Source organism: Onychostruthus taczanowskii, unplaced genomic scaffold, assembly GCF_017590055.1.
Source record: "Onychostruthus taczanowskii isolate IOZ18803 unplaced genomic scaffold, ASM1759005v1 scaffold20, whole genome shotgun sequence".
Lineage (NCBI taxonomy): Eukaryota > Metazoa > Chordata > Aves > Passeriformes > Passeridae > Onychostruthus > Onychostruthus taczanowskii.
This window is the reverse complement of record NW_024499240.1, coordinates 8,505,358-8,778,099: the sequence shown is the minus strand read 5'-3', so window position 1 is coordinate 8,778,099 and position 272,742 is coordinate 8,505,358. Positions and strand designations below refer to the sequence as shown.

Genomic DNA, 272,742 nt, shown 5'->3' with positions numbered 1-272,742 from the left:
TAACCTATGGAATACTGTTTCTGCGAAGAATCTCAAAAACAAGAGAAACACGTTCTATGTTCGTTATAACAAAAAAATCTTGCTCTATGGATACTTAAGTATATTAACCAGAATCCTCAAAGCCCTTCAGTTCTCATAAACATTGTGTTCAGCATGATCAAGCACTGGTAGCAAGTGTTTTCAGTGCTCTGACCTAAGTTAAATGCCATGAAGCAGACCTTTGAGTATCTCTCCATTTCAGTGTTTAAGTATCTTTAGCATTCACACACATAAAATTACGCATGAAAAAATAAAGGCTCATAACATCTATCTACACACAACTCTTAGGAAATCAATGCTTTCAACCATTACATCAGTTTGATCTGTATTTTTAAATGGATAATAAATTTAACAAATCAAAGCTATTGTTTGACAGACAAGTCTTCTGAAACACTGCCAGCATAGAGATCCTCTCATTCCTAGATCGAACATACCCATTCCTTTGTCTATGCAGGGCCACATGGCAGACTAAGTACCTGACCTAGTTATAACTTGAGAAACAAATGGTTGTTTTAAACTCCACTCACTTCCATTATCTTCCCTGACCTGCAAAATTGCAAACACTAGCCCTAGTGAATTATGTAGATGCCACAAAGAAAAGCAAAGCAACTCAGTGAATTATGGTCTGAGCAATTGTCAGGTATTACTGAGACTCAGGACCTACTTCCATCAGCAGCACCTGTCACAGGAGATGTTCCCAACACCAAGTGCACACTCCATATGCTGTAGTGAATTAGACCATGAGGCACATCCCAAATGAAAATCATCTGATCCATAAACCAAATTATAAGTTTTGCCACTGCATAGCCAGAGAAACACAAGGAAAGATACAGTCAAAAATAAAGAGGGAAGAACTATCCAGAGTTGTTGAGCTTTCTAGAAAAGGAACAAGTACTGGAACATCACGGCAGTTTTTCCAGCCCTCCACTACCTATAGTTTTTCTTCACCCGAAATGTGCAGCATCCCATGTTTCCCTTAATATTTTTCCATTAACTGTGTTAAGAATGCTGCTGTGTCTACACCTCAAACTTGTAGCTTTGACTTCTCACACAATGTTAAAATACTTGAGTATCACAGCTGGATCATCTTCACAGACTTAAACAAATGTTTAGATCATGTCTGCTGTCCCCATGCTGTGGAATTTCCAGGCAACAGCTTAGCATTTATTCTGTTTATCATTTTTCTCCACACAATGCACACATCAGGTGTTCATGTGAGTCACAAGGCAGCATCCTTTTCTCCTGCTCTCAGCAGTAAGAGCACCATTTTGACTCACCACAGAGAGCTCATCTGATGCTCCTGCCAGCCACACATGCACTGGGGACAGTGTCAGCTACTACTGGGAGCTGCTCCCCTGCCGCAGCAGGGAAGTGACACCAGGACACAGCAGCAGCCGTGGCTCTGCCCAGCTCTCCCCCAGAGAGTGTTTTCCATTTGTGGGAAGCACCCAGTACTGAAACAGTTACTTTGTCTCCACCAGAAAACAAAACAAGCTATCAGCTACACGGAAACGCTTCATAGGATGAATCCAGTCTGAGAGCTACAGCACAGACTCAGTGATTATACAAACTGGGATTTTAGATAGCAGGAGATCAAAGTCACTTAAGTCAGCTACAAATGCACACACTTCACAGGCAGTCAGAAAAGCCGTGTCTTACATACACAAGGCAACAGCGTGTGCTTGCTTTCAGACACCGGAGAGTTATTAACAGTTTCCACTTCCACATGCCAGTCCAACAATGGACACTAAATCTAACAGCTCAGGAACAATCATAAATGTTCACCTGAAAATATTGCTCATTTTTTATTAGACTGTATAAACTAAATTGCTAGCATTACAAATTATGTGGAATTCAACCTGCAGTAAATGTAAATATGACTACTTTTCATGTCAGGATGCAGAGCCCAGGCATCACTTTTTCTTCCCGCTCTGGAAGTTCCATTTACACTGCACAATTACACTACCAGATTGGAATAAGAAATAGCCTGGACTGCTGACTCTATAAAATATCCTTTTACTTTAGGAATTAAATGTCTCAATGTTTATTCTCCTGCTTAAGAAAACACCAAATTTTATACAATAGAAAACAGATGACAAAGAGGAAACAAATACTGAATGGGCCAGATGAGAAAATAAAATATGCAGTAAGGTACCCAAAACAAGAAAACTGTTTGGCTGTATGACTGGCAAAAGGAATTCTTACATGCATACAGAGCATAAAATGCAGGATGAGAAAGAAACCAAGAATTTAAGGCATTCTCCCACTCAAAGAGTGATCAGCAAAATCCTAGTGATAAGGTCTGTTATGTCCCTGTTAAGAAGATCCTGAATAATTTTGTACAGAAAAGCAGCTACTAATGGATAGAAAAATTCTACAAAGAAAAAAAATTATGGGAGGCAACATGAACCCTACAGTAAGATTTACAAAACATCAATCCAACTAGATAAAACTAGATAAAAGAAAAACTGCTACCAAGTGTTCGAAAGGCTACCAAATTAGAAGGAAAGATTTCAAAGATAGCAACACATTAAAAAAGAAAAATACATTTCCTATGAACTGGAAAGAGCTCATAAAGACAGGTCTGAAAGCGGTACATGAAAGGAAACATTAAAAACTACTGGCATTTTAGTTGGCTATTGTAGCTAGGTTTCTTTCCTGCTACAATACCAAAAAAAAAAAAAAAAAAAAAAAAATTGTTATTTATCCAGTGAGTCATCATCAACTTGGAAATTCACAGTTCTGCAGTTGGGCTAACAAGACTTATACAAATTCTACTGGATGAGCCAAAAAGTCTGGACCTATGAGTTGAGAAAGAAACTATGTTTCTTATTACAGAACACTGACACAAGTTGTTGCCTTTAATATCAATATGACGACAACAAAAAATTCTTCCAAGATTAATACTTAATGTTGAATTGAAAGGGGACAAAAAAATAGAGCTTTTCATTCCAGAGGCTACTGTCATTCACATCTTTTAGCAAACAGAGTTCTCAATGGAAAAAAACAATCTCAACTCATGCTCAAATCAACACTTCAATGTGCAAGGGCTTTACGCAGTAATATTTAGGCATAAGAGTGGAAGCTGAGGTTGAAGAGTGTGACACCAGAGTAACTACACAAAAAAGTATATCCGGAATGCACTAAACAGTTCCACAACATATAGAGCATCTCTTGCTATTGTTCAAAACAGTAGCGTTTAGTGAAACAAACTCATATATGTGATAAAAAAGTAATGATAAAATTTTAAAAATAAGACAGAAGATTAGTTGCATTTAATCCATGTAACATTTGTTTCTTTTGATTACTGTCAACACAAACCCAAGCTGGCATTTGTTTTATGACCAGCCAGCAAAACCTCTCAGGTTTCTGCTGAGGTTGCATCAGCTTCAAGAAGCCTCAAGAACAAAAGCCGTGTGCTAGAGTTCAACAAGCTTCCATTATTCCGCATAAAATGTGCCCAACTGTGATACTGACAAAGCACACTTCAGTTTTCCTGTGAAAAATAGATTGAGCTCTTATATCATCCTTTTAATTGTTGCTGAATTCCTTGAAGTTACTGAAAGCCTCATACATAATTAAGTATTTTACACACTTTTATTCAACTGCACAGATGGCATTTGCTCAGCCCATCCAAGTGCTTTCTGAGGTCCTTCCGTGAACTACAAAAAATGATTGAGAAGAAAACTGAGCATCATTAATCCAATAATTAAGTCAAAATCATGCCAAAAACTTACATAACTGTCACTGAAAAATACAGTAGTTTTCTGTTTTAACAAACTGGCTCATTAAATACTTGCTAAAGAATATCCCTCACTCCTCTTTCACTGCCGGAACTGCTCATTGCCAGGACAGAAAACACGTACCCACCAATTCCTATGGAGCTGGTCCCTAACACACAGGAGAAAGAGGCACAAAGAAGCACAAGCAATCACTGACATGTTAGAACAGAAGCAAACAAGCTCTCCTGGAGTGTCAGAAAAAACTTATGGCCATAGAGCTCTAAGGCACTTATTCCTGTGGCACCAGAAAAACCCCAGATTTCCCTTTTGGATGCAGAACAATCCATGCGTTCTATTAGTACACAGGAAAACTCAGTCTACCTGTTCTTTAATATAACCAAAGTTGCACAGTACCTGAAGCTGGGAGTAGAATTGTTTTGTTCCTATCAATTTTTATAGCATCATCTCTCTCCTACTCATCTCCATGTGCAAAGATCTGTCTCTGTATAATTGCTTATTCGTGATGATATAATGAATATATATATAATTATTTCTGTTATTATTTTAGAAAGACAACAGGCTGGCTTCATCACTCGATTACCCTTCTCAAATATATACACCTTTCTTTGAAAATTAAAAAGAGTTCATAGTCATTGCCCATTTACATGTACTCAGCACCCTAAACATTTTGAATTAATCAAATTAGGCAACATAAGCAAACAGCACTTTGAACACAAATGGGAAACACTTCTCCACACATACCCTGCCACAAACCCACTTGTAAATTCTCTGAGAGCTTTCTATTATTCTGCATTCAAAAGAAAACATGAGCAGCAAAACACACTGAGATCATGAACAGGGGAAGCAACAAGGTCATTGAGACTGGTAATTTGGCCTGCAAATTAGAAGCAATGGTAGCTCTAGAGTTTGGAGATGGAATATTTTTAATTCACAATAATTTTAGCATGACCTTATCTGAACATTAATTATAGTTAATCTGCTTGAAAACTCTTTGTCACATCTGTGAAAAAAGGAGCAGAGCATGTGAAGTCTCCGAGTGACACATATCCTTTTTCATTAATGAACTGCTCTCAGAAGTATCAAGACAAGAGTCTAAGAATCAGCACTAAATGGAACTTCATTGTGGGAGGACCATCCAGGCAAAGACAGAGGATAGTCAGGCACCCAAACCATCCCACTTCATCAGTATCTGTCAAGCTGAAAGTCAAGTACCTTTCTCTACAACTGTATCCAAAGGCTCTACTCAACATCTACATGAAAGCAATTAACCTGCTGTTCACACAAAGTGCATTTAAAATTTAAACGTCTTTAAATGTGAACATACTGAAGTAAACTCTTCTCTTTATAACTGATAATGGGATTAGGACTATTCTCACAGCACTGTGAATTCTGTGTGTCCTACATTTAGTAAAACACATCATCTTTTGATCAGAGATCACAGAGTAATCAACAAAGCTGTGTAAGGAACACTGGCATTTAGGCCAAACACAATCATTACAGAATATACTGGGTTTAGAATTAAGAATGCATCAAAACTATAAATAGATTTTATAATTCAAACAACATTCAAAGAGCAAGTAATAAATGTGGTATTTTAAAAAGTAATCTCCAAACACAAGGTTAATTGCATTCATCTTATTACACTAGTATTAATACAATATAAAATTATTCCCATCTTAACAAATGATTTATAACTACAAATTATCTTTATCTGCATACTAATAACAAGCATACTAGCTAAAGAATATGGTCTTAGCATTTATACTCCAGTAAAGCCTTTGACATGAAGTTATTCTGTTTTCCAAATTATTAAAAAACTGCAATGGTTCACTAAATGTCACTAGAACTTCTTGATTACAAGTGAAACTGTCTAACTTTTAAGCTATCTTAAACTTGGTATCAATAATCTGCTGCAGTCTCTGCAAGGTCATTTGCATTAAATTGCAACCTTTTGTTTTCACTGCTGTAATTTTATGTGATGTTTTCAGTTTTGTGCTGAGCCTCAAAATGTAGGTTTGATTAACAGCTAGAAAAGCTACCTTTCAAAGAAATATACACAGAACCTAACCTCCTGTAATGAAAAGCTGCTTTTTAAAACACATACTGCATTCAAGGCTACCAGTGAGGGTAAAACTAGCTCACTGGTTTGAGATCTATGACAGCAATATCAACCTACTCTACCCAAGAGGAAAACACAGCAAATGGGAGCTGTGGACAAGCACAGCTTCCCTGACATCTGATCACCTGCACCACTGTTTCCACACTGCCTGCACCACTGCAACAAGTCTGTCATCTGTTTCCCTTAACCATCACCAGAATCAAACTCTGTATTTATTTCCATACATTCACAAGCACAGCAGACCAGTTTTCACACACAAATGTCCTGCTCTCATCAGACCTTATAAGTTCCTGTTCCTTGAGAAAGTCCTGTTTATGCAAAAATAATAGGGCATGATGTATTTACAGAAACCTACTAGACGAGGTTATAAAAAACTTCTTCAAGGCAGCAGTAACAGTTTAAAACAAGGCATCACAAATTGTATCACAAGAACAGCATGCTAGCATCCAAATGCATTTACATCTAAAATGTAGTTAATACAGTTATGTTACTAGTTACTCATCACTGCTGCACAGCATTAGACTTTGCTCTTGCTCAAGAGGAAGCAGCAGTGAGGGAACCTCCTCCCCTGCTCATTCTGTGAAACCAGGGGAGGCTTCACCCCTCCCTGGTAGCTCTTCTGCAGTAACACAGCTGAGAGAAATGGGTCATTTTCCAGTTCCTGCAACAACATAATTATTGTTGGAGTTCCAGACACAAGGCCAATTTTGGCTTTAATAGCAACACAGTATCAACACATTTGTGGTCATAAGAGGCTAGGCTAATACAAATGCACTGAATTAAGAACGTCAAAAACAGCAAAGATCCACAGGCTTAACTCTATTATCTCACATATCTGCTGTTCTACAATTCTTCATTCACCAAGGATGCTTTAGTGTGCAGAGGTTTCACTGAGTTTACAAGTCAAAATCATTGATAAACTGAAATTTTACAGTCACTCAGTAAAAATAAAGCAAGTGGTAGCATTTGCAATAATTACCTCATAAGCAAAGTGGCTTTCACAAGTAAAAACTACAACCATATAGTAATTACATTTTGCTGTACAAAGAATGGTTTTGCACAAAATTGTTTTCTCCACTATCAATATCAGATGAACAGATTTTATCTGTCTCTAGAAATATGACAAAATCTACCACTTCTAAGACAGGATATCTACTTGAGCTTTACAAAATATTATCTAGTCACAGGGGTTTATGTAACAACTGAGTGATTTCCCAATTTTGTCCTTTTCTTCCTTCAACTATAAATTCTCAATTCAATTCATTACATAGCAGTGATTGAGGTCAACTAATGGCTTTGATTTAGAATCACAAGCAGAGTGATCTGTGGCAGCAGAAGCAAATTCTGCTTCCAAGTGTCCACTGCCAGATATCACAATCTCATAGCAAGGAAAGCTAAGTAGGACACAGAGCCATATCCTCCACATCACAGCTTACAACCTAATGTACCCTTCTAACCAGTCAGACAGATGCAGGACACTGTAACTGCCAGGGTGTAACAGCAGCACACCCGGGGAAGATCCACCCCCTGTTCGGCCAGCAGCTCCCGAGAGAGGCCGGCAGGCGTGGAGGTAACACCCACATCAGTTACCACAGCAACACCGAGCTCCGCGGCACTGTCCCACTTCCTCAGGCACCCAAAAAGACTGAGCAGCTCAAGGAATGCAAGCTGCCGGAAAGCCTTTCCTCCTGTCCACGGCAAAGGCAGTCCAGTTACCCTCAGATTTCTTCCCACATCACCACCCTAACTAATACAAGTCTTTCAATTGCTATTCACTTTCTCTACTTCCTCACATGAGCAAGCCCCAACATTTTATCACACTAGAAGTTATACTTTAACTACCTTTGGTAACTATGGCTAAAAAAAGCTTGAAGAGAAGTAAAGAGGCATAGCAATCAGGCAACGTGAATATGCCTTCCAAAGACAGCAGATAGAGGGTTTAAACTAAAGGGGGGCAGGAATTTGCATAGTCACTCTTCATTTTCTAGGAAATAAAGACACTTGGATTACACAGATTCCTTCACAATGATCAGTTAACCTTAAATTTGAAGTTATTCTTACTTGGCACTTCTAAAAGCTGTGTCTGCCAATTCAGACACAATGAAAGACAGGAAATGTCTTCAGATCCATGCCCACAAACTGACAGAATAGAAAAAAAATTAAAATATTTTATTTTATATGAAAAAGTACAGATCAAAATAAGAAACTTTCACACAACAGCTGCAGTATACAATATTCCTCTAGGAGGCACAAGAACCACTGGCAGCATACCCTAAAACCTAGAGATTTAGGCTAAATTAGCAGAACCTGGGTGAGCTGCAGTTGATCACTCTACAGCACAGAAGAGGTTTCCCTCATTCTTCCATGAAAGGTTGCCCAGTCTGTCTCTCTTTCTTTCCTGCATCAAAACAAACAGGACAGCTGTCCTTGCCTACTGCAGAACCACATAAAGGCCCAAGTCTCTGACCCCTGCAATGGCACACACGTGCCAGAGTGCCAGCACCTCAAATGCGCATTTGCACCCCGTTACACGACCAGACACCGACATATTCTTGTCTGACTGACAAATCACAACAGCCCACACAACTCACACTTCTTCCTTGCTGTCACCCTAAACGCTTGCCAGAAAGAGAGCAGAAGCAAACAACAACAGGCTGATTTGTTCTTGATATCCATGTTCATCTTGGTGAAAGCTGACCTCTGTCTACAACCCACCTGCTGAAGGTCGTGGTAACACTCAATGACACCCAGTCATAACTGAACCCATCATAGAGATTAACTAAACAAACCACCATGATAAAGTGAAAGAAAGTTAGTGGAAGCTCACTCTGAAATCTGAAAATCAAAACCAGTGCCTTCTTATTAAGTAGATTTGTTCCCTACGTGTCCTGAGAGAAGCATCTGCTTATTTTTCTGGCAAAGAATCTTTTTACAACCTTTTGCTCCTTTTACCATAGCATTGGTAAAAATCCAGTATTGGCAGAGTGAGAATGGGATTCTGGCCTCTTATGCAGATACAGTTAGCCAAGCCCAGATCTCTGTTCTGCACTTACTAGAGAACATTTTAGAAATATAGAAGTCACCGCCTCAACTGAGGAGTCCCAGTCTGATTCCCAAGGATAAACTGCTAGAAATGAAGATCTTCCAGAGCACTATTTCTTCATGCTTGTAAGAGAGTTGTCAACAAATAAAAAAATCTTAAGGTTACAGGAGGTTTTTCATTTCAACTAGACTCAAACTTTGCTATGCTGTTACAATTTAAGAATTTCAGAAAATAAGCAGAAAGAAACCCTTTTCTCCAAGCACTGTAAGTAGCAATTATTCTTTTTCCCAGTTTAACAAGCAGTTTTGGTCCACTTAGTTCAAAATTATAAGTAAACCTTCTGTCAATTGCTATGTAGTTCAAGAACAGCAAGCCAAGTTGCTATATTCAACCTGCAGTATGTAACTTAACAACACAGAATCAAATGTTCTGTAATTATTTCCAGCAAGATCTCTATTTTACTAAGCATTTTCTAAGCATGACCTACATTCACATCAAGAGCAATACTTCTTACCCAAAGAGAGACTGTTTCATTGAAGTGGTAACTTAGTTTCTAAAAACAATATACGGCCATTTTACATGCATAAAAGGATGTGCATTTGATTTTTCATATGAACTATACTGCAACTGTAAAACAGTATCTTCCATCCAATTTAAATACTATTTCTTTCTGCAAATTACCAAGTTATTTTTTTAACAATTAACAAGTATCACACTGAATTATCAAAAGCAATATGCTTGATAACCAAATCCAACCTTGGCAAAGTTTTTCTCCACATACAATAGTTCTAAGATTCCCCAGACTTCAAACAAAGCAAAGCAGGTCACTGAGCCATTTCAGAATTTCTCTCTACCAATATGGAGAGTTTTCTGTCTGGTAAAGAAAAGCCAGGACTTGAAACACAAACTACCAGGAATAAGAGTCTTCTTGCTTAACTATAAAGGCCCATCATTCAGAATATCAATCGGGATGGTCCTGAAGAGACCATATTTTTTAAAAAATTCCTTCAGAACAATATGGGAATTTCATACAGTAAATGTTTAAATCTGCTGTCTTAAAGCACTAGCATTATCTAATAGCCCATGGACCCCCTGGCAGAAGCTCTGTAAATTCTATAAGGTTATTTTTTACGCCTCCAAACAAAGAGAGTAGATTATGCACCAAATACATTCTTTGAATCAAAAGTATTTAATAAACTTAAATGAATACAACAAGCCCCATGAGAATGACTGCAGTAGCAAACAAGACCTTCTATTTCTAAAATGTTTGAGTTCCTTTGTTCTAACATTTCGATGTCAGCTGAAGACAACACTTACCTATAACTCATGTAAAAAACAAACAAAATTACACATGAGGACATTTTGAAAAACAGAACTTCAGCAATATCCCAGTCAACATCCAGGAGAAAATCTTCATGCAGGATGTTGTAGAGGCAGCAGCTAAGGATGTAGCTCTATCAGAACACCTTCAAAAATCCATCAAGTTATTTGGGATCCAACAGAAGACAGCTCTGCAAATCTAAAATTCTAAATTAGCAATTCTAAAATGAAAAATAAGCACCACATGCAATGGTACAAGAAGTTCTACAGTCTGTCCTGAAAAAGGTGGTTACCATAAAAGCTTCAGAGAAGGACAGAGGAATGAATCAGACAAACACTCTCAAAGTAGTAGAATATCTGCAATGCTCCAAAATTCACAGCTGCCCACCTCTGCACACATATTAATGATGTTCCATACCTCAGCTCCCACTAAAGCACTTCAATAACAAAAAACCCAAAAACCAACCATCTGCAGGCACTCTCTTATTCTACCAGAACAGGTGAAATAATAATTTTTCTTTTCTCTGTTTATCTAATGTGAGCCAGATTTCCACCAGGCCCTTTAAGGTTTGTTCATATACTGATTTCAGCACTTACTGGTGCTGTTCTACCCAAGACCTTTATAAACATCCCTTAGACAATCCTGTATCAGACAGGATGCATTACTTTAAGAGCAATTAAACACCTTTTTTTCCCCGTATTTATAGAATTTATACTATTTTCAATATTTATAGATTGGTAAGCATTCGCGTTGGACAGAGAAGACACCACCAGTCACAGACATCTCAGCAGAACATAAAAAGTGCACTGCTATTTTTCCCCTACAACAGTCACATCCAAAGTAGCCCAGTAAAACTTAAGACCAGGATTTTCATGAAGTAAATTAATACATTATTTTCTTTAGCTAACAAAATAACTAATAATGGGGTTTTTTCAAATGCAACAGTTTAAAAAGTCAATTTTTTCAAACAGTTTTCAAAGAAAAGCCATATACAGACTACGGTTGTCTCAAATACGGGAAACACTTCCTTCCTGCTATACAATCTAAATTCAGTGGCAAATATTTCAGGAACGAGTAATTTTAATCCCACAGTTAAGAATTATCATGCTGTTCCCACATAGGTCAAATTCCATCATCTCTAACTAGAGCAGTCGCAGACGGCTTTCCACACGCTGGGAACTCTCCCAATGGCCAGAGCTCTCAGCCCCAGAACACATCCTGAGGGCTGCAGGCAGCCCACCCCACCTGCACGGCCAGCACACACCCACAGCACTGCACTGCAATGGAGCAGCTGTCACAGCACGCAGGTAACACAGCATCACCCGGGCAGCGCTGCACCAAACTGCAGAAAAGGAAACTTCCACCATGGAAGCTGAAAGTGACACTGCAGACTTGTGAAAGAACGTAAGACTCCTCTCACAGTAGTTTTATGCTCCAGTACAGAATATGAAGAATCCCCATGACTGTGTTTACTTCACCATAATTATGACACAGACTGAGTCTCATTCTTCACTTATTCACCAAATTTTAATGTTATTCTTCTGACAAGTCTGAGCAATTTGTTGTCACAAAAATAGAAACGTCAAAGAAGTGAAATGACAAAAATAAGAACATTTCAACTGCTGAATGCTTTTTCTATGTCATAAAAGATCCTCTTGCCTTGCATTTTTCTTTTTAATGTGAACTCATTTTCAAGTTGTCTTAACAGACTGTTACAACTATATATTCAGCAAGTTCTACTACCATCTGAAAGAAGGGTTTTCTCTACATCTTCATGAATTAAAAGTGCTGCATGAATGACCTGTTCATTTGACAAGAGATGCCTAAATAATATGACCTCTCTATCCATCCAGCTACGGCAATAACTAAAATTATCCTGAAGAGTTTCACAACATGAATCCTAAGTTTTAAGACAAAGAGGCACAGAGCAAGCATGAATTTTCAAGCTGCTTTTTAGAGAAGCAATTCTCTCCTCCTTCAAGAAGGACGATCTACCAACTGCATAACCTCTAATCCTCCACCTTCCTAGACACAAACAGTTGGATTTCTTTGTATCATTCATCATCTTCCAGTCACTTTACTGAATAGCTTGTCCCTAAACCTAAAGAAAAACCACTCACGTTCTCCCTACAATTAGTCAAAGAAAACCATGCAAACAATTCTTGCAGGACTGTATTCAGAGTCTTAAGGGCATCTGGAATCCAGACCAAAATACCACTGTTTGTACACAAAAGCTGTACTTACCTTGATTTGTGAAGTACAAGATCTAGATATGACATCATGTAAGACCTGTGCTACTTAAAACCAACAGAATCAGGTAAAAGAAGCTGCCTGCTCAAGCTGGGATTTGGTCTGTGCAGAGGCACTTACCTGTTTAGCACACACAAAAAAATACAGTTTGAGAAATGAATACAGGAGTTTCAAAAAAACAAACAAAAGCTCATTAATCCTTGTATTTCAATCTCCACAGAAAGTGAAATCCTTAACATTTCCATCTCCAATATAAAATAAATTTTAAAAAACATTTTTAATTTTGGCCTTTCAGAGAGGCCCTGGGAGTTTCACTGAGTACAGCAATTACCACGTGGTAATGCCAAAACTCCTGAAAATTAAAGTCAAATCAGTTCACCACAGGAAGCCTATCATTTAACTCCTTTAAAAACCCAAGAAAAGCATTTTGGGCTTCCTTATGAGAAGGGGAATTGAACTAATATTCATATAGTAACTGCAGGAGACCCCCAAACCAAACTTCAGATCTAAAACCGGCACTTTATCTCTAAAACAGCTTTCTTCTCAAATGATAAAACACATCACACTGCTTATGGAAAAAGCCAGCTCCACAGAAACTCCTGTTGCTGCCCACATCATTGCACAGCCTCAAGAGCAGCACAGAAAATGAAAGAAATTGTCACTTGGTTAAGGGGTTTTTAGTATAATTTATTTAAAACAGAAAAGTAATTTCCTTGAGTATGTTTTTAATTTTAAAGATACAGTGTCACACAGAAAGTTTAACTTGAGATTATGGAATAATCTGAAAATTACAAAGATTATGGAATAATATGAATATTACAAAGTTGAGCATGCTGCTTAGAAAGGAAGCCAAATGTAATAGAATTCAATACTCTGAGACTTTACCAGTGGCAAATAACTCTCATTTTTCTCTGTGTCCTTAACAAAATCTACAACTAAAAAAAAAAATTTCAGGGAAAGTAAAACACATAGAACATATTAACCTCTGCTCATCATAAGAAAACAAGGGAAAGTCCCCTTCTCTTTGGAGAACTTTTAAGCACAGCCTTTACAGACACAAGTGGATTATTGGCACTTTTCCCCACTTGTTCTTTAATGAAAAAATTATTTTATATGCCTATAAATGGTTAAATAAGTTATAACTCTGCATTAATTATCCAACTGGTGATCGAATGAGACAAATCATAAGAGCCTGTCTTGTGTAAGGAGTACAACTTATAAGCCATACTTTAATGAAGGGTCTTAAAATGGTACAAACATCTGTAAGAAGCGCATCACATTAACAAGCTCTGTTTCCAAGGACCTGCATTTGGTGGACAGATGAGTACAAAAATGAGAACAACAAAAATCCCTCTTACTCCAGTCATCAAAACTGCATGTATTTGTAGCACATACTGAATTACTGACTCCAATAAATGTAAAGACTGCATACATATTTAGAAAATGCAAGATGTACATTTTAAGCAGATAATAAAATGGGAGTGACTTACAATAGTTCTATTAACTCATTCCATCAAGTGGTTATAGAAGTGTCCTCAGTTTGGAGATTATTTAAATTAATTATTATCACCACCAGACAAATGTAATGGCAATTCAGAGTCTACTGATAACTTTCTACCTTTTATTATCCAAACAGATTAATTTATACAGATGCACATATAGTCAAAGAATTACCTCTTTCTTTCAGGAATGGACTGCTCTTATGACAGTGCATTCAGAATGTGATAGAAGTGCTTCAAAACCAACATCCTCACTAATTTAGGATGATTACACACTACTCTTTGATCCAGAGAATCTGCATGCTCAATCATCCTGCCCCTTCTGAGACAGTCACTTCATGGGCATCACATCTCTAAGGATACAAACACCAATTTCTGAGGCTAATTTCTGAGATCACTAACAGAAGAATAAAGTGAGAAAACTGAGTATATCAGAAAACACTGCAGACTGATTTACCATAGATAACAAATAAATGTACTGTCACAGTTTCATTCTTCTCTACAATTCCTTTCACTCTCAGTTCACCAGTTGTTCGTCATGGTGGAAAAAGCCCATTAATTTTACTACCACCACTTCAGCACACACATATATACTCCATCACATAAAAACCTTTAGCTCTCTTTCCCACAAATGAAATTTATCTAGATCTTATTAAATTGACACGAGTAACTCAACACATTAATTCCCTCTCCTTGGAAGGCAAATCCAACACCAATTTGTGCAAAAAGCATTTCAAAGGATCCAGGATATATTGTATTCAGGATGAAAAAATTACAGTATTAAATAGAAGCAATATCCCAAATAATCCAGTGAAATTAATTACAGTGGACAGTGCAAAATACTTCATATAAGAGATATAAAACTCCATCATGGAATAAATGCAAGGCAAAAGAATATGAAAGGAAAAGATAGAACTGCTTATATTCTCATTATTTATTTAAAATCTCTAGCCTTTCTAGAATACCATTAAATCCTAAACCTTAGCTCATACCAGTAATTCCATAGATTAAGTAGCTTTACCTCTCAAACTAAATTTAGTATCCCTGTACTTTACCCAAGAAAAATGGGAAACCAGTGTACATAGTTCATACTTTTCAAAATATTATCTGAATAATCCTATAATTCACTACTTTTCTGTCAAAAATAATCAGCCCTTTTTTGAGCATCTGCACATATTGGCATTTTTCAGTGTCTCTGAAGCCTGTCATCTACCTCAGCCTCTTCTTTTGCTGTTAGCAGTGTGGGGGATAAGAGGTTGACTTTTGTTTTTACTATTTCTTATCTCCTTTTGGCTAAATATTTTTGGGTTGTCCCTCCACAGACCCTCCATACAGATAAATGAGTGTTAGCTGATTCAAAAGCCATTTAATTTGGGATAGTTAGCACTTTTACATTTCCCACAAGCTGCAGCAGACCTGTGGCTTTTACCCAATTAAAAGTAGGTAGACAACAAACTTCCACAACCTGCAGCAAACACTCTGCCTTACACAGAAAGCTATGAACAAGCTCCACTTCTCAAGCCAACTTACTAAGTTGCCATCTAGTTAAAAAAATTAGAGTGAATTACAAATGCTGCAATGGCCAGCATTGCTCAAACTTACAGTATAAAAGGACACACCTAAAGATAATTAAGAATCTGCACTCTGTGTTGAGTGAATACACACTATTTAATGCTTATTATTAGAGTGAATCAAGACAAATCAGTGTGCTTTGAATTCATATGACACTGCTCAGTAATAAATGGCTTTGTACATTTTGTTTGTTAGACACACAAAGTTTTTGTCTGAACGGAGATCAGACTCAGAAATCCTATTTCAGCTAAGTTTGTGTATTCCTGTCTGGCAAAAGCAGCAGCGTCAAGAAGAGACACTGTTGTACGAGACAGACTGCAGAAAGACACGAGCACTGACTGCGCTTTCGAAAGCCCCACAACACCCACAGGTTACGTGCACCACCCCTCTCACGCTCAGCGAGAGTCAGCCCCCTGCTCACAGTTTGCACGGGGGCCACAGGAACGACGCCTCGCATTTGCACTACAGACCTTGAGGCCCAAAAAGCAGAAGTTCAAAACAACCACGCTTGACAGCTGGTATCTTGATGAACCTCTCACCTTAAATTGTCCATCTAAGAGCTCACTGCCTCAGTCATTTCCTCCTCCTCCTTCACTTCACGCTCCCACCATCCCTGAGCAAGGCAATGGCACTGCTCTTGTCAGCAGGAAATTCACAACTAAGTTACAGAATACCCTAATAAAAAAAAATTGCATTTACTTAGAAGAGTTTTTAAGAAAAAAAATAGTAAATGTATGAGTTGGCACAAAGCTAGCTTTGGCTGTCTGTTATAACCAACACAAAAACCCCAGACCAAGTAGTATTTGTTCCTCACCCTACATTTCCCTGAGCATAAAACAACTTCATCGTGTTAACACTACACCAACAATATTAAGGCAAGTGCTTATTATTATTCAAACTGAAATACCATTAAGAATAGACATTACAATGACATCTACTGGGAAATAAGCTACAGGAAAACGGAACAGCACATATAGAGTCTACACTTCAGAAATTCATAAATTTAAATTTGACAGAGGAACTTCGTCCTTGCACCCGAGAAATAGAAAATTAAGATTTCTCGCTGAAATAGATACAACTCACTTGCAAAAAAATATTAGCTCATTCACTTCAAAAAAGAATTGCCAACCTAACTAGTGAGAGCCCTGAGAAGAGGAAATGTTCCTAAATTCATTGTGCTGTGATGAGGTTTCATCTACTGACATGCAATTTTGCTTCATAAAGCAGCCCAATGACTGAAATTCCTGGTAGAGATATCCAACAAAATTTAAAAAACTTAGATTACTAAGCAAGAGGTCAATTTCAGGTGTGCAATTAAGTGTGAAAACAGCATTTGAAACAAAATTTTAAAAAATAAAAAGGGCCATCAGCCTCTAGACATAGATACTACTGAATAAATCTGCTGCAAACATGGTATTTAAATCAATGTTTTTCATCAAGAAAATATTCTGCTGAACACTACAGAGTAAGACTTTACTTGCTTAAAGCACTGACTGGAGACACTCTTGCCTTACATAGGCACCACCTTCTGCCTCAGCACTAAGCCACAAAGATTAATAACTGTAAACTCAAGTAAAACACAAGCAATGGGCAATAAATTTCAGGGAGCTGATTAACTGTAGGATGCAGAAGCTTTCTACTCTGAATTAAAATTCTTGATCAATATAATTCAATAACCACAGCCTGAAAATAAACTATAGAAAGGAACAACTAGAATGCCACTAGTAACCAACATTTACTGTTACAACATTTATATTAACAACTTGCATATTTACAAATTTTATTTTCATACCTACACATACAGTATTACCACCAGCAACTCCAATTACCTCTAATAAAATGGCTCATGCTGTTTTCATATCCACTCAACAGAGGATCAATCCAGGACTTCCTGAACTCCAGGATGAACTTGTGGCACTAACAAATGCATTAAATTAGCTTTCCTGGCAAAACACAGCACAGGTGATGAAAAAGGAAAGTAGATTGGTTGAGTGATAAATTCTTCACCAACTTTGCCAGCTTCACTGACTCAAAGGAAACATGTTCTAGATTATCCTCACTGAAGTTCCCAAACCCAATGAGCCACTCTAGTGGCAGCCAGGTGGCCACAGGAGCAGCCTCTGTGAGAGGAGATCAGGAGCTGCCCCCACATCAGACAGAGCCAGGTCTAGGTCAGCTCCAAAAGAGCCCCACCACTGGCAAAAGCCAATCAGCCATGCTGGTGGCACCTCTGTATCTGCCAAAGGGTAAAGACCACTGTGAAGCAGCTGTGAGAGGAGTGAGAAAAATGTGACACAACCCTGCAGACAGCAAGGTCAGAGGAGGAGGAAGGGGAGGACGTGTTCCCAGGCACTGACATGGAGATTGCCCAGCAGCCCATGGAGAATCCCATGGCAGGGCAGGTGGATATGCTCTGAAAGAAACTGCAGCATGTGCAGAGCGCACAACAAGAGCTTCTGGCAGGAGCTGCAGCCTATGGAGTGAAGTCCGTGCAGGAGCAGGCTTTGGGCAGAACAGTGGCCTGTGAGGCACCCACAGGAGCAGTCTGTTCCTGCAGGACCGGATGCTTTCGGGAAGAACCCATGCTGGAGCAATTCTTGAAGAACTGCAGTCCACGGGAAGGACCTGGTATTTGTGCTCCTAAGTGTTTTGGAGCACTTCGTGAAGGACTGTACCCCACTGGAGGGAGGCCACGTTGGAGGAGGAAAGAGCAGCAGAGACAAAGTGATATGAAGGTACTAGAGCATCTCCCATTCCCTTTTCCCCTGCACTGCTGGAGAAAGAGGAAGTACAAGAGTTAGAAATGAAGGAGTGAAGTTGAACCTGGGAAGGGAGGGCTGGGGGAAGGTGGGTTTAGTTTTGATTCTGTTCCTCACTGTCCTACTCTATTTTTAATTGGCAGTAAATTAAATGAATACTCCCCAAGCTGAGAGTGGCTTGCCCACGACAGGAATTTGCCAGTGACCTCCTTGTCCTTAACTCAACACATGAGCTGGGTTTTTTTTCCTTACTTTCTCCTGTTGCTCAGCTGAGGACTGAGAGTAAGAGAACAGCTTGGTGGGCACCTGGCTGACTTTCAAGCTTAATCCAGCACTGCATATTCAAATTTAAAATCACACGGTTTTCATGAAGTCCTACCATCGGCTGATGGACAAAATATATCCATGTAATATTCACTGAACTTAGGAGTGAAACAGTATAGGACATTGCCCATGTATTCATTACTACTGTTTCATAGGTTTTTCAGAGTTTCAACTTGTTATCATCTTCCTGAACTTCTGAACTAATATTCACTGGAGCTAATCAATATGCACTTTCCTGCCTGCAGAACAAGTGTTCCATCAGTGCGAAGATTAATCACCCCTTCACTGAAGTTGGATTATAGAATAAACAAGCTCAGGGAACAGAAAAAGCAAAAACAACTTTCCTCTGATAATCACACTTCTGAAAACTAAATAGATTTTACAAATCTAACTCAGTCACCTCTGTTAAGGTAATACACATCTTCAGTAAATTGAAGAGAGATCATTCTTGAACTTGTTTATAAACCACAATGCCTGCAATTCCCTGTGTAATTACACAAGTTGTATACTGGTACCAGTCATCACAAAGAACTCCATGGAAATTTGCCATCACTACAGCTGTAACCATTAAGTTGCTGTTTGTAAAGATCACCATTCCTGTGATTTAAAACTAATATGCTAATAGATGCCTTATTCTCTTGTTCAGCCTACTGAAGATGCTTCCAAATCTACAGCCACTTGCATTTGCTTATGAGATTTAAGTAAAAGTAACAGATGTGTGGAAAGCAACTATGTAACTCATTGATCTATGGACTATAGCAAAATTACCAAGAAACAAGTAGTTTTCACCTTTATGTCTAGTCAAATAAAGATATCTGCAGGAACGAAAGCAGGTTATTTCTAGTAATCAGCAGGATGGATTGATTACTGAGAACAAGAATCAAAACCTTCCTTCAGCCACACCCCTCACAAACACCAGAAGAGTGTTTCTGTATATAAAATGCAAACAGTGACAGCAACATGAAGACTATGAAGGGAGGAAAATCAGAAGCTCCCTCTTCCTTTTCAATCTCTAGAGCTGACATAATAATATTGCATAACTAAGAAATATAGAGCCTTTTAGAAAAATCCAGCCAACACAGCTGGATCAGAGAAATCAGAGATTCCTTCTGGAGGCTGGGCAGAGGACAGAGGCTTGGCTTTTCACTCAGTTCTGCATGCTGTGGTGGAGGGACCTCCCCTCACCTCAAATCTCTGCGCAGCAGACACTTACAGGTTGAAATATCTCCACCTGGTTAATTTTTTCTGACTCTTAACAAAGACTTACAAACATTCAGTTACTATAGAAAGCTCCATGCTACACAAAACAAAAAGCTGATTTTTAAAAAGAGCATTGATAATGAGAAACAAACAAAAGATTATTTCAGAATAGACTTACACAGGACAAGCTCAAAGAAACTTAACAGGGCAAGCCAGTGTTGGAATTTATGTCAATATTTCAATAACAAGATGTACAAGTCACATAACTGTATGGTCTTGTTACTTATACTACCACAAGTAGAAATTTTATTTATGATACTCCTGAAGAAAATTAAGCAGGAATATGAAAACTTTGTAAAGACAGCACACTGCGCAACATAACTATTACCTGTTTTTTATGAAAGATCAGATAAATGAATGCAGACTGCAAACAACAAGTACATTAAAAAATCAAATTTTATACAATTACTCTGTTGCATGTTTAGACTGAGACTGAACTTGTAACAGAGGACACAGCACCAGTACACAAAGCATTGAACAGACCATAAAAAATTTAACCTGTGACTGACATTGTGTCAGATACCACACAAACACCCTCCTAAACAAAAAAGCTTTTCTTCCCCTTCTCTTTAAGAAGCAGCATGACATAAAAAACTGGCATCATTTTTCCAAGTTATTAGAAGAATAAGACATTTTTGACATGAACACACTTTTTCTCCCACACAGCAGCCTTTTCTTTCACTGCTGCAGGTCCATTTACTATATATTTGCTGTATTTCCTAAAATTTTCCACAATGTTCTCTAATACACTACCATATCACAGACTCAAGGGAAGGATAACATTTTATGTAACATTCCCTGTTGCTAAAGTCATTGAGCTACATATCAATCATAATTTGGATAAACACTGACTAAATTTTTAAGAAGAGATTTTTCATTTCATAAGCAGAAGTCAAATGAGTTGCAATTGCTACAGCTCTACTACTATGAACCAGCAATTTCCTCATGTATGAGCTTACATTTTAATTATTTTGAAGCTGCAATTATGTTGCTGGGTCGGGGGGAAGAGAAAAAACCCCACTGGCTTTAGTGCTGAACTTCAAATTCTGTTACACTGGCCTGTGCCTCATTGGCTTTTGCAAGAGTTTTTGTACTGACAATAAAACTTCAAAGCAGCAACTGGCACAGAAAGGCAGTGGCTTGGCTACTGAAATAGATAATACTGGCCAGTGAAGGGCCTTCAATGTCCCCACCACCACAGCACCTACCTTCCTGCAGATAAACTTCAGGTCTCAGTCACATTCTGAGCCTCCCCTAGATCTCAAGATTATCCACAACAAATCTTCTGTCAGCAGTGAAATACGACAGGATTACAGTAGAATTAGTTCATCTTCATTACACGACTTTCTGGATGATTACTCTTCCACGCATTTCAGAGCATTTACAAACCCATCTTCCCCCACAAATTCAAGGCTACTATTTTGAACATAATTTGGACTTCTTTCAGACATAACAACTTCGGAATAATAAATATTATTAGAAGCAAAACCACAAATATCCAATTAACCAATAGTTACTCCCCTTAATCTATTCCCCTTCTGCAGAGAAGAAAAAACCAGCTTTTTAGAGAGATCTGGTGCAGCAGTTTACGTAGCTCTGGCACTGTGAAGGTGGGGCGAGCTCGCTGACAGATTTGTTACTAGGACACTCGCACCACTAAATCCAGAATCCCCGCACACTGAACCTCTTCTCCACAACAGAGCCACCCTGTCATGCCTCAGACCATTCCAAAAGCCAGAGACTTTTGCCTGACTGATGCCTCCATTCCCCACTTCCTTAAAAATTTAAGCATGTTGATCCATACTGCACCTCACAGTCAATGCTCACAACACAACTTCATTCTTTAATTCTCACCTCCCCCTTAAAGCTCTGTGTTGCCATGATGCCTGGATAAATTGCCAACAGTCAGGACATTGCTGTGTGGTGGTTAGAATCCATCAGGCTGACCAAGAGTGCCTCATTCTTTTCTTTCATTCACCATCTGCCTGTATCCATCTCCTGTGATCCTACACTGTCCTTATGGACTGTGTGCTGTCTGGGGCAATAATCATCTTTTTTTCATTCTCTATTCACACAAAACAGAATGGAGTCCTCTTCTGCAGTTTTCATTAAGACATTAAAAGTGGATCTGTTCCATAGACATTTGCAAACTTTGATTTATACAAAGAATAAAAAAGAAGTCAAAGGAAAAAAACCCAGCTACATGCAGTTCTTTCTACCTGGTTCTGCCTTCCAGTACTCCTCTCCCATATTCCAGAAAAATCACTTCTCAACAAAGCAGAAATTTAAACACACGTATGTCAGGTCATAACTGTAAGTAAAGATTTCAACACGTCTTTTTAAAACCCCAAGTCATGCTAATTCAACATCAGAGGTGTTATTACATAATAAAATACATCTATATAATTCTACTGTAATTGACCTGTTTTGTAAATGACCCAAAATATGCAAAGTGTTCTCTCTAAAGGACAGCTGGTCATTCAGGAATTCAAAAGAAACAGTGAGAGCTTTTTTCGAGGGACATTCTAAGTATTCTCTGCCTCTGGTTAAACAGTCTCTCCCATTTTCACTGACAGAACAGTCTCGGCACAGATCTCATCGCTAGCTGCCCTCTAGAAGCACACAGGCACTCTGCCCTTCGGGGACTGAATTCAAAAACAATTCTGGGACACTTCGGAATTCCCTCAATACTGACACCACAAATCCACATCATTCCCCCTACCTTTCTCTCCTGCACACTCAGACATGTCTTAAGGTGTCTTCTTGTGTTTGGGGGCAAAGTTTTCATTTCGCCCTATTATCACTACCAAACTAAATCCGATAGTATTTTGCCTTTCTTTCCACTAGAAACAGAAATGAAAAACGCAGTCCTAACATCAGCCTGGCTTTAGAGCAATCACCGCCAGAACCACACTATGCGGTAGCACTTGCACTTCATCTCTTTCTCCCTAATTCTGTACCAGCTCTACTAATCACGCTTCCATCCTGCACCCACCACTTGGTAGCTGCCCTTCCGATGGAATCCCACAGTCCTGCTCGAGAAGGGAAATACAAGCGGACAGACATAACTCTACTAAAGCCTATGACATTCTGCTCTAAATTAACAGGCACCGACACTGTATTCGCAGGAGTCAGCCGTGCCCTCGGTTTATCACATCACCTCGGCGCAGGCAGCAAAGCAGATCGGAATTTGAGGGAACGAAAAGGGGGGACAGAGGCACGATCTGGAATAAACATTCACTCACAAAGTGGAAGAAATTCAATTTCGGAATCAATTGCATATTTAAGCGCCTCGTCATGCCGGGGTAGCTCACGCTGGAGGTGAAGCAGCTCTTCCCCCCCAGCCCAGGCTGCAGCAGCCGGCGCTGCCCGCCCGCCGCCGCGGGCCCGGCGAGCCCGCCTCCTGCGCATGCGCCGCCCCGCGCGGCCCCCCGCGCGCCCACTTCCGTGCCGGCAGCGCACGGGGGGCGTTTCCGGCGGGAGCGGGGGAGGGGCGCGCGGCCCGCCGGGGCTCCGGTACCGCTGTCCCGGGAAACAATAAATAACTGCGGGTGCGCCCTGGGCGAGTCTTGGCTGCCGTTTAAATCGCTTTGCCTTAATTCGCTCGCTGGCGGGTTGCTGGCAGCGCGCCCTGCAGAGCACAGGGCTGCGGCCACCCCTGCCCGTACCCGGGGGGCTCCGAGCCGTGTGAGCGCCAGCCCCTCGTGCTCCCGGGCGGCCGCTGAGCGGCTCTGCCGATCGCCGCAGCAAGAGCAAAACGTGTGGGTCCGCTCTGAAAAGCTGCTGTTCTACAGGGGCGTGAGGAAAGGTGAACTCCCAGCCTTGCCAAAAAGCACATAATGAAGGGTCAGCAGAAACAGGAAGGACAGCCTCGTGGCTGAGCACTGCACTGAGGCCATTAGTCAGCTCTGTTGGGTCAATGCCTGCCTTCAACAACGACGTCCTTATGACCCAGGGAAGTCACTCTAGTATTGTGGTGAAAATGCCCACCCTTCGAGGAGTGTGCAAGGCTTCCCCACTCAATTCCTCCACCTGAACCTAGAAGTAACCTTTCTCCCACAAAAAAAACCCAACCAACCAGCCCTCTCGGCAGAAGAGTCCCAGCGTTCTGCAGGGGAGCTCATTTGTCCCTTTGCAATGCGCTGCAGCTGTGCTCACTCACCTCACGCTGCCGTGAGGCTGCCGTGTGTGCAGCCCAGGGCGCTGGTGCAGGAGCCCGGCGCCCTCCTTACGGACACCTCGGCAGGCGGCCAGAGAACACCCAGCGCTGCAGGACCTGCGCATCGCTCTGGTCCTACAGGAACAGTTGTTCTCTGGCTTTGGTTGCTGCTGTAAAGGCATCCAGCTACATATGCCTAACTTGTAGAATTGCAGATTGCAAACACCTGGTGGGATCAGGCAACAAACTAGTAGTCTTTGGGGCCAGTCCTTGGAAATTTCTTCCCTTAAAAAGAAATAAGATAGAAATCCCTGCCCTGAGGGTCATTTCTTCTTAGCTTGCTTAGTTCTCCCATATGAAGGATGAGTCAGGCACAGTGTTCATCATACTGGTGAAAAAACCCTCATATGCAAAGCATTTTTCTCCCATTTTAAAATGTTGTCTGAAATTCACAACTTCAAGCAGTTAGAGAGCCAAGGGCAATTTGTAGCTGTAATCGTCTTACTCTCACAAAAAGGCTTATGAACCACAGAATACCCTGCCAGAGACAGCTCACCATGATGCTTGTGGGAGGAGAGAAGTGACTGCTCGTGAGCACCTGCGCTGTCACTGAACACCCATGGGGTCCCAGAACACCCATGGAGTCAGGCTGCCTACAGTTCTCCACAAGTCTGGCATTCTGCCCTAAACCCACGAGGAGCAAAGAGGTGTCGTGCAGTCTCATTCTTGGTGCCCTCTATTCACAGAGTTTATAAACCATGAGTTACACATCCAAAAGTACTGGGTTTGGGGTAGTTAAAGAATGAATCATGGCTGTCAGCTGCCCGGCTGATTGTTACTGCATGTCTTGAGAGAGTGGTCTTTTCTGCAATGGCTCAAGGAAGGAAAGCCAGCCAAATCAACTCAAGAGGGCTGCTGTACGGTGTGGAGCTCCAAGCCTTATCCCACACCTCCAAGAATCATCCATGGCCAGGCCTCCACACCCCCTCAGGGTGTGCAGCTAATGGATACTGCTTTTGCAGTTTGGTAACAGGCCCCATGCTTCCTCCTCCACTGCAGCTCCAGCTTGGATTCTGCTCATGTCACATCTGCTGCTGCTGTTGCAGCTCCAGGGGTTGCTCATGCCCATGATTCCAAGACTCTTTGTGTTGGAGGCAGGCTGAGGCTTTCCTTCTCTCCTCATTCATTTGCTTCTCAGGTGTGAAGTCAAGCTGTCATTTGGCAGCTCCCCAGTAAACCTACATGATCTTTCTCTTGGCAAAAGGAGAGAGCTGTCAAAATGCAAAGAAGAAGGTTCTCCAAAGATGCTGTTAGGAGTTTAAACTTGGATTAGCAGCACCAGAGTAAAGGGAGGGGGAATTGTTTTATTGTGTCATCTTCTCTCTGTGCCCTTGGGTGCCACCAGGGCCTGCTTTCAGTGGAAACCTGTGAGAGCCCATCTGCTCTCAGATCTGCACTCAACATTAGCAAGCCTCCTTACAGGCAGCTCCCACCTGTGGATCAGGCACCTCTTGACCTCTCAAGGGCTCTGCCTGTGGTTCTTAGGGCATAAGAAAAAGCATTATCTGAAATACATGCACACAACTGTTCACCAGAGTAGCTGGACTAACCTGTCTGCATAATCAGGTGCTTGTTATCACAGCATGTTTACATTTTAATAGGGTATTCATTTATGGATTTAAATTTAAATATAAAGAGCCCTTCTGTCAGAATAATGACCATCCTATAATCCTCTGTATACATACAAAAAATAATTAGAAATACTGTTTAAATTAGATCAACTGAATCCAACTATCACTTCCCTAAATTTACATAAATTACTTCCCATCTGTCAAGTGCTGTGCTAAACTAATTTTAAGTTTTTACATTCCTTCAGCCCTTATTTATTACACACTGTAACTTCTCCAATTTTCTTCAATCCTATTGTGCAAGATTTTCCATTATATCAATATCTTCAAGACTGAGAAGCAAACGCCTTCTCAGCAAACTGAGAAGCAAAGTTTGATTCATTAATTCTTTAACAGATAAAAATAACAATGGGGTACCTCAAAGGCCACCTATGTTTTGCACACAGTAAGAAATCACAATCAAAGTCTCTTCTATTTTTATTGCTTTACAGAGAACTGAGGAGCACATCACATAAGGGGGTGCAAGTAAAGATCTTCTCTGGACAGATGACCAGGTCAGATCTTGGACAGATCCTGATGCAGGTTTTCAGTTCACTTCTTTATATAACTCTGCTCTAGTTTTATGAACATTTTTCCTTTTATCTTTTCACTCTCTGTAAACAGCAGAACAAAAGCTGAAAATCCCTGTGCTGCTGCATCACATGGAGCTGAGCAGATTTGTGGCTGGATAAAGGACAAAGGACTCTGGTACCAAACTTTTGGTCATGTGTACTGATGATATATATAGGCCCATGCCCTTTAGGAGGAAGGTAGCATTTACTGGAGGGGTGAGGGAGGGAAGGAAAATTGGGCAATTGAAGAAAATAGTCTGAAACTGAAGTATGTACCTTCACTCCCCCAACAGAGACACAGTCTTCAAGCTTGCTTCACATAGTGTTTGGGTCTGCCTCTGCCTGGATAGCCACTCTTTGCCAGTCTCATAATCCAAAGCTTCTGAAGCAAACAGCAGTTTATTGAACTCCCATGGCTACTCCAGAATGCTGGGATGGCCTCCCAGCACAGAATGCAGCTGTCCAATACTGCAACAAATTGTGTCAGGATCATGAGGCATCTTAAACACTCAACCTCCAGTGCTCACTGTACACCAGACTGAAAAACCCACACACCCTGAAGCTGCACATTCTCCTCCTGCTTCCTCAGGCATTCAGCAATTTGCTGGGCAATCAAGATTATAACCACAGATAACCTCTCTGCTTATGAGAAACTGCTGCTGGGTAAAAGGCTGGCTGCACAAAGGTAGGAGAGTAGCTTCCATCTTCATGGAAGCATTTGCCCTAACATTGCTATTTCAAAACCATCCAGTGCACAACTGACATCTGATACCTCACAGCACCTCCACATAGGAGCAGGACATGCTGCAGAGATTCAGACCATCTGTTTGAGGGCACACCTTATTCCAAATCCCAAGATTTTTTCTAGTTTTCTGCTGAACTTTCTTTCAACAGAGCACTGTGTGAGGACAGAGCCAGTACAAGGGGAGGTACAGTCCCCGGAAGGAAGAGGTCAAGCCAAATAGGAAAAATTATCTAACATTTCAGACATTAAAAGAAAACACAAAACAAATGGTCTCAAAGAGAGCCAGCACAAAGCATAGTTGCTCATCAGTTTCCTTCCAAGGGATCAAACGACAAGCATTCAGGGAACAGGGGAGGGAAGAACAGCTCTGATTTTTTTCCTGCTGGTATTCCTTCTCTAAGATGCTAGCCCAGACCAACTGCCAGTCCTTTGCCACTCTGTCCTGACCCTGTGGCATCCCCCAGGTAAGGTCTGATATGATCACTGAGCCACTGAAGGGTAGTTAATGCTCCAGTACAGCACATAAAAAAATTCATCCTCTCTGAACTATTGAATCTGGCTCACTATTATTGACCTACTGATGCTTTTTTCACATTTTCAAGTTTGGTCTGCAGCAGCTGCAAGAAGTCAGAACCATTCTTTGAGGTCTTTGTTTCTTCCTGAAATTAAAGTTTAGATTTTTAGGTACTTGCATAACTCCAGGAATTCACCCATTGGAGCTTTTCTAATCCTGTTCTGTTTGTAATTCTGCTTTTACCACATAAACAATTTAAAAAATATTTTATGACCTTGCATATTCTTTGGAGCCACCAAACCCAATGTGTGACATTTCTGTAACTAGCATAACTCCCTTGCACAGGAAGCATAATTAATCCCACCTTTGAAGTCATCTTTCCTCCTTCTATCACACATCTGGACAAGTAATCCCCTTTCTCAAGGCTGTGAAGGCAGCTTCTCCTTGCACAGCTTCTCTTCACTATTAGAGTCTGCATCTCCCTCCTTCCCCAACTGCTCTGTCCTCCTGCTTGGTCAACATACAGGAGCATTTCAGCTCTTTCTCTCACCCCAGCAAATTTTGACAGTATGGCAACAAGACAAATCTCAGTGATGCAGTACTGCCTAACAGGAGGTGGAGGCTGATGGCTCCCCATGGGCACAGTCGTTTCACCCAACTGAGTCTGAATCCAGTTTGACAGAAATATTTATGCACAGAAGGCAGCCAGGCCTCCTCATGTGTCTCCTTGGAGAGGGAGCTTAAAGGCCTTACTTATTTCAAAGGCAAAAGCATATCTGAAACATACAAATGAGATTTTAGCAGGAAAGATTAAGAACCTAGGGCATACCCATCCTGCTGTAAACTAGTCAAAGTTACAATCTCTGCACCCTGGAGTATACAACAGGACCCAAATGATTGACTGCCACACATCAGCATGCCAGGTTTGATCTGTCTCATACAGGTATAAGGATTTTTTTCCATCTTCATCTATTTAGGATTGAGCTTTCCAGAAAACACAGTGGAGGATTCACACCCCGAATTTAAATGGAGCAGGGTAACCTAACCTATTTTGCAGATGCCAGCCTTAGCTAACAAGATGCTAGTGGGTTAGGGCCGAGCTGGGTGTGCAGCTGAGTGTACAGCAGCTTAGGACATGGTTTCAAGAGCCCCTCTCAGACCACTGCTTTCCCAGCTAGGAAAGGGACTGCTGCAGGAGACATCCCTAGGGTGAGAGCAGAGGGGAATGGCCGGAAGGCCACAGGTTGGTCACTCTTCACCTAATGGGAGTCTGGGGTATTACTGATGGATAAATAAAGCTGAGGTCTGGTAATCAAAGTAAACGTACAAGTCTGTGCCGATGCCTGGGCTCACATAGAGATTTATTTGAATCAGGAACACCAAGGCAATTCATCCTCTCTTAACAGCCTCATTCCCTGCTCTGTGTACTCACTACCCATGGGGCTCAGCTATGCAATCATTCCCCTCCTTCCCTCTCTGTGCTTTCCTGCAGCATGCAGTTGCTAAATATAATCTGACAGCTTACTTTCTCTGGTCCAGAGCCTCAACATCCATGCACTGCTTCTCTGTGCCAGAAGCTCTATTTTACAAGTCAAACCATAGTCTCCCTCCCAGCTCATCTTGTATCAAAAATGAGCATATCTTCACATGCTCTCTCTTTCTATATCCAGCACTGTTGTTGGAATGGGCTCACAGAGCAACTGCAGTAGCACATCCCCCAAAAATCTAGCAGCCTCAAAGCCACACAACCAAGAGTTAATGTCTGCAAGTGCCAGCTAGCCCTGAGCTCTAATCAGTTCATCCACTTACACTAGTTCTAGTTTTGGCTTAATTCTAAGTCTCTTTGAAGGTACCACACATGTATAACTTCATTAGACAGTGGAGTTCTTACATCCAAGTGGCACCTTACTACTTTTCCACACTTTTCTGCCTCATGAACTTCAAAAGGTACCACATTCCTCTACTGTACACTCACTGAAATGTGATTGAAACCTGTTTTCTAGATGTATTTCCTGACCTATGGCAACACAAATCTCAAGGCCAAATCACTTATTTTTATTAATTCTAGAAAAATCTGATCCTTGTCAGTGTATGTGACACTTCCAGTGAAAGAGGTTGTTTAGCCACTTGTTAGTTGTGCTCCTTGATTCAGAAACCCAGAGCTCATTAGAATGCTGTTGTTTAGGTATGTACATCACTAGGATAAAGGGATTATTTCAGGGCACAGACTGGCTATCAGCTCTAATATGTAGGAAGAGGAGCAGAAGAGCAAACAGATACAGCTGGTGTGCTTTTGCTTCTCTGTTGTCAATCTGATATTTCAAGCTGTTTTTATACAAAGGAAAAAGCAGAATGGAGAATCCTTATCTTAAAAAAATGGCTGGGAGCTCAGTGAATTCAGCAGCTCTTAGGATAAAATACCCACAGTACATTCCCCCTGGCTGCCTCCTCAGGAACCAGCAGTTTTTCTCACAGCTTTCCATTAACCACTTTTATTATCTGAACGTCTGCCCACATGAGTAATTGAGTGAGTCACATCAGCAAAAAACTTGTGGAGTTTTATGAGGAGACTGTACTGTAAAATTTTTTGAAATCACAGTTTAATTTACAGAGTGAGGATTTTTAGCTCTGGTGACAATTTCAAGACCAGTGCAGCAGTAATGGGAGAAAGAAACACAGAGGTGATAAGGATTTCCAGTTCTTGAAGGTAATTGAGAAAATGTGATTGCTCAGCTCAGTTTGCCACACTGGAACAGTACAGCTATAAAATGTATAAAGGCTAATGCATGATGTATGTTTGCAGTATTTTCATCTTTACTATGTAAAAATCACCATCAAGCTTCCACAAGCAAAAAGACATTTGCTGTGAACTACGGGGTATATACAGCAACAGGCTCTACCTAGTTATCACTGCTGAAATATGAAACTAGAGGCCAGGCAACTTCCATTTAATTTCCTTTTCCTTTGCATTATGGCAATACTAGACTTACAAAGACATCTAGGTGTTTAAAAACTCAAGTAGGTGTGACTGTTTGGGAGCATTCAAAATCCAAACATGTAAGCAGATCCAAGAATTTGGGTTCCAACAAGTGAAAGCCACAACTAGAATTTCAGTGCAGCTGTGCCAGACCAATATACTGGATACTCAATGGTATTCAATGCAATTGTACAGCATAAATAAGTCATGCAAAGGACTGCAGAACCAGGCCCATGCCTGAGGTTAATTTAGAGCATTCTGTTAACAAGCAATCAATCTGCTCCTTCCTTTTAGAATGGTACATCAAATCCAGGTGCAGGATCTGTCACATTCAGTATGAATTCTGCACAGCAGAAGAACAAAGTGCTCTCTCTGCTCCCAAATATCTTGCTTATCAATGAATGTGGGGTGGCTGCAACCATTGGTTTCCCGTGATATGCAATGGTGTATGCCTGCAGGCATCCCTGTCAGCTCCTGTTGACTCATGTGGCTCACTCCACTCCTCCCAAAGCACCTACTACTGGCAGGTTTTATCAATGAAGATGTAGGGAAGGTGACAAGTCCTCTTAGTCTCTTAGATCTGAGCCTTGCTTATTCTGTATCAGGTCTTGGCCAATATGAAACAATGCTGCCAAGTGCCAATTTACACACTTTTGACAGTATGAATTTTGCTTTTTTAGACACCCTATCCCTCCCCCAAGAAGATAAATGGTCAAATATGACTTACTTTTTTCTCTTATTATTGCAAGAAATTTCTGTTCCTTTACTGGACTCATGGTCAAGGGAAGTTTGGTCAGGAAAAAAGCTTTAATGGGTGAATTGTCCCTTCTGTTTTCTGTATGACTATTCATTCCCTCCCAGCCTCTCCTCTCCAGGGTTTCTGGATACAAAGTACTTTAGGAATCCTTTAGTCTATTGCTGAAACACAGGCCCCGAGCTAGCAGGTACACAGCACTGCTGGAGTATCTTTTTCCACCTGTTAAATTAAAGAACTTACTCCAGTTGATGGCTGGGCTCACCAAGCTCTCTTTTGGAGAGGATACTCAGGGCCTTCTGCTGTGAAGCTCTGGAGGGGAAGATGATCACTTTATCCTTGCTGCAGTGTCTGAGTCACCACTGAATTGGAAGCAACTGTTAAAAAAAAAAAAAAAAAAAAAAAAAGCCTTTTTTGGTGAGACTTCAAAGTTGGCAGCCAAGCAGGCACAGCATTGGATGTGCCAGGCTCGTGACAGAGCTGACCTGCCTGGATGCCAGCAAGGAGGTGGGAGCAGAGCATGCCAGTGCCCATGAGTTGCTCTGCACTGCAGAGACTGGAGCAGAGAAGCTTCACAGAGGTTCAGAGGTGATCCCAGCACAGATACCGCATATCAGGAGCAAACATTTCCTGCTAAGTATCACTGGAGCATCATTTGTCCACCTACAGGGATGTTCCACTGTCATCAAAGGAACCAAGACTCACCAGGAACATCTTTTACCTGGCTTCTCTGCATTTTCAGTTCTGCATCTTCTCCTCTTTGGCCAAGGCAAAAGGCCTCAGCTACCTCACCACTACTACTATCACTTAACTGTACATCAATTAAAATTAAGATTTCGTGCCAAGTTACACTACTTTTAATGTAAAATCCTGCAAGATTTGTCCTTGTGACTTTTAACTGGTCTAGCATTGATTTATTTGAACTACTTTTTCCATTAAAGAGATGATCAAGTGCTTGCACCAAAGATGTTGGAGCAGATAGAGAACTATGACTGATGCTTCCTGCTTCTTGGAAGCAAGGCTTTCTTTACAGGAGCATTACGATCATAGAACTCACACACACTTCATTTATCCTGGGAGCAGGCTCCTCTGTAAAAGAAACTGGAATGACCTGAAAAGTAGGGGGAAAAATTTGTTCCACTCCAGCCCTCCCCCAAATCTTTTTGTGGGAAACACAACTGTGTTTTTGATGCTAAAATTCACAGATTTAAAAATACTTCTCTTCAAGGAATGTTGCCATGGAAACTTTTACCGTGTCTCCTTCCCCACCCTCCATATGTGAAGAACATTTTCTTCATCTTTTTTTTCCCTGCATGTGGTAGTTCCTCTTCTCTGTCTGCTACCACCAAAACTCTGGTATTGAATTCTAAGAGATGTCAAACAGGCCTTTTGTTTAATTGAAAAGTCATTGCTAAAACCCACTCCTGAGCTGAACTACAAAGACGTGTCAAGATGGGTTCATGCTCTCAGGCTCCAGAAAAATGCCTGGAATATATTCTAGCAGTTCTTGCTTTGGACAAATGTAAAGAAGCAAGAGGAGCTGCCATGGTCATTAAATCAGTTTCACTTCCTGGTAGCATAACCCACAAGTGATGAAGATTTTCCTTTATGCTTTCCTGAAGGTACTGCTGTACCCCACTCCTTTTGCCCCAAAGCCAGAAGAGGATCTGGGCACAAAAAGGAAGTCAATAATTGACTATGCAGATGAGAGTGTTTTCCTAAATTGGACTGCCAACAAGCCCAAATTCATGTAACTGCACAGCTAGTGGGGGAACTGGCACAACAGCTACCCAAGGGACTTGAAATCAGCTAACATCCACCCTGGTCAATAACCAGCATTTACTTTCGCAGCAAGTAGGACAGAAATTGCCAAGACCATCCCTTCCATGTTACAACTGAAAATAAAACATTCAGCTCTAAACTCTGTGGTGTGTGTCACAGCCACTGCCAGCAGGTCCTTAAACTGCTGGGAACAGAAGGATATTACTATTATTAATAGGACATTAATTTGCAATGGTGCTTCTATATGTAGCTCATGTTAATTAAAATGTAGAGATAACAGCATTCATGGATATTTCGGAGGTAATGGGAGGCTAGAACAGTAAACTCTCTCCTCTGCTCAAAGTTGTTAACAACTGCCTCACCAGTTGCAACTAGGACATAGGGCAAAAGTAAAAGGCTTTGACAGCCATAAAGAGCATTAGCAATGGCCTGGCTGCTCCACCACCTGTGCTGGCTGCCTGCTTCTCAGGGCAGCAGGTTGCATAGGCACAGAGATACACTTGGCCTCTTACCTTTCCTGAATTTGCAGCTCTCAGTAGAAACTTGTCCTACACTAAGAGCCTAAGGAATGAAATGACAGCTTTTTTGTGTGCTTTTCAAAACCATCCTGTCAAATTTGTAAAGCAGCTTGCTGGTGTAGAGCAGGAATATGAAGCATAAAAAGCAACAATTCCCTATATTATAGTAACCTCCCCCTCTTGGCTTTCTTCCTAGACTAAGACATTTTTTCCCACAGGTTGCAATGCTTGCCCATATCCCCATGTAACAGAAGGCATCTCTGGACTTTATACATGTCCTCAGTGTGTGGGTTGAGCAGCACACACACCCCTGTGCTCTGCTGCCTGGACTCCTGAGATTGGTGGCCTCCAGCAGGGCAGGCGCTGGCTCAGCCTCTTCCCCGGGCTGGCACCGACAGGGCTGCGGCTGTGACTGCGACCTTGTGACATGGCTAGCACAGACTCCCTATCTCTGTCATCTTCTCTTCTCCTCACAAAACCTGCAGGAACACAAGAGTGTAGAGAATTCAAATCCCTGTCAAATGCAGCTGATTTGGCCCAAGGGCTCAGAAGTTAGTTCCAGTAAGAGAAAGGGAAAAATGGTCAAAAGTAAGTGGGAAGGGTGCACACCCTATGAACACAAGTCTTCCTTAGGAAACCAACCAAACAAGAACCAGTGACAGTGCATGCCAGACAATGCCTCATTCTGTACAATGAGGACAAAAATGGGAGAAAACTGGTTTTCAATCTTCAAATCAAAAGAGATTAAAACTTCCTAAGAAAGCTCCATTCCATGAACATTCCCATACTAAAAAGGGGTTTGCTGCACAAGGATCCACAGCTGGCTGATGAGTGTTGCACAGCCATAGTTGGGCTGTCTGAAGTGACAGACACAAAGAGCAAGGAACGGAAACCTATAGACTTCAGCAAACAATGTGGCTGTGACCTCAGTGTCACTCCCAGCAGTGCATTACAAATGCCTCAGAGTGCCTTACCCCCCCTCCTTTCTCTCCATGCTCAACACATTTCCTTAACTGATGAGTCAGGGTGGCTTTTTTGACAGCAGTTTTGAAAAAACACAAACTGATCATTGTTTCTCTCCAGCACACTGAGCCACATTCTTCTCCTCTATCAGTCATGGACTCCTGTAGCAGGCTTGATCACTGGCCTGGACTGAGCACAGCCTACAGGTGCAGGCTAATGGAAAATCTGTAACAAATTATATGGAATCACTGCTATTTTCGATTCCTGTAACTGGGGAAGGGGCTGTGGCAAGGCAGTTTGATCAGCTCCAGCAAGGCAGAAATATTACACTCGGGAAGCTTTTCTAGTGTTTGAAAGCTTCACTCCTAAAGCAGATCTTCATCACCCAGTTATATTCCTTGTTCAGTTTCTAGCAGGGACAGTGCTATCCTACCATATTTTCCAAAGAAGGCAACAATTTCACCTTCGTTTTGCCTCCTCTGCACATCCAGGGATGTTTCAAAATGAAAATTCTTTACCATGCTGATTTCTCCAGAAGGTTTAGGAAACATCTGCAACCTTCAAGAAAAATAGGCCTTTTTGCATAAGCAGTGAAGCAAAGCCTAACGTGAATTGCCATCTGGGGACATGACCAACCTTTAGTGAAGTGGAGGTCAGATTAGCACGAGCTTTTTTGCAGTTCATTATAAAAATCAATTCAAGAGAGAGAGGAAGCTGAACTGCACAGCTCTCTCTTTTCTGCCCAACATCTCTGTATTACTCTACCCCAACAGGAGCTACACTGGGGGGCATCTGAATCTCTAGAGCTCCACCAAAAGCAGAGATGACATGTTAAACCCAAGAGCAGAATTTTCTTTGTCTGGTGCCCACAGAGGATGGCATCAGCTGTTAAACCCCATAAGAACTGACAGGATTGCATGCAGGCTGGCACACCTCAGACAAGAGCAAAAACATTTTTAAAAGAGCAGCAGATTTCCTGACCTGGAAGGTACATCTGTAGAAAAAAGGACTGCAGTTCCCAGTGATGTATACTCTGTCTGCACAAGCACTAAAAAGAAGCTCCAATAGGAGGCACGCACTCTTTGCCCGCTCTGTGGTGCACAGGCAGCTGTGTACAGCTTAAGCAGACACAGCTGCAGGCTGAGAAACCCCTCACCTACCACCACACAGCTGCTGGCTGGGAAGGGGGCTAGGAACTGGAGCTAACAGAGAAGTCAGGTGTATGGAGAAAAGACTTATGAAGATCAGATAAAAAGAAAAATATAAGAGAAGAAAGAGAAGAAGCACAAGGTGAACCGTAAGTCAGATGGCAGTTACTGCAATGCCATGATGGGGTAGGAGGTTCCTGCCTTGCAATCCATTCAGTGGGGCTCTGAATGGAGCTGTCCTTGATTAGCAAAAAAAGAAAGGAAGAAGCAGGAAAAAGCATGTGATACGCAACATTCAATGCTTCTTTGGCGAGCATTTTGGAGGAGGAAAAGGATTCTTTGAAAGGCTTTAAAGTGATTTAAGTACAACATTAATCTAGAGCCCTATGAAATCAGCACTCTCCAGTACCTGCATGATCAGTCTCACGCTGACCCAGTGCTGAATAAATTGCAAGCATCTGTTGATTGGATTAGACACTGCATTCAGAATTGTCAGGTTAGAGACTCCCTTTCTTGGGGCTTTGTTCTGTGGTTTTATTTAATTTCATCATACTATTACTGATGCTCCTATTTTCTAAGGGGCCAAATCAATTTTATTCCTCTTGGTTTACTAGCATTTCTCAATCATCCTTTTACTTGCAACCCTGCAGCATGGCAAGATTACACAGCATGAGAACTAGTGGTGCTATTCCCACCCCAGTTTATTTCTCTCTTTCTCACACTCACACATACTTCTCACAGGATATATCTGTTCTTCCTGACAGATATAGCTCAAGGGAGGGAAAGACACTTTGAATAAAAATATCTATATATAGAGAAAGGCTTTGTCCTTGTGTCTCCAAGGTCTTATCTAGCCAGGATTCAGGAAGAAGCATTCCACAGGATAAGAGGGGCACTCTTACCCAGCTCTGGCTGCTGTTGGAAGGAGGCTGAGTTAACCAGAGCTCTGGTCTTTGACTAGCTGACACCCAGTAGTTCATCCATACCCCACTGCAAAGTTCTGTTGCTTCCTTTGCAAAGGTTTGCCCAGAGATCCAAAAGCAAATATAAAAAAGACATATAGATTAAATCTACTTTAATATGACTACTGGTTGAATTAGAGAAAGTACCAAAGATAGGCATGAGGTTAAGAATATGGAAGGTAAAAAAAAATTCTCAGGATATAAAATTCCTTGGCTGAGTAAACATGGTGCCAGTATGATTCTCGTTAAGACCCTTGCTCAGAGCTTCACTGCTGGCATTTTTAACCCCTTGTTTTGCTTGCTCTTAGCTTCTCTTAGACACCGTTATCCAGGCTTCCTCCTTTGGTGAGGTTACCAGTTCATATTTTGCCTCCATGACTTGTCCTTTGACTGGGTGGAGATACAGTTTCCTTACCAGGACACTCAGCAGAACTGTGGCCACCATATAGGCAAACCTGAGGGAAGAAACATGAGAAAAAAATAAAAAACCTCACGATGATGTAAATTTGCCAAAGCACAACAGCTTGGATAGGTTGTCCCAGCAGTAACACCAAGATGCTGGAAGCACTTTCTCTCCTGTCTGCCACAGAGACTCACTAAGACCTCCTTCCCTATGCTCACCTCAACTCTGGGCATTCCTGGCTTCCTGAGAAACCCAACAAGGAGAGGTTTTTCACGGCTAATTCCTCATTGAATCTGTCTGGGTCAAACCTATAAAAGATGAAACACATTAGGGTTTTCTGAGCAGGCACAGCATCCTTTCCCAAGAAATGTGCGCACACACACAGAGACAAGTAGAAAACCGGAAATTAAATAGAGAATCTCACTGATTTGTTCTCTCTGGGTCATTCCACACAAATGTATGAAGGCAATTGTGCATCCATCCATTTTATCAATGTTCTCAACTGGTCAACTGTGTCCCATCTTGGTCAAAATGCTGACAAACTGAGGTAGTGTGAAACAGGGCTGGAACTAATATGCAGCATACAGCTGAGCTGATGCTATTACCTGCCATCTATTCCTCTCCAGGGCACATGCAATCTCATTTATCTCTCTCTCTCCCTCTCTCTCTGCCTGAGTCCCTTCCTTTTTCACTTCCAAAAATATTTCCCTTTTCTCCTTGCCCCTCACCGTTCTCTTCAAGCAGCTGGTGTGTGTATTTGTATGCGCTGGGGGAGGGAAGCCAGTGACTCACTGAAGTGAGAAAAGTGGTTTCCAGCTTTAGGATGGTAGAGACTGTGAGAAAACTATTATCCAGAGCTGGCATGAGTTAAAACAAGGGAAACTAATAAAATAACATTCAATTTAAATATTAACCCCCATCCAAACACAAAATTTGATGGACAAAGACGGTCCTTTTAAACCTTTCTGCTAAATACTTCAAGCCTTCGCTTCCCTGCTTAAACATCCAAGGTCTGCTTCTAACAAGGTGAAAGGGCATGTGGGTGCTGATCCTTAGGAAAAGCAGCACCAAACACACATTTCCCCTGAAGTGAAAATTACAGATTTTGTAATAGGAGTGAAAATGCATCTGCCTAGCAAAAAAGCAGGGAGGGCAAACAGTGTTTTTGTACAGTAGGTGGATGAAGGGATCATGCAGAGCTGGTCTCCTAATTCTGTCATTGAAATCTTCATCTACCTCGAGCTAAACCTCAACCCCAGCCTCCCTGAAACAAACATACAATGTTCATAGCAGTCCTCATTGTAGGTCCCATGGGGTCTCAGCAAACCTGAACACAGTTATGACCTACCTTGAGAGGCAATCCCTGCCAAGGGGCTCGTAGACTGGTGCATCAATGCCTGATCTCTTTCTAAAAAGTGTAATTGCAGGAGAGGACAAGTGCTGTTCTAAAGGCTCTATTCTTTCCCCTAAATCTCAGCTGTCTGTTCTCTCTGTCCAGAATAACTGACCCACATTTTTTGCAGCTCAAGTGAAGTAAATCAGATACAGGTTAATATTTGCCACCTGGAGGTCACAAGAAGCTACAGCGATTTTTTTCTTTAACCTCCACTGGCCTAGATCCACTTCAGTTTTCACAGACAGACTGAAATATTGAGGCAGCATTTCCCTTCACCCTAAAAACCCGCAACTTCAGACTGACATTTTCTCCCTTGCATCCTTGTTTCATGATGATGAGCAGTGATTCCAAAGCCATTCAAGTCACTGTTTCACAGAAAACCTTTAACAGAAATTACCAGCAATAGCCAGGGAAGCTCTGTGTACATGCACAAAAAAGTTTTCACTAAACCCTAACACATACATGCACACACACCGACTGGAGCATCAGAGGAACCTGACTTTAACTGCCCCATAACCATGCCCATGGAAACAAACAAACCCAGACCTCCATAAACTGATTTTCTTATAGACTCCCTTTCATCTCCACAATCTGCTTAAGGCAGGCCCTGCAGCACAAAAGGCTGTGCTGCAAGATCTAATTTAACAAAGAAAAGGAATTAGTTGCAATTACAGTTGATTGTACATACTTGTATGGTGATGGCCAGGATGAACTATCCTGCAGCATCACACCAAGAGCATAAAGCACAAGTGTCTGCAAAGAGAATTACAACACGTCAATGAGGAAGGAAATGAACAATCAGAGACACCTCTCAACAGCTCTGCCAGATGATGGTTATTCTATAGACTACTCATATTTAGGTGGATTAAAAAGACAATAATGCAGTATTCATCTACAGATTTTCATTATCCATGCCCAGATGTTAGGATTTTAACTTCTAAGAATCATGCTGCAATTGTTGGTGGTTACAGAGGGTGTGACCCCATTTCTCTATGCTTGCTGAGATGCATGTATGGACTACTTTACTCTCTGGAAGGGAAGGTGATATGATGAAGCCTGAAACAATGTTGCTTTATGCATAACTGAGTCCACAGGCCCCTTCAAAAGCTTACTCATCCAAGAAGCAGAAGCAAATCTGCTCAGCAAGAGAACATGAATTTTCAGAGCCTCTCCCACCGAGAACTGCAGGCAAACTTTGAGCTAAACTGTACTTTCAGAGGACAGAGCACCTGCTCAGGTTCAACACTACCAGAAGAAACGGTCTTCCTGCCTCACCCCTGGTCAGGAAGAAGAGGAAACAGCAAATTCCCCTACAGGAAAGGAGAGTGGCCTAGTGCTCCCACCACTGCCCTACCTCTTTGGGGATAGTATGTTGGTCGACTCTGCCCTCCAGCTCCTGCAGCTGGGCAGCAACGGGAGTGAGCTTTGCTGTCCGCACTGTCTCACACAGGACTTGCCGACAGTACCTGCAACCAGTAACCCTTGGTTAGCGTAAGTCTCAGAGAGAAGCTTGTCCACATCCTTGTGGCAGCAAGCAGAACAGAGTCAAATGCTTTATTTAGAGGCACTTCTTTTTTTTTCTGGCAAGGAGTCCCAACATCTTTGTAAGAAGCATTAAATCTCATTAACAGCTTTTACAGAAGGTTATTGGAATCTCTCTTCTTTCAGATTTTAAACCAAACTAAATCTGCTAAAATGCATAAACACACCAGCTCTTTTCCTGTACCTCTCACTCATACAAGAAGCAGCAAGAAAAACACACTCAATTTTCCCTTAGTGAAACCCCAACACTAGTCCAAATACAAAATGCACCTGCGTTGCACCAACATAACAAATGCAGAAAACATAAAGGCACACTATTGACCAGTCATCATTACTTGCAGCCCTTTGAAAAGAAGATTGGTCCACTCTTTCTCTCTAAATACTCTATATCCAACCATGAAAATGACTGATTACTTCTACTACTTCTGGAAAACTAGGACTAAAACCAAACAAGACTGAGCAAAAATTTTGGCCTGGCAGCCAGGGCACTGATTCTGTGCTTTTCCTCTACTGATGAACCTAAAGGGCTTCCTACAGACACCCTAAAGTGAGCACCTTGGTCCCTGTGTCTGGAATGCCAGCAGATTCTATGCTGCAAGTCATCCTGTGGCTTGATAACTTCCAGCAAGAAAAAAGGGAGTAAGCAGCTTTTGGATGCCTTTTCCTGTCCTAGTGCAGGCTAGGCATCAGACTCCACAGGCAACACCTGTCCCCACCACACGACACAGCCTTCCTCTGCATTCCTTCTAGGTGACCCACCTGAGCTGCTCCATTTTCTCATGGGTAATTGGTCCCTTCCCCAGAACACGGTCCATCTCCTTGTACAGATTCTGCTGAACATCTTCTGAGGTTGTCAGGAAATAGACTGCCCAGGTGCACACTGGGGAAGGAATCAAGACAAGACTGGACCCAGAAAATCCAATCCTTCACAAATGGCATTCAGTTTTCTTACTTCCTATATTTTCAACATTACTTTTTGGCCTAGAAAAAGGTGGCCTCTGTTCACAGCAGGCTGTGCTGATCCTGTATTCAGTGGTAGGAACAGAGACTGCACTCCTGTGTAACAAGAGGCCCTGCAAGCTAAAATTCTCTTTCTGATGCTATGAGGAGCTTTGCAGGACACTAAAGCACTCAGCCCCACAGCTCTGGCAAAGGGACCACACAGCCCAACAAACCCAGGGGAGTCACAGCTATTACACCAAGCATGCAAATGAAAGGCTGGTTTGTTCAAAGCTCCAGAATATTCCCTTATTTGGGGGTTTTCCCTAGCACATCTCAGGCATGTGCCCCAGACAGCCAATGCTTGGGGCTCCTGAAGGAAGTTCTCTGCAGATGTTAGCCAGCACTTGTCCCCCTACATCCATTTTTTGAGGTACTTGAGATTATCTTCAATAACAAAGTGAGAAAAAATCCTTGCATAAGAAATAAGTGTGTAGGATGCAGTTTCCCTAAAGCTACAAGGAAATGTTTCTAGCTCTCAAAAATGTCTATTCATGAGAACTATCTGGAATCTTGTACTTGATGATGATATTTCCAACTCAGAATATTCTGTGATTCTGTGACTCCATGTGGATGCAAGCCCCTTAAAATCACAGTCTTCCTGGAGTACCTGGAGAGGATATGTTCTGGAGAAAGAATTACCACAGTTGTCTGATTTACTTCCCATTCTTTAACACCTAGATGCATCTTGGAGGTTTTCTTTGGAGTCCCATCCCAATTGGCTGAGGTACAAGGCCAGATAATCATCCCTTTATTGTAAGGTATTTTACACAGCTTCAGTTTGTATTTTTATTTGTTTGGGGTTTTTTTTCAAAATCTTTGCATAAATCCCAGAGGACCTTCTTTGACAGTCCTCCATACCTGGAACACACCTATCCTCCAGAAATTCAAAGCACCCATACAGATACTAGCACTCTTTCTTCCTACGTGCCTGAACCAATTTTACAACATGACCTTTGTAGCTTATTTATTTTGTTGTTTTTCTTCATTAAATTTAGCATCAGTTGTCTGGGGTTAAGAATGCAAGCAAAAAGCAATGGGGAGAAATTCTAAGGTTCACCATAAGACTGGAAAGGTTGTCAAACGCAGCTTAGGTTCAGCTCACTAACTGCAAGGCTGTGTCAACAGTCTGAGGTAAAAATTAGCTTCTTCTATATGTCTGTAGCTCAGGAGAAAGTATGATTAATACAATTTTTATTAGCCTAGGCTAAGTCTCATGTCTTCACACACAGTTTTTGGCAGCTGAGTGTAAGGATGGGAAGCTACCTACAGTTACTGTACTTACAGTTAGCGGTGATTACACATCCTGCCAAAGAGAAAATCATCGTGTCTTCCAGAATCTAGGAAAGAAAATCTACTTCAGGGAATGAAGGTCATAAGACTGTAAAGAGAATAAAGAAGTAGCACACTCTCCACTCAAGCACATTAAATCCCTTTAGTGCAGAGAGCAGGAAATACATCTAGAAGACATAAATTGAACTCTCTGTTGAACTTCCACTGAATTGCACGAGACATGCTTAATATTAAATACTTCTGGTTTATAAAAATAGCTATGAAATAGCAAGGAAATCTACCAAAGTCTAATGCAATCAAACATTGCAGGAGTGGAAAGAACAAAGTAGAAGCCCTGCTTTGATAAAGAACCTAAGCTAAGATGCAAAAACTTGTATTAATCAAAGGCTGCAATGTAATGAATTGCCCATCTGGCAAAACTCCATTACTGTGTAAGGAGGTAACAGCTACACAGACCTGCTGGTCACTCAGGCTCCCCTGCAGCAAGGTGTCTATAAAGACATGCCTGTTGAATGATCTGCCTCGGCGCTCCTTCGTAACCTTCCGTAAGATGGATTCCATTTCCACCAGAGCTTTGGAAGAAAAAAGAAATGTCTATTTTAAAACCTGGTCATCCTGGTGCTGCAGAGAAGCAAATTCATCTTCCCAAGCAGATTTTCAGACCAGCTGTCCCTGCTGGGCTCACTTACAGAAGCAGCCTCTGTTACATGTTACTGTCAATTTGGAAGGCAGTATCCCAAATTTATCTGAAAATGCAGGAACTAAATAAAAAGCTATAAAAAGCTGTCCTTACAGGTATAACCAAGGTGTGTAGTCTGTGAGCTGAAATCACACAAGGGGAAGACAAGTAACGCTGTCAAACCATCAGAGAATGTATTTTCATCAGCCCCCAGAAAAACAAGTAGGAGCCCCATAACTCTGGTTACATGACCTGCAGAGTTACAATTACTGCAGCACCAGGACTGATGAAGCCCCTTTGGCCAGGGGTTCTACAGGCAGGGTGCAGGAGGATGGCTCTGTGCTAAAGAGTGCAGAGAGTGGAATGGGGGGAAACATGGGAGGGTTCTGGCAGAGTCCACACATCTGAAGATATGTGAGTGCCTAACTCCTGGTAACTGCTGTGGGAACCAGGGGGAGTTAGGGTCCTACACAACATTGCGTGTCTGGCTTAAATGACCTACTGAGGACTATCCAAGAAACAGGGAGCAGAATTTGGGTCTGAAACTCCATTTATCAAAGCCCAGTTCAGTTCCTTTGTCTTAGAATTACCTTCCTTCCTCCTCTCTGCACAGGAAGGCCAGCAACACTCAAACACCAAGGCTCACTATCTGGAGTTTGTGAAATTTTGTCCTCATGCATCATCCTACAACAACTCAGGAAGAGTGACCATGGGAGGAACCCATTTCAATGGGGCAGAAGCTGTCCTCAGGTTCTGAAACCAACAGAACCAGAAGCATAAAGAAGGAAACACTGCATTTGGAGGATTTACAAGCAAAACTTTAGTTCCAGATACAATCTACTTTAGTTTAGCATCTTATTAATCAATACCGAAATGGTTTAATTATTAACAAAAAAGACAACCTAAAATTAAAATAACTTACTATAAAATATATTAGAAACAACAGTACTGCTATAATAGACCTGAAAATCATGTTATCTTGTAAGAGCACATCAGAGGCTATCTGATGGTGTATTCAACAAAGCAGCACACCTCAGTACTTGTGTCTTCCAGGCTGTGAGTGACTGTCTGGTAGTACAGGCCCCAGATGGTTCATCATTTGAAGGCCCATACAGGCCAAATCCAGGAACTCCATCTGTCTCCACCTAGCACAGCTGCTTGCCTCCAAGAGAGGTCAAAAGTGAACACTAGGGAACAGAACAGTAAGGGAGGAAGCACACCCTGATTCTTCCCCTCCATCACTCTCCAGACTGAACAGACTCTGAAACAAGACCTGGAACTAGAGTTTTAGTCCTGTGACTTCTCACATAAAGGCAGCCTGCCATTCAACTCCATACCAATGATCGAATCTGAGAGTAAGTACAATGTATCTGGTAGCTTATGGCTTGATGAGCACCTCTGAAGAGAATCCAAAACAAATGGGCAAATGAAGTGCTTTCACATGCTAGCCAACTTGCTAAGTATTAATCAGAGTGGGAGGAAAACCATAATTTTGGGAGAAACCTACCATCTTCATAGTGCTTCTTCCTAGTCATGTTTTTGTCAAGAGACCCATCCAAGAAACCTTTTCCAATCTCTGACCAGATCTGGAAGAAGGAGAGAGAGAACAGTACCATCACTTACCATAGGCTGAGACTGCTGGGACTATTCTGTTCTTTCCTATTCAGGAAAATGAAAACACCAAATAAAATTAGGACTTCCTGTCAATATGGAACTGGTCTCCACATCCCATTTCAGACACTATGTCTGTGATAGCTGGAATTAAGCTGAAATTAAACAACTGTAATTACAACTGTAGGAAAAAAGCTATGGGAATCCTAAATGGAAAATGGAACTGTTTCTTTCCCACCCTATCACCAGCATATTTAATATCCCCACATGTGGATACAGGTGAGATCTCCTCAGATTTTCCTTTCTCCACTATGTCACAGAGCCTTCAGAAGACCTTTGAAAGGGAGAAATTCCACTGGCAGTCCCAGGAGAGTTTAACTGACTTAGGTACCAAAGACCTCCCAACTGCCATTGAATCTGGGTTCCTGATCCCCACGGATCCTTTAGAAACACCTCAGACTAATGACAGCAGAATCAGCAGTAGGATCTTTCTAACAGTTTCAGCTTGGGACAAGCGAGACAGACCCCTCAAGCTCATACTTTAAAGTCTCAGCAGCAGCTTGTACTAAACTGTACACAGATACAAGCTCTGTGTTTTCAGTCTGGAAAAACTGAATAGGAGATTTCCTGGCTCTTCGGGACACTTACTGCATCATGGTGCCTGCGGAATCGGATGACTTCCCGGTCATCTTCAAAGCTGCTGCCCATAGCTGTCTGCGTGACAGACTTCATGGCAAAGCCCAGCATGTGCTGGCAGAGTGGCACATGTTGTGCCTCAGGGAGAGACAGCCATTTGGCCAGCAGCTCTTCTGACAGCTTGAGAGGGAATGAACCATTAGTTAGCAGTAACATCAGCAGTCTATTTACCAAACACACCCTGGACACATTCCCACCCACTTCCTAAGGCAGACCACACTTTCATGGCCATGGAATAATGCTAAACTCTTTCCAGGTTTCTTTCCATTGTTAAACAGTAACATTTTATCCTACAATCTTCTGCTTCTTTCAAGGCTCTCCCTTAACAAGGCAACCCTACCCTCCGCTCTTGCTCCCTCTGTCACAAAAGAAACTTTAATCCCTTTAATAAAGATGCTCCAGAATAGGAAAACAGATCATATTCTGGCTGCTGGACTAAATAAAATCACCTCTTTGTGGCCCCAAAAGCTGGTTCCTTGCTCCATCCTCCTGTCCAGGGAATTATATGTAGAATCCAGGTGCTCCAGTATCTTTAACTGCATCTGGTATCTTGGCATAAAAATTAAGCAAGCTCAGCCTTTCCCCCAACCCACCAGAGCTAAGAGAACTCAAATATTCACACCATGAAAGGCAGAGGCTGTTTGCTATCTCAGATGCTTCTAACTCCAGCACTAATTTGAATGCAGGTCCTTTATCCTAGTGATCATTCTCACTAAACCTTCCCCTGTGTGCCTCACAGGGCTTCTCTGCTCTACAAAGGCAGTTACCTTCTGGATGAGAGCAACATTACTTTGCAAGGACTTGGTCACACCGTTCTCATACAGTTTTCTCCTCATGTGGCTCTCTCCTGTATCCCCATTCAGGCTGGACTGGTACCTCAAGAGGGATTTCAGCATTGTCTCAAAGGGATCCACTGAAAGCAAACAGAGGAAACTTCATTCAAAATTCACACTAAATGGGGCTGATTAAAACAGCAGCCTCTTTAATTGGACACTGCTACTTCTGGGCTGTGAGCAAGGTGTGGCTCCTTCCCCTACAACAGCCTCTTTGGGGTGTCAAGTTTCTCTTGCTCAGTGTGGGCTAGTACCTCACAAAGTCTTTTTTCTGAGGCCGATTGTCGTCCTGTGATCAGCTCCCCATGCAGAGTTTGTCTGCTGGCTCTACAAAGTAACTCTTCAGTAAAAATGCCTTCAGAGCTTGTTCCCTGTTTGCCAGTTCCCAGTTGGTTGTGCCATCAACTTGGTGACAAGAGTGAGTGTGGCATGGTCTTTCCCCTTCTCCTCTAGCCTGACCTGCAGGCTCTTTTAGCACATTCCCCTCCACATCTAGTGTGCACTCCTGCCCTGAACGTGGCTGTGCACTCAGGACATACCAGCTCATGACAGACAGCCAGAGGTTGCTCTTGGCACTCCTTTCTTTGCATCACAGACCCAGCAAGGTCTGTTTGATACCCTACTGCTCCTGCATGATTTCTCTTTTGGGCACTGAGTTCCCTGTTCAGGAGCTCTTCCCAAACTAGCATCTACCTGTCTGCCAGGGCTGCCTCCAGCACAGAAGCTCTGAAGCTTACCCCACTAAGCTACAGAATGCTTTCTACTGCTAATCCCCTTCTTTCCGTCTTCGATCCTTCCACACAGACACCTGCATCACTGTACAAACTAGATAAAACCATGTCACTTCCCAATCCATGACTCATTTCATTTAAGATTTTTAACTCTGAATTTCACCACCAAGGATCTCTATTTAATAAATTTTCTGAAGGACATTATGTGTCAATGCAAAACTGTGCAATACAGCATGGCATATGTTTTTCCTTTTCTGTAAACCTTTTAGTGTGTCTTGTGGAACTGACAGAGTCTTTAAGAAGCTATTTGGAAACAGCAATCAGGGTTTTCAAGAAGGATATTGTCACTGTTTATCATAGTCTGTTATTTCTCCCAGATGGAGAGTGAAACCTCTGAGGCATCAGAAAACATCAAGGCTGGGCCAGACACATATGACTTTACCAGCTGTGGATGTATCTAGGATTCCCCACAGAGACTGGGGCCTCATTATGCTACCAGGCAAACTTACAAGAAGAAAAAATTCCCACCTGCAGAGGACTTACTACCTAAAGACATAAAAGAAGCTAACGAGGCCAGAGGCATGAATATGGTAATCTCTCCCAAATGTTTTTCTCTCACATCTTTTCCTTTCCAATGTTTTTAAGCTCTGCATCTCACCCTCTTTCCCACTTTGAATGACAAGGAGCACGAGCATGTGTCTTTTGGCAGAGCAGATGGTACCTGCGGCTCTCTACGTGGCGCAGGCTGTTATGTGCCTCTAGCTGCTGCTGACAACTCCTCCTCCAAGGTACTTTGTCATGGAGCTGCTATTGATGCCACAGATCCCTGCTGACTGGCACTGGCACAGCCAGGCACAATATTGGGCAGCCAGGAAGACACATGGCAGGTGGCAAAGCCCACACAGAAAATCCGGCAAGCAGAGGCATCTAGAGAGCCTGGAGGATGCTCAGAAGCAACGCCTGCTGAAACTGCAAAGTTTTCCTACTGCATATGAAAGGAAACTGCTGGATTAGCCATGGGCTCTGGGGGTTTTTTTCCCAACGTCCCTAGACTAAACTGGCAATCCCACACCACCGATACACACTGTTGTGCACTCAGGGCTGCAGAGCCCAGGCTGCCCTTTTGCTGAGGGCTGGCTCTGCCTCCTGCTCTTTGGGAAAGGGCTATTTCTGCACAGCTGTGGGAGGCTAGAGACTCCACAAGGCACAAACTGCCTCTGGAGAGAGCTCTGTTCTGCCAGTACTTGCACAGACTTCATCCTTCAGCCTTATCTTGAAAACATCTCCAGGGTTACATTTTCACCCCCCAAGTGACACATATCAAAATTTCAACTGTTCTTTTCACTTACATGGAAATCTCCCCATCCCAAAAAACACAGAATGCAGGACACCATTGCAAGTAAAGATACAGATCTAACTGAGATTGAGCACAACTGAATATCAGAGATAGAAAGGACCTCTGAACCTGCACAGTAAAATGCTCGCAGAACAGCAATGAAGTCCTGCTCAGACAGGCCAGGACCCATAGCTCCATCTCCAGCATTTAGTGTGCTTCAGGTCCATTGCCCCAACCCAAAAAGCAACAAAAACTCAGGAGAATTTTCCAAGTTGGTCTCTGAATCCCCCGCTCCTGGCAATCCTGAATTAGCCCACCCTCTTCACATCCACATTGTTTGTAGGCCTGAACTGCTTCCCCAGAGCCACTCAGAGCAATCACCAGTATCAGCTACAACGTTTTACTTCCTTTGAATTCCCCTTGCAAATTAATCTCAACCAAGCTTTAAGAGGCCATGAAAACATACCAAGTTCAAACACTGCTTGAAGCCTAAGGAAAAAGAGTCTCCTGGCACTGGAAATGTTTGTAAGTATGAATCCAATTAGTCCAGCTTCAAGGCTTTGATGAGAAATGCATTACCTGCACCTCTCTCCAAGAAGTTTGGCCATACCTGTGACACACATATGAGATGAGAGGAATCTTTGTCTGGAGCCAAATCCTGTATTTCAGCCTTGGAAACCAAATATCAGGTATCCAGGAAGATGGCTGGGGGCCTCAGGCACTCCAGCTGACTGAGGAAGAGTCACATGGCATGGGTTTTCAGTGGGGCTGAAGGGTCAGGAATTGGATATAATGCAATCCACTGTGGGCTGTCTCCAGTTCCACAGCACTGTGTGCACAGAAGAGATATGGGCAAGACCACATCTCCAATAAAATTTCAACCTGCCCAGAGCTAGTTTGTGGCTGAATCCTACTACAATGCCTGTTCCCACTCACCAAGAAAGGGTACAGGAAGGGCTTTGCTACAGCTACTCAGCTCAGTTTATACCTCAATGCTTCAGGAAATAAAACCTGTAAGATTCCTCACCCCTAATAAAATTTGAGCACTTCTGGCAAACATCAGTGCTAAAAGGAAAACAGTGATACAATTAATATTGCTGCTCTTCCAGCTCTGAAGTTGTAAGAACCCTCCTTCGCAAGCCCGCTGCCTTTATGAGGATCCCTTCAGAAGCTCTTTCTTCGGCTGGGCTGAACACACTTTCCCTGGCTTCTCCTGCACAACAGACTTCCCACTCCTCTGAGAGCACTGGCAGCCTTTATTTGCACTTTCTTTACTCAAAATCATGTCTGAGTATAGAGGTCAGAGCCACACACAGGACTCCAGGTCTGACTCATGCTCATTTTATGCAGAAGTCCTTCTTTTACAGAAAATCCGTGACTCAATATATCCCTTTTTTTCCATGGCCATGTCATCCCACAGGCAATTCATGCAGCCCACTTTTTCTCCTCCTGTTCCTGTTCCTCCTATGCCAGCCCTCAGGGATATCCACCCTGCTGCCCTGTGCCAACAAAGGGTTCCAGAATAATGCCATCAGGGTAGGACACTAACATAAGATGGACTATTTCATGACTCCAACACTGCATTTTGCTTTTCCAAGACAATCTAGCCTTGATCCCCCTTTCAAGGACCTGTCCAGTATTTATGAGTATCCAAGCAAATTCTGAACTGAACCCCTCACATAAACACAGTTTTATCACTTTATTTGTCTAAAAATCTAATTATCAAAGTACAAGATGCATTTCCCATTTATCCCTCATCCTTAAAAACATACATTTAGCCCTTGGCATAGCAGGATACTAGGCCAGTCTGTAGCTGCCTGGGTCACCTCATTTCCTGCACCTAAGTCCAGGCACTGTATTTCTCTTTCTCTGATACCCACATCCTCCCAAATTCAGAACATTTATGAGAACTTGCCTGCACAGGGGCCTGTCACCACTTCTCTGAGCTTTGAGAAAGTGACTGTGTGCTTAATTTCTCCCGAACACACTTGAGAGCATTCAGATCTTTCAGGGTGGTTTTCCACCTTCTGGAGTGTCATCGTTATCCACTGTGTCTTGCTGATCCTTGTTAACTCCCACTCCTTTCCCAGATTGTCACCATTTCTTTTTTTGATTCTGTCAGGCAACTGTAGATGAAGCTTACCCCTCACGACCCCAGCATAAAGTGAGCTGAGCTATCTGCCTGTGCCTAAAAACAGCCTAGAGGATCAGGTCAGAGGTGTGCACCCAGCACCTCAGTCAACCTCCTAAGATAAAAACTGGGAAAGCAAGACATTAAACCCAAACACCAAACGAGTTAACTTATCAAGTGTGATAACCTTAGGAAGCAAAATGCCCACCTAAGAGACTTAGGCCATAAATTAAAATACTCTCCCATGACTAAGACGGCCAACTCAGCTACCAGCAGCAACATCCACTTCCAAGACTGGAAGATCATTGAAGGTTTTCACTACAAAATTCTACACACCAAAAGAAACATGAAAGGTAAAGAACTTTTCCAAATAATAGTTTGAAAAACCTCCATGCTAAACCATACAAAGCAGTTATCACAAACTAGCAGAGCTGTTTTCAGACTTAATTTAGCAAAGTTTACCATCCTAAACTGTACTTCAAACTGCTTTTGAAATGTATGCCAAGTGGCTACAGGATGTTCACCTTGCTCTATCAAGTGACTGACGAGCATAATGCTATTCCTGAATGTTTGGCCTGTATAGAGATGGTAAAGACACAAGCATACTGATTTCTTGATGGCCACTGGACAGCAGTAACCCTTGGTTACCACTGATACTCTAGTCCAGTAAGCAGGACCAAAGTCATATATGAACTACCATGTCAGCTACAAAGTCTCATTTTCTTTCAATGTCGAATGAAACCCAACTTCCTTTGACACCCTTTCTTTGATGCCCAGTGAGGTCAGAACAAATGAACTCAAAAGACAGCATAAAAGACACTTACACAACCGGTTGGGGTTAACATGTTGTTTCAGGAGATCGATGGAGCCGAGGCTGACAACAAGACGCCTTCCAAACCAGAAGGAGACCAGTGGCCCATATTTCTCATGAAGGTTTACAAGAAACTCATGTAAACTGCTGCTGACAATGATATCTGGCAGGTTGCCATCCCTGAGAAACACAGAGGATATCTGGTCATGAATAGCATCCTCTGCCAATGCTGAACTTCATCAATGTGGAGACAGAAACCACTTACTTTTCATCAGTTGGAGCCAGCCCAGGGATACCTGATGCTTGCCTAGACGCCTAGAGTAAAAGGAAATGCATCAATCTACATGAACTTCAGATTTTATAGAGGTCCCACAGGTTTCCAGGAAGAGAGATGAATTTTCCACACCAATACTCCTACACTACTTACAAACATGAAACAGGAGCTGGGTATGCTATATCTGCAAGCTTTAAACCTGCTAAGCCGATAAAACCTCAACTCTGTGCCTGGTGCCACTGGCTAAACCAGGATTATTCATCTGGTTAGATGAAAGATGTCTGCGTAAAGATTTAAAGGGTCAAGTGTGCAATGTAGGGTATTACACACTGATTTGCCCTGAAGGCCTGCAAAAACGCAAGGCGAGCAGATGATCGCGCCTTTGGAAAGCAGGATTCACTCCCGGAGCACGTAAAGCAGGATTGCGGGGCTGCGCTGTCCTGGGAACGCCCTGCCCGGCAGCTTCTCCCGCAGGCCTCCGCCACGTCCCGCCCGAGCCCAGGGGCTGTGGGACGGGCCCGGGGCTGCCGCGGCCGCTCGCTCTCCGCCCGCCTGCGCCGGGGGCCGGGCCGGGCCGAGCGCCCCCCGCCCCACAGCCGGCAGCGTTACCGGGTACAGGTAGAGCACGGCGCCCACGAGGATGAGCAGGAAAGTGACGGCGAAGATGGCGAAGTCCAGCATGGCCAGGCCGGGGCGGTGGAGCGGCGGCGGCTCGGCCCCACCCCGGGACCGCCGGCGGGGCAGGAAGGGGCGGACCGGGCTGGGCCGGGAGCACGGCTCAGCTCGGGTCGGATCGGCATGGGGGGTCCGCGGCGCCTGCTGCTGATCTCCAACTCCACCCTGCACGGAGGGGGGTACCTGGGCCACTGCCAGCAGCACATCCAGCGCTTCCTCGGGCAGTAAGCGCCGTGCAGGGCTGCGGGACGCGCCCGGCCCCGCCTCCGCCGCGCCGACCGCTCTCTCCCCTCTCTTCCCTCTCTTCTCCCAGGAAGGTGAAGCGGGTGCTGTTCATCCCCTACGCCCTGCACGACCGCGACGCCTACGCCCGCACGGCCAGGGAGAAGTTTGAAAGCCTGGGTAAGGCCGGCCCGGCTGCTGCGGCCACGCCGGCTGTGCCGGGCGCTGCCGGGCCGGCACCGGGCACGGGGAGCAGGGTGCGGGCACGGAGCGGCCGCGGTGCACACGGGCTGGGCTGGGCTGCTGCGGTACCGCCAGCAAGGGCACGGAGCAGCAGGAGTCGGCTGCGGACTTCTGTCTGGAAGGAGATGTTTTAGAGGCCTCCAGAAGAAATCCTGCTGCACACACTTCTGCCCACTCCAGGGAGGAAGATTGTATCCCTAACTATTAAGTGGCATCTTTTTATTCTTCTTAATCACATGAGGGAATATTTCTTCCCATATATCTTCAACCTCTGCTCAAGCCACTGGTTTTAAGTGAAGACCATTACTTAAAGCACATTAAGGAGCCAGATAGTTCCATGATGGACAGCAGCTGAACTTTGCTTGGAGCAAAGATCTCTGCAGAGCAGTCTACAGCAAGACCTCCACCAAGTATCTATCACTGTTTAGGGTAACTTTGGACTCGTTAGTGTAGTAATAATCAGTACTCACTTGCCTGGGCAGCACACTTTGCTCCTTGACTTGCAGGAAGATTGCTGCTATCAAATGCCTATGTTCTTCTGTCTCTCTTGATGCTTCCTGTACTCAGTGAACCCTAGCAAGGGAAATCTATCAAAGTCAGACATTCTAACAAAAACAATACTCAGATTAGGTATTTGCACAAGCAATGCTAGAACCAACACGTCCCGTCAGACTTCAGCATAGCCAAGCTGAGGACTAACAGCTTTTTCCTCATTTTCTAGTCACCTGGTTATGCTCAGCAGGGTATTGTGCCTCAGCCTGCACCTGCTGAGTGAAATGCTCAGCTCCTAGACTCTGAGTGCATATCTCCACAAAATGAACATTTCCTTTTGTGCAGCTGGGTGCTGAAGCCCTGCACTAATATAGGATGTACACTCTGTTTTACGTTGTAGAGTTTTCTGAAATTTCCCCGACTGAGACATTTGGCTCAGGGTTCAAGGAGGTAGGCAGGGAGGCAGTGAACATAACCTATTCTTCCACCAAACTGCCATGGCAAAGGTAAATATTTTTCATTTAAGGTTATGGGCTGGACAGCATTCATGAATCTTGTGATCCAGTGGAAGCCGTAAGGAAATCTGAAGCAATATTTATTGGTAAGTTTTATTTCTTACTCCCCAGTGAAGGTTTTTATAGGGCACTGGATTAGTCCTGCTCAGAGGTGGCACTGAAGACCAACAATTAAACAGTTAGGCCTAGTAATTAGAAACTACAGAAGACAGTAATTGGGAGCCCTAAGACTAAATTTAGTGGTGGGCTGGGAAGTAGATTTATTAATGGAACTTCATCTCCAGTAAATTTCAAATTATTATTTTGAACAGTACCTCAGTGTAAAAATATGATCATAACAGCTGTATCATCACTTTAGCAAGCCCAAGAAGTTCTAGTCGTAATACCACGGTCCTGGGCATTGGAAGAGAGGTCACTGTCAAACAGTGGCAGCCTTACAAGGATGACTCAGGGCATGCCCATGGCCTGCCCAGTGACCATTCTTCTGAAGCTTCTGGTTTTACTGCTTCTCAAAGCAGGATACTGCCCTGAATAGAGCATAGAACTCACAGTGCCTGCCAAGTTTGTAAAGGCTTCAATTAAAACTGATGGTGAAAGCATGTTAAATAAGCTGAACTTCTTTCTGCAGGAGGTGGGAACACATTCCGTCTCCTGAAAGCTCTTTATGACAACAGTTTGATACATGAGATCAGGAAGAGAGTTCTTGAGGTAAAACTACAGATTCTGGCCAAGTCTGAATGGCTGGATCTCATGCATGATCTTTTGTTCATTCAAATCCAAGCTGATTCTGCATTTTTGTCTCTAATATACTTCAGATGTTGAGCCATCTCAAACAGCCTGGTGAACTGAAAACCATGGCCAAATAAGGCTGTTACTGAGTCATTGAAAAGACTTCAGGTCAGCAGTCTGTCTTCCTAGAGCAGTTTTCTAGATGCTGGATTGCAAGACCTTGGGATGTACAATGCTACATAGAACCCTAGAAGTAAATTGCTCAAAATACCAGTCAAAAGACCAGTGCAGGATTTAATCTATGCCCAGAAACCCTGTTTTTCAGCTTGAGATGTCCACTTTATATCTCACTGATATAGATGTGTTGATGTTGCATGTTGTCTGCTAATAAACTGGTGATAAAGTTGGATCCATATGTGCCTTTTAGATAGTGTCCTGTTGTTGAAAATTATATAATTCTTGTATCTCCTTGGAACTGAGAGGTGTGAATGCCCCTCTGGTGAGCAGCACCAGTCTAGCTAGTGAATCTCATAAGGCTCAGCAAAGATATACCATCTCTGGAGGAGGAGAGAAGCAAGGTGTTCCCTAGCAATGTGGAACTGCAAATGACTTTATATAGATTTATAAAAGCAACAGTAAGGCCAGCTGCCAAGAATAAAGGTTAGCTAGGCTTATCTTAATATATAGAAATTCAGTGTCTGTTGTGGGAATGAAAGCCAGAAAACATCCAAATGCCAGTTAAGTCTGGATAACTACCTGGTTATATTATCACCAGTTGTCTGAAGACAGCTCTATTTTTACAAATTGTTCAGCATTACCTATATACTTGCATAATTGTATGGCATTCTTCTATGTACAGCACAGTACTCAGTACTGATAGCTAAACAATGGTCATGGTTCTGGTAAGTTGATGCTGTGACAACATTGCACTGAGCTTCCGATGGCCCACTCTCTTCAGAAGCTAGTTAAAAGCCAGTTCAGATATTTCCTGTAACTGCAATAGAAGCAAGTCTCTCCCCTTAATAGCAAAGTATCAACATGCACTGACAGCCTGGTAAGTTCTCTCTTGGGGGGTCACAGAGTTGTGAGTACAAGGCAGGCAGCAGTTAGTTCTCTGACACAGAGAAGCTACTGCCCACCTCAGAACCTGAATTCTTGTTCTGCTTTTCACCTGTAAAGGTAGCAGTGAGAGGAGCTGGAAGCACTAAGTCTGATGTGACTGATGGGTTTCTGAGATTGATAGAAGATGGTATAAAATTGAGTTCCTAGTTGTGGTGCTGCAGACTGATCATTGCTTTTGTCTTTCAGGATGGGATTCCTTACATGGGATCCAGCGCAGGAACCAACGTTGCTACTGTCAGCATCAATACCACCAATGACATGCCAATTGTTTATCCACCTTCCCTGCAGGCTCTAGGATTAGTTCCTTTTAATATTAACCCCCACTACCTGGACCCAGACATTAAAAGAACTCACATGGGTGTAAGTAAAGCACACCAGAACTAACACAGTAACTACGGTGTGGAGGAGTAAAAATAGTGTGCATCTTTGAGGCCTTATAAAGCTATAGAATGTCAAACAGCTGCTCCCTAGAGAAACTGGAAATGCCAATGAGGCAATAACACTTCACTTCCTCCTAAAACTTAACTTTGCTTGGGAAGAGGAGTTGGCAACAGTATTACTGAACAAAGTGTTTTTCACAAACAGAAGCTCTGCAATGTTTGAAATACTGTTGAAATGCTGGATATCTGGCATGGAATGGGGGAATTAAAAAAAGAAAAGATAAACCTGAAGTGTTAAGATGCAAAGCACTGCAGTTCTGGAAAGTTCTGTCTTACCTGCTGCTTGGGAAGACCTCACTTAAACATAGATTAAGAGGCTTAAGTATCTAAAGGTATGAAGATACAATCAGAGTAGGGAGATCTTGAGATTCAAACAGTCGTGTAAGAAAATACCTGGGCACTGGTGTCCCTGCAGCGAGCACAGCCTGTAATGTCCATTACAGAGCAAGCACATGCACTAGTATAGCTGAAAGAAAAACACTTCGGCCATCAAGCACAAAGACAGATTTCCATACAGTGGGGAGGAGCTCCTTCTTGAAACAGCATGTCAGCTAAATCCTCAGGGAACAATCTGTGTGGTGCATCTTCTAACAACCTAAATACTTTCCTCCTTGTAATCAAAATTCCATGGTTAGAGGAAGTATTAAGAGTTAGGGAACAATGAAGAGATGGTAGATGCTTCTAGATGGGTGAAGAGATGGGTGTGCTTCTAGAATTTAGATGTTGTAGGTATTCATTTAATCAGCTTGTCACTAGATAAGCAGGCAGTCTTTTCTCTATAAATAACTTCTTTCTCTCAGAGGAGGCTGCAAGCCCTGTGCTGTACCAAGTCCCTGCTGTGTTCCTATGTTTTTATTTCTTTACTGTTGCTCAGTTCAGCAGCAAACCTCAGGAAACATGACAGAGCTGTTCACAGAAGGAAACTATTCAGTGTAATACCTACTTGAAGACAAGCAAATACTTAATCACTGAAAATCCATGATTCACTACTTTCTTTCACAAAGGTGGCACCTCAGGCATTTGTTTCTACCATTTTCCTGGAAGTATTAGTACTACCTCTGCACACAGAGATCATACTAATTAAAAAAAAAAATGGATGAATTGAGTGGAACTAAGTTTTAAGGCTTTTTAGGGTTGGGATTATGTGAGTTCTGTTTGATCAACTTGCAGTAAGTTGCTGCTAGTGATGAAGAGTAAAACATATCTATTAAATAGGGTAAATTCTGCCATCCCATTCTGCTTGAGGGGAAGTGCCTGCTTTGTTTAATGTTATGAAATGGTTTGATGGCATGTTGCCTGGATAGATCCAAGTCCTACCTTATGGCCTGGGAAGCTAAATCTGTGCTCATTATTGCAGGAGACAAGAGAGGAAAGAATCCACCAGTATCATGAAGAACCAAACACCCCTCCAGTTCTGGTGAGCAGTAGTTCTCCATCAGGAAGCTGTAGCATGATAAACATTTTAAATGCATTCATGCTGGCTCTCAGTGTGGGTTCCTCGCCTGTCAAGCCTTACAAAACCATGGATTGGAATGCTAATTGTATTCTTGCTAAGAGCTTGAGCCTTGGATATTGCTCATTGTAGAAAATGGATTAGGGCCAATGAAATGCATACTCCTGTTAGTGCTGCTCAACACTATTTTAGGCAGCTCTGATCTTCCCAGTCACTGGCCACCATATACTGGGTGTTGGGGGTGTTGTGCACGCAGATGGTACAAAACTCCCCCTTAATCTTTTTGCAGATACTCTTAACTTTAATCTCTGTAATAGTTTCTGAATTTGCACATTCAGTAGTGTATACATAATTTGATTATGTCTGTCTGGGAAAGTGGGACCTCTGTGTTTCCTGTCCCTGTGTTTGATCTTGTACTATCAAGTTTGTGCACTAACAAACCCAGCTGGCTATTGCTCAATCCAAAGTGGATCTAAGAATAACTGTGGGAAAAAACAGTTTCCTCCTCAATGATTTCTCCTTTAAGAGTAAAAACTGAAATAAACCAGTAAATTGACTTCTAAAACAAGATAACTCACCTATTTTTGTCTTTACCTCTTTGTTAAGTAAGCGAGAAGGTTTAGTCTGTAGTCATGGTGCCACTGAGACTGGCCTGCTTGTGACAAGTATTCTACCCTTTGACATAGCTTGAAAATAATTTTAAATGTTTCCACCTCCACCAGGGCTTGCGGGAAGGTACGATGCTGTTAGTGGAAGGAGATAAAGCCACGCTGCAAGGAGTGACAGGAGCACGTCTGTTTTTGAGGTAAGTGCATCACTTGAATTGATATCCTGCTTCAGACAGAAAGGAAGAGAGGCTTCTATTAGACTCCTGGCACGTGCTGCCTGTCCCCCCCCCCATCAAGTTACTTAATCCCTTGACTCCATTTCTCTTTGGAGAAAATGTGAGTATTGTTTAATGCTCCAAAGGAGACAGAAGTATGACAGCACTCCAAAGGATGTCTGACTAACCCACTGCGTGCTTTGGTGCTGCATCCATTGCTGCTTATGTTTCCAAATTCTAGTTACCTTTCACAGAAAGAGCCCCAATAGTCAGCTCCTTTATTGAAAGCCAGGGAAATGCCAATTTGGCCCTAATGCACTGAACTCCAGAACAAGGGAATCCACATCTAGAATTACATGGACTTTATTAAGAAATCTAAAATGCACATCACATGATGGAATCAAAACTCTGCTTGTTCAGAATAAGGGTGCCTTGATCTATCCCTAGTAACAGATAGAAGCTGAGTAGTCTCACCTCCTATTAAAGCTCACAGCATGGTTTCTCTTGTTTGCAGGGGTAAGAAACCAACTGAACATGAGCCTGGAACAGATTTCAGTTTCCTCCTGACTGACAGCAATCCCTTGAATCCATAGCCTTCCATATTTTGCAGCAAAAGTTACTATATGGGGAAGACAATGAGGAAAAAGCAAAGAGATGCTTGTTGTCCCAGAGTGGGTGTGGTATTTCAGATTTATAAATAAAGATAAATATGCATTAGTGGACTCTTTTCCTCACCCCTATGCAATTGTCAGACACCTCCGTCCCAGCAAAGACAATTTTTATTGCAGTACTTGGATAATCATAGCTATTTAAAGCTTGAAGGGGCCCATACATTCACATGTCCACTTTGATTCCTTCCCCACAAAAAAAAAAAGTTGCCTTAACACAATTAAGACAGGACACTGAGTCAGCTGTTCCTACTGCCTACTCTTACCTGCTACATAAAAGAACTGTTCATTCAGTGTACTCCCACAGTTTAATTTTTGTGCTATTAATAAAGGAAGAAGTTATGCATTCAATTACTTTTATTTGTTTCAGACTCATGTTAAATATATACAATGCTAATTATGTACAAAAGTGTGCATGTTAAAAATTTTCAGGTTACAAACTTGCAAATCCTAGAAAAGTGCAAAATTTTAAAACATCTTCCACCATGCTGTACAGGAAAAAAATCCATCATTAGCCAATATACACACTCTTAAAACACATTGATCAAAACAAAGTAAGACATACAGTATATTCTTAAAGCACCCAGAGGGAAAAAGATATTGCACAGAAGACAGACAGCAAGTTCATTATAGTGCCTGAAGGCTCATTTCTGAAAGTAGCTATTTCCAACACTTCTCAGACCTAACATTTGACTCTGAAAAGGCATTTTTTGGCATTTAAAGATCCATTTGTAATCACGTAATTGCACAATCTGTAAGAATTATCAGAAGATATGGTTAACTTTGCTGTAAGGCCTTTGCTTCCACCCCTGATTAGCTTCAGTAAAAATTCATCAGGCAAACTGAGTAGCATCACAGCTTCCATCAAAACACTGACCAAAGGGAGGTAAGTCTCACATGCACAATTTCTCTAATCTCATCCTAAGTTGCTCCTGCAGAATCAGAATATGTATTGCATGCTTTTCTTAAATGCTTTTTCCCCCCATGGCGTTCTTTAAGAAACAGCTAACTGCTGCATATGACTAAAGTAGTACTGTCAGGTGCAAGACTTAAGTTTATTTTAAAGCTATTTCAAGGCAAAAAATATGGCTCCCTTGAGAGGAAAATACTGACTAGATAGGAAGCTAAATAAATAAGTAGCCTCCAAGTTCAGTTAAATCTATGATATACATGGCTGGATGTTTTATATTCCAATCTCAAAACACCCTGGCAGCTTTAAACCATAATCTATACTGACAATCATGCTTCTGGGACACAAGATGTGTGATGAAATTATGTCTGTGCTGAGTATAAGCATAGATCTGAACTCTGGAAATACCTGCCAAATCTCTCAAGTCCACTGGACAAAACTAGGAAGCGGACACACTGAAGGAGCTCTATTGAAAATAAGTGAAACACCTATTTTATTTGGGCCACATAGGTAAATGTTAACTAAAAGAAAGACACACCAGTCTTCCACAGGTGCACAGCAAAAAGGTGAGTTAAAACTGAACAAAGGCTACCTTGGACTAAACACTGAAAGCAGTTCCTCACTTATGGGGTGTTCAAGACTGCAGTAAGGTGAATGGAACTCATCTGAAATGCAGAGCATGCTACGGTGCCACTCAAGAATTTTTACATTCAGGCATCTGATATCCATAACACTGAAGAAGGGAACCAATAGCATTTTACCAAATTTAATTTTCTTTTTTTAATGCAGTAGCTTCTTAGAAAACTTCCTTCAAAAGTATGTGCTTACAAGGGCAATTTAGTAATAAGATTGGCTCCTTGGAATGAAAGGCATCTTCCAAACACTTCAGTTGACTCTAACATTGGCATACAATGAACCCACATGTATATGATACCATGGAAACTTGCTCTCCCCAAAAGGACACTACCAACAAGTGTCATGTTTGCAGCCAAAATCAACACAGCTTTTAAGCCAGAAAGCATAAAAATACCTAGAAAGCACTGAAGCACATGCTTGAATTTCCATTCAAATAAATACAACTCTGTGTAGTGCTTTCACATAACAGTATTTATTAGATCAGGCCCTAGGCTCACTTTAGGGTATGCATTTAATGTGCACGCTTTTTTAAAATTCTTTGAAAGGGAAAAAAAAATATTCACAGCACCTCAGCTCAGCATTTACCATAGTCAGCAAGGTGCCTTTAGCAGTGGAAGACAGGAATGTTTCAAGTGACAATACAGAGCACGTGTCTACAGAGACTCTCAATACAGGAGCAGAAGGAGGTCGACATCTCTACACCCCTTCTGGCTCTAAAGCTCCCTACCATTCTATTATCTGTATATAGATACACATTTTCAACTAATCACACATACACAGTAAAAGCTTTGTGCAGCATTTGGTTCCTTTACTTAACTTTTCTAATGATTTTGATAATTAAGACTGGGAAAGGTTTGCAAAGGAAACATGGAAGAGGAAGACATGGTTTAGGGAAGTGAGGTATACAGCTCCCATTGACTAAAACAGTTACCAAATCTGTGCATTACAAAAATAAATTTATCATTCTTGCAGGACTATTTAAAGAATTTTTCCTTTAGTTCTTAGTTCTTTGCACTCATTTAAAGGACAAAGAAATACAACTTTCAAGGGAATCCTTATAAGACAGCCAATTGACTTGGCCATTTAAAGCCTGTGAAGACTGATAAACCTGTTTTGGGATAATATACATGATCTAAGACATGCCATAGGGGAAAAAGCTTGTTTATGTCAATGTTGCAGATTAGTAAAACAATTGTAATATTGATGTGGGTGAGTTTGGTTATTTTTGAGGGGAAGTTGTGAGAGTTGGGGGTAGTTTTGTTGGTTTAGTTTTTTTCTTTTTTTACTCTTTTTAATATCAAACAATTATTTTCCTAAGAACACCTAATTTCCACAATGTGTCTTAACCACCAGGACAAATGCAGTTACTTCAGGACTGGGATTATTGTGTTGTGCTGGTAAGGTACATGGATGATAGAAGATGTGGTTTCTAGATATTCTATGAGCAAGTAATGGATAAGTATATTGGTTACAGAAAAATCTGCCTCAGTCAGATGCTAACTTGAAGAGCATTTCACTTTCTGTATGTTTGTATAGTTCAAACCCAGCAAAGACTAGATGGGATTCTTCACTCTAGCTAAAAAGACAACTAAAAATACTATTAATAATTATAAGTAAATTGATTTAGAGAAATTTAACAAACCTTCTAATTGAAATAAAGGAGACATGTCTTCTAAATATCCTTTGGTACGCAAGTTCAAAACTGTGCTACAAAGAAGTTAATACTGCTAACTACTTAATCTCATCTGTATACAGGTATGAAAATTAGGTCAGTTTTCAGTTTCTTTTAGATATATATATTTACACTCCAACTTACTCATCTTCAAAGGTAAGCATATGTTAAACTTTGATAAATATTATTAGAGTTGTTCCAAAACTTAAACATATGAAGATATCACAAAGAAGATCTTGACAAATGTAGTGCTGTGAAATAAATTTCACTTAGGACTTGTTTGTTCTAAATTCTTCATTGGAATACTGTAATCTCAAGACTTTACTTTTTACATTTAAAAAACCTTAGAACAAAACCAAATGAGAATCTTATTTCACCAATACTACCTGAAAAACAAAATGGGATCCTAAGCTTTACTGACTGGAGGAAATCAAAGAATTATAAAAGTCAGTTCACCAATTCACAGTGCATAACAGGCTTCAAGTCAACTGACTAAACAGCTGATCAGAAGAATTATTTTCTATTTTTAAACATTATTGTCTACTTTCTATGCAAATAAGTTAAACCTAAAAGAAACAAGATACCAGCTAATGCTCACACTTAACGACTCTTTTATTTAAAGCTGGTTTCAAACAAAGGCAAAGTGCAGACCTTCACAGCCATGGAGGTCCTTCCAGATGGCCTCTGGCAAGGATGCCAAGCTGTAATGGTGTACACCTCCCACCCCTAAGGACCAGATCTCAGATCCAAAGGCCATGGATGTTGCCATTCTACCTGAGGCATAAAGCAGCAGCTCAGAGCTCACCCGCCCCCTCCTCATTCTTCTGCTGCTGCTGCTTTGTACTGAGCACAGACCAGCCTTGAGTTTAAGAGCCTATGAACTGTCCACATTTAAACCTGTCCAAGGTATTTGTGATGATCACCCAGTGCTTGTGATGCACTGAAATTATGGTATTCAAATGTCAAAGGTCTTAATCATAAATAATTTCAACTATTGCAACATTATGTTTTACTTAAACGGACACACTGTATTCATTATTCTTTAATATTGAAAAATGTTAATTCAGCTGTTGTATAAACATATCTAACCCACAATAGGGTGTTTTAAAATGTGTATACAAACCCCTCTGTGCAAGTGACAAGAAGCAAACTGTGCTCCCACCAAATACTACATAAGCCCCATCTCTCCCTTTTTCCACTTCATTCTCATAGCCTAAAACATGGTAATTTCCTGCCCCCTTCCCCCCCAAATAAACACTTAGCCTTGTCTATGCATTTAAGCACAACATTAATGCATACCTACAAAACCCGTCAATTCAATGCCCCAACTGAGTATTTTCAATCTCCCATAAGACAGAAAGATCTCACATTCTGAGCTGAAATACTATTAAACTACTCTACAAAGAGCTCCCCTGAAATCCCTTCTTCATGAAATCATCATGGACAAACATACTTCACATTCTCATGAACAAACTTAATACTTCCACAGTATCCTTAGTATTCTTACTGGATAGGTAATTGATTAAAAATAGTATTTTTCACTTCTCTATAGCTTATTTGAAAATATGCGATGTGGGTTAATTTACATTTTTTTACATACATGAAAAAACCCACACCACTCTACTTTTGGAAGCTTAATCTTCTCTTGGCAAGCGACTCAGGAAAATTATTCCTATTTTCTCTTAACTTTCCAGACAATCCAGTCTGTCACAGTGATTAGGCAGAATATTGCAACTATGCATAGACCCACTTGTTCACTGATCTGATTTATTATTTCATTTACAAAAGTTAAGAAAATGCAACACAGCTTACTTTACAATCAGTCATCAAGAGGGATTTTTTTTTCCAATAAAGAAAGTGAGGAGGAGAAATCGGTTTGAATGAGACTAACACAACTTGTAAAGATTATCCTTTAGCAGGGTAAGGAGATATTATTATTTCTATAAAGTCAATAAATATTGTGCTTAAAGTTAATGAAATGAGATTATTATGTTCCTCAGGTAATTCAACAATTCCCCAGCCACAGGGAATATCTGATAACATTTATGAGATATACAACACACATTCATTTAAATAAATAAATAAAAAATAACAAGAAAAGTGATGGTAGAGGGAAGAAAGGGGGACCCAAAAGGGCACATATTAGCTAACAATCACTTACACCTGCCTTGTATCTGTGCTCCCCTCACCCCATGGGATTTTCTTCTTTTAATACATACATGAATATACATATATACACACACACACACACATATATACACATACACACACACCTTCGCACACTGATCTGGAAATTCATATTCTTCCCTCAGCACCCAGCTTTTCTAACAGTATAGGGTTTATAATTTCAATCAGTATCATTAGAAAAATATCAGATTGATAGGAAAATGCACACCCTTCTATCATCATGTATTGCTAAACCAAAAAAAACAAAAACATATCAGTAATGGCTTCTCCAAAACATATTCAGCAATTTGATAGATCACACATAATGATCTGATATTTTCTTTTACCAGGTCTTAAATGCATTTTGAAAATGGATATATCAACTGTTTTTCCCTGTTTATTTTACAGAAAAAAAATATGGCTAACAACTGGTTTGGTGAACACGAAGCCAAGAAACAAACAGGTGCTATTTTTAATTGAATTGTGCTGCAATGTTGCATAATGATTCTGCAGGGGAAATTTATCATTTGTTTGCAGAAGTTGCCTTACTAATGAAGCAGATTGATATTTGACCAATCTAGATAATGAGTCTTCCTGGATATTTCTGCAAGATCTTAAACATATAATGAGATTTCTTGGTGTATGTCTTAAGTTTACTTAACAATATAAATAATTTTCAGCAGTAATATTTCCTACCTCCTTCAGCTCCTTCACCACCTCCAACTCCTTTGAAGTTATTCATGTCTGTACTTAAAACAATTTCTGATAAAGTAGTGCAACACAGATGTTCCTTGCAGAACAGCCTAAAATTGGAACTACACAAAAGGAGAGAGCAATAGCCATTTGCACAAACTGTAATAAAGTTCATTAGGCTAACAAACATATTGAGAAGGTCGTAACCATCATCTATTCAATTCTGAATCCAACCATTACAACTACCAGAGTTTTAATTTACTGGGAAACAACAGTGCTGTCAAAGCAAAGCCAAATACCTTGTTATCAAGGAGCATCTGGCCCTACTCAGCTTTACATCAAATGCTACTTATCTTAAATTCAATTAGTAATCTGGGGTTTGAAGACTTGTGGGGGGACTGTTCAGGGCTTTTTTAGTCCTCCCAAAACACAGTTTTAGCAGCTGTTGAGAGAGGGATTTTGCTGTGAAGAAGTCAACACAGTTAAGGACAAATATGCAAGCAGGCTAACTTGCATGAGTACATATGCTTATTACTGTAGCTCTACCATAGCTTCTTCATCCACAAGAATCAAAGGGCTTCAGAATCAAAGCCCTAATTACATACTTATACATCTAAAGTGACCAAAAGATTAAACATTTTTCTGGAATCCATTAGAGAATGTAGAAGCAGCAATCACTTGGAATCTTGGGTGTTATATTCAGTCTCTCCTGATGAAATCTGGCTGAGCCGTTTGCTTGATCCCCACAGCTTGCGGGAAAGCTGACCTGAGCGCATCTGTTTAAAAGTAATTCAGAGAAACAAAAGGAGGGGGAGGGGATAAGGTGGACAAATTAAAAAAGAATTCAGACACTGAATCTGGTGAAATGCAGACACTACAATGTACTGCATAAACAAAATATACCAACAAAAATTATTTGAAAATAAACTAAAAGTTACACTTAGGGATTATTCTTGGGACTGACAAAAACAAGACACAAAACACTAAGCACAGTCTTCTCTGAATTTGAACAGTTGAAAGGGTATTACCCACTAATGTGTACTAATATGCTTAACCTACTTCAACCAGCTTAGAAAGAGTGTTTAGATTGCTATTTTGATAGGAAGAGAAAAGAAGAGGTGAATGCCAAGCAAAAATGAACTGAATGAGAAGAAAGGACATTTTATTTTAGAAATTTCAAACAGAAATTGCTAGAAGTGGGAAAGAAAAATAGCCAAGATGCAGGACAGTGATAGCAGAATAAAGGAAAGAGAGAAAGGTTATCTCCTGGTATCAAATTTATACAGTCTTCCAAAGATCCTGGGTGAAGTGCTCAGAGGAATGTTTAAAGCAGAAGTAATTCATCGTGAGTATTCCATAGGATAAGATGGATAACAAGCAACCAGAGGCTATGTTAAATCCAGCATCTGGTAGTCTACAATCTGACAGCAGTTTGTAAGAAACCCATCATTACCTAAGCACAAGGTTGATGATTGGCCAGTAGTGATCAGCCTGGCAGCTGACTAGGTTCTGAAAATCCTTGCAGTTCAATAAATAAGATCCATGCCTTTACAAATTTGAGAACAGTTCCACACAGTTACTACCACAAATGTCACCTGCTTCAGAGCTGTAACAGCAGAGCAGCAGTGTTCTAGAAAAGGCACAGCACTAACCAGGATTAACACTAACAAGTGATAATTGCCCAGACTTCTGCAATATCCACAACAGCCAATTAACTGTTAAAAATACAAAAGCATTTATTATACTCCACTATCAGAAACTGTCAGTGCAAAAACACTAAAGGCCAATCTGAACAGCAAGCAGCATTTCACTTTTTGCACATTTAAGCAAGTCTGTGCTAAGGATCCAATCCTCTGTCCTAAGGATCAATATCACCACTGAAAGCCGGAACTACAACACTGTCTTTGCATACAGATAAAGTTCCAGGAATTAACACATTCCTTCCAAAATAAGTCATTCAACAAATGAACACCACACATACACACACTATTCAAATATATTGATTGATGCCATTATAGAAAACTAGAAAATCTGGGACATAATGTTGTTCCTTATATGTTTGTGTTAAAAAAAAAATAAATCTATTTACACAAACATTAAGCTTGCATATTATCTGAACTGTAAACAGAAAATCCTGGGAAAAAAGTCACTGGAAAGCCTCTATAACCATAAAAGGAATCCAGTCTTTGAAACAACACTTTCTGCATAGTTAGAAAAATAGATGTGATTAAAAAATGAAAATAAGAAAACAAAAAGCCTCCAGTCTAATGATACACACAAATTTCAGCCTACAAAAGATCTTTTCTATGGAATAGGAAGCTTAGAAATGACAGTGGCTTTAAAACTGCTGTTACAGCCGTATGTTTAACCACATAATAATCAGCTCTTTTTCAACTCTGCAATAGAAAACTGAAAGCCAGTGGAAATCTCCCCTCCACATCCAGTGCAAGCAAAATCAGACTACCATTGTGTGAATATTTTTCCAATATTAAACTATGTATATCCTAGCAAGAAAATTTAAAAATACTGACAAATAAAGTTGCTCTGTTTTCACATTTAAAATATAAAATAGAATTAATACACACTTTTCCAGCATGTACTAAAGATCATGCAAAAGTGATTATCACATTTTCAAATAAATACATAGCACAACAGAGAATGAGTTATAAAGATAATAAGCAGCTTTAAGTTAACTCAAGTACTTTGAAAGTCATTACAAGAAGTAATTAAAGCAAAAACTATGGTTTGGCACAAGAAAACTTGGGCATATCTAATTGAGAGATGGATGCTCTGTCATCGATATTGCATATGCAGGACCAACAAGTTTCTATTCACCATGTGGAGCACAAGCATACTGGGAACCTACAGAAGTGATTCCCTGTGCATTGCCATTAGAGACTCTCAACAGAAAGAAGTAACACCTTTTTCCCCAATGTCAGTCAATGCATATTAAAAGATATCTGATAGAAACCATAAAAAAAAAAAAAAAAAAGTAGCTTGCTCTCTTTCATTTCCAATTTTCTTCTGGAAAATTATTTCATCAAGTAGAGGCTGACAACACTATCCCATTCAGAAAAGGTTAGCTATTATGACTTTGCTCATTCAGATGTGAGTGACAAAGTCTGGAAGTTAGTCCAGCTGAGCTTCCCATCTGTGATCCCTATACACATCTGGTTCTTAATCAGAACTTTCAGTAGAGCAGTCTCAAAAGTTATTTGTTTCCCACTGAAAACTGAAACTTGCTCTTAAATTTACCCTGCCACAGAGGAGACCTCTTGCTCAACTGGAAAGCAGAAATAAGTGAACTTCCCACTGTTCGGTAGAAAAAGTTCTTGATGGTGGGTTTTACCTCTGCTGGCTTGCCAACACCAACGATAATCAACTTGCCATCCTCCAAGCCCACAAGGATGTGGCTGTACTCTTTGGTGACAGAAATGCAATGGATTGGCAGTCTCATGGCTAAGGGAGAGATGCTCAGGCTCAGGCTGAAAGGAACAAAAACCAGAGAGAGAAATTACATCATGTATTTGCTTGCACATACTGTGAAGAATCACAAGCAAGTGAAATTGCTGTCCACAGGATGCACTATAAAACAGTTTCTCAAGGATAAAATTTGCAGTTTAAATTATCTAACTGTATCCTAAGAATGTAATTTTATCCCAAAATAGAGCTTCAATAACAAGAACAGATGTGGATAGGTTAAGTCAGTAAGCTAAGACATTTTCACTGAAGAACAGTAACATTAGTCCCACAGGTGCCTAAGTGACAAACATCCCTCCCATTCTGAGGAGCAATGGAGCTCTACAGATCTAAGTGGTAAGTGGAGCTTAAAACTCAGTGCAAAACTACGTGAGGCTTGGTCCTGCAGTTGCTGAGCTCCCTGTGACTAATCACAGCAGTCTGCAAACTGACAGCTCCTCCTGTCAGTTCTAGGCGTTTAACTGGGATAAGTGTCTGGCAAGAAAGAGATCTGTTACAACCTCTCATTTTATTTTTCTCCACATCTTAGTTCCACCAAAACAATTTTTTAGGGGGGAATACAGAAAAAGCAACAGCTATCACCTATAGCACCAAGCACAGTTTATTACACAGCCATTTCTCTATGAGCCTCCACATTTGTATCGCAGCAGAAGTGGTGGTACATTACCTGTAGAGGTCCCGTATGGAAAGAAATCCCTGCAAGCTGCCCATGACGATATATTCACCAGTTACACACAGGTCAGACACCTCCTCCTTCAGAGTCTCAGAGCCCAGATATTTCCCATTGACAGAGTAGAGATGTAATGCATTCTTATCCTGAAGAGATCAAAAATAAATGTGTTACAGAGGACTGATAGGATGAAGAGTATTGTACTTGTTTCTTGTGCTCAATAAAAGGCAGTAATCTGGCAACAACCCACAGACGATAATGCTGACAACAGTCTCCCTGTTGAATGATGCAAGAGTAGTGAGCATCATTATACTCAATGTCTGTGGAGGTAAGGTCCTGTATGAAGTTTTTGAAGCTACCTCTTGATGTAACGGTGTAGTCCATTCCATCAATTCTAATTTCCTGGAAACATCCATGGATTTAATAGACAAGTCCCTATTTTATAGTAACTTTTTTTAAGAAAGAAGAAAGCAAGATTGTACTAATCTTCAGCCTTGCTACTACACCCCTTCCTCTCTTGCCCTCCCAAATCCAAAAGCAGAAGGAAATACATATTTCCGCAGAGCTAGATCCAGAATTCTAGACAAGCCAATGACTTCTTGCTGGATTACAGATGCAAATAACAAAACCATCTTAAGTTCTTCCAGCCTGGCATAACCTTGAATCTCTTCTCTCCCATCTTCCTAATTTAGTTAGTATACCTACATCAGAGATTTGTTTTCCAAGAAATCTCCCATGTTTAAAGAAATCACAAGAGCTCTACCATTATTAAAGCAACTATACAGCTCAAGAGACAAAATCTTATAGCTGTATCTCCAATCCCAAACTAAGAAACTCTGTGGACACTGACCATCTTGCACCCAGAACTTCTGCTGTCCCTATAAGCCTCTGTTCCTGTGCACAGTGGAACTTGTTTCCCTTAGTTTTTCAGTCCAAAGTGGCTCTCCCAAGAAGACTCATTAATGTGTGCTTGAGCATCTTGCAGGTGTTTGGAGATTTTCATGAAACTCACAGGAGCACAATATGCCTGTCACTTACCTTTAATCAAATTTCACTTGGCTAGCAAAATTTTAAAAAACATGGAAACTGACACTGCACGCTCAAAAAGCCTCATTACTATGGGAAAGGAGATAAAATTAGATACTCTTATGATTAAAATTTTCAGTGACAGAAACTGAGGTTTTCCACAAACTTAAGTACCTTGAGAGTAGTCTTTCCTTCCACGCTGGTGTGGACAACTATATGGCCTTCCCAGGACACAGCCAGATTGGGAACAGTCAGCAGCAGAGAACTCTCACAAGGCGGTCGCAGAGTCCTCACGTACTGACCTTTCCGAATAGTGCGGACAATGACGGTGCCATCCTGCAGCAACCACGTTTGGGGGAGATGATATTCAGCAGGAGAGTAAGCACAACACTCAGAATTTACATGCACAGGATATAGGGAAGACTCTGAATGCACTTCAATCCTTAGTGGGAGATAAGGACTCCTGAGCATTAGGAACTCTGCACAAAGAAGCCTTCCCCTCAAGACCATGAACTACAGGCATATGAATAAAACAAATGCAAGCAGGGCAAGAGGGAGGACAGGCAGCAAATCAGCCACTTCACAGTTCACACTTATGAGTAGGCATTACATGGAGTACAAAGGCAGAGTTCAGCAGCCTGCCTGTGCAGTACCGTAAGGCATAACATGAGAAAGTGGCACAGAACCTTCAGAGTTAACACAGCAAGGAAGAAACCATCAGAACACTGTTGCTATGAGAATCTTAAAATCTCCATGTCCACACATACTAAAGCTCATCTGTGCAGAATAACACCACAGAGAACATGAGGCCTATGCTCTGCACTGCAGTTTGAGATAGTCTGATTTAAGCAGACAGCAAAGGGGATGGCAAATATCTTCTTGATAAGCAAGGCTGAAGAAAAAGATTGTGAAATAGACTCTTTTTCCATTATTCCTAATCAACTTCAAACACCTTATGTGGTTTGAGTTTGGTTGAGAAGAGGCAAAAAAAAGGACAAGGAGGAAGGTGCTTACCCTGGATCCTGACACTGCCATATCCAGTTCAGTGCTGATGCCAACACTTGAAACTTCATCAGTGTGCCCATAAAGGATCTGTAATGGCTTAGGTGCCAGGCCTACAGGCACTCCTCCCTGAGAGTAACAAAAAGTGCAATGACACATTCTCTTGCAGCTGAAGAACAAACAAAAAATGAACTTCTGGTATCTTCAGTACCAGTTGTGTGAGGTGTACATCTGACAGAGGCCAAAGCCAGAGGCCTAACTCACCACTCCAATATCAATGTATTACCCTCTATGGCAGCACCTCACTTACTGAAATCTCAAAAATGAATGAACATGTAGTTACTGGGTGGGTGTGAGAGACAAGGTTACTTAGCTGGCTGCTTCCTATCCCTGCAGGTGTCCAGGAGTGCAAGGACAACAGTAAGCAGGCCTAACAGGAGTTGTTCACATACCCCATTCACACACTCATTCTTCACCTGTGCATCTGGACTTGTCCATTTCTTAGAGTTTACCCTGGAATCAAGTACTATCTTCACAATCAAGCTTTAAAAAGCTGAAAATTACTTTTATTTTACTGAAAATAACAGCAATTCTTTCCATTTCCCAAGAAAAAGGGAGCTAATAGCACTTCTCAGTGATTACCAGCAGTATGATACACAAAAGAAAATCTTGGAATAATGCTCATTAAAAACTGCAACATCCCCTCATAACTACAGGGTATCACAGCTTTTGTCCCAGTGAGTGTACTGTCAGCATATACAGACTTATTCTCAAACCAGTTCTAAGGAAAGAACTCTCCTTAGAGAGAAGATACTGTAAATAGTTCCACAGAGAACTATTTATTTTCATTTCTGTGATAAAAATTTGTTTGCCAATCAGGTCCTGAAAGCCTGAAGCATGCAGGACTACAGAACAAGTGTCAAAATACAGAAGGTGTCAATGTGGAGATGACAAGTAGAATGGAAATGCAGTATGCAGTCCATTGCTGCCACTTTGTAAAGACCAATATAAAGGTCTCACAAGAAACATTTGCTATGCATAAAATAGCATTTATATATCTATTAATAAAAAATACATTAAAAACCTTAAGAAAAAGCACTTCTAAATAAAGATCATTTCCAGAGTGTGAGTTAACTCATCATGAAAAGATAAACTAAAAAAATCTCCAACATTTATCCCCACTTGGGACAAAAAGCTGCTTGTATAAGCACTGAGGTCTTACTTTTTTTGACCATGCACTGTTACTACAAAGCAATTCTTTACAGAATTATAAATACTCAGACCATAAAGACAGCTTCCACAAAAGCACATGCAGTTATGTACCACTCTACTGCTTTAATGTGCTGACTTTAGTTCCACAATGTGCACAGGGTGACTTGATGAAATCTACTGTCCGAAACACAACAGCTTCCCCCAGCAATTAATCCTACTTTATATACTAAATGCAGCAATCAGCATTTAAATGCATAATGATGGAAATCATGAATGAGTGTAAGTACACTCGTGGATCACACAACTGCTTTCCCTGTGTGAAAGCATGAGACCAATATTAAAGAATTCTCAAATGCCAGTGCAAACACAGGTAATAGACAGTGCTGTCTTTGCTGTAGTTACCAACACCCACCACAGAGAAAAGACAGTGCTAAAACGCAATTACTAGGAGTGAAGAACTGCCTAGAAATGTAAAATTCTTATTGTCTGCCCTGAAAATAATCTATGAAATCTTTAAGATAGCCTCTAAAATAATGCACTTCAGCTATATAGTAACTAATATGTATAGTACTTCAGAGAAGACAATGGGAGTAAAATTACTAAGCTAATTGATTTTAGTGCACCATCTTCCCTATAAAACTGAAAAGAAATCAATAAAACATAAAGCAAAACAGTGAAAAAAAATACACCCAGAAGCTGCTTCTGAGTATGCCTAAATAACCCACCTGCTGAACTATTTGCCATATCATACAGGTAGTATCTCTGGAGCCTGAAATTAAATGAATTCCACAGTGGTCTATTGCCAAGCACGTCACAATATCTAGATAAAGAAAAGAAGACAAAGTTGTCACAGGGGTAATTAAGCCTAATTTCGCACAGACTGACAATGTGGATACAATTTGTCACACTGTATCCTGATTTGCAGACAGCGTGAAACCCTCTGCTGTGATAAGGGCTGGTGACACTATTAAACAATGAAATCATCATACAGCCAAATGTACCCACTTGACACATTCAGCTTTGCTACCTAAAAATAGCAGGCAAGGTTTATTTTGAAACTACATCAAAGCACCAGTCCAATGACTGAAAAGCCATGCTCAAGTATTTATGCATAATCACAATTCAAGCATTCTTCTGCTCTTGTGCTGCCATTCCTTTATAGCTGCTACACTTGTGTGCCCAAGGGACGTGGCTATTTCTGGGAACATCAAATAACACACATAACCCTTTCCACTTCCCAACACAGAGTGACTGACCCATGTGCCTGATGTGCTGTCCCATCAGTTTGCCTTTCGTAAGGGATGTCACTCGGATGCTGTTGTCCCAGTGTCCGCCACTGAAGAGCAGCTTTGCGTCATGGGACACTGCAAACAGCTTGGAGGTGATCTCCAGCCCTGGGGCAAAAGGACCACTCATGCTGCGCTGTGCTCTGCAGGCAAACGATGAGCAGTTAACAGTAACCTTGGTTCACATTCACCTTTTTTGCACTTCCTCTGTCTTTAAACATCAGTAATGAATTCCATCTACAGAAGAGGCTACACCCATGGCAAAACTCTCACTGCCACCAGTGATTGGAAGCAAGATTTCATCTCAGTTTTTTATCAGCCTTTTACACAATTGGATAACTCATGTCCCTACTAAGCATTGGAACATTAAAGACAAAAAGGAATTTTCTAAAAACAAAAAGGAAATATGCCACATATGCCTACGTAGTACTACAGCATAAGAATGTATGAAGACCATCTCAGATTCCACAATGAGTTTTTAAAATTGATAATTAGAAAAAATTAGAAGTAGCTCTAAGAATGAAGCCTGAAATACCACTTACATAACTGTACTAGAATGCTATTACAGATTAGAGGCAATATTACTGAACACCAGAAGATGCAATCTTAAGTGAAAACTCAGACAGTGAAAACAGTATATCGCTGATTTTCAACAATTATTGTATTTCATTATTTTGGATGCGTTCATCTGTACCCCTCCTCAAAATTTGCTTACTTGGGATTTGTCACTGTTGTATCTTTGATGAATGTAAAATAGTTGGAAATATTTTTGTCATAAGGCAGCCAACCATGAGTTCCAATAACGCAGTTCAGACTTGTCGTTACCTAAAAAAGTTTAACAAAAAAGTTGATGAAACCCAGAGGTTTACATTCTGCTTGCCTTGATGCTAATGGAGCTTGCATAAAGTCCAGCAGAGGCTTCTTGAAAAGGATAAAGCACATGCTTATCCTCCATAAAGGAAAAAGCACATGCACCTCTTCCAGAACAAACAAATAAATTAAAAAATCCCACTCAGATGAGTTAGTCCACATGCGGCACACAGAACCATATTAGAACAGTCTATGTTCTACATAGGTCGGAGAAGTTGGGGTAGAAAGGATGGGAGGAGCCAACCAACCCCTCTCAAATATTTAATTACAAATCAGTCATTTAGTTTAAGCTGCTGCTTCTTCTCTTCTCTGAATACTAACTGTTAATAGCAAACATATTAACAAAGGAAGTTTAACAAACATTGTACTATAGTTTCATTTCTGAGGAAGTAAAAAAGGAATCTAATATTCAAGGTTACTTTGATTAGATATTTATGAAAAACACAAGGAGCATTTTAGATGTGCTCAAATAACCTATGAATGTACCACATTAAGCCAAGATAATAATTTTGACATACAAAATAGGAATATTGGAATATTTTTCCTGCAAAACAGAGGTATTACTGCACTGGGGCCAGTATCTAGGCCATATATACAGATGCAGATACAAAACCACTGTTCTCTTCTCATTGTTTGGTATCTGCCATAGTACAAGAATGTGTGTTAGTGCAAGACTTAGGCTTAGGAACAGTGCAGGCCTTTGGAATGTGCATGCACCAGATATGGTATAGTTTAACATACAGGCTGGAATGCAATGACAAACAATGACACCATTAAGAACCCAATGCTGTAGTTTTAAATATGGGCTGCATTGCATTAGCAAATTAGTTGTTGCAGGAAAGTCAATCAAGTAGCAACTTACAATATGCCTCACTATAATTTACAGTCATATCTCATCAGCTTTTAAATGCCATTCAACAAATCAGCCTGACTTCTCCTTGAAGATAAATATTTATCTTAACTGACATTTGCTACAGGTTAAAGGAACACATTTGAAAAGGAGCAGTTAAGAAATATTTCTCTACAAGCTGCATACAAAAAATACACTCATTTGACTATGTGCAGTTAAAGAACAGTATTGACATGCAACTCACCAAGATCTCTGGGCTTCCCTGAGAAATAAAGGAACGTGACTGATTCTTGGGGACAACAGCTTTGACAATGGGCACACCATCACTAATTCCCTAAGAGAAAGGACATGGGTTTGATCTGATTATATCCAAAAGCTAAAGGATAAATCTAGAACCTGTAAAGAGTTAGATGCAAAGCCTCTGGAATCAGTGTCAGGCCTGTAGAGCATGCTAAGGCACTGGCACACACCCATTCAGTTTGTGCAGGTAAGCTTCATCACAAACACTGCAAATGAAACCCTGACCCCAATTAGGGAGTTCAACTACCAAGGTCAGTGATTCCTCACACACCAGCAGTGAGGCTTGCAGCTTTCTTGGTGTGGTGACTAATTTAATACTCAAACAACACCCACACAAGCAGCCAGCAGATTATGGGATTCAACCTCTATGAAGCCAACTAGAAAGACAGAGCTCATTTAATACACATTGCATTGTAAAATATTTTCTCTAAATAGGAAGCAAGTTTATTTTCATCTAGGTTGTGACCTTTTGTTTCAAGTACATCAAATTTCAGGTTAGACTTCAAACAATTTCAAGTAACACATCTACCTCTATGAAGAATGACTTCAGCTCAGTGAGGTGTTGGAAGAGATTCAGAGTAGAGGTATCACTTTTAGTTAGTCTTTGTACTACCTCTTCTGCTGACAGCCTTTGTGGATGGGGCTCCTAGGAGGCAATATTTGAAGGAGTAACAAATTAGACTAGTTTATCAATTGGTTCAATGTACACGAGATACTCAGCATCTTAATGGGAAAACAGTCTTAAATACCTAATATCCCTTCTTGAAGTAAATTTATTTATTTTGAAAATGGATTTTTTGGTAATGTGGCAAAGATTTAATGTTTCTAAAATTACAAACCATTACCTTAAAAACCATTGTTTTTCAGAAGTCCCTGTAACTCAGTTGTTTTTAACCACAGAGGTCTGGTTGAGAGGAAACAAAAGAGCAGTACCTTTAACAGCTGACAGGGAGTTTGCCCAAAATTGTTTATCATCCCTTCTAAAGCCTTCCTTTCTTTCTCATCTGTTAAAGCATCCAAATCCACAGCCCCTGGATCACAATCAGAACGATGAAGAGTAGGAAAAAAAAAAAAAAGAACACAATCCAAACAATTTATTAACAACCAATATGGTCAACTTAATTTACTTGCAGCATTACGACCCTTTACCCCTAGAAAAGCCCCAGACAATGCCTCTATTTAAAACACAATCTGAAAACTCCACTCTGCATGCAGAATTTTAAGTGTTTCTGTCAGGGCAAGAATTGTAGGCCTTGGTCTTAACAAATGAATTCGATTTACCTCATTGCAAGCAACAAGTAGCACACAAAAACTACCCAAAAGTTAGCTGTGAAATTAACAGATTAAATTTGTCTCTAATATTAGCAGCTTTCAAGCAATGTGCCTGAACCCTAAGCCACAAGAAACCTCTTCCAACAAATGCTTTTAAGGAAGTAAATAAGCAGCAAGAAAACCTAGTAACTTTTAGAAAAAAAAAAAAAAGACAAGGAACTATAACAGCCCTCCTTTAAAAAAAACTATACTTTTTTTGATGACACATTACAAGATTTGCTGCCATTTTTCATCTATAAATCTGCTGCCTTACCATATGCTACTGAATGGTAAACTCACAAATCAAGTGTCTACTGTCTAATAATGAAAACTCACAAGCCTGATGACAATGACAAGAGAACATGCTGCTTTGTACCTTCATAAGTACAATAATAGAACACATTAAGCGCCTCCACTGCAGCTGGTCCCCTCTGCTTGTAGCCAAAAATCAAATCTATCCATTCATGAAGATGAGCAGAAACATACTCAGATTCCTAGAAGGAAAAAAATGCTCTGTAAGAATAAGAAATACTGCTCCCATCTTGAAGTTTTTACTATTCTCTGTGGAAAAGATTCAATTCCTAAATTAAGAGTATCCACAAATTAGGTATTTAGCAATATATAGAGCAGAAGCATAAGCATCTTGTGTGTTATGGGCAGTAACTGCCAGGTAAGAGGGAAAATCAATACAGTGACACAAGAGGTATGCACTTTTGAAATGCACCTGTGCAAGGGAAGGTACCCTGCCAGCTCCCTAACACCAGACAGTGTCATCTTTAAGGAGCCAAGGAAGCCTACTCACCTACCTCTGCATTTTATCTCCTAGGGCAGCAAATGCCCAAATCATTAGTGCCCAAAATGCCCAAGAAATTAAATGCTCTTTTCAGCATTTTATCAACATGCACAGAGCTTTTAACTGGAAGTTCTAACGGTACTTGCAATGTCAAATGCAACCACAACTCTAGTTTGAACGCCATCCCACTTGTTTTACATTTAAGCCACAGTAACAAAGTGCAGGTGCACTTCCTTTATGTCATACATAGAAACAACATCTTACCAGAGCCTTCCTGTGTTTATAAATAAAGTCTTCTGGGGAGTGGGCCCACTTAGGTAGAACAACATCATTTACCACCTCTTTGGACATTTGAAGCTGGCCTAAGTTAAAACCTGGTGAATAATTCAGAAGAAAAGTTTTAGAGTTGCTACAAAATATTTCAAGTACCTTGATTTCTCAGTAAAGATTAAAAATCATTATTTTCTCAATGCAAGAGAAGGATATTGAAAGTTATTAATGTAAATCCCTAATAACTCTACCACTACCATAGGAGGCTAAGTTCTGTTCTGCATGTTTACAATTTTAAATGGTAATGGATAACAGTTATTCAAAACATCTAAATTATTTTGAAGCTGACATCCCAACCACAGAAGTAGTATTAGTCTTTTACACATCCATCTGTAAACATATCTGCATTGGCTTCTTTGTAAACATAATTGCATACTGCAATTTTCCAGGATTAAGAGTCCAAAACACTTCAATAAGGTTATTCATAAGAAGGGAGTTACTTAGAAGTTTAAATGGTTACAAAATCAAGGCTTTTAAGGAGCCTGAAATCTCACCAGGTTTCACTGAAACAACTCTAAGTACTTAAATGACTTGAAAGTGGGACTTGGGAGTTCTCAATTTAGCTAATTTAGAACTCTAGTAGATTGTAGCAGCACAAACATATAAATCCATTTTCAAATTATGCAAAGATAGAGAATCACATGACTGAACAACTAATGTGAATTAAAAAACGTCTAGGAGTCTCACGTCAGAATGCAGGATACTGTCTTTTCAATCAGCATTATAATAATTATAATTAATCTCTTAACTTCGGCTAAGTATTTAATCAGTATTAACTATTACTAACTTTTTCAAACATCCCAATGAGCATCTCTGACACTCTGCATTGGGTAAACACTATTTTTAGCCATCCTTAAGCCCATAGCCTGAATTTTAAACTATGTTTAGGCTGCTGCTTAACACAACTGATACCTTCATTAAACAGTTTAAAGCCAGCATCATGATTAATGTCTCCAATCACACCATAAAGTTTAAATAGTAAGTGTGCCTCTGCATTCACAAATGGCTGCAACAATTCTTTTCTGAAGAATACAGAAACCATTTTCTGTGAGAATATTCTTAGTAGTCAGTTTACCATTTTGATTCTCCAGGAATTCTGGAAAGTAGAAGAACTCTGGGATAAGTTCCTTGACATCATTGGGGTTGTCCATGAGTGCCTGCCAGGTAGCAGGAATAGAGTGAAACTGTCTGTCAGCACAGTCAAATCTGTGGATCAGAAAACCCAGGTTAGACTTGGACAATTCCCTCAGTAAAATGACAAGGAAGAAGCAGGAGTGGGCTGCTTATTTGCTCAGCATACCTGCCACTCTGAAGCTGGATATGAAGTGTTGTGAAAGGCTCCACCCGAATGAGGTAATGCATGACACCAGCAGCATTTGAGTAATGTGTCCCATAGTGAAATTTGTCAATCATCCCAAGAGGATCCTCAAAATTCTCATATCTGAAGAAAGAAATCTTTATAAATACAACTGGGCATTATGGTTGATTTACATATGGACTATGCTTATTCCAGAAAAGAAATGACCACAGCAATCTATGAGAGGAAAAATACATTGAGTTCCATCAAACATGGAGATTCCAAATCTTAGACAGTCCCAAAGAAGAAGACTGCTCATAGATAAAAATGTACACCAGATGGAGCCTTTGCATGCCTGTTATACTCTTCCCTAGGCATTTGCTATGAGCTGTCAGAAACCAGACAAAGAGCAGACAAGGCTGATGACTTTACACAACAGACCAACACACCCCACATCAATAAAATGAATATTTACTAGTGAATAGACCTGTGATGGTTTCCTGCAAGATTTAGGAAATGTGTTTGACTGTGCAGGATGCAGAAGAGAGATCTTTCTCACACTCATGGCCATTTCCTTTTCTACTGGCAAACTCACTCTACCATGCCACCATCTGGCTGACATATTCCTCAGCCTCACAAGGCTGGTAAGAGAAATTCTAGTTAAACATGCTTCTAGAGAACCCACTTCATTACAGTCAGGATAAAGCCCAATCATTTAAAGGAAATTCTCCATGTTCCAAGTTTTCAGAAGATTTTGGAAGACACCTAACTGCAGTCTGGTATAATAGCACACTCACTCTCCAGACTAGCAAACAAGGGAAAAATCACTACTGCTGTGTGGGTGTAAGTACCTGTCATTGGCACCTACAGAGGACCTGCTGAAAGTCACTTGAGACATATTTTAAGATAATAACCTATGCTTGAAAAAAGGAGGAAGCACAGATTTAGGATCAATGCTACCTCTTAGGCAGCTCAACTAAACAGTATGATTTCACATTCCTTACCTTGAAGCAGATATGGGACACATTATATCTTTTCAAGCCATTAAATTGTTTCTACAATCTTTCACATTTTCATCTCCACAGCTCAGAAACAACTGAAAATTTATAACAGTAAGTTTTGTCCTTTCACTGCCATATAACTGAGTGCTATATAATATAGTCTGAATGCAGCAGGAACAACAAACCAACAACATTTGCAAGTGCATCTGTTATGTCATAAAACCAGCTTCAAAAATTTCACTGTCACAACTTTGTTTTTTAAATGTGTTATTTGCCTGGAGGCTCAGAAAAGACAAAGAAATATAACCAAGTGTTCAAATACATACTTCTCTTTCACAGTCTTAGCATTCTTCTCATTTACCACACCTATAGGTTTGGACAGGTCCCTAAATACTGCAGGATTATTCAGGTCCAGTTCTTCTGAGGTATAATCTCGTAAAATCCAGGGAAACTAAAAAAAAAAAAAAAAAAAAAAAGACAAACATCAGATATTAAAAATACATCTTTCAAACCAGACGAAACACATACCTTTGGCAAAAATTTAAAAATTAACTTTTTAATTACCACAGGATATTGAGCAAGGTCATTGTAAGTTCGTCCAGCCATAGTGTTTAGCTGAATAAGGTAGTCAAAGTTGGATATTTCTCTATTCACCCATTTCTGAAAGACAAAGAAAGATAAAATGGAATTCACTATATCAAAGAGATAATTATTGCAAATTACACATCCTGTCAGCATCTATCTGCCAGAGGATAGCACTGGCAAGTGAAAAGCACAAGAGCACAAAAATTGTATGCAAGTCCAGATTCAATTTCTCATAATGAAGTTTATTTTCCTTTTGATTCAGTGATTGTGCTATCTATATTTCATTGTAATCAGGTCCTGCTTGGTGACAGTACTGCTTCAAATACAGAGCAGCAATTAGTAACCTTGCTAAAAAGGAAAAGAAAAATAGGAAGTAAGAGAAACAAAAAGAAGGCAAGTACGCAGATACTGATAGAAAGGAGAACAGAACTTTGAAATCCATCTGAGTGCTAAGATCAAGCCATTTTTATAAATTATTCTCCCATTGGTTAACAGTACAGGTTAACAATTTGTAAACCAAACTGTCTGCTACACCTTTGTTTGCTTCATTATTACATTCTAAACCAAAGAGCAGACACAGCTGTGTTCAGAAGGGCTCAGTATTTGTCTGTAGAGTGATGGAGATGTGTCACAACAGATGGTATTTTCTCTATGTAAATACACAACTCAATAGTTTTGATTTTTAGGAAAACAAAGAACAATCAAAGTATTTCCAATATTTTAAACTCATTTGTAAAGCTTCCTCCCTCAGAGAAAATAATTTTGATGAAGAGATGGAAGATAAAGGTACATTTACTATATAAAAAAATTTATCTGAGTTTATGGTAATATGGACATTTTCATATTTTCTTTTTTTACCAATATTAGTAATTACCACTTAATTTTCATGTGAGTTTTGTTGAAAGACCCTGTCATGAAAAGATAGCAGGGAAAATTATTTGCACATCCAGTGAAAGAAGTTTCAAAGCAGCACTCAAGATCATAGACTGAAACCAGAAGCCAATCTGCCACGTTTTATGTTCATGTTAAAACGCCTGTCAGTCACATCACCAGAGCCTGGCTTTATCCATTTACCTGACTGTAAACACAAACCAAACCATCCTAAAAATATGCACGTGAAAGTTCAGGGGCCAGGCTGAGGATAGACATTGGCAGCTGCCAGCTAAATACTGGGGGAGTTCTTCAAAAAGCAGAGGAAGTCTTTAGACCATTGAGCTGAGGTCTTGTACCTGCATCAAACCCGATGCTTTGAAAAGTTCCTGTGGAGATCTGGTCCCAGAAATGTTTGGAGAACGCAGTGACAATATCCGACTATACACTTTGTTTCGTACCTGTTAGAAAACAGCACTAATAAAACAATATTCTGGAGACTGAAGCTGACAATTAAGCAACTTGTCTGCTAATTAAAATATGAAATAAATAGGACACAGTTACACTTACAAGTACTTCGATCTCTTGTTGTTTAAAACATTTGGACATGGATGGGTGTGACATCCTTCACATCAAAACCAAACCACAAAACATTTTCTAAGAGCTGACATTCTAGTAAGCTGACCTACTAGTATGTAACTCACCCTAAGTTCTGAAATTTATCATAGCTCTCATAAAAAGGATCACTGATATTACCCAAAGGGGAAAAAGTTCACTAGTCCTTAACCATTGAATATCAATGATTTCTAATGTTGTTGTAAGAAAGGAAGTCCCCTTTGATGTTTAATTAATTTGTTCAATTAAACAGACATCTTTAATAAGATGGGCTTCAAAGCATTTAGATTACTACTGATGTGATTTTAGTTAAACTATCATTCTGTGTTAGAGAGAGAGAGAAAGGAAAAAGGAGAATCTTGTTTTAGCTATCTTTTCACAAGTTAACCAGTTTCTAGGTGCCAGACTGCAGTGTAGTTTTCCATGATGGCTATGTAAAGCAAACCTTTTGCTATTAGTGTTACAGGAATACGAAAGGCACCAGACTCAAATTCACTCATTGATCTCAAACTTAACCTTGTGCTTATTACATAAATCCATGACATTTAGGAAACCCATACCTCCTTATTGAAGTTGAGGAAATAGTTGGTTTGATCCGTAAGGAAGATCTCCAAAGCTGACCTCCTCAGGTTGTACCGGCGCAAATGGATCTCTCGAATTTGAGAAAGGTGCCATTTGAAATCAAAACCTACCCCTAGGAGGAACACTCTGTTTACTGAGTTGGAATAGATATGAAAAAAACTCTTTTCATACAGACATAATGCAGTACCAGCTCCAATCACTTCAGAGTTATTCCTAGAAAAGGAAAGTCTTATAGCTGACGTGATTAACTATTTTGCAAGGAAAATATTAACTTCAGATATTGTGCTGAAAGAAATGAAGCAAGAAATACCTGATGGAATGTAGAATTTGCTTTTGATTTCTGACTAAAGATATAAATGTATTCTGTTGACAAAAAATATGAACCAACCCCTTTTGCTTTCTTAAACACGATCAAACCAACTTTTATGTTTAGATTTCCCAAAGGCTGAACATTTTGGTATACTGATTTGGGAAATTTTACTATTATTTGTCCAACATTTCACTTCAGTGTTTTCATAGCCAGCTGTGTATGTTCTATTAAAGTTCCCTAAATTAATAAAGATGATTAATGCTTACATACTACTACTTTTTAATCAATGCATGAGTACAACATTATTTGTTGTAGAAAGAAAACAGAGGTGCCATTTACAAAGCAAATTAGAGGTAGTAACTTTTTTTCAGTCAGCAGGTTTTTTAGTAAGTTATTTTTAAAAAATTCTAAGAATAGTTAATCAATTTACCAGCTCAGAAGCAACAGTTCTAGATTCTTGATTCTGAAGGGATCAGTCAGCCACTAATCATTAAGTGCAATATTAATTTTAAGTACAGACCAACAACTTGTCTCTTTACAATTACGTTGATATCCATTTTCAAAACATAAACTCAGCCTACTAAAAGCAGAATGATGAACAGCACTGAAAATAAAGAGATATTGATCATGCTTACCTTCCTCTTTCTCAATGCTACCATCAAAGAAATAGATGTGCTGGGTAGTGACCTCCAGCCTCCCTGGTATCACATCAATTACTGTAATGAGCTCACAGTCTTCAGACAATATTAGCTTTTCTTTCTGACTTTCCTCATCCTTCTCATCTCTGCAAAAACATCACTAAGTGTTACATGGTTGGATAGGTTATACTGTTGCTTAGGTCCTTGCTAAGAGTACAGTTCAGAAAAGAATCAAATTTGAATGGCATTAAAACTGCAGAATAAACAATTCTATAAAGCTGCTTTCATCAGCAGTCTTGGATGTTTCAGACTAGACCACAAACATAATTTCACAGCATCGCTCTTTCAATCTTGATATTTTGGTCTCAGGCACAGTAGACTTGACTTCATGTGAAGTTCAAAACCATCAGGCTGCATTTCCCTTCCTTATTTAACTGTTAGGTGATTAAGCTCTCTGGCCCAGAGCAAAGCCAAGCTCCAGTTCATGTGACTGAAGTTATTATCTTCAGGTTTATTTTGCTATAATCTACAGCAAGCATTTCATAACCTTTAAAGCACAAAATGTACCAGTACCACTCATAGTGCCAACTCTCTACTGCACTTAACAGCACAAACATAGATGCATGCTCAACATGACATGTCCAATTACTGAAGCAAAACATTTGCTATCCTCCTTCAACTCCCCTTTCCCTGCTCTCTCTCCTGCCCTTTTTTTGGTTGTAGTCACACAGGTGACATGAAGGAAGCACAGCAGGCCTTCCCTCTGGAATGCTCCTAAACACAAGGTACTCTCCAGCACTTAAATGCCAACCATGCAGATTTTCAAGCTATGCAGCTGACAGCGGAGTGAATGACCATGGCAACTATAGACACGAGGCAGTTCCAATCTGGTCCATGTCCTTACACAGCAGATTGCCTCCTGAGAATTATGGTCAATATACACAGTAGAAAAGCCTTAACAATTCTGTAGCCCACCTGTGAGCAGTGAATCACTAATGGATTCTCATAAACATCTACTGTGGCTCCTTTTCCCTAGGGTTTTTCTTGTCTCAATGGTGACAACGATAAACCCAACAGCAACTTTGCTGATCAAAACTGCCTTGGATTGAATTGTTAAGGCCAGAGAAAGAAGGAACTTCAGATGCTATTCAACTCCCAAAGTTGTTTCTCACTCCTTATCCCTAACACAGAAACAAATGACAATTGTTTATCCTGTTCTACTTACAAATTGGAACTGGCCGCTGTGTCCTCTTCTGGTAGCTCCAGAACATCATCTTCCAAGTCACTCACTTTCACCTGCTTCACCACCTCCAGAAGCAGAGACTCACTAGAGGGCTGTGTCTGGTGCACACCTAGCACAAATAGAGTTATAGCTCATAACTTTTTCTGCTACAATACCTTTGGAAATTTAACCTACTAAGCCTGTCTTCTACAGCTGAATTTTGGTTTTAACCAAGTAAGAAGCAACCAGGCTTCTTATATATTTTTGTGGTTAAGCAGAACAGTACAAACAATCCTTGAGCTACACTGAAAATTATGACAACACATACACCTGATAAAAATTAACTTGAATTCTGATGTGGACACTTAAAGTATTTTGCAATCTTTTTCCAGACATTGCTAAATCATACAGATTTAATAGAAATGCACTGTGTTTGCTTTTTGGTCACGTGGGTTTACAGGAGTGTTTTGTGAGTGTTTTTTTGCTTGAGCCTTGATATCCAATACACCAAACTTAACAGCTACACCCCTAACTCAGCTGTTTGGCACACTTCTGAAACAAAGCACTTCCTATCTACACATTTTAGCCACAAATTCTAAAAGGCTTTGAACAAACACTGCTTGCTATAATCTCTTTGCTTCTTTCTTGAAGAAATAATCTCATACAAGAAAGTTGTAGGACTTCTTATCGTAAAACAAAGGAGTTGACTTTTATTTATTGTGCAACAAAATCCCACACTTCAATGAACCAGGCCAAACAAATTCTATTCAGTAGGAAAATGCTGTTTCAGGTCAAAGAACCACCCTCACAATATAGACTTCACTACAGATGAAATAAAGAAAAATCAAGATCTAAGGATATAAGCATATACTGCTTATTAAACACAAAGAGGAAAGTGAGTACCTTTCTCTGGTAAGAACTCAAGTGAGACAGCAAATACAACTTTACCTAAATTATCTCTCAGGTCACTAGCATCCTGATGAGAGTTGAAGTTGTAATTCTGCACTAGTTTTAGTCTCATACGTGAAAAATTTTCCACGTTTGAAAGTTTCCAGTGACCAGGACGCTGTTTCCTAAGAAAACAAGAATATTCATAAAAACAATCTGACTAATAACCTGCAGGAATGAGCCGATTACAAAAGAGTGCATATTTAGAAAAATACTGGTCATCCACTTGTACATTGTAAAAAATAAAATATTAAAATGCAGTTTATTGCTTTTGTTTCACATTGCAGCTCTGATCATCACTCTATTTTGCAAACAGTATTTCTTTTCACAGAATTAGCAAGGTTGGAAGAGATGCTCAAGAGCATAAAGTGCAACGGACAAACTACCATCACCCCAAAATCACTTTCTAATAAGAACATTCCCCGACACGACTTGAGGCCATTTCCTATTGTCCTGTCACTCAAGACTGTACATCTCAAGCACGGTTATTGCAGTCAATCTGACCTGGTTTTAACCACATGAAACAGTGAGGAAATTCCTTTTAAGAATCACACCCAGTTTAGGAACTCCAGTCTCACCTTTCAGCCCAAGGCCCACGCTCAGAGAACAAGTACAGCTGGGCTGCTCTCCACTGCCTCAGCGTGGCTGTGTGCTGACTGCTCAGCTGTTTGAGCATACTGTTGTACCGCAGGTTTTCCTGCCGAGCCTTTCTGCTGAACGGCTCCACAAAGTGCTCCTGAAAGACCATTGCAAATACATCTAGCACTGAGTTAACTCTGACCTCGGAAAACAGCTTTCCAAGAATGCTCAGAAAACAAGAAGAAACAGAAAAGGTTTAGCAATAAAATATTATGAATTTTTAAGGTAATACTTTGGAAAGAAATTTAGACCTAGAAGAAATAGTGCCAGACTTTAATTTAAAGATGTGGAGACAGCATTATCATCAATGCTGAATCCACACTAAAGCAATTTTTCATCATCAGAAAAGCAGTCAGTATTAGAAATCCTTCTATAATAGGTAAGATTTTTCTTAAATTCTGGTATTCTTGAATGTGATTCTCATTGTATTTTTCCTTTAGCTATTCGAATAAAATAGACCTACAAGTTTTGTTATTAAGAAAGCAAAGAGACATGTAACTTCACTGTGATATTGCCTGCAATTAATTACCAGTTAGCTCTAATGCTGAAACTCAATCTGGACCTTATATAGAAAGGTCAGTTTAGAAGTAATTTTTCCACACATTAAGTACGAATCATTTACTGTTGTAAATGCTTTAGTTGTATTGAAATAGGGTTTTTAAAAAACCCCAAACAAACAGCTCATAATAGAAATCAGGTTTTAATAATTCGAAACACAAATCAAAGAGGATGTAGCTTATGGCTGAGCATATTTCTACCTCGTGAAAAGGAAGGCCTAATATACTGAAATTACTTTGATTGCATGTAAGACTCTTAACAGAGCAGAACTACAAAGCATATGCTAGAAGTGCATATGGTCCCACTGCCCATAAAATCTTAATTAAATTAACCTGTTTACAGTTACGTGAAGTGGATCATCCTGAAATTAATTTTCACCATCTTTTAGAAGGCAACTCTGAAGAGAGTTCTTTTAAGAGAACCTTGCACTCACTGAAAACCTTACCTGAAATTTAAGTTTACTTTCTCCTCTTTCCCGGTCTCGCTTGTGCATGTTCACCATAAATGCTTCATAACAATCTTTCCAATAAAGTGCCATCTGCTCATTATCATGTCTGAATGAATTCTCTTCATATTGCTTCATATTTGGAATAATCTGGCTCACCAAAACAAAACAAAAAGTATCATGATTTCTGAATGGGTTCCTCTGCTTTCATGGCTGAAAAGAGGGGGTAAATGATAGAAAAAGAATTCATTACTTACATATTTGTCAATATAAACTTGCCACTCGTCAGATCTGCAGTATTCTTGAAAGTCCTCAAAGAAAGATGGGCTGCCATTGGTAGGGGGCAATGAAGGAAGGTGCAGATTCATAAAGAGAAGTTCATAAACCTTGGATACCAATGTCCGAACAAGGGGAATCAAAAATGAGTAAGTTTCTGTCTTCTCTTCAATTGACCTACTCAAAATGCCTTCCAACTTCCCCAGGAGGTAGCACGCTTCAGGCTGGCTCTCAATTACTTTGGTCTGAAGGAGGGTGTTTAGTTTGGCTGCTGCCATAGCACAGACCTACAAAAACAAACAGCAAAAAAGGAATGTGATCCTCCTTGAGCACCCATCTTTTTCCTGCCACTCCTGCCTTCATATTCCCATCCTCAAACAGAAGTCCTCTACCTCTTTCTTGTGCTCCACAGGTGCATGCTGACAAGACTGTAGAGTAAACCTGCAAAAGCTAAGAACCAATAAAACATCTTCCCAACAGAAGGATGAGGGACTGCCACAGGTCTGCTCACTGGTATGAGCAGCTCTCCCAAAAAACACAACAGTTACATCAAATGTGCCCTTAAAACTCAAGTAGTACCACTTGCAAGAATTTGCAACAAACCTGTAAGTTGTCTTGTGCAATAAATCCAAGGAGCAGCTGGACTTGCACCTGTGAAAGCCTAATTGCTTCTAGGCCAGCAGAGTACCAGACTGACAGACTATCCATGAGAGTCACTAGTTCTTCCAAGAGCTATTAAAGAAACATAAAATTAGCACAACATTAAAATAAATCAAATAAACTGAAATAAAAGTAACAGTAACTACCCTAGCTGGAGACCCAATCATTTCAAAGGGCCGAAGAAGAGGCTGTGTTCACATTTGTAACTTAACCAAACCCAGAAAATCATCCAAGAACACTGCAGTTAAACCAGTAATTTAAAGAAATTCCTGACAATAAAAATCTACCTAGCTCAGTACATTAAGTCAAGTATGTCCCCTAAATAAAGTACATATACATACCTCTGCGCATGTGTGTGTGTAGAGGGAGAGGGAGAGAGAGAGTATATATATCCTTACTGTTTTTCCTATAAATTAACTCCAGTAAATGCCATATCCTTAGAAAACTTAAAAAGCTCCACTCTAGGCACTTCTTTCTGTCAGTATTTAGATAGCAAAAGTGACACAAGCCTTGTGAAGGGTGGGTATTCCCAAGGCAAACAGCACATTTCACTATCCAGATGTGTTTGTTTAAAACTAATACACCTTGATATACTCTCTAACAAATTACTCAAATGTAAAATTATTCTGACTGAAATATCCTATTTAAGATATTACAGTGCTTCAAATTCTCCCTGGGCACAGAAGAAGACAATCTATGAAAGTACTGTTATTTTCAACTCAGAGTTGCAAAGAAGCACAATTCTCATCACTCCAAAGTTCTCATTCTAATTAGGTCTCACAACAGAAGGTAAAGCTTTTAACAAGAAGAAACTTTTTTTTTAAAAAAAGCAATTTAAAGCTTTAAGCTATGTTTACTTATAAGCAGGCATTTTGGAGAACAGCAGAGGAATTACTGTGTTAACAACCCTTGACATTATGTATTTTTCTTAAAGGAAGTAGTCTTACAAAATATTTTTAAGGATTTCTAGAGAAATAATTAGGTTTCCATATAATCTCTTTTTTTGCTTAGAAAAACTGAAAATCAATGACAACTCAGATTGTGAAGGAAGCATGACCAGTGCCAGAGATCACATAAATGTTGAGGTATAATTTATCCATTGAAACTATGGGTCAAAACCCAGAAGTGACATTTCCCAACTTGCAACCAAGAGCAGAGTTTCAGCTGGTCTTTCGTTCAGGATGCTCAGAGAGTCATATAAATGCTGATAAACAGTGCAAAATCTGCTTAGGCTACAACTGATGCTGTTTCATTAGCTTTTACATTTTCTAAATATTTCTCCAGTCTGAAGAAACCTGGATTCTCAGTAAAGAGTACTACTTACATGTCTACTTAATTTGCAAAATTTACTATATTCCCTGTGGTAAATATTCACATTTTTATTCATGAAGGGGCACTCTAATCCATTCCACTATAAATCCTTACTCTGTAATATCTGTGGTTTAATATGACTGGAAGGGTGACAGTATCCAAACCAACAACTCTCTTGTTAGCATTTCAGCCCATATACAGTACTTCCATTATGCAGTTACCGTACCTTTTCTGTCCATAAATTTGAATTAATGAGTCCTTCTGCCTGCAGGAAACCTTGTACAATTAGCAAGAGCTTGAAGGCATTTTCAGCATGTGTAGGGAGAGCTTTTGAATCTCTGTTATCAGTGACTGACCATTCTAACATCTTCTCCAGCAAGCTGCATGGAAAACAAAATCCCAAAGTAATACATGTTCTGAGTGTAAGTGGCTTTAAAAAAATCCAATTAAGTATTTAATTGAATCTCAGTCTGCAGTTACATAACTGCCATCTTCTTGATAAGCCAATGAGATAAAAGCGATTGAGAGACTGATGAAAACAGTGATAGTTTTAAAACCTTCTGGCCTCAAGACACACCTCCTAAACAGGTACAGGAATATATTTCTGACAGTATGTGAAGAGACAGCAGAGAAAAGTACATATTGTGGGGAAACACCCATCTCTTCCCAGCTTCACTCATGTCCCTCACTTCTGTTTACTCTCAAAAGGGATGAACTGTACACTCACTTGAGTTTTATTTCATCAGAAGGCCGCAGCAACTCGTTGGACATCCCCAGTTTGGTGAGAGCAGAGAACACCTGTCCTCTCTCAATCCAAGCATCATCATCAGATTTTTCAATACCTTTCCACATTATACACAGTAGGATGTCTGTGAGTAACTGCAGGAGTTCATTATCACTCCCCTGCAAAAGAAGTGACATATTTAAAGCCCTTCTAGTATAGAAAACCTTCAAAACATTTCTTATTAATCACAGCCCTTATGCTTCCATGTTTCAACATTTGAAACTCTGCAGTCTTCAACTGGACTCTAAAGTCCAATTGAAAAGCTCACGAAAACACAAATATAAGAGACTGTAGCTTGCTTGTATGATGTAAACCAAGCTGCCTTTAGCCACTCTTGATTTTTTCACAGCAAGTCTGCTCCATACCTCCTCTGAATGATAAAGGATGTTTAAATACAGAGGGAGAAGAGTTTGCAGGGGTTTTTTTTGTGGTTTCTTGTGGTTGGGAGGTTGGCCGTATTTTTTTGTTTGTTCTTTTTTTTTTAAACACCAAAGCTACCCCAAGTGGACAATCAAAAAAAAAAGACACATTACAAAAGGAAGTACCCCATTTCCCTATAAAAGGGCCATTTCATTTTGTTCATTATCCTGTTGGATGATAGGAGAGACAAATAAAAGTAATAATCATTCATTAGAGAGATTGAAAGAACAAAATGAAATTTCCAACAGCTAGAGAAACCAGTCAGGTAGTTACTTACTCCTTGATTTTCAAAGAGAGAAAGCTCAGCAGCGAAACCCACATCATTCGTAACACCCGGCTCTTTGTCAGGCTGCCCAGAGAAGGGCTTTGTGCTCTCTGTGGGTGAGGGAGTGCTGGGCTGGCTGTCTGTCATCTGATTCCCAACATCAGCCAGTTCATAAGAGTCAACACTGGACAAATCTAAACTCAAATGTGAAGGATTACTGTGCCACAGCTCTTCTCGGCCCTGCGAACTGAAAGACATCTCTGCTGTGGGTGCATCTTCCAGCGGCATCACAGAGAAATGGGCAGGGACGTCCAGGGATTTGTTGTCTTCTAAACTCCACTGATCAAAGAGACCATTAACTGATGCAAAGCTGCCAGTTTTCTCTCTCTCTGTCTTATCAGCTTGATGCTTCTGAAGCTCTTCAGTAGGAAGTTTTTTATCCTCTTCCCTGGAGGAACCAGTCCTGTTCTCCTTAAAGCCAATCCGGACCTCTGAGTTTTCTTTCAGGAATAGTCTAACCAAAGTGTCCTGCCAGCCCAGCTGCTGAGAAATCTGTTCTGCTGCATCCAATTGGGAATGCAAAAGGTGCAAAATCTAAGGACAAAAGATATCCCATATCCACACATTAATTTTAGCTTGTAACTGCATCCATCTGGCTATCCAATTAAATATTTTACAATCTTACAACTTCTTTACTTTTCTTACAACCTTATATAAAGTGCCATAATAGGCTAATAAGCAAACCAGCCACAAAGTAATTTTTCCTCATTAAAAATATATATATTTGAGAAAAAAAGAAGTAAAAAGTAAAAAATTCTCAGGAGTAGGGGAGAAAAGAAGCTATCAAACCATATTGGTAAGTTGCCATATCTCAGCAACTCTTCTGCAACAATTCCTTCAAAAGCCAGTTATCTCAATAAATAATCCCATTCACCCATAGTCTAAAAAATTCTTTAATAGAAAATATGCTTGATTAGAAACTATCAATAAACTTGTAGTATTAATAGCTTACTGATAGTACACATTATAGTTTCACTTCTTTGTTTTGGGAAACCTTAATAGATGGTGTCTCACAGCTACGATTCAGTACTAATTCCAGTGATACAAGCTTTGAGAAAACTCAGTAATTCAAGGAATCTACTATCTCAAACCTGTAGAAAATACAAGCTACTTGAGAATCATAATAGAGGCTTCACTTTTTGATTTGGCTTTTAAAAGTACTTGAGTACACAAAATTCAACAGTAAGTGACAGATGGGTCTAATTTTTAAAATAAATCATTGCTAAAGAAAATAGTAACAACAAATATTGCCACTGTGTTTCAAAGAAATAATATAGTTATCACACTGTACAGTTTATAGGCTTGAAGGACAGTATTCCAGTTCTAAAGAAGACAACTAACCTTTCTACAGATAATCACTCTCATGTTTATATCTGATCTATGAGCCAGGTACACTACAGCTAGGAGATCTTTATAATTCACAGCAGGATCTGTAGGGAAGAAAGAAAAAAGCCACCATAAGCAATATCACACAAGAGAATGTAATAGATAAATATTTAAAAATTGCATTGGAAGTTATGACTGCATCCAGGATAGTAAAAGGAGCAAACTCCAGGGAAGTGAGAAAATGTTAGCTGAGACTAATGGGAACTCTGAACAGAACAGCTCTACAAGTAACATCTCTGGCTTTCCTCAACAAAAACCAGGGATGTGGGCCCCTGAGCAGCAGAAGTGTACTAATGCAATTACCTGCATAAAGAACTTGGTTAAGAAGGTTTTTAATAAGAGAAACGGTAACTGGGGATTCATTCAGAAGGAGTCCCAGCCCGGAGTACCCCACTTCTCTGAGTCTCATGCGGTGCTTGCTCCGCTCATAAACTTTGGTGCATTTCAGCATCTCTTCCATGATCTGTAAGGAAAAGTAGACACAAATGCAAATTGAGCACAAAAAGCATCCGTATCTCTCAAACTTGTGTATGATATAACATGCTGGTCCACAGTTTTTAAAGTTTACTTGATGAACTAACTCAAACAACACGGATAGTTTTTTTAAAGATCCCACTACTTTAGGAGAACACCAATTCCTTTGTGACAATGCCATCTAGCTAACATAAGAGAAAAGAAAAAGGCAAACTTGGATGATAAGTATCTTAGTAAGTACATACACTTCTACATGGAAAACACAAATTGATGTTCAATTGATTAATTTAGGAACATATAATTCAATTCATTACCTTGAACACAAGTTCTCTAAGCCTGTCAGAGTATCTTTGATGCAATAACAGAGCATAAAGAATATCAGCATTCCCTGGTTCAAAGAGCAATAAAAAAAGCTGGTCTGGGGCTGGACTGGAATGAAGTAGGCTGAAGAGAACGTCCAAAATTCCACAGAGCTACAAAATTAAGACAACCAAATTAATACCCAGTTCATTTAGATTTCATGCTTTGTTTTAGGAAAATTTTCTTGGTTTTTAAGTTTTACTTTTGCTGGTTAACAGACATTTTGTTGCTCAGTATTACTGCATTTAAACAACTTTAATACATTTTTTCACTCTACAGAACACCTTATCATATTAAGCAGGATCACAAAGCAAGTTCAAGTGCTGCTGATGCCACAAAATAAAAATTACAGGACCACAACTCCTGGTCAGTTGGAAGTCAACTCATTTTGTTTTGTAAACTAAGATCACTTTTCTAATGGTTCATCCTTATCTTACCTACATCTGAACAGAACCACACATCAGTTAACTTTTGCTTGTGGTCATTTTCCTCTTTGCTCACCCTTCTTTTAAGTACACAAAGCAAGATTTCTAAAAGCCAAGATGCAAAACCAGATCATGTCCAGTTTAAACTATTAATTTACGCTGTGTTACATACCTGCTCCTCGTCACTGGTGGCAGCTATGTATCCGACAATGCTCTGAATTTCTTCATGTGCTCCACCTTTGCTCAGGAAATATTTGATCAGTCCATACAGGGATGTCCGTATTGTCCTCAGGTCATCAGGAGCCAGATCACCATCTTTACAACCAGTCCTGTTTGCCAACGACCAGAAAGGCAACCTAAGGAAGGTCCTCATGGCTCATGTATAGCAATTTGATGGTGCCACTTTGGTAATCTTTCATCTACCCAGGCATCATGCAAAGTTCTAAATTTTTACTGAACTCAAGCAACTGAACAGTAATAATCAGATCAGACTTTGCAAGCCTATCAAAGCCCTGAAATGTAGACTTGTACAGATCTGGATACAGGTCAGGATTGCAGGTTCCCACCTCCCACAGGAAACAGCAAAGTCTCTAGCCAATCCTCCTCAAACACATGATTATATTCATAAGCAGATCTAAATCATCAGCACTGAAAGGTTAAAATTTTAAATTTCTAAAGAAGTCCTACTTCAAATTCTGCAAACATTTGAAAGAACTTAAAATGCTAAACTTTTTATAATGGTAATGATCTATGTTAATTTGCATTGTTGAGCACAGTCCTACAATTTTTTTGGTTTTAATTACTTTACAAGCACTCCTAGTGTCACTGACAAATTTGACATAATCTTAGCATGAAAATTCAAGGCAAGGCAAAGTAGTAAGTTAAATGGGAAAAAAAATGAACGCAATTTTGTAAACGAAATCAACCGCTAAAATCCCACCTGCAGTTTTATTTTTTAATTTTCTCATTAGAACGATGGCAAAAAACCCCAAGAGCCACATAAAATAAATGAGGAGTCAGAAGTAGTAAAACTCATACCCATAATAAATCCTGAGTGTGTCTAGAAGAAACTGCACACCATACTTCTTTCTGAATAGCCTTCTACTGTCCTTGATGATTGTAGAAAGATACTGTATATGTCCTACAACATAAAGTTTTCTTTTAGAACCCAGATAAAGATTTGTGTCATGTGAAGAGTCCTGTGTCTTCACACAGTTACCTGAGGCCAAGAGCTCACCGATTCTGAAGGGAAAGTCACCACTGTTCCAGATGCTGAAGTCAAAAAGTAAGTGGTGATACATCTGTTGCAAAAGCTGCATGTTCTTTTCAACTGAGACTTGCTCTATCAGCAACTGTACAGCCATCAGGACATTCACATCCATTAAGATGCTTGGCACCTTGCAAAATAACAACAGGTGTTAGCACTCAAAATACTGAATGTCCTAATAAAATTTGATTTTGAAAGAAACTTAAGCTTCCATTTTTTTGTCTTCCACAAAAGGAGCAATGTCTGTGCCATTAAAGCAATACAGTAAATACAAAAGTAGTCTCATTTGAATAACCAAACAACACAAAATCTGTATCTAAAAAGCACAACATGAAAAGAAATGAAAGACTGTATTTCACTTTGCAGATAAATACCAACTTCTCACACCTTTTTGCTTTCAGAAACACAAGAAAGAAAATTCCTACTAAGGAGGCCTTTAAAGACTGGCATTCTGGCTATGCTTCAAAATGATCAGGACCACATCCACAAAATTCATTAGTAATGATGTTTCTCAAGTTTGCCCACCTTCTGTAACAAGGCTCCTAGGGTGGCAACTCCATGGGAGTGAATGAGGTTTTCTTGATTAACATGATGTCCCTGAATGAAGTGCTTTATCATCAAGATGAAAGTCGCAACTATGTTCTTCTCCAGACGTGCTTCTGCAGAACAGAACAACAGTAGCAAAAGTCTTATGGTTTATCATTGGATCACTGCATAAAAATAGAGGAGAAAAAGTAAAATCAAGTGTTGATATTCCTCACTACTTCCTGAACTTCTCAACTCCTGTTCCTTAGTTGTAGCCTGTCTTTAGATTTTTTTCCTGTGCAGAATCATAGCCATTGCATGCCTCTCCAGAACAAAGTGATCTCAGTCCTGACTTCAGTTGCTTCATCCATGGCTGCAGGTTACAAACTTCTTTGTTACAATCATTTGCATATGCTACAGTTATTTTCCTTCTGTAGCTGTCAACTGACAGTTCCCATCCATGGCATGCAAAAAAATTAGAGACATAGAGAAGATGTATTTTTTTTTTTTTACTCTTCTCCATCATTTCATTTTTGAAAAAAAGTAATGTTCTGACTTACAAGGTCTGATTTCTCAGTGGTTTTTGTCAAGGTCAAATTAATTCTCAATATTAGCAAAGCTTTTAAAAAAATCTATTCTGAAAGCATCCTTTCAGTTTCTTTTTATTTTAATCCAAAATGTAACTATGTGTGGAAAAGGTAGGAGCCTGAGTATTTTATTAACAAAATATAAGTTTGGCTAAAGGCTAAATAGTGCAGTTCTGATGCTGCTGTTCCCACGTGGCTATGTGACCCAGCACTCAAGCTGCAGGAAAGCTTCTCCTATTGGTATTAGTAAGTTTTACATCAAACATAATTTCTCAAAATAATCAGAATAGAAATTAAAACAATGTCATACCTTGGCACCCATAACAGTAAATCATGAAAAGAAAAATAATGCCATTAAATATATCTATACTTGAAGTATACTATATTTTTTTTCGATAGTGCTGAACTGGTATTCAGTATCCATGTCAGGTATCTAGGAACAGAAAGTGTCTTTCAGCTTTACATAGACCCTCTGGAAAATTCAGCACACAATAAACAGACTTCTGTAATTCAAAAAAGGACTTGTAAAATCAAGCTTAAAAATTAGTTCACTTCAGCTTCACTTTCCTACCTGATGCCTTTGGGGATGAAAACACCACCCAGTCACCCTCTACAGGAGTTACAAGCTCTGGAGGCAGAGTTTCTCCTTCAGACTTCTCAGGCATCTGTGCACCAAGAAAGCTGATCTGTTCCAGCAATGGAAACAGCACATTCATTCCACCAATACAGTTGATCATATCCTGAATCAAGAGAAAAGGCAGGATAAACATCACCATAAATAAAATCCCTTCCACTATAGCAAAAGTTTACTCTGCATACAGGAGTCTCAGAATGTCTCACAGGCCACTTACACATGGACCATCATGTCAGCTCTTGTTCTGAAAGAACATTTTGTACACTCCCTTCCTCCCCACCCCCATACAAACACTGAAAACTGAAGGACACAAAAACTTAGGAACACTCTTCTGCTAAACATATTTGAAACCCAGGAAAAACATTTCTCTGATTTCTAAGTTATTCGCAGCAAGCATGAAGAGAAGACTGTAAGATTAACACCTCTCTGCTTTAATCATCTTCCTGCAACATTTCAACTTCAGGCAATTAAATAAATTAATTTATTTTTTTTTACTAATTCTACACATACATCAATTCTAAGCCTCTCCTTAAAACTCAAATCTCCGAAGTCCCATTTTTCCCCCTCCTTCTCACAAGTGGAGATAGCACAAGACAGTCCCTGGAGGTGGTTAAGGACTGACTGGATTTGGCACTTAGTGCCACAGTCTAGTAACGAGATGGTGTTTGGTCACAGGTTGGACTTGATGACCTCAGAGGACATTTCCAATGTAACTGATTCTGGATTCTGTTATTCAAACAATGCTTCTTGTGATAAGGTATCGTATATTCCAACCACAAGATTTATAGAAGTGATTCACAACCACTTCAAATCAATTCAAAATCAGGGTCTCAGCAAGCTAGTCAGAGACACCCACTCATTTCCCCAGCTTGGTCCAGAGACAAACACTGTGGAGCCATTACTGCGCAAAGAGGACAAACTGAAGTATTTTAGAACTACTCATATCATAGCAAAATTAACTAACGAGTGTCCGAATTTTCTTAACATTAGTCTCAGCAAGTGATTGTAGAGATATGCACAGTGGATATGTACCCTGAGGTATGTGCACAGTGGATATGTATAGTGTAGCTCCAACAATATTTTTCTTATTAATCAGTTTGCCAGTACAGTCAGTTGTTCACAGTTCTGGGAAAAATGGCAGATCTTATTTATAGTGCATACATTTTCCACAAGATGAAAAAATGTGGTATTCTACTGACAAGTCACAAGTGTTAACTAAACCCTACTAATCTTCATCTAACTCAAAGTTTATGACAGCAAGAAAACCATGACAGAATTCCCTAGAGATGACAAAATGCTCTTGATACACAACATGAATTCAACATTATTATGAAGAATTGTCAGGTACCACAAAATATCCTCCTGTACTGTGACAGTAAAAACAGTGGCCCACATAAGTTCTCAATAAATGTAAAGTAAATGCAACACTACTCCAGCTACAGCATTAGCCCATGAATTCTCAGTATAAAAACATAGTGCATCTGTTAAATATAATTTGCATTATGATAGTAACTTCCACCATTCCAAAAGTTAGATGAACATACACAACCACTGTCATTTTTACATCAGGTTCTGCCTCTTCACAACACATTTACCTTGATGTCCCAATTCACTACTTTGTTTCCAGTTAGTCTTCCATGTAAAAGATTTGCAGACAGGTCAAGGCAAATTGGATTTCTGCAGGCCTGTTAAACAAAAAAGCCATGATATCACCAAGATCTACAGATGCTTGAACACAAGATTTTGTGCCAATGTGTTGATATTAAAGTATTTAAACAACATGAAACCCCTAGAATATAACACAGGCTATTTCAGATTTGACATTCTCTATTGTACATAATAATTCCATCCTTTTGCCAAACCTATGTCAGCACAAGACCACAGTTTAATAAAGCTCTCACTGCTCCTCATCCTCCCATAAAAGCCACAGTGCAAACACTGAAAGCAACGCACACTGGGCAGTCAAACAGAAATTATGTCCTGTTTCATACCTTTGGTGTATAATGAAGCAGCACCTTACTGGGGAGGTCTGCTACTTCAGCTTCTTGAGACTTCCATGGAGTTAAACAGTTTGGACCTGCAGTAAAAGGGTACATAAAATCATATGACATATTTTTAAGAGTCCAGTGGTTATTAATGTCGCCCTTTGCAAATTTTATACTACCAAACTTGTTGGAAGAACAAATAGGACAGTCTGAACCATATCTATTTGAGACGTGCTTTGAAGTAGAGTTTCTATGACTTAAATCCTTCATTTCAGAGGGTCTGCTTAAAAAGGAACACATTCTACAAGGAAAGCTAAACTACACAAAGAAGAGGGTTTTTTTTACCTTCAAACAGTTCTCATGTTTGTCTCTAAAAACACCTATCTCATATTTGTCACTAATCTCTGTCATCAAGCCTAAATGCCCAGAAAATTAGTAACCTTCAAGATAGTTTTGTTTAGCAATACAAAATATTTCCTTTAAATGATGCAAGTGTTTTAATGCCAACCTGTAACAACCTTGAGTTATTATGCAACTTAATACCTTTTACACTCTGAACAATACAACATAGCTTTCAGAGTATTTTCTTTGAAATGACCACTTAATTCTTGATTCTTATGGAAAAAACCTCAAGCATAAACGACCTTTAAGTGGCCTAACAAATAAGGGCAATACTTTTAAAGACTCTCAACTGTAAACACATGTGGGCAAAGGGTAGCAAAAGATCAGAATTTACAAGTGAAATTATTACCTGACATTTTAATTTTGCAGGTCTGGTCATATGATAAAGAGATGAGCTTATGCAAATATAAATTTCAAAATCAAACTTCATAACACACTTATTAAATGTTAAGCTTATTTGCTTTAAAGCCCTCTCCTGTAGGTCAGCTCTGCAGTTCTTCTGGACTGTAAGTTCTTCATTATGTGTCTGTGTAGAACAAAGCTTAGCTGGGTCTTGTTCATAACTCATTCCTTTTACTTTCCTAAAACCAGTACAATCACCACTTACCTGCTAAATATAATGCTTTCACCTGAGAAGGCTGCAGTGCTTCATGAAAGATAATAACTGATCCAAGTTGGCCCTCCAAAGATGTTGGACACCCCCATTCACTGTCCTGAGTCCCTGCTGAGATCATTTTGGTGATGAACTCTGGTTTTCCAAGCACCCCACCCCAACCTCCTGGAGCGAGAATGCCCCCAAGTGATGTCCGGTGGGGCATGATTGGGGAGGAAAAAGGCGGGTCTGGTATCTGAGAGGGAGGAGGAGTTGTTGTTCTTTGACCAGCTGAACCAATGCAGCAAGAAGTAAAAGACTGGAGAGTCATACATGGAAGAAAGGAAACAGAACACATACTGTAAATCTATGCTTTAAATCTGAAGACTGCATCTAGCAAAACTGGCCTAAATAAATGAAACCCCAAGCAACAAGTTCTGTCAAGCCTTGAAGAACAAGCAATCCATCACAGTAGGCCAAAAAACAGAGCATACACTTCTCACAGTAGGAGAGAACACCCTTTTCCCAACTAAGAGCAATTTGGTTACCTCAAGAGCTGCATGACCTTTGGCAGGAGCACAGCAGGAAGGACAGTACCTCTGTAGTACAGGGGTACCTTTGTAAATACTCCTCTTCTGGATTATATTATTCCAAAATAATAGCCCAGCATATCTGCTACTGCACATTTCTCATATCAGTTAGTCCACTCAAACAGATACTCATATGGTAAGAATACTTGCCCTACTTCTAGTTATATTGAGATTTATAACGTTTATTCTACAGATGGGCCAAAATCAGGGTATTATCTCGAAATGAAAATTACATTTACTCTCATTTTTTAAGTTTTATACTGATTTTACCATTACAGCATCCAACTTAACTGTTTTCTCAACATATTTAAATATTGAATTAGAACTTAGAAAAGAGGGAAGAATGTTGGGTGTTATAGCCCCGTTTAATATAAATTTGTTTCCCAAAAGGAATGAACAAAGCTTACAGAGGAAATTAAACACGACATACAATCATTTTGATGGCTAGTGTATTGCTAAATGTGTATACACTGGCAATACACTAATGGTTAGATTAACTGCAAGTAAAGTGCTTATTCAGTTACTAAAGGAATAGCATATTAAGGAAACAGTCAAAAAACACCAGTAAAAAGACAAGAAAATAACAGGGAATATTCTTCATTGTTACATCAATCCTACTGGTAGAGGTGCCATTTATTATAATGTCATTATAAATTATGTCAATATGGCTCAGGCAATTATTTTGAGGAAAACCCCACTATTTAATCACTGTCATCTGGTAGACATTTTTGGTTTATTTTTAAAAATAGATGACTAAACAAGCATTACCTAATGGTTAGTTACACTCCAAAATTATATTCTGGACAGTATCCACGGCTGAACACTATTAGCAACAGTCCGAACACTCTCTGCTGTATGAGAGCTCATCCTACCAGGCTATGGCTCAGAAGGGAACTCACCTCATTCATAGCAGGGAATCGAAGTGGGGCAGAGACCTTCTGCTGTCCATTGACATAGATATACACCAGGCTCTGGCCAAAGGGCCTCTTTCCAGGCACGTGAACAATAGTTACGTTGTGCTGGATAAGCAACAAAAAATAATTAAGTCATTATTACGAGCAGTGAGATTACTGTATGAAACTACTCAACTTTATGTCTACTAAGCTGGCGAGGAAAGCACTTAAGAAAATAAATCCAAAGCATCAACAATATAATAAGAACACCTGCTGATTCTATTTGAAAGTAATAAATGTAATGTTTACATATAAGCAGGTTTTTGAAGAGAAAGATACAGCTCTTTCATAGTAATGCACATCAGTTCTTAAGTATAGGAATAGAAAAGGGTAAGGCAGAAACAGCACCACAGCCATCTATGCCAGTTTTAATTTAATATAAAAACCTCTAATGCTATAACAAGCTTAATCAACAAAAATGCCTAATACGCATGCATAAGTTAGCTCAATCAACAACTGATCTACATGAAAATTGCTTGCATTATTTGAGATTAAAACAGCTCTTATGCAATGAATTACTGCAATATTATAAAACAGACTTTGTTAAATGATCAAACAACCATAATTTTGACTTCTGAGCTAACAACACAATTCTAAATAAAGCGTTTGTCAGTATCAAATCTTACCCAGAGAGAGTCAAAAAAGCAATGGTCAGGCAGCAGGACTGTTGCATATTCCCTCTTTGTGCACACTGCAACCACCAATACCCCTGAGCACGTAATAAAGGCTTCAAACCCCATACCACTTCCTGTAAAAAAGCTACAGAAGACACACAATCAAGGACTTCTTCATCAAAATGACCACCTAACAATACACTCATTAAGAAGAAAATCCACTCAAGTTGTTTGGTGGTGGTACAATATTTACTATGAGACTGTTACTTCTCTTATAAAAAAAAAAAAAAAAACCAAAAAGACATTTTGTTTGCTTTTGTTAGTACCTAAAAAGTTAATCTCTTATAAAAAAAAAAAAAAGACCAAAAAGACATTTTGTTTGCTTCTGTTAGTACCTCAAAAGTTACATTATATCAAGAAGCAGTCATGTCAGTATGCATTATTTAAGCACCATGAAGGTGCCTTCTTACTTGTGCACTTATATAAATTCAGAGTTCATTACCATTACAACAGAGTGTGTGAAGTCTTTTCTGGTTTTGGGTGGGGGCTTGGAGGAATTGGGTTTTGGTTTTTTAATGTTGTTTTGTTTATGCAATGAACCTTACCATAATTTGGAGTTATGGATGTTGAAACTGTAGATGACAAGACATTGCAACAGAGAAACTATACATAATTCCTCTAACAGAACTTGGCTGCGGTGATGAAAGCTCTCCCTTTCCCAGACCAAGCACTAAGTATTGCCTTTGACAAAGACAAGCAGAAGCACCACATGCCATGGGGTATCACCACACGGCACAGGTGGCCTACACCCATAGGCTGCAGCAGTCACGGTAACTGTACCTGTAGAGCTGCTTCCTCTTGCCGCTTTTGCCCGGCGTGCCGGGGTCCACCCGGTCCTGGTCCAGGCAGAGCCAGGCGTTGAAGGAGAATGCGGAGCCCGGCCACCTGTGGATGGCGGGCAGGGCGATGCCGGCCATGCTGTGGTGCAGGTTGAAGTACTGCAGGGCGCTGGCCAGGCCCTGCTTGCGCGCCATGGCCAGCAGCGCGCGCATCACCGGCACCACGTACGGGTGAGCGCCCCGCGGCTCCTCCGGCCGCAGCAGCCGCACCAGCTGGAGCAGCTCCTCTGAGCCCATGGACTGGCTCCCCAAGGAGCCCAGCAGGGCGATCAGGTTCTCTGCACAAGTGCAGTGGAGCACCGAGTGGGAATTGAGGGTCTCGATGATACGGATGACCATGTTTGCGTTGACACACGTGGCACGGCTCTGTCTGTCAATACAGCAGATCCGCCTCAACCAATTGGAGATGAAAATCTGCAGCTCGTGTGATTCTAGCTCTGGAAGCCACTGGATGAGCAGCAATAAGGGCTGCACATTACTGATGCCCAGTATCCCAACAGCCATGTGGTCACCTTCAACAGCCTGAAAAACAGCAGGGAACTCAGACGTGAAACACAGTAAGATCGGGCCAGAAGTACTGTTGAAAGACGAAAGCATTTCTGCTTCAAAGCAAGCACAGCTCACCATATTCATGAGTTCTTCCAGCAATTCCCGTGACGGCTGACCCAGTGATTTTAGTACCTCATATATGTGTGCATACCCAATCCGCTCCTTGAAGACCTCCTGAGGATAAAAATTCCCATCTCATTAACAAGTAAAACAGACAAAAACTGCTTGTCTACTGCAGCAGGTAGACAATCAACTTTTAATTTTAATTTAGACAAATGAATGCAGTATTAGACACATAATAATTAGAACAAAAATTCCCATCTCATTAACAAGTAAAACAGACAAAAACTGCTTGTCTACTGCAGCAGGTAGACAAGCAACTTTTAATTTTAATTTAGATGAATGCAGTATTAGACACACAATAATTAGAATGTAATAATTACAGGTTAGAAATCTATTTTTGATAACCTGTTCATTCTACTGTCTGTAGAATGCTGCAGATGAGAAGCATTTCACTGTAGCACACAGATAAATAAAAGTTCAAAGTAGTATTTTATTAATTACCTATAAAAGAATACAACTACTTTGGTATAATCCAAATGTTAATAATATCACAATGAATAAATAGCTTCATTTTTCATCTTTTTAGTGCAAACTATAGCTTGAAATGTTTACAGTGAAACACAGATGTACTCAAATATTAATCTTTCAGTAAAAGACTTTCATAGACCAGATTAAAAAAATTAGAGAAGTGTTCCACAGAAGTTTTCCTGAAACCTAACTGATTTTACCAGGAAAAAAATCAACCACCAAAGTTCAAATGAGAGTATCCATTTATGATTCAGTTATTAAACAGCCAACACATCACATGGAATGGATATTCTTCTTCTGGCTATAGTTTGTGCTGAAATGATTTTTTTAAAAAAGAATAAATCTTTCAGCAGAAGTGAGGTGATTACTTAGGTGAACATGAAAAGAAAAAATACACATGTTGCAGTAGAAGTACAATTGAAAACTCTGACTCTCTGTGAATCCCAGCTAGGCCCCACCTCCAACACACAACTCCTCCCAGGCTTTCCAGAGTCAGTGGAGAAATAAACAGTTTCAGTAATGCCCTGGAAGAGCATAACGGATCCTGTTGTCTCTCCCTTAGGCTGTACTGCAAGTAGCAAACAAATAAATGATTCCCACTCCTCCTTTATCCTCCACTGTACAGTCACATCCCTTTACCTGTGCCAGTCCAGGGAATCATTCAGCCAAGGGTTGAATTTCATTAACTCAGCAATCCAGAAATAAATATACTATTTTTCCATGGGCTTAGCTTCCAGTCAGAATCACAAACTAACTACAACCTATCCATTTACCAAATTACAATAATAACTACCAAGGAAGGGCACAGGACAATAGCATGACCACCATCTGGACAGCAATACTGTCTTGGTTTGGTTTTAAGCCATATAAAACTACAGCACAAACAGCTGCCTGAAAACTCCTCTAAATACCCACTAAGTCTACCCCATATATCCATGAGACAAGTAACAATGTACTTTCTTTACAAAGGTTCCAACTGCCAGCATACTCAGATCTTCCAGTTTTGGTAGAAAGATGACTTAGTGTTGAGCCATTAGACACATATAAAGGGATAAGAAATGCTAATCAGCTATTCCTATCTGGCATGAATGTGTGAGCACGATTTGCTCATCTCCATTAGCAAGATCCATCAAGGTATTGTGACAACAACACCAAGTGGAAACAAGACCAAGGTGCTGCAAGCAGCCCCGTGCATAGACACTGTTACCTTTGCAGCTGGAGACTTGTGCATTACTGCTGTGAGGGCTTGAATGGTTGACACTGCCAAGGAGTCCAGGTGTCCCTGAAACACCTGAAAGGAGCAGGTACAGAAGTCATATACAACACACAAAGACAGTTCAGCTCCAAAATCTGTGCTGGGCCCTCCTGCCAGAAGGGAAACCAAGAGTTTGGTAACATGCTTCAAAAATCATCTCCCCACCAGTCAAAATTTCAAACCCCACAGCCTACAAGGAGTTACATCACAGTAGACAACTAACCACAGACTTCCAGAGGAGAGAAGCATTCGCAACACAAACTGCACCTCAAATATTCTGATGGACAAACAAGTTTTGGACAACCTCAAGAGGGAGGGAGGAAAACAATTAGGAAATCTCTTGCAGTGTGGCTGCTGGAAAATCAGGAGTGGCAGTTCATATAAAGTGGCTTATTCTCTACCCAAGGCCCTACAAACCAATGCAGCACAGACACACCCCCAAAATCTAAGAGATAAGTCACACCAGCACAGTTAGGTGGCTGCCTCACCCATAGTCTCATTGCATTGATTCAACACCTCTCTCTCCAATTTAAGTAATCTTTTGAGGGCTTTTTCTATAATTCTTGTTTATATTGATATTGCTATGATGGTTTTAAGAACAAAAATGTTGGAGCACTGTTTTGCATTCATCAGTAAACCTAATTAGCAACACTGTTCAAACAAATATACTGTTTCATCATCTCTGAAATATGATGTGCACTTCAGACATATTTTGAAAGTGAAATGTCAAGAATCAGAAGATTATCAGATGTGAAGAAACATTTACATGTGGTTAGACATTGTGCTGTGTCCAAAAAAGCAAAAGCTATTAGTTAAAAGTCACAATTTGTAAATAACCATCCCTTCTATTCAGCCTTTTTTTTTTTACATTTTTTATCAGAACAAATAATTCTACTATAAAATTTATACAATAATTGTCATTTTTAACTTTGCACAATATTTGGGAAAAGTGAAGCAACAGGCCATTCCTACCTCCCTGATTCAGCCTGTCCATTGTTTTGTGCACATCTGTTCTTGACGACAAGCAAAGAACCAGGACACCAAACACAACCATTGAGATTCACAAACAAGGCCCCAGAATCCAAAACACCACAGTGCTGAGACAAAGAGCAAAAAAGATAAAAAGGAGGGGAAAAAGAATCACCACCAGGTTGAGGAAATTAATTTGGATCCCCTTCATGTGCTTCACCTTTTCCTTAAAAGAAGCATAACTGATGCTCATTCCACTGCCAATATCTGCAGTTTGAAGCAGATGAATAAAACATAGGCTGAATTCAATCTGTTATTCAGAAATTTCAGACAGGAAACGCTGATCTGCGCAGCATCAAAAGTTCGTCTTGCTGCAGAAGGCTTAAGGAGGATGGTTAAGGTGAAGCACAGGAATCAATTTTCCTGTGATTGTGTCTTGACTTCAACTGAAGCAAAATACAGTTTAGGTAGGTACCTGGTCCTCATTCATTTCTGTCAGTAATTTGTTGGTAAGGTCTTTCTCACTCTTGTCTGCCACTTTATTGTTAGCATTTAAAAACAGCTGTTAGAAACAGAGACAAGAATAATGGAAATAATTGAATTAAACAGTTACCTGCAGCCAAATCTGTGGAGGCTGCCTTAGATTTGTATTTCACACAAAAAAAAACAACAAAAAAGGGGAGAAAAATACTGACAATTACATTGTATTTTTGCTTAAGAGTAATCATTAGTTTTTGAAAAAAAGAAAAGAAAATATGTAATCACTGAGATAAAGAGAGATTTATCTGGAATTTGTACTCATCTCTGGCTTAGCAACTGTGATTTCATTCACAATGTGCACCACAACAAACTTCTAAGAAATTTACTTGTAAGACATAAAGACAAGAGTGGGGCATTAACAAGGAAATGGATACAGATGTTTCATCATTTTCCACTTATGTTTCAGCCTAGGTGAAAGCTGTAGCTACCTACACAATATTTTCATCTTCAAACGGCTCAGTAGCAGAATTTCTGGGGCACACAGTCTTTGGGACAGGAAGAAGGGCAAAATATCTCTGCCATCATCCAAAGAAGCAGACAGGTTGCAAATAGCTTTAAATCAAACATACACCTACACTGCATCTTCAGCCAAGGAACTGCTCTGTGTTCAGTAGCTAAATTCCTAGTCAGTACCTGAATTTGACAGTTTCAAACTCACCCAAATTCATAATCAATTGCAGGCAATTTGTGTGCCAAATTTAGCTGGAATGTAATCAGAACTAAAATTTACCTCCTTCTGTTTTAAAATTCTATTGAGACATTAAAAAATAACCCTGATCAAAACGTCAAAATGTTTTAAAAGTTCCTTTAAAAAATATAAACACTTTCCTTTAGTGGGTAAAACCTAAGCATTTCTTTCCCCTCCACACACACACATTTTGCTCCATCATCTGCTAGCTTAGTCTCCCTGAAGAGGAACAACCTGAGAAATCAACTTCCATAAATTAGGGCAAAACAAAGGACAACACTCAGCATTTTACTTTGACTTACATAGATGTGAAAGCACATGGTTAGAAACACTTTGAAAGGTACATCACAGTCAAGAGCACTTAACAATGCAGAGTAACTATAATATGTCTCAGAGGACTATAACTTTAGGAAGAATAAGAACACTAAACAAAAGCAAATGGAGACAATGCAAAAATAAAGAGTCCACAAAGTTTTTGGTATGAGTTACTTCATTTCTCATAAGGCAAGTGAAAAGGAAAAATAGATTTCTTTTTGCAATGTCTATATGGTTTTAATTTTTCCATTTAAAAGCTGTTCAAAACCCACATTTTTTTCTTTAAATCAGACCTACTGTTAGAGGTCATTGTGCTTTGTTCCAAGTCTGACCTCTGAGATAGTTAAACAGATGAGAAAAGATTCAGCACTGACACACCAGATTGTTAAATGACTCTCAGTACAGTATAAGCACCTCCTGATACCTCTAAATTACAGTCCCTCTTTTTGGATATCATTGGCAAAAAGTGACATTCAGATCATCAAAACTTAACCAAGCAGTTTTGAAAAGCTTTTGTATAGATCTCTAACCCTAAAGCACAGTAAAGGAAAGACAGTTTGCCTATGAGCCTTAAAACCAGCAAACATGAAAAAAAAAAGGATTTACATTTTAGAAAATTGCAATATTTACAATGACTAGGAAGTTTGAGTAGAAATACAGCCTTGAACACCCCAAGTTCTTTGGGATATCTACAGCAGAAATAGTGGCATGGATTTGCTTTACCCCTTCTTTCCACAGAAATTACTTGCATTTCAAGTTTGCAGAGGATCCAACAGCTTCCTGAGTTTCAGGTATGTGTATGGACTCTCATGCTCTCTGCAGAGATGCAGAACATCGTTTCCACACATGGCTTGCTTAGGAACCCAGTAGCAATTTTCACAAAAAAAGGAATAAAATCTAGAACTAGGATCTCCACCCCCAGCTAATAAGGAGAAATCCTAACTCCAAAACTAACTCAGTGTTTGGTATTTGGCTTTGAAAAAGAATGGGGACACAGTATATTTGGAAGCACAAATATACTGCAACACCTGCCCTGCCCCTGTCTCTCCCACTTCTCATCTGTGGGGGTATTTTGCCTGCGAAAGGCTAAAAAAGCACACTGCGTACCAAACTGGCAGCACTGATCTCTAAACAACACAGTGATATGTGAGTCTGTATCCCTGGAAAAAACCTTAAAAGAACATATCTTGTAACATACAGACAGGCAGAATGAAAATAAAAACAGCAATTTGCAAAAAAAAAAAAAAAAAAAGAGAGATCAGCTGTTCCTGCTTTCTTAAATTCCACCACTTGTTTATGAGCACAGGAACACACAGCTAAGAGTCTCCACGAAGAGGTAAACACCACACTGCTGATGATTTTAGAAGAAACTAAAAAGGAGGTTCCTTATCAAGTACAAGGTTAGTACAAAAACAGGCAGATTCCCAAACACAGGAGAAGAATGGAAAGGTTGAACAATGTGTTTTCAGAAGGAGACAATAAAGCTACAGACTATTTAAAACACTTCAAGTCAGCTGGCATTCTGCCACTAATTATAATTACAATCAGGATATAATCCAAACACATTTATTTTTAATACATCATTGCACTGAAATACATTCTAATCCAAAATCTAAATGGATTAGAAACAAATTGCACAGTGTAGTTAGCATTAAATTATCTAACATCAGAAGAGCTCAAAACAGCTATGTCACTAACATATCACATATCACAATAACATATCACAAAAAGAAATAGTGCAGAGAGTTACATCATATCTGTGTTCTTTCACACGGGAAAAATAAAATCAGTGCAAACAGTGGAAGTTTGTAAATTATGACCATTTGCAGCACAGATGAAAACCTAGATCCTATATGGAAAAGGAAAAATTGAGGAACATTTTTAACAGCTTGAGCCACACACTGGACTCAAGTATTTTAAAAGACTTAAAATGGGACACCAGAAAGATTTTTTTTTAATGGAAAAACATTCCTCTGAAATCAGAATTCAGACCTCCATCTGGCAGCAGTTGTTAAGCAACTTCCTAATAGTCCAGTTATAGAATATAAGAGAAACAAACCAAAATAACCAAACCCCACAACAAAAAGCCAAAGGCAGGTGGGATTGATTTTTTAAATCAGACATACTGTTAGAGATCACTGTGCTTAGCTCAAAGTCTGACAGATGAGAGATTTTAATAGGTAGGAAAAGATTCAGCAGTGATTCAAAAAATCTTAACAGATTTTAGAGACCAAGCAGGGTCTGTAAGGGTATTTTGCTCAGGACTCAAAGTATTCATTGCTTTAACCACAAGACAGACATGAGACACCTCTATTTCATTAGTAATAATACAAGGCAGGGTTTGTTAAAAATATGCTGAAGAGGGAAAACTTACCTTGCAGTTCTGCAACAGTCGAATGAGATGCTCAAAGCAGTTACTGTTAAGGAAAATTGCTTGCAGAACAGGCCTATCTGTGCAGTCTAACATGGCTGTGATGGTATCTATAAAATTAAAACAAAACTGGCATCAAAGACAAAACATATCCCAAATCCATCAAGCATTTTTTGCTGCACATTCCATAATACACATCAGGAAAAAAATATACAAATGAAATTATCTGCACTTTTGATCAAGAATGATATGCATTTTAAGAACAAATCACTAGGGCTAAAGCTAAACATTTTGACACTGTAAAGACTACCACAGACTAATATTATGGAGAAATTTCACCTAATGAATATCTTTGATTGCTTTGGGGCTCTGCTTCAAGTCATTGACAATTGTGAGTACATAAGCAGCATTGCCTTTTTTTGACAGCACATGAACACCTCTTTCCTCAACAAGCAATTACTCTGCATCCTACAGCAGCCTTATACTGGAATTCTCCATGGCGACAGTACTATTCCTCAGTTTTCCTGGAAGTATGGGAAAAGAAATACCTTTATTTCCCACGCTGAACATCAAAATGGAAAAAACTCAAACCCCTGAATTCTAACCCAAAAACTTATACCCAGCACTTTCAGACTATTACTTTTGTCCAATGTTTACAACAATGCCATTTGAAAATCAAACTATCACAAAACAGCACCACATAGCTATTTTATTACAGAACAGTTTTATTCTGTAATTACTAAGGTTCTGATAAGTTTCACTTCTTGCCTAGCAAAGTTTTTCTCTTTTAATGGAGACTTTCAGTCTATGAACCTTGCCACTGGTTAAATGGTAGAAATCTGATATAGTTTCTTCTGGTTTTTTTTATTACTAAATTGTGGAAGAGGTTTTACAGTGACTTCTGTGAGCCAGAGAGAAGTTTGATAAGAGGATCCATGTTTACCCCTGGAAGAATTTTCCCCCCAGTTAATTGACAAAGAAACCAAGACAGAAAGAAGGACAAATAAGAGAAACCTGGAACTCCCTATTCCAATAAGCACTCTGTTTGTCTTTCCTGACCAATGAGTAAAGTGTAAACTTATAAGCTTTGTAAGAATACGTAAGTATCAACAGTATGCATGCTGTAATAAAACTGGGTTTGAAGCCTCCTGAAAATGGAGCATTGCTTTGTATTGACCCTCTCAACTACAACAGTAAATGATTAAACAAGAAATATCTAAGAAGAAGTGTTAGAAAATTTTCAGTTGCTTCGTCAAACCAATGTTTTTTGCTTCAGAGTTATTGTCAAGAAATATTGAAAGGAACTGTGTACTTACTCAGCATTTGGATCTGCAGTGCTATGAATCTGCTCTCCCATTGCCTGCACCGCCTCGGATTAGGTAAGGCTGAATGGTCCGAATTAAGCAACTTGAAATAGTTCTCCAGTATTGTACTTGTCTCGACCTGGCGCTGGTCAGAACTGCTGGTGAGCAGGATATGGACAACTTCTGTCAGGCACTTCAGAGTCAGCTCTGCCTTCCTGCTTACTTCCTCAGGGTTTCTGTCATCCCAGTTGTCACAGTCTGCTAAAACGCGCATCAAGACTTCCATGGTGGCAGGAGATACTGCTTGAAGAGCATTCCTCTGAACCCATTAAGGCAAAAAAATTATTAAGAAAAATAAATTTAGAAGAATTTAAACATCTTCAAGCCAGTTGTGCCTACTTGAGTTATCTGAATAATGCAATACGCATTATTCTATCTACTAATGCTGTGTAGTTGTCAAATAACTAAGAAACATTCTATTTGGATCATGCTGATGGCTACAGATGAAATGTATCCCATCTTGTTCACTTAAATAGGCTCTCTATTTCAAAGGGAATGCTTCTATAGAAAAGGAAATACAATTTAAGTGTGTGATAAAATTCTTATAAGGCAGCCTTGATAAACCGCTAATTTGAAGCAAACCTTCACCTGACTTTTCATTTTAGATTATGAAATTCATGATACTTCAGAACATGTGGTAAGAACATAGTAATTAGCAAATGTTTGCCTGGGTCCTGAATGCACTTTCCTCACCTTTCTTCCTGGGGGGCTGACTGCATAGGCTCAAGGACAGGAGCCCAGGCTTGTGGTGAGCTTTGAGAAGCCCTGTCAGGGATTCATTGCCCTCTGTAGGGAGCATTCAAGTTTTGGCTGTCAATCCTTTACTTGTTTGATCTACACTGCAGCCATGGCCATGCCTGGCCATGTCATGTCTTGAACCTGACCCACCAACTTGACTGCAGCTTGACCTTAGCCCTGCCTCACGGCTATGGAGGGGGCTGGCAACCACTGGCCTCTTGACTGACTCTAGTTACCACCAGTAGAGCAAACCCTTACTCTGATGTGCTCACCAGACTTCCTGGCTTCACTTTAGCCTTTATCACTACAGACTTGTCTAGTGGGCAGGGCTGGTCCCTCCTGGTTGCAGCCACCATAGCTGCTCCCATCTCTGGGTGTAGTGAGATTGCGCCCTCTGACAGTCAGGGAAAACTGCTGCTGGCCATCCTGCTCAGACTGCACTTGCCTTCCATGATGGAGCAGAGCCTGGCTTTGCAGCTCCCTGGCAACCTTTGAAAACACTCTCTTTGAGATCATCACAAGTAGCAGCTGCTTGTGACCAGACTACATAGGATTTTACAGAAGTCAAGTGAGAAAATGGATGTTGGCTTTGCTGCTGATGAACACTCTCATTTCCTCACATTCTTTCAAAGACTTTAAACAGCTTCCAAGCTGTAATGCCCCATGCCCCCTACTGAAAACAGCTTATTGCAGCACTGGAAAGTAAGCTAGGTTAATTTCAGGCACAGGAACACAAAACTTCCATCTTTGCAGGTGGAAATTCTTGATCTAGTTATGCACATTTTTTCTTTAAAATATTACAGTAAGTTCATATGAACATGTAGTTGTTCTAAACAACAAACTTCTGTGGTTACTTGAAATTGGGACCCAGCTTTTAGCATTTAGGTATTATTGCCCAGAATGATCCCAAAGTTCCTAAGACAAAAGTAATGAATCATGGATAATAAATTCTTTTCATTTACATTCACTCATTATGGAGTATTTAAAAGTCTTAAACAAGGAACAAGCATTTGGAGGTTTCAGCAGCTGAAAAGTTCAGAGTATCCTTACCTGACCACCAGCCACAATAGCTCCAAAGAGATGCAGCAGGCAACATTTTAGGCTTTCCTTGAGATGTTCACTTTCTTGAAAGCATTCTGATTAAATAAAAAGAAGATTTTTCTCAAAAAAACCCCACCAACAAATAATAAAAATCCCTCCTCTATTCCCTGTTATCATAGAAATTAAAAAAAAATTCAAGTGTATCATCTCCACTTTGTTTTACATAACTTGGACACAAACACACCAATTCCAGCATTATCAAAGCAACACAACATTACCACATTTATCAGGAATTCACAGGGCCACACCTTCAGCTTGCATAAACTTCCCATGCCAGCTGACAGAACTATAGACACGCAACTTTTGGTCTTGATTCATAATGTAAAAATGAGCCCATTTTGTCCACACTACTGAGAAAGAGAAGGACATTCTAACACACAACCAGTTATCAAGCACAACAAAGTTCTGAGACATTTTGGCATGAAAAGTCTGATGCCACAAGTAGTGCAGGTAGCTCAAAAAGAAAAAAAAAATCCCTGAGCTCAATGATTTTAAGGCAGATTGCTGGAGAATCCTGTGCAGGTCTGTAACCTTTCTAGCAGTACTTTCTTTAATGACAACTATCCTGCATCTCTTCTCTTGCCGTATCTAATTGAAATTAGTCCCAGACAGCCTCAGCATCTCTTCTTAGCAATAGATATAACCTGGATATTGTTGTTACAGTAATAACACTAGACCTAACACAGCAGCAAGAAACTACAAAGGATTATTTTTGGAAATGCCACTTACTGGCAAGTAAGATTTCTGACTATATACTGAATGTCTAAGCCTGTTTTAAAAGATTGCAGAGCTATTTTTCCAATCTGTTCTCCAAACAGAACAAAGCTTACTTAGATGATCACACTGTTAGTGAGCTAGTACCACCACTCCTTGACTTACAGCCTCTGGATCTTTGTAGAACTTCAGACAAATTGAAAAGAGCAGTACCTAGCAGATTGTGAATAAATCATTAGGCTGGGTAGACTAAAACCACTCTCCCTCAAACTAGTCCTGGCCTGGCAGGATGCTTAAAGCACATGTTCAGCAATTTCTGACTGTCCTTTCTGCCAAGTGGCCAACAAGCAGATGAGTACCCCCTGGTTAATGAGCACACTTTTAGCTCAGTCACATTATTGTATTTATCAGAAAGGAGGAACCACAGGGCAATGCACTGAATGCAGAGCAGAGAACCTACAGATGATATTCCTCAGTAGCAGCCTTTAGAGTGTGTTTCCAGGGCTCTGGAATGTAGATAAGGCCATTTTACTGGCAGCAACAATTTGGTCTTTTTGGCAACTATCCTATTTTTTGTACACAGCAATGGAATCTCAAGGAACAGGAGCTGTGACTCAAACCTAGAAAAACCAAATTCATAAATGCTACCACTCTATGAATATAATATTTTAATTTTTTTTCAATTATAACTAAATTAATGGATAGCTGCAAAAAAGGAAGCTGCACTTCCCTCCAGCTTCTTCCTGCTGCTTCAATTCTGTAGGCACTAGCACTTTGGTATGCTAAACTGGCAAACCACCTGGGCATCCCACATTCTTGAGATTTAAGTACAGAATATGGACATGCAAGTTCTTCTCTTCCACACAAACAATCTGTAATCATAAGAACACATGAATTCCAAAGCAGCCATCGTGATATTTAATGACTTAACCAGACAGAAAATTGTTTCCTAAACTTGAGACCAAGGAGCATTTGCTAGTTGAATGGCACAGTTTCATTTCTTCTAGCTGTTAAATCATATTAAAGAGACAGAAGTGCATGAACACTCTCGTAAGATTATTTTTTCATGAGAGTTATCAGTGCAGTTACTACAGGGATCACATGTGCAATCAATGTGTACCACAACAAAAAGAAAATTCACAGAACCAACCCCACTAAACCACATTAGGCACTGAAATAAAGTCTAGAAATAAAGAAAAAAAGCTTTCAAAGATGAGCAGGAATGACAAAATAGTGATGCTCAGAGCAAAGAAGAAGTAGAAAAAGTAACCCACTACATTCAGTCTCAGAAAGCAAGAAAAAGAACTTTATCAGGCATGCTTAGGACAAAGTTACTTGGGCTCACTAAGTTCATTAATCTATAGAAAACTATTTTTTTAACAGGCTGTTAAGTAATACTTACGGTAAAAAAAAGGGACAAACTCAACAGTGAGGGATGCTGGTTTGTACTTCTGTCTGCTCCTTTCAACTGTACTAAGGAAACGTCTGCAATGACATTAAAAAACATACACCAAAGAAATTAGACACGATACCTTTGTTTATTATTTAAGTATTAATTTATTGCTTATAATGTGAATTTATAATATGACATAGTAGAAAATGCTGCCATAAATCAGGAGTTGTCTTTTGCCTACAGGATGAAAAAGAATAGTGAAGTAGTATTTCATCCTGAAGACATGAATCACAGCTAATCCCATATTCAGTCTGCACTTAACAATACTTAATATTTTACAAAAATGGTTTAGTTAAAAAAAAACAAAAACAAACAAACAAAAAAACAGCAATCTCTTATTTAGTGAATGCTTACTGCAACTAAGCCATCAGCTAGAATACCAAATTTCTTGTCCAAGCCATTCTAAATGGGCAGAAAACATTATTATGAGTTCATTAGGCTGGTGAGAACACACAATCAAATTAAAGGGATGTAATTCTACTGCTACACTTACAAACTTATTTTCAAAGATGTAAGTTATCTACACTGTGAACTTCAATAACTTCTTTTGCCCTTATTCAAGCAGGTCTTGAATTCCTTTTGGCTTCTTTGTTCCACTAGCTTAGAAAAATGGTCAGTTTTTGGAAGGACAACATAATGTAAGCACCTTCACGGTGATCAGTTACAACCAATCACCTCTTGATACATCCTCAAATTTAATTTTGTTTTAACTTTAGTATTAACAGTAAAAATATTATGATTTTTGAAAATTATTTAAATCACATCCAGTTTGAGAAAGCATATTACATTTCTGTGGGGTGATTCTACTGACTGATGGTTAAAGCTCTCATAAACCACAGTTACAATCCTGTGCTAGTCCACACATACCCTGCAATTCGCTGCCTCCAGTTTCGATATGGATCATACAGGCTTTCACAGAAAGCCAATGCATGTCTCACAAATTCTTCTATGGGGGTCTGATCCTCCACTTCCTTTTCTTTTGTTTTGCTTTTTAACTGAGGAGAAAAAGAAAGCTATTATCAGAAAATTTCCAGTAGTTGAAAATTAGTCTTGGTCTCCCCCAGAACAGTTCTGAGCCTACAAACTGTTCCCCACATAACAGTATCACTGAAAGAGCTCAGATTACATAAAAAGGAACAGGAGGTATCAGATGACAGAAATACAGACAAGAATTATTAACCACGTACCTGTTGAATGTACAATGTAGTCATGGTGATAACATGGTTAATGTATGAACACATCCCAATCTCTTCCACATTAGCCAAATTCCTGCAAAGAAACACAAAAACCACAGATTGTACACAGTGTACCATTTGAAGCTAGTTCAAACAATGTTTGTTTTAGCATTCTTTCTATATTCATTCAAAAGGATACCAGCATTTCAAAAATACTCTCCAAAAGACCACACATACTTAAATGTTTATTTCTGTCACCATTACAGAGCTCACAAGTTTTCATCTAACAGGAAGAATGATTTAAGTCACTCTGCTACAGACCAATTCCATCTGGAATATGGGGTTTCAGAGGTTAAGCAGATTCCCAGGACACCCTAAATAGAAAGCTCAGAAATGGCATCTGATAACAAAGGCAGTAACTTCCACTTTACTAGTGCACACACTTGCTAAGACTTTAGGAAACATATAACCTAGAAACATTCACTCACTTGAAATTCTCTGGAGCAAAACAAACACCTAATTATTTTAGAAAATAAAGCAACAGCAACTAAGAATTTCTCAGTTTTGAAGTTACAAAGATCAGATATCAAAGTCATGATATAGGAGAACTTTTCAGCAAGTAAAGGTGACACCAGTTCGTAATTCAGAAACACATTACCACCATCCACTCAGCTTATATTCAATACTCCAGGGTATTCAAACATTGCCATACAACTCTTCGTATTGTTTCAGAGGTAAGGTGAGACAAATTATTCCAAAATGCTGCTTCAAATACTCCTCAGTAAAGGAGATTCTCTATTATATTTTATCCCCATCCTCTAACAGCATTTTGCAACAGCAAACTGAAGAAATAGTGAGGAACAGATCCCTAAAAACAGTTTATTCATTTGTGTCAACAGAATTACACTATCAGGCAGAAGTTTCAGAAGGAAATCAGTTGCATGAGTAGTGTAATAATAAGTTTCACAAGCTGTTTATGGAATTATAAGCATGTTAAGAATGTGAAACAGTTCTTCCTGTTCAATTCTCACAATTTATTTCATAGCTAACAGTTGTTAGAGTGCACCTTTTATTTTAAAAGTATTTCTTAGACAAGGTACATCACATCTTGAATTCCCATAGATTTATCTTCTACAGCTACAAAGAATTGAGTGTTTAAATCCCTTCCATTTCTCTGCATCTACTGGAAGGTATCAAATCACATATTATGTGTCATTAAATCTATATATATAAGCTGCATCAGGGTTTTTTAAACAAAACAAAAGCCTTGCTGAGGTACCAATTAGAACAAATACCTGCAAAGGATGATAAAGAATTTCACAAGTAAAAGCGACAGAGTCTGCTGCTGCTCTTCCAGGCCATCTGACATTTTCTGGACACACTGTAGCAACTGGAGCCTGAGGACCTGAAGAATGTTATCAGGAAGCAGCGATATTCCTGGCGGAATGTCGTCCACCCTGATGAAAAAAGCCAGACGCAAAATTGCTAATCATACAAATGCCAAGCTGCCAATCGATTCCTGTGTACTCGTGTAGTGTTCCAGTGAAGTTCTGTGGGAAAGGTCACCCAACTGACACATCACTTTCTAATGAGCCACAAGGAAATGTCTGGTGGCAATACACCAGGTCAAGCTTTCTTTTCCCCAGAAATAAACTACACTTAAAAAAAAAAAAAAATTAAAATTCATTAAGTGGCATCCTAAATCCTCCTCCATGCAATGAGCTGCCTTAATTGCCACAAAGAAACTGCATGATCTTCATCAGGTAAAAAAAGGTGGCCTGGGAAATCCCCAGGGACAGTCACAGTGGAATGAAACACGAGAACAAAACATGTTTGGAAGAACATTTTCAACTTTCTACTGAAGATTAAAAGAGTTCAAATAAATGAGATGCCAATTATTGCAGAATTACTGAAGCCCAGTTGGTATTCATCCACAATGAACCTCATGCTATTCTTACATAAATTTCAAAAAGCCACACAAAATTATCCTTTGCCTATTGTTTTCTGCAAACTAAAACATTTTAGAATCACACCAGTGAGAACCAAGACATGAAGTAAAGAATGCGTTTATTTGTGGTTTAATTTTTTTTTCCAGTAATCCAAAACCAAATAAGAAAATGACCTAGGAGCAACCGTAAGGAAATCCATTTCAATAGCAGTATAGAAATCTACAGAACTGTAACAACATTTTTCGGGATGAAAACTGTTTATCCACTGTTGCACATGCTAAAAACAGTTAGCCTTTGGCAGCAGCTATTTAGCCTGACACATTCTCTATGAACTCTACATAGGAAAAAGAAGACACAGGCGAGATCTTTAGAGCTTACAAAAGCCTCCAACACACACAGCCAGAGGAAAGTTACAACAAAAAAATTCAGCAAGCTCAAAACCTCACTAATATGACTGCTGCATACATTGCATCTATGTGAGAAAAACCACAAAAAAGATGTGAGAAATGCGGAGACTGACCCTATACAACATGATCTCTATTTGAGGAAAATGGGGAACAATCCATTGTTTAGCTTCTAATGTTGAAAAGGAAGCCTTTATAGGAGGGAAAACCAGAGGCCCAGTTTAGTAAAACACCTAGACCGGTGTAAGTGACAGAAAGCTTCCATATCCTGGAAAACAAATGTTACCTACACTTATACAGACAACTACCTATTCATTCCCTTGCCCCTTCACACAGTTGTGCAATTTGCTTTTCGGATCGTGGAATTCAGATCTCAAGGGATCCAGAGCGTTGTAACACAAATTTTATAGCTGAGGCTCTAAACTGATAGCAACACTAACCACAAAACTGAGAGCAACTGCTTTTTTTCCAACTCAAATGCTAAGAAAGAAATTTTAATTTCTGTGATAGCAACTTCACCCCTCAAGATGCTGGCAGATCCACACTCTCTAGAACTACAAGCATGGTTTCTCATAAGCTGATAATTCAGATTCTGTATTTCAGACTCTGATAATTCCCTCACAGTATTAGGAAAACTGTAATTTCTGACAGCTAAAATAATATCTCCAGAAGTTAATTCCCTAAAATGGCCAACAAGTCTTTTTCAGTAAGATCATGAAATGCTTTACAAGAGCAAACAGCATACCCTTCATGCCTCACATCCCAAAGAATGTTTTCTTTGCAGTAGCTGCCTGTATTGCACAACCCATGAGAATTTGGGAGAGATGTATGAGATCGGCATGAGAAATCCTAATTGGCATTACACAAAATTAATACACTACAGAGTATATAAATAAATGTAAATATTTACAATCAAGCTTGTTTTCACCCCAGACCAAATTACTACTATACCACCAAAAAACCTTAGATTTAAACAAGGATTTAAATTTGTTGACATGTAACACCAATTTTTCCCAGCCAGACTCATTGTTTAAAGTAAGTACTCCAAAAGGAAAGAAAAAAAAAAATAAATTTTTTAAAAAAAACATACCCTATCTGACATTGTTACTTGACTGCTGGTAACCTACCTCAAAAATATGAGAAAGAACTTGACTCATTTGTGATCCTTTGGTTTATAATTTCCTTCATGATTTTAACATGATTATGCAGCCATACACACTCTGAACTGAACCATCTCCACATCAGAGGGACCTACTCCAGCTCAAACACACTGGGAACTCTCCTCCACCAGCAGTAAAAACTGCTGCAGCAAACCAGGCTGTACTTTTCAACAATCACCATGCAATCACACAAACCATGTAATCAGCATTCCTATCATGATTTCTGCATTATTTTTATGTGGGTTTGAAGTCAGCAAGTTAATAAAATATGGTTTCTATGGTACTTTTCATGAGCTTCCTTTAAGCTCCTTTGCTCAACATCATGCAAACCAAAAGCAGAAAAAAAGTAAGACAAACACTCCGGAGGTCTTTGTTATTTTTTAAAAGTATTGAATCAAATGACAATTCCTCTCCAATGAGGATAAAAAATTCTCACACCAGCTGGTAAAGGTTTTATCCTTTTTATGGTAAATACATATGACATGGATACATGCTTTGAGGGAAATAAAAGACAGGTGTGCTGGTCTTTTGTGCTCAATGACCAAACCATTAGCATAGCTATATTCACCTTTGCAGCAAAATCATTAACAGCATCATCAGTGAGCCATTTCATACAGAGTAGAGGCACAAAGACAGGGGTAGAACTGAAGCTGTATAAGCCTATAAGCTGCATAACTGTATAAGCTCTACTTATACAGTCAAATCACAGTGGGTACGCTCACACACCATATTTAGAGGTTTCCTAATTCTGTACTGCTTAGCATCTTTCACATTTCCAAAGCAGACTTCAGGAAATTAGATATTCTAATTTATAGAAAAACAAAACAAAACAAAAAAAAACAACCTGTGTGAGTTAAATCAGTAAGTGACACAGTGCCAATTAAGGGTCCTCCTTTCAGGAAGGAAAAAAACCCAAAACCAAACCTGTAATAGAATCTTTACATTTCTTAACTGGTATTTTCTTGGATGCTAAAAACCTCCACACGTTTTAGATTGACACAATTTCATGCCTGTCCTCCAAAAATTTAGTTGTGTCCAGCAATCTGTACAAGCCTTCTCCCTAAACAGTTTCTCATTATTTCCTGGCATTCGCCCTTCACTACACAAGGTCTTTCAGGCATACAGCTGTAAAACACACCAAGATTTATAGAAGGAAAAAAAAGAAAAAAAATATTGGTAGAGTCAGTTTCTCATTTTAGCTAGCATCACATGTTTTAAGACCAACAGACAGAATTAGTTGTCTAATAAGCAATCCAGTTAAAGAAAAAAAAATAAAGTGAGTCCATAGGGTCCTGTGGCCCCTGGAGTCACTGGAAATCAGCATTTGGTTCCACACTGACCTACTTTCCTTTTTCATGGGCCCAGTAATACTGTTTTCACAGAATAAAGGCCTGCAATACAAACTGACAAAGCCTAAAAAGATGTCATTTTTCACATGTCTGATTATATCATAAACACATGTATGGGCAGAAACTGCAATTCTTTGTTAATTCTAGTATCTGATCGCCATGGGTTTTATTACTGTAGACATAAAAGCACAGGAACGATCTGCCTTCATCCCTATGTTGTTTTGATACTTTTTCTTTACATCTATTATACAAATGAGTCTAAATCCACATGGTTCTATTCCTCCAGACTAAATCACTAATCCTGTCATTAAGCTCAGAAAAGCACACATGATTTTTACACTCACTAAAGTCACCACTTATCACAATGAAGATTGCTGCTGCTACTGTTCTGCATAACTAAGCCTTATGTTGCTGAAAAAAACCCAACATGAAAACCATGAACACATACACTAAAAAGCACTTAGAGTACAAATACATTTTAAAAACTTAAAATCAAAGTACCAAGAGATTCTTATCTTCCACTGTTTGTATTTCAATACTAAATAGTATGTTAAAGATAAGTTTGTCCTTTGACATAGGTTTTCTCCTTAACTAAACATAGTAAGATGCATTTTTGACACTAGAAAGAAATAAATTTTTAGAAAGAGCACAGAATTAACCTGAAGATCTTGCTTACTGGTAACTGCACTATTTATTTTGCCCTCATATAGGCATTACAAGGAAAATTTTAATACAAAGAGCTGGGAAGTCCAGGTTTTATCTGCTGAGATCCAGTTGCAGCATTCTTCATTTCCTTGTAACAGTTGAGGCTATCACTTGCACTTCAAACAGGATCTGATCCAAAGCCCATTAAAGAATTTCCATTGATTTCAACAGGGCTTGGAATGCAGCCATCATGCAAGGAGCACCATTCTGTGCTTTCAAATAGCACTAGTGGTATCAGCTACAATAGTGACACCAGTTCTCATGAAGTCTGAATCCTTTAATATTTGGTTTTTCTTAAAATCCCTAGTTCATCCAAGCACCTCAAAAGGAAGAGAAAACATCCAATGCCTAAGTTTTTACTCCTCATTTTCGAAGTCAGACATGACAACACAATAATAACACAGCATACAAATTTAAAATACTAAATATGAAACTCTGAAAGTAGGCTCCAATAGGCCCTCATGATTAAAAGGGAAATAAAATTACAAATTCTTTACCTATACCTTGCTTCTTTTCTGTCACTGCTGATGCAGATAGTAAACACTACTTCATATATGCAACATTTAATGAATACTTATTCAAAAGAATTAAAAGAAACACAAGGAATAACAATTATATTTCTACGACCAAGAACAAGAAGTACCCATGCCAATTTCCTAATATGATGCAAATACCAGTATTTGCCTAGTTTCATCATTCCCAACCCAACTTGACCTTCAAATGAATGGGAGTGCCACTTGACAACTAAAAAACTTACTTCAGTTTAAAGGCAGCACTGCCATTGAACAGGACTGGGCGCTCAGCCAGGTCTGTTTCAGATATCAGGGAAAGATAAACAGGTCTGTAATTCTACATACCTCGTTGGCAGCTTCTCAAAGTCCACATCCAGAAACTGTTCATAGCTAGACACAAAACTGTCCAACCATAGCTTCAGGTAATCTGGATCTTTCTGTAAAAAGGAAGAGAAGTTTAGGCAATATTGCAGTCAAGGTCATCTATCAGCAACTCTGTAACACTGCCTCAAATAAAAAGTTTCTATTTAATGCATTTCAACTTGGAGAAAGGAGGGAATACATATTTTTTAGAACCAAAAGAAAAAACAACCACCTGTGTACTTTGAAATTTTCAGCCACATTGTGCTGATTGGACATTTTTGCTCTATTCATTAGTTTAGGCATTTCCTCTTCTTGGCACCAGTGTCAATCAAAGCATTTTAGCTTCTTCCATCATAAACAATCTCAACTTATTCTCCAGAGTCATCCATACCAACTTTACAAACTTACTAGAATGTGTTCTAGTCTTGATACCACAGATACTAGTACACAACACTCCTTATGGCTCATAAAATTAAATAAGAACCCTAACAGCAATCATAATCACAAAATAATTTCCTTTTTGCTTCACTCACAGGTCAATATGGCAGATAACAGCAGATTAGAGACAGATGGTGTTCAGACGACAATGCAGAAACTATGACTTGCATATTAGATACCTATTAACAGACAGAAAATTATATTTAAGCTTCCTCATTGTTCCTAGTAGAGCACAAAGACTGTGTTTGTGACCAGCAGTCCCTCAGGGATAAACACTGCCCCAGGAACTAGGACAGATACTAGACCACTGCAAACCCCACAGGGAAATGCTGTCAAAATATGCATTTGAGGTAGTCTTACTGCAGAAGTCAAGCTGCTTAATTTTCAAAAACAAGTTGCCAGCCCATAGCTAACATATTCTTTGCCAGAACTGTTCAGCCTTGTTCACTAACACACGTGCAGTCCCACATTCTACACCACAAATAATTTTCAAAACAGTTTTAAGATTTTTCCCTGAAGTATTTGAGATTACAAATGATTTCTGAATCCACTCCATAATTTAAAACATTTTGCAGAAGTTGAAAACATTTTTCTTTATCCTTTTCCCTCTTCTTTATCTCCTCCCTTTTGTTTATTGCCTTTATATTACCACAGATGTTCCTAAATAAGACAATGTTTCCTTGTAGAGTTAAGATTGAAGAGCAAACAATGAATATCTCTAACACACACACACACACACTTTTCTGCAGCAATGTCAGTGTAAAAGAAAGAGTAACCAAGACAGACTGACAGAGAGTCCTGTCAGTGTAAAATAGCTACCTATGAAAGAGCCCTCCACAAGGGAAAGAAATCAAACAAAACAAATTTTAGAAAAGCCATGCAAACAAAGCAAAACAAACAACCTCGGAACAAAATAAACACATAAATCCAGAACCTCAAGTGGTGCAAAGCTCTCCCCAGATCATCTTTCTTTGCATGTACAGCAGTTATCAAGCATGGGAGCCCCCTTCTCATTCCAAAACTTTACCCATCTCTGCGTCCCTAAAAACCACCCTCAACTCAAGCAAGAAGCGTCACAAACATCAAGACACAACTTACTTCACTATCACTATTGATTATATATAAAATGTGTTCAGGCACTGTGACAACAGGTGCCAAATAATACCCTCAGCTAGATACATATTTTATCTGATTATTCGCTTCCGCTGACTTTATGGCATTTTCTTATTCACTTTTCCTAATTGTCTTAATTTCCCTTCTTCTGCTTAATTCCTAATCTCTCTCCCTCCTTCATAATCTTTCCCCTCCTCATCTCTGCTTTTATTCACTTTTCAATTATTTAAGTAATCATTGCCTTTCTATGTTAAAAATTTGTCAAAACAGCACTATATTCATGTTTAATATGCACTGAGCTACCAAATGGTTAACTGTTCTTAAACACACCTACCAATTGTCCTCAACATGGAATTGCAAAACACAGAATGAAGGAAGAGGCTGAGATAAAGAATAATTTCAAAGTTTCCAAACCACTGGTTTAAGCTACAGAGTTTGTTGGATTATCACAAGTAGGTGAGCATAGAATACAGCTTTCCCAGGTTCAGACACCAAACATATTGAAAATCAACCCAAAAGTTAGACAAAAAGTAAGACTTGCCTAAAAGAATGATTTAGAAGTTGTAGAAGATGCTGTCTTCAGACAGCCCAGCTTTTGAAAAATGCTCACAAGTGTAAAGTCTAACTTTCTTGCATTTCACAGCAAGTAATTTTAGCTGCAAGCAAACTATTTCACAGGATCATAAAGACAAGAGAAACCAAGATACCATTTTAGTAATTACTATAGAGCTCAGGCTACAAAGGACAAAGCAACAACAGGGAAGTAATGAACAGAAATGTTGCCATATCCATGTGTCCATGCTTCTGATGAAAATGGCCATATACATGTGCAAAATCTGAACTTAAGAGACTTCTTCCCTGTTGAACAAACTATTTATTCGTTGGCATGAGAAACTTCTTGAAATCCAACAAGAAATACTAGATTGATCTACTCATGTTCCCAAATTACAATTGTTTGTTGACACAGCTCAGGCTCATTCCCAATTGCTAACAGTAAACTTGTGTAAAAAACCTGTTTTTCTTGGTGACCATGAAAGAGGATGTGCAAATAACAACATTATCCGACTTAAAATTGTTTTAACAAAAGTCAAGGATGAGAAAAGGGGAAGGGTAGGGCAAAAGACAAAATTATATTAAATGCCTGCTTGCTCCTTTTTAATGATAAAGCCTAAATGAGTTTCAAGCTGCTTTATCTTTGAACTCCAATTCCTTTGCAAAGCTATCCTTACAGATGGGAATAAGAGAACACTGGCAGACAAAATCAGCAAGAAATAGCACTTAGACAGACAGCAACAGTAAACCACATGTTATGAAGCAGCCAGAAGTTTCTGCCTACCTGTAGAGCACAGACTGCTTAATTTGCTTTGCCACTAGAACTCTTCCTGCTCCTGGTAAAAACCAAGAACTGCTGTCCTATTTGATTATTCCCTGCAGCACATAATTCAACCCAACTCCCTTCATCTCAGTCCCCTGCCAGTCAATTAATAATGTAATATTCCAGGTATTAAAATAAGCAGATTTTATATCAAAATACCAGGTAGCACTACTGGTATGTGCCAGCAGAAAACAGTTTATGCAATAGCTGACTCAGAGTCAAATCTAGCGATTTCCATCCAAGCAACATCACTAACTCAAAACCACTTGGACAAATTTAAAAAAAAAATCATGAAGGCAATAAAGTAAACAAGATCACTTAGCAACATGAGACACACCAAGAAATAGATCTCCATTATACACCAGCTAACAGAGGCATGCCTCCTTTCCAGAAACGAACAAAAAAGAAGACTTGTGAAGCAGAAGCTCATTCCAGGAAAAAGTGACAAAATATTCAGCAAATGGGTTACATTTAAGATATTTCATGTAAGTGATGTCAATAATGTTAGAAACAGAAGCTATAAACAGCTTTCAAACTTCAAATGTGGCCAGGTTTTCTTTTTTCTTTATTAGCAACAATCATTTCAGATCCTAGGCACCAGTTTCCTGTTGAAAGCTCCAAGAAAATCTAGATTTTACTGAAGTAGTTTTAGGAAAGGAAACTGAAAATGGTAAATGTTACCCTTGGCCAAGTATATATAAATGTCCTAAAACACAGCTAAATACATAGAACCTTTCTGAAGACCTGCCTATGCGAGTCAGATGCATCTTACATTGCTCCAAACCAAAGGCATCATAGCTTAGGAAAAACAGATCCTTTTTACAGTGGTTTAATATTCCAGGTTCATCACAAAACCAGGCAGTAATAACAGGTATCAGCTGTTTTGTTTACACTATGGTTTTATGTATAATGCAATTATCCTACCCAGCATCTTTACCTTGAACTGAACTTTTTCTTGAGGTCAGCTGTTCCCACTTAATCTGGAGTTTAAATTTGGTGGAATGAAAAATGAAAAATAATGTATTTCTGTTAAGTCCCCCCCCCCTTACCTTTTCAACAATCCTCTATTGTCCCACGACAGAAATGGTGAACCATATTAACAGCAGAACACAAATTAACCTTACTTTACCATTAATACATTTGTGTTCTCCAATGCCAGATCAACTTTCCAAGCCACTACAGGTTGCAGTATGACAAATATCTGTGTTACTAGGTGTCAGAAGAGAGCATCCCATGGGATCCATGCTGCTACTGAGGGCAACAAATCACTGAACTGCAACCTCAGCTCCACCTCATTCACTGTAAATTGTGAGCTACTACATTCCATCTGTGGTCCTCCTAAGGAAGCACTAGGACACCAGAATAAAGCATCATAAATTCTCAGAAGCCTTGTGACCAGCAGAAGCAGCAAAAACTGTGGAATATATTTCATGGTCCTCCTAAGGAAGCACTAGGACACCAGAATAAAGCATCATAAATTCTCAGAAGCTTGTGACCAGCAGAAGCAGCAAAAACCGTGGAATGTATTTCCCCTCTTTGAAAATTACCCTTTTGTTATGATTCTGCAGACAGGTAGCTGGAGGCTGTGTGTCAGAAAACAGCTCCAAATTGTTTTCTGTGGTGCTGGTTGAAGATGCACTTGCAGAACAGAGTTTACAAAGCTTTGATAATACACCACAAGGCTAAACTGTGAGAAACCAACGTGAGGATTGGTGTTCTTTTCCAGCCCCACCACACACACTCTGCAGACATGTCCTGTTAGATCAGCAAATAATCAAGAAGGACATTTTTGATTGGCACAGAAGCAGTAAAGGCAGGAAGAAGCTTCTAAGAGGTAATAAAATGCCTTTCACCAGTTACAACTTTTCAATTACCACAAGATACGAAATGCTGTTTTCTGAAATCTTAAAGCCTAAGTTACAAGCCCAAGCTTTTCATTTATTTACCTGAAACCTGCCGAGCTTTTGTGCAAAATTTATGTAATTTATTTGAATAACAATTCACATACAGAAACTGCATGCCTTAAAACTTCTGGAAGATAATTTCCCCATGGCTTGAACTCCAAGAAGGTAAAATAGAACTTAAGTCAGCCATTTCTCTTCATAATGATAAATGGAAACAACTAGAGTTTTAACAACACTATCTTAAAGGTGTCATTGTAACAAGTCTATGAAAAAAAACACCAAAAAAACAAAATAAAGAGCCAGGAGTATAAAAGTTCTTTTGTTAATAGCCACAAGTTTGCAGAGGCTAAGCTTAGGCTTCTGAGCTCAGCCCATTGCAATTAAGGCCTTTGAAAGTGCTATAGCAGTCACTCACCTGCACTAATGAAAAATAAGTCCTTTGTGCCTGTTAAATAAAATATAGCTCAGAGCAGCTGAAAGTGAAAGCACTTTCTTGTTCCTTCTCTTCCCTAAATACCTCTGGTTTTCTGGTTTTCATTAAAAAAACAAACAAATAGCCCAACACAGCACAATGACACACCACCCTTCAGGCCTCCATTTCCCTAAGATCCTCTTGGCACAGTAAGAGGTGCTACAGCTCTTTACACTTAAAAAAAAAAAGAAAAAAAAACCCAAAAAAAACCAAACCCCACTGCCAGGCCTGAGTAGTGGAGTGTTTCTACCAGGTACTGAAAATAACCCATCTCCCATGAAACACCAGAGGAGGGTTAGCTTTTTTTTCCTTTTCCAACACAGTACAATGCTAGAAAGAAACAAACATTTGCTAAATAAACCCATTGTACTGGTCCCCAGTATGCACTGCAATACTGTGACTAACCTCTGCCAACCAATTATCAAGATTCCCACTAAGTGTTAACACTTGCAATTTGGATGTATAAGCTTACACATGGAGGAGCTGGGAAACAAGCTCCCAATTCTCCACCTTCAGCACTGAACCATGCTGAGGCAAAGCCCATAGCCCAGTGGGATCTACTCTGATGTCCTTCAGACAAGGAGAACCTTCTCTAAGGCAATGAAGTGAAAAGAAACTACAGCCAAAATCTACACTAGCTTGGGACAGGCTCTTGTCTTTGATACACTAAATTGTCTGGAAATTACAAGAGCCTTTTCTAGTCTCTATGAAAACTGATTAAATGAATGACAAAAATATTCTAATACACTCCTATTTTTCAGTCTGCACAAGAAGGTCACAAGAAATGTTTGAACCAGTATAACGTTTTTATAACCATTAAGAAGCCAGGTAGCATTAGTCTTACAGCTAGCTCTCAGTTAAATGAAAACATTTTACACAAAACTGGCACTGAAGTCATCCCAAGTGAAAGACTTCAGCCCTGTGCCTGTGGAATACAGGTTTCACACCAACACTATTTATGTATTTATATAAAGAGTTTATTTTACATTTAGTAGTAACTTCCATTTCTACTAAGGCTTCAGGCAAAGAACTGGAAGGGCAAAGATCAGTAGGATTTTATAGATATGTTCAGGAAGTATTTGTTGCTAAAAACAAAAGCTGGATCCACCCGAGGCTCTTTGCAGGGTCACATTCCATGCTCTAAAGGCAAAAATTCCCTGCAGGGCAGTTCAGAGTCCAACTATCAGACAAGCCCGACTTGTTGGACAAGGCAGTTGTTTGAAGTTGTTAAATTTAACATGCAGCCATCAAACAGCCAGCTGGGTCTGACTCCTGCTAGCTCTCAGTCAACCTTCAAAGTGGATTTCAGCTTAGAAGCACAACCATAAAATCTCACTGGCACTGGCATTATCATAAGTAACCCACTATCCCCAAGCATTTTATTTAAAGTAAGAACAACCCTTTGGTGTCAAAGTTGAATTATACTTACAAAACATCACATTAGGAAACTAAACATGAAACATTGTCTTTAGATCACTGGTGAGTTCACTCATCTTTAAATTAATTGAAGTAGTCTGCATAATGAAGAATTGCAGAACATTTCTCAACACTGTTTGAAATAAAATATTCATTTGGGAATTAGAAGATTTGTGTTAAGGGAGCTCTTTCCTCTTCATGTTTTCAGACATAAAAGGCTACATTTCCAGCATGAGAATCCTAGCAGCCTTTACTCTGCAATATGACACAGTGCTTTTTGTGAACCTTTCACATAAAATGCCAAAACAAAATATGAAAAGCTGTGTTATAGCAGCAACACCACAGTTAGAAATAGTAAAAAACTTCATGAAAAACTATTGCAAACTGGCATAACTGCCTTGATAAATTCAATCAATCAATTCTAATTGATTGGGGAATCACCTTTGGGCTCAACTTCTCATTATAATCAAAATACTGATTTTTGAATCAGTGGATCTAAAAGAAAAAAAGCTCCTGGCAAGTAACTATAAATTTCCATTTTCAACATCCACACAAGCATTCTGTTCCATTTCAAGAATTAAAAGCAAAAAGGGATGGAGTGGTGATGCTTTGTTTTATAAATGGAAGTTGCAGTGAATCATGATAGGAACACCTATTCTGGGACAAGTTAAAAATTCTCTTTAGTATAGGGATTTATACCAAAATAACCCTATACCTGCCAATCATGATAAAATTTAGCTCACAAACTTTAAAGTCAAGTTTAATATTTTTCTTCTCTTTTCAAAACAAACAAAAAAAAATTTTAATCTTCTAGTATTGCCTTAAAGATAATCCAAGCACTTTTATTCATTTTCCTTTTTACTTCAGATCTCCAACAAAACTGGAAAAACAAAATTAAAGAATTTTCTTACTAAACAGACGTAAAGCCTCTACTTTTCTTTCTCTTGCCTTTTTTATTGTTGCTGTTGTTTTTGAATGATGATACAATTACAACCTTGTACCTTGAAACTGGCGTTCGGCTGATGCCATCCATGGCATGAATCTAATTAATGTGAACTCAGATTTTAATGTCTTCACATTTGACCACTAAGCAAGCCCCATGTACAGCCTACTTCAGCCTTCTGGAGTCTACCACACAGAGCACTTATCAGGAATTTATCATACTGTAACAAATTACATTCTATTAACATTCAGTTTTCCCATCAAATTTGGCATAGTGAACGAACTGGAAGCTGTACTTTAAGGGGAACAAGAAGCATCCTAAATAATTCAAAGGTAACTGAAATAAAATTATGTCAAAAGTCTACAGTGTCAAGATTAGCCTAAATTTAAAGAAAATTCAAACTATGCCTTATACAATACTTGAACTCTTAATTGCTTATCAACTCCAAATTATGCCATTATTTTACATGAGAAAAAGGCTGAATTTTAGCACCAACACACAAAGTCAGCTTTTGCCCCACTGAGTTTCTAACTTCCAGTGTAGTGCAAGAGACAATACAAGTTTATCACAGACAGAAAGGAAGCAGGATGGTGCTACAACAGTAAAACATCAGCCTATTTCACCATATCAACAGCTAAACATTGTCTAGCTATGTCTTCCAGCAGATAAAGGTTGAGAACTGCAGTACAGCTTAGCAAAAAAAAGTCTGTATTTGTTTCAAAGTGTCATGTGATTACACCAAATAAAACTAAAACCAATTTCTGTATCTTTAGCTATGGATTTAATTATTTGGTTTTGCCTCTTTAGTCTTGCCTGGCCTTACTTAACACACTGAAGATGAACAATACACTGAAGGTATAATTCATGTAGAGACTGAAGGGGTATCATTTCAAAACACCAAATCTACTTTTCAAAAGCAGACCAAAAAAAAAACACCGTCAAAACACTAAAAAACATACTAAAAAACCCCTGAAAAACGATGGTATAGGAGAAGATTGGTTACTTGCCCAAATGCTGTTTGGCATCCACTGCACTTCTGCTGATTCAGTTTTTAAATGATCGGCACAATTAACTAGAGCCAGATTTCTGCAAAAAACACACCTGTTTTCCATACCCTGCTTTACTCCCAAGAGCTTTACCCACTCACATGTATTTAATATCACTTATTCCCATTGCTTACTAAAGGCAAATGTAATCCTCAATCATAAATTGGATTATACTTTAAATATCACAGAACGCATCAACACACACACATCGTACAGCACAGAGAACTCACAGCTAACGTTTACATCTGCAGACTCTTGGAGAAGCCCGAGATACCAAAATTAAGAAAGGGTTTATGAGGAGAATAATCAAATATAGTTTTGATTTCTTGGTGCTCCCTGTCATACCTCCCATTGTTTTCCACTGCAGCCTCCCATTTAGTAGAAGATAAATTGGAAAAGTTAGACTTGAGCAAATTGGTGGTTTTTTAAAGAAAAAGGTGCCTATCAGTACTGCTGAGATGTGCATGTTTTGATGTTTGTGCCCATACTCACACATAATTCTTTCAGCAAGAAAAGCTCAGTAATTAGAGACGCTTTTCTCTCTCCTACAGCAGCTGTTTAACCTTTCTGAAGCCTGTAAATATTTTAACAGTATCTACTGACAACATTTGGATTCAGCTCCAATGCTGTTCAATGGGCAGCTAGCAAGCCTCTCTCTCATTTCAGTGATCAGCACAAACATACTGCATATCTGAGTTGATTTGGCAATATTCTCTTACCAGGACACATGTCATCCCCAGATCTGCCCAGCTGACCAAGTTAAAAGAGTCATAACCCAGACACACACAACGATCCAGGGTTTGTTAATTTCACTCTATATTAGAGCATCAACACATAGAACCAGAAGCCCATGTTTGTAGCCTTGTGATGTATCATTCCATTTAAGAAATACTCAATTATTTTCACATCAATAAAAGCTTGACCTGTATTATTATTTGTTGGCATGTTCAGAACTGTATGTTTCTTACAGGTACTGTAAAGTGCTGATCCATATACCCATAGACAAGTGGAAATTCTAACCTCATGCTGGACACTACTAAAACCCTGAATCATACATCAAAAACATGGACAAACCTCAGACTTGATCCAGCAGTAGCAGCTACATATATGTACTGCCACAGAATAAGCAACAATAATTTCTTCATAACTTGTAAAATGTTATGGCTTTCTTCCATCTTTGCCGGTTTAGATTTATCTGCTGCCTCACTGCAACCTCAAGTCTGCATTCTCTGTGTCAGTCTCTGTTCTGTGTCTGAACAACTACCACCACAAGGTCACCCTGGCCCATAATTAAGGCAGGAAACAGCCACTCAAGAGACTGATGGCTCATATACTGATGTCAGCTATTTATATGAGAAGTTCTATATTTGTAAATATCAGAATTATGTTAGTTCTTGGTCTAGGAGACATCTCTTTAAATAGCAGTTAATTCAGAATTAGACCAACTGGTAATTCAGAAGAAGACCAACTGGTGTTTATCTCTATCCATTCTTAGTTCAGCCTCTTGAATACAGACCGAACAAAGATATTTTTGCCACCACATGGCCACAAGTGACTTGTGACATGTTCTTCTACAAGTTGCACTCCCTAGCAACAAAGAAATTTACTTAAAACAATCTACAGAAAAGACCTTACACAGCAATTCCGTATAAGACTTCACTCGTTTCAGCAGAGGCATGAATTTACATGACAGTGAATTATGAAAAACTACTTTTACTGAGCATTTGGTTTGCTCAAACATTCATCTAACTGTAAGCTGAATACTTCTTTATCAAATCTAACAAAGGCGAAATATAGCAATGTGATCTGCATCACTGACAAGTCAGCAAGTGCACAAGAAGGAAGACAAGGGCAAGCCAAGCCAGGATGAGATCACATTTGGGATGCAATGGCCAGTGTTTCACATGGGGCTTACAATTCAATGTCAGTGATTATTATATTCTTGTTGAATGACATGCTTCTCAACACAGCAAAGCATAATTTGGCTGAAGGCAGATTTCTTTGAGAAACAATGTTACAATATTAAATGAGAAGATATTTATAATATATAGATATCACTCACTGCGCCAGAGAGAAAACTACAATATTTATCTCAATACAATCAGATTTTGTAAAAACAAATTAGAGGTGTAGCACAAGGTAAGAAAGCACATTTGAGATAACAGCTCATGCACAGGTCTGCTGCTCTTAACACAGCAAGGGATGCGAGTGTCTCAGCTCTCTGCATTAGTAAAGACCAGATCATTATGATCAGCTAACACTGAGTCCTGACTGTATCAATGACACTAAGGTTGAACGCTCCCTCTCTAAAATACACAGGGCTCCAAACTGAGTGAAGAACATTCACAGCTTTCCCTTGAAATCATTGTGTCATCTCACAGGAAAAGGCAGTGTTTAAATGAAATAAGGGCTATACTGCAGACAAGAGTGTAAGAAAAAGCTCAGAACCATTGTAGTATTATGAAAACTGATGTGAATATGGCAGTTAAGTGCTTGCATTAATGCCTTTGAAATCCCTTTTGAAGGCAACTAGGATCCCTTATTTTCACATATTAGAAAAAATCTCCATACAAAAGGCTTTCTGAACACTTCCTGAATAAAATCCAAAATATAAGAAATCCTGCCATACTTTATGTCTGAGAGTCTGAAACACCTAACAGAACAACTGGAGATTAACTACATATACTTAAAATCTTACAGACAGGACAGAGGTTGAATCCCTTTAATTTGAATCTGCAGCAAAAGTTACTTCAGAGGATTACAAAACAAATTTTCTATACTGATATATGATTATGATCTAAGAAAAGGTTAATCAACCAATTCTACAACAGTAACAGCAGTATTACCATAGTAATATTGCAGCCATGACAGTCTAAAGTTACAAGACAAAACTGGTAGATCACCTCTGTCACATAAACCCAAAGAAGTCACAGACACACATGAAAGCATGTCCTTTTCTTCTACCTCATGGAGCTCCACTCCTGCTGTACACGTACATTATTAAAGCATTTTCAGGCATCTGCTCTATATGCACTTACATAAGGAGTGTTCCATGCTCCTCTGTAGGTTATCAAAGGCTTTTAACTGGCAATCAACTGGAAAAAAAATTGCTATCTATTCTACACAATTCAATTAACTTAAAATGCTCATTCCAACATTTGGATGAGAAGACAGCAGTTTACATTCATACCAATATCTGAATAAAAGCCTTGTACATTAATAGTTCACTGAAGAGAACCAACCACTAAAACCATTTGAAATTAAAAATCATCAGGAATTTACATCCTTAACAAGGCCCTCTATGCAGAAACTTTAACATTAACAAATTGAAATAAAGAAAGAAAAAAACCAAAACCAACAAAAGTCTCAAGACAAAAACAGACTTAGGCTGTGAATAATACAACATGGTGGTAACAACCCCAGTGACTCAGATCTGAATTTTACTAAATCTTATGAAATTTTAAACTGCTTCCATGCAACACCAGAAGTATTGTAAATCAAATGTGGCTACTACTTTCATCTGTAACAGCTGACTGCAATCTGTAGCTTTTAAGGAAACAGAAGGAGAAAATAAATCCAAAACCAAATCCCACCCTTGGATTAGAAACTGACAGATGAAATCAACTGAATACCAACTAAAACCAAACTCTTGCAGACACTCAAACATTATCTTAAAAAAAATAAATTAAAAATTTAAAAAAAAAATTAAAAATCACAAACAAACAAACAAACAAAAAAAAAACCCAGAAAAACTAAACCATCTCACACATGGTGTCTTCCAAAGACGACTCCTGCAAAGGCCCTGATTAATGCTGCTATCTGCCCATAGCTCCAATTCCTCAACTGCACAAGAAGCAATGAAAATTGAGAAACGCCTTCCTAATGTTACTTTGCACAAAACTAAGCGTTGCAACTGACACCAGATGCTGCCAGAGATGTCAAGGGATCACAAAGAACAAAAGTCACGACCCAGGATAGATGGTAAGATGGTAACACAGCATTATGTAGCACTTGAAAGCTGTGAAAAGCCTTGCTGCTTTAGCATAGGGTGCTGTATTTAAAAGATTATCACCAAGGACCCGATTACCAAAAGACAAGACTATTAGCAACAGTCGGAAGCATCACAAAGGAGTAGCTTGGGTTTCACTGTTTCTGTAGCTAACAAGGCTGCAAAAGCTAAAGCCACATATTTGGGATTTTGGCACAATAAATGCCTTACACAGCTGTAACTCCCCAGCCATTTTTCTAGTTTGAAGAATTTGCCTAGCTTTATTCCCCAGGATGTCATTCAGGGATAGTCACTGCAGTGCAACATACTACACTTCACAGGGCAGGTATAAACACTTCACTGCCAGGTATAAACAACTTTTCTCCAAACCACTATATCCTATCACTGGTAATTATTGCTATACCTTCCCATTCTGCTAGATGCTCTGAGAACAACAAAGCACTACATACAGATGTTTCCAAGCAGACTGAATAAACTGATTTACTTTAAGGCTTCTCACATTTTACATCCCAAGATGGAGACATAACTTCTTCATCTGTTCTTAACTTCACCAAGCTTAATACTGTAATTCTGGATGCCTGCCTCGAGCAGAATAAGATATTATTTTAACCTGAACCAGTTGAGAGATAAGGAAAAAAAACTGTTTTGTGCCTAACACTTCTTGAAAAAGTGAAGACTCCCTCTTTTGAATTACTCCAGTTGCCCTCATATGTTGAAGACACTCTATTTTATTTTTAAAATATATGTTTTGTTACTTAGGAACAAGCTCTTATCAACAAACAAATTCATTTAATCATGCCCTTAATATACGAGTCTGAAAGAAAAAAAGGCCAAAAAAAGTCACTGATAGCTAATGAGGAGACTGAACATATGAAAAGATGATCTTTTATAGCCCATCCTAGACCACCTAGACCACCTGAGATCTGAGTAGACTGTGGGCACATCATTCCCATAAAGAAACTGAACATCCCCTAAGTGATCTAAGCTAATTTTAAATAGCACTCCTTCATGCAAACTTCCTGCTATGAACAACATGGAGATGGAGAGCATACAGCCTGAATTAAAGGTTCCAGCAAAGGGAGAGTAGGTCCAAGGCAGACAAAAGAATATTTTAAATAACAAAGGAGGAAAGAGCCAAATAACAGGCAAGCAAAGAAATTCAGAACTTGGCTCATCTCTGCGGCCTTAGTGTCTCCCAAAGCTGAGTCAAGTCTGGATTCTCTGAGTGTATTCCAAGTGCATTTGTTCCTCTCACATCGATGAACTCACCGGCAAAACATTCATCTTCTCCAGTGGTACTCCACTTCCTACTGCCATTATCATTACTACACTGGTTTAAAAGGCAAAGGTCCAACCCAGGAGATCACCCACACGGGGAGCAGTAAGAACCGACACCATGCTGTTATGCTTGCACTAGTTTTAACAGCATGTAGAGGATTAAGGCTGTACAAAAATTAGGAAACAATACAATTAAGACAAGTACTTTGTGCACTTGTGTTAAATGGTCTGTACCTAACACTTCACATTCTATGCTCTTGACAAGGGCATTCTCTAGAAATGAGGTGGGAAGAACAAGGGAAGGACTGTTCTACCCTTAATGTCCTACCGGATTGGAGAGTTAAAGAAACTGAAATACAAACGAAGCATGAGACTGCAAAAACGCAAAACAAAACCAGAGAATAAGGCCACCAAAAGCTACCCTCGCCACTGAGCTCCTGTATGACAGCACATCAGTCCTGTCCTCCACCTTTACAGCTATTTTTTGTATGCTACTTATTTTACAGCTACCTATTCCGATAATCTGCAATCCAATTTCTCGACATACTCAGCACACCAGGCAGCAATTAGGACATGTGCTTTAAACACATTAATTGCTTTACACTACAAAACGCAAATGGAGGCAGGACAGCATTTTTGTATTATTTCTGCCAGGTGAAGGAAATTCATTACTAATGGAGTATGGAGATATTATGGCAATAGCCAGCAAAGGCAGACTCTGGAGCAACTTAATAAATCTGCTCTTTGGGAAGGGTTTTGCTAAAAGTTTAAATAAAACTGAAGCTGTTCAGAAATCAGTAAGCAAAAAGCTAAATACTAGGCAGCACTGAATTAAATTAATACAATACAGCTTAATTGCTACAAAATGAAGAATTATGTAAATGTATGCATTCACATAGTTAAAATATATAGCTACATTAACCGCTTAAACTGACCCACGAACACTGCAATTCTCATCTCAAACATAAAAAAGACCAACTTAAACAGCAAACTACGGGATGAGGCTGTAAATAGTCTGAGAAGTACAATTACACCGTTTCAGAAGCCAATCATGTCTATGCAATTTCCAAGAAAAAAGATGTTACAATTTAAATACCTGACTACCAAACAAGAGAGGATAAAAGCAAACAAACACAAATATTTACCTTATTGCAGTAAAGCATCCAAAGCTCATACAGTCTCTCTCGGGATGCCATTCCTCCCTTTCCTCTTCCCGTCGATCCCAGCTACTTTTCTCTTCAAGATCCTACCATGCCCAGTTCCCAGGTACTCTTTCCACAGTTTTGCTTTATTATTAGTTATATCATAACCCGAGAAGAAGCCAAGTAACAGGGTCTCAGTCTCTCCTTTTCGAGTAAACAACGAGGTGCAACACAAGCAACTGCAGACAAGTGTCAAGCATGTCCGCTCTTCGCCAGCGCCGCTTCGGTTTTAATCTCTGAAAGTGAAAACATACCCTTCAGGCCTTGGGCTGAGGGAGGAAAACAAATCCGCACTTAAAGCCCACAGATAACCTGGGGGCTCGGGCGGCGGCAGGTCGCACCGCTTTGCTCTCTGACACTATTGCCGGTGACGGAGAGGTCTGGAGAGGTTTTAGTGTTCGTGGCGCTTGCTCGCTTTTGCAGGGGGGGGGGAAGCGGCCGCGGGGCGGCCCCGCCGGACCCCCGGGCCCCGCCGCTCCCGGCCCGGCAGTGACAGCCACTGCCACCGCCCTTCTGCCCCGGGCTCCGCGGCCGCTCTGGCCGCGGCGAGTGGCGGCCGGGCAGGAGGGGCCGAGCCTCGCCACATCGCCCGCCCCGCCCGCGCTCCCGCACACGCCCCGGGCCGCCGCGAGGGGCGGGGAAGCCGCGGGCGCCATCTTGGCAGCGGGCAGGGGCAGTGCCCGCCCGGGGCAGGGGCAGAGCCCGGCGGAGAAGGCGAGCCGCCGCCTCACCGCAGAGCCAGCGCTTCCTGCCTGGCTTGTGCTCCTCGGCTGCACCAGGAGCGTGCCCGTAAAGAATCAGCATCCCCAACCTGAGCACCTCAGGAAACCTCCGCACTGCTTTGCTTCATGAGTAATAGAGGTTACCAAGCACATACATGTGTTTTATGTATGCTCCAGAGAGGCCTACCAGCATAGCCTGCAGAGCATGGATATATCCATACATCCAACCTGCTGCCCCTGTAAGGCAGCCCCCTACCTTGTATGCAGAGCTTGTGCAGCACGAAGGAACCAAAGTTAGATTTCATCAAGTTAGATTTCCAAAGGAGAAATGCAAAAAGACATCCCTCAGCTTGCGAGTGGCCCTGCCCGAGCACACTGGCCTGTGCTGACGCAGCCGAGGCACCGCACTCCAGTGAAGGACTTTCCTCCTGCTCCTTCAACAACAGGATCTTCTTGGCATGACTCCCAGGGGAATGGGCTTCCCTCCGTGTCCTCCTGCTCCCTTGGAAAGTGAGGCTGGAAGTTAATGTTGAGTCAGACTCCAAAGCAGGGAGGAGGCCGTTCAAGGAGACATGGAGCATCTCTCCTGCTTGCTGGGAGAATCACAGTCCTGCAACTTTTGGCCACAGCCCTGGTCCTTCTGCCACTGGATCATCTCCTCACTTGGGTTCGTGCAGCTTCATGCAATAAAGTATTGCCATTCATTACACAGTTGATTACTTTCAGGGGATTTTCACACCTTTGCAATGATTTAATACAAGGTTTGGAAATCCTTTGCAAAGGAAATGACTGTGCATTATCATTGTAGTGTCTGCTACATTAATTTTTTCTAGGGATGGATAAGTATCACCAAGAGTCCAGAGACAGATTGAGATACATTCCTGCAACAGGCCTTTGCATATTTGTCTTGTTTTTAGAATATCAGTGAAGTTTCCCTGGAGAAATTAAAGAGCTAATCTGTGCTCAATGTTGTTTCATGTGGATCAGCACTGTGGGAGTGGTAGAAGTATCTTTACTGCAATATCTAAACATAGTGTCTAGCACGGATGGAGGGACACTGACAAAAATGAGACTGTAAAATTATTTTTAGTAGTGTGATACATGTGCTCTGATATTTGATGCTAGCCGCAATATTCTGCTGCCTTGAGGATGTAACATAATTTTTTCCATCAAGAAAAAAATAGGAACTTAGAGTCTAACTCTGTCCCCAGGGCAGGACCTGCTGAGCTTAAACCATCCCAGACCCCCTTGGGTGAAATGTGTCTAGGAAGAAAAGAGAGCCTGCCTCCTCCCTGAGAGATTTACCTCAGGGCTTGAGTTACTGCTGGGAACTCCTCCATAACAGCCAACCTGCATCACCTTGGTAGGAAATGCAAACCACTGTTATTAGGCCCTTCTGCAGTAATTCGATAAAAGGAAGCTCTTTCTAGCAGGTCTTTTGAGTTACAAACTCTTATCATGTTTTTTTGCAGCCTTTTCTAGACTAAACAACAGCTTATTTCAAATTTCTCTTACAACTTGCTCCCTTTGAAGAAGTCAGGCCCTAGCAAAGCCATGTAAAAATCCCAATCCTCCCTTCAGATATTGCTCTGATTTTTTGCATTACTGACTCCTGTAAGAGCAGCTGCTCCTACACACACCAGACCTGCAACAGCCTTCAATGAAGAAATAAAAAGCCATCCTCTGACAGAAATGGGAGACTCCTCCCTGGCTAAGTTCTGCCACCCCCGTAATTCAGATGCTCCCAGACTATAAAGCAGCCATTTTCCATTCTGCTGGAGTTGTAGCAATGTAGTTATTTTAGTGGGCCTAGGCAATCAGTGCTGCTTGTGTAGGCAGTTCTTGCCTTATATAGGTGCTCTAGATGGAAAGTAAAGCATTTGTGATTTGCAACAGAACAGTCTGTTCCTGTGTTATTCAGGGTGAGTGGTCTCCTGGTCTGACCTTCTAGAGGTTTTCCTAAGCCAGGTAGCTCCCTGTAAAGTTTTTGAGGTGGCTTTGAGGTGTCTGCATCACTGGGTGTATGTCAGGTTTAGTCAGACAGACATTTAGTATTTGCTCTTTTTTTTTACATAAATATATGGGCAATAATGGGAGAGGTCAGTGGAAAAAGGTGGGTTACAGGTTTGTCTCTGCAGGTGGAATATAATTCTAGATTAATTTATATTTCAGTGTACTTACCTACACGAATATTCAGCAAACAAATGGAAACATATGGAAATCAAAGAATGGAGGAAGGTGCAAAGAGAAGCCTTGCCAGCTATGGATGGGTACTTTAAAATGTGTTTATGGATTGCTTCAGCTGTGAGATAATTGTTAGACTTTTCATTGCCTGCTCTTCCATAATTATATTTCAATTGTTTCATGGGCCTTAAACTGTCAGGTAGGCAGTGTTCATTAGTTTCATTGTCCCTTAGCTGCTGTCTTGTGGTAACTGTTTACAACAGTGGTTATTTCTCATACTTTGTTTATTACTTTGGGTTGTAATGTCTCTCACCAGGAGCTGTAAATTAGTAACTCAGTCATTTTACTGTGGAGTGGACATGTTTGTCAGCAAGTCCAGGTAATAGAATGGGTAGAAAAAAGGGTGTGGATAAAGAGAAGGCATTAATTTTGTGTTGAGGAAAGATTTAACAAATAAATGGACTACACTGGATTGTAACTTTGAGTCCAGGAAGCTCTGAAGTGGCAGGAAAAGCCACATACCTTATAATACTGCTTTTGCAAAATTATGCTTATTTTCTGTGGATGGAAACGAAACAGGCAAAAATCTGTATTTGACTTTTAGATATTCTCATGCCTGTTGTTTGGCCCCAGGGCTTCTACTGAAACCAAGCCCTTAGACCAACAGAAATCATGCTGAGATAAATGTATGGCAAAGCTTTTAGCTGAGCTTTTTCTTGATGTCTTAAAGCTAATGCTTTGTTTACCAACAATAAAGACCTGAAATAGAAATGGACATAGAAATTAGCTTAGAAAGGAATCTGCCTCTTAATTATTACACCATTTTTTTTACAAACAGACTCTTGCACAGGTGCAAGGAGTAATCTTTACAGTGTAAGTAAACAAATGGCCTTGTGGTTGCATGTAAAATTTCCATTATCAAAATACCTTTTGCTGAATGTAAAGAAATAAGACTTTGGATACTAGTTTCTGGACATTCAAGCCAAAATACTTTGTGATTGGATTTGGTGTGGCTATTGGAAAGAGCCAAGGTGGTCCTTGTAAGATTCCAAGGTCTCTGTGATGACATTTTGCTGAGGGTGATTTGAATTTCTCTGGCTAAGATTGTCAGATGTGTTTGCAATTATTCTGTTAGTTAAGTCAGCAAACCAATTGTTTAATTTTCCTTCTGTTACTATATTCACTTTGTACTGAAGGTAATTCAGAGCTTGTTAGTTGTTTGTAAAATTTGAAAATGGGAAGGAATTTGTTTGCCCCTTGATATATAAACTGGTATCTAGGGATTTTAGTTACTTTCTTTCAAAGTGTTGGAGACTGGCCACAGCTAAAGCTGGGAGGCGATGGTCTGGCTAATAGCATTAAGTCCCCCTGCCTGCCCTGCTTTCAGATATGCAGGGTTAAGCCATTCACCAGACTTAAATTCAGAAAGGAATTTACCCCAGGGTGGCCTGGGACCCTGGTGAGTATTTTTGTCCTTGCCTGTCCTTTCTGCTTGTTTCCACAGGGGGCCTTCAGTATAATGACTCCACCGTTGTCAAAGGCTCAGGCTGTGACTTGATCTCTTCTGCTCCCTTTTTTGTAGTATGGGCTCTCTTAAGTTTGCAGCTGTGCTAGGAATGTTCTTGTGGGGTACCTCTTAAAGACCCTTTCAGACTAAATAGATAATAAGTGTTTATATGCTTTGATCTGCCTAGGTTCTTAAGCAAACAGCAAAAAATTCAAGATGAGTGTTGAGTCTTAGGGCTGCCCCTTTCCTCTGCTGTCATTTAGATTAGCTATGCAAGAGCTAGCATGTAGATTTGTGCTACAGCTGTCTTTCTTTTGCAGATGCTTGAAGGCACCAGTTGTTACTGCACAAGATTGCATCACAAAATTGTTCTCCTTCCTTCACCAAACTGACTTTTCACTCAAAGTAAGCCATCCTTTTCTGTACAATCTCAGTGCCAGGGATCAGTGAAGTTACCACACTTGCATTTCAAATAATTCTGCTTTAGTTAAGAGGGTATTTAATGAATTATTTCACTGTATTGCAGTGTTCAGCAGTATGGATATGATTCCTGAAAGCAATGTGTCAGGAAAAAAACAACATAGCAGCAACCAAGACTGAAGGATGTGTAGGGGTTAGTAGTCTCTCTTGATCTGTTTGAATTTAATTCCCTCTTAGCTGAGCAGGGTAAGGTTATCTCAAGGATGCCTGCTCTAGCAACTTGGAGCCTAACTTCTCTTGGTTTGGGGAAGAAGGGAAGTAACTAAGGGAAAATTGGCTTAGGAAAGCTCTAACTTTGACTACAGGTGGGGCTGCAAAATATTTGTACCACTGCCTCCCAAAAATTAGATGTTGGCTGCAAACACACTGCCGGCTTTTAAGTGGGATGTGAAACCAAAGGTGTGCCCTTGTGAATGTCCCAGGGACTTGGCTAGCCTAACTCCTGAGCACAGAAAGGGTATAGAGACCTGAATGATGGCTACTGTTGTAAAACTTGAAATGGAGTTTTAAAGATTCTGCAGTGGAGTGCAAACAGTGTGCTGTTACAGTATGTGAGAGACTTGTGGAGGCCCACTTGCACACTGAACTGGTTGTAGAATCTTTAATATAATGGGTTTCTCTTTTGGTTCCTAACCCCAGGCCCTAGGGAAAGCAGCTACTTCTGTGCTGTGGAGGGTCAACACGAGTTCATGCCTCCAAATGGTGTGAGGTCCTGGCTAAACAAAAGAGCACAGTGTAGGCCTTGAGCTGGAAGTAGGAGCAGTTCAACCCTGTGCAGAAATCTGGATTTAATGCCAAATGGTAGCAGGAACTATTGGGCACCAGGACTGTTTGTCTGTTGGGTGTTTCTTAATCATGAAGCAACTGAAATATTTATTTTGCTATCTATAGCATTTAAAATAGTCATTGCTAGAAATAATTTTTATTAATAAACTTGGTAAATACTGTAAATACTTCACTCTGTCTTAAGCCATCCCGTGTCACAGCTGGAGGCTTGGTATGCAGTATTTCCATGATGACACTGTTTGCTGTCAGCTTGCCAGTGTACTCACAGAAGAAATACTTCTGTGAAGGCCATTGCTTTTATGGAGCAACTCAAGATGAAAGGTGTACATCCTTTAATCAATTCAAGCATGGAGTTAGCCCATGGGCTCAATTACAGGTGGAGCTTGGGATTTTCATAATCATAAATGAAGAATTTTTTTTCTCTAAGTTCTGAAAGTTTTTGGTTTTGTTGTTGTTGGTTTTGGTTTTGGGTTTTTTTTTAACACTGAAGCCCACCCAGTGCTGGTAGTCAGGAGAGATTCCACCTTCAGGAATCTGTAGTTGGCACATTGATAGATCACCCAGCAGCTGGCTTCCACTTTATCAGGAGTTGAGGAAGGCATGCAGGTCTGATGGGTCTGCAGTGGTGTCACAGGAGCAGCGCTCAAAGAAAGACATCTGCAATAAAACAAAACTACTCCAAATCACACTGCAAAGCTGACTAGGTTTTGCCTAGGTTGTACAAAGCAATCCAAAGACTGCAAGGGTCCATAGGGACATTCTACTGAGCCCCAAGCCCTTTTATCCATCCTCTATAGGATGTGCAGATCATTACTGCTGTCTTCCTTTCTCTAGTTCTAGAAAATGGTGGATCTCTCCTTGGGACTCTGAAAGAGGGGAGCAACTGTTAGCATTATTTCATGCTGAAAGTATCCTGTTAGCAGCCTTTTGACAAGATTTTGGGAGCATTCGGAGAAAGTGAAACCCTATTTGCTCTTTGATAGCTCTGTGGATAACTTATGTTTATCACAAATTCATTTAACTTTGTGCCCATTTCCTGCTCCCAGTCCTGGGTTCCTAGAAATCTTCTGTAATGTAGAAGACAGACAAAGAAGGAATAATTTCCACTGTATCTGAATCATGCTGAAGCTTTCACATCTCTTAATGATACAAGGCCCTTCTGTCCAACCCAAGTAGGACCACTGAGAACTTTAGATCTGCTGGGCTGTCAATCTTAGGAGCAGTAAAATCAAGCTAGAAATATTAAATTCAGTGGTATTGTTTGGTGATATTCCTTACATTTGTTTGATATAGGTTATTTCAACCTTATTTTCCTGACATCTTAAAAATTTGAGATGCTGTAAACTTTAGATCTCTTTCAGAAGTGGAAAAACTAAAAGGGAAATTAGCCAGACAGAAAACACAACCAAAGTATATTTTATGTGTAACTGTTTTAGTATTTGAGATCTCTCAAGTACACTATAGGCTTTCTTTAATAAATCTATATTAGAGATAGATAATAAAACAACCACTTGAGGTTTCCCCTCTGCATCTTTTGTAGACTAATTAAGGATGTTTGCAAATATACTTGCCTACAAGAAGCTACACCCATGCTAGACTGTTTGCTCCATTCACTCAGCTGTTCTTATCTTTGCTAACTTTGCTAGGATCTAACTGTGACACATTTTCTCTCATACTTGCCTTCCATTTCTCTCCTTCCACACCCACATTTGAACTAAACTTCATAAATTTTATTCATGTGCAGTGCATTTTCATGTGTCTTGCTCATACTGCATGAAGGTATTTTGGGTCTTTTTCTTCACTGACTTCTTTTTCAACCAAAATTCTACTTGTTTTGGGCTTTCTTGCACATGTCTTTCACTATGGGTCTCGTATGGTGATTTCATGAAACTGCAAAACTTCAGGGACAAATCTTTAGCTATCCTGTTTTTACACAGCTCTAGTTGTGATGGCTGCTGTAAATGGTATCACTGTTGTCAGCCTCTCTCGGAGGTACTTCCTCAGCTAGGAAGTTTACCCTTTAACACTGAAAGAAGACTGAGGGAAGAGTGTGCTTTGAATCTAGCATTTGTTTCTGGATACCTGTATGCTTTCTTTGTATCAAAAATAACTTCTTCATGGTTAATGCTAAGCAAATTGAATTCTCTTACAGGAACAACTTCCATGTACAGGCCTGTGCTTGTATTTGTGAAAGATCTTTGTCAGGCTCAGAAGTGTTACACTTTTTTTGTTCTGTGATCATGCTTGCTTTGTGGAGCAGGTTTGTCTTTTAGATGCCACTTGGTCCTTCACAGTTTAATACAGTGGGCACTGGACTTGGTAATGAAGTTTGGAACTTGAGAGACCTTGAACTTGAGTAGTGTAGGTGTATGTAAATTCCTTATTGGAACAAATGCAGAGCAGCCCTCATGGCTGTTAGATGGGCCATCGAACCAAGTAACTTCCAGGAGTAGGCACTGAGGGAAGGGTAGATATGAAGCAAATATATATGACATTTCATTCAAATTTCACGACCTCAAGCTGTTTTAGCTCAAGAGGCTTTCTGAGTAGGAGGTTTCTTCTCTCTTTTTAAAAACTTGCAGTCAATTTGTCTTCCAAGTGCTCATCCAACTTCTTCAGTCCTGTTCCTAGGACCCTATGCCACAGATGAACTGAGCACTGCAGAAAGGGCTGTGGGTTGATCTTAAACTCTGGGGCCAGAATATCTTGTTAGACAAATGTTACTCGTGGTCTGAGGAGTGTGGTTATTTTCATCTGTTGCAGGTGCCCTCTGCCATTACGCTATTATGACAGCTGCTTTTACAAGGAGATTGACTGCTTTTGCACCTCAGGAAAACTTGAGCATAGAAGTAATCTGAAAATAGCAATGTTTTTGTAGAGAAATACAGCCTGCATGCCAGCAGCTGTAGTGCCTGATACCAACCTTAAAGCAAGCTGCAGGCGCCTAGACGAGTTGCTAGTGAAAATTTGTTCTTATTGTCTCCTTGAGATTCTCTGAACATTTGCAAACAAAAGCAGGTGTGGCCTCGGAGTGGTCCTTAAAAATAGGAATTGCCACCATCCCGGTCTCACGTGGAAAACTTTGGAGAAGTTTAGCCACCCCTAAGCTCTAGGCTGTGGCAGAATCTAGCATCCAGGCACCCTACCTATCACTCTGACCTCTGAATAGTTATTTCTGTTGGTTCTTGCCTTTTGCCAGAGGAGTGCCAGCATGTAATCTTCACATCACCACAGAACCCAGGTTCTTACTGCCCTAATTGAACCAGATACTTGGTTGCAGTAAGTAGGCATATGCTAACTGTTGTCTGGGGAACTGGTCTCTTCTTTATTTTATTCCTGCTGAAGACAAATGAAATATTTTGATTTCCCGTTCTAAGCAGACAAGCAGATACTGTACCTTAACTGCTGTGTTATTTTGCAGATCTGGGTTAGCTAAGCATGCTAACACACATATTCCTTACACTGTGCAGTTCCCATAAATGCACATTATTAGGTGTTTGTGAACCAGAGGAAACATGCTTTTTCACACCTCTGCCCTGAGAGACAAGTTGTTCATGCTCCATTTCCCTCTGGCTGAAGCATTATGTTTTCATGTACACCAAATATTTGCAGTAGCTGAACAGCCTACTTCATGCGTGAAGGACAGGCAGGAGGGCAGAGGTAGTGTCCCATGTACAAAAGAAAGGACAAGAAGGGCAAAGAATAGAACTATTTTCCTCTCCAGTGTTGTCAGGGAAAGGCTGGTGAGGATCACTAACAGGCTGTTTCTGGTGGGTCATGTGAGTATGAAATAATGGCTAAATGAGGTCTCTGACATTGGCAAGGAGAGATGTGAGTTTTAAGCAGTCTACCCAACTGCTGTAAAAGTTGCTTGGTTTTATTCAAGGACTCCATTATCAGAATGTTTTCTAGGCAAAACAAAATCAAAGCCTACCATTTCAAGCCAAGATGAAGTGATTTAATATTAACATATACTAGATAAGGTTGCAGAGTGTCCTAGTTGTTCTGTGCTCTCTGTACTGTGTTCTCTTTCCAAAAGTCTCCAGAACTTTGCTGAAAAACAGTAGTACCCCTGAGAAGTATAGAGCTGGGATCTATTCCTAGATTAAAAACTTGTGAAAATAGAGAATTTAGATGAAAGAATCAGACCTTTTCCTTCACTTACCAGGGTATGGTAAGTGTACACTTACCAGCAATATGCAGTTGGACCTTTAACACTTATGTAACTTATCATGCCTTAACTTATCATGAACCACTGACTGAATGTGAATATATTTTAAACCTATTCCTCCTCTTCCCTGAAAATGTGAAAGAAATCAGATTTCCCTCTGGACTGCACAACTTTAATTTGTTTGCAGTACTGAAGAAAGATTTGTTTGAACCAGGATTTTGGAATGCATTCACTGTTTATTTAGTATGAGAGCAGTAGCTCTCATACTAAATAAAGCATGTGTCAGCCAGCCTCTGCAAAGAGACAATTTTTGGCATTTACTGCACCACAGTCAAGAATTCTTCTCTATTCCCTAGGTTTCAATAAATACAGTCTGCCCTGAATTTTGGCATTTCATACAAGATCCAAGAGCTACCTCAGACGTTGAGGGAGCAGATCTCAGGGAGATGGACATAGCCTGGGACAAATATAGGTAAGACCCAACATTTGACCTTGGGGCTTTTCTTTTTTATAGAGATGAATATTGTGGGAAACAGAATTCTGCAGTGGCAAATAGCAAAAATTCAGAAAAGACATAAGTTTAACTGATTTTGACATTACTAAATGAGACAGACATAAAGGAAAGAGAGCATTGCCAGCTTCTATGTGTATTTCTGAGAAATCCTGTTCTGTTCTGGAGATGGGATTGCAAAAAGATTCACTCTTTTGAAACAAATGGAAAAGGTTTAATTCTTACCCATAGGGAAAAGCTCAGGTGTGCCAACAAATGGGTGTGATCACACATGTGATAACAAGTAAATGGAAGATGCTTTATGATTTGAAGAAATGTGATTTGTAAGGACTCTGTATCAAGACAATAAGAGGCAAATGTATTCATGCAGTTTGGGGATGATATGTGGCACTTACTCATGACCAGGCCTGAAAAATGTGGCCTTTTCAGAATTATTCTACTAAAAGACATACCTGCTGCTGTGGCTCATACTGAAAGGATATCTAAATAATGAGAGAAGTACCTTGGCAAGTATTAATCCTTTGCCTGACTTTAACCAACAGAGCTTTTATGTTAGGAAAATTGTACCCGTTGCAAATCTGATTTAACATGTTCAAGTATCATTGCATAATAACACAGTATGGCCATAGGCAAGTTGCATACCTCAGCCCACAGCAGAAATTTATATCAGCTAGCCCTGCCAGCCTTTCCCTGGGTCATGTAAAGATATTCTTTACCTAGAAACAGCCACTCTGCTTTCTTTTAGTATCTTCGAGTTATGAAAAGGCCCTGGAAATAGCTTTGATATTAAACAGATTATTTCCTTCATCTTTAGTGAAACTTTTCATTGCCTTACTGAACTTTGCCCGTCTCTAAACTTGCTTGGAGAGACTGTGTAACTATAATCTTAAGGGATAAACTATACCCACTTTCTTAAACTGTGATGTGCTGCTAAGCAGAACTCACTTGTAATATTACATGGCAAGACCTGATGGAATTGCAGAGACTGAACCACTTCTGGAAGTCAGGATCATTCTTCCTTTTTAAAAGCTTATGGTGTTGAGTAACTGGGCACTCATGAGTACTCTAGCAGCCTTTTTTTTGCCGTAAAGCAATTGATTTATTTCATAGAGGGCTCCAGGTCAAGGTGGTCACTGCAACATTCACAGCAGTGGCCCAGAAGCTCATATCTTAATAAAAAAATATCTACAATATAAACTTTTGCAAAGACTCGTAGTCCACCCTGGTGTCTGTGTTGGAGCAGGGCATTGGCATACTTCTCTTTCCACTTCTTTTTCCCACTTCTGAAAATTTGCTGAGATGAAAGTTGAGAGCTGTGAGCAGACATTGTCCCATTTGCAAAAAGTAACACTAAAGAGACCATTTCAAGCTGTGGGGATTTCTCATGTTTTGTCTTTATTGTAGTTATGATGTTTATTGCATTTTCCGTGGGGGACTCTTGTTTTTTCTGTGTTTTACACTGCTTTTGCTGATGCTGTGTGCAAGTTGATTTATCATGGAACTGTGGGGTAGACCACACTTTGAGCTGCTGTTAACTGTTTCATGTGGTCCATCTGACCCAATGTGAGAAAGGTACAAGCACATGTATGAGTATATAAAAATGGTTCTGTATAGAACCTCTTTTGCCTGAAAGCTCTCAAACCCAGTAGACCTGAGCTGCTTCTGGTGTAGGTCTGTTGCTCTTCTTCCCCACACTGTGCTGATTGTCACTTGCCCAAACTCGTCCCATGGCAAATTTTCCTTCTGTGACAGCAGATAAACTTTGCTTCAATTTCAATACTTTGTCACACACTTTATTCTGGAGACAGGAAAAGTCTCCATCTCACGTGGTGTTGTTAGCCTTTGCCTACTAATCCTTTCTATTGTGTACAGATTTTAACACAGGCTTGTGAGGAGGAAGTAGTGATTAAAAGTCTCAGTCTCTTCCTGGTATGTGATTAACTGCAGCATCCCAGAAGACTATAAAGATTAAAATCAAGTGGTTCTTACTAGATGTTTATCAGTGTATCTGAACTATTAACATTGTAAATCAGTTTGGGTCACTTGGTTCAGTGTTTTCCCTCTGAAAATCTGTTTTAAAAATTCAGAGGGAGAAAACAGCATTAAACTCCAGTTGCTGTCTATCTCCAACTCCAAAGGATTGTTGTTTAATGCTAAAGCAGAGTGCTTTAACACTGAAGCACAGATAGTAGGCTAGAGAAAACTGTATTCCTCCATTTTGAAACTTTTCCTCTGGTTTTTTTTTTCCCTGTTTGGTGCAGGTTTGTAATAAACCTTGAATTCTTCTCTTCCGAGAATCATTTTCTTGCACCTAAATCTTAGACTCTGAAAAACAAACTGCTTCATGGAATATGGAAAGCTGGTTATAAAAGTGACTTATATCACCAGTAGATGAGGCATCAGATCGAAACAAACTACTGCACTCCAAAATTAGATTTATAATCTTGTGTATTTGAGGGACCTCATTCAAGTATGTGAAGACCTTGTCAACATGATCCATTAGTAACCTGGCACACAGATGAACACCTTCATAGATCTAATTTACTTAAAAGAGCTCTATTTTCAACTACACAGCCTCTACCTCCAACGGAACAAAGGAGTGTTTGTGGCTGTAAGGAGGGAGGGCAGGGCAGGGCACAGTTTGGGAGACTTAGTGCAGCACAGCTTTGCTTAGGTTTCAGGCCAAAGAAAAGTACTTTCAGTGCTGTAGTAAGAAAGAAAAGAGAAGGACAAGAGTGTCTTCTGGGGAAACGGATGGGGAAAATATGAAACCTCCACCTTCACAGCCTTCCATCACAAACCACTTCACTGATGTTTTTTTTAACTGTATCCATATTAAATGACAGGGGCTAATGTGCATTCACCATTTCCAAACAGGTTAGATACCCTTCTGTCCTCTTTGGTATATTCAGCCCTTTTGTAACAGACTGTGTTACCTCAGACCACCTGCCTTCATCCTGTTGGATTTCCTTGTCATGATGTTTGCTTGCCTGCTGTATTTGACTTGCTGTATTGCAGCTGTTACTGTAAGTGTGCTGTTCAGGACTTGATACTTGTCTGCTGGTAAGTCCCCATAAAGACCATGAAGTCTAGCTCTGGATGCCTTTGGCAATCATACCACACACTTGCTTCACTTACATGGTTGATGGGTTTAGCACTGCCAGTGGAAATACCTGTGGAAGTACCTGGCAGATCACCTTCAAAACAGCCTGTCTGGGCTAGTTTCTGTTTTGAGGACCTCTAAGGACCCTTTCAACCATGACTCCTTTTTGTAAAGCCAGCATCTTTAACAGTGTTTTAGAGAGATGGAGTAAAACTGATTTTCTCATGGGTTTGGTAATTGCTGTTGCTGCCAGCTGCCTCTTGAAGATACATAGTCCTGTGGACTTACATTACTTTCCAACCTGACAAAATTGATGCTTTTCAGAACAGATTGGTTATATTTTGGTCCAACAGATAAACTAGTCTGGGGTAGAAAAGATATTTTGCTTTTCCATGATGGATGCTAGATATTTCCACATAACATTTGGCTAGGAAAAAGCTCTTCACCATAATAAGTGAGAATTTTCAGACTAGCTAGAGAATTAGTAGTGACTTGTCTTAAGATTACTATAGCAGAAATGAGGGAGAAATTTGTGCTTGCTTGCATGGGCAGTGCTCTAGTAACTCTGGCTGTGGTGTAAAGAGAGTGACTCACAAACTTGTGTGGAGCAATTTAAGAAGTTAGAAACTCTGATCCAGCAGACAATATGTTTGTGCCTCAGCTGTTGTGTTGTCCAGTCAGGCATGTTAGCTGAAACCATATGATTTCAGTATCATAAACTGGGCTATGGATTGTAACAGAAAGTTGCCACCATGAGTTCTACTGCTGGAGTCAGCCTATGGGGTGCAATTTTCCTCTTAAATTAGCCAAAGGAAAAGTGGATAATGCCCTGTTCAATTCTCCATTTGCCTCTTTTCCATGATTTCATGTGCTTAGGAAGAACAGAGCCAGAATGGCCTCTTACCTTTCCCTCTATGGGTAGTTTTGCAGTGCAATGGTAGGCACTAAATGTATGCATGGGGTGCACATATGATCAGAGATCTCTTCTGGGTCCTGTAGGAAAAATTCATGACTCTGCATTGCATCTGAGCTCTGTCATTACTTTCTGCATATCGGAAGAAAGACTTTGAAGTTGTTCTGACTAACTAATTTGGTCACTGAAAGACCTTTATTTTTTCATTCTGGAGACAATATAGCTCAGGAAAGGAGGAATTTCCTGTCAAGGCAGCAGAAGGCTATGATGCACCAACCCTGTGGTGCACAAACAAGCACCTTTCAGCTCTCTAGTTCTGGCTGTCTGAACACGTGAGCAGCAAACCATATGATGTGCTGGGCTTGATTTTTGTTCGCAGACAATCAGATGCCAACCAGCCAACAGGGGAGGGAGTAGCAAAAGGGCACGTACTTACATTCTGAAAATAAAACACTAGGTTTATGCTTATTAGCATAAGTAAGTAATAATATAGTAAGTATAACATATTATAATGAGATTTCTGTTGCTTATTCCTCTTAATTTCACTAGTCTTATCTATAAAACCACAAAGTATTAGCCAAAGAAAAGTGAAGCCTGTGTCAGTAGTCTAACAGCAAAACCAGCTCTGGAATAAGAAGGCTAATCACCTATTTGTTAATCTTACTGTTTATTTTATTACAGGTCAGTGAACAAAAAACAGTCATGAGATGTTAATCTCTCTAGATGTTTAATCTTAATCACCCCCTCACCATTGCTCTCTCATGGGCTCAGCAGCAATATCCTCTCCTCCCCTCTTGAAATGACCTCATTTCAAAGTATAATTCTCTCTGTTTTGGCTTTTAAGGGGTCAGACTGATGCTGTGTGAATTGGGATGAAATTTGCTTAGGTCCTGTCACTGGCTGCTGCCTATGGTTCTACTGAATTTGTTTCAGTGGAGACTCACCAGTTAATTTATAATTTGTGAATATATTGAGCTGTGATTAGTGGCAGCCCATCTAGGGAATGGGGAGTGTCGTTAGGCAGCACAGCATGGACATACAAGGTTACCATTAGAGATGTAAAAATGGGGATTGGAAGACAGACTTCAGTACTTGGCACTGCAGGAGATGCTTTTTCTTTAGCTGAGCCCTTTACCAAAATCAGAAAGCAGGATGGTTAAAGGGGAGAGCTGAGTGACACAGGCCACATCATCCTGCCCAGCGCTGGATCGTGTGTGGGAGTTGCAAAGCACTGTGGAAAAGGGAAAGTGTGTATTCCCTGCTTCTGAAGTGCTGCATCCGCTCATTGTCTCTGTAAAAGTAGCATAGTGCATTGAGGAGTAGTAGGGATGCACTGGGAAAATGTAAGCTCCCAACATACTGGCAGGAGGAAGCAGGAGAGAAGTGGCTAATGGAAGAGGAATGGATGCTCTTAGATGCAAGATACAAGGGTGGAAAGGAAAGAATGGCTGTGAAGATTTAAAAACAAACAAAACCCCAATTAAAACACAAGTTGCAAATATGTTACCAAAGCTAAGGTAAAGACATCAGTTAGCTCACCTACAACAAATGAAGTACCTGAAGTCTAGGTCTTTGTTATGTCTTTGCTTCATTTGCTTTCCTCACTTTTGAGTTTGTTCCAGGCTTCCTTGGGGAGATTCCTTGTTTTGCTTCTGTAGCTCCCTGCAGGATGCAAATGTTAATAAGCGCAAGCACAGCAGGCAGGGCTGAATCCATCAGGAGAGATGGGGACTGCCGGGCAGATCAGCGTCCCTCCTGCTGTGTGACATGTGATGCACGCTGAACTCAGGGCTGTGGGGGAGCCCCCTCACTCCAGTTCAGCAAATCCAGCACTGCTGCTGGCATGTCTTCTTAGCTCTGTTGCCTAGTGGAGCAGTGGTAAACAAAAGGCTTTAGCAAATAATGGACAAATAGAAAGGCAGAAACTATTTCATGAACATGCTAGACTAATCTGACATTACTGGGTTTTTTTATGGAGTCAGGGTTTTTATTAATTTCTTCTAAAATAGGCTTTCTTTTCTTTTAACCTAAAAGTGATGGTAGTAAATGTTTTGGGGTTTTTTTTCAATGATATTAGGCAGAAGAATGCTTGCCATGTTTGTATTACTGGAGTTGACTTTCCAGCTCGTGAGTGACACCTCCTGCCAATGTCATGCAATCCAATTTAGAATTGACACTTTTTAGTGTTGTTATGAAACATCTCATGCTAAAGAGAGCTGAGAAGGGCAGACAAGACTGGGGCATTAAGTGTTGCATTGCAAAAACTGGCTTGTGTGAATTCTCCAGACCTTCTTTGTCACCCCGTTGCTTTCCTCTGATCAGTGTATCCAGTTGCTTGCAGTCCTTTTTAGCTCTCCTTGCTGAACGAGGGCCTTGCTTTTGATGTGCTGTTGGTGTCTGGTATTTGGTGTCTTGCGGGAGAGAGAGAGCCTTGTATCATCTTGGGCTTAGAGTGCCACCAGGCTGGCTGACAGACCTACTGCACGGGCCCACTTGCAATACAAGGTTGGAGGTAAGAGATTCTGGCTTCAAATTCTTTAATGCTTCTGAAGTCACTCTCATTTTTGCTGTACTTGGAAAAGAAACAGGCAAGCTGTAGGTGGCTCTCACTGGCCAGTAGCATAACTGACCTTTGCAAAACTTCTAGTATTAGTCCAAGCTTAAAAGCAAGCAATAATTGATAGACATAAAGGCTGTCAAAGGCTACTGGAAACATGTAATCTTGTTTACCTCCACTTGAGGAAAATGCACCTTTTGCAATTGTCATGAACTTCAGGAGCCTGAGCAAGATGTTATTTTTAGGCTACAATGACAAAACACCTCTACATCCCCCCAAGAGAATAGGCACAGCCCAAGGTTCACACCATCCTTTCCATGTGCAGCTGTTGGAGCTCAGCAGCTGTAACTTGGTGGCTCTGCTGGGTCCTGCCCTGGCTTTGTAGGAGTTGGGGTGAAATGTGGTCACTTTGCTTCTGGGCATGCTCTGCAGCTTCAGGGGCAGTCAGCATGGCAGATGGATGCAGGGAGATCTTGAAAGGTTGAATCCAGTGGTCCTGACAGGGCAACAACTCATAGACTGTATACCGGCAGAAACGATGTGCTAAGACAATGGGCACACTCTTCTGGTCATCAGAAGCTAAGGTGAGTGCTTCAGTAGTCCTGAGGATAAATGAGTACCATTTGTAGCGTCCATCTGAACTGCCTCAAGGGTGTGACTTGGCCTCCTTAAGTATCTATATATCTTAATAAAGCTAGCACATGATTTTCAAGGAGATTTAAGCCAAGGCTTCAAAACTGATGAAGGATAACAGGAAATCTCCACCAGTTTACTTCAGTGGGGGAAAAAATCCACAGAGACTGAATTTTCAGATGGGCTGGATTCCAGCTCTTTGAGTCTAGAACTCTTAATGAAGCATAAGCTGAGTTCCAAGAGTTACTGTTAATTTAAAACACTAGATTTAACCTCTTAAATGAATTAGGATTTTGAAAAATAAAGTATCCTTAGTTTCCCAGCTCATCAAAGCATTTCCTTTCCTTTCTCATAGAGTGGGAATGATCTTTAGTGCATGATTAAAATGAAGCAGTCTTGTTGGCTGAAACAGAAACTGAAGAGCCTGATAACATTGGCTTATCTTCTTCAGAAAATGTTGTAATTTTGCTACCTTGTCATCATTAAGGAAGTGTCTCTGAGTCCACAAGGGGCGAGATCTAAGCAAGTGGACAGTAACACGAGCTGAACAGAAATACTATTTCTGTTCTTTCTTTATCTCTGCTTGCATAACATCAGAATATAAATCAAAGCTAAAAAAGGCCCACCTCTCCTCCTCCCAAAGGAAAAAAAACCCACAAAAAACCCAAATGCAAACTCAAACACCCCACCACAGGAAACAGCATGAATAGCTAGCTGGAAACCTTTCAAGAAAACATCGCTCCTCTGCAGTGTATGGTAAGCACTCAAAACAGAGATTTCTAAAAATACCTTGGGTTGGACGTTCAAGAAAAGTATTCCTGTCCATAAGAAGCAAGGCTGTAAAAATATACAGTATAGCACTCACAGCAAAAGGAGGGACAGTTGATCCACCCACTTATCCCAGGGGCAGAGAGGAAGATCCCTCCTAAGTAACATATTGTGAAATGCCCCCACATCACAACTTGTGACATTTCTAGTTCTTGATCTGGAAGAATTCAACTAAGAGAGGTTACAGCCAAGGCTATTTTGGTGCATGTAACTGTGAGCTGGAATGATCTCTAGCACTTTCTGGACACTGGGTGTCACTCTGTCATTAATATTACAGCTAAGCATGTCTGAGATTAAAAAAAAAAGTGCACCAGAAACACTGTGAATTACATGTGAATCGTCTGTTACAGTCTGACTACAATTCCACATCTACTTGAAATAGTTGCTTAGGAAACATCTATAAATTATATGTTACTGCAAAAAAAATCTATATATTCCAGTACAAATGCTTTTTTTATTATGGAGCTGGGCCACAGACAATAGTTTCTTGTGATTTGAGTCATGAATTAAAGATTGTAATACCTCTCCTACTTTCAAAAGAGCAGTTATATGACTAAAGAGATGTTGCTAGAGAAACTTGCTTTGAAAAGTTTCAATAATCACAGCTCCAGAGGGATGCTAACAAAGTTTGGGAGAAGGAGTACTAGTGATAGTGGAAACAAAGAATGCAGAATTTACAAGCCACAAGGACATTTGGCAGAACTCCCAAGATAAGGAAGAAACTAACAAAACCAACTCAGTAACTGTGCTGAAGTCAGCCCCAAGTACGCAGAAAGCAATTCTGGCAAGGGGAGATTGTGACCACGAAATTCACCAACTCAAAGAGAGACTGAGCACATAGACTATAATAGTAGATAGGATACTAATTAATCAGATAACTATGTAACTTGTAGCCAATGAATATTAATGTATTTGTTTACGAAAACATATGAATGACAATAGTTTTTTGGTAGTCATCATGCTGGCTTAGCGGATTTGACACCCAGCACTCTTTTCTGTGCAGAACTGTAGAAAAATCAAATACCTCACCTCTCTGTGGAGCTCAGCCTCTTGCACACCAGGTAAAAGAACCATTTTGGGAAAACAGGTTTTCAGCAGCTTTACTCCCATGGTACCTCCACGTAAAATATTGATTGATTTTCAAAATATTTGGCTGTTTTTCCTGTATGTGTCATTTCCTTAAAATATTTAATATCATCACACCAGGACACGCAATGTCAACTTCTTGAAGGCAAATTCAAGACTGTCTGGAAAACAATGCATTCACTTGGACGGAAGTGTGAAGTACGTACGAATAAAAGTAATTCCTTTCAACGGTCACAGTTAACTGTCTTTGTCACAGCTGTAAACTACATACCCTAATTTTTGGGTGGCATACGTCCTTCAGAAGCACCCTCGGCCTTTCTTGAGGCACGCCAGGAGCTGTTTAGCTCTGTGGGGCCGGGGCCGCTGGCGGCAGCACCGGCTCAACGCTGGCCGCTTCCAGCCCGAAGGGCAGCGGGCCCCGGGCGGCCGGGGGAGCTCGCCCGGCCCCAGCGGGGCGCAGAGGAGACGCCGCTCTCGCTCTCCGCCGCCGGCCCGCGGGGCGGGGCGAAGGGCGGGCTGCCCGCCGGCCGCGGCTTTCGAAAGTCGCTTGGCGGACACGGCTTCCGCTTCGCTCTCGTCTTCCTCCCCGCGGGGCCGCGGCGCCGTTTCTCGGGGCGAGTGCGAGCCGGTAAGGGCTTGCGGAAAGGAAATACGGGTGCTGACCCTGCTCGGTGTCGCTCTCTTCAGCGATGGCAGCGTGGGAGGCCGCCGAAATGTCCTTCTTCAGTCTGAGCGACGTGAGGGAGCGGATGCGGGAGAAGAAAAAGGGTGCCTTGAGGACTGCGAAGCTGAATGCCTCGCTTGCATCGAAAATCAAAACGAAGATCATCAGTGAGTATATTTTGCGTTGCGGTGTGGACGTATGCTGGCTGCTGTGTCAGCTTACAGCTGGGCCTTTGGCCGCGGCATCGGGAGTGGGCAGCAGTCCCTTACCAGAGCTCATGTGCTGCTTCTCAGCTGCTTCTCTGCCCGGGGCTTTTGAGCGAATTCAGTGCCCTGCAGATGAGTCTCAAGTGCCACACAAGGTGCCCAAAGGTGTATGAAGTATTTTAATGTATATACAGTCCTCTGCGGAATCTAGGCTAGCTTTGTTTTTATGGGGGAAGTAACGCAGAGAACAGGAGATAATTTGGACTACCTTTAAAAACTCTGATATTTCCATTACTTTCATTTAATTGTTTTGAAATTGGGAAACAGGGGTCCAAATTTACTCAAGGGCAACTATAGAAGAAAACAGTTTTTTCTCCCATTTTTTGAATGGCAATGAGGACTTATCTGCTGGTGACTTATTCAAAGCAAGGAGCTTATAATTATAAACTCAGCATTTCAATTACACCATCATTCATTAAAAATTGAATAAGTAGCTTGCTCTCTAAGTGTGACCCACTGAGGATGGAGAGGGTATCTGAAGTTTGCATGTTATTATGGAAGGATACTGCTAATTTTGTGAGGGGGCTATTGAGTTGTAGAGATCTGAATCTGAGGACGGCTGGTCTAGGAAGAGAGAGAATTATGATGGCGGGAGAAGTATGGGTGAGACCTTGGATGCTGATGGTGTGTGATACTGCTCTGTCTCTCACAGACAACTCCTCCATTATGAAAGTCTCCCTAAAGCAGAACAATAAAGCATTGGCTCTGGCCCTCAATGCAGAGAAAGCCAATGCACAGCGGCTCACGCAGGAGAAGACCATCTTACAGAAGGAGGTGAAGCAGTGCCACTTCCAGAACGCTGTGCTGCGGCACAGGCTCTCCTTCCTGGTATGGCACTCACTGTGTGGCTGGCATGGGGAGGGGTGGTAGGCAAGGTGGGCTGCACTAGCATCTCAGCTGTGGGAGGATTGAGCTGTTGCTCTTGAATGTCTGGATTCTCAACATATCTAAAAGATCCCCATTCATTTGCTTATTTTTTTTCCAAGCTGTGTTCTCCCCAGAACATGCCTCTGGCTTGCAGCATCCTTGTTGGAATGGATGTTTTGATGTAATGTCTTTATGGCTTCTCTCTCTTTATTACTTCAACACAGAATGATATGTTGAAAAAAATGGACAATCTTATGGCTGCAGTTAAGATGGCCGAGCTGTCTGAGGTAAGCCATGATAAACCTGACCACACTGCTCTGGGAAGGGGGCTGTCTTTTTCTGTCTTTTGCTTTGTGTTGCCTGCTCACTTCAGTGTTGGATGCTTCACCTGTTTTTCTTTGCTTGCTTGAGTTGTGCTGGCTACATCCTGGCCAGTTTGGCGTTAAGGATTTCCAGGGTAACTCTTTGTGTAGGAAAAACTACCATTTTAAACTGTTTTCCTCTGGATTATTTGCTATATGCTTTTCTGTTCTGAGAGGTTGTGACTTCTTTTCAATTTCTTTTTTAAATTATTACCATGGCAGCTTGGCATAGGGAATAGGACACTTTCCCTGTGTCCTGTCTCATGGGTGGAGGGGAAAATACTTCTGCTTCCTAGTCTCAGATTATCTGAACTAATTTAACTTCATCCTTAGGCTGTGGAGACACAATCTGATTCTGCTGCAATTTATTCCATAATTTATTCTGTAACGTGAGAGGGTTGCTGGCAATACTTTACATACTTTTTAAAGAAACTGACCTTCTGCTGTTTCTGTGCAGGAGGCCGCATGAGAGATTTCAAGAACTTTAAATCACTCTCCTATTTCTCTTCTTTCCAGTTCCATATAAATTCTGCATCCTTGTGCAGTGGCCAGAAGAGCATCATGACTGAAGATAGCTGGGCTGATGATATTGCAGATGGTCAGCTTCTGAGGTGGGCTTTAAAATGATACCACCAAGCTTGTCCTGAATTTCTATACGCTAAACTTTTTGTGTTTTATGTGTGTGCCTAGTTGCCAGTTTCATATGAGATAGCTTCTCTGAACAATCACTGCTTGATGCTTTCCTTTATTCTGTCTTTTTATTGCCACTCCTTGTCTTGTTTGTTCTAATGCTGAGTCTGTGCAAAAACTAGTCTTTTTACCTCCTTTCTTTGAGACTGTGTTACTTTTAGGCAGTTTTCTCTTTTTAGCTGCTGAGTACAGCAAGATTTGCTCGAGCAAGTGAGTGCCATAGCTGGCTATGATGTTTGTTACATAAAAATGCTTTATAGTCATCTGCTTGTATGATGTAAACTTTCTGGAAAGATGGTCAGAACATGATCTCTTAAAGTATATTTGAAGTTCTATTTCTTCTCTCTCTTTGAAGACAGGGCAGTCCTTGGAGCTGCCCACACGTGGCCTGTAGTTAGTCTGCTGGATTCTGGGGCCTGTCATATATGAGAAACATGATCCATCGCCACTCTTCCTTCTCACCAGGGTTACACAGATACCGATGAGAGTGCCCATTTCCAAGCTGCATGATGCAGAGCAGCAAGCTGGCAGCTCCACAGCACTACAAACAACCTCAGGAGAACTTCAGAGACCTGCTTCTAATGCAGGAGAACTTCAGAGACCTGCTTCTAATGAGACCTTGAAAATTGTGCCTGTTGCCCCCCAAAATACTTTGCCACCACAGCATGATGAGGACCCTCAGTTCCACCAGGAAGAGAATGGCAAAAAGGTGACTGAAGCAATGGCAACAGAGGAGGCTTTTCATGACTGTCACATATTTGGAGGTAAATTTGCATCTCTTGCTGTTCTTCTGGTATGACTTTGTGTCTGTGCTCAGAAATGCTTAAAGGCCATAACTCTAATTAGCTCTCAACCACAACTCCAGTAGCTCCTAATGACTGGTATTAACTACATGCTCCATTGGGGCTGTTATTGCTGGAGTTATGTATATCCCAGAATCAGAGTCCTTCAGAGGGATATGTGGTGTGTTTGCAATAGATCAAACTCACAAATCAGGATTTTTGAGTAATAGGCACTGAGCGTACATAAGACTTTTGAAGATGTCTGAAAGTGCAGAATCTGACTAGGTGCACCACAGTTTCTTGTGGATTTGCTATTTAAATGATAACTCTTATACAGATAATAAGTGTTCCTAATATTACAGCTAGTTAGGGGATCTTGATTTGGGCTGCCCTTTTATTCAGAGAGAAGCCAGCTAAGCAATCTGGTACACAGTAAGTTGGGGGAGTCCCTGTCTCAAAATAATGCTTTTTCTATGCTCTGGATCTGTGGCAGTGTATGGACAAAGATGGTATTTGCCTGCTGCGTTTCTCAGCCTTAAACATGAATTTTTTCTTTCCAACAGATGTCTTGTGCAGCACTGAACAAAATCCCAACAATTTGCCAACGCTTGCCTTGGAAAGTCATACTCTTTCATATGAGCCCGATGAGATGGCAAAACATTTATTTGATCGTCTCTCACAGGGGCACGTTACTCAGAGGAGAAAGCGTTCCACCCTGTTTGCTACAAGCACTCCATCTTCTGCTCTGGATATCTTCCCACATGTCAGTTCCACTCAGGCAGCTTGGGGTAGTACTGCACAGGACAACAGCAGCTCCAGCAAGAAAGACACACAGCAACAGTTGCGATCTCCCAGCCCCCTGGCTTCACCAGCTCAAGCTGCTGTTGTTTCTCATAGAAACTCTGTGGGTAAAGAGACCTTTTGTGAGCAGCCACAGACAAAAGAAATGGAGTGTGGTGTTGAAAGGGACCCTAGCTATAGCCAGGTCCCTGAGTTTGTTCCTGAAAACGTTAAAAGCAAAGGTAAGTGTAAAATCAGAGAGAAAAAGACTGTTAAAAAAGCAAGAACAGGAAAAAAGAAAACAACTGCAATTAAAACCAATACAGCAAGTAGTCCCGACAGATCTCAAGGTGAAGAGTGTGCTCAAAATGCACAGAAGCTTCTTCAGCCAAATGTTGCAACATGTTCTAGTGAGATTGAAGTCTGTGAGATGGGGCAGAAGGCATGTGAGGGGGCTTTTGACAAGAGGAAAAGAGATTGTGGTGTGGAGCGCCATTCCCACTCTCCTGATGGAGTCCAAGACTTTGGAAGTACATGTGAGGTGAACCCAGCACAGCTGCAGAGTCTTGAAAGTGTTGACTTAATGCAGCAGGTTAAGAAGGGACCTATCTTTGAGATGCAAAGTATGGAGAGCTTGCTAAAACCCCCAGTTCATACCTTCTCAAGTCAAGAAATTCCCTCAGGTGATTCCAGTCTACAGAATTCTACAAAATTCTCAAGTGTGAGCAGAAAGAGCATCCGACAGAAAGCCAACAGAAAAACTAGAATAATTGGGCAAAGAGATGATTCTGATGAGGATTATCTGCCAAACACTGTGATAATACCAGAGCCCAAAGCTGAAGAACGCCCTAAAAGAAGCCAAACAAGCAGGAAGAATACTGACAGGAATAGCAATTGTGATCAGAGAAATGAAGTTAATGTTTTTAGGCCCTGCATAGATGTTCAAGGAGTAGCTAATGAGAGCACAAAGCATTTCCCAGGTATTCTAAAACAGCGCAGGGAAACATATATTGTCCATCCTTTGGATCTTGCAGGAAACTTGGGTTGTTTCCAGACAGAATCTGAAGGGGGTGAAAATGTACCTCCCAAGTCTGTTCCTGGGAGTAAAGTGAGCAAAATCCCCAGAGCTGTTAAGAGCAATCAAAAGAGCAATAAAAAACAGACAGGGGGCCTTCAAGAAAAAGGGCAAGGTGAAGTTGACCACAACATGAATGCTTTGACAAAAGAAGCCTCTTGCAAACCCAGGCCTCAGAGGAAAAGGAGCAACTCTCGACCTCCAGAGACTGATTCCCTGGTCAGAAAAAGTGATGGTACCAAGGTTCTCACTGGAAGTTCCACAGAACTTGCATCCAAGCAGACTCTTCTGATGGGGAAGTTTTCCTGCATTAGCCATCTGCTGTCTGAGTCAGGTGATTTCCTGGAGGAGCAGCTACCTGAGATATCACTTGCAGATAGTCTGACAGACCTTTCACACAGTATTGAATCCTCCCGTGTGAGCAGTTCTGCAGTTTTGTCTGTCAGCTCCAGACTTAGAGAAGTACCAGCTTCCAAGAGCTTAAGTACTGAGGGCAACAGAATGCCAGCAAAACCCCCTGTTTGGTTGAAAAAGTCTCTGATATTTAAAGAAGAGACTGCAGAGGAAATACCTGGGGAAAGGAACCAAGTCCAGTCAAGTTCTTGGAGCTCACCTTCACAGGAACCTGGTAGGTGGTAAGCTGGGGAAGGTACCTGTGTTTGGAGATGAGGGCAAAAACTCCATGCAGCAAGTACTTATATTTTCCTTCCTCTCCTCTCTTTTTTCAGAGTTAAAAAATCAGTCTCCACTACACCATTTATGCTTCCACTTATGCTGGCCTGTCATTTCTGTGGCTGCATTTGCTTCTAGCTTATCAGCATTTCTATAAGAATTTCTGTCCACCTGTCCATGTGTAGATGTTGGGACAAGACTAGCAGCATGTGCTGAGTGTTGCTTTACCACTCTTGTTATCTACAGGGCATGCCAATTAATTTAGAAAATCAAGTATTCAAGCACTTCAAAATCTAACTTGATGCTGACCCTGCCTATTAGAGTCAGTCAGTATTACTAGGACACAAAACAAGAAGAAGGTGGAAAACTTTCGGTCCAGAATGGTTAGTGCTGCAAGACTTCATGCTTCTAAGGTGATATCTTCACTGGAAATTAACCAGGACCCAACCTAAATTATTTTGGTTGTGGGTTTTTTTTTGTTTGTTTTTTAAAAGGATTTGGAGGGTGCATTCTTGGGCCAGTACTACAATAGTTAAGCTGATCCTTTTGGGGAGTTTGCTGTTAATGGGTGCTCTGTGCTTGCGGGGTTTTTCTTTTTGTAGCTGTTTACAAACAGACCTGTTACAACTGGAGTGGGCTGTACTTTGCAGAGAGGGAGGAAGTTTGTTCTCCTGTCCTCCTTTTGGCTGACTCCACTTGGAAAGGTGCAGTGACCACTGGTCCTCTGTCTTGCTGGAAGTCAGTAGGTTGCTGGTAGGTTGTTTGTGTGCTATAAGGTTGCTGTCTTCTCCAGGCTGTAAGCTCCTGAACATTACAGCTATCAAAATAGAGTTTCTGTATAATTTTTCTACTACACCAGAGCCCATGATCCTATCAATATTAGTGATTTTTTTATTGAGGGACCTAATTTGATTTATGAGCTGACTTTTGAGGAGCAGGTGTGGTATTTTTGGATTAAAAGGGTCTCCTGAGTTTAGGGGCAATATGATTAGATTCCGGATTGTGCATGTTCAGAGAAACCTGGTAATGCAACTTTTTCTCTTTGTCACCTGTTATTTCTTAGGATATCTGGAAATGATTTAGAATCACTATGATTAAACCATGTGAATGTCTCCCTTTGCAGGTATCAGGCCACTACAGGACTTGAACAATGCCAGGGTTCTGTCTCACTCCAGCTCAGAAGATGCATCAGGGCGCTCATCTAGGCGGACACGGAAGCCCACCTGCTACAAAGAGCCATCAATCAATAGGTTGGGCTTTAAACTATTCATTCCAAAGGCTGTTCCCATGCTGCAACCCCTGCTCTGCTCTCATGTACTAACTCTCCAGGGCTGGACCCTCTGTTGCTCTGTTCCAAGTTCTTACCCTTTGTGTTCTGTGACCCTCCTCTTCTACTACTGTGTGGTTATGCCAAAATTCTGCATAAGTACAAATGGATCTTTAGGCTTCTGGCAACAAGCTACCAAAGATCTTATTTTATTTGTTGAAATGAGCACATCTATTGGCAGCCTGCATCTGTGGTACTCCAGTGCTAATGAGGCAGTAGCACAAGGATAAAATACAGACTAAAGACAGCCCAGCAAAAGCCCTAAATTCATTTATTCTGTGACAACTAAAATTTTAGACACCTGAGTAATACTTTTCTCCTGAGAGCATCCTGTATCTATATTCGCTAGCAGATATACCTAAACAAACAGCTGCATCTTTTCCCTAGGAAACTGTAGATTCAGTACATCCAATGGCTATTGCACAGTCATGTACCACTAAAATGATGGCTTCGTAGTTATATAACATTACTGGGTGTGTTTTTCCCTGGAAAGTGTCCCAGTTTGAACTTTCTGTAAATAGCTGGTTATATTGCACCAGTACTCTGTATTGGACAAGAAACAAACTGTACCACTTAATCATCTTATGGGGAAGAACTGCACTAAAATTAGAAACTTTAAAAGCATACATTAATTGAAGGAATACTTGATGGTTCAATGTAACCCTTTTGTTTCTGCAGGAAACTGAGGCAGGGTGACCCATTTACAGACACTGAGTTCCTCCACTCCTCTCCACAAAAAAAAAGTAAGCCTGTCAAAGCCCAGGGAATGACCAAGAAGATGAAAGAGAACAAAGAATGGCTTCCTGAAGGATGTCTCAGTGCCAAGGCAGGCAAGCTGATAACAACAGAAGGGATTAGAATCGTGGTTGAAAGCAGCCCCCAAGCTCCTAGAAGCTCGTGTGTTTAGCCGCAAGGCTACCGCTTTGAATGCAGAGATGCAGAGGCCCAAGCAAAGACACAGGTGGCTGACCAGGCAGCTGAACTATTCCAACTAAGGCAACCCAAGGACCAATTTGACAAATGGAGCCTTGTGCTGTGCATTTCTTCTGTTTTCAAATCTTTGAGACTTATGGGGTGGGGAAAGTGGTTGACACAAATTGATGGATGCCTGCTTTACTGATGGGCATGGCCCTTATGTGCTGTATGATTAGCTCCTAGCTATCTTCTGCTTTCTTCCTGTTCTCTCCCTGTCTGCCATGTAAAGCTCCCTGCAGCAGCAGATGAACTCTGTACCAACCAACATTAAGGAATGTTTGAAACACCAGGTGCTTAGGACCAGATCTAAACATGTCTTGTCTCATACTGAGTATTGTTACAGGAAAGGTGATCAGAGGAGCAGGTCCTGTGGGACAGAGCTGTTTTAAAACATTTCCCCTTTTCCTATCACTCCTTGCCCCTGTTGAAAAAGTACTTCCTTCAGCCTTCTTGTAGCCCCTTGAGGTACTGGATAGTTTGATAAGGTCTCCCTAGCACCTTCTGTTTTCCAGACTGAACAATCTCAACTCTCTCAGACTGTCTTCATAGGAGAGGTATTTTAGCCCTCTGATCATCTTTGTGTTTCCCCCTCTGGCTTTGCTCCAACAGGTCCATATCCCTCTTAAGCTGGGAATCACAGATCTGGACAACAGTACTCCAGATGGGGCCAGCTGTGTTTCAGGAAATCCTTTACTCTTCCATTGCAGCACCCACTGGCTTCAAGCACTTGCTTTTTTTAGGGTCTGCTGGTGTAACTTTGAAGGTTATTGATTCTAAATGGTTGAGAGAGTGGTGGGGAAAAGAAGAGATCACAGCAGTAGTAAAAGGGAAGGAAAAGTGCCCATTTGGAAGCAGGAAAAGCATTTCCTCTTTGTGGCAAAGCAAGGAGAGGGCTGCTATTTTCTTCTTACCATACTTACTCCTTCTCCTTAGCACCTCAGCAGCATCCATCAGTTCATGAGGATAGGCTGGGTCTTGCTGTACTCTCTGTATTCAGAGGACTCCAGAAGTTGGAAACTTCATTTTTAGAGGGAAAATGGTGTCATCGGCAATCAGGGAAATGCTACTACATAGCTTACATTTAAGCTGTACTGTTAAGTTATTAAAACTAGGAAACAAAAAGCCTGATATTCAAAAATGCCCTCTTATTTATTTGTTCAGTTTTCTGGAAGTTACCAAACTTTCTCTGGTATTTTGTAACTCTGGAAGCCAGGTAGGAACTAGAAAATAACACTTATAACACTTGGTATAAATGCTGTTGTATTAGAACCTGCCTCTGTTGACCCACTGATGTCAGAGGCCAGGCCAGGAACTTAGATCTCCAAGTGTTCCCAGTAATTGTTTTCATTGCCTCTATGAGTCAGAAATGGGACATTTTCCAGCTGCACTGATGTGCTTGTGCTAATAACAAAATAGTAGATTGTATTCATTGACATTCAAGGTACGGAGACAGCTGCTGGCAGTTACAGAGCTGTGCTTCCAACACAGGGTAATAGTAGCTCCTTTGGTCTAACATTGGCATCGGTGTCCTAATCACCACCTCTAGCAGTCAGCTGGAGGGGGGAGAGTTTGTTCATGTGTAACAGTTTCTGTTTTGCTGAGCAATGATGTATCAGTTTGTATTACTCCCCAAATAAAATTTCACTGCAAGTGGTATTTTCAAATTCTTGTGTACTACCTGATGCTTACCATGACACCACACATGACAGCTTTGCCTAGGCTAGAACAAATTGAAACTCTGTTCCAAGAAGGGAGATACTTTTTGCTTATATGACATTCCAACTGTCTGTCCCAGCCTGTACTGGACTGAAGCTACTGGAGTCTCTCTCTGAGGCAGGTTCCCCATATCTGCTAATCACACAAAGGAAGGAGACACAAAGAATGTTAGTTGGCTTTTATTTTAGTTTGAATTAAAAATATTCCTTAAAAAAAAAACCCAACACACAACCATGGATGGAATAAGTTTTCACAGTCATGATATGACTTGCCGTAAGACAACAAGGGTAAGTAATAGCCCAGACAATTGGAGAAAAGTTTGCACCTTTATGAATTGGAGGGTGAGGGAAGAGGTTAACAGTTCCTATGCTTCACATCCAGTCAGAAGGAGCATAACTAAATGCATGGCCTGCATTTAGACACTGCAGCATGGCTTTGGTAGGCTCTTAGCCTATAAGGCTTGTTTCCAGCATTTACTAAGTGCTACTCAAATGCTACAGTCCTGACTGTAGCAATGGAACCAAATCCCTTGGTATCAGGACATTGTGCTCTGGTTGGCACTACAAGATAAATTCAGGAGGGCTGCGGAAGAGCTGGCATAGCCCTCTGAACTCACTTATACTCACTGGGAAGTACTCAAGAGAGGAGGACGGTATTCATTTCTAAGGTCTGCTGGACAGTAGGTCACTGATGGTTTGACCGCAGCTGTGACACAAACTGGCCTTCAGACTGAGAGGAAGAGATAAACATACATCAAAGTCACAGAGAAAAACTTCAGGTCTGCTGTGAACAAAACTAGGAATCCAGACCCATACTGAGCTTTTATCAAATTCATCTGCTTGGCAAAAGTAGGGCTTAGCCTAGCAGCTCGAAGTGTTTCAGAAAACATGATTTTCTAAAAGTGTAAAAAGTGTCTATGTTCATTTTTATCTAGTGTTTGTAATGTTACACAACAAAGCACAATACGGACCCACTTATGCAAGCAATAACAGAAAAGCCAGGTACATGTTTTCTCCAATATCCTAAAGTTCCCATTAACTCTTGTAATTTTTTCTTTGATGGGGCACTTGCATTTGTTCTAATTCCTTTAATGTGTCTGAAGGAACTACTGCATTGGCTGCATCTACCAAGTGCCTAAAAATTTATTTCTTGGTCCTTGACATTTTTCAGGCTGAATTTCAATTTCTGCTTCGTGTAATGCTTCCTATTATTGCTGCTGCTTCTCACACCTTTTCATGGGAATCTCCTTCAATTAGACTATCATCTACATATTAGTATAGTTTCACATCTGGAGGGAGTGAGACTGTAAAAATTCAGCAACATTGAGCAATCATGGGTGAATGTACCTGGAGCAAGCCTATTAAACTAAAACTGAAGAAAGAACAACTGCTAAGAAAGCAAGAACAAGAAAAAACAAAACAACTGCAATTAAAAACAATGCAGAAAATAGTCCCAATAGTGTGCTCAAAATACACAGAAGCTTCTTCAGCCAGAAGTTGTAACACATTCTAGTGAGACTGAAGTCTGTGAGATGGGGCAGAAAGAAGGCATGTGAGGGGGCTTTTGATGGAATAGAGACTGGTGTGGAGCACCATTCCCACTCTCCTGATGAAGTCCAAGATCTTGAAGTACATATGAGGTGAATCCAGCACAACTGCATAGTCATGATAGTGTTGACTTAATGCAGCAGGTTAAGAAGGGACCTATCTTTGAGATGCAAAGTATGGAGAGCTTGCTAAAACCCCCAGTTCATACCTTCTCAAGTCAAGAAATTCCCTCAGGTGATTCCAGTCTACAGAATTCACTTTTCTTGAGGAAAGAGACCTCCAGTGCCTGTGCTTTGCAAGAGGAGCCAAGTGTGATCAGATAGAAAAAATCAAGAGAAAAACTAGTAATTGGGCAAAGAGATTATTCTGATAGGAAGTATCTGCCAGTGTGATAATACCAGATGGCCAAAGCTGAAGAACAGCCTAAAAGAAGCAGAACAAATGAGACAATGCCACTTACACTCTGATGTAAGTGGGAGACACTTTGTTAGGGGAGCTTGAGTGTAACCCATGCCTTAAGCTTTGGGCATAGAGGCCAGCTTCCGCTTCAAGTTTTCAGCAAGCTTGTCCATGAACTCAAAGGTGTTCAGGTAATCAGAGCGTGTGACACTGGGTGGGGGAAACAAAACAAGACAGGTATTAGTTGTACAGACTCTCAAATAATCAAAGCAGAAGATGACTGTTCAAAGAATTCTATGCTTTGCCTCTAAAACCAAAAGAGTTCTCTCCTACTCATCAGGCTGGGTTTCTTTGCCATAAGGCTCTGGGAAGAGGTAGCCAGGTGATATTTTACAGTTCTGTAGGTCTTCTTCATTTGTTAGGATCTGGCCACCATAGCTAGACTGTCATAAAAAACATGTATATCTTTGCAGTTCCTTCTTTACTTTTTTCTCCCATTCATGGTGCAATAGCAGGGAGAGAGCTACTTGGGTCAGGGAGTCTCTCATGCTCCTTTTACAGCACAGGGTACAGGAAGTCCTGTGAGACACACTCCTGTTCTTTAGCATACTAAAAATAACATTCCAGCCAGCGCTGTTCAGAACCACCAGGTAAAACAGCCTTCTCTAGGCATAGCTGGTTATTTCATACACTTACTTCGGCAGGCCTTTGATGCAGGCAGCAAGGTCCTTTGTCATGAAGCCAGATTCAATGGTCTCAATGCAGACTTCTTCCAGGGCAACTGCAAAGTTCCTGAGGCTAGTGTTGTTGTCCAGCTTAGCTCTGTGAGCGAGGCCTCTTGTCCATGCAAAGATGGAGGCTGAGAGAGAACACTGGGTTATTCTATCTATGTAGAACTTCCTGAAAGTTGTTCTAAATCATCATGTGGAACAAGAATTGGATTCTTTAATACCAATAAAATGGAAAGCAGACTGAAAAAAAAAAAGATAGAATATCTGGTATAGGAAAGAACACTTATCTTCATCTAGGTACCCTTTGCCTTTTGTGGAACTCAAAAAAAAACCAAAAAAACCAAAGCAGACCTCAGAAACTACTCATTGCCTCCAGTAATCTCTCTATGCATGCCATTTTATTTTCTTCCTGCCCAAGTCAGAAAGAATGACAGGTGGTAGGACTTGGTAGTTACAGAGAATATTGTAACAGAAGGGTGCAGTCCTTTTCCTAACTCTACATTATGCTCTGGTCTCTATTCAAATTTAGAGGATTCTTTCCTCACGTCCCATTCCAGGTATCCTTACACTTTGAGTGTGTACATGGCTTGGGGTGTGGTTGGTTCTTCTGGGCCATCAGAAAGAGAAGTAAAATAAAAAACAACTAATCAAAACCTTAAGGTCTTGTGGCTATAAACCAGTTGTTTCCTGAAGAGTGAGCGCATAAAGGCTAAGTTAGGTCTAGCTTATTGCTCGCACGCACTCCATTCAAGCCTGTTTTTTGCTTCAGACTGTAGCTGTGTCTGTAGGACCCAGAGAAGCTGGCTTAAGTCACAAGAAGTCTGTGGGGGTGCACTCCCTTGACTCCCTCAGGCCACACTGTGATTTGAAAAATGCTCATTTGGCCTTGGCAAACCACACCTAAGCCCTTCTCAAGCTTATCGGAAACCCAGGAACTAGTGGTGTTTAATGAGGACTTTTTTTAATAAATAGCCTTGGAAAGATATTTTTCTTGTCTGAATAACAGCCCAAGTTGAATAATATTTTTGTTACTGTACTTCAAAGAAAGTTACTAACTTGAATTGCAGCCAGGACGGAAAGTTACTATAACTAAAGCCCACTCTCTTGTGACCCCATAAACAGTGACCCAAAGTGAGACCCCTCAAGCTCTCAATTATAAGGAGCTAATGCATACTATACCCTACTCTCTAACAACCCTTTAAACAGCAGCCCAAAGTGACATCTTTTGGAGGTCATGATTTCCAGAAGATACACGTGGAATCGCAGTCTAGTCTGAGTTGCAAGGGACACAGAAGGATCATTGAATCCAACTCTTACATGAATGGTCCATACAAGGATTGAACCCACACCCTTGGTGTTGTTAGCACCATGCTCTGACCAACTGAGCCCACCTCAAGAGAAGGAGCTAATTATGTCTCAAACTGATAACTGGACAGCTGTAGAGCCAACCATGGACTTTTGGTACTGACATGCCATGAAAAAGAACAAGATTTGATTGGAAAAGAGGGGCCAGGTGGAAACAGGACAGCACTTTTCCATGAGAAAGAACCACAACATAGTACAGTGCAAGCACAAGAATGAATAGCAGGAAGTAGACATGGAGTGGGACTGAGACCAAAGACCCCCAAAGTCCTCTGACCCCTTTCCAGACAGGCCTGAAAGAATGGACGGCACTTGATGACTAAAGTACATAAAAAGCAAGAAACCTGTCCATAAAAAGGTACACCACTCTCCCCCCACCAACCCCGGCCCTCCCAAGCCCAGGTGGTGCACCCAGGGCCCTAGACATCTCAGCAGCCAGGGTGCCACTTGTCCAATGCAGCTGGATTGCCACTTATCAGCTGGATCAGCACTGAAACCAGAATTGGTATCCCCTCAGCTGGATCAAGGCTGTAACCAGGACTAGTGATCTATTTTTCTCTCTTTTCTCCTCTTTTTCTTCCTTTAATTCCCTCTTTTTTTTTTTCTATTTCTCTTTTCCTTTCTTACTTTCTTTAATTCATCTTTCCCTCTTTAATTCCCCTCTTCACTTTCACCCTGCCCCTTTATCCAAAACCCACTTCTGTGCGCTTATATAGTAGGTGTTTCCACGCCATGTGTGTAATTTACTGATCTACTTCCTGACTGTTTGCAGACCCTCTGACTTTTGTAATTTCTTTTGATCGATGAGCATTTAAAAATCTTAGGTACTTCCTTCCCCTTAAGGGTCCTCACAATCTCTGGAAGAAAAATGCATTATGACCTGCAAGTTTCACCACTAAGTGGTACAGTTGTCTACAGAAAGGGTGCAGATGTTCTTACTCTAAACTTGTTCTTTCATGTCTAGAGATGATGAAGGGCAGTGAAAAGCAGCTCACCAATGGGGTTAGTGGAGGTTTCTTGGCCTTTTTGGTGCATGCGGTAGTGACGAGTGACTGTCCCGTGAGCAGCTTCTGCTTCAACAGTCTTGCCATCAGGGCAGATCAGCACGCTGGTCATCATCCCCAGAGAGCCATAGCCTACAAAATACAGTTTCAAAAGTTCAGTGTCTCCTTTGGACAGCTCCCTCAAATTCCCCTTCACCTCCCCATCCTACAATCCCCCTACATCTTCCCATTGATATGAAAATCCCTGAACAGCAGAGCTGCAGTAGTGCTTCTGCAATTAACTAGCAAGTCCCTACACAACAAAATAACAGTACATCTGAACATAAGTCCAGCTGAACCATGAGATACAGATATTCTGCACCATTTCAAGGAAATTAGTTTTCTTACCTAATTTGCTGGACAGATTTCTACTGAAAATGTACAGTAAGAGAAGAGTAAGTGTTGGATTGCTTGTCTTTCACACAGGGTGACAGGAAACAAAACAACTTCTTATTAAGAGCATCTGCTCTTGTGAGAGGAACCAGCAACTTCTGATACTGGACATTCACACAAGTTCTAACCCTGTAGGTTTCAGAGATCTCCATGTTTGAAAGCTGCTTTGTTTAGCAGTCCAACATACATCCTTGTTCTGTGGGAGGCAGTTTAGTGGCATTACTTCAGAAAGAGTGTATTACATAAAGCCACACGTCTCGTCCTGTGGAATTCTGCATCCATATTTGTTTTGGCACCAGGTACCTTGGTTATATAGGATTTTGATCAAGCATTGCAATTACATAAAGTTAAACACATCAATCTCTCTCTTTACACCTGACAGGTAGCTTTAGGTCCTGAAAGTTTTATGGATTATCTGCAGAGCACCTGCCATCACACTCAGCAGCAGTCAGCTTGACTCAAGCTGTCAGTGACACAGAACCAGCTGTCTAAAAACTGTCCATTAGAATAGAAAGCCTACCAGTAATCACGTGGTAGAAACTTCCCTCCTGTAAATAAATACAACTACAGAGTCTACATTCAACAGATTTGCTTGTAAAAGCAAAAGCAGAATTTTTTTGACTGCCTGATACCTCTATAACTGGCAACAGGTTTGAAATACAAGTTTTGAGACTCAACACCACATCCTGGGCCATTCCATAAGATGTGACAGAAGGACACAAGAGTCTACCACTAAGCCTGCTTCACTGTGGCACAGGAAGCACCTCATACCTTGTGCAACAGAGTCAGACTGCACATCCCCATCATAGTTCTTGCAGGCCCAGACAAAGCCTCCTTCAGATTTCAGGGCCTGAGCAACCATGTCATCAATGAGCCTGTGCTCGTACCAGATCTTTTTGGCTTCAAACTGGGACTTGTATTCTCTAGAAAACAAAAACCAAAACACCTTGTCATATGAACAGGGAATTGCATAGTTTGTACATAGAGAGGTGCATAAAGGTAAGATTAAAACCAAAAAACCCTGCATTCTCTTTATTCTTTTTTCCCCTTTTCTGTTTTGCTAGGCTATAGCAAGGCTGCTTCAGAGTCATAGAAGCACACACAGAGAATCTGTGGCTTTATTATAAGATATGGACACCACAGCCACATTTAGCAGATCTTTCTGCATTGAGTATTGTGCCTTGCAGGATAAGGGAGACTGTGACAGAGATGGCATCCCCTGTGCCCTTAAAGTGTTGCTGAGTGTCTGAAAAAGCAACTCACAAGGCTGGAGAGGAAGTTCCTGCTGCAGACTTATGCATTACAGGAGGAAGTACACAACCGATTACCTGTCATAGATGTCTTGGAAGATGTCTTTGAAGCGGCCATCATATCTCTTCAGAATGGTGTTTTTGGTGCTCATGTAGAGCGGCCAGCCTTTCGACAGAGCCATCTGGAAGGAACTGTGGGCAAAATCCTTGATAGACTGGTCAAGATTGTACATTCCCATGGCTACACCACCACAGCCTGTTAGTGGAGGAAGAACAGACAGGAAGCAACTAGATTTAGTTTTGGTTTAAGAATTTTATTCTCCCCATAGCATACTCTGGCTGGCAGGCAGACTGGTGCTCTCCCCAGGTGTCTTAAATCTAGTTCTCAATTTAAGGTTGGCTCTTTCAGGAGAAGATTTGCTTTGCATTATCAGCTCAAAGCTCCAGCAGTTCTGCGACACATGGAGAGGAAGGTGGTTTTGTTTTACAGGCAAGTACACCTTAATAATGTGATCTAATCCCTCTAAGAAGTTTTGTTCTAATCCAGGCTAAGTACTCAAGCACACTGTGACAGAAGTGAATGTACTTGAACTCCCATTAGCCATTTAAGTAATACAATCTTTTTCTATCAAAGCAGAAGGCAGCAGTTTGGAGCAGGAGGTCTCAAAGTCAGAAAGGGATGTGCTCACACCTTAAATGCTTTGCAACTTCAGAACTAACTCCAGCAGGCAAAGACTGCTTTACCTAGCTCAGGTAAACAAGACTCCACATGAATTCCTGCATTTTTTTCAGCACATGTGGCCTACCCTGACACTTTGATCCACCCGCTCAGGCTCACTTCTAGCAAGTTGTGGGAAGAATGTGCCAGTCATGTGGGTGCTCAGGCAAGTCCTGAGAAGGCTCTGAGGACCTATCAACACTCACATGACTTAGATTGTGTAAGACAGATGTGTTAGAAGCACAAATGGAAGTGTACTAACTTGCAGCCCAGCTCACCTAGAAGAAAGCAGCACTCAGATCATAGAAGAGGATGATTGTGGGTGAAAATAGGGTCTAGACCTTCATGAGAAAGCTTTGTCATTTTCAGAGCACAACTCTGTTTCTAGTGAAAAGTAGATACCATATACTTAATTTTAAGCACCTCACTACCACCATCTTTCTAGTTTTTGTACAGTACCAATATTAGGGATCGTTGTTCTAGAAACACCCAGAGTTTTTAAATACCTTTCCTAATATCCATTTGTGCTTACCACCTTCAGATGGTTGTTACTATATGGACATACATGCAGAATGAAGAGGGGAAGCCAGAGAAGGTTTATGTGCTTGCCAAGATAGCAATGTCATTTAAAGTTGATATTGGCAGAGAATTAACTTCCTGTTGTTACATGTTATCCCTGTACCTTCCCTCTTCCCCATGGAGTCAAGGACAGTTCAGGGTGTGATCAGCTACAGAGACTGTGTCCTCTGGAACCATGATTTCACCATTGCTGGATGACAGCTATTAAGTGTTATTCAAACAGCTATTTTCATACATGTAAAAGAAAATCCTTATTGCAGTCATACAATCCTACTGCCTTCTAAAAATTTCTTGATTCTGTGTCAAGGCTGAACATATTAGTACAGCTAAAAGACAAGCTTCCCTTAATAATTTGAGAGATATGCTGGCACAACAGTTATCTGTGGGGAGGGCAGCTTCCCACAGAGAGCAACAGCAGTAATCTGCCATCTTTGCATTTCCCTGCTTTCTCCTTGCTGATGCAATGCAGAGCAGCAAATCAGACTGGCAGCTGGATAGCCACGCATCTCCAACACAGACTCACCAGTCATCCATCAAATGAAAACAGATTGGGACTGGCTGTGAAGCAGGTGAACCCCAGATGAAAGGCTATGCAACAAGAGATGGTACAGATGCAGGTTCTTACGAGCAAGCATGCCAGGGAAATCAAGTATTACAAAGGAGAGTCTATGTCAACCTTGGTAGCTGTTTGCAAAACCAACTGCACACAAACAAGGATGCTGTGGTTTATGGGGTTTCATTTTTTTGTAGCTAAATAGATCACCATAAGACTTTAAATCCTGAACCCTTTGATCAATGATAGACAAGAGACATGACTTGTATGATGTTTTCCTGAATCCTGCCCCTAGAGAAAACAGCCTGACTTCTGGCAACCTGTCTGTAACTGCTTCCATTAACAAAGACCAGCAACGTCAGGACTCTTCTTGAGCCTTGCAATGTCTGCAACCAGCAGAGCAATAGGGAGAAGAGTGACACTAAAACATTTGTGACTGCATCTATTAAAACAGTTACAGCCTACACAGTCAGGAGCATTCTTGTGAAATCTTAATTCCACCTTACAGAGTAAGTGTTCATTCTCATTTCTATTGAGCAAATAAAAAGACTGCTTCATAAAGAAGGGCAAGAACTGCAAAGATATAGAGATCAGCAAAACAAACTAAACCCCGAAAGAATTGCACATGGATTGTTCTCAAATATATATCCCCTTAGGTCAACCTATTTTACATAGCAAGTTTGCCTCTGATCAGAGAGAAAAACATATATGCTGCTACCAGAGTCATCAAATAAGGAGCATGACAGGTGGCCAATCTAATATGATTGTGTTCTTGATGTGCATCTTTGATCCCAGGAAGATTTCAAGGTATTTTTAGTACTTGACAAATAAATGAAGAAGGCCCAGACTTTCTCCCCCACTCTACCTCAAAGTCATATTTTACCATCAAACAGATCAGACTGATAATTCAAGGTTGAATTAAATCCAAAAAGATCAGTATATCAGTTTTAATCACTAATTAGAGAAAATACCTACTTTCAAAGTTATGGACCAGATATGTGACTGGTTTGCCTCCATCTGCAGGAGTGTAGGTCATCTCTACTTTTCCAGGCCCAGGTACCACAAAATCAGTTGCTCTGTACTGTTAAAAAAAAATTGCCATGATAATTTATCTATCAGGAAGAGAGAGCCATAAAAGACAGTCCTCTTTTGAGAGGGCAGGTTACAGAAAAACAGCTATACTAAAAACATGACTAAGTAGACTTTTTATTCAGCATTATTGTCATTGGATTATTTTACTAGAGATTAGAAAGACGTGAGTCATGAAATCACTTAGGTTGGAAAAGACTCTTAAGATCATCAAGTCCAACAGTTAACCCAGCACTGCCAAGAGCACCACTAAACTGTATCCTTAAATAGCCAAAAGTCTGCCTGTTTCAGAAGCCATCTTCCCCTTCAGGGGAAAAAGCTCACAGATTCTTGGGCCCCATCAATCAGCAGAGTAAAACTTCAGTACATCTGCAAAAGTAGATAAAGTGCAGAGTATTTAGACTGTTCTGTGGTTGGTGGATAGAAAAGCCCCTCTCCCTGCCTCAAGAAAGCCATTCATATTGCAGCTGCTGATCTTGTAAGTAACAGGGTTCATATGTCATACAAGATGACATTGGAAAGGCCAATCTGTAGTAAGAGTCTTTGAAGTTAAAAACTTTAAGTATTTAAATGCTCTCTCATCTTCCCAATTTTCCTGAACAGTACTATTTAAGGTTACATTTCCTTGAAATTTGTGATTCTTTTTCATGTAGTTTCCCTCCTATCAAGTGAATCTCTTTCCTGAGATGTTCTCAAGTTAGTGTCTTGCTCCTATGTCCTTTGTATGTTCTTATATTGTTCCTTTCACTTTAATCTCACTTTTGCAGGATTTCAATCCTTTCCCTTTAATCCACTGTTTCCTATTGTTATTTTAACCATCTCAATTGTTCACAACCTTTAAGGATGTTGAATCCTATTCTTTTCTAATGTCAGGGTTCTGCAATTACTTTCCTGTAGAAAATTTATTATTTTACCTTCCTATGGCAGGTAATTTAATGACTTGCCCTCATTTTACAGGTTTAGCCACCTATTTAAGCACTTGGCTCTTCTAGAAGACTTTTCTTTTGCTGTGTTTGGAAACTTTATAGCATGATTGCCCATGGACAACAGTATGACTGATTCTTATCTTCCAGGCTACCCAGAGGGCACAACACTGAGAACAGTTCCAGGGCTTTCCACAGCCTTGTACTACCATTGTGAGGAGAGTTTTGATAAAAGAGGTTTCCCTACTTCTGTACCACAGCCTGATGTGCCCAGGTCAGATACCACCTCTGCAGATGTGCTGTGTTAGTTAAAGCAGCAGATCACAGTTAAAAAAAAAAGAAAAAAATTAGAAAGTCCTGCAAAGTAAGAAGGCGGGCAGTGTAAAACAGTATTTTCTAAAGGTGTTCTTATGTAGGAAGGAGGGTTCTAGAGAGGTGAAGAACAATAACCTAGCAGAGTTAAGTGTCTAAGTACAAGCCTGTGTAATCCAAGCACAGGTTTCTGAATGCTCAAGGAAGAGAGGCATGAACCAGGCATTCCCACACTTGCCAGGTGCAGTACAAATTAAGTGCTAGCAAATATGCTCCCAGGTGGAATGCAAGGGATAGAGCAGGAGCACAGGGATGTCTAAGTCTTAGGAGCTCTAGACCAGCCAGGAATAAGCCTGTTAAGACAAGAAGAGGGGTAAACACTGAAGTGACTCACTTGATCCCCATAAGCGTGACGGCCGATGACAATGGGTTTCACCCATCCGGACACCAGCCGGGGAATGTTCTTGCAGATAATAGCCTCTCTGAAGACAGTGCCACCTAGGATGTTTCTAATTGTCCCATTGGGAGACTTCCACATCTGTTTCAACTTGAACTCTTCCACTCTCTTCTCATCAGGAGTGATGGTTGCACACTTTATGCCAACGTTGTATTTCTTAATGGCTTCAGCAGCTTCCACAGTTACTTTATCATTTGTAGCATCACGATGCTCAATGCCCAAGTCATAGCTGTAACAAACCCACAAATATGGTCAGGACTTCCCAGGACATTTGTTTGTGCTCAACAGGAAAGAAACAAGACCCCATATGTGCTTGTGAGTGTAGTGGCAGCATTTTGGCACAACTGAAGTTATCCCTCTTCCAGTGCAAATGCTGCTGGACTGGAAGAAAACAGACTTATACAGTGACATTTCTCCTGTTAGTGGCGGTTGGTAGGAGATGGGAGAAAGGAGAGCTTCAGCTTATGGCTAAGGTTTGCTGCCAGCATAGGACAGTATCTCCTCTGCCTTGCCTTTTGAGCTTCCTGCAATGGCACCTGTCAGTTGAGGGTTTCTACTGTATGGAGCAGCAAAATCCCCAGATGAATGTGTGCTACCTCTTGTGCTGAAGGCTCTGGCTTCCTTCATGTACTGAGCACATGAAGCGGTACTAGACTTAAAAACTGCTTTGACAATCCACCCACAAGCCTGCTCTGGCAGCAAAACTGCCAATATTCCTCTCAAACATCATAGGAAGGTCATTTCCATACTCACTGTTTTAATAGCTTTTGTAGAACAATGTATTGCCCAGCATGGGACAGCCCTGAAGCACAGCCAGCTGTACATGAATCTAGCCATTGTGCTGCCTCAGCCAGGGGTTTGCTTGCCCTCCTCCCACCCTCTTTGAAAAGGGATGTTCTCCAGACTGCATGCATGTATTATGCTGCTGGGTTCCTGTCTGCCTGGTTCCCAACACCAAGAAGCAGAAAGCCTGATGTAGGTGGCATACAAATGGCTCCAGTGGCAGGGGAAGAGGTCAGACTTGTGGGTTTAACTATGGCAGATATCACCGAAGGCCTCTGTCCACATGGCTAGGAACAATGTAGCTGGATACTTCTCTAATAATTATAGCTCAGTAGCCAGAAAAGGCTAGATTATTTGTTCTGTTTGGCCAGATGCTATAGATAGCACGTCCCTTTTGCTGTACCCAGCTGCTAGTATTTGTTTTTTTCCAGAAGGGAGTACAGGAGCACAGCCTAGCTTCAGGGAGTAATTGCAACAGTTTGCTCACATTGTCAACAGCAGAGCTCAGGCATACAGCCACCAGGGCAGAGTCTGTGCCCTACACACACCCTTTTGTCCTCTGGGCAGATCTTCAAACAGGCATGGCAAAAAGCCATAAGCTCACTCAGGGGTGCAGGACGCTGCGCTTCAAGTCAGGAGTGGCTGAAACAGCCCATATTTCTTCTCACTGTTTAGGCTGCAGGGAGTCATGCAGACTGTCCAGGTGCTGGAAACCCCAAGGCACAGGAGATGAAAATACAGGCCACATCTCTGAGAGACTTTCTTAGAGGCACAATACAGGCAAGACTCTAACTCACAACTCTGCATGCACTGCTTACTGCTGTGAGGAACCCTGGAGGGCATGCCTCCGGTGCTAAATGAAAATCCATCAACACCTGCTGACACATGCAAACTTCAGTACATTCAGCTCAATGTCACAGAGTCATTACCTGTGCAAATCCAGATCTACATAAGGAAAAATCAGCTTTTCTTTAATCAGCTCCCAGATGACCCGTGTCATTTCATCTCCTTGCATCTCCACAACGGAGCCTCCATGGATTTTTTTAGACATCTTGAACTGCAAAAGGCATTAAAATTGTCAACAGCAGAGCTCAGGCATACAGCCACCAGGGCAGAGTCTGTGCCCTACACACACCCTTTTGTCCTCTGGGCAGATCTTCAAACAGGCATGGCAAAAAGCCGTAAGCTCACTCAGGGGTGCAGGACGCTGCGCTTCAAGTCAGGAGTGGCTGAAACAGCCCATATTTCTTCTCACTGTTTAGGCTGCAGGGAGTCATGCAGACTGTCCAGGTGCTGGAAACCCCAAGGCACAGGAGATGAAAATACAGGCCACATCTCTGAGAGACTTTCTTAGAGGCACAGTACAGACTCTAACTCACAACTCCGCATGCACTGCTTACTGCTGTGAGGAACCCTGGAGGGCATGCCTCCGGTGCTAAATGAAAATCCATCAACACCTGCTGACACATGCAAACTTCAGTACATTCAGCTCAATGTCACAGAGTCATTACCTGTGCAAATCCAGATCTACATAAGGAAAAATCAGCTTTTCTTTAATCAGCTCCCAGATGACCCGTGTCATTTCATCTCCTTGCATCTCCACAACGGAGCCTCCATGGATTTTTTTAGACATCTTGAACTGCAAAAGGCATTAAAAATCCAATCTAAGTTAAAAGCTACCAATACATGTATCCTGCATTTTTACAACATAACTAGGTGAGGCAGTAACATAGCTTAGAGGATCTCTCCAAAAAGTCTTGAAAATAACCTCAGTTATCCTTAGTTTCATGCTACATGGTATTCTCCTTAAAGCCCCAGCTCCTAGAGAGATCTATGTGAGGATAAAAAGAAAGGTTAATATCTTGACAATTAAGGGCATGGGCTATAATTATGATTGTATAAAAAACCATTTAAAATATGACCAAATTCTTCCCCCAAATTCCACAGAAATAGATGAGCACCATTTACTTTTAGATTTCACGAGTTCTAGTCCAGTTACCTGTTTCTCCACCTTTTTCTGAAAATCAGGGGTTAATGGACACGATTACAATGACACATCATAGTGCTGAAACTACTAAGATTAATATATTGTAAGCTTCTTTATTAACTTTGTCCCCCAGGAAGGAAGGAAACAGGTTGAAAAATCCAAGGGTTACACATCAAGAGTATTTTCTTGTGGCAAGCTTTATTTCTACAGAAAAAATAAATACTGGAGAGATTTGTTTGCTGTAGGGAACACAGGTTTCCCAAGATATTTGTGAACAAAGGCTAAAAAAAAAAAAAGAACTTGAACTCTGCCTTTGTATTTGCACTTTGTTCTTTGTCAAGAAAACCTCAGAAGGCACTGAACTGCTCTAAAGTGCCCTTCTTTCCAACAGCCACAGTTTCTTGGGTCTCAGCTCTGATTATGCAAGAGCTATGACTTGGCAAGTTCCTCCTTCAGCCAGTCGTGTGCGTGTGCAGCTGCTGGGATACTCCAGTGACACGGCAAGCCCTTGTGCCTGAGGCTGCAGTCCCAGAGAGCAAGGGCCAGGAACGGCTTGATCCAGAATGAAGGGTCCTACTGTACACGGGATCTGTTCAGCTACACCAAGGCACTGGGGGGTGTGGGGCTTGCAGAGCAAGGGCCTCACATTACAAGCATGTTGGGAGACTATCCCAGGGTTAAAGTTTTCTTTTTTTTTGTTTTTAAATTGAAGTAACTTGTGCTGCGTTTCCAAAATCCAATCTATTAAACAATTTTAGTCGGGGAAGAGAATAAACTTTCTAAGCTATGTTCACAGGATCAAGCTTATCCAAACCTTTTTAAAGTGCAAAAGCTAAAAAAAAAAAACCCAAAAAACACCACCAACAAAACACCAAAAAAGACACCTCCAAATAAAAAACAACAACAAAAGAAAAACCCACCCAAAAAATAACACAAAACTCTTAAAAAAAAAAAAAGAAAAAGTAAAATAAGGTTGTGTTACTGAGGCTCAGTTTAAAATATCAGGAATTTCTATCCCTAACACAGACAGTACCTTGGCTTATATTGGGCCTCTCTAGTCCTCAAGGAGAACTTGAACTTCACATGATCTCACTCTATCTGAAATCAGTTTACTTATGCAAGTATTTTGAACCCAATTTTCAATTGTGACTATCTAAATAATAAGGTCTGTATCATAGTCCACGGCCTAGGCACAGAATTACTACTGTGGGAGAGTTCAGTTTTGCTTTTGGCACAATCTGAGAAAGAGTCTGATTCATTTAAGTAAAAATGTAGATAGGCACAAGCCCAGAAAACACTGCTTGTTTTGCGGTTTGGTTCCACTAAACTAATACAAATCAGACGATGTCAGTCACAGCAATCAAACCAATGGTTTGCCTCCACAACCATTTGATGCTGCTGCCACGCAGAGAACACAAGGGCAGGTGAGACACACCTCCACTGATGTGCGGGAACAGCAGCTTCTTCAACCACTCTGACAGCATCCAACACGTTTATGGGATCACAGCCCAGGTACTGGCACTTTTCCCATCCTCAGTCACCAGTGTCCCCAGTTTCTCTATGAACTGGGGCAGTACTGCAGTAGCATCCCTCTTCTGCACACCAGTCCACATGCCGAGAGGCTCCTCTAGAGAGCACACATTCCCTAGAGTTCAACTCTGTCACTCGTCCCCTCTGATTTTATACTCAACTGCCAAAACCCGGCAAGGTCTTTCCTCTGCAGCAGCTCTTCTTTAAATACACTTAACCCAGGCACACAGCCAAGGCAACTTACAGAAACCGTCTATTTCCAAATACCTCTTGGTGCCGAGCAAGGGCTCGGGGCCTACGGGCAATCATTAACTATTGCGACAAGCCCGTAACTCCGGCGCACAGCTGATCTCCCTGGAGGAGGAGGCTGCAGGGGCACGGGGCGGGTCGCTGGCACCAACCGAGTTCTCTCGGCTGCACTCGCCTCTGACAAGGCGATCTGGTGGCACACGGGGGATTTTCCCACCGGGCCGGGGGCAGCAGCCGCCGCCACGGCCAAGGCTGAAACCCCGGCACGGCCGCCACTGCGGCCGCTCCCCAAGCGGCTGGGGACAGGCGAGGGCCCCCGAGCCCAGCCCGCGTCACGGACACCACCGACTAGCGGGAGACCCGAGGACTACGTGAGGAGACAGCCTGGCCCTGTCCCCGGGGTGCAGCACCCTCAGCGACAGCCGCGGCGGGGCGCGGTCGCGGGGTCTCGTCCGCACCGAGGGAAAAAAGCCCTTAAACACAATCCCACCCCTGGGGGACCCGCTGCTGGGCGCCGCCCCCAGGAGAGAAAGGACAAAGGGTGCTGTGCGGCCGCCGAAAGCGCGGCGCGCTGGCGGTGCCCTTTACCTGCAGGCCCGGTGCCGGTCCGGTCCGTTCCGTACGGCGGTGCGGCGGCGCTGCGGGGCCGGGCCGTGCGCGGGGCCCTTTATGCGGCTGCCGTTCCGGGCCGGGCCCGTTCCGCGCTCTGGCGGCCCCGCGCAGTGAGTGCCCGGGAGCCCGCCGGCGCCGGGGGCTCGGGCGCGGCCCGGGAGAGCGCCGCAGCCCAGCGCAGGGATGCGGTGCCCACAGCGAGCACGGGCTGGTCCCCTGGGGCTGGGGCGGCGGTGTCGACACCACGGCCCCGAGGGCAGCGGCGGGCACCTCTCTGGGGCTGGGGCGAGGCGGGGAGAGTGGCCGGGGAGGAACCACGGGGCGGGAATAGAAGAGAAGGGGATATTAATAAAATAGGGCGCACTCCAAGTTCCCGCGGGACACTCCGGCTCGCCGCACTGCCGGCGGCTCCCGAGGCAGCAGCCCGGGTGCGCCGCGCCCGGCCGGAGCACCGCGAAGGGCCGGGGGGCGGGGCCGGGCGCTGCCGGGCCGGGCGGTGAAGGAAGAGCGGCGGTGCCGCCCCAGCACCGGCACCGCAGCCGCGGGCAGCAGGTGAGCACCGCCCGCCAGGGCCGCGCCGCGGGGCCCCTGCTCCGCCGGCCTTCTCCGGGCTGCCCGGGCCGGCCCCTGGTAGCGGCCGGTGGCGGCTCTCCGCGGCTCGCTGCTCACCGCATCCGCGCCGTCCCGTCGCAGGCGATCCCCGGGACTGCCATCCCGGGCGGGGGAAGGCGGCGGTGTCCCCTGCACAGAGGGGAGAGCGAAGCGTGTCAGCCGCGCAGTTATGTCTGAATCGCGGGTGGCGCGCATCGGGCTGTGTGATCCGGTGCCCGGCGGTGGTGTGTGTGTAAGCAGGAGGGGCCGAGTCCTCCCGGCACTGGCGGCTGTGGTCGGGGCTGTGGGACGCTGGGTGTCCCGGCGCCGCTCTGCGGGGAGCGGCAGGGCCTGTGGGAAGGGGGGCTCACCCTCGTACTCCGGATTGTGTCGGTGATGAGTTGGTGGTTGCTGAAGCTGCAGCTTCGACTGGCTTTAGATACGTTCCCGTGGCTGTTGGTGAGGATGCTGTGAGGAATGTACTCTGGTTTTGTGCTTGTTGACCGGTATGTGCACCTTGCTTTCCCTTTTCCCATGTTATACAAAGAAGTGACTATTTCTTGGTTTCTTGTGGTGGGATGGGGGGGAGTATTTTCCCTTTAGTGGGACAGCTAAAGCATAGAAAGGCCGATAGATTCTACAGCTGCTGTGTTGTAAGCACAGAAGATCTTGGTGTTTCTGGAGCTAACGCTAGGTATAATGCTATTCTTTTTAATAGTTTTAATTAGACCAGTACTGCTGTGACAGAAGCAGTTATGGGATTTTACCCCCTTGAAATGCAAGTTTCTATAATCACACATATATACATATATATATCTATCTATACATATATCTATATCTATCTATCTATACACATATATATATATACATATTTAATGCACATTCAGAGACTTGCTTGTAACTCTTATTTTGCCAGGCTATAGTCAGTTGCTGAAATAGGAACATAGTTTCCTACAAAACTGTTTGACTTCGTAGTAGGATTTTTAATGTGGTATTGTGTGTGAAGGTACACCCTTGTTGTATGTTCAGCATTTAAAAAGCAAACTATTAGTTGCCTTAAGATTGAAGAAACAATTCCAAACTTGCCTGAAGAGTGTGATTCAAGGAAAATGTTCCATGAACTCTGGTGTTTAAGTACATTCAAATCACCTGTTTGAATAATACTGGTGAAATGAACAACAAAACAACATACCCTGATTTGCAGGGCAGAGGGATGTGGAAGGCTAAGACTCAGCCTTACATAAAGAATCTGAACAAAGTTTCTCTTGAAACTTAGTAAATGGTGCCTCTCTGCTTTCTTTCCTGAGGACATGTGAATAGCAAAAGAAGCTCTGAGCTGAAGGTGCTTACTGTACAGAGCAACAAGCAGAAGTCCACTGAGAAGTCATGTGAATGACTTGCAGATACATCTTTTTGGCATTCTTTGTAGGAAAAGTCAAACCTTGCCACACAAGCTGCTTGTTAGCACTTTCAGTGTTACCTGCTGATTATGTTGATTTTCTCTGGACTGCACAAATTTCTTTCAGTGTGGCTTCTTGGAACTTGGAAGAATATATTCTAGTCAGCAGTATATGCCTGTAAGTTCTAGGGAACAATTGTGGGAACTGGAAATCGTTATTTCATAAAGAAGTGGGTATCAGCTGTTAAGCAGGTAGTAGATTCATAAGGGGTTTTGATCCTTGGCACAGGTAAAAATCAGCTGTCACTCACAGGCTCCATCAGCTCCTTGAGAGAGTGAGTGTTCCTACTCTCTCAAACATTTCACTAAATCTTCCTTAAACAAAGATGAAAGTGGTAAGCACCTTAGCCTAGCAGGCTAGAAATGCAGGCTGAGTGAGGTGTTGTGAAAGAAATTGGGTGTCTGATCAGCTTAAAGAGTGTGGGTTGGGGAAAAGTATGACTCTTGGCTGTATGGCAGCTTTGGTACACAGAAAATAGGGTTTACAAGTATGGCTTCTCCTAATACAGAAAGTGGTTTGGGGTTTTTGTTTGTTTTTCCTAAATGGAGCTGCTCCTGAAAACGAGGATGCTTGAAGGTGTTAGATTTGGCAAATAAACCACAGTTCGGGTTGCTTCCCTGGTAACTTGCACAAGGGCCTGTATTGTAATGCAGAGGGGAGGGAAACAGCTTCCCACCAAAATTAATCCTTCAGTCCTGTTTTTGTTTTGTAGTTCATTCTGAAGTTAACCTGGCCAAACAACAAGTCTGCCTTGTGCTTGCTCAGGCATGCCTGTTTTCAGTTTTGTTACAAGGGCTGCAGAACTCACAACATTAGGAGAAAAGCTGTCAAAGTTAAAACTTCTTTGTGATATGCCTGCAGAGTCTCTGTTTGAAAACTCCAGGTTCTCATAAACCTCTCCTGCGGTGTGTCATCCGTGTAGTGGTTGTTTATTTTGTTGTTCTGGATGTTTAACTGGGCACTCTGAATTACACTCTGCAGAGGTGCTGCTCTCTTGTCAGTGGCTGGGCAGGGGGCATGGGCCCCTCTGGCATGCTTGATCTGTGCTAATAGCAGGTGCCTGTGGTCAGTTGGGTGAATGTCTGTCCTCTGGGATCTAATGAGACATCTCCTGCTCAGAAGACTGAAGAGGTTCTGTTTCACCACCCCTTGTGTAATGTGTGTTGCTGACCTCTTTCCAGGGCACCTGAAATGGCTGCAGATGACAAACGCTCTCCCACACTGGACTCTACCAGTGATCTACCTCGTTCTCCCAGCAGTCCATCTCATCTCACTCACTTCAAACCTCTGACTCCTGACCAGGATGAGCCTCCTTTTAAATCAGCTTACAGTTCTTTTGTAAATCTCTTCCGTTTCAGCAAAGGTGAGTGCTGGGGGGATGTGTGGGCATGGCTTGTGTGTGCTGTTTGCTGCTATGTTCAGAGGTGTAAAAACACCTCTGAACATAGAACATAATGTCAAAGGGCTGATGTCAGCTCTTTTGTGAGGGGTGTCACATCTGGCTTTTGGGTGATGGAGGAGAGCTTTATTATGAGACAAGATAGCCAGAGTCTTGCGGCTGGCTATCTGTAGCTGCCCATGAAAGTCAAAGACAAGCCAGTTAGCAGGTAGTATTGTATAGATTCTTAGCTTGACATCAGATGATTTTTTCTTTTTCGGGCTGAAAGTAGGAGTAACCCTCTGCCAGCCTGTATGAGCAAAATGTGTGCTTGTCCTTCCAGTGCAAGTTCTTACTTCAGACTTCATCCTCCTCTCAGCTTCCTGTGCATCTCGTACCTGCAGCTGGGTGACAGCTGACCTGCAATAAAGCAGGAAGTCCACACTTAATTTGTATGACTTAGATGTTCCCTATCAAGAAGTCTGAAGTGTTGTGAAAGTTTTGTATATTAAAAAGTATTACATGATTTTGGCCTTTGTGCTGCATGTGTCATTAAATGTGTTCTCAGTGGGAAACTCTGAAAGAACTGTGTGAGTTCCTTTTTGTTTCAAAGAAAGATCCTGCAAAGAATGGTGAATGAACGCACCTGGATTTTGTGCAAAGTCTGCATATCTATTTACTGGAGATGGCACACTGGTCAGCTGCTTTTGTTTAGTCTGTTCATTATCCAGCTTTGTTAAGCATATTTCAGCAGTGTTTGAGCTGGGGGAAAAGAGCCAATCAGCTTTTTGTGTAACTGATCTGTTCAGACTCTTCTTATGCAGAATGAAAAATAATTACTTGGTATGACTGCTATTAGTTTGCATACTAGAGTAGCACCTGTCATTGTTAATTTATTGGAAGTAGCATAAAATGTGGTCAATATTGGATTCACTTGTTTTTTTCTGACAAATGTAGCTTTAGTCAGCAATGTCTTTGTTAAGTGAATGGGAAAACAACCTTGAAACAACACATGAAATGTGCATCTTACTGGAATCGATGAGAACCTGTCTGTACTTGATCTGCTGATGGAAATTAAAGGCTGTGGTAACTTTACTGTGACCTCAGTACTGGCTTGTAAAATAACTGAAAATCTCTTTTCAAGGCAGAAGCTGATAGTCAAGTGTGGCTATTCTATTTAGCAAGAATCATTCACATTCATACTCACAAATAACGTGCCAGGGATTTTTTTGACACTTTTCACATTAGGGAATTTCTGAAATAGCCTGAGCCTTGAAGACAGCCTATTCTCCTGTTTATGTGATGTGTATAGTACTTCTAAAACTAAAAATTCATTTGTTTTGTTTAATCATGATCCAAAAGAGCTATTTGTGAGAGTTTTTTAACCTTAGCTTTGCATGTACTACTGGTTTTCTTTATCACGTCTGAACAGGTGATTTCTTGCTTTTTGTCAACTCTAGATGATGGCAGGCTTTCATCCCCAGCAGAGAGAGCAGAGGCAGGACAGAGTGATCCACAAGCATTGAGTGGTGGCTGGTCCAGTCCTCAGCATCCCACGAGGGCTCAGTCTCTGAGATCACCAATTCCTTACAAAAAACAACTGAGTGGTGAGCTGCAAAGAAGATCTTCTGCAACTCTGGGTAATTCCAGCTCTTTGTTCTATAAGGCGATGTTGCACTAGCCAGGATGCTTCAGGATGAGGTGGAAGGATGTGAACAAAGGCTCACTGAGTGTCTAGATTCATAGCAGAATTTAGTATCAGGCTACACTGCTTCTGTTAGTGAGGTTGGACTTGAACCTCATAACCCTCCACCCTTCTTGGTGTTCTAGCAAGACAACTTCTTGTTGGGGTTCTGCTCTTTTAATTCAAAAACAGTCTGGAACAGAAGAGGCTGCCAAAACACATCCAGTGTTTTAAAGTCATCTGAACTTTGATCCTGAACAGTTCTGCTTTGTCTTGAGAGACTGCAGTTTCTTAATATCCACATGCTAACTCTTAACTTTAGTGCTTAGTCTGGATGGATTTGGTGTTTGGGTCTTCAAGGGAGTTGTAAATGGAGGGTTTTGCTTGTAGTTGTTTCGAGGAAAATTGAATAGGAAGTTGTGCTTAAGATTTTTTTTTCAATCCTGCCTAAACTATTGCCAGATTCTGTACTGAATCTTCTAGCTGGTATGTGGATTGATTGTAATTTCAAAGGTCCAACTGTGAAATGGCTTTATGAAGATGTGAAAGAGCTAGGAAGTAGATTACAGAGGTCCCTCTTGAGATCTGACTGGTTACTCTTGGCTGTTGATGATAGCCTTGAGGAAACTGCTAAACTGGGTAACAATCTTGTGCAAGGCAGTATTTCCAAGAATTGGTACCTAGTGCAAACAAATCAGATCCTAAATGTTGTTAATGTGTATGGGATTTTCAGAAAGATGTGTAGTTTTGGTAGCCAGGCAAAAGTCTAGTGCAGAGAACTAGCATTTTTACCTAAGTCATTTGCATGCTTAGTTAAACGTGTTCATCATCGTCCTCTTTGCTCTGTAGTAGTATTTGATATTTTTAGTTATACTGCTTCCAATTAACCAATTAAAGGGGTTAATTAATTAATTAATTAATTTGGGGTTTTTGTTTTGTTTTCTTGGGCTCTTTCTTAAAGAATTTTCTCAAGTGTCTCAAGAACAGCCACATGCTCTTGGCTGATAAGCCAATTTACTTTTACTTGGTACCTATTGTAAATCACTTGGAAATTGCCTGGGGATTAGATGTTAGAAGCCTTCAGGTGAAGTATGTTATTTGATACTCAGAAGGCAGAAGTAATCTGGCTGTTTGACTTCCTCTGGGATTAGGCAGCCAGGGAATAAGATTTAGTTTAAGGTGCGTGGGAGGAACTGTTTCTGTATTATTCCAGCTCTTTTTCAGGACTTCCATTCATATCTCTGGGTTTGGATGCAAGTATGCTTAGAAAAATGTCATAATGAATTAGCCTGTAAAGAAGTAAAGTTGGGACAAGCAGGAATTGCTGCTCACTTTTTGAAGAGATTTCTGTGGTACCATGTGCTGAGCAGCCTGACTTGCTGTTGAGTATTTTCTCCCAAACAACCTTGGTGCTGTAACAAACATTAGCTCTGTGTAACACATGTAAAAGTGTACTGGATTAGTGAGAAGGTTTGGGGAAGTGTTTTAGGCCATCTCACTTTATTTGAAGAGGGGGAAAAGTACTTGCATTTTCCTTCTCTAAAAGTCAGGTATTAGGTTTTTTGAAGCAAACTTTAGAAAATCATTTTTCTTTCCTTTTTCAACCTTAAATGGTGCTGAATAATTAGGTCTTTGAGGATTTTCATCAAGTAGCAGAGAATTTTATTTTTGCTATTGCAGCTGATGCTGGCCTGCACAAATAATCTTAGAAATTATTATCCTATCTCAATGGTGAAAAGCAGGTAAATTGGGTCACCCACTGACTTCAGTGACAGAGAGGTGTCTAATTAAGTTTTCTTGTAGCCCTGTATCCACAGGCCTGTAAATGTCTCTCTAGGCTTTGCCATTATCTAGATACTTAATAACATGGGCAAGTGTAGGCAGGAAAATATATAAGCACTTCACAAAGGTCTCTCTAGCCTACTTGATCTTAAATAATGTATCCTGTTAAGCAAACTGAAAGGAATACATAAATAAAAGGTTGCTTCTGGTGCCTCTAAATAGTGATGAAATGAAATTGCTCCTGAAGATGCTGACCCCTGCCCCTCATCTGTCCATTAGCTTGCAGTGTCTGTGCAGCGCATGTCATTGCCTGGGGCCCGTGCTGTCTGACAGCTGCAAGTGCAGAACAGCGTGGAGGGATGGTGGCTCTTGGAGGACACTGTCTGGCAGCAGTTATGTAGGGTTTCAGTTCTGTGCTTCCCTTCAGGACTGCTGACACAAAAACCTTATAATAGCTCCTTACTGGCTTCTGTGAAAATAGGAGGAGCTATTGGATGCCTGGCTCATGTCAGAGATGCTCTGAGGGTTGTGTGGCTGAAGAACCAGTGCTGAGACTCCGCAGTGGCTCCTGTGGTCTCTCTCTTGGGTAGTCTGTTGCATCATTGTGTGCTGGTTGTGTTGGACTGCATGCTGTCAGATGAAGGCTTTCAAGGTGCTGGATTGAACCAAAATAGTCCAACAATGAGACTATTGTCACTGAGATAATGTCACAGCTTGCAAATCCTGTTTAAGGAGAACTGGAAATGCTGACTGCTGCAGAAGGAGCATGGGTAGTAAAAGCACTTCTAGCTTGTTCCCCTGTCATGCAGGATAATGCTGTTAATGCTAGACAATTGTAGCAGACTGGCAGTAACAGGGAGTGGCAAAAGAGTTCAGCAGAAGCAAAGGAATGGCCAATGATCATGTAGGGGAAGAAGGCCTGAGGAAAGCATGTGATAGTTACCGGAAACCATTGTGGAGCCTGAAGTACTACCACAGCATCTTTTCTAATCAAAAAGATTTTGGAACATGAAAATGAATGCTATAAAATGAACTTAAGGGCAGTTTTCCTAATTTTCATGACAGTACTTTATGGCAGTGATTTGAGGAAGATGTGATGTTTGAACTGTGATAGTGAAATTGTCTATGAAATTTTATGCTGTGGCAACAAGTAATTAAAAAGCAATTTGTGTTGTTTTGTACTAGCAAAACTAGTATCTCTGGCAGGGGTATTTTTGTATTGTTGAAACTGTGTGAATCCGTACCTCTTGTATTAGTGTATGGTCAGTTCTCCTACAAACTGAAACTATAGGTTGCAACAAAGTAGTTCTTGTGGTGTTTTTTCCTTGTCATTCACTGTGAAATGAATGCTAAAATACTGTAGAGTCATGAAACACTGTGAAAACATATTTCTATACTTTGGAGTTTTTTCATAGGTTTTACCAAGGATCAGTAACCATAAATGCATATAGGAAGCATGACGTTTACTGTTGAAATAAAAAAAATTCTTTTTTTTTTTTTTTTTTTTTTTTTTAGCTCTGGAAGTTAATTTTTGACTTATAATAATGCAGTTTGGATCAGGGGTAAGAGTTAACCTAAGTTTTGATACTTGGGAATTCTTTTTCAAGGATGGTGTTTTAAACAGTGTTTCCTTTACTGCAGGAATGATCACTTTATATTTTCTTGCTATACAGTGTTTTTCCTCAGAAAGGGAGAAATCTCCCTTTGAGATTGAGAAGGAAAAGAACCAGCTGAATTTTAATCTGAATATCAGTCAGCTTTTCTAGTATGAACAGGTTGGCCATGTGCTGCTACTGCTGATGGAATACTTTTTGTTATGTGGGTGACATAATTCTGACATTGTTTTATGTAACAGAGAAAAGGGCATTTAACTAACAAGAACCAGTGTGGAGTTCCTGGTTCAACAAGTACCTGTGGCATTTCCTCAGTGCTGTGTATGTTTGTTTTTGGAAGTCACTTGCCTGACAAGACTTATTAGTAGTTAGGCAGTAGATCTGATAATTCTTTGAATTGGAAGCAAAATTCCTGGAAAGGAGATACTCTTGAATTCAGAGGAAGTACAAGGAAGTAAACGCAGCACAGATCTTGTGATAGAAGTAAGGAGGAGCCAGAGGTTTCTCTGGTATTATCAATGTCTTCCTGAAATATGAAGGTCCCCTTAATCACCCTAAAATACTGAACCTTGTACTGCCCAAAAGTCTGTTTGATTTTTAAAAATAAATCAATTCCAAGTGGCGAGTTACAGAAATGGGTTTCTTTTCTTAAAAAGGAAAATGTTGTGCATTCTTTGTACATAGCAGCTAAGTGTGGGCTGATTGACTAAAAATGCCTCCCAAGAAGCTGAAGTGGAGGCATGGAATCCCACAGTTTTAGTCACATTAAGGGAGGGTTTTGGTCTGCTGCACACGAAGCAGTAGTGTAGCAGTTGCTGCCCAGCAACAGTTAACGGGCTGCAGGCAGAGCTGTCAGCACTCCTGCTGACATCAGGGAGAGCTCAGGCAGTAAACAGAGAGCAGCCATGTCTGCTCTTCCTCTACTGGGGGCAAGCTAAATAAAACACTAGTCAGATGGAGAGCAACGAAGCTGGTAAGCAACTTTAACTATTCAGAAAGTTATTAATCTCGGAAAGAGACTCTGGAAATGTTTAAGTGTTTAGGTAAATAGAGAGCTGTGATTTCAAATCTTCCTGGAGAGAAGGAGCCTATTTGTAGTTTCTTCAGCAGTGCTTCAAAGTAAAAGAAATTAGCTGCATTGCATTTTTATTCAGGGAGTCTCTTTGCAATAGTTAATCAAGAATGACTGTACAAGTTCTCAACAACATGTTGTTTTTGTTAGAAAAAAAAACAAACCAAACAAAAAAACCCCCAAACTGCTCAAAAATGTGAACTTCTGAATTACTGTTTTTAATAGGAACTGAGCAATGGAGTCCTGATTTTTTGCTGTATTAATTTATTAATGAGTTCAGGTCAAAGCATTGACTTATACTACTCCAAGAATGAATGTCTATATTGCAGCAATTATTTTGCATGTAATTAGTATCCTACAGGGCATTTTAAAAATGAGACCTCAGTGCTTTGTAACAGACTACTACAAGCTTCATTTAGTAGGTTGAAAATCACTTCTTTGAGAGATGTTTTCATTCTCAGAGAACTTAAATGGCTTGTTGTAAACACTGAGGGTGGTATTTTAAAATGTCAGTCGCAGCAAACTATCTGGCATCAAGGGCAAGGAGCCATACACATTGTAACTTTGTGAAATGTATATATATGTGAATGTTTTTCCCTCTGGTGGGGCTTTGTGTTGTGATTGTTGATGTATCATGGAAGAAATGAATATTGCTGTCTATTCCCTTCCAGACAATCGAAGGAAAGTAGAACCACCTCTTGGAGGTCATGACCCTCGAACTGCAGTTCAGTTAAGGAGCCTCAGCACTGTTTTAAAACGCCTCAAAGAAATCATGGAGGGGAAGAGCCAGGTACTTCTTTAGAAGGATTTGTGGGCCAAACCATCTAGAAAATTAACTCTTTACTGGGCTTTTCTGAGCTTTGTTTTTAGATACATCATGGGGATTTTTTTTCTGGATGTTTGAAGGATGAGTGAATAAACTCAAAAAGCATTGTGTGAATGCAGGGGAAACAATTTCATTTGATGCTGACTTTTGACTTGCCAAACATCTGTCGTATTGGGGGAGTGAATCATTGTGTTGACTTAGTTTCTTGTGCTTGGACCAGATGCTCTCTTTTTAGACTCCTTCCCACTTATTTGTTACCCCATCTAGTAAAAAAAAACCCTAATAATTTTCTCCCTAGAAGGCTAACCAAGCACAGGTGAAACACATTAATTTAAATGTCACAAATAGGAATGAGAATTCTTGGATGGTTTAAATCTGCTACTTATTGTGGTACTGATTGGTCAGCAATATTTGCTTGAAAGGTGTGCCCCATTAATCAGTTTTGGTTATAGACAAGAGTCTGGTGGTTGCTGCTGATTTGCTGATTTCATTTCCATCTGCTGAGCTGGACCATACCTTTAAGAAGAGGCTGTAGTTGAGGGAAGAATCCTCACCTATTTATAAGTGATGATATAAATAGCTGTGTCTGTGGGCAAGACATGAACAGGCAAAAGTACATTTAATTAAAAACTGGTAGAGGAAGGAAACTGCTTTTGGCTTGATAGCTTTTATAGGTAGACTTTGAGTAAACTTAGCTTCCAGTGCTGTTCTGCTTGTAAGAATAATCTTGCTTTGATAGAAAGGGCAAGATTTTTGAGAGTGAAGCAGAAGCCTTTCATTGCAGTAAGCAGGGCATTGAGTATGCCCCTTACTAATATTTCAGTTTGTGGCAACTTCTGAAGGCCCTAGAGATTTTCGGATGTATTTGAAGCTACTGTAGGAGTGCTGAAACAGACAGGATACAGCAGTAAATGAATATGACCAGGTAATCTGGAAACAGTCTGTTAGTTGTCAGCGTGCTGACTTCTGTAAAAAAGGTAATGCATCACTGCCTTTGACTGCAGCCATGTTTTGCTTGAGTCGCTTCAGGCAGCAGTTTGTTCCTGCTGTGGGCTTGGCTTGTCTCTACAGGAGACCTCTTTACTTTTGTAGAAAGCTTGTGTCAGATTCTAGAAGGTGCTTTTCTAATGAGCCTCTACGGCTAAGGCAGGCCAAACTTCTGTTTTGAACCCTCCCTCATGACAAGAACAGCCTGCAAGGTGGGGAGAGAGTTGGGAGGTGTGACCAGCAGTGACTGGGTCACATGCAAGTGGGGCACAGCACTGGTGTTTGGAACAGCCCCTCTCTGCGTGGTAGATCCAGAGACCTGGCTTATCGCGCAGAGTTGTAACAAAAACTGTTATGTGGCATCCCCTGCAGCTTTGCAGCAGTTCTTTGGCAAAGCTCTTCACTCCAACTTTCCTTGCTTAAAGCTGAGTGTTTGTCTTAAAAAGTTCTAGTTTCTCTAAAACACTAGACTGTCTCGAGCAGTCTTTAACCTCTTTCTGTGGGTTTTCTTGGCTGAGGACAGCACGAAAGTGTTGTGTTGTTGATCATAACTGCTTTGTTCTCAAAATTGGTCTAGCAGCTATGTCAAACTTTAGTTTGTGAATATCCAAAAATAAATCCCAATGGTTTTTTTTTTTAATCATGTGAAAACGAGAGCAGGCCAGCTATGTCAAACTTTAGTTTGTGAATATCCAAAAATAAATCCCAATGGTTTTTTTTTTTTGGTCATGTGAAAACGAGAGCAGGGATCACCTTTCTTTTGCGTGATTACTCTCTTCTCTGATTGTTTTGAGATAATGCTTGCAGCAGTTTCTCTTCCTAAGAAAATCCTGGAGTATTCAGTCCCTCTGAAAAGGCTTTTTTCCAGAACTGAACTCTAGCAAAGAGTGTTGCACAGGCAGGGCTGTCATGTGACCATTAGCAGTTGTCTCCATCCATGGGAGTTGCAGCTGGTGTGCTCAGAATCACAATTGAGAGCTTGTCTTGCTCTATAGCTTCAACACCAATGGAAGTTTTAACTGTCTGTTTTGAAGATGATGTTTTTCCTGTGGCTATACCAATGCTGTTAATTAATGTATGTTGTTATCTGCTGAATGTGAATTTCGGTTTTCTTCACAGAGTAGTTAACCTGGAGTTTTGAATCAAAATCGATCTGGGATGGGCTTTTACAGCTATTTACTGAAGTGTTGAAGAATTTGATAAAATAATAAGATTTTTTACATGTATCTATAATCCTTTGAAAACATGTCCTAATATTAGCTGTTGAAATGATCTTTTTGCAGTGATAATTTCTGGTAACTTGATTTACTCCTAGATAACAGCTTCAACTGATATGTGGTGGTTTTTTTTCCTTCTCATTTTTAAACTGTGCTAGTTGAGGACCTCTCATGTGCTGTGGGCAAATGAGAGGGGAGAGCAATCACTACTTCATGTATTTGTTTATTTTTGGCTTCTATCTACATCCTATGATAGTTTTACTCTGCTTTGCTTCCATCTTGGATCAAGGAGGCAAAGTCCTACTGGATTTATTCTCTTCAGGACTCTCAGCCTGCTGACTCCCTGTAAAACCACATGAAAAATCCCTTATGTGCCTTTATGCCAGAGCGTGTGTACACGTGCACGTATATATGAATATATGAAATTTTCTTTTCCATACGCATAGTCTAGAAAGAGTTATGAAACTAAACATGCTTTCCTTTTTACAAAAGAAAAAGCTTTTATCTGCTGTCCTCTCTTGTAGGACAGTGACTTGAAGCAGTACTGGATGCCTGACAGCCAGTGCAAAGAATGTTACGACTGTAGTGAGAAATTCACCACTTTCCGAAGGAGGCACCACTGTCGACTCTGTGGGCAGATCTTTTGTAGTCGATGCTGCAATCAGGAAATCCCTGGAAAATTCATGGGTTACACAGGTAGGGTTTATTTACTGGGAAACAGCAGTCTCTGTGTGCTCAGCTCTGTTTGAGTTACTGCATCTGAGATCATGGCATCTTCTAGAGAATGTTGTGCAGGTCTGTAGTGGGCTGAAAAACAAGAAAAAAGAATCACAGGACCTGATTCTCCCAGTTTCTCTGTGAAAGACGGTGGATTGTGCCATACCTGCTAATTTTTACCACACTACAAAACATATGGCTACTATTGAACAAGAGTGTGCAGTTCAATAAAGTACGCTCGAGGAAAAGCTTCTCTGAGTAACAGTAGTTTTAAAGTATGAGCCACATGCTTTAATTGAGGGCCAGGGGAAAGTCTTTCAAATACCAGTTACCAAAGTCTAGACATCAGCTGGTGTGTCATATCTAACTGGCTGTTGTTCTGCCATCATTTCAGTATGCATGGGTGTTCTCCCCCCCTCCCCTCCCTCCCTCCCTCTTCCTCTCCTTGTCTCCTCTCTCCTCTTTCACTGATCTTGTGTTAGATACCATTTGCCTTGGAAAAATTCCCTGAGTGTGTAATTATCCAGGGTTTTGCCCTTTAAGAGAGTATGAGAATTAGACTTGCAAAGAGGTTTTGAAACAGAAAATCCTTCTGTTTCCGCCACTATACACCTCTGATCCTGTAGGAACAGAGTACTATTTGTTCCTGTTCGCTTACCCTCTCTGGTTCCCTTTTCCATAGGGGATCTCCGAGCCTGCACTTACTGCCGGAAAATAGCCTTAAGCTACGCACACTCCACAGACAGTAACTCCATTGGAGAAGACTTAAATGCCCTGTCAGATTCTGCGTGTTCTGTGTCCGTGCTGGATCCTGGCGAGCCGCGCACACCGGTTGGGAGCCGCAAAGCCAGCCGCAACATCTTCCTGGAGGAGGATCTGACCTGGCAAAGGTAAAGGCAGTGCTTCATGCTGAGCTCTGGAATCTCAACTGTTCTCAGGCTGACAGCTGCCTAGACAAAAGCTGGTGGTTTCCACCTAGTAAACGTTACATTCCAGCTCCTGTAAAAAGAATCTAATTCTATGCTTGCCTGTAATATTCTTCTCTTTAAGTTGAAATGTGGAACCATTTTTAGTGAAGTTTTAATTTATTTGCAGTTTTTCCTTTAATGTACTGATTCAGTGATTCTGTACCAGCAACAGAGCAGGCTTTTGTATTCAGAGTTTAAAAAGGCAGAATCAAAATCACACTATCTAACCACCACTGTATTGAGAGGCAAGTCAATGTAACACTGGTGCTTTACCTGTCAGGTTTCAAATTGGGCGAGAGAGCATAAGAAATGCTCTCTGTGTAGGTAAAAGAGAAGTGATGGAAGTAACCACCTGTTTCAGATGAAGTGGGATTGAAAGGACAATAGAGAGGACCTATAAAGGTCCTCCAATCTCCTTTCAAGGTATATTTATTCCTATTGGTGTCAAATGAGGGGATCTTTACTTTTGGACCATGAATAAAAGAGCACTGTACTTCTCAAGTGCTACGCATGATGTTTTTGAAATACCTTGATTTAATTTAGTGTTGTGGGGAAGAAGAAATAATCAGGTGTGGTATTTGTGCTCATTTCCCTAAAACAGAAGAGCAGGCAGATGTGAAACTACTGAGGAAATCTTGAGTCAGAACCTTTGTCTATCTGAGTGGTAGTGCTAGTGACATAAGCCCCATAGCAGCTTTCTGATAAAATTTAAAAAAAAAACTGTCAAACCATTCACTATCTTCAGAAAATGCCCTGACTCTTGCTTTGCATGTTGCTTTTCAGAATATGATGCTTCTATCTGGAAACATTTAAATGATCAGGTTTAGGCCCAAATAAAGGAAAGTACTTCTGGTTTAATGTTATGGTCATTTGAAGTGGTAATGTGCCAATGCATAGGATAAATACTGCCAAATTTTGAACTGGGGAATAAGTAGATGTTCTCAGAATCTTCTCTTCAAATGCACAAAATACTGAAGGTATTGTTAGTTTTGTCTTCAGATGTGTTGTTAGTGCCTTTGTAAGGACAGTTCAGCAGCCTGTAGATGTTAGCATGTAAAGAAAGAATCTATATCTTTATTTGCAGCACTCAAAATGATTCCTGTTGTTGAAAGACCTATAACTCTATAATGGAACACAGTCTTTTTGGGAAGCACTGAGTAAATGTGGACCTCTTTTATCTGTGAGAGGAAGAGAGATTGGGGATTAGTTGGTTTATTGTTGCTTTAGCAGGATTAACATTTTCGTCAGTGCTTGTTGCACTTTGCAGTGGGTTACAGTGCTTTTCTTAAATACTGTTTGGTAAGTTCCTGATTGACCTTAAGATATTTAAACTCAAGATACTGAATTTAAGTGGTGTCACAATGGGAGCTGGCAACTCACAACTTCATGATGGAGCAGAAGTTGTGTTCTAATAGTGGCTTCTGCATGAGAAGTAGTTTTTTTCAAAAGAAAACTTGGGAGTTGTCTCTTTCCAAAATAACGTATCTGGGATAAGATGCTGCAAAGCAAAGAGAGAAGCATTTAGGGAGACTGATGCTGCATGTACTTGTCAGTTGTCTCTCTGCTGTTGGAACAGTTGGAACACAGAGTTCTTGCTTTAACTAATTTGAAGGGCCATGTCCTTTAAAAGTGAAGGAGTGGTGTACTCTGGATAAGTACAGCTACTCAGACAAAGCTGCATTGCTTGCAGTTTCTCATGAAGAACATTTGTCAGGCTAGGAGCATTTATTGTATAGAGCACAGCAGGGTGGCTGTGTCAGTTGGCCTGTAGTGGCTTATGTCTGATACAGATTTGCCAACAGCAATTTCTTTAGATGATGCTCGAACATATGCTGTCTTGTCTCCTGGGGTGGAAACAGAAGGAGGGCTGAGATGATTGGGATCAGGTTAAACAATTACAGAAGATTGTCAGTCTGTCTTGGCAAAAGCTGTCTAGCAGTATCTGTGGATAGCATTGCTTGGATTGCAAAGATGGTGTGCTGGAGAGATCTAGTGCCAAAGCATCTACTAACAGCCTGTAGGAAAGGAAGATGTGTAAGAAAGGGATATTGGGGAAGCAGGTGGGAAAGCAGGATGATACAGGAAGTAGGAATAGTCTGTATTGTTCAAGAGTTGAGTTTGGAAGAAGACAGGAGCACTGTCTTTCAGATACCTTTGGCCTACAGATGAGGAAAGCTCTCCCTGTTCCCTTGTTGATTTAACAATCATGGGTGTGAGTGAGAGGTAACATGACAATTAACTGTACTTTAATTACAGTTGTTCTGATGTGCTGGATGTCACAAATATTTCAAACATTTCTGTTGTGCTCCTTTCCCTGCAGTTTGATTCACCCAGACTCTTCAGCTACCACGTTGTCTGCACGCCTTGGGTCTGTCCAGGAGGATGCTGGGAAGTCACCAGCTAGAAACAGGTAAACTAATAATTTCTGAGTATTTTCTGTTCTAGATGCTCTCCTAGCTTACTCGTTGCTGTAAAGCCTGGGTTTCTAGGCTCATTTTACTGAAAGTGCTGCTTCATGTCCAAAATGGGACTTCTCACTGCCCGTATGGAGTTATAAGGAAGAACCATTTTTGTATGTATTCATGTTAACAAATGTAGTGCTTCTGAGGGCCTGTAGTTTGCTGCTGACTTGGTCAAGCAGAAGTGATGGTGAAGAGGACATGAGGGGAAGGAAGTGGCTAAGAAAAGTACAGTTCTGAGGAAGCTGAAGAAAAGGGAGTAACACATACTTGGTGATGGGAGACAAAAAGACTCAGGTCAAGGAGGAGCAGAGGTGTGTTTTTTGTTTGTTTGTATGCATCCCCATCTACTTCCTTTGCTCTTCCATTAAGGATAATCTTGTTTAAATTACCAAACTTCCTCAGGCTAAAATCCCTTCATAGATCTTTATGCAAGAGTGTTAGGATGAACTTGAAAGTGTTCATGAGAGCTTTAGTGTAATTTGTGAATATTTGAGCTTAATCCCACTAAATAGGCTGGTATTAGAAGTAAAAGTAGCTCCCACTTCACAGTGCTTCTGCTATGGTGCTAGTTGCATGCTTCCCTTATGGTTAAATTAAGGAAATGAAGGTAAGGCAGAGAGGTGAGGAACAGAGCAAAGATAATCCAGATTTCAAAACTGGAATTGGGACATTCAGTGATTTCTTTGCATTGGTGTTAGAGGAATACACAATATTTAGCAGTTTGGAGGGATTTGGCAGGACCGGTGAAGACAGGGGAACTCATTTGAGAAGGATGCTGGATGTGCTGGCAAGGATGTTAGGTGTACCTTTTGGAGAATGGACTGCTTGCAGCCTTTATCCTTCTAGGCAATGGGAATGGTTAGGAAGAGATGCACACTGACTGTACATCTGAGACCCAAAGGTCTCACCTAGGGGAGTAAAATACTGGTGAGTAAACGAGCACCAAAAATCAATATTGGGCAAACATGGCAAGAAGTCCAGAATTAAAAGTCCAGTGCTAAATAACTGCTGTGACATCAAGAAATGTCTGAAACCTTGAGGATGGTCTCCTTCTTCCTGTTTAAATGTACCTTTATTTTAAAAGGCTTTTGCTGTTTGCTCAAACATGTTGTAGTTGGATGGTTCTAATCTTGATCTGGCAGGCCCAGATTGCTTATTCAAGTTAAACTTTAACTCTGGCTGTTCATGGCATCACCAAAAGTACTTGTTTGTTTGGACACACATAATGATGAGGTATAATATCTCTCTGTTAAAAATTCTGAACCTTTGGAAGACAAGCTGCTGGCTTTGGGTTGAGTGATGTTAGCCTTTAGATCTTCCCAAAGCAGCTGTAGCCATTTCTTTGCAAGAAGCTTGACTATTCCTCTTTCTAGAGGAGATGAAGGAGAAAGTATCCAGGTTGAGTGCTTTTAGAGGCAGGTAATAGAAATTACATATTGCTATTTGTTTTCCCTGTGGATGGGAAATGTGTTACTTGTTCTCAGTCTTGGTTTTTATGAGGGGGGGAAAACCCCAGCAGAACAGTCAAATGTTGCAAGCAGCGTTCAAACTGCTCCCTTGCAGGTCCTTCTAAAGGAAGGGGCAAAATCCCCTTCTCTGTTTTTAAATATATATATATATATAATAAAGGCCCAGATGTAATTGTTTACGATAAAGGCACAGATGTGAAATCTCACTGTTCTAACTTGCTTACACCCAAATAAAAAATCCCTGCTGCTTACAGGTATGTGGCACAGTTAAAGCAGCTGTTGCAAAACAACTGGAAGGAGTGCTTAGTTATGGACTTACATGTCAGCCTCATCTTGTGCATTAGGATGCTTTCTGTTAAAGTGCATAACTCTGCAGTATAAAAACAGAAATAGAGTGACATTACTTTTTTCACGCCTGGGCTAAGCCACATCATCCATGGAGAGTTTTGGCGAATAATTATAGCATGTCTGTTAGCCAGTTAGCAAGCTCTCCAAAGTTATCAAAGTTTCATTCCAAAGGCTAGAGGCTGGCAACTGTTTTCAGGAGGTTGGTGCAAGCCTCTTCAGTCAGTTCAGCACTGGCATTTTGAGTTTCCCTGTTGATATAAGCAGAAATGTTTTCCATCCTCACTCCTCAGAGTGCTGTTAGCACCAATAGGTTACACTGCCATTGCCGCTATATGATGAGAAGTTGTACTCTGGTTATTCAGAGTCTCAGGTCTAGTTGTGGGTTAATGGAGCAGAAGGTATCTGGAACTTGTTTGCATTTGTAACTTTGCAATGATAATTGCAAAATGTGTGTTTGTGCTGGAGTGCACAGCTCAGATTTCTTAACAGCTGCACCAAGATAAGGGGGGTGCTCCATGTCACGGTACAGGGGGGATTGCCCGCTGCGGTGACCTCCAGCTTCAGAAAATGGTTTAGCCTCTCTGGGGACCAAGTTCTCAGACTTCAGACTCCGCAAGCTTTCAGCCATGTGTTTGAGAGCTGAGGACAAGGAATTTTAAATGGGACAAGGGGAGGAGGAAATCTGAGTGCTCTGTTACAGGGATCTGGGCGTTGGTCACCCTTGCTGATGTTTGTCTTGTTTCCAAACTGCTGGAGCTTCTAATTACCCAGCCTGCCATCTCTTCCCCAGTCAATTTAAATGCAGACATGTATGAATTGGTGTGCCTAAACTTAGTTCCAGCTGCTTTATACTAGGTCTTTACAGAAGTTTAGCAGTTACCTTAGCAGTTCCAAAGCAATACACTTGCTTCCTGGGGAGCCTTTCTTCTGCTTTGACAAGGGAGGAAGCATTAAGCAGTCTGTACTGACAAGAGTAAACAGTGTCCTAGGCTTGAGCAGGTTTTTAGTATGCTATAAGATAATGGCCAGCTGTGGTGAAGCCCCACACGGTGAATGCTTACACTGGAATTGTTCTCTGTTCCCCTGCAGGTCAGCCAGCATCACTAACCTGTCTCTGGATCGCTCAGGCTCACCCATGGTGCCTGCCTACGAGACGTCGGTCAGCCCCCAGGCCACTCGCACTCATATGAAAGCAGAGACCAGCGAGGATGAGCGCAAAATCCTTCTGGTACCTCTCATGCTTCTCTTTGCCTTGCTCTGTGAAGACGGGGAAGTTTGCCTTCCTTGTGTCATGCAGCAGGAGTATTCTGCTGACTTTTAAGGCTCTTCTCTAGGCACTCCTACCTGGACCTCTCCTCCAGGGGGAGCAGAGATGGAGAATATTGATGCTGCTTTGGACATTACTGTCTTCCTGAAATAAATCATAGTTTCATGGGGTTTTTGCATACAAATGTTTACAACTTTAGTCTTGCTGAATGTGGAGTTGGTGTATGGTGGATCTTTGAGTTAAACCTGTCGTGGTTGCAGCTGTAATGCAGTGACCTGTTTTTGTGTTTCTTCAAGTTGAGATTTTCTTTTTCATAGGCCACATAATCAGGAGCTTTAAATGGGTGCTTTGAAATAGTTACACCTTGATGAAGAAATTAAAGCCCATATTGCTTACTGGGCCAAAATATAACTTGGCCCCTCTTTTTTTTGCAGAATAAGTAAAAGATTTTGTAGAAGTTTGTAATGATGTACTTTTTAAAAGAAAAGTCTATGTGCAGCAGTGTTCTGCGTAATCCTATTATCCCTTCCCCCCAGAGGCAATGTTGTAGGTTGCAGTTACTGTATAAATTTCTAAACAGTAAAAAACTGTTTTGTTTCTTTGAGGGAAAGAAAGGGAAGTGTTTCCAACAAATAAAGCAAAGAAGTTGCAGAGAAGGGAAGGCAGTGTTTTTCACACGTTGAAAGATTCGAGATTGTGCCTCATTGCCACTTTAAAATCAGGCTCATTCTTGTGTTACTAGGTTCTGCCTGCTGCCAGCAATATGCATTCATGTGTGCCTGAGGGTGTAGAAACACTAACTCCTGTTTAGTTGCAAAACTCCTTTCCTAGTTCCTGTGTAAATGGATAAACACCTGAGGGAGAAACATGTTTAAGGCACGTCTTTATACCACCCTGCTTCACAGATGTATGTTAATGCAGGAAAAAGGAAATTGAAACCTCTGTGGATGCAACTTGAAGAAAGATGTTCAAGTCTTGGTGCTCTTTGGCTTTGCATTGTTTGATTTTTTTTTTGTCCATTTCCTTTCTTGAGGAAGAAGACTGGTACTATTTTGTTCATGTAAGAGCAGAAGACAGTGTCAATTAATGAAGGATTTTCTATGCATTCCTACTGTTTAATATCCTTATCCTTGTGTGGAGTTGATCCTATGTCAGGAGTTAATTTAAATCCTAACCTAGTCCATTCAGAAGATTAATGAACTTTGTTCATGAAATAAAGGTAGAGAAGGTCGTATGTACACTGGGATAAGCACACACTTCAGTGAACTAGAGGTCAAAATCCTTGACTTGGAAGGATTTGCTTTGTTCTGCCAATTTCTTCAGTTTACTCTATTCAGCAGTTTAAGACAGCTGAACTGTGGAGGCTCCAGTTGCATCAAATTGTGTGATCCTGTCGTGTTCTGGTACTGATCCATTTGACTCCATACCTGGTATGGAAGGGGAGCTGCTGGCATTGGTTTTAGGGGAATACCCAGAACAGCCACTGCTGGAACTGAAAGCAGAAAGCCAGTCCAGCAATAAAGTGGTGCATAACTCCTGGGCCTCAGGGCACTCTTCGGAAAATGCAATAATGTGACAGTTAATTGGAGAGCTGAAACCAGTTAAAATTTAATTAAAGTTCTGTTACACAAAAATAGAACAAATGAGGCATTTGAGAAAGTGACCTGCAGCATCTCTTCTCCACACCTTGGGGTTGTGTGCTCCTTGGTCAAAATAATTGCAGATCCCAGTTTCCACCTGCAGTAATGGCTTGATTTTATCTGTTTGCTATTTCTATTTGCACCTTTGCCTAGGTTATGCTGAATGGCTTAGATTCTGTGCCTATTCATGGAGGGCTTTTGATCTAGAAGCTGATCTGAAGGCCTGGGTTGATGCCCTTGGAACCATTGCTGAGATTAGACTGGTAATTAATTTGCACATCTCCCTGTCCAGGACTCAGTCCAGCTGAAAGATCTGTGGAAGAAAATCTGCCATCATAACAGTGGTATGGAATTTCAAGACCATCGCTACTGGCTGCGGACACATCCCAACTGCATTGTGGGAAAAGAGCTGGTCAACTGGCTCATGAGAAATGGGCACATAACCACAAGGTAGCCCTGATGCTTTAGGACAACAGGTGTCCTCTGTCTGTATGAGAGGAGGCTGTGAGTTTGAGCTGATGTAGTGTACCTTAGACTGCAGAGGTAGACCCATTTGCAGGGAGATGAGAGAGAAAAGTTCAATCTTCCCTTACTGCCTGCCCCAGAGCAGGTTCCATTCTGATTCCATGTGCCCCCAAACAACAGGGCACAGGAGGCTCTCTGGTTTGGGAACCAGTATGGGAGGTAGCTGTGGGACAAGTATCACTCACATGGAGAACAGTGCATGCATTACAAGAATTGTCCTAAAGTGTTCACTGCTACTCCAAAGAGCAAGTCTGCCTCTGGGATCAGAGATCACTAATAGTGTTTGATAGCTAAATTTTCAGTGGAGCTGGCAGACTCTTAACCATGTAGGTGAATATAAACAATCTTGTGTATTTAATTATATGATAATGGAATAAAATTGAGATGGTTCTTCAGTGTAGAGCAACAGTCCTCCCTCAGAGATGATCAGTATACATAACTCAACAATACTGGAGAAGCACAAGCAACATGTCTTAACCATATGTTGGACACCTCAGCTGAGTTCTGAGTACTGGCAGTCTCTTTATTTACCTCCATGCATGAATTAGTGCACTGTGCTGCTTCATCACAGTATTGTAAATAGTGTCTGTGTAAAAATGGGAATGGAATACCAACAGGTCAAACAGTGCATAGCAAATGACTCTTCCCTTTTGTAGTGTGCTTGTATCATAAACCATATGTGTTTAGAGCAAAACAAAGAAAACCATCCCTGTTATACTTCCAGGGTCCAGGCCATTGCAATAGGACAGGCACTGCTTGATGGACGTTGGCTGGAATGTGTCAGTCATCATGATCAGCTCTTCAGAGATGAATATGCTCTCTACAGACCATTGCAGGTAAAAGGAGTAGGAAAGCTGAAAGATACCATTCTTCTTGGATTTGGATGTTGACTAGAATAATATTTTCTAATTCTGTTCTCAACAGCTGTAGTATGTTTTCTAAATCAGGTCTCCTGTACAGAAAGTAGGGGGCCACGTCTTTTTCCTTAGTGGGTTGAAGCCTGAGGAAATTTAATTTGCCCAGAAAGCTTTGGGGCTGTCTTCTGTGGACAATGAGATGTTACATATGGTGCTGCCTAAAGTGAGGGGAAGGATCAGCAGAGCCAGGCCTCTTGTGGTGGGCATCTTCCACAGAGGCCTCAAGGTGGTGCAGTCTGTGCCTGTGGCATGTGCAGAATTTGTTGTCATGTGCAGAATTTGGAATCTGTGTGCACTTACTGATGATGGAAACACAATGGTGATCTTCTGTTTCAAAATTCCTTTAAAAAATTCCAAATGGATATTTTAGATATATTGTATTGGTAACCTTCTGATCTCCAGTGATGGAGTAATAAGGAATTCAGTACCTTAGCCACATGATCCAAGTTTGGGATGGGGTCTTTTCATGCCTCCTGAACAGGACTAGTTACCTGAGGGGAGGCAGGAACTAGTGACCAGAGATTCTGTCCCACTTCACTGTACTTCACTGGAATCAAACCTGCTGAGGGGTAAGAGCAGTCACTGGCCTAAGAGATTATATTGGGTTTTTTAGCTTGAACAAGATAGCTCTGTGGCCTCTCTTTACTGAAAACATTGTTTCAGTTAAGAGCCTTTCGTGTTCTTCAGCTTCTTACAATGACGAATGGCTTAGCTGTCTGTCCCATGGGCTTCAGACAGAAAGCTTGCAGCCAATAGCATTTGTCTTCCTCATGCATTTCAGTCATATGGACACAGTCACATGACTTCCCTTGATTACTCTGGGGCTCATCTGATATCTCAGCTAGTCAGCGGTCTCAGTGTCCTGGTAAAAGCTTGCCTTTAACTAGCAAGTCCTTATGCATCCCTGTTTGTAAGGTGCTTATGTTATATGTTTAAAGTAAATTCTTGTTCTCATCAGCTGGAAGCACTGTCTGATCTCAATTCTTCTGGACAAGAGTCTGGAGAAGTGGTGTTGTTGACTCAGTTGCTTGCTGCACTCACTGCAGCCAAATGCTTGATGATGTAACTTTGTTTAGAGGTGCCTGGAGACATGAGAGGCTGATGGAAATTACTTAGGTAGTCTCCAGGTTCTCTGGCAATCTGGCCAGTCTTTGCTTTGACACAGTAGGCCCAGCTAGAGTCCATCTTGGATTGAAACTCATGGGGCTACATTAGTCAGTTAAAGAATTTCTCCAGTAACTTAGAATTAGGCTCCACCAAAAGCTGTACCTGTTGGTTTCTGGTGAAGGATAAGGCTGTTGCCCACCTTGGCTGGAGACAGCAAGCTTTCAAAGCTGATTAACTGGATGTGATGACAGAAAATGTGCAGTATAATAAACTTGTCCTTTAGTGCCACTTAGTCACAATTTGTTTAGAAGCAGAGTGTAGGCAGAGACTGAGAATTGTAAAGAAGTACCTGTTTCTTGTCCTAAAGAGTTCCTATTTCATGCCAAAGGAGGTAACTCCATGACTAACTTGGCTCAGCCCACTGAGAGTATCCTCTGGATTTAAAATGCCTGACCTGCATTTGTGATAGGCTGCTTAATATTTCAGCAGAGCTGCACTTTAATAACTTTTTTCCCTTCCTTGTCTTCTAGAGCACAGAGTTCTCAGAAACCCCATCTCCAGACAGTGACTCTGTGAACTCTGTAGAGGGCCACTCTGAGCCATCCTGGTTCAAAGACATCAAGTTTGATGACAGTGACACAGAGCAGATTGCTGATGAAGGGGAAGACAACTCAGCCAGTAAGTTTCACCTGAGTCTTGTTCTCACTGTGCCTTCTCCCCTGTTGTCTGCAGTCCTTCAGGACCTAGTAGTTTAACCATGTCTTGCTTTATCTGTGTGTGTTTCTGTGTGTGCGCTTGGGGCTGTAAGGATCTAAGAGAGCTATAGCCTGTCTAGTCTTCCACTTTCTCACAATGGATACAGTATTTTGATTTTAGTGAAACTGGTAAAACTTCATACTTCTAATGAAGGAGAAGCATGTAAATTGCTGTCTTCTGTTTCTCAGGCAGACTTCTGCTTGATTTGGGCCATATAGTAGTGCACTAAAGAATGTCCAGTATGTCAGCATGCCCACATGAAGACGAGATTAAAGCTATGAAAATACTGTATTCCTGTATTATTGCACACTGGTCTTCATGTATTAAAGACAATTTTTCTCCTCTCTGGTACCCTTATAATACCCATGTGAACCCTTCTCCTCCCTGTATCTTCCCCCTCACCCAACACTAAAAGACTCTGCCAGCCCTAGCAAGCGCACTTCAGTCAGCAGCTTCCAGTCCACAATGGACAGTGATTCGGCCGCCTCCATCAGCCTGAACGTGGAGCTGGACAACGTGAACTTCCATATCAAGAAGCACTCCAAGTACCCACATGTGCCCCCTCACCCTGCCGACCAAAAAGGTACGAGGTAGTCACCAGCTGGAGTTGCACATGATGGAGAGCTGGCCCTAATATTACTGACTTATTTGGACACTGCTTACATGGCTGTCTTACAGAGGGGAAAATATGATATTTAACTGGCACTTGCTTGCAGTTTTGATGTGCTCACCTTTGAGGAGGCTCAACAGACCTGTTGAAATGCTTTCTCTGCAGAGTGTGTAACTTCCCCTGTGACTTTCTCTTTGCCGTTGAAGCAAAGTCTCTTGCCCATGCATAATAGACAGATCCACCTATGTGTTCTGGCTAACTGGGGTGGAAAAATAATCCACACATAAACCAGTTACGTGACTCTACAGTTGGAGATGGAACTTAAAACAGCAAGCAAGAAATAAAACCCCAGAGAACAAAAGAACAAGATTAACTTGGAAGAGTTCTGTGCTGACTTAAAATTGTACCTTTATAAGCTTACATTTTACAGAAGAATATTAACTGATAAACAAGAAGGCCTAACTTAATCCATATACATAACATTTCTTCAAAAGAGACCATCCACTTAAGTAGGAAGAAATCAAATACTTGGTGTTGAAGGCTGCTTTTGAAAGGATTTTCCACCAAAGAAGTACTAAATTTAAAGACTCTATAAGCAACATCCTTATGGAAGAAATAATGTGCCTGCATGTTGACAACTGCATTCTCTAAATGATTCAAGGCCTGTCTGAAACTGGGGCTTGCTACTGGCTTGGGTCTAGTATATTTTAGTTGCTTTACATGTTGGGTAGTAGTGGATGTCTTTGCTCTGCTTCCTTACATAAGGTTACATCAGCTTTGTAGACTTGTTTCCTTGGCGGCTTCTAAGTAGTTTCTTAATTATTGTTTCACCCCATCCTTTCAGTGTTTCTGACTTTAAAAGATATCCAATGTTAAATAATTTTTACTCCTAATTAATTCATTCTTCTATGAAGTCTAGCAGATCTCATGTTGCTATGAATCAGATTGGAACAGCAGCCTTAAGCTTGCATATAGATTGCATATTGTGAAACTGAAAAGGTCTCTGAAGGCAGTGAGGGAGGAGAAGTGATCATAGCTGACTTTCCAAGTGTGCTAGACATGTGGGGCAGAATGAGACAAATTAGAGGGGACATCTATTGAAGCCTACTGTAGTCACCTTTTGTTAATGGCCAAAAATATGCCTAGAAGGAAGGAATTCTAGTTGCTTGTTTTCTGCCAGAGAGAAGCAGAACAGTATCAAAAGATTGAATTGATGTCAGATGATCCAAAATTGGGAATGGGTTGTCAGCACTACTGACTACAGCTCATTATTGGTTCCTTTCAGTTTGTTTCCAGCTGATGCCCCAATCAAATGAAAAGCTAATGCATCTACAGGAAGGAAAGCTGAGGAGAGGGAGATATACTAAAGAATTCCTTTTAGGAAGGAAGGGTGCTGGATTAAGTGAGCTTGCAACTGGCCCAGGTGTGCTGCAGTATCCAATGAATTTGCAGCTGTAGCAGGTTTCTTTACCAGTTTGTGATGACAGTAAAGCAGGCAATAGTCACTTTGGCTCTGCCAAATGTTAAAGGACTTGTAGGGTGTTTGTATGGTTTCAGACATATTTCACTCTTTATCTCTTTATTCAAGGAGCAGTACATTATGAAGGGGAAATGTAAGAGAGCCTCTTGTTCTTGGAAACTGTTGACCAAATCAAGGCTGCTCAGAGCCAGAACTCTTGTGAGTTCTTGTGAGAAAGCTCTTGTGAGAAAGTTTTTAATAGTGGAGAGCTCAGAGAAGAGCGGAAAAGGCAAGTGGTGAGGGGACTGAAAAGAGAAAGACTTCTGCCTTTGAGTTGTGTATGCTGGCAGCACTTTGTCTTTAGTGAATCTCTGCTGGTGTTTGGTATATGTTCCTGAAACATGTGGTCTCTTAACCAAGTTATTCTGTAGGAGTGTAATTGGCAGTAGAAAGCTGGCAACAATTTCTTCCAAGAGAATGGATTTCCCTTGAGGGGATAGTACCAGTTATAGGCCCAGAACTGGGATAGGGTGGAATTGTCATGGAAGTGCACTGTGGATAGATAGGTATCCTGCAGCTTTATGAAAAATCTATATCTGCAAATACAGAGAAGTTAGTGAACCTTTTTTATTTCGTTTGTGTTTATAATTCCTGGCATGAGAATCTCTAGAGAAAAGACCTAACCAGGGAGCAACAAATTAAAATGAATGACAATACCTTGAATAGCAAGAAACGCTTCTTGGCAATAGACAGACTGAAACTTTGTGGGTAGAGAGGAGGGACAAAAACCTACAGCGAATGCTGCAGTGCTTAAGGTAGTGAAATACATGACTACTAAACCTTCGTCCTGTAAATATTAAAGTCATAGGCTTTATTATATAAAGTTAATATGAAGATTTTCACCTTGTTTTTCTGATTATCCTGGCTATATTCAAGAAAAGATGCCAGAATATCCCAGTGATTAGACAGCCAAAACTGGATAGATAAGCATTTGTGTAAAATGGGTAGTTATTTTAAGGGCAGAGTTCTATAGTTAATCAGTGACATGAGGTGTTTGCCACTGTCAGCATCAGTAACTTCCCTATGACTGTTATGGGCACACTTATTTAGCTTGATTGTGTTGGAGTTATTTCTTGTCCTTAGACTGGGTGACAGTGACTTGACTTCCTTTGAAATAATGAAGTGAAACTGAAGATCCCACCTTCCTTTTGAAGCTGTAATTTAGTTTCCTTAGGACTGTGTAAATCCCAGTAATTGCATTGTGGGGAGGACTGCCAATAGAAAACATCAAGTGCTGGAAGTTCAGGTCAGCTTTGATCTAAGCAATTCAGGGGTTTTTCTAATGATTAAGGGATATGCAATTTCCCAGTCACAGAGGTCAGCTGCTTTGAAGCAAGGGCCATGATGTATCCAGCAGCTGTGATTTAGCACAGAGTGGTTTGTATATACTCTAATGGCAGAACCTGTGGTGTTACAGGCTGACTAACGTCTGGTGTGTTTCCATGAAATTTGGGTGACTCCAAGTTAGCTGAGAATAGTGACTCATTTATAATATCATCTGCCTAAAGACATGGTATGTATCAGGAAGGGAAACAAAGTGAGATTATTTTCTGCATTTAAATTGGGAGAAGAGATGACATGATCAATTTTATATATGGAGTTTAGTTGCTATTTTTGAAGAGATACAGTTAACAATATGTGAAATTCTATTTTATAAACATCTTTCCAGACAGATATCCTTGATCATGGTACCAGGTATTTTGGGTATTTTTGATGATTGAAAGTATTTAGGAGGGGGAAAGAGAAGATGATTTGAGTAACCATATGCAGTTCCTTTTTAGTGTTGCTTGCCAAGGCTCAGTGTGCTGTTGCCAGGAGCCAGTGTGGTTCTTCTTTTGAGAAGGTGCTTGGGTTTTCAGGTTATAAAATAAGCTACAGGAACATTTCCCTATACCCCTTCCTCATTTTGTGGAGCATGATGCATGTAGGGATGATGTGAGGTAAGAAGTGTGCATGTTAGGCACCCTAAACCATCTCAGACTCACACTTATGAGTGTGTTATCTGTCTGGGCTAAGAAGGGGTATGGTATCTTACCTTGTCAGGAACTTCCCCTGGGAAACAATCAGACGTGAGGTTATGGGAGCTGCAGTTGTATTGACAAGAATAATAGAGTGGTTTGGGGTGTAAGGGACCTTAAAGATCACCCAGATGAATGAACCTAGATCATTACAAATCTAGAAGTGACTTGGAGGTGCTATCTGTGTCTGTCCAGAGCATAACTCAGGTTAAGTTAGGTTTCAGCTGGGGATAACTTGTGCTTTGGCTGTGCCAGTCAGGGGTCTGTGCCAGACCTAATTTAAGTGTGTTTACAGTAAGAGCTGATGCCCTGAGGCTGTTGCAAGATGGAGAGGGATGGGGGTGCTAGTATACATGCTCTTGTGTAGGTAGAGCATGACATGACTTTCTCTAGATAGTCAGTGAGTGAGTGAATGGTGAGGGTGGGCCAGCTTTTATGAAGCAGTAGTTTATTGTAATGCTGAACTCTTAAACTAAGCAAGAGATTAAAGGAATCTCAAATAACCAGGAATCTACAAAAGAGGCTTGTAATTTCTCTTGGGTACACTTTTCCTCTGTTGAGTATCTATTTGCAAACAAGCTCAGATATTTAAAATGGTGGCATGAAAGCTGTCTCCTGAGTGCTGTTGCTCAGAGCCTTGTGATTGTTTATATTCTGTCAGCTTTGTGTTGGTGTCTGAAAGCAGCCTGGCTTTGTATTCTGTTTGTGATGGGTCTGGAGCTTTGTCAGGAAAGATGATAAAGGCTTGGCTTTGGGCTTCAGGTAGTTGTGCTGTGTAAGCAGCTGGGCTACTGCTCTTGTTTTCGCATTGTAGAATCCCTTTTTGTATAAGTGAGGAGCCAACTAAAGTCACAAAAAGTAATGGCTTCTGGAGAAAACAAGCTTTTGTAACCAGTCAGCATGAAAGATTAAGATCTTGCAAGCTAAATGAGGGTAGCAGGTGGAGCTTCATCCTATTTCACAGATATCACAGAATGTTCTGAGTTGAAGGGACCCATCAAATCCAACTTTCTAGGTGAATGGTGCATACAGGGATTGAATCCAAAACCTTGGCATTATTAGCACCAGGCTATTACTATATTTCCAATGTGTAAAGTGATTTGTCTCTTGCTCTGCTTTGTTTCTGGGAGTCCATCTCTGTCAGCATGGATTCCTCAAAACACTTTGAACTGTTCTGGACTTGAGACTTTCAGCTCTTGAAAGGCAGGCTGTCTTCTTGGTTTTGCACGATAAACCTTACGGCTGATCTCTCCCTCAGTCTGTGATGGTTCAATGGAGTGGGTGACCACAATGGTTTCTGAAGCTGCATTTCTAGACCTGAGTGAGGAGGCCATTGCCATGGTGTCTGATCACATCTTAACACATTTGTATTCAGGTCTAGAAAAGGATGGTCCGTGTCAGTTGGAAAAGTGTACTCTTAGTTCAGTCTTGGCTCATGTCTACTTTGTTTGTTTTGTTTCTTCATATTAATAAGCACTGTTTTCTTGTCATCATAGAATTTTTGATAGAACAAGAATGAGAGGATATTCTTGTCTTAACCACTCACCAAGCTGTTGCTAAATTGGTGACTAAACACTTGGATGAGTAATGCTGCTTCTTCTGGTGTGGGCGTGTACATTGTAATTATATGGCCACACCAGTGTAACCTGTCTTTTTTTTTTTTTTTTGTTTTTGTCTCCACCTATATCCCTCTTCTCTCTTCTTTCAGAGTACTTGAATCCTGAAAACGGAGGGCAGCAGATGTTCTCTATAAGTGACGCTTTTATTAAAGGTAAGGAAAAACTTCAAATGCTGCTGTTGTGTGCTTTTTAATATAATGATGGAAATTCCTTGATACTCCTTAAAGAGGGCACTGACCCTTTCAAAATATTTACTCAACAGTAAATCTGAACTTATTTATGGCAAAACAGATGTATAAACTATACTGACTTTTTTTGAATGCACTTTCAAGCTTAAATTTCTTTTACTTCTCAGATTCCTGCATTCAAAAAGACTAAAGTAAAGCTTTTACTTTTTTAAAAAAATGAGTGTAAGTGGCAAGTTTGTTCACAGTTTCTCCACCAACAAATTTACGTAACTGATTTTAACTTCCTGTGCAAGCAAATGAATATGTGATACAATGAATTGCACTGCTTAAAGCTTCTTCTCTTAAGTCTTCTGGGTTTCTTGTCATCACTACTTCTGAAATGAAAGGCCATTACATGCACCTATGAGTTTGTAAACCCACATGCTTTCCAGTATCAGGGCCAGATGCACTTGTGGGCTTTTTTTTTTTCTTCCCAGTTAATGCTATTGATTTTGGTGCTCTCATAAGAGGAGAAAATAAGGGAGAAGCCCCAGTGTCTATCTAGCCTGAAAAAGAAAGTCTTGGATTAAATTGGTGTTTAGTTTTTAACTGAGCTTTTGCAGAACGAAGGGGGAAATCAATGAAATTTCTGTTAATCTTCTACACAGCTAATTTTGTACATGGAGCATCTGGAAGAAGTTAATTGTTGTTTTTTAGGAGACTTTTTTTTCAGTAGTCCTCCTTGGATTGCTATTGTCTGAAGATTTTGATTAACAGTGAGGAGTTTTAAGCTTCATCTCTGAAGGCTTACATACTTGCTTGATGAACATTTATACACTGCTAGTATAAATGATTTATAATATAGTCAGCCATTATGTCAATGTGGAAGTTTATAATTTGCCTCTATAATATCATAATAACCATGCAGGAAATAACCTAGTAACTCTTTCAAAGCACGGACTGTGCTGAAGTAACCTCTAATTTTGATACTCAGAACAGAGAGCAGTTCTAAGGAATTACTACACAGCATAGTAATTGAAAGTGTCAGTCCCCCTCAAGCTGAGGACCATGACATCTATCTTAAACTCAGTACTTACTCAGTACTTACTAGGACTTACGTCTTAGTAAATTCTTTCCTTTTTGAAGCAGCCTTTCAGAAAGACACAAGCATTCAACTGTGACCTTCCATTAACTACGTTTGTTTGTGTCTTGCAGAGTCGTTATTCAACAGGAGGGTGGAGGAGAAGTCCAAAGAGCTCTTGTTCACACCCCTAGGCTGGCACCACAGCAATCTGGATCTCCTGAGAGAGGAGAATGGGGAGAAACAAGCCATGGAAAGGCTGCTGTAAGAAATGTAGAAAAAGGAATTTGTATATCTTGAGTAACAATTTCTGAAGCCCCTCTATTCCACCAACTTTCAGTGGGACTTGAGCTACAGTAGGCAATACAAGGAAATAATTTGCATTAAGAACACAGCATTTTTACATATATTTTGCTGGGGTTTTTTTAATCTTGTGATGTTTATATAGAGAGTACCGGACCAAAGCTGACTGTAGAACATTCTAGGTAGCTGTTCTTTCAGAGGACTTCTGCATTGTAAATGTTAGGAAATTTACTTCAGCTAATCACTGCACTGTATTTTTATATTTTATAATGAGAAATCTATTTTGCCTTTTTTATAGGTCTGCTAATCACAACCACATGATGGCACTGCTTCAGCAGCTTCTATACAATGAGTCCCTGTCACTGTCCTGGAGGGATATTATTGTACCCGTGGTCTGCCAGGTAGTTCAGACGGTACGGCCAGATGTCAAGAAGAGAGATGATGACATGGATATCCGCCAGTTTGTCCACATCAAAAAAGTATGTTTCAAACAGTGGATGTAGGGAAACAAAAGGGTGCAGCTGTTGGCAGTGCACCTTGTTTGAAGAGAATAGTCCCCTTTCCACTGCTCCCAGCATATTCAGTACTGTAACTGAATGACTTGGCCTTTGGATAAGGTGGGGTTCTGGAAAAAGTTGCACAGAGGGAACCTGGCATGCTGTGAAAAGTGCTTTAATGTGCTGGGGCTGACCTCTTCTTTCAGGCTGTAGGCTGCAGAAGGTAGCAAAGAGTAACACCTCTGTAGTTACTTGGTTCATTTTTTGGTTTCTGCTTGTTTTGCTCTTGAATTGGAGATAAGTAGCTTGCAGGACATGGTGCAGCAATCTGTTTCCCTGTACCTATCCATTAGGGAGTATTCAACTCCTCCCGTGCCAAGTACGATGACTTTCTTCAAGAGCAAAACTTAATTGTTATGGAATGGTGTATCCAGTTCTGCCAGATGGCCCAGTGTTGACACTGTTGAGCTGTAAGTCTGGAGTTCTAGCATGCAAACTTCCTTCTGAGAGTCTGATGTGAAAATAACATCCAAGGAGTTAGTGTGATTGGGGACTGAAGATTTGGACTTAGTTTTCTTTGGCCAAATTCACCTCAGCAGTACTCTGCTTGAAAGCCATATGAGATTTGAGGAGAACCTTCTGATTCTGGTAGTAGTTCTGTGGCATCGCTTCAGGCAGCACTTGTTCCTGCTTCTCCTGAAACTCCAGTTCAAAGAGCAGTTGTTCAGAGGTGAAAGCTCATCATAGCTGACTGCTATTTTCACATGCTGGTAATATGAATGTCCTCTGAAACACGTTATTCAGAAACCTGCTTGATGCTGTTTATTATGCCTGGGATTGCCTGTGACTGCAGGCATACCAGTCAACTGTTTGATGTGTTCAATTGGTGGGAAGAGGTTTTTTTGATTTTCTTTCTTTCTTTCATATTTTTTCCTCCCTTTGCTTACAATTTTTTGTTGTTAATAGAAATGGCATGTGCAAAGCTGTATGCTTCTTATAGCCTATCCAAATTAGGTTCCCTTGTCATGTGCTGAAGTATACTCATTTAACAAATAAGCATCACTTGGGGGGGTGTAGAAATCCTAGAACTCAGTACTAGTTTTCATGTTGTCCTGAGTTTGTCAGGCTTTAAAGGGAAAGACTTATGTGTCCAGCATGACTGTATCTGATCTTTCATCTGATAATTGCGGGTGTACCTGAAGTTTGTACATCATCTACAATAGGTCTTCTGTGTATTAGCTTTACTGCATTACAAGATGTGGGAGTGTTTGACAGTTCTAAAAATGTTCTTTGCTTTGTTAGATCCCTGGTGGAAAGAAATTTGACTCCATGGTGGTGAATGGATTTGTTTGCACTAAGAATGTTGCACACAAAAAGGTAATGCAGCTTGATTAATCTTACTGTAATGTATGCTGTGGAAACAAGGGTGCTCTGACTTGCTTTTTGTGCCAGGAAGCTTCTCTCACCACCTTGGCGGTTTATGAGCTTTCTCTGCTTTGAGCCCCCCCAGAAGAATGGCTTTTAAAGCACTTATTTTCCAAGCTGTTTTGTTTTCTGGCCCAGAGATTTTGGGAGAGAAACTCTCCTCATGCATGTATGGAAAAACTTTCCATCCCTACCACAGCATGAGGCATCTAATAATTATCCCAACTTTTAGGCAGAAAAAGGCATTTGTGGTTCTGACTTAGAATAGTGTAGTAAAATGGGTCTTTAAGGCAGGAGGGCAAGATAGAAGTGAGCTGCATGAATCAAGTGTATCAAGACTTTGGGGCCCTTAGCAGGGACTGGAAATCCTCTCTAGCATTGCTTGCTTATGGAGAGTACCTGTGAAATTCCAACAACTGGGTGTAACAACTTCAGAAGAAGGAAGAATGTGTAGTTGGGTATAAAGCGAGGGATAGCTGAGACACTTTAAAGGGAGCTGAGGGTAGCAGGGACCAATCCTGGGAAGTCTGTCTCTTTTTTTTTTGTACTTCTTCCTCTCTGGGTATTTGTATTTTTGTTGTAACTATTTTTGTGTCTTTTCTAGATGAACTCTTGCTTAAAAAATCCCAGAATTCTTCTGCTAAAATGCTCAATTGAGTACCTCTATCGAGAAGAAACAAAGTTTACCTGCATAGAGCCTATAGTACTTCAGGTGAGCATATGCTTTTGTTCTTGGTTAAAATAGCGCCAACAAAACCATGACCAGTGCAAATTTTTTCAGTGTGTAAGGTGAAGTTGAATGAGTGAGATTGCATAGAAAAGGAAGAACTTTCCTCTTCTAGTAAGCTAGCTAAGAGAGCTGCTGCAGTAAATGTAGTATAAACTTGAAGCCATGCACTGAGGGTTTTTGTCCTCAAGTTACATGTCCTGAGAACACGTGAGCTTTTGATTCTCACAATGCAGCATTTTAGAAAACTTTTATTTTTATTGAGACCTTCTGAACTGTACATTCCTTATACAGTATTAGAGCTAGATAAAGTTTAGGTGTGTGAAGAAATATTTGAAAAGTTGATGTTGGTTAGGGTTAGGTCACACCCATGTTATTTTTGGTCAGGCTTGAAAAAATGGAACAACCACCAACCTAATGGAGTGATGAGCTAGAAAATGTCACTTTGGAACAGGTGCCCTGCCCCTGTGAGTAGGGATGTGCCTTAAATATGAAAACACCGAAGTACACAGATCTTTTCTTTATGAAATGCTTATAAAATATTACTGATAAACTAGTGTTGTGCTGTGGGAGTAGGAAGATATTCACAATGGACTACTAATGGTGTTTTCAGGATAGCTGTTTTCCCTGTTTTATAGGAGAGGACAGTATGTAAATGGAAGTGAAAAGGAATATTGAGCATTAAAATGGGTTTATATTCCAGATGAGTTTTCCCTGTTTTATAGGAGAGGACAGTATGTAAATGAAGTGTAAAGGAATGTTGAGCATTAAAGTGGGTTTATTTTCCAGATGGGTTTGCAGTCGTTCACTGCTATACTTTGTTCCTGTCTGCAGGAAAGGGAGTTCTTGAAGAACTACGTACAGCGGATAGTTGATGTTCAGCCCAATTTGGTCCTTGTTGAAAAGACTGTGTCCAGAATTGCCCAGGACATGCTCTTAGAGCATGGTATCACTCTGGTCATCAACGTCAAGCCGGTGAGCATTTCTGATCAGAGTTAGACTTGGCCTTGTGATAGATTTCTAATGACTCCTTGTAGCAAACTCCCTGGAGATAGCCAAGAGTTGTCTTATTTTCTTCTCTAACCAAATGTTCTCTTCCAAGAAGGTAAGACAGGTGAATCTGTAGAGTTACTTTTTCCTCAGGTCTTCACAGCTATTGTGCTGTGTCCTTGTTTGATGGGTCCTTGTACCCTGGTTTAGTTCTAGTTGACTTTGATATCCATTTATAGCAAATTATGTGTGGGTCCTCAGCTATTTCCAGAGAGCCTCTGTCCTTGTGAGGCAGGGTACAGACAGCCAAACAGAGGGTAGCTGTGGGAGTTGGCTGAGCTCCTGGCAGAGCCAGCATTATGCTGACTGCACTGCACCTCCTGGAGGTATCTGGATCTAGTCATGTGAGAAGTTCTAGGCAGGGTACAATCTCACCAGAATTATTTATCCAACTGTGTTTCTAAGATTCTTGTATATTGTGGATGTCGGATTGTGTGATTGAGTTTAACTGAGAATTTGCATCTCAGTGAGATATTTTATACATTGCACTGGTGTTTTTTGGTTTGTTAAGAGCAAGACAAGGATGCAAGTGTCCTCTTTGCATTGTAGATTCTTACTATTCTTTCCAATTTTACAGCAAGTGTTAGACCGGGTAAGTCGAATGACCCAGGGCGACTTAGTGATGTCAATGGATCAACTGTTGACCAAACCACAGCTGGGGACCTGTCATAAATTTTATATGCAAGTTTTTCAGTTGCCCAATGGTGAGTAAAACTTGATGTGCCTTAGCCTATGTCTGTGAAAGGATGAATGCTTTGCTCCTTTTTAAAGAGATTTGAACTGTTGGCTTCCTTGTGTGATCATGTATAATCCTACTCATTTTATTTCTGTTACTTGCTGGAACTACAGTGAACTGCCTGTAGAGAAAAGTATGATCTTATTAAGAAAAGACACTCTATAGATTTTAATTAGACTGATTTCTTTCTTCCAAGCTGTTTTTTCTCTTCCCATATGCTGTAGTTTGTCTAGTCCAACTTCCTGTTCAAAACAGGAAGGATTAATTTCAATGCTGCATCAGATTTCTTAGGGTTTTGTCAGCCAACTCTTGAAAATATTGCAGAGTAGAGATTTTGTAGTCTGTCTGGGCACCATCCTCACTGTAAAGAATTTTTCTGCATTGAAGTAAAAGAATCACAAAACAGCCTGTGTTGGAAGGGAGTTCAAAAGATTATCTGGTCCTACCTTAACAAATCCAATCAAAATTTGCCTTGTTGCAAGTTGTGCACACTTCCCCATGTCCAGTTATTGTGCACCTTTAAGAAAGGTTCCTTTTTCTCTCTAACTCCCCTAGGCAATGGGAGTCTACAAAGGAAGGAAGAAATGCTGCTTGACAGGTTACCAGTGGTGCTGGCACACATGAATGCTGTGGATGAAGATCTTCGTGGAGATGCAGTCTTTGCATCTCTTCATAGAATCATAGAAAGGTTTTGGTTGGAAGGGGCCTTAAAAATCATTTAGTTCTAACTTGTCTGCCATGGCAGGAACTAGACCTTCCCCTAGACCACGTTGCTCCAAGTTCAGTCAAATCTGTCCTTGAACAATTTCCTTTCCACTTCCTCATTGCCCCTTCCAGCCTTTAATTGCCCTCAGAGTGTCATAGGCTTTTGAGTTGTAAGGATGAGCAAATGTGCCTGGAAGGGAAGTGATTCTTTTGCCCACTGATGCAGAGTCTACAGTGGTCTTATAATACTCTGTTTAGGTCAGAGTGTTCCATATGGCCTTCACTTTGACTTTTTGATGGCCTGTTTTATAAAACAGGAGATTTATAATGGCCTTCACTTTGACTTTTTGATGGCCTGTTTTATAAAACAGGAGAAGATGTATAGCAAATGTTTTGTTGTTTTTTTTTTTTCTTGCTAAAATAAGTTAGTACAGTAATATGAATTTCTGCAGCTACCAATGTTACTTGCTCTTAGTCTCCTTTACAGTCTCTTGGGTGAGTGAAGTATCTAAAAGCAGATGAACTGTAGCTGTCATCCTAACTCCCATGTTTTATTTCTAGATCAGACAAAACCCCTGATGTTCTTCGAAGGGTGTCCCCAGCACCTGGGCTGCACTATCAAGTTGTGTGGTGCTGCAGAGTACGAGCTGGCTCGTGTGAAGGAGATCCTGATCTTCATGGTCTGTGTGGCTTATCATTCCCAGCTGGAAATCTCATTTCTTATGGATGAGTTTGCCATGCCCCCTACTCTCACCAAAAACACTTCCTTTCACTCCCTTATTGAGGAGCCAGGAGATGAAAATGAACAACAGAACCTCTTCAATGGTGAGGACTTCAGCACAGCAGTCAAAGACATTGAATTATCCTCTGAAAAGCTGCCTGTAATCTCTGAATCAGTGTCCTCTGATGAGGTCAGTTTGCCTGAACCAAGAAGCATATTTGACAGAGGTGACCAAGAGAACAGTCAGCTGGAAATGGTGTCCTCCAAGCAGCAAGAGCACCACAAAGCGGAGTCACCATTTGCAGTGCTCAGCCCTGTACCTCACGCAATACCTGAAACATCCCCACTGCCCCTCCATGGCATGGACCAGCACTTGGCCACTCTGGATGACCAGGCACTAGAGCCTCTTCCACAGGCAGATGATTTACAGGAGTCCAAGAGTCAGATGAGAGTCTTCAGAGACCCTCTCCAGGATGATACTGGTTTATATGTCACGGAAGAGGTAACTTCGTCTGAGGACCGTCTCAAAACTTACTCTGCAGCATTTAAGCAGGAGTTGAAAGATGTAATTCTCTGCATTTCTCCAGTGCTGATGTTCCGTGAACCATTTCTTTTGACTGAAAAAGGCATGAGATGCCCTGCCCGGGAATACTTTCCCGAACAAGTTTATTGGTCTCCTCTCCTCAATAAGGAATACAAGGAGTTGGAGAGCAGAAGGAAGAAGCAATTGTTGCGGGATTTCTCTGGACTACAAGGGAGGAATGGGAGTATCCAAGCCAAGGCTATCCAAATCTTACCGTCTCATGAGTTGGTTAACACTAGAATAGCAGAACATCTACGTGATAGCCAGAGCTTAGCCAGAATGCTGGCTGACTATCGGGCCAGAGGAGGGAGGATACTACAGAAAAGCACAGATCCTTTTGCCCAAAATAAGGATGTGTCTAGTGTCCCTACTGGAAAAACTGGGAACAGAACTGAAGAGGAGGAGAAGGGACTCGCTCAGAGTGAATCCTCATGGTCTCATAGGGTAAGATTGAGTTGTGCTGCTCAAAATTCAAGTTACATCAGTTTCTCATGGTATACAGAAGGTGTAGGGACTCATATTAAACCAGAGGGGATGTGTTTTTGTCTGTTTCTTTCTGCTTGATTATGGTTTTTGTGGTTTTGTTTTGTTTTGACTGGCCATAACTCCATTTTAGATTGCAGTGGTCTGCAGTCAATTAGAACAAGAGACTGCAAAATTTCTCTGAGAAATGCACAAGGTCAGCCCAGAATCAGTTTTGCCTGTTTGACTGGGCTGTACCTAACTGATTTCTGAAAATGAGTCTATGAAGAGGGAGCAAACCTTAAGAGAATTTCTTAAACTGATCTTTCTTGCTCCTTGTATTTTGTTATTTGTAGAAATGTACTTTCATTTTCAGAGGGCTTTATGTCATAGAAACAGCAGTAGGCTGTAATTACATTAAAGTACTTGATTGATTGTAAAAGTTTGGGTGGTCTGAAGAAAAGCGAGAATCACATAATGGAGCGAAAGGAATCTTCTTTGAAATTTCAGAGCAGGGGGTATGTGTTTGTAATAAAAATATTTAAAGTTTTGGTAAACTGCCATGAAACTAGTCAACTTGTATCTGAAGAAAAGGATCTTGAGATCTTGAATTGTGATCTGTTTAGGAAAAATGTCTAGGAACAAGAGTAGCAGAATTGATCTGTTGAAACAGTCAACATTTTGGTCCCTGAGCCAATGAGCCCTTGTGTTCATGAGCAGAAGTCACTTTTTAATTGGCACTTCAATGTAGATCTCTGTAGCTTCACAGGCCATAATCTTACAAACTGTAAGAGTAGCCCTTGTTTTGGATCAGACTGGCTGATGCTGTTTTAAATTTACTCAGTGATCAAAGACAAGTATTTGGTAACATCATAGTTTTGTAGGGTGTGGTGGTACATCTCTTCCTAGAGAATAGAAAGATGGAAATCTTTCTATAGCCTGAATGAGTAACTGAAGTATGATATATTGGCAGAGTTTTGAATCTAAGATGTCCTACATCATACAGTAATTTAGAGATGTCTGGATGTTTGTCATGGGGCTTTTGTTTTCTGTTTCTCTTGGCTTCATTTCCACAGAAACACATGCATGTTCATTGGTTTTGTTACGAGTTATATTGTTCTAAAAATGTCACTTGGCAATTATACATAGCACAGGTTTACCTGAGGCTGGGAGATAATGCCAAGTTCGTCTGTACGAAAGGAGAAAGTAGAGATTTGTCTTTGAATAAAATTACTAGAACAGAATTTTGTCAACAGAAGTTGTGTGTGAATGGAGATGTCTGTAACCAGTGAATGAGTTGTTTTCTCTCTACTAGGTGGATTGCCTGAGTCCAGTAAACCATCAGAGGCTCTGTGTTCTCTTCAGCAGCTCTTCTGCTCAGTCCAGCAATGCTCCAAGTGCCTGTGTTAGCCCCTGGTATAAAAACTACTCCTCTACAGCTTGGATAGTTGCTATTCTTTCCTTCTCCAAGTCAGAGTCAGTGCTTGCCTCATGGCAGTATTTCTTTGAGGACTCCTTGGTAGGTTGTGCTCATCCTGTAACAGGAACTTTTGCCAAAAGACTTTTGTCTTGCATAATCAGGTGAATCTACAGCAGTATTGCACAACCTCTGTGATACCCAAGGCATGAATGAGAAAGGCCAGCCTGAAACCAAATGCTTTAGTTGGTGTTTCACTGCAGGGTAATGATTTCTGTGTGGGGAGCATTGCATGCAGTCTTGTGGAGAAGAGTTAGTGTAAATGAACACAAGATGCAGGACAACGTCCAAGCCCAAAAGTGAGCCTTGTGAAAATCTTGGCATACTTGTAGATTGCATTATCCAACAGTGGCATTGGACTATATTGCTATCTTTTTCATACTATAGTCATCACTATTAAGAGCTTTATTTCCAGCTTAGGGGGCTGTAATTTACTAATTGTGTGCAACTTATGACACACTTCTGTCTCTACTAAACAGGACAGATCTTGGTGTTTAATCATTAGCCTAGGTGATTTTAGTAGTTTAACTTAGGTGAAAATAAAGAGATGACCCTCTTACAGGAAAAGGTCTAAAGTTCCTGTAAAAGCTTAGAAATGAACCAAAGAAGATGGTGATATGCTCACTAAACAGCAACAATGAGATAATGTAAATTAGTGATGTTAGGGATATCTGAATTATGACACTTAAACTGATAAGCAATTTAAATGGCTTGGTCACCTCAGGTTCTGGGGAAACTAAAGTTGCTATTAAATATTCTACAAGAATAAGGATTTCTTGAGGCTTTTTTCATGTTCTGGATGTACCCTTTTTTGTAGCTGTTTAAACATTAGTGCTTGAAGCTTAAAGCTGTTTAGACTTCTGTGCCTAGATATTTTTGAAAATAATCTTCAGAAGTGCAGTTGAATTGTATTGGAATTTTAAATGTCAAGTTGAAAGTTGTTCTAGTAGGACTTTGATCTCATTAGTAGCAGACCTGACAGCAGGGATCTAGGAGGGGTAGTCAAGTGGAAAAAAAAATTTTTGAAGTTATACAGGGCTGTAAACATGCCAGCAGTGGGTGTAGATCTGTGTTCCTAAAGGCTATTGCACAGCTAATGGTGATGGCATCCAGTCTTTTTTTTCTCTGCTTTAGGATTGTGACCATGGAGTTCTATGGGAAAAATGACCTAACTCTAGGGATTTTTCTGGAGCGCTACTGTTTCAGGTAAGGAGGAATTTATTCTAATTCACTCATGCTCAGTTGTTACAAGTAAATACATCCATTGCTTTTGTATTTTGGCCCTGTCCTTCTTCCCTTCATGAGGAAGTGAAATAGATTATGAAATGTAGTTTATAAGTTCATGAAGACAAATGTGTTCACATTTCTGTAGCAATCAGGGTTTAAGGGCCAAGTTAAGAGTCTGAACATGTATTCCAACTGTCTGTTTTTCAAGACTAACAACTGTTCTGGTCACAGTTTTCTGAGATTCCTCTTTGAAAGTTCATACAAATGTTGGCTAACACTACTCATTTGGTGTCTCAGAGTAAGGCTTTGTCATATGTGCAAGGTGGCCAATGTAAATGGTCCAGAACACTTTGAGCTCTGGAAAAGTACTGTGTCATTTATTTCATCTCATAGAGGTGTAAGTTGTTTCTGTAATAACTGGTGCTGTCACAACCCCATGCAGAGTCTCAGCAGGCTGAGAAGCTGGATAGGTCACCTGCTCAAAAGACAAGCTTACTCTGTTCTCTCCATTGGCCACTTGCACCAGCAGAAGGCTGTTGATGTTTGACCTTCTGGAGGAACAAGTATTTCTCCTTGTGGTGTTCAGTGAGAAGGAGCTTAGCTGCCCACTTTTAAATTCCTGCTTCTCTCTGCTCATTAGGTAGTGTCTGCTAAAGTGAATGCTTCTCAATCTCCATAGTTTCAGTAATTAAAATTCTTTGTTTTTTTCACTTGAGCAAGGACAACCTGAGCTTTTTCAGGCTCATTCTGGTTTTGGAGAATATCTTGTCTTACTTTGGTACCTCAGCAATTCAGCTTTTATTTTTCTGGTATTAGTCTTTCTTCTGTGACTTAAAAAAAGAAAGGTCATGGGTTTTACTGTTTCAGGAGCTGAAACATTGCCATTTTAAGGCTCTTTGTCACATCTTTGTCCTTGGTATTATTTGCTCGGGTACATTGCCAAAGCAATCTTTTAATTTGGTGCCAAGGACTTCCACAGATGCCTTGATCCTTATACAGAATATATTGGTAGAAAGTGATTAATTGTAAAAAGATGATAGCAAACAGTATCAGTCACTGCTTTTGGGACCTATACAGCCATTGCTGTTGATGAAACTTCACTGTGTGCTACTTCTAAATTGCTCTGCAGATACAGCCTTCACTACAGGCTTAGAAAACTCTTTTGCAGTGAAGATACCATGATATTATAAGGCATATTAGAGCTGTTGAATTAGTTCTTCAGCAGTGCCTGATATGTGATCATTTATAGGTGTTTCTATTTCTCTCTGTAAGGCCTTCCTACCAATGCCCCAGCATGTTCTGTGAAACACCAATGGTGCACCACATCCGTCGCTTTGTTCATGGGCAGGGCTGTGTGCAGATCGTGTTAAAGGAGCTGGACTCCCCCGTCCCTGGGTACCAGCACACCATCCTTACTTACTCCTGGTGCAGACTGTGCAAACAGGTAAGGATGTGGACTTCAGACTCATTGCTATGCCAATTTAGTATTCTTGCTGTGACTGGCTTTGTATGAAAAGGCAGCATTTTTGAGGACGTGCTCATGCCTGGAGCTATGGCTAAACTGGCAGAAAACCTGTTACTGGTACATACGTTCTCGTGTCACCTACAAATTCCTCTTTTAGCACTGGGGCTGTTGAGGGTGAAAAATCTTGTGTGGGGTAGTCTTATTAGAAAGTGTCAAAACTGACTCTGAGAGGAGAGATCTAAGCAGAAAAAATGGAGTTGCTCACTTAGAGGTGAAGAGTATGGTCCCTTTCTTGTAGTCAGTCTTTATGAGCATACTGGAAAGGGCAGACACCAAGACCTACTGGCATAGTAATTGGCTGAAGCCACTTGCTGTTCTTTGATCTGCTGTGGACTGAACAGCCTACACTGCGTCAATGTGATGTCTGCAGTTCCTTTAGTAGTCATTAGAAAGTAACATCTTCATTAGAGAAATATTAAATTGCTTAAAAAAGCCCACAAGATAGTACGATTGTGTATTATCTGGAGCTTGTTCTGTAATTTAGCTAAGAAAACATTGCTAACTGGATACTCATGTCTTGCTAAACATGAAGAGCCTTCAAAGAGATGAGAATAAAACATAATGAAAAAAGATTCATGCAGTACCTGAAATGCAAAACATCTGAATTACCCATATGGATGACTCAGGTCACCTACTTAGGCTGCCTTGGACATTGGTGTTGGATGTACAGATGCCTTGAGGAGGTTGACACAGTTGCTGACTGCAAGCCCTGTGTTGCTGTGTATATAGCTGCTCTGTAACCTTTTATTTTTGTGTGCTCATGTAAACACTTATGTGGTTGAGGTTGTTAAGTGTGTGTAAAGTGTCTGGTGTAAGCTTGTAAGCACTTCTGAGGTTGAAATACTCTGCAAAGCAGTACCAACTCATTTGTAGCTGCAGAATCACCAGGGAAAAGTATATTATATGGCCACTGCTGCTGGCTGGGTTGCTGAAAATTGACTCTATACAGAGAAATAGCATCCCAGAAATAAGTTTCTGTCGAGGGTATGTTAGGACTCCCCCAGCTTAGCACCTGTCATCATCAGCTAACAGTTGTTTAACAGATTTATTTTAACTATGTGTTGGCTTTAGCTATGCATAAATGCTATCTTTGTTCTTAAGTATGTTTCAGGGTCACTTCTGGTAGTAGAAATACTAGATTGCTGCCTGGATTATCCTCTCCTTAATCTTGTTTGAAGGATAAAATTTAGATACTTGCCTTTCAATTTTTCAGGTGACACCAGTTGTTCCCCTTTCCAATGACTCTTGGTCTATGTCTTTTGCAAAATACCTTGAGCTGAGGTTCTATGGGTACCAGTACACTCGAAGGGCCAACGCAGAGCCTTGTGGGCATTCCATTCACCACGACTATCACCAGTATTTTTCCTATAATCAGATGGTGGCATCTTTCAGGTGAGTTCCACTGCTAAAAACTTCTTTCTCTCTCTGGTACTCTGTGAAGCATATGGCTGTAGTAAGAATTCATCAGTTCTGTCCTTCACTGTGAGTATAGCATGGGATAGCATAACTGTACCATAACCACAAGTGCAGATTGTGTGCTGGCTTGCAGAGGGGCTTTGTGGGTGGCATCACTGTCCTAGCTGTGGTGGGCAGTGTTCCAAGAGTGGATGGTTCCTCTTCATGATACAGAAGGGAAATGCTTTTCCCTACCCAATTCCAAATGCTTTCAAAATTTTGGTTTTGCAATATGATTTGTGCTTTAACTTCTTGCCTAGGAGAATGAACAGTGTTATTTCTGCTAAAAGTAACTAAAGCCCTGCATACATTGACAGTGCCCTTTTTCATACAAGGGCCTCAAACCTCACTCAGTGTGGTGTAGAACTGGTACTGTGTGCTGTGGGTCTTGTTACAAGCTGTTGCATTGCCTTCTCAGCTACTCTCCAATCCGGCTGCTGGAAGTGTGTGTCCCACTCCCCAAGATCTACATCAAACGACAGGCCCCATTAAAAGTTACTATTTTGCAGGATCTCAAGGATTTCTCACAAAAGTAAGCTCTGTTTTTAATGTCTTCTTAATCTTATTTGTATTTTGTATTTTGATTAGCAGAACACGTAACAATTTTTCTAATATGATGAGATTTGGCTAAATATTCATTACTTGATAGAAAAGTAATAGTTTAAAACATATATGCATATGTACTTCCAAGGGACAGTGGTATTGAAATCTTTGTTACCTGTGCTTGCTCTGTCTGTACTAATGTCTTAGCTCTTTGTCTGGTGGCAAGTCAGGTTAAACATTGCCAACAGAAACTTTGATTCTTTTCATCTCTATCCCTGAATGTTTCACTGATGTCTGAGTCATATAGCATGTTTCTGAATAATGCTGCCAAGCTATTGAAAGGTTGACCATCAGCAGGTGTCTGTCATTACATTATGAAGTGCCTGGTGAAAGTATTTTTATTTCTTCATCTAATGCTAAAAATGAAAAGATGGTCCTAGAAGACCAACCTGGAAAACTGCAGGTTGTACTTGCGTACTCTTACCCTAATGTTCCTTAATAGAACATTTGACTGAGTTTCAATTCTTCAGCCCCAAAAATCTGCAAAGACCTTGCTCAGATCTCTTGTCTGAACAGAACTGTTGTCATTCTATTGGTCATGTGGCAATAGAACTCTGGTATATAAAAGTCTTTGCCTTTGTTAGCTATTGAATATGGGAACAGCAAGCAGACTGTACCTTGTAGTCTAAGGTGAACGACCATGAGCCTAGATATTTTCTAAATGTAGGAACAAAAAAGTTGAAAACAGGCAGGATGAAAACTGTATAAAATCCAGCCAGACTGCTGTTCTGCCTGGTCACAGCATTCCTGTATTGCTGTAAGTCTCTGTGACCATCTGACTTCAAAACCTGTGGAGCTTTGTTTAGAGCTGAAATAGAGATACTCATTTTTTCTGAGCCCTGCTGGTAGATGTGTAGCTTGCAGACCCAGATTCTTCCTAATCACAGATGACACAATAGTTCCCCTCTGTTAATAATGTGTTTGAGACATTTGTATTGCTCTCTGACAACTTCCACTGCTAAGAATAAATTGTGGAGACAAGAGTCAGTGTACGTAACTTCAGATTCCTCCTATTACTAATGAAGTTTTTCCAACTTCCTCTGTGAATACAGTTGGATGGCTTACTATGCAGGAAGGCTGTCATATATATCGTGTTTTGTATTCTTAAATGCTAACCTGAAACACATTCAGACTATTTTAAAGAATGTTGAAGAAGCTCCAAGTAGTTACAGCTTAACTCTTTTGCATTGCTGTTGGCAGGGTGTCACAAGTGTATCTTGCTGTGGATGATCGCCTTGCTTCTCTGAAAACAGATACCTTCAGCAAAACGAGGGAAGAAAAGATGGAAGACCTCTTTGCCCAAAAGGAGGTAATAGACTAGTTTTGCATCAGTGATCCATAGGCTAAGAGTGTGGAGGAGCTACTCAGATCTTGCGTCGTCTTGGTGAGATAAAAATGACAGTTTTCATTTTGACAGATGGAAGAAGGAGAGTTTCGAAACTGGACTGAGAAAATCCAAGCAAGGCTGCTTTCATCATCACTGGACACACCTCAACAGCTGCAATCTGTTTTTGAGTCCCTGATAGCTAAAAAGCAAGGGCTTTGTGAGATGCTACAAGCCTGGAATAATAGGTAAGAGGACACATGCTGGAATCATGACCAACACTGATAGAGTGTTGGTTCAGGGAGGGAAGAAGTTCAGCTGTAGTTTCTTTCACTGCAGAGCAGTTACTGTATAGAACTTGTGCTGAATGTGTTGTACTGTTGAACACCAGTTCTGATCAGTTGGAACAGAAAATCATTTGAGGCCATATGATAAAAGCATTGTGTTGTATAGCACAACTTACATCTGGAGGAGAAATTTTTGTTTGAGTAATGGTGGAAGAGATGGGAAGAGGGATGCATGGGACCTGTGGAATGGGTTTTCATTCAGAAAAAGAGACTTAGTCTCAGAGCTAAAGAAAATATGCTGTCTTTGGCCATTTGATGCATCTTTGGCAAGTGTTAGCAGCAATCTGAGTTTGTTATGGAGAAACTTCATAACCTGTATCATTCAGAGATAACACCAGTAACTTACCTTTTGATTAATTTTTCTTTGGTGGTGGTGGTTTTGTGTGTGTTGTTTTTGTTTGTTTATTTTATTATTATTTTTTGTTTAAGATTGCAAGATCTCTTCCAACAAGAAAAAGGGAGAAAACGTCCATCAGTACCACCCAGCCCTGGGAGACTGAGGCAAGGTGAAGAAAGCAAGGTATGGCTAACAGGCTCTAAACCTCTTAAACATTTTTTTTTCTGGGGCAGCACAATAGTCTTAAGACTGGCTTCAGTTCTCTTTAGCAGTTATTAAACTAGTTTTACTGCATCTTTTAGTTTTTGACTTAAATTTTGTGCTAATGTATGTATCTTTTCCTAAAAGATGTGAACTAAGACCTATATTGTGGAGTGGAAGAGTAAGCATGAATAGGAGTTGATGATTTTCTGTGATGTTTGTGTAGTGTGGATATGAGCACTGCCAGCAGAGCTGCAGTCATTGGTGAGTGTGTGCCTAGATAGGAACTGGGCCATCTCCTTCAACCCTAGGTTGTTGCCCATCAGGTGCACCCCTTGTGAAAAAGAAATTACAATATCGAGAGGTAGAGCAAATGACGCAGAAGGGACTGATCATGGCTTTTCAGGATGTGATGTTTTGTGATGTATCCTGTGGGAACTGACTGAAGGGATGGATTTTGGACTGCTGCCTCAAGAGCTCTGTCCAAGGATACACATGCCAGCGTGATGAACTTCCACCCTTTGGGGAGCTGGAGCTCTGAGGAAATGTCTGGGCTGCAAGGCAGTACAATATAAGCATCACACAGAGAGGCTGAACTCCCAATAGTTCTATACAGCAAGGTGCACTAAAAACTCCTAGAGACCCTGGATTGCTCTGCTGCATGCACAAATGCCCCTTCCACTTAACACATATTTGTTAGGTGCTAAAGCAAACCTTACCTTGATCTAGCAGGAAGTAGGGTCTTAGAGAGGGAGTGTAGTGTTTAAACCAGCATACACAGATAACAGCCATCATAAGCATCCTGTGAACTTGAGTTGCTGTTGCCTTGTCTTTTTTTTATGGTAACAGATACAGTGACATGCAGAGGCTGAGAAGTGGGTGGGAGTGCTCCATTATAATACATCTGCCTTTGTAAGTGTTCCACATAGGAAGAAAGAGAACTGTAAAGAGCTTGGCACCAACGTTGTTGTTTTATTATTCTGCCTAGATCAGTAGCATGGATGCTTCCCCACGCAATGCTTCTCCAGCTCTGCAAAATGGAGAGAAAGGTCTGTTACTTATTTTTCATAATATGCCAATAGAAGCATATTATAGCCCTTTTCCTGACATAATATGGGAGGTATTGTCAAATTTGATGAATCAGAGAAATACCAAATCCCCATCATGTCGCATTGGTTTTTTCTAATGGTAAGATAGAAGTTGGCCATCTGCTTCTAATATGAAGCTGAATTACTAGTGATTGGCCCACAAGAATTTTCCATTGAACTTTAGTTTAAAAACTTTCAGAAGCTTTCTAATTAACTGAATAATTACATGGAATTTGGGAAATGCCTTTCCCCTCTTCTGTGATCTGGTTTTGGATGCTGAAATCTCTTACCTGGGAGTATACTGAGAGTTTGTGAGAGCTGAAGGTAGTAGTTGTAAGAGTACATATTTTCTGGAGGTTACATGCTACACTGATGATCTTCCCAGTTCGTTGGTCTGTGTGGCCTTACCAGCTTTCTAAATAACAACTTTCTTAAAGCACATGCTGGTTATAGCTTGGGCTGGGAGCAAACAATATCACTTCTGACAGCCATGTAAAATTATTTCTTCTGTCCTTAACTCTCAGAAGATCGTTTTCTGACAACTTTATCAAGTCAGAGCTCCACAGGCTCCACCCATCTACAGCTGCCCACCTCTCCAGAGGTTGCCTCAGAGCATATGACTGGTGCCAACACACTCTCTGAACAGGACACAACAAGCAGCTCAGAAGGTATAGTTCAGTTGTCTTTCTCTTGCTTTTCTGTGCCAAGTCCACAAGATCCTTTTAGGAAATGACAAATAACTGGTAACTCTGTGGTCTGTAGTCTTCCTTCTGAATTTACATCTTAAACTTTGATATTGTGGTGCAGACCTGACATGTGTCTGTTCCAGATGTGTTTGATGGACACTCGCTGGGATCTACAGACAGCCAAGTGAAGGAGAAATCTACTATGAAAGCTATTTTGGCTAACTTTTTGCCTGGAAACAACTATAACCCCATTCCCTTTCCCTTGTAAGTACTGCATAATATATACAAAATGTACAAAATCAGCAGCCTTGTCAGATTGCAGGCAGAGCCATGCATGCTTCCTTTGCTCAGTGTATAATTTAAGTCATTACTTGAGTTTGCCTGAGTAAGATAGAAAACTTTGTCAAGGTAGGAAGTTCTCTGTGTCCGTTCTAGTTGCTTGTAGGTTAACCACCTTTCTTATGAATGATCTGCCCTTGTGTAAAGCCAGTATTAGTTTCTTCTCCTAGCAAGCATGCCTCCTCAGAGCTCTTGTGGGAGATGAAGGGGTGGGGAAGAGAGGAGAAAGGTGCCTCCTAACTTCATTGCTGCAGGGAGGGAGTGGAAATGCCCTTCCTTAGCAAAGACTTAACTAAAGCTACGTGCCTGCATCTTGTTTTTGCTTCCAGACCTCTTCCAAGGGTTGGACTCAAATTGGCATTGTCTGGGTGTAGGTCAGGTTCAATGGCTACTGCATGTGCCCTCAAGTGTCCCTCTGGTGTGAAGATGGGCAGGCTGGAAAGTCTTTCTTGGTCTGTGTGCTTTGTAGTGTTTCTCATTTGACATGAGCCTAACGTTTGGCAGCCTGAGTTTACCTTGGGAATCCCACCCCCAGCATAAGGCCTTGGGCTCATGAGGTAAAACCTAAATGACTGACCCTACAGATCAGTGAAAAAAATCATACAAGAATCCAGGAGGTTTTGGGGAATTTTCTGTGATAAACTGCCTGTTTAGAAAAGAGTCCAGGTTTGTTCCCTAAGTTCAGTCTACAGGCTATGCTGCTGGATAGTCAAACCAAATTCAGGCAGGTTTTGGTGCCATTAGAAACAGTGGCTGCTAAACAGAAAGAGACTCTTATTCTAACCTGAAGCTGGTCTTCTGATCCAAGCAGCTTGCTTGAAATGCTGATTGCTCTAACACTCTGCCATTTAGAATTAACCACAGAGTTATGAATGTGTTTGTTGGGAGAAGCTGTTCTGGGGAGCTTTGGTTCCATGCTAAGACTTGCAGCTTGTGCCTGGGAGTGCAGTGATGAGATCTGGGTTTTGACCAAAACTTCTTTTCTTTACACAAATTTTTATGATCTAGTAACAGTCTGTTGTTTTCATTTAGTGACCCAGATAAGCACTACTTAATGTATGAGCATGAACGTGTACCTATTGCAGTCTGTGAGAAAGAGCCAAGCTCCATCATCGCCTTTGCTCTCAGGTACTGGTGTGATTTGGCTTTTCATCTGACATACTTTGTACTTTTGTAGCTTTTGTGTTTGAGGAATATATAAATTTTGATGATAGGGAACAAGCATGACAGAATTTCTGCATTAAGCCATGTTAAAGTTTCTGCCAGAGATGGGATTCTTTCCTCTTACTGCTGAGATAATGAAAGTGCAACTGTTTTTTTGACTTTTTTAGTGGAACTCTAGTATGCAAAAATGACTTAGTTGTGTGATGTTTCTTTTAATGGGATATCTATCACTAGAGAAGGAAGTGGAACTATGTTTTGCTCAGCCTCTCCAGCTGGAGGAAGTGCAACTGAGTTGGGGAACAGCTATTAGTATTGATATTGCAGTCTGTTTCTTGCCTACTTTCAGTTGTAGCAGCTCTTGTTACTGCTCAGCTCTTCTCACCAGTTGCTTCAGTAAACCTTTGGGTTTGCATGTCACAAGGCAGCAGATTTTTGAAGAAGTGCATTCTTAAATTGTGGGAGGGGAAAAAATAAGGGGATATTTTTCCTGTGTATTGTCTAGAGCAGCTTTAGTTCTAAGAAAAAAAAAACCTTCTAATAATAAGAAAAAATAAAACAGAGGTTTTTCTACTGTGGTGTTTTGTTTCCTATGGTTGTCTCTGAACTGAATCTTTGGGCTGGTATTGCAGAGTTTCCAAGAGAACGCTTAATTATTTTGGGTCTTTCTCTTTCCCTTTCTTTTCTTCTTTCCCCATCAGTTGCAAGGAGTACAGAAATGCCCTGGATGAGTTGTCCAAAGCATCTCTGAAGAGCAGTTCTGAAGAAGGACTACAACCAAACAGGTTACATGCAGGAACTACAGTACATAGAGTGAAGACGTAGTGATGGTAGTGAATTAGCAAAACTAGGATGGGGAAGAACCCTCAAAATATGCCCCTGTTAGGGTGTCTGCTTCCTGATGGAATCTGACTCATTCCATGTAACCAACACATATTTCAGTATGTGAATTTGCATTTCACGTTCTGGACCATGCTGGCTCCATCACCTAATCTCTTGGCCGCATGCGTGGTAGGAATACTGGGCCTGCTTACCTTTGCTGTGGTCATGGATGAAAATGTTGCTGTGGACCTGAGAGATACTTTTTAGGATGATGGAGGAGGACAACTTTGGAGAGTCCCACACTGTTACACCTTTAAATGGTGTTTTTTTCCTTTAGTGTTTAGGCAGGAGAGAGAAATAAATGTCCAGGCATAAAGCAGTAGTGTCTTGGATGGCAGCATTTGTTGGTTCATCAGTTTTTTGTTCTTTCTCCTTTCAGCATGTCAGACAGCAAACCCAAGAGCAGCAGCCCTGTCCGCCTGCCTGAGGCTAACATGTGTCCCCTTCGCAATGCAGAGCCAGAGCAGCGTAAGACCGTTTTGCCAAAATCATCCATGGTGCTAATCTCAGCTCAGACTTGAGTCCATTTAACCTGGATTCTAGTTCATGCGGGGAAGAAAAAGCAGCATTCTGAGCTGAAATTGTGACTAGTTTTAGTGTTGACTTAATGTAACACATGAGAGGGATGGGAGTGTGTGGGTTTTTTAGTTTTATGAAGATCTTATGAGATCAGTAGTTCTTATGATAACTATTATTCTTATGAGATCAAACTGTCATTCCCTGGTTTAATGTTACTATGTATTGAACCTAGGGTTGTTCTTGAATCTAGCCTGTTCAGTGGGATATGATGCCCTTCTTTTGGCATTGCCTTCTTTAAGGAGATGCAGTTAAAATATCTTGAAATGCAGACATTAAGTTCTCACTGTATTAAAGACACTTATTATTGATCTGTGTTTTTAAATATCTCTGCACTCTAGGATGCTACTCAGAACACTAGATCATCCACCCTCATGGACCTTAGTTGCCTGAAGAATAGGAAATGAGTTATAGTTGAATGGCATAATTTCTTCACATAGAACAATGAATGGGGAATATTCATAGGAGTCATGCTGTTATTAAACTGCCTGTGGAAATGCCAACACCATCTTTTCCATTCCTTTTCACTGTAGCAAAGAAACCGTCTGGTGTTTTGTCTTTCTTCCGTGGCACGGGAGGGAAGAGCCCAGACCTGTCTTCCCAGAAGAAAGAGACCTTACGTGGTGCTGACAGTGCTTACTACCAGGTTGGACAGATGGGCAAAGAGGGAGCAGAAAACCAAGGAGCAGAGGCTCAAGGTACAAGACTGCAGAGTTCTTCTTCTCTCTTGGGTTGGTACTTCTCCCAAACCTCATTCATCCATGCAAGGCCCCAAATGCACTCCTGCTTGTACTTTTTCAACAGTCCAAGGTTACTCAGCATGCATTGAAAATTAATCATTTGAACATCAAATATGTTTTTTTCCTAAATACATTGCTTTTCTTTGTGATAAGGGAAACAGGATCTTTCAAATCCGAGCTATAGGGATGTGGAGTAGTCTGGTCTTGAATGCCTTTGGATTGAATTGACTCTAGTTAAGCAGCCCTGTCTTTCTCACTTGCTGTTTTGTTCTCATTGTTTTAGCTCATGGAAAATGCATGAAGAGGGAGGCTGGATTTGTGTCCATAAATAGCAGTGCCTTTCTAGCATATGTACTTTATTATACAATAATAGCTGTATTTCTAATTCCCTGTGTATACTTCTCTCTGTATTCTTGGGGAAAAAAAAATTTCTTGTGAAGTGAGTTTACAAGTAGTACCTAATGTGGCCTTCCTGGTAATAATAGTGAACAGCCCTGACCAAATGCCCTTTATGCCTTCAGATGATGGAGATGGAGGAGATGGACAGAAGAAACAGGTGGTGAATCCCCATGTGGAACTCCGTGAGTAGTTGTAAATAACAACTTAGTCTTAGCTAGCAAACTCATTTCTTCAGGCACATGCAGTGGCAGTCTTGAAGTTAATAGTTGTTTTTTTTGTGGTTTTTTTCTTTGTATTCTTGGTATCATGAAGGAAAAGCAAATGAAGAAAAAGAGCAATGCAATTTTTACTTACTGCAATCAATCTCTTTTGCAAAACTACTCCATGAACTTTTAAAAATTGTTATTTTGTCTGAACACTTCCCCATGACATACACTATGAGCTTATCTAGAGGGAATTGACTTTCCTGTCAATTTTCCATTTAAATCCCATTGGTTGAAACTTCTGAATTACAATAAGCATGAGAGTTGTTTAGCACAATAATGCTCCTTTAGATACGAGTAGAATCTCAGTGTTGTCTCGGGCATGTTGCACACTGTTATTGAGGAAAACCATTTCTTGCAGAGTTCTCAGATGCGAATGCCAAGTTCTACTGCCGGATTTATTATGCTGGGGAGTTTCACAGGATGCGTGAAGTGATCCTGGGGAGCAGTGAAGAGGATTTCATCCGATCCCTCTCTCACTCGATGCCCTGGCAGGCACGAGGTGGCAAATCTGGAGCTGCGTTCTATGTGACTGAGGGTAAGTGCAGCTTCTTCCCTCCTTGTAATTAGGGGTATTATTTCTGTGTGGTGGTGGTTAGTGTGTCATTTAATCCCTGATACCTCTGTCCAGAGGGTTGCTGATTGTTAAGTGGTCACTAAGAAAGGAAAATTAAGTGAGTTGTTCTGGGGTCTTTAGTATCAAATTATTTGTCTCTTTGTATGTGCAGGAAAACAAAATATAGTTCTGTTTTTCAGCATTAGCAGCTAGGAAGGCCAATTGAACAGAAGGGTTGTACTCTCAGGCAGGCTTCAGAAAACAAACACTTGAGTATAATTCAAGGAAAACTTGTTGTTAAAGACACAGTGTTTCTTATAATCTCATGTGCTATTGTTAATCTAATTTGTTTTTAGAACTTTGGCCATTTCTAGGCGTCTGTGTAAAACAAGTACTGAACAAAATGGTCTGTAGGCTGTTTCTGTTGGCTATATAGGAAGCCCATATAGCCGAGGTAGAGCTAGTGTAGTCAGTCCCTTGTCCATGATTTACTGGAAGGTAGAAATCTAGGGAGGCTGAAATTCAGAGTATGTGAAGTAAAAAGAATCTAGAAATGAGCTTCTGGGAGTAAGGATTTAAGAGCATTGTAGTGCTTTAATGTGGCAGTCCTAAAAAATTGCAAATATACATCACTTATTGTATGTAACCCTGTTGCCTCTGTCTGATGTTAAAACAGATGACAGATTCATCTTGAAGCAAATGCCTCGTCTGGAAGTCCAGTCATTCCTTGACTTTGCTCCACACTATTTCACTTACATCACGAATGCAGTTCAGCAGAAGGTATTTAAAAAAAATGCCTTTTATTTTAGGCAGTGTTTCTCTTAACCATTTTCATTTAAATAAAAGAAAATTTTGGAGGGTGTGAGTTACATTAATAATGGGTTTTTAAGATGTAAAGTGGAAATTATGCTAGGACTTCTGAGCTGTAATACACAGAGCAGTGATGCTTCTAGTATGGGATTGCTGATTGTCTCTACACAGATCTTAACCCATGTCTTGTCTTCATTAGAAGCCCACAGCACTGGCTAAAATCCTTGGTGTGTATCGAATTGGTTACAAGAACTCTCAAAACAACACTGAAAAGAAGCTGGATCTGCTTGTCATGGAAAACCTTTTCTATGGCAGGAAAATGGCTCAGGTAAGAGCAAAGTGTTCTGTTCCTTGCAGTGCAGTTGTGACTGGGAGAAAGAGCAGGGTCATTTGTAGCCATCTAGGTGACTGAACTTTGCATGTGCTGTTGACCTCAAAGGTGACAGTTTGTGCCTCTTCCTTGTTATGTGATCCTCAGGAGCTTGATGCCTATACTGGCTAGTTCAGATAGCTGTTGTGCAGGGTTCTGTCTTTAGAAGTCTTGTTTGTCCCCGTATCCCTGTTGTCTGAGAGAAAGCATTACTAACCTGGTTATGAAAATGTAAAATTATTTTACAAAACTTTCAGAGGAACTGACTGGAATTACAGACTAATTTGTTTAGACTGAGAGCCTCACTCAGAGAGAGTTACTCTGTAGTGGGGGGAGTTAATTATTTTTTCAACCTGCTCTTTTTTCTTGGAACCACTTCAGGTGTGGGACAAGATTTTGAGTTCAGTCTTGCTCTTAGTCAAGGAAAAGCCATCTTTATCGGGCACTAGAATGAAGATATTAAAATTACTAGGGGGAAATTCTCTTAAATAGAGATTTGAAGCTGAAAAGGAAGTTCAAACAAACATCACTTCTAAACTTTGATAATATTAGTTCTTTCCACTTTACCTATCAGTGCCTGACCTCAAACAGGGAATGTTTGTGGGAGGAGGTGGATGGAGGGAATTCTAGATGGATGTAAAGGATGTTGTGGGTTTTCTTTTTGCTTGTCTGTTGTTTAAATAATGAGGAGGACTCACGCACTACAAAACAGAAACCCAAACAGAGTGTGGACTCTGTTCCACGCAAGTTAGTGAAATCTCGAGTGAACAGAACTTGAACAACCTTCTCTAACAGGTAGAAGCAGGAGAAGTCCTTGAAGCAGGACTTTGGACTGGAGAATTCCAGAGATGATAATTTCCAGCCTCATGATGGGTTTGTCTTTACCTTGCCAATGTTAACTGGTGCTTCATGCACCACCCACCTCCCTCTTCAGTGGCTTAGCTTTTGTCAGCAATTAACTCTATAGAAACTGGCTGGAAAACTAAGTTTACCTAAACAATATAAAAAGTAGCGGCACCCGTTTTCTCTTAATTTAGACTAAATAATAGTGAAATAACTTGCCTAAAACTTGTGAATTGAGATGGCAGAGCTTTCACCCAGGCTTACATGCTATTCTCTACAAAATATTTTTTGTTGATTGTCTTCCCCCTAAAGAGAAGGAAAGAGTTGGCCAGCTGTGCTGCCTTCTCAAGTGCTAGGTACTGAAGTCTTTCACACAGAAAAATGAAACAAAGTTGTGCTGTTCTCCATTTCAGGTGTTTGACCTGAAGGGCTCCCTCCGGAATAGAAATGTTAAAACAGACACAGGCAAGGAAACTTGTGATGTGGTCCTGCTGGATGAAAACCTCCTGAAGATGGTTCGGGACAATCCTTTGTACATCCGTTCCCATTGCAAAGCTGTGCTGAAAGCCTCCATACACAGTGATTCCCAGTTCCTCTCCAGCCATCTCATCATCGACTATTCCCTGCTGGTGGGTCGTGATGATACCAACAACGAGCTGGTCGTTGGGATCATTGGTAGGTTGTCTTTTGTATTTTGTTGCTCTCAGATGATGGAATGGTTTTCTTCTGGTTTAGATGTTCATAGTGCTCTTAGAACTGTGCCACCACCAGAGAGATGGGTGTCAGGAAATCTTGTCTTCTCCCTGGTGGAATACCACCCTAATCTCTTACAGGTATTCAAAGTGGAGGTAGTAAGTCTTCTCTCCAGGTCTCTCATAGGCTCAGATTAGCATTTGCATTGTTGAGTATATGCAGGAGGACTCAAAAGTAGTTTAACCTACACTTTGACTCCAGTTGAGTTATTTGTATGCTTTTGTGTTTAATCTGTAAACTTTAGTTTAGTCATGTTTACATAGGCTTTTAAATCTTGTGTGGAGGGGCTCTAAGGAGAAACAGTATTGGTAGGGTTGGAAGAAAGAAGTTAAACATCATGGGATCTCATATAATCATGTAGCCTGACCTGGACAATGTGGGTGGCAATGCAGTAATCACCTTGCTACATCTTCTGACTTGTGACTGGAAAGCAGAGACAGAAAAAGAGATGGTTTAGACAGACAAACTTCTGTAGTATAAAAGACTTAGAGATGATGCAATTTTGCAGGATGTGGAATTGACTTAGGAAAACTGTCTTGAAATGCAGCTCATAAATGCTTCCAGATGAGATCTCAGGACAGGAGGTCTGGATTACACTTATTCTGATGAAGCTCAAAAGCCATTTCAATAACATTTCTAATTGAGTATTAAAGTCCCAGCTACAAAGAAAGCTCTTGTTTGTTGCAAGTTGTTATTACTTTCTAGATTTGTAGACTCTTAAATATTGGAACAGGATGGGACTACACTGACCATGTGCTTCTCCTGTATGTCTTGTCTGATATATTTTATATGATACTTAAAGTTATCAGTTCCTTCAGCATTTAACACAAATATCTGAGGGAACTTGGTGAGCGCAAATATTATCAAGAAGAGAGAACATGTCTGCTGTATCAGGCTATCAGAATGTTCTTTAGATGATACCCTGAGAACTTATAAAGTACTCAAGCTAAATTTGTGTTGGACTGCAACTAAAAAAATCTTAGCTTGGACTGTGTTTCAATCTGAGGTCAGTATCTCCACCTATTTTAGATCCTGTCACATTTAGATGTGATACAGGAAACAAGTAAGCTAGGTCTCTGAAAACTGATCTTACTGCAGCTTTAGCTTTGCAGGCTAATGTTCATGTGCTTGTATTGACTGAGCATGCTTTCTCTGAAGGGGCTTGGAAACAATTCAGAAGTTGTCTTCTTGCTGCCCCCTCTGCCAGTCAGGGTCACTGGTGATGTTTCCAGTCCTCCCTATCATAAAGTGGCAATCACTTCCATTCTGTTATCGAACCTGCAGGTGGCTGCAGTGATGACAAATGCTGGTTTAAATGGAGAGGTCTCCAAGCCTCATTGCTTCTAGTGGGGCTTCTGGGATGAGGGTGAGTGAAGTGACCCTTGTAAATGAGCCCTTGACACTAACATGGATAAAGACAGACGTGCTTGGGCACCCTGTTCTTGTGGACTCGGGAAGAGTTGATTGTGATCTTGCTGGACTTTTGAGATACTGTACTTACCCTACCCAAACGTAATCAATACTACAGAAAATGAGGCAAGGTAGGGAAAATGCTGAAGCTCTGACTATAAAGCACTGCTGCTTTCCTGTCCTCTTTGGGGGGAAACAGTTACATTTTAAAACAGTGTTACTTGGATTAAAGCAAATAAAACATATTTGTGTGTGGATTTTTTTTTTATTGTAACAGACTATATTCGTACTTTTACCTGGGACAAAAAGCTTGAAATGGTGGTAAAGTCAACTGGCATCTTGGGAGGACAAGGTAAGTTCAGACTGAAAGCAAAGATTTTGATCATGTTTCCTTGTTACATGGAAGCTTTCGATAACACTGCTGGTAAAGTCACAACTTCCCCACCATGCAAATTTAAGATTAAGTTGTCGAGAGCAGAGGAAGGAATAATAGAATACCAGGTTGGAAGGGACCTCAAGGGTTATCTGATCCAACCTTTCTTGGCAAAAGCACAGTCTAGACAAGATGGCTCAGCACCCTGTGCAGCGAAAACTTAAATCCCCTCTGTTGGGGAATCCATCCTTTCACTGGCAAGACTATTCCAATGGCTGGTTGTTCTCATTGTGAAAAATGTTCCTCTTGTGTCTAACTGGAATCTGCCCAGGAATAACATATATCCATTACCCCTCATCCTTTCCATGTGGCTCCTTGTAAAATGAGTCTCCACCTTCTTTTTAGCTACCCTATAAATACTGGAGCATGGTGATATGGTCTCCTCTAATCAGCCTTTCTCCAAGATTGAACAAACCCAGTTCTCTCAGCATTTCCTCATATGGCAGGATTCCCAGTCCTTGGATCATCTCTGTGATCCTTCTCTGGACCCTCTTCAGTCTGTCCACATATTTTTTTTCCTTTCTTTTTTTTTTTTTTTTTTAATGTAGCAGGGACCAAAACTGAGTCCAGTATTCCAGGTATGGCCTGAAAGTAGCACCTTCCAGGTGGAAAATAATGTTGGGATACTGGTGGGATACTGACTTCTGTCCTTCTGTCTCTCTGCTGATGATGTCCTTGTTGATGCAGCCCAGTGTCCTTCCTGGTGGCTTTCTTTGCTGCAGCAGCAGCACTGTTCACTCTCACTGAGCTGCTTGCCCACCAGGATCCTCAGGTCCCTTTCACAGAGCTGCTCCCGAAGGGAGATTCCAGCCTGTGCCGTGCTCCTGCATTGTTTTCCCAGGTGCAAAACTTCATGCTTGTTTGTTGTTGAACTTTATAAGGTTCTATCTTGTTGCTTTCAAGTTTATGCTGTCTGCTGGTGTAATCTCCTGTGACATCTGTCTGTACTGCAGTATCTTTAGCCCATTTCTAACTGCTCTTGACTCTTACACATTAGGTAAGATGCCCACTGTGGTCTCTCCAGAACTGTACCGGACCAGGTTTTGTGAAGCTATGGACAAGTATTTCCTGATGGTGCCAGACCATTGGACTGGACTGGGCCTGAATTGCTGAGCTAAAGCCCATATTGGGAAAGCACAAGAGGACAATGACATTATAGGCCACTCTCTTCCAGCGGTCTGTCCAGCAGCAAGAGGATTGCAGTTCCATGTCTACACTGACCATGTGCATCATGTTGCAGAGTGTGAAATCTGCTTGCACTTTAGTCCCCCCCTTGGAGGATAATAAGCAAACCAGCCTCAGTAAGGATCTAAACTGTAAGGTACCACTGAACAGCACTGATAAGTGACATTCCTGCTGTCAGTAGGGAAGGTGATGCTATCTCCTAAGTATTGGACTGAGATTCTATCCAGATCCTGATGGTACATGAAGAACTACATCATCTCTGGAAGTCTTGCACTGCCAAAATGGTGTTGAATATGAGCAGCTCATGTTTCTGTAGTGGATACTTGGTACTGAAAATGTGAAATAAGCCCCCAAAATGTGGATGGGGGAGAGAAGAATGAAGTTAATTCATGAGTTCCGCTATTGTTGCAAAGGTCTGTAATTGACCTATATAGAATCCATTAATAACTTGTGTTGTTTATGCTCCATAGTTTTAATTCTTACTGGGTTCTGTAAACAGTATTTTTTTTAAGGCAGCTCCACATCTATAATGCCCTATGACTCCATCTTTTAAGTTATGTTACTGCAGTACAGCTCTGGTTAATCTGTCATAATCACATTTTAGCTGCATCCCATAAAAATGGGTTGTCAGTCATCAGTATACTGCAAAACTCAAAACATATCCCTTCACTCCTAAACAGTACTTTGGTCTGAATGTTACTCAAATTCCTGGAAACAGGTAACTAACATACACTTTAATTTAACAAGACTTGATTGATTATAGTTATGAAGCAGATTAACCCTTTCCTTAGTAAAGGTAATAAGTTGCTAGACAAAGTGCGTACTGCAACTTTCTTCTTAATGCAACTATCATTCCTGGCAGATCATTTCAAATCCAGTTCAGTTTCCCTTTACTTTCAAGCAATGCAATTACCTCATGGTGAAATTTTGCCAGGAGAATGTTTGTCTTGCATTCGTGACATTATTTTTTGTGGTCACGGAGATGAATGTAGTTGTTGTTTTCTGTAAAAAGGAAAACCTGAACTAACAGGTATCTTGTATGATGCATAAGATGTGCAGAGATCTGTGAGTCTCTATATTATTACAATAAGCATTTCTTTCCATTAAAAAAAAATTACTCATTTTTGTAGGTGATGAGTTTACTTTTTAGTTTCATTATAATACAGGCCAGTAAATAAGAGGAGCTTTAATGAGTTTGAAAGGCAAGAATACTGTCTTTTGACTTCCAGTCTCTGATGGAAGAACATCAAATGAACATGGAATCTGGGAAAGGATATCTCTTAGTGATCACTTGCTCATTCTAACCAGTTGCCTCATAATGCCCTCATCACTGTAACTATGGATTGGAACATGCATTTTGTTCAGTTCTCCTGTGTTCAGTATTTTTTTCTGTAGCAGATGGTGGTGGCTGTTGAGGAGTGACCAGCAGTAGGCAGCACTGAGAAAGGAAAAAAAGGCCAGCAGTGAGAATTGTGCTATTTGCTCCAAAACCAACCAGTGCAGCTCTTGTCTGAGCTGCCAGGAGGCGACAGTTATTTGTGTTGGAAGGAGCCTTCCTCGCCCTATTGCAACACTGCACTAGAGGATGAGCAAAGATGCTGGCCTTGAAGCAGCAGAAAAGAAAGTGTACTGATTTCCTCAGTGCAATGTGAGAATTGTTTCTGGGGATGCACTGTTCAAGGCTGCAGTGATGTGTGCTGTGGAAAGAGGACACAGTACTCCTTGCTTGAGTCCAACACAGCACATCAGGTACAGATGATCAGCTCTGGGATGCATCTTGTCTCTTCTGTTGAAATGTTCTCCCAGTTTGCCTGGCTGTGTGTGTGGCCTTGTCTAATGAGGTCAACCAGTCCATTAATTCAGTGCTGCTCCCACTTCTGTCTCACCTACTATCTTGTTCATCAGTGTGAAAGAATCTGCCATGCAGCCTATGTTCCAGTCTCAGTTGAAGTTTACATGTGTTCCCTTACTTCCCTTCTTAAAGTTTACAGGCAAAAACTAGACTGTCCTTGCCTGCTAAGGTGACCCAACAGCAGCTAATTATGTTGTCTTCCACCTTTGTCAGTATGTGGATTGGTGGATGGAACACAAGTGTGGGCATGGCAGCTGCACTAGGCTGATGTGGTGTGCTAGCCCACTCTGTCACCAGTAACCCTCATCCTTGTCCTGGGACGTGTGGCTGCCCTGTGCTGCTTGTGTGCCAGAGTCCAGAGCAGATGGCTGTTAGCAGCTTCATCACCTGACAGCTGCTGATGCTCCTCTGAATGTGACAGCACGAGGCCCTCAGCACTGCAGAAGGGAGAGAGAAGCTTCCACAGTTTTGCAGCCTGTGAACAGAGCCAGAGACATGTGAATGGTCATGGCCCAACTTTTTGGGCTGAAGTTACAGCAGTTGGAGATATTTGTAGGAATGATCTTGAGCTGGTATCAACAGTTAATTTTTGGCCAGGATGTGGCTGATAGACTAGTCCTGATTATACTGGTGTATAAGCTACTGGTCATGAGTATCACAGTAGCTGCAGTATCAGCTGGAGTTTGGTCATCTTGGGTATTCTGTGATATAAAGCTGTAAACATTTCTAGTCCAAATCCCAGCATCTGAATGGGTCTCCTCAAATGTCCCATTTTCAGTATGATAGTTGTCCTGACATTTCAATTGCTACCAAGCTTAATTTTCTCAGAAGGAGAGCAGTACTTAATGTAGAACAAATCTTTGAGAGCTACTGTGTTCAGTCTGTGTCCCTGTAGAATTCCTAAGGATGAACCCTTTGGTCAGAGCTTATTTCTTTCTTTCTAACACAGGTTTAGCATATGTAAATCCCAGTTGCAAATATGAAGACTGAATTTCTTCAGAGCTACACTGACTCTTCTGTTGTTTTGATCTGAGGCCTTGAGACAAATGTCTGAATCTTGTCCAAGTCAGAAGCAATGACTTTGAGTCAGCATGTGGACAGCAGAATGCCTTCTAGCAGCCCAGGGATGCATTCTGTCCCCTGAAAGCACATGAGGGACTCTTGCTGATGGAGCAGTTCTAGGGTGCTCAGGGGAGTTACCTGTGGAGTCTCCTCTGTGAGAATGACCAAAACCAAATGAATTGTTCACTAGCTGGTGGCCAGACTAGTCATTCTTCAAAGCACTTAATGTACTATAATGTATGCATTTCTATTCTAACTTGTTTCAGCTGTATTTTATAAAGTTGATGTACTAAACTCTTTGAGAATAATTGCCTTGACTACTTGGAGAATCAAAATGTAATGTATATAGATACAAATAAAGTGACTAAAGTATACTTGAGTCTGTTCCATGTGTGGAGCAGTTAGGTCTCATTGCACCCCATTTTCTTGATCAGAGGCAAGGCCACTGCTCACTGTGCAGGGACTGCTGTGCTGATGGAGCAGCACCTCTGGGCAGCTCCCCAGGGCAGTGGCAGTAGAATGTGCAAATAACCTTTTACACAGTTCTGTCTTCTCTGCAGCTGCTTTTCACCACAGTGCTGTGTGAGACAGGGATCCAGTTTTGTCCAGCAGCTGGTGGTGTGCCTTTGCCCAGTTCTGCCACAGTGTAGAACACATTCCAGGTATTTCCATAATCTTCTTTTAAGTGGATTAGCTAAAGAAAAAAAATCCAAGAAGGTCTGCAAAGAAATGTATTCTCTTGATTGTTTCATGTTAATCTGGTATATATTAACCTCCTTACTAAGGCTTAAAATAATTTTTGATTAGTTCTGGGAAGGGGACTTGTTCATTCCTAGAATATAAAACCCTACCTAAAACTTGAGGTACTTACCTGTATTATGTGCAGTCACCATTTTTTGCCAGGTGAGTGAATTCTTTCATCTGCTGCAGTATGAAACTGCATCACAACCTGTCCCCCCATGGGGGTATGAGCAAGGAAAAGATGGGATACTCATTTCAGGGGCAGTGCTGCCTTCAGCGGGTGTCAAGATGAGTGGTGGGACTTGAGCTTCTGGCATGAAGTTGAGAAGCACAAATGCAGCCTTAGTTCAAGAAATAATGATCCGATGACCAAAGGTAGGATAATAAAGTAAGTGAACACAATTACCAAAAAGAGCATTGAATTACAGTTGAAAAGACAGGAAGGCAATATAGTAACTTTTCTCCATTGCTTACATAGGATATTTTTCTACTATGGCTTCAGCAAACATGAAACATCCTGGGTATGGGCTTGTTACTGTACCGGCTGAGATCTTGTGTCATAACTAAAATAAACTACCTGCCAGGTGAAAGAATTACATATCTACCACAGCAAAACTGGGATTGCTTAATGAACATACGTACATAACAAGAGAAAGAAAATGTTTTCTTTTTCTGACAGGATTATAAGTATTACTTAAAATACATATTATAGGGAGAATATTTTCTGGAAACAAGTCAGGTCAGCTATATGAATTTCTAGTTGAGCTGTAATTAATTCTGACTGACGTGTATTTTTGTTAACATGTCTGTTAAGGTAGAAAAAGTGTAAGGTAACTTCATGTGACTCCATAGCAGCCTATAACATGCAGAAATTATAGATTCTTCATGTTCATTTGAACTGCTTTATGGAAAAACAATATTCTGCTTTTTGTCTATTAAGACCTAAAAAGCAGAGTATCCTCAGGCTGTATTTTCCAAGTCAGCTCACTTGTACAGTAAGAATTCACCAGAACTAATGTGTTTTTACAACAACCCAACCCCTACTTAATTCAGCTCTAGAATGTTTTCTTAAAACTCTGACATTTAAGTAGTTATTTTCTTATAGGAAGTATTGGCTTCTGCAGAATACATACCAAATTTTAACCAATATGGCTCTTGTGGTCTTGGTCAAGAAACAGTCTGCACAATACAGTGGTCATATACATTAATTTGGGAAACAATCTTCTTTTTTGCTCAACTAACTGTAATTAATATCTGTTGGCAACTAGAGAAGTCTATTAGATCCTATAAAGTTGGCAGTAAAAGGAGGAGTCTGTTCAGTGTTAGGGATAAGTACTTAGTATCATGTTGATGATTTACCTTTAGCTGTTTATTATCAAAATTGTGGTGGCTTTACATACAGGGGGATATAAAATTAGTACTGAATTCTAGCAGAGAGAGAAGATCAAGGCTGAAAGTATTAGGGATTGGAACATTACTGTTTTCAGGTGCCAAGTTTCAGTAAATGGAGTAAATTCTTGTGCATTCCTGTTGAAAACTTTAAATAATAGAACATTTTAAGTATTTTTATTTAAAAAAATCCATGAAAATGTGCAAAATCTTAGAAACCTCCATCATCTAATTTGGAAGATGATTTTCCCTCACCCATACACATCCATTTGGTCTCTCAGACCAAATTTAAAAATCTGGATACAAAGAGAATACATTGATACAGAATTATATCTTCAAAATTAACTTTATTGATATTTAAACTAAATCCTCTTCCCCACAGCCTAAATATGTTTCAAAACTTTTCCTAGACCTCATTTTCCAAGAAGAGTGTAGAAGGCGGGAACTGCAGTTACAGTGATATGCAAAAACTAACCAGAACAGTTATTTTAAAAATTTTAATTTTTAACTGTGATTGAATTTGAAGTTAAATTTGGATGTAGGAAGATGTACTTTATTAAAAAATAGATGCAACAGTCTCTTCCTTCTTAGAATAATGTGCTGCAAAAATGAAAAATCAATAGAGGCAACCCTGAGAATAGGGGAAAAACAGCTGAATGTCTCAGTTACTTGTATCTCTTCACTTCTTGCTGCCTTCTTCATGAAATAAGTTACTTGTCAATAACAATGTATTTACAAATTTGTCATACTCATAATACAGTGACCAGTCATGCCAGGTCTAAATACCTAAATACCTAGAGAGCAGGGAGGGAATTCCATCTGTCAAGTGCTAGGGAGCATTTTATTGAAATCATGAAACAGTTGTTTGCAGACATTTTGTCATCTGCTGTAATTTTTCTTGTCTATGGAGAAGCTCTGAAAAATATTACTCTTTAGAGCAGGAATTCTCGTAAGAAGTATGAGGAGACATTGCAATGTACAGGATTCATTATTATTAAATTAAAGAAGGCACTTGCTCTCCTGCTTGCCTGAAGATTATATAAAAACAAACAAACAAAAAAACCCCTAAAAATATGTCTGCAGGGAAAGGGAAAGTGGTAATGCCAAAAGAGGTTAAATATGCCCACAGAATACATTCATATTTAAAAATACAATGATAAAAGTGATGATCTAATGACTTAACCAGATGCTTCTATTGCATAATTTAAACTTTGAAAGTTAATACCACATTTGAATTATTTTATTTTTTCTTACTTTAAAAAAAAATAAACACAATCCCAAAACCAAGCAACTAAAGCTCTTCAAAGTTCTGTTCATCCAGGTAGCATCACCACTGCCACAACAGAGTAATCCACTCGAGAGCAAGAGCAATTTAATTCAATAAACATATCCTCCTACCAGTTCTTGATTTTATTTCTTAACCATTGACTAGACAATAATGCAACCCCAAAGCAGAATAATCATCAGGTACAACTGTTTGTCTTTCAAATAGACAATCCGTCATTATGTTCTGCATTGCAGAGTGCTTCGAGTGCATATTCAGCCACAGGCTGAGTGCCACATTCAGAAAGCATTTGAGAAGAGACAAAAAAATATAAGGAACTAGTAAATGGGTAGGCAAAAGTGATAAGAGTCCACATTTCTGGTCAACTCCAGTGTTTGGCCAGGAAGAAGGTAGCTGGTATATCACAAGAGGGACATGCAGAAACATTGCCTCCACCAAAACCAAAATGTTTTCATCTCCCCACAGTTTAACAGAACTCACACAGTTGTGTATGCCTGTGAACTCAAACTTGTTTTCATGTGTCTTGTCCTGTCTTCAATGTAACTATCCTTATATTTTCCTTGTGGTGTCTTCTATCTTCACAGCTTCAGAATATTTTGAATTGTGTCTGCCTTCAGTACCAGTTAGAGTTCATCCTAGTAACAAGAAAATAAACAATGGAGTTTCTCTGAAACTACAAACAAAAATATTTTTTCATATGATTTTAAAGTTTTCAGTAGCAATAACTTTTCAACTGGACGAACATTTCTTAAGTAGCTGTGTGTTAATATCTTCTTAAGTTTACCCAATCTTGCCTTTGTAATTTGCATTTAATACAATGGATAAAGAACAAATACTAACATAATTTTAAATAGTTATTTACAGCAAGTCTTTTGCAAAGGCTCCACCGTAAGTGTTCTTACCTTATTTCTAGATTTTTTTCTTTTTTCTTTCTTTTCCATTGCTTCTAATTTTTCATTCAAAAGGTCAGCTATACCTTTTGCATCTCTGCTGTCTATGTATTCCCCAAGAACACTTTTCTTAAAAGAAAATAAAAATAGAACATGGGTAATATGTTACACAATTTTCAGACAAAATTCAAGAGGAAAGCGGGGCAGAATACAATGGCCTTGGTAGCTTGATTTATGATTCATGGATATATTTTTGTCTCTGTTTAAACAATGCTAATTTGCATTGTACTAAGAACCACTCTTAGTGTAGTTCTGAAAACTAGCAGCTAATTTTGTCCTGATCATTGAAGAAACCTGAAATAGTTACAATTTGCTCACATTTATTGAGTATTTAAGCTAGACAGCTCTTACAAAGTCTGCCACTTTTTAATCTATGTGAAATCTGTCACTGTGGGTGGCTACTTTGAAGACTTAGAAAGTCTCTACCCTTCACCACAGAAAATCTCATGGAATTTGGTGGGATTGTGTGATGAAACATTTCTAGAACTTCCAATCAAAAATTCAGTTAAAAAAAAGGAAAGTAAGTTAAGCCAGTTCTCTGTCAGAAACCACTGAATACTTTCTCTTCAGCATTAATACATCTAAAAAGTCACTATAATATTTCTGCAATTTATTAGTGTTACAAGAATAAAGGCTATAACTCTCTGAATACTCTTTGTATTTTTAATTTATGCTATTCCTGTTAGTAGGAAATGTTGATCTGAAAGAGTCCCACTGATAATTGCAATAGTTTGATAAGGTTTGTTTTTGAAACAACACAACCATGTCTTTTCCATTAATTATCTGTCTTAAAATACATTATATGTCAAAATTGGTCTTTCAATATAATAACATTTAATTATATTTCTCATTAGCCAAAATGAAGTTGTCCATATTTCATTTAGAAAGAGACAGCCCACTTTTGGGTAGTTGGTGATGGAATTGGTAAAGGTTAAAAAACATTTTGTCACCCAAGACCTTGGAAAATAAACCATAATTCTGGTTAAGCCTGCATTTTAATTACTATTAGAATTCTACTTCTATTTAGTTCTATTAATTTGCAATTTGTCACTGTCCTACTATTTTAGGTATTATTATTTGTTGACACAGTAATATATAAACAATTCACTTTAACATGTTATAGAAGTATTAAGGTGAAATGAAATACATTTACTCACAGTATCTGCTCACCAGTAACACTTTACCTTTGTTCCTTGGTAGGGGTAAAACTTAACAGTAGGATAGGCTCTGATATCAGCAGTCTGACAGGTCTGACCATATGCCTGACAGTCTACTTTTCCAGCTTTTACTTTTCCTTTAACAGCCTGAAAAGAAATATTTATTAGAAACAAATTACAAGTTTCCATGGGTGAGTATAAGCAAGCCAGCAGCGCAGCTAAAAATAAAAAAGTGTTGCTCAAATCTTTGAAATATTTCAGAGTAGTTGCTTGCTTGCTTCCCAGACTGTCAGCCTTGTCAGGTGTCTTTCTGTGTATTCAGAGAGCACTTGTACTTGAATTCAGAGCAAAGCACAAAAGCACACCCCAGCTCCAAAGACCATTCCATCAAAATTTGAAATCTGTTCTCAAAAGAGGGTGTCTGTGTGTCTGTCTGTGGAAGAGACAACGCCCACTGTCTAGTGGGACCTAGAAGTGTGCATCACTCCATGAGTAGGAGGCTCATGGAAGCATTGTGGTTTTTGGATGACTGCTAAGAAATAAAGTGCTGATGAGTAAGATTTTAACCATTACAATTATAACAAACTGCCAGTACATATAAAAACATACCCTTGCAAGCATCTCAAATTCAGGAGCAAAATTTTGGCAAGGTCCACACCAAGGCGCATAGAAATCAATGACCCAATGATCTTTCCCATTCAGAACTTTTTCTGTGAAACTCTGAGGGGTGAGATCTACAGACACCTGTGGTAAATATCTGTGTAAAGGAAGAGTAACAATTGTAATGCATTCAAACTTTAAACAATATGCAAATTGCATTTAAGAAAAGCTTCTGAAATTGAGAACTTGAGCAGTCTGGAAATCCCTATTTCACACTTTGTGCTATAGGAGAATAACTTCTTAAATGTAGTAAACAAAATAATATGGTCTGCAGGAGGTGGGTGGACAGCAAGGAGTATGCTATTTCTCCAAATTTTAAAAGCAATAAGTGAAAACATGTAGAAAGTTGAACGTCTTCAATTAAGCAATAAATATACCCAATGTTTCTAGTTCTTAATTTACATAGTATCTAAATATTTATTTATCCTACCTAGCAAGCAGCTTGTGAACAAAGTTGAGTGCAGTAACTTACCCCAATGCCCAGCCTCTGAGTGAATAGGCATCTCTGTGCCATCCATTGTAGCTACTGTAAAAATGTTAAAGAAAAAACAAAAAACCTGTTGCACAGTAGTTTGAATTATTCTGGAAAAAAACTTGACAAACAACCCACTCTGAAGAGTGGTGATAATCAAATAAAGAATGTAAATGCATATGCTTTAGGATGTATTTCTACCCTGCTTTCAAATCTGAGTGAATGAAAAGTCTCACAGATAGAATTAAAACCTATACAATTAAGGACTAGAAGACCAAGACAAGAAAGAGAATAAATAAAAATGAAGACTCCTGTGTCATTTCATATTACTTAAATGGCAAAATAAAATCACTAGTTTGAAGTAACAAAGCCAATGGTATCCAGTACAGTAATATCCTAACAGCCTATTTTAATAGCTGTGATAAACCTCTTCTACACAACAGAAGAGGTGTATTTGTCTTGTTTCACATCATGGAATGTTTCCCAAACTGGAGCAATGTACTTACTAATATTGATGAGCCATGTTTGATTTTTGAGGAAAGAGTCTGATTTCAGGATAGCCCCGCACACTTTCTTGGTGACAGAAAGAATAATATTTTTGACAATCCACACTGCCTACACTAATTAATCCATTTAACATCTGAAAAAGAAGGAAGAAAACCTACCATCAAATATGTTAACCAATACTACTACAATTTCAGTAATACTTCTTAGTTGAGGGAAAAATCTGAACAAAACAGACCAAGATTATCACAAGGCTTTCCTCTTCCCTGTAAACAGATCAGTGGTATCAGAGGCAGCCACTCATCATGCACACAATTAGTATAAGCTGCATGGACATGGCTCACAAGGCACCTACCTTACCTCAAAGGCAGCCAGGAGTGGAATTAATGAGTGCAAAGAATGCCCTGTTCCTGTGTGTCCCATCCCAGCTCAGTAGCTGTGCCAATCCTGGTGCAGTGCAGATGTGCCAGCAGTGTCACAGTGGGCCTGTCCTGAACACACTATTTCTTGCAAAGGCTCAAGCTAGCTGGCATGGGCAGGGAAGCTGATGATTACTGAACGTGTCCTAAGAGCTACTAACACTCCACAGACATTCCAAGAGAATAGTAAATCCTGGCTATAATTCCTAGTCGAGTTCTAAACATCTCAAAGTCACTTTAGGCTTGTTTCCAAAGCCCTTCTTTTCCCCCCCAAGTTTTCTAGCTCACATTCCTGTAAACACCTCCAGGAATGGTTGTCAGTACAGTAATATTACTTTTGCAAATAACAGAACACTGTAATGACCTTACACACTTGTAACCAACATGAAAAACTGGACTACAGTATCAGTGTATTGAAGCTTTTAAAAAGTCAAATAGAAACTTCTTATTTGAAGCAATACAAAACTGTCAGGCAGAAATTGCCTGTTTTGGTGGCAGCATTGGACTCTAAATTTTCTCAGCTGACAATTCTCTTAAGAAAGCAGTTGTGCCCTCTCAGCAATTTCCCAGAAGAGGAACAAAAGCAGAGAAGTGTTTGACTGTGACTTACCCTGGCCATTTTCTTCCATTCTGGTATTAAGGCCTGACAAGGTCCACACCACGGAGCGTAGAAGTCCACCATCCAGATCTCCTCTCGCTTTCTTCTCTGAACCAATTCAGCAAATGTCTCTGGTGTTAGGGACACCACCGATGGATTCCTAAGATCCTAAATAAAGACAGCTCATGGACATTACTCTTTGTTGCACAGTGTATCCCTATCTAGAGCCAGCATGTACAAACAGACTGTGCCAAATTTTGAGAATGTTCTGTGAAGTTTGCCTGCTGCTCTGGTAGGGAAGACTCCACACCACTGAAAGGCATAGAAGCACCAAAAGACATTCTTTCAACCCAAAAATCATATGCCTAGTTTGTTGAGAAAAACTATCAAAAAAGTATACCCAGGCTCCAAAAGGGAGGTTTTCTGCCTTTTTTCAATAAAAGAAGGTAAAAACCTAGAAATCCAGCTTATCTGGCAGAAACAGGTGTTACAAAACTCAGCCATGCTATTTAAGCCGGAATGCAGAATACATATTGTGCACTATGGGTCTCTGAAGGCCAACTGAAAGACTGATCTCCACCTTTTTCTGCATGTGTGCTCTTGAAGATGCTTTTTCTGAGCTACCTGGAGAGAAATGTCTTTTCCAAAAGTGAAAAATACCCTGTGGATATAGCAGTGAACCTAAATGCTGGAGCCAAGCTGGGTGCCAGAACTCTAGCACCAACAGTGATCAATACCAGTAATTTGGAGTTCTGTGAGTTAAGAAAGTTCAAGGACAGCAGCAATCTAATTGACAAAAATGTGAACCCCCTCCTATATCAAGGTGTGTATGTGAAGCACTTCCACCTTAAAAGCTGGAAGTGATGTAATATTAATTCATTTATCCTCTCTATAAGACAGAAATCATTACTATTATTTTGCAGATTGGAAGGCATCTTTCTTTATTTGCTAATGATCTCAAATAAATTATGTGTCAGAATAGGGAAATTAATCCATTAGTTGTCAAGTCTCTCACTGACAGTTGCTGGATCACTTTTCTTGCCCCAAGTTTTTTTGCCTTTTATTTTCCTTCTCCAATAAAAAAAAATAAATCTTAGAATCTTCCAACTGAAGAATGTATTTGTGTATGAACTGCATAGAACACGACTGCAACCAACATTATCATTTACATACCTCTATAAACTCCAAGATCTGCTCAGCTGAGTGATGTCCTTCATACTCATGAACATCAGACTGATTGAACACAACTGTTGTTGGGTAAGCTCGAATGTTATGCTGATAAAACAGACAAGAACAAATTGCACAGAATGATTAAGGCTCTTGGACTTGCCTCTAACTGTCCCTGGTATTGGTGGCTCAGGCTGCTCATCTGTTCAGTTTGTACAGTACAAGTGCTCAGGCTTACATGCAGGTGAGAATCTGACACCATAACAAATCACTACAGAGAAGGTGCCAATTGTATTCAGAGATGGTATAGTGTGTTCTTAATGTAAAAACCAGACAGTGATTCTTTTGCCATGATCCACAAATACAAGAATTAATCCATGGGCCTCCTAAGCCTTAGCTTTAAAACTATGCCCAGTCCTCAGATGGAATGTTTGTACTGTGTGAATAACTATTGTTTACCATTGAACAGTCAGTTCCAATCACTTGAATTCCTCAGTGGGTAAACACGTCCAAATAAAACTTGGACGTTCGTCCTTTTTTGCTCATTTTCCATGTGTTTTCAGACATTAACCCCAGCCCCCAGAATTATTAAATTCTGAGACTTCTGAAGTCTTCCAGTAACATTACGAAATTAGAATAAAATCTGACCTGTATTCTGCATTATTACCTATACATAGTTTGCTTCTTTAAAAAAAAAATTATGATACAAGTACCTGTTCAATTTACTGCCCTTGAGGAAAGTAATGTTAAAGGACAAACATTGTCTGCCCATGTCCTCCTACCCCCCACTTCAAATGTTTGAAAGGATTATATTTGTATTTCTTTACTTTTAGTTCCTGCAGCTTACCATGTTGCAAAGGCCTTCATGGACAGTACAGTCTAGTGTTCCAAATTTAAGCTGACCATAAAGATGTTTAGATGCTTTTCTCAGCTCTGGTAACAAGGCTCGACAAGGAGGACACCACTAGAAGACAAAATGCAAGTAAGTGCAATTGCTTTTCCCACAGGTAGCTCTCAGGAGACTATTCGAGATTAGTAATCTGCTGCTTTGACAACAGAACCCGCTAAATGCAAAACCCAGTTAGGAACTAGAGCTGCCAGGGAATGAGGAATTAGAACATCCTCTCATGATGCTGAAGGGCACTTTCAAGCTACTCCTTAGTACCTTGTTACATAGTTACAGAACAGATTTTAGAAGAAGGAACATATAGATATCAAATATTTACCGGTGCAAAGAAATCCACAAGCCATGGTTCCTTATCTTTGTCAGGAAAATTCTGAGGTCCCAGTGTGATGACATGGGAGTTCACACTTTCTTTGGCAAATGCAACAATGTCATATAAGATCTTCTTTCCTTCAAAAAACAACATAGAAAGGAAATTAAATTTTTACCCATGAGAGGTGAAATTAAAAAACTCTTTGAAAGCAATAGGAGTCTTTCAGCTCCCTTGTCTCATCTTTAAACCCAGCCTGCTTAAGTAAATTTAGCATAAAATTATGTTGCTTTTCCTTAGGAGAACAGTGTTAAACTGTCCAAACCTGCACAGGCAGAACATACTATAGTTGATAGTTGATATGTGGCTAAATATTAAACTGGACAGTTACCCAATATTAGCCAAATAAATACTTTATCCAAGACAAAACATGTTTTTATCAAACAAAATGATGAATTTTTTTGTGACAGGATTATTGGTCATTTTACCATCTTACTTGTGTTGGATTTAAAAGTACAATTCTAGATTCACTTGACTTGGCAAAGGGATTTACAAGGTAAAAACTTCAAGCAAAATAAATTATATTGATAAATCACAGCTATTTAGGTGTAACTGAAATTCCTGCTCACACAGCTCCAGTGGGCAAAGATCCAGTCTCTTCATAACCTTTGTATATTTGTCAGCAGAAATTAGTTTGTCTGTGAACAAGAGCTTCAGGTTAACCAAATCTGAAGTCACTGCACAATGACTTACCAAGATTTATTACTGTTCTTAGATTTTAAGCTGTTGAAGCCCTTCAACAGAGCATATAAAAAAGCCTGATTCTTTTGAGGATTATTTTCTCATAAAGACTGGAGTGAGATGGCTATTGGTAAATGTTCTACATGCCATCTATTTTTCACATAGTAAACCAAACTATTCAGAAAAAAATGCACTGAAGTCCAATGTACTTCTCTTCCACTGAAATCCACACCATTATAAAAATGCTGCATGGATGTGAGCTCTTATTGTCCTCTCTTCAGCAATGTATATACAGGAAGTATATAAGGTTTTTCCTTAGATACCAATCATTAGATGTATGGGATCATCTCTCCCCCTTGATAGGCCTAATCTTTTCTGAACAGTGAAAAACTTTTCACTTTTCCTGTTTATAACAGTATTGAGGTTCTGACTTAATCCTAGCAGCTGTTTCTAATACCTCAAAGGCTGAAAAATGAGAACTTCATCTTGCATAACTGCCTTGTGCCACGTTCTGGATGAAGCTACACCTGTTCCTGCAAGCTACAGTTTGGCTTTAGGCTCTCTTCTTCTTCAACCAGCATTTTTGAATCCTTTCAGTAATAAATAGTAACACAGTTCCAGCCTTTCCTAAAAGGAAACTGTGATGTTGGAAATGAAAGTAAGTGGTAAAAGTCTCATTATCTTGGACAGAAGTTAACAAAGCATGGAATTAGTGCAGTGGTACATGAAACCAAATCCAGGTTTGTCAAACTGGCTGCACTGTGTAACCAGCATGTCAGGCCTCTCTGAAGGGTGTGCCTTACAACATTCTTTGGTTATCCTGCCCAAGCAGAAGCTGTCCTGATCAGCTTCAGAGATTTCATCTGTATGTCATTATGCAAATGATGTTGAAACAGACTGCAAAGACAAACTACATCCCTCAGCATCTGATGACTGCTTACCCAGGAAAAAGAGAAAAAAGAAAACCAAAGGAAATAATAAATAGGCTGTGTGAGGCTACATTATGGTCAGAGGAAATATAGCAAATATTAAAGCTACAAAACTGTTCTTTGGGAAAAAAAAAAACATGGTTTGCCAAAGATTTTGTCATCTCAAAGGGATTAGGTCATGATTTAAACTTGCCAAAGTTTCCCTTACCATGATGAATTTCATAATCTCCAGTTCCTTTTCCTTTGAAGACTGCTAAACAAGGCTGATAAACATATAGTTTGTTGCAGATGGTTGGTGAGGAAAGGCAGTCGAACTTCCCAACCTATATGTAACAGACAATGCCATTTTAATTAAAACAGCCTAATTTATATCAATTAACATTTTTACGAGGAAGTAAGAGTTAGAAAACAAAGCTAAAAATATGGAAAACTGATAGCCTTTTTTATAAAGGGAGATCTTAAGAAAAATTGATGTTCAAGGCAAATGACCAGCATAACTATATTAGGTTGCTTGCTAATTTTTAATTTAAAGGCCAAAATAGGGAATAACAACTTAAAGAATTTACTTTTACCCCCACCTCCAAATATAACAGCAAGGAAGCAAGAAGACACCTAAAATAAATGTAACCTTAAAATTCTTCTAGTCAAAGCAAAAATTTTAAAAAATACATACTTGAGGGAATAATACAATCTGTCGACCTTTAGTGCAAAGTTTGAACTTGGTTTCTTTTTATTAAGAAAATAATCAACATGATCACATGGTTTTCTGAATAATTTGATGTTGGAATGTTAATTTGTAATTATTAACTGAATGGGATCTGCAGCAACATTTCCAACAACAGAGCAGATGTAAAAGATAATATCTTTCTACTTTTAGGTTATTAAAAACGTGCAGGAAATGTGACTGTTTTAAATAAAACACTTCACTGCAGATCTACTATATGATAACATATCTCTTCCAGTACCAGAGGTGGCATGTGCTGGTAAAAACTAATAACAATGAAAACTGTGACTTGTTCTTGGAATGTAAACAGCATTTAACATTAGATGAGTAAGCACTCTTACCTGAATATGCTCATCCTTCAGTAAAAATTTCAGTTTCTTAAATTCCTGCACATGTGATTTATCCCCCTCCCCAAACTGGAAGAAAAGCAGCCACCGGTGATGAGCCAGACGGTCCTTTAAACCACAGGAAAAAACAAACCAACAAAACCACAAAAAATTAATCCCAACTACACCAACGTGTAAAATTCTTCTGTGCTTTATAAAGGCAAATGTCCTGTTATTCATCTCCAAAATACCTCCACTAAACAAATTCCTTCATGCAGTCCTTCCATTAAACTTCCTTTTACTGCATCACAATCAAGGGAGTGGAAAAAATCTGAGAGCAAGCTGGCTACGAGCTGCTCTCTAATGTTTTTGTTTCTGTGTGGATTTCCTCTTGGAAATTATGCTGCTGTGTGCAGCTACAAGTGTGGAAAGAGGTTTACTTTTGTTTTTCCTCCAAGACATGAGCTACTTTTAAGACTCAATTTCAGTTCATACATAAATTATCATGGATTAACAAGTATTTTCTTTTTCTTTTCTAAATTCCCAAACAAAACACACTTAAACCAAAATTCCCTACAATGTAGTTGATTCAAAAAATTACTAGAAAACTGCAGTTGCAGAGTGAGTTGCAATGACAATTTCTGTGATTTCCTATATTCCTATGAAATCTCCTCCCCTTACTTTTGTTATTTTGCTAAACAACAGAAGTAAATGTAGACAAACAGTGTTAAATTATTTTGGGTACAGAAAATAAGTAGTAATATTCAGTTAAATACTAAGTTGTTGTGTCAACAGGATTTGAGAAACACAGAAAATAACAATAAAAATATAAAAACATATTATTTGAAGAAATCATAGCATATTTTAAAAAAAATTACCTCTAATGATGCTGCAGAGATGATTTCAAAGTCTGGGAGATGCTTCATTACTTCCTGATATATTTCTCTGGCATCCAAGGAGTTAAGAAACTAGGATAGAAAGTTAGCTGTCTTTATTACAAGGAATTACAAACATCAACCTGATTAGTACTCAAAGTGTCAGGGAATTTATTCTGATTTGTTCCCTTCAATCAAATGGAGAATGCAGTTAATATTTTATTTGATCAACTTCTTTTTCATACATGTAATTTCACAAACATCACTCTCAGAATACAGCTTTTTAGCTCACTTGCCTACAATATTCAACTCAAGAAATTGTATTTTGTCAAGACAGAGACCAAAGAATGTGAAATTTAAATTTCACACCAAACCCAACAATCAAATTTACAGGATTTTCAATTTAGTTTTACAGCCTTCCTTAACTGCACTGTAGAGATATTTAGGTTTCCTTAACTTGTAAAATTTTGGAAGGAATATGAATCAGTAACTGAGTTGGTAAGTTAAAAGGTTCAAAGTAGGTAGGTTGCAATTTATTTTCCTCCTTTTAAAAATATAGGTAAAAGTAGTGACAATAAAGGAATAAGTCGTGCTTCAAACAGAAATTTCTCCCATCAATTAGGGAAGTTAAAACTACCATACAAATGTGGGTTGCAATTTTAGAATAGAACTGAGCAGTAAAATTTGTACTGACAGACACCGTAGGAGTACTTTTATCACACATGGCAGGGTAGCAATTCTCAAACTTATGATACCTGGTGTATATTATTTCTGGAATAAAAAAATCAGGGGCACATCAAAGACCACAGAATCATTTAGGGTGGAAAAGACTTTTAAGATCATTGAGTCCAAGCTGTAACCAGCTGCCAAGTTCACCACTCTAAACCACGTCTACTCATGGATAGTGACTCAACCACATCCCTCTGGGCCTCATAACCCTTCTGCTGAAGAAAGATTTGCTGATATTCAATCTAAACCTGCCTTGCTTGAGACCATTTGCTCTTGTCCTATCAGCTTTTACTTGGGAGAAGAGACTCCCAGGCTTGCCTAGGAGAGGTGGGCAGCAGCTTTGGGCCAGTCACAGAGCACTTCCCAGCCCTGCACTCCCAGAGCTGCTCAGGGAGGCTCCTGGGGAGGTGGCCAGGCACAGTCACAGGCTGCTGTTCACTCTCCAGCAAACTGGAATCACCTCCAGGATCATTGCCTGAGCAGACACAGGGATATAAACTCACAGCAGAGCATACCAGCTTAGAAGAGAAAAGAAAAAAGCATCTTTTCAGTTGTGTATCATCAGTCAGGAAATGATTTATACATTCCTTTAGCATGGTTATCACTTTGTTTATCTAAATAGATAATAAAAGACAAGTCATACCAAAACACCTCCTTTCTCTTTGTTATTTATGGTGGCTCCAGGTGGAAAGTATGCAGTAGTACTAGATGAGACATCTAAATTATCACAAAGCTCACCCTGGGTGCCACAGTCCATCCAGCCCACATTAACAAGACCTTCCTGTAATTAGGAAAAAAACAACACAAAATAAATCCAAAGAAAAGTATTTTTTGATTTCAGGTACAGAAATGCTTTTGAAAATACCAACACAGGCAATTATTTATAATACTTAGAAAATGAAAAAAAAAAACAAACCACTGTAATTTATTACATAATATTAATCCTTATTTTATAAAATTCTTAAAAAAATTTGTTATTCCAAAAGCTACTCAAGCAAAGTATTCAATTCTTCTGAAAGTTAACAGGTGATATCTTGGTTCTACTAAACTCAGTGAGATTTTTAATTACAAATTGAAGCTTTCACTTCTGTTATTTTGTTTTAAATATAACAGGTAATGCTATCAAAGTGAAACACTGCTTACCAACATGCCGGCTAGCTTAAGGCGGGTTTGGTAACTCAAGCAATCTGCAAAACAAAAATTACTTATTTACAAACATAAAACTTCACCTTATTAATGCACTAAATTGACTCTTGCTTAGAATTGCCCCTTTCCTCCCAAAAAGCATGACCATTTCTAATGGCATGCTTCCTGGCTGTTCATCCAGTATTCTTGGAGTTGTCATACCTAATAATCAGCACTTAATGACTGTCTACTCTAGGTTAAAAAACCCTCAAATAACATTCTCTTGCTCCATCAACACAAAATTCTCATTTAAACAATTTTACTGTTTTCTTTACTGTAAAGACTGACCTTTAAAATTTGTTAATCACTTAAAAAAATTAATCTGTCTACAAAGAGTCTTGGAATGATATTTCAACAGAAATATCCATTTTCTGCAATACAAATAATAATTCACTATTATAAATATATCATATGCTTTAATTATCCATCCAGACTTTGAACAGTTGCCTTTGGATGCAGATTTTTTTCTAAAAAATAAGAGGGATCAGCTTCTCCTTAAATGAAACAAAATTGAAAACTCAATAACGAAAGGTCTGCAACTTGAAATCAAGCTATTTACAAATGTAAATCCAAGACTGAAGCTCTGGCTATTCAGTTCTTAGAACAAAGGTCTCTTCATAAGGCTGAGAAATCTTTATTTGTCCAAGGTGTAGTGCATTTACTTAGCTCCACCAGCTAACCAAAGTAACCTTCTCATATACTGTATCCAATACTGATCCCAAGAAAACCAGGGACAAACAGCTACAAAAAACTACTCTGATGTGAAACCAGTGTTAAGAGCCAATTACTGTGTGCAAACCTAACTTGGAATTTATTCAGCTACATTTTAATATTGGTGGTTTAAGGGGGAGATACAGCCTTTCTGCTACTCAGCTATCATGAGAAGCTGGCAAGTACCTCAGTGCTGACAGTCACCTGAGCTGGAAATTGAAGGGAGAAACCTTTTCTGCCACTTCCCTTCCTGATGGGTTACACTCCAGTGCTGCTTTAATGCCTTACAAGACATTAATGGAATTACGTTATTGTGCTTCTGTAATGTCCCTTTTGTCAAACTGCTTTTAACAGAGAGCTCAAATGACCCACAGGCCAGTACTGTGGTGACCTAAGATGTTTTTTAGCAGCAAAAGGGATTACACTGCTATCAACAGAAGTCCTTTTTTTGTCACATTATTTAAGAAGTATTTAATATACATACCTCCACGTTCAGCACAGAAGGTGATCAGCCAACCAACACCAGATGCAAATGAAGTTTCAATAGCACTTACAAAATTTCCTAAGAGCGAAGCAATTTGCATCAGTTTGCGACTAGTTAAACATGACCATGAAACAAGGTTTTATATTTATATGTATTAGCAAATTACATGAACTATTTTTATTCTCAAAAAGAAGACTTAGAAACAGTTGACAGATTCTGTGATATGCATAGTTTCTGCCCCATTTTATATAGTAAAAACAATTTCAACAACAGCCCCCCAAGCTAAACATGTGAACATTACCTGCCCATAACTCAGTGACTGTGCTTGTAACATACTGCATGGCAAAGTTCTTTAAGCTCTCTTTTGACCTGTCTCCATAATATTTCACTGGTTGCTACAGAAGACAAAAGGTAAAGCTTATAAAATTAAGAAAAAAAAAAGGCAAATAACCCCATCCCAAAACCTACTACGTTCTTCTAAGAGTACTTAAGCAACTGGAGGACCACCTCCCACTACCACCCTAACTGTTCTCTCCCTCCCCTATCACAATGTTTGAAATTTAACCTTAATTTAAATTTTGTGATGTGATTTCTTTCCAAACGCTGCAACATGAGGATAATTTAGTCTTAGAAACACTAACTCCCAGTGACTGTATTTCTATTTAAATAAAAATTGCTTACATCACTCTAGCATTCAAATTCTTAAAACTTATCACTGTCAAAATGTACCCATCTATTCAAGCACACATTGTACACCACCTCAGCACCACGACTTAGCAAGCAGCTATAAAGAGTGACACACATCATGCAGGTAGCATGGAGGGAATCTTGCAGAAGCAATTTCCAAGTTTCTTTAGGCATATGGTCATATTCTTTAAGACTCCAAACCACTGACTGTGCTTTGTACTTGAAAAGTCCTTTACAACACTGTAAGAGTCTGTTCAAGGAGACTTTTGGCTTAGCTACAGCACCTCTGCTGACAGTAGCTTCCCAATCAGAAGTGATATGTTGCACAGAAAAATTATTCAGAAAAACAATTGTAAAAATATATTAGCATTTATTTCAAATTATATATATATATAAAATATAAATTATATATATTAACAAATACATTTTTTGACATTAACTTTATAAAATAATTTGACCAAGGTAAAGAAAAAGTTATATTTATCACTAAAGGAAGTAACATAATATAAAGGAAGATCTTTATAAAAAAATCACTCTGACTGAACAAGTATTAAAGAAACACTTCTCCAGATTTCATTCTAACAAGACTTGAAGTCTTATCACTCACCATTCCAGTTTTGAAAACGTACAGACTGGGGTAACTGTTAATCCCTTTAATTCGACAAAGCATTCTGTTATCTCCACAGTTCACAGCTCCAATGCGTATCACTCCATCCAGCTCCTTAGCAAATTCTCTCCACTAAAAAAAAAGTCAAAAAAGAGGCTATTTTCCTATAAAGATATAATGAAAAATGAGCACGTTTTATTTCTGGCATTTTGAATTGTGTTTGGTTTCAGCCTCAGTGTAAAAATCTACTTCATCAAGTTTTATGCTATGAAACCAATGAATTTTCAGAGTTCATTTACTTGGTTTACGTACCGTAGGTGCTAAATCATGGCAGTGGGAGCATCGAGGAGAATAAAAATTCACAAACCACAGTTCTCCTGAGTTAACAGCAGCATCTAGATGGACAGAAGAAAATTGTAGGTAAATCATGCACATGTGCAATGTAGTTACATCTAGGATGTACACTTTTGCTATACTGTATTCCCCAAAAGCTGTATTAAGTATTTAATGTCAGGCACAGTAACAGGAACTGAGATGAACATGCTGTTGTAGGCAGGTGCATAGAAATCCTATTTCAGAAGGTATCAGCACCCTGACTTTCAGCACTTGTTCTATTAATTAAGAAAAAAAGTACTGTCTGCAGATTATTCTAGCTGAAATAGTGTAAGAGTAGTTACAAAATACAAATTCTAAAAGATTTTTACCCACTAGAATTTTCCATTTCTTTATATTACTTTAGGTATTTAGTGATCTCACCTGGCAGTATTTTTATGAAGAAATCATGTCTAATGTAATTTAAAAATCCAAGTTAATATAATCACTAGAAAAGTCAAGGGAAACATAAATCATCTTGCTTATGAAAGAAAACAACAGCCACAAAATATACACAAAGAGCAGTTATCAGCTTTAATTACTCGGCTCTCAGCCTGTCCAATTTTGTGTAGTGGATTTTGTAACCTTTATTTGCCTGTATTAAAATATCCTCACAAAAAAAGACAACTATGTTGGCCCTGCAAATAGATTAACCAAAGCAAGACTGTGGTCTCAGGGAAAGCATCATGAGGGTCTGCTCTTAGAACAGTTTACAAGACTAATTCAGCATGTAGGTCCAATCCTGCACACAGGAAACTGTACTCAATATGCAGATGAAAAATCACACAAAATCCAGTATTTTTACTCTAACCTCTCTTAGTTACAAACAACAAAGAAAAAAAACCTGGACAATATTCACACAGAAACTGTTATCTTTCCACACCCTGTTCTTCCTAGCTGTGTTTTCAGTATCTGGTATCACCGTCTTGTTTTGAAATACACACAATTGACTGGATTTCACAGAAAAAAATTATATTAGAAAAGTTCTATCAAGTGTGTTTTTATAGAAGAGAAACAGCAACGATAAATTAGGAGTAACAAAATTTTAATTCAAATCATTTCCTTTTACAGACCTCACAAAATAGTTCTAAAACTTAATAAGCTGTTTATTGATGTTGATTGATTCTCTAGCTAGTGTTTAACAGGAAGCATTAAGGGGGTTTGTTGTTGCTTTTTTTCTCATGTGAAGATTCTCCAACATGTGTTTGTAAAGATAGGTAAGAAAAGCCAAGACACAGCTCAATATGTAAAAATTGTACTTTGGGTTGTCATGTTTAAAAAACTTACCAAATTCTCCTCTATCCAGTGTTATAATTTCGGGATCATCGTCATAAATACCTATTAAAAAAACCCAACAGTTGCTTTTATTTTTCCACCTTTAAAACACACAAACTACCATCTTATGCACAAGAGAAGACAGTAGATTTAAGCTGAAATACTAAGCTGCCAAAGAGGTTTCACAAAAATGCTGTCCCTGTTTAGTATGATGGACCCTGAGTTTAACCTCTTGCTAGCTCACTCGCTCTCATGCTACCACAGCCACTATCAAAACTTTCTTTAGATAATTAAGTAACCAGCCATGAAGGCAGCAGAGAATTGGAACTACTGCTGTTATGGCAAGAGAAATTATGTTAGAAATAACATTATCCAGCTGTCAGATTAAAATTAAAGAAGCCTCAGCTCTCACTGAGAGCTTTATGTAATGTCCAGAAACTTCCACACTTTCTCAGCCTCTGGTTACCCAAACATTTATATCAAAAGGTGTTTCCAGCCACAGGCTTTCCCACTAGCAATGTGTGTGTGTAAATGCAGTGGAATGAAGTGGCTAGAACAAAGGAAGACAAAACTAACCAGTCCTACCTAGGGCATCACTACCAAACACTCCACTACTTCAACTACACAACCTCAACTACACAAGAAAGGCAGTGCAGAGTACCAAAAATGCTATTAAAAAATGCTATTAAAGAGCATCTTATTATGCTACTATGGTGGCAGATTTTTACAGTAACTAACATGCTGATATGTCATTTCACCTGAAGTACACAAGGATCAAATGCAAATAAATAATGAGACAAATTAATATCTACAGGTGACAAGGTACTTTTTATATTACTTTCCATTTATATCTCATGTAATATAGTACATATGCTCATCCATACATATAAATATATATAAAGCTATACTTTTATATACATACACACACACATAAAATGTAAAAATAGATGCTCCCTACATCACTGATTAATAGACATTTCAGGATACTGTTTCTCAATCAAGCAGTGAAACTTCAGGGAGGTAAAATTTAAATCTGTTTATCTGAAGAAGTTTTAGACTAATTTCCGTATTTTCCTGTGATAAATGTGCCACTGGTTTATTCAATTTCAATCTGCACAGACATTAATTTTTTAGAGATTGGAACATATTAAATAAAACAACACTAGAAAAAAATTGTTGCCAAGGCAGAGGTTCCTTTCAGCTGTTTCATTCATCCCAATCCAACTATGTTCCTCAGTTCCCTGTTGTAGTTTACTCCTGTTACAGTAGCTCTGAGAATCATTCATTGCAGCCTTTCCCTACAACTACCTAAAATTTGTTGAGACAAACATTAACTTGTGTCAAGATCATTTTAGGCATGATTCTATTCTTTTTTTCAGTTTCTGCTACCTCTTTACTGATGTCTAATTGCATAGCTGCATACCAAATAGGCTTGACAGTGCAAAAATTTCCTCTCAAAATCCCCCTGAAGGTCTCCCTGCATTAAAAAGTTAAAAAGAATCCTGATGAAATATTAACACTTACATTTAAGTGAAAAAAATCGTTGCACTTTAAAAAAAATAAACAAGAAGTTAGCTGACCTATAAAAAGGCAAGCAGCAGGAACAAAAGGCTAGGTAAATAGATTGCACCTTTGGGTAGCCATTAACAGGGTAAATAAAATATTGGGCCAGCAGAGAGAAAGTGACAGCTACAGAACAGACAGCAATCTGGAGAGGGTACATAAGAAGCATATGAAAGGTCTGATATAGATCTGAATATGGCATTTCCTTGTGCCTGTTTTAAGCACATGACAAACACACATCATAACTTACCAAAATCGTAGCGATAGAAGTGCCAGCTCTCGTAACGACCGCCCTGCTGCTGATCTTCGAGACCCTTCTCCCCATATTTATCGTACTTCTTCCGTAGATCTTCATCTTTAAGTACTTCATATGCTCTATTTATTTTCAAAAAGTTTTCATGTGCATTTGGATCATTCTGTGTAAGGAAAACTATAATTAGTAATTAATTAATAAACCATATAGTGTATATAATGCTGAAAAAATGGTATTTGGAAATATTTTTATATCCCTGCTAAGGATGTCAGTTGTGATGGAAGCAGACATTGCACTGTGATCTCAAATCAAGCTAGAATTAAGTTTTCCTTTCCTGAAGCCAGCTGTGCCCTCTTATTTCTTCCATCCTTACTAAAGTACCAAATGAAATACAAAGTGAACTGGTAGGAGGCTGTAACACCCTCACGTGAACCCTCTTTTTTCAACTCTCTCTTCAGTGGAATTTAAAAAAATACTCAAGAATGAAGACATACCATTTCCTCCATAATATTTTCCATTCCCCTAGAATCCCTGCTTGACCAGTTCAAAAGCTCTGCTAGAGACCGATTTACCCCTTCTGGTCTTGACAGTGTAAACAGATGCCTCCTCCTTTTACTTAAAAAGCATTTTTGTTCAAGGTAGCTTGAGAATTAGAATGGTGAAAAATCTGCAGACACATTTTGAATCCAAGTTTGGGATTTGCACAGGTGCAGTGTAACAGTGGTGTGCAAAATGTGCCACACAGTCCTGCTCTTTTAACTTCTGCTTACACATTTGTTTTAAAATACACTTTTTAAGATTTTTGCTTTAGCTAGGTGGGCTCATCTTCTATATACCATTGCTAAGTTTGAAAATAACCTGTTGAAAATTCTTTAGTAGTATTTGCAGGCTCAGAAACAACAGCAGCTGACCCCAAAGGCCATTATTTTGAAAGTGTCAACAGAGAAAACAAAACTTTCATTTCATAGCTACAAGTTGGCATTCCTAACTTTGCTGACATTTGGCTTTCCCGCTGGGCACTGTCAGACACTCCAGTGTGGTCAGTGAAGGCAGGCCCTGAGCTGATATGAAATACTGCTGTCTTTTGGGACTCCATGCAGATGTACATACAAAGTTCTAAACCCTTTTATTTCCTGTGGATTTCTGCTTATTTCAAGTCATTTAAAGGAAAAACTCATAACGTCTAAAAGTGATTTCTTTGTATTTGCGAAATACACTAGCACAGACTGAGCCATTCCAATCTTCTCTCTCCAGGTAGTCCAGAGTAACCTCCACTGTTATCCCTTGGATGTCTGTTTATTTCCCTGACCCCAGGATGTCCGTTTTGTCCTATTTGATACTTGGAGACTGATGTCTCAGAACAGGCTGTTCTTACTTGATTCGGGCAGGGAAACAGCAAATGCCCCAAAACAAAATGGAAAGAGGAAAACTCAACAGCTTACCGACAAGGTAATATGGTACACAAATAAGTTTTCCTCTAGTTACAAAAATATAAGTGAGAATTAAAGAATCTTGACTCTTTTCACTATGGAAATTTAATGCAGCCCAAATTCAACAAAATCATGTATGACAACTCAACCACTTTTTGTAAATTTTCTCTTTGTAGAAAATCTGAATCGAACTGTATTATCAGGTGCTAACTACCCAACAACAGACACACATTTTTGATAAATTAAAACTGCTTTTTGTTTAAACACTAAGATCCATTAAGTCAACACCTTTGACTTGTGAAAAAGGTAACTTACCTGATTTTTATCAGGGTGCAACTTTAATGCCAGCTTTTTGAATGCTTGTCGTATTTCTCTACTACTTGCTTCTTTGGATACTCCAAGTAAACTATAGTAGTCCTGATCAGTGCACACAAGAACTATTACACATACTAAAACTAGCAATAAAGACCTTTTGAAATACCTAATATAATCTCCTTTGGATGCTAAAAACTCCATTATGAAGCTTTTGGAAATTTCACAGGCTCTGATTCAAACAGACTTTGGGAAGAGTCTCCAGTAAATGTGCCAACATTCAGAGATTCAGCTGTATTTATGGCAGAGCTCTTCAAAATGCCTGTTCTACTTCATGTCACGAGTCTTGCTAAAGAGAAACCCTGTAAGATAACAGAAGAAAAAACAATTAAATACGATCTCTTCAATAAACACAGGTTAGTAATGCACCCCACCATCAGCTTCTGCGGACTGCACGTGAGCACTGAAGTTTCTGGATGGCTAATTATCTTCCTTCTGAAAACCACACAAGTGGTAGACCATCTCTTAATTGTTACCTTAATTGGGGTAACCACGCACAGCTTCACCGAATGGCACTAAAAGCCACGCACCTGCATCGCATTAAAGAGGCGGGTGCAGGAGGGCTCATACTTACCCCTCAGCAGCGCCGGGGCTCATTCCGCGGAAGGGGCCGCTGGCTCTGGGCCGGCCGCCGCCCCGGGGCGGGAGCTGCCCGCCAGGGCGGCTGCGGACGCCCCTCACAGACAAAGCCGGGCAGACAAGCCCCGTGCCGGGAGCCGCCGCCACCGCCGGGAGCGATAAGATCGGAGCCGGTGGGGCTGGGGCTGGGGCCGGGCTGCGGCGGGAGGGCTGGGGAGGCACTGGGGCGGGGCGCCCGCCGCGCTCTGCCCTCCCCGCAGCGGGGAGCGGGGCCGGCCCCGGGCTCGGGGCTGCGGGAGCCGGCGGTGCGAGCGGGCCGGGCGCGGGGCAGGCTGGGATGGCAGCGCCTTTCCCCCGGCGCCGGCGGAAGGGCGGCGGGATCCGGGATCCGGCTCTGGGCCGGAGGCGGGCGGGGCGGCTCGGGGGCTGACGTGGCCGCCGCGCCCGCCTCGGGCGGGGGGCTCGGCTCCACCCGACCTCTCCCTCCGGGCACGGCGGCCCGCCCCCGGCCCGCCCTTTCCTCAGCCGGGCCCGCCCCCGGCTGCTGCCGCCCGCGGAGGGCACCGCGGCCCGGGGAGCCCCGTGGGGTCCGGAGGGAGCGGT

General features: G+C 40.4%; 8 protein-coding genes across 31 annotated transcripts; 4 read left to right on the top strand and 4 right to left on the bottom strand.

Annotated features, from left to right (window-relative positions):
- Window positions 1-36,786: 36,786 nt before the first annotated feature.
- LOC121335501 (cytochrome P450 20A1) lies at window positions 36,787-52,154 on the bottom strand. The gene is made up of 13 exons (XM_041403731.1): window positions 52,035-52,154; window positions 51,417-51,466; window positions 51,165-51,331; window positions 46,077-46,222; window positions 45,262-45,429; window positions 44,510-44,588; window positions 42,780-42,895; window positions 42,316-42,370; window positions 40,791-40,911; window positions 39,844-39,955; window positions 39,178-39,242; window positions 37,312-37,401; window positions 36,787-37,145 (listed from the first exon to the last, which is right to left on the bottom strand). The coding sequence occupies exons 1-13, from the start codon at window positions 52,104-52,106 to the stop codon at window positions 36,995-36,997; spliced, it is 1,392 nt and encodes a 463-aa protein (XP_041259665.1). The 5' UTR covers window positions 52,107-52,154; the 3' UTR covers window positions 36,787-36,994.
- On the top strand, window positions 52,079-58,853 carry LOC121335502 (alpha-aspartyl dipeptidase-like). Of its 2 annotated transcripts, none has more exons than XM_041403733.1 (8): window positions 52,079-52,324; window positions 52,414-52,502; window positions 53,584-53,658; window positions 54,201-54,280; window positions 55,610-55,783; window positions 57,221-57,280; window positions 58,039-58,121; window positions 58,654-58,853. In XM_041403733.1, exons 1-8 carry the CDS (start codon window positions 52,224-52,226, stop codon window positions 58,730-58,732), a joined length of 741 nt encoding a protein of 246 aa, XP_041259667.1. In that variant the 5' UTR covers window positions 52,079-52,223; the 3' UTR covers window positions 58,733-58,853. The 2 variants fall into 2 exon arrangements, with proteins under 2 accessions (XP_041259667.1, XP_041259666.1); XM_041403732.1 differs by having other exon boundaries at window positions 52,142-52,324; window positions 55,712-55,783.
- A 296-nt stretch (window positions 58,854-59,149) lies between these two features.
- On the bottom strand, window positions 59,150-139,079 carry NBEAL1 (neurobeachin like 1). Of its 8 annotated transcripts, none has more exons than XM_041403728.1 (55): window positions 138,996-139,012; window positions 138,598-138,890; window positions 123,441-123,532; window positions 118,312-118,473; window positions 117,029-117,110; window positions 116,709-116,836; window positions 115,791-115,873; window positions 113,624-113,709; window positions 111,788-112,094; window positions 110,475-110,581; window positions 105,541-105,624; window positions 103,818-103,916; window positions 103,135-103,715; window positions 102,307-102,439; window positions 101,627-101,746; window positions 100,153-100,456; window positions 99,150-99,235; window positions 98,754-98,843; window positions 97,096-97,264; window positions 95,938-96,071; window positions 95,383-95,542; window positions 95,184-95,286; window positions 94,318-94,474; window positions 93,675-93,833; window positions 93,190-93,349; window positions 92,842-92,930; window positions 91,453-92,034; window positions 90,699-90,874; window positions 90,198-90,351; window positions 88,604-88,732; window positions 87,982-88,287; window positions 87,725-87,874; window positions 86,661-86,818; window positions 86,083-86,207; window positions 85,138-85,264; window positions 83,910-84,058; window positions 82,943-83,076; window positions 82,127-82,228; window positions 80,877-80,972; window positions 80,639-80,763; window positions 79,315-79,455; window positions 79,090-79,220; window positions 77,949-78,058; window positions 77,268-77,385; window positions 76,514-76,611; window positions 76,110-76,226; window positions 75,525-75,614; window positions 74,276-74,385; window positions 73,531-73,703; window positions 73,000-73,094; window positions 71,075-71,191; window positions 70,235-70,396; window positions 69,032-69,180; window positions 68,234-68,369; window positions 59,150-65,660 (listed from the first exon to the last, which is right to left on the bottom strand). In XM_041403728.1, exons 2-55 carry the CDS (start codon window positions 138,646-138,648, stop codon window positions 65,559-65,561), a joined length of 8,088 nt encoding a protein of 2,695 aa, XP_041259662.1. In that variant the 5' UTR covers window positions 138,649-138,890; window positions 138,996-139,012; the 3' UTR covers window positions 59,150-65,558. The 8 variants fall into 8 exon arrangements, 5 of the variants coding, with proteins under 5 accessions (XP_041259662.1, XP_041259664.1, XP_041259661.1 ...); XM_041403730.1 differs by lacking the exons at window positions 138,598-138,890; window positions 138,996-139,012 and adding exons at window positions 107,033-107,119; window positions 137,444-137,567; XM_041403727.1 differs by having other exon boundaries at window positions 138,598-139,079.
- A 20,448-nt stretch (window positions 139,080-159,527) lies between these two features.
- Window positions 159,528-161,783, top strand: SGO2 (shugoshin 2). The gene is made up of 4 exons (XM_041403500.1): window positions 159,528-159,893; window positions 160,157-160,219; window positions 160,811-160,905; window positions 161,450-161,783. The coding sequence occupies exons 1-4, from the start codon at window positions 159,528-159,530 to the stop codon at window positions 161,781-161,783; spliced, it is 858 nt and encodes a 285-aa protein (XP_041259434.1).
- Window positions 160,656-184,889, bottom strand: IDH1 (isocitrate dehydrogenase (NADP(+)) 1). 3 transcript variants are annotated; one of them, XR_005952568.1, is made up of 10 exons: window positions 184,805-184,828; window positions 181,962-182,089; window positions 179,605-179,896; window positions 177,862-177,967; window positions 175,115-175,292; window positions 174,558-174,709; window positions 173,346-173,486; window positions 170,954-171,116; window positions 170,319-170,467; window positions 160,656-162,668 (listed from the first exon to the last, which is right to left on the bottom strand). XR_005952568.1 is itself a non-coding variant. In XM_041403499.1 (9 exons), exons 2-9 carry the CDS (start codon window positions 182,081-182,083, stop codon window positions 170,374-170,376), a joined length of 1,248 nt encoding a protein of 415 aa, XP_041259433.1. In that variant the 5' UTR covers window positions 182,084-182,089; window positions 184,805-184,889; the 3' UTR covers window positions 168,475-170,373. The 3 variants fall into 3 exon arrangements, 2 of the variants coding, with proteins under 2 accessions (XP_041259433.1, XP_041259431.1); XM_041403499.1 differs by lacking the exon at window positions 160,656-162,668 and having other exon boundaries at window positions 168,475-170,467; window positions 184,805-184,889; XM_041403497.1 differs by lacking the exons at window positions 160,656-162,668; window positions 181,962-182,089; window positions 184,805-184,828 and adding an exon at window positions 181,380-181,507 and having other exon boundaries at window positions 168,475-170,467.
- LOC121335414 lies at window positions 162,680-170,181 on the top strand. Of its 2 annotated transcripts, none has more exons than XM_041403501.1 (2): window positions 162,680-163,224; window positions 170,088-170,181. In XM_041403501.1, exons 1-2 carry the CDS (start codon window positions 162,713-162,715, stop codon window positions 170,179-170,181), a joined length of 606 nt encoding a protein of 201 aa, XP_041259435.1. In that variant the 5' UTR covers window positions 162,680-162,712. The 2 variants fall into 2 exon arrangements, with proteins under 2 accessions (XP_041259435.1, XP_041259436.1); XM_041403502.1 differs by having other exon boundaries at window positions 162,680-163,229; window positions 170,093-170,181.
- Window positions 184,890-185,300: 411 nt separating the features above from the next.
- PIKFYVE (phosphoinositide kinase, FYVE-type zinc finger containing) lies at window positions 185,301-248,113 on the top strand. Of its 13 annotated transcripts, XR_005952567.1 has the most exons (44): window positions 185,788-185,925; window positions 188,061-188,242; window positions 189,718-189,897; window positions 195,080-195,198; window positions 197,963-198,134; window positions 198,838-199,045; window positions 201,444-201,533; window positions 204,492-204,630; window positions 206,602-206,759; window positions 207,559-207,670; window positions 209,389-209,536; window positions 210,030-210,197; window positions 215,470-215,532; window positions 216,763-216,892; window positions 217,230-217,410; window positions 218,731-218,805; window positions 219,458-219,565; window positions 220,415-220,555; window positions 221,208-221,334; window positions 222,633-223,819; window positions 225,153-225,253; window positions 226,449-226,520; window positions 227,814-227,985; window positions 229,280-229,458; window positions 229,940-230,053; window positions 231,325-231,433; window positions 231,542-231,696; window positions 232,225-232,315; window positions 233,322-233,382; window positions 233,946-234,089; window positions 234,251-234,371; window positions 234,776-234,898; window positions 235,479-235,574; window positions 236,309-236,392; window positions 236,869-236,957; window positions 237,599-237,796; window positions 238,327-238,386; window positions 238,829-239,005; window positions 239,700-239,803; window positions 240,033-240,161; window positions 241,460-241,721; window positions 243,487-243,561; window positions 244,640-246,576; window positions 247,629-248,113. XR_005952567.1 is itself a non-coding variant. In XM_041403487.1 (43 exons), exons 2-43 carry the CDS (start codon window positions 188,071-188,073, stop codon window positions 244,753-244,755), a joined length of 6,510 nt encoding a protein of 2,169 aa, XP_041259421.1. In that variant the 5' UTR covers window positions 185,301-185,380; window positions 188,061-188,070; the 3' UTR covers window positions 244,756-248,113. The 13 variants fall into 13 exon arrangements, 12 of the variants coding, with proteins under 12 accessions (XP_041259421.1, XP_041259427.1, XP_041259425.1 ...); XM_041403487.1 differs by lacking the exon at window positions 185,788-185,925 and adding an exon at window positions 185,301-185,380 and having other exon boundaries at window positions 244,640-248,113; XM_041403485.1 differs by having other exon boundaries at window positions 233,949-234,089; window positions 244,640-248,113.
- A 2,088-nt stretch (window positions 248,114-250,201) lies between these two features.
- DNAJC10 (DnaJ heat shock protein family (Hsp40) member C10) lies at window positions 250,202-272,300 on the bottom strand. Its single transcript, XM_041403483.1, has 23 exons — window positions 272,135-272,300; window positions 271,504-271,862; window positions 269,756-269,921; window positions 267,955-268,005; window positions 266,608-266,690; window positions 266,296-266,427; window positions 265,303-265,396; window positions 265,002-265,079; window positions 263,765-263,808; window positions 263,265-263,402; window positions 261,896-261,985; window positions 261,033-261,146; window positions 260,176-260,290; window positions 258,310-258,437; window positions 257,931-258,047; window positions 257,090-257,191; window positions 255,929-256,084; window positions 254,902-255,035; window positions 254,396-254,449; window positions 253,873-254,020; window positions 253,291-253,410; window positions 252,059-252,175; window positions 250,202-251,791 (listed from the first exon to the last, which is right to left on the bottom strand). The coding sequence occupies exons 2-23, from the start codon at window positions 271,702-271,704 to the stop codon at window positions 251,780-251,782; spliced, it is 2,394 nt and encodes a 797-aa protein (XP_041259417.1). The 5' UTR covers window positions 271,705-271,862; window positions 272,135-272,300; the 3' UTR covers window positions 250,202-251,779.
- Window positions 272,301-272,742: the final 442 nt, after the last annotated feature.

Excerpts from the sequence above, each read along its gene's own strand:
- IDH1 (XM_041403499.1), bottom strand. The coding sequence starts at position 182,083 with ATGTCTAAAAAAATCCATGGAGGCTCCGTTGTGGAGATGCAAGGAGAT. Across the intron at positions 175,293-177,861 it reads TCTGGTCCATAACTTTGAAA|GCTGTGGTGGTGTAGCCATG; the intron begins GTAGGTATTTTC and ends CTCCACTAACAG. Across the intron at positions 170,468-170,953 it reads TGCATCAAAGGCCTGCCGAA|TGTCACACGCTCTGATTACC; the intron begins GTAAGTGTATGA and ends TCCCCCACCCAG.
- LOC121335501 (XM_041403731.1), bottom strand. The coding sequence starts at position 52,106 with ATGCTGGACTTCGCCATCTTCGCCGTCACTTTCCTGCTCATCCTCGTG. Across the intron at positions 44,589-45,261 it reads TCCGCAGGCACCATGATGCA|ATCTGGTCAGAGATTGGAAA; the intron begins GTAAGTGTCCCG and ends TCCTTCTTCCAG. Across the intron at positions 39,243-39,843 it reads AACATACTATCCCCAAAGAG|ACACTTGTGCTTTATGCTCT; the intron begins GTAGGGCAGTGG and ends TTCTCTTTGCAG.
- NBEAL1 (XM_041403730.1), bottom strand. The coding sequence starts at position 137,497 with ATGATAATGGCAGTAGGAAGTGGAGTACCACTGGAGAAGATGAATGTT. Across the intron at positions 96,072-97,095 it reads TTCATCCCCAAAGGCATCAG|AAGCACGTCTGGAGAAGAAC; the intron begins GTAGGAAAGTGA and ends TCTGTTCTGCAG. Across the intron at positions 80,973-82,126 it reads AAGCATCGGGTTTGATGCAG|AAATGGGTGAATAGAGAAAT; the intron begins GTACAAGACCTC and ends TTTGTCTTTCAG.
- DNAJC10 (XM_041403483.1), bottom strand. The coding sequence starts at position 271,704 with ATGGAGTTTTTAGCATCCAAAGGAGATTATATTAGGTATTTCAAAAGG. Across the intron at positions 261,986-263,264 it reads AAGAGAAAGGAGGTGTTTTG|TTTCTTAACTCCTTGGATGC; the intron begins GTATGACTTGTC and ends TTTCTATCCTAG. Across the intron at positions 261,147-261,895 it reads TCTCTGCAGCATCATTAGAG|GACCGTCTGGCTCATCACCG; the intron begins GTAATTTTTTTT and ends TGTGGTTTAAAG.
- PIKFYVE (XM_041403484.1), top strand. The coding sequence starts at position 185,897 with ATGTACTCTGGTTTTGTGCTTGTTGACCG. Across the intron at positions 206,760-207,558 it reads AATGGGCACATAACCACAAG|GGTCCAGGCCATTGCAATAG; the intron begins GTAGCCCTGATG and ends TTATACTTCCAG. Across the intron at positions 232,316-233,321 it reads GGCAAGGTGAAGAAAGCAAG|ATCAGTAGCATGGATGCTTC; the intron begins GTATGGCTAACA and ends TATTCTGCCTAG.
- LOC121335502 (XM_041403733.1), top strand. The coding sequence starts at position 52,224 with ATGGGGGGTCCGCGGCGCCTGCTGCTGATCTCCAACTCCACCCTGCAC. Across the intron at positions 53,659-54,200 it reads ATCTGAAGCAATATTTATTG|GAGGTGGGAACACATTCCGT; the intron begins GTAAGTTTTATT and ends TTCTTTCTGCAG. Across the intron at positions 58,122-58,653 it reads GGAGCACGTCTGTTTTTGAG|GGGTAAGAAACCAACTGAAC; the intron begins GTAAGTGCATCA and ends TCTTGTTTGCAG.
- SGO2 (XM_041403500.1), top strand. The coding sequence starts at position 159,528 with ATGGAGAGGGTATCTGAAGTTTGCATGTTATTATGGAAGGATACTGCT. Across the intron at positions 160,220-160,810 it reads AGATGGCCGAGCTGTCTGAG|TTCCATATAAATTCTGCATC; the intron begins GTAAGCCATGAT and ends TCTTCTTTCCAG. Across the intron at positions 160,906-161,449 it reads GCAGATGGTCAGCTTCTGAG|GGTTACACAGATACCGATGA; the intron begins GTGGGCTTTAAA and ends CCTTCTCACCAG.
- LOC121335414 (XM_041403501.1), top strand. The coding sequence starts at position 162,713 with ATGGAGTGTGGTGTTGAAAGGGACCCTAGCTATAGCCAGGTCCCTGAG. Across the intron at positions 163,225-170,087 it reads TTCTCAAGTCAAGAAATTCC|CTCAGGTGATTCCAGTCTAC; the intron begins CTCAGGTGATTC and ends TCAAGAAATTCC.